Here is a 288358-nt window from a genome sequence, read left to right on the forward strand (position 1 = left end):
ATGGGTCTCCTTAACACATTTTCTTCCTGTTCTTCTAGGAACTGTAGCCATATCCTAGCCCCAAATGAACTAGAATACAGTGAGGCTTGATTTATTATTAACAATTTTGAGTAAACTATTTTTAAGAGCAGTTTTAGGTTCACAGCAAAATTGAGCTGAAAGTACAGAGATTTCCGATGTACCCGCTGCTCCCACACATACATAGCCTCCCCCATTATCAATATCCCCCGCCAGAGTGCCACAGTTGCTACAACTGATGAACCCACACTGACACCTCATAATTACCCAAAGTCTATAGTTGACACTGGCGTTCGCTCTTGGTTTTGTACAACTCTGAGGGCTTCGACAAATGCATCCACCATTACAGTATCATACACATCGTAGTTTCACTGCCCTAAAAATCCTCTGTGCTCCAGCAAGGCTAGATTTTTAAGGGCGAAAAGAGAGGGAAAGAAAAAAGTGTGCATCGCAGAGGCTCGACCCAACTCCCAAGCCTAGTTTGTTCCGAAGTTCAGCAGCTCCCGGCTGTCCCATCTCTCCCAGTGCGGCCCCGGTCAGGTTCCTCCTCTTTTTGTTTAAGTGTCAAACAAATGGGTTTCCTGTTGACACTGAAATATCGTGAAAGGGCAGGAAGAGGCCAGGCCACCTCCTCTTTGTCCTCTTCCTATCCCTTTTATTTATTTTGCACACGTTTGTTTGGGTCGAGCGGGTGTTTCCAGCGTGTGTGGCTGTGGGGCGGCCTTAGGGGCCGGTAACCCCTCCCCGCGGAGGCGAGGCAGGGCCTGAACCCGCCCGATCCGCGGTGAAGCTCTGCGGGGCGGGGAAGGGAAAGAGGAAGGGGGAAGAAAGCCGGAGTGGGAGTGGGAAAGGCCAGGGATTTAGAGGCCGCCGGGCCGCCACAAAGAGGCGGGGAATCGGCTCGGCCAGCGCCCGGCCGCTGCCCCGGCGGCTGCAGGTGGAGTTCGCGGAGGTGGCCATTTCCGCAGCTGCCGCCGACGCCTCCTCTGCGGGAGCCGCCTTCCCCGCGGCCCGAAGGTGGTGGCCCGGGGTGCCGGGGCCCGAGTTCTGGGGCGCCGGGGCCGCAGCTCGCCGGCTATCCAGCGGCTGCGCCCCGCGCCTCGCCCATGGCTGAAGGCCGGCGGCGGGAGGACGAGGAGGAAGAGCTGCGCGAGCGCCGCGAGCTTGGTGGCCAGCGCCGCGCCCGGGGCCGTGCGCTCTCGGGCCACTCGGCCGCAGGTGAGAGGCGCGGGCGCGGGGGACCGGGCGACGGGGACCCTGGGCTGCGCGCTCTGGGGCCGGGCGGGTCCTGCCCCGGACGGCGGCAGCTCATTCACGCGCCGGGATGGGACCGGCACCTTTAACTCTCGGAGGCGAGGCCAGAGCCGGGGAGGGTGGCCTTTCCATCGCCATCCCCACTTTCCGGCCGAGCCCCGAGGAATATTCAGACCCGTTTCTGACTGCTAGTGGTCGTGCAGCTGAAACTCCAGATTTTCCGTGCACACTAAATCCAGGAGCTGCCGGCTTGGGACTTGTGGCCTGGGTGATAACTTATCTCTGGGTGAGTCAGAGGCCAGTGGCCATCTCGGTGGACCACGACTCCTCCCGAGGGGTTTGCCAGCGCCGCCGCAGCCGGGTCAGAGCACGTGCTCATAACTGAGTCAAATCTTGTTTCGGCGTCCCTTGAACTTCGGACCTGTGACACCCACCCCTCCCCCTCTCCCTCAGCCGCTGAGCTCACCAGTTTTCGATAGGACTTGTTTTCGTTATTTGTGAGACCCTCCCCCACACAAACAGAAGTCCAGAACGTAGCATCCCAAAAGGCCATTCATTTGGGCTGAGAATCATTTCCGGGCCTATAATTACTTTCATGATACTGTGTTTTGGGTACATAAAAGCGGCACGGATCAAATAGTTTGGCGCAGTAGTGGAAGACTGAATAAGTATAGATCCACACCCCTTCCCTCTTCCCGGGCCGCTTTTCAATCAAACATAATAGAGAGGAAATTCTTTGGCCTTTGGTTCTAACCGGGTAATCCGAGTTATCTGAAAGCCAGAGGGAAGAACAAACCTAGGGGGACCGGCAACAACAGGGAGATAGGGAAGTGAGAGAGTTCGAGAACGATTCACTGAGAGTCTCGTTAGGAAGTGGAATAGAGCGACTATTCCATGAAGTGGAGAAGCTTTTCTGTGTGACTCCTTTAACCACTAAGAGAAAGTTGGAAAAATAGGGAAGAGAGTGTATCTGTGCGGAACAAATAGAAAGTAGGATGAAAGGAAAACTTGCGAAGAACATCTTAAGAAATGGTCCATTTGATGCCCTTGGTAGAATCTTGGAACCATAAAAATAATTCTCCATGCTCATTACTACAGCTTCTCATCAAAGTAAGGCATTTGACTGTCTGTATGAACACCAGTTTTCAGCATAATTGGTAGTTTTGTTCAGTGTGAACCCAGACCTAGTGAAATAATGAATAGTTGCTGGGTATAAGTGAAGATTTCTTGCAAGAATACAATGAAAAAACTTTACAAAGATACACCGCCATTGACCTATGGTTTTAAATAGGGTAGGCCACCTTGGATTCCTGTTACCTTCAGCAGAAAGCATCACTTGCACAAGAGACTGTACAGTGAAGAACTATTTTGGAGTTCAGACTAGTTGTGATCCAGATGTGTTTATCATTTAGTTGCAATATTTGCATTTATTCCAAGGCTGGTTGAAATGGCATTTTGTAATTAGTTTTCACCAGTTCCCTAATTTCCCAAGACTGGCAAAGGCTTTTCTAGGTTCTTTGATAATATTTTGCTGAGACATGGCATTGTGTACTTTTTGCATTCAGTAATTGGTGTTCGTAGTTTTCTAACCATTTATATGCCCTTTCTTCATTAAAGGGTGTGAGGACAATGATGTTATGGAATGGGTAAGAGGGTTAAATTTGTAATGTTTGGATTTATTTCTTTTGGAATAAATTATTTAATAGTTACATTTCTTTACAAGCTGAGCTCCACTTCCCCCTTGTTAAACCTTGTTTAACATGCTTTTCAGATACCAACACATTCCTTACCAAGCATGGGCATTTGTTAGTTATGTCTGTGCTAGATGTTGCTTTCTTCCAAGTGAGAGGGTATGAACTGACACAGAAGCTTCATGTTTTTTTCGCATCACCTTTTTAGTTTTTCACTTTTTTTCTGATCTCAGTGCTCCATCCTTCCCTTACCATTTTACAGTCTAAAGATTTTCCTTTTCTTTGGTCTCACATAGCCTGATAACCATAAACCTGGGGTTTATGGACTTAAGGTAGTCTGTGAACTCTTCCTTTTCTCCCTGCTAAATTTTGGAGTGGTTGTGTAATTCCATTTATTTATTTTTACAACATATTACAAAAAAAAAATACAAAATTTGTAAATTATAAAGTTAAAAACTCTTGTAACTCATGCTCAAGTCAAAAAAGAGTATATAGTCAGTTCCTTAGAAATGGAGTCCCATCCCTGCCAGATTTAGCCTCCTCTCTTCCCTAGAGGTTACCATTTTGTTTAACCTTTGTGATTATTTCCTTTTTTTTTTTCTGTACAGTTTTACCCTACACATATGTATCCCTATAAAATATTATTTAGTTTTACCTTTTTAAAATCATATGAGTGGAATCATCCTGTATTTTATCAACCTAACAGCAAGCAAGTAATGACTTGAGATTATGAAATGTCTGGAATGAGTTATTTTCATTAAAAGGCCAAGAGCCCCAGGCAGGTTCTGAGCACAGGACAGTCTTTGTAGGGCATCCTTAGGAAGTAAGTGTGTGTGTATTTTTAAAATTATATTAAGAAAATTGGGTTTGATTAATCACAATTTCATCTTACAACAAAGGATGATAATTGATCTGGTGCTCACCTTCTTTATAAAATGTATTTGTTATGTTTCACAGCTTTTAAAGTAATAAAATATCTTCAACATGATGCTAAAATAATTTTTTTTTGTCAGAATTATAGGCAATGAAGTATTGAGGTCAATTCAGTGAAGGTTAATTCTTTTTTTTTAGGCAGTCTCGCTTTGTCACCCAGGCTGAAGTGTAGTGGCATGGTCATGGCTCACTGCAACCTCCACCTCCCAGGTTCAAGCGATTCTTATGCCTGTCTCCTGAGTAGCTGCGATTACAAGTACACACCACCATGCCTGGCTAATTTTTGTATTTTTAGTGGAGATGGGGTTTCACCATGTTGGCCAGGGTGGTCTTGAACTCCTCCCACTTTGGCCTCCCAAAGTGCTGGGATTACAGGCATGAGCCACCGTGCCCGGCCAGCGACGGTTAATTCTGTAGCAGTTCATGATTCATGAGATTAATAAGCAGACATAGGAAAGTAAATGAGCAGAAAGTATTCCATTGTTTGGGTTTCATGCACCAATGCTAAGGTGTCGTAAATCTGGTATGATGTGAAATATTTACTATTGATAGTAGTATCCAAATAATTGCCTGACCTGACAGAGAGTGGTGATAATATGAAAGAACATATTACCACCAATATGAAAGTGGTGGTAATATGAAACACAACACCTGAATTCTTGGAGTATCTTACTAATCCACCAAATGCCCATCATAAATAAGGAAGAGAGGATGTGGGTACACTAATCCAGTGGTTCTCAAACTTTTGCCACATGTATCAGGCCTTGTACACACTCAGTATCTGGTCACTTGGACTGGGATGGGGCCTGAGAATTTTCATTTTTAACACATTCCCAGGTGATACTGATGCTGCTGGTTCAAAACGATGATGCAATTTGCAAACTCTCATGTAATTAAGAGAGAAATCACACCCCGACACTGATTTTTACATTCTAAGAAATAGTTCCTTTTGCTAATTTGTCCTTTTTAGTAGATCAGATGAAAACCCATGAGATAAACATGGAGATTTCCACAGACTAACATGTAAGACTTAGTTTCCATTGTGGGTTTCCTCAGTAGCTTCAAGGATTTCATGGTTGATTTATATAGGCTGGCATTTATGATCAACTTCATTTTTGTTTCTTGTTTTTTTCTTTGTGTTATTGATTTTGTATTCTTCATTTTATCTTCACAATTAAGATTGGCGTGTTAGTGCAACTGTGTTAGTGCTAGTTAGTGCTAGCCAAGGGCAAGAAATGGAGGCTGGGGGGAATAGGCAGACAAGATTGGGTGACCACCTCTTCCCAGTTTCCCAGGACTGTTTCTGCTTTTAAAACTGAAAATTCTACACTGTTGGTGGGAGTGTAAATTAGTTCAACCATTGTGGAAGACAGTGTGGTGATTCCTCAAGGACCTAGAAATAGAAATTCCATTTGACTCAGCAATCCCATTACTGGGTATATATCCAAAGGATTATAAATCGTTCTACTATAAGGACACATGCACACGAATATTCATTGCAGCACAGTTTACAATAGCAAAGACCTGGAACCAACCCAAATGCCCATCAATGATAGACTGGACAGGGAAAATGTGGCACATATACACCATGGAATATTATGCAGCCATCAAAAACGATGAGTTCGCGTCCTTTGTAGGGACATGGATGAATCTGGAAACCATCATTTTCAGCAAACTGACACAAGAACACAAAATCAAACACCGCATGTTCTCACTCATAGGTGGGTGTTAAACAATGAGAACACATGGACACAGGGAGGGGAGCACTACATACTGGGGTCTGTTGGGGGGAAATAGGGGAGGGACAGTGGGGAGTGGGGAGTTGGGGAGAGATAGCATGGGGAGAAATGCCAGATATAGGTGAAGGGGAGGAAGGCAGCAAATCACACTGCCACGTATGCACCTCTGCAACACTCTTGCATGTTCTTCACATGTACCCCAAAACCTAAAATGCAACAAAAATAAATAAATAAATAAATAAATAAACTGAAAATTCTAGCCTGGCCAATATGGCAAAACCCTGTCTCTAGTAAAAATAGAAAAATTTAGCTGGGCATGGTGGCTGGTGCCTATAATCCCAGCTACTTGGGAGGCTGAGACAGGAGGATTGCTTGAACCTGGGAGGCAGAGGTTGCAGTAAGCCCAGATCACGCCACAGCACTCCAGCCTGGGAGACAGAGCGATACTCTGCCTCAGGAAACAAAAACAAAACAAACAAGAACTGAAAGTTTCCATTCATGGAAACTCTTCAGTCCCAGGTAAATCAAGGATAGTCACCCTTGTGGAAGGATAGCTTGGGTAGGGGGAAGAAGGGAGAATAAAGCCTACTGACAATGTTATTTATACTAATATCCCTGCTTTAGTCCAGGTGCTTTTTTTCACTCAACAGTAAGTTTGTAAGATTTATTTGTTTTGTTACATGTAGCTGTAGGGTGTTTGTTTGTTTGTTTGTTTGTTTAGACAGTCTTGCTCTGTCACCCAGGCTAGAGTGCTTTGGTGTGATCTCGGTTCACTGCAACCTCCGCCTTCCAGACTCAAGCGATTCTCCTGCCTCAGCCTCCCAAGTAGATGGGACTAAGGTGTGCACTACCATGCCCGGCTAAGTTTTGTATGTTTAGCAGAGACGGGATTTTGCCATGTTGCTCAGGCCGGTCTCGAACTCCTGACCCCAGGTGATCCACCTGCCTTGGCCTCCCAAAGTACTGGGATTACAGGCGTGAGCCACTGTGCCCAGCTGGTGTTTTTGTTTTCATTGTATAACTATATACCACAACTTTTTGCCTATTATTTTTTATTGATTTATTGGAGTTTTTTATTTACCCAGGAATCTCAACGTTTGTTGGTTATGTGTGTTACAAATATCCTCTTCCATTCTGGCTTACTTTTTCATTTTCTCTATGGTTTCTTTTGATGTGGAAAGTCTTCATTTTAGTATAGATGAATTTATGAATCTTTTCCTTTATAATTTATGTCTCTTCTTCCTCACCCCCATTAAGAACATGACTTCTATCCAAGGTCATGAAAATATTCTTCTATATCTCCTTTATTGTCCCCTAAAAGTTTTGTAGCTTTCCTTGGGGAGAAATGCTGTAGCTTCCATCAGATTCTCAAACAGATTTGAGAATCTCTGTCTGACATACAACATTTTAATATTATTTCTCCAAAGGGAGGATATACATAATTCTGGATCCTACCCCCAGCATCTGGAAGAGTAGTAGGCACAAAGTAGGGCTTATTAAATACTAAATAAATTTACTCTTTCTGTATTTTGATGTGTTTATGGTAAATCCTGGAAGGACTGATATAACTATTCTCTGTTGTGCTTTGAGTAAACTAACTTGAGTATCATCAATACGAGGGCACAGAAGAACATTCACTGTGTTCATGGTATACCAGGTGCATCTTTATGTTATCACCTGTGAGGTAGGTATTATTTTCTTCATTTTAACATTGAAAAAACTGATGCTCACAAACATTTAAGCAACTTGTCCACAGTCCCCCAGCTAGTAAATACTAGAATGGTGATTTGAATGCAGGGTTTTTTGAAGTGGAATTCCGTGTTTTGTCAGATGATCACACTGACTGCTAATACAAGTCAGTTACACAAGTCAGTTACTATTGATGCTCCACACATTTACACCTGCATGCTGCTTGCTGTATTTTAGAAGTATTTTACATTTATGTGGTGCTTTTCTACTTCTGAAGGGCTTTCAAAACTGCATTCATTTGGATTCTTACAATAACCTGAGAGGGAAGAGAGTAAGTTTTATTATTTCCATTTTAAAGATGAGTAAACAGACTCAGAAATGTTAGACTTTCTCTAAAATTTCACAACTAGGTATAACTGAACCTCAGTCGCCTTTATTGTGTGTTGCAAGTCGTAGAATTTTTTTAGTTGATTCATATAACATGTCGGGTCATATCCTCTCAGAGTTTGTGGCTAGTTAGATAGTTTTGAAAACTGCATTAGTTCTCTGGACCACCAGCTTACTGTTTTTTGTTATTAGAATTCCAAAGTTGTCTAATTTATTTTAAGAAAGTTATTTTAAGTTCCATGGAAACTATGAATATATTTACATGTTGTTTAAAAATCCTGTACTCATCATGTTCTTTTTTTAAGACAATCTCATTCTGTCATCAGGCTGGAGTGGAGTGGCATGATCTTGGCTCACTGCAATCTCCGCCATCCAGGTTCAAGCAATTCTCCTGCCTCAGCCTCCTGAGTAGCTGGGATTACAGGTGTATGCCACCACGCCCAGCTAATTTTTATATTTTTAGGAAAGATGGGGTTTCACAATGTTGGCCAGGATGGTCTCGATCTCTTGACCTCGTGATCTGCTTGCCTCGGTCTCCCAAAGTGCTGAGATTACAGGCATGAGCCACTGCACCCAGCCTAATCATCATTTTCTTTAAGAAGACCTGGGCCAGGCACAGTGGCTCACACCTGTAATATCAGCACTTTGGGAGGCTAATGTGGTTGGTCACCTGAGGTCAGGAGTTCAAGACCAGCGTGGCCAACATGATGAAACCCCATGTCTACTAAGAATACAAAAAATTAAATAAAAAAAAAAAATACAAAAAATTAGCTGCATGGTGGCAGGCGCCTGTAATCCCAGCTACTTGGGAGGCTGAGGCAGGAGAATCACTTCAACCCGGGAGATAGAGGTTGTAGTGAGCCAAGATCGCGCCGGTCTAGACAACGAGAGTGAAACTCCAGTCTAGACAACAAGAGTGAAACTTCATCTCAAAAAAAAGAAAAAAAAAAAAAGAGGCCTGTCTAGTTCTCCTCATCGATATAATGTGTGCAAAATGGTGCCAAAAAATACTGGTAATACAAAAAGATATATAAAATAGGCTCCCTGCTTTTAAAGACGATGCCACAGAATTAGGGAAGGTAAGACTATTACACTTTAAAGAAGATAATTAAGACTATAAAGAATATAAAGTAGTCCATGGTGGGTATCAATCTGACCTGAGAGAATCAGACTCTCTTGGCTCATGTTTTGGCTCGCCACTGGCTAATTCTGTGACCTTGGACAAGTTACCTAACATCTCTGCTTCCATTCTTTATTTATAATTTGAATAATAATAAATCCTATTGCATTGGGTTTGAAGACTGAATGAGTTAATGTATATAATGTCCTTAGAACATGGCCAAGCCCATAGTAAATACCTACAAAGTTATTAGCACCTTTTTTTTTTTTTTTTTTTAAAGAGACGGGGTCTCGCTACGTTGCCCAGGCTGGAGTGCAGTGGCTTTTCACAGGCATGATCCCACTACAGATCAGCACGGGAGTTTTGACCTGCTCCGTTTCCGACCTGGGGCGGTTCACCCCTCCTTATGCAACCTGGTGGTCCCCGGCTCCCGAGAGGTCATCATATTGATGCTGAACTTAGTGACGATACCCAATTGGCATAGTGCACTACAGCCCAGAACTCCTGGACTCAAGCAGTCCTCCTATCTCAGCTTCCCGAGTAGCTGGGACTATAGGTACATGCCACTGCACCCGGCTATTAGCACTTATTGTCTCCTTTTTGTTATCATTGTTAAAATATTTCACAGTTGAGTCTGCATTTTTCTTCACTTGAGAATAGTTATGAATTTCATGTTGGCAGAGGAAAAAGAAGGTAAATCTGCTGTGTCATCATTTAATAATCAAATGTAGTTACTTTTCTTTGGAGTTCATGTATCTCTTGGAAATATCTTAATGCTATAGGACTCCCAAAGACTGAGGCTAGTTCTTTCTTTTGTGTTTCTTAAGCCATATGAATTACTCTAACATGGCCTATTAGTAATATTCAGCTTTTCTTTTTTTTTTTTTTTTCAAGACGGAGTATCCATCTGTTGCCCAGGCTGGAGTACAGTGGCATAATCTCAGCTCACTACAACCTCCACCTCCCAGGTTCAAGTGATTCTTCTGCCTCAGCCTCCCAAGTAGCTGGGATTACAGGTGCCTGCGACCATGTTAGCTAATTTTTGTATTCTTAGTAGAGACAGGGTTTCACCATGTTGGCCAGGCTGGTCTCAAACTCCTGACCTCAGGTGATCTGCCTGCCTCAGTCTCCCAAAGTGCTTGGATTATGGGTGTGAGCTACTGCGCCCAGCCAGTGTTCAGCTTTTCTTTATTGTCCACTGAAAGCTCATTATTGTGACATAATCAATTATGTTCAAAGTGATTTCAGCAAATCAGAGGTGAGTTGACGATCCTGTGACCCTATTTTTAACCACAGTGCATCCCTTCATTCTGTTTTCTTTCCCCCTTTGGCACTATTCATCCAGCACTCCTATAACTTCACTGGCATATTATATCCTGGGGACAACATATTCACTGTTTTCCCTTAGGTCATTTCAGCTTTTCGTCCAATGGTGCTTCGAGACTAATCCTTTGAATACTTGGTTCTAATCTCATCTGTCGATTAGCTTTGTAGCATCCAGCAGTTTGTAGCATCTTTCTGGGCCTTAGCTTTTGCTTTATTAATTGAAAGGATGAGGCTTCCAACTTTACATTTTACAGTTCTAGAAGATGAGCAGAAAAATAACTTCTGACCTGGTTTACAGAGGTTTGTCCATGTGCTATGTTAGATCTTGGACAGTTTCTCCTGGGCTCCCTGTGAACTGCTCCACTGGTGCACAAGAAGCCAAAGGGGCAAAGCTCAGGACAGTGTCTCCCTGGCGAGGGCAATTACATTGGCATAAGTTGTCTAGCATAACTTGTCATGCAGACCCCTTTTCAAGATAGCAGATTCCTTCACTGATAATGTGGCAGTGTTCCCCTTCTCAATGGAAGACATGGAATGTGTTCTAGGGGAATTTATAGCACTTGACATGTGTATGAAGGAAATGCTGCTATCAATTAATAGCCAATGCTGCTAACAAGAGGAAAATACGTGTCTGGTAGTTTCAGGGCATAGGTCAGGGTAAAGGTTGAGGAGGAAGCTTGGATAGCTTGACACAGGGCAGGCAGGAGAAGGCTCTGGCAGAGGCCTGGCCCCCTTGTATAGAAGAAGCTGGAATGAGTCCTTGCTCCTCAGGGCCTGGAACTGTAATCTTGTCTTTGTGGTGAGGATGGGCTCATGGGGGTGGGGGTAGGAGCTGCGGACCATTCTTTTCCTTCTTTTTTCTTTTTAAAAATAAAATGTGTTCCAAGTTATACCAAGGGAAAAAAATGAATTGAGAAAAAAAATAAATTTAGAAAAATTTGTTTTTTAGACTTGTTTTGAGTTACAGAAAAATTATGAAGATAGTATGAAGAGTTCCCATATACTCCACATCCTGATTATTAGCATCTTACATTAGTATGATAGATTTGTCACAATTAATGAACTAATATTGATATATGATTGGCTAAGCTCCATACTTGATTCAGATTTGCTTAGTTTTTGCTTAATGTTTTTTTTTATGTGTGTTGCGGTATCCCATGTAGGAGACTATATTACATTTAGTTGTCATGTCTCCTGAGGCTCTCCTTGGCTATGAGAGTTTATGATTTTCCTTGATTTTGATGACCCTTACAGTTTTGAAGAGTACTGGTCACATGTTTTATATGTTGTCCCTCTGTTGAGATTTGTCTGATATTTTTCTCATGATCAGACTGGCATATGGGTGTTTGAGAGGAAGATCACAGGTAAAGTGCCATTTTTGTCACAATTCAAGGGTACATATTATTATCACAACTTATCTGTTGGTATTGACCTTGATTACCTGGCAGAGGTAGTGTTCGTGAAGTTTCTTTGCTCTGAAGTTACTCTTTTTGGCATTGGCGTCCACTCTCCCTCCTTCACTGCAAGACCCCATTGCAGTAGTCCTTAAAAAGAATTTTTTTTAAAAAAAAGTTAAGCCTTTTTTCTCTTTTCCCATACAGTACATGGAAGTAAGGAAAGTCACTATGGAGTAAGAGTTATGCTCCACTTAAGGAGTAAAGAGGTATGCTATACTGCTTTAAAGGTAGAGTATCTACACGATTTTTCCAGAACTATTTTGAATGAGAGAGGCCCATTTTTTTTGTAGAAATGGGGTCTTGCTATGTTGTTCAAGCTGGACTCAAACTCCTGGGCTCAAGGGATCTTCCTGCCTCTGCCTCCCAAGTAGCTGGGATTGCAACCACACACCACTGCACCAGCGTAAATTCTTTAATACACCCTTAGTTTGTTTGGTCTCTCCAAAGATCTGTTTAGGATTGTCTCTAGGCCCCTCGTTGGAGAATGTAAGCTCAATTTCTCCATCCTAATTCTGTCTAAAATATCTGATTTGTATGGATGTCTGGGAGATAATTTCATTTTATAATTAGAAAAGGCATGAAATACATTTGTCTGATTGAGGTGACCTATGACTAAGACTCATTTACACTAGAGTCCTCTGTCAGCAGGTACAAATGACTAATAAATTCCTTTCCAATTTTGGAAATGGAGAAGAAGTTAGAGTAGGAAAGGAATTTGGAAAAGCACTGGGCTAAGATAATCAAATAACAAGTTAATATTTATTATGCACTGGGTGCTGAAACAGTTCCAGTTGTTTTCAGTGTATTTTTCTCATTTAGTCCTGTACCAATCCTATGAAGTAGGTGTGACTGTTTCCTTCTGTTTTTTTTGTTTTTAACCATTTGTTTCTTTGAAATGGAGTCTCCCTCTGTCACCCAGGTTGGAGTGCAGTGGTGAGATCTCGGCTCATGCAACCTCTGCCTCCCAGGTTCAAGTGATTCTCCTGCCTCAGTCTCCCGAATAGCTGGGACTACAGGCACGTGCCACCATGTCCAACTAATTTTTTTTGTTTTAATTAGAGACCGGGTTTCACTGTGTTAGTAAGGATGGTCTCGATCTCCTGATCTCATGATCCACCTGCCTCGGCCTGCCAAAGTGCTGGGTTTACAGGTGTGAGCAACCACCCTGCCTTTTTTTTTTTTTTTTTTTTTGAGACAGAGTCTTTCTCTGTTGCCCAAGCTGAAGTACATTGGCATGATCTTGGCTCACTGCAACCTCTGCCTCCCAGGTTCAAGCAATTTTCCTGCCTCAGCCTCCTGAATAGCTGGAATTACAGGTGCACGCCACCACGCCTGGCTATTTTTTTTGTTTTTGGTAGAGACAGGATTTCACCATGTTGGCTAGGCTGGTCTCAACCTCCTGACCTCAGGTGATCTGCCCACCTTGGCCTTCCAAAGTGCTGGGATTACAGTCATGAGCCACTGCGCCTTGCCCTGTTTCCTTCATTTAGCAGATGAGGAACCTGAGGCCCAGAAATAGTAAATAGTCTCCTCAAGGTCACACAGCAAGTGAGTGACAGAATAGGATTCTGTGGCATATACTCCTGGTTGCCTCTTTTTCCTCATTTCCTCCTTTTTTGGTCAATGGAACCCCTGTATTTCTGGATGTGGCAGTGTACCTGCCTATGAAGCTGCTACCTCCAGCCTGTTAATGAGATACAAATAAAAGTTGTTGAGTGGCATTGCCAGGAAAGCTCTTTAAGGGGGTTCCCGTAACTGCATAGAATACCGTTTTCCCCTTATCACCTTCCTCCCATGTCCTACCAGGAACAAGGCTGTGTAGCTCACAGTAGCCATCCTGGGCCATGAGGCTACTTTGAGGTTGAAGCCAAGCACTGAGAATGGTGGAGCAGAAAAACAGATGGCCCTGTAGTCGCTACTGATAACAGAGTCACCATATGAGTTTTGATTGCCTGCCTGCCTCCTCCTTTATTTGGAAGGAAGGAACAAGAAATTCTAGCTTCTTTAAGTCCCGGTTATCGTAGGCCTCAACTGGCAGCTGATGGCAATTCCTAACTGATAGATTCTAACTTGATCTTATTGTTTCTTACCACCAAGCTGTAATATACTTTGTTATAATGAAGTTACCCTAAGATCCCTAGATTCTTGTTGCTATTTTGTACTTTACTATAGTGTGACCTGGGACACATCGATTAGGTTTTATGAGGCCCCTGCTCCACCATTTTTTTACATCTTTGGAATGGGACTTATTCGTGCTCTAACTACTCTGAAGGCTCATTATGGGGGACATGCTTGTAAACTTCATGTGTTCATGTGTGATGTGTAGTTTTTGAAGGTGGTTGTGGCCATCCTTGGGCAAGCTGAAGGGTACCAAAAAGGAAGCTTTTAGAATATGAATATAGTTTTCTGGTTTTGTCATTTTGCCTAGTGCCAACTTAATTCAGAATAAATAAATAGAAGCTGTGAAGGGAGGTGATGCTGTCCCTGCTCTGATGCATTGGAGCAGATTAACAGTTGCATTGCTGATGAGCCTTAGAATGCATGCCAGGGCTGCTGCACAGGACTGAGAGTTCATTTGTTTTCAATATGGCTGCCTTCATTATACTGGAGCTTTGTTTCCAGAAGATACATTAATCAAGGAATCATTATACTGGATGATAGTTAACTGCTTTTTCTCTGAGAGCTGGCCAAGAACAAAGGGCTCAGAAGAAAATGTTTGCACAAGATGTGGAGAATTAGTTTTTCTGGCAATAAATGTCAGCATTTCCAAATGGTCCTTTGAAACTAGTGCAGAGGTGTTCACATAACACTCAAAGGCCCCAGCATAGGGCCACCCATGTAAATGATCCTGTCTTATCTTGCCACCACACCCTTTGTTTCTTCATTCCTTCACAACAACTCCCCTCAACATACACACTAGCTCAGTGGAGACTACTGGAGCTATCTGGAGATTACAAGGTAGATTCATTTCTTAGTTAAAGTGTAACTATTGCCAGTGGAGGGTGCGTCTGGAAGTGGGGTTCATTTGGAATAAAGAATGCTCTTGCAAGTTTTAAAATGCGCACAGCTTGGGCAACAAAGCAAGACCCCATCTTTATAAAAAATAAAATAAATTAGCTGGGCCCAGTGATGTGTGCCTATAGTCCCGGCTACTCCGAAGGCTGAGGCAGGAAGATTGCTTGAGCCCAGGTGTTTGAAGCTGCTGTGAGTCATGATTGCGCCACTGCACACCAGCCTGGGTGACAGAGCAAAACCTTATCTCTAAAATAAAATGTGCAAACTTCTATTTGAATATTACTCTTAATTAGATGCTTAATAATGTGGCATGCCTTTATATCACAAGTAACATTTTATCTCCCACCTTGTTCCATTCCTGTTTCTCCTCCATAGAAAGTTTCATGAGGTATTCAATTTTGTAACATGGCTTGGTATTTCTCACCTCTCTGTGGCAATGGGAACTCTAAAGAGTGCTTCTCAGACTTTGTCTCCAGATCACCTGGAGATCTTGTTCAAATGCAGATATGATGTAGTAGATTTTGGGTAGATTCCTGCAGATCAGCCTCCCGAGTAGGTGGGATTACAGGCGCTTGCTACCACACTCGGCTGATTTTTGTATTTTTAAAGTAGAGACAGGGTTCCTCCATGTTGGCCAGGCTGATCTCAAACTCCTGATCTCATGTGATCTGCCCGCCTGGGCCTCCCAAAGTGCTGGGATTAGAGACGTGAGCCACTGCGCCCGGCCAACTTTGCATTTCTAACAAGGTCCCAGTGATGCTGCTGCTGGTGGTCCCTGGGCCACATTTTGAGTAACAAGGCCCTCAGTTGTCTCTTCTATAGGGCCAGGCTTCTCATCTCTTGGCAGGACATCAGAATCAAATTCAAAGCTTTAAAAAAGACATGCTCGTAATCCCACCCTCAGATTTCCAGATTCATTACTTCTGGAATAGTTGCTGAGGTACTGGAATTTTAAAGTTGTAAGTAAGGTGAGAATCACTAGCTTAGTATTTTATTTAAAAATATGATGTTGATTAATTTCGGTGTGATTTCTTATAATTTGAACTGTTAGGTTTTTCCATCTTAAGTAATTCATGTTGTGATAACTTTTATTCAAACAGAATAAACAGGATAATACCTGTTTATTCTGCATAATACCATGCATTTTTCATTTCCCCCCTTTTTCAGCTTTGTTGAAGTATAATTAACAAATGAAAATTGAATATATTCAAGATGTACAAAATGATTACTACAATCAAGCTAATTAAAATATCCCTCACCTCACATAGCTATCTTTTTTTGTTTGTTTATTACTGTGAGGATACTTAAATTCTACTCTTACAGCAAGTTTCAAATATAATACATTATTATTAATTATAGTCACCATGCTATATATTTGGCACCTGGAACTTATTCATTTTATGACTAAACATTTATACCTTTAAACAACACCTCCCCATTTCCCCTACCCTCACAACTCCTGGTAACCACTCTTCTACTCTCTGGTTTTCTCTTTCTTTCTTTTTTTGAGACAACGACTCGCTTTGCAGTGGCGCAGTCTCTGTTCACTGCAACCTCTGCCTCCCGGGTTCAAGCGATTCTCCTGCCACCGCCTCCTGAGTAGCTGGGACTACAGGCGTGCGCCACCACGTCCAGCTAATTTTTGTATTTTTAGTAGAGATGGGGTTTCACCATATTGGCCAGGATGGTCTTGATCTCTTAACCTCATGATCCACCTGCCTCAGCCTCCCAAAGTGCTGGGATTACAGGCGTGAGCCACCGCACCTCGCCTCTCTGGTTCTTTTTTTTTTTTTTTTTTTTTTTAAATTTTTGAGACAGGGTCTCACTCTGTTGCCCAGGCTGTAATGCAGTGGTGCAATCATGGCTCACTGATGACTTGACCTCCCAGGCTCAAATGATCTTCCCACCTCAGCCTCCTGAGTAACTAGGACTACAGGGACATGCCCTGCTAAGTTTTTATGTCAAAAAATTTTTTGTAGAGCTAGGGTCTTGCTATTTTGCCCAGGCTGGCCTCGAACTCCTGGTCTCAAGTCATCCTCCATTTTGGACTCCCAAAGTGTTGTGATTACAGGCATGAGCCACTGTCTCCAGCCTATTCTCTGCTTTTATGAGTTTGATGTTTTTAAGATTCCACATATAAGTGAGATCATGCAGTATTGGTCTTTCTGTATCTGGCTTATTTCACTTACCATAATGTCCTCCAGGTTCATCCATGTTGTCACAAGTGGCAGGATTTCCTTCTTTTTTTCCTCTAAACAGGTTCTTGCTCTGTCACCCAGGCTGGAGTGCTGTGGCATGATCACGGTTCACTGCAGCCTTGACTTTCTGGGCTCAAGTGATCCTCCCATCTCAGCATCTCAAGAAGCTGGGACTACACAGGCTCTCACTACCATGCCAAGCTGATTATTATTATTATAATAATTTTTTTGTAGAGATGCAGTCTCACTGTGTTGCCCCGGCTGGATTTTCTTCTTTTTAAAGGCTGAATAGAATTCCAATGTGTGTGTATACATATACATATATATACTTATTTATATACATATTTATATATATATGTATACACACACAACCACATTTTGTTTATCCATTCGTCATCAGACACTTAGGTTGTTTACATATCCTGGCTATTGTGAATAATGCTGCAGTGAACATGGGAGTGCAGATATCTCTCTGAGATAGTGATTTATTGGTCAGGTGCCATGGCTCATACCTGTAATCCCAGCACATTGGGAGGCTGAGATGGGTGGATCATTTGAGATCAGGAGTTCGAGACCAGCTTGGTCAACATGGCAAAACCCCACCTATACTAAAAATACAAAAATTAGCCAGGTGTTTTGGTGTGCACCTGTAGTCCCAGCTACTCAGCAGGCCAAGGCACGAGAATCACTTGAACCCAGGAGACGGAGGTTGCAGTGAGCTGAGATCCCACCATTGACTCCTGCCTGGACAACAGAGTGAGTCTCAAAAAAAAAAAAAGAGAGAGAGAGAGAGAAAGAGAGAGAGAGAGAGATTTATTTCCTTTGGATGTATACCCAGAAGTGGCATTGCTGGATAGTAGTTCTGTTTTTAATTTTTTTGAGGAACCTCCATACTGTTTTCCATTTGGCTATACCAATGCACATGTAAGAGTTTCCTTTTCTTCACATCCTTGCCAACATGTATGTTTTGACTTTTTTTTTGGTGTGATAGGGTCTTGCTGTGTTGCCCATGCTGGAGTGTAGTGGTGTGATCATAGCTCACTGCAGCCTTAAACCACTGGGCTCAAACAATCCTCTTGCTTCTGTCTCCCGAGTAGCTGGGACTACAGGTGTGCACCACCACACCAGGTTAATATGTTTTTTTTTTTTTGGTAAAGACAGGGTTTTGCTATGTTGACCATGCTTGTCTTGCACTCCTGGCCTCAAGTTATCCTCCTGCCTCAGCCTCCCAAAGTGCTGGGATTACAGGCATGAGCCACTGTGCCCAGCTGACTTTCTTTTTGAGACAGGGTCTTCTCTGTCACCCAGGCTGAAGTGCAGCAGTGTCATCTCTGCTCACTATAGCCTTGACCTCCTGGGCTCAAGAAATCCTCCCATCCCAGCCTCCCAGGTAGCTGGGACTACAGGTGTGTGCCACCATACCCAGCTAATTTTTAAATTTTTTGTAGAGATCGAGTCTCAGTGTGTTGCCCAGGCTGGCCTAGAACTTCTAGGCTCAAGTAATCCTCCTGCCTCGGCCTTCCAAAGTGCTGGGATTACAGGAGCGGGTCCTTCGTCTATTTTAAAGTCTGTTTTTTTGTTGTTGTTTATTGTTCTTTTTTGCTATTGAATAGTATGAGTTCCTTATATATTTTGGATATTAACCCCTTATCAGATATATGGTTTGCAAATATTTTCTCCCATTCCATGGGTTTTCTTTTATTGTTTTTTTCGCTTTGCAGAAACTTTTTAGTTCTACCATGAATTTTATACAGGGATTTTAGTCAACTCCTCTATTATTTTATAGTCTGAGTAGGCTCCACATAAAGAATGGTGTAGTGAGTTACCATTGAAGTAACTGGAAAACACTGTATGTGTTTGTTGTTCTTTCAGCTTGCAAGAAACAGGCATGTTCACCTTAGGTGATGTAGGCTCATTGGAAGGATATACATGGAGTTGAAAGACATGGGAAATATGGCCGAGGGCAGTAGCTCACGCCTGTTATCCCAGCACTTTGGGAGGCTGAGGCAGGTGAATCACTTGAGGTCAGGAGTTCGAGACCAGCCTGGCACACATGGTGAAAACCCATCTCTACTAAAAATACAAAAATTAGCCAGGCATGGTGATATGCACCTGTGATCCCAGCTACTCGGGAGGCTGAAGCATGAGAATTGCTTGAACCCAGGAGGTGGAGGCTGCAGTGAGCCGAGATTGCACCACTGCACTCTAGCCTGGGTGGGTGACAGAGCAAGACTGTCTAAAAAAATAAAAGAAAAAAGAAAGACGCAGGAAGTAGTTTCAGAAGGTATTTGAAAAGGAGAGTAACTCTAAAAAACTGACAGCAAATAGCTACTCTGGAGAACAGTTTTTAATAAGTTGAGATGACTCTGTTGTTCCTTATGGTTAGTGACACTACAGTTTAGTGATATCTGCTTCCATGGCTTCTAAGGTACTGAATAATTGGCTGTCTTTTGTTTTTCTCATAGTCAGCCTCCCCAAGAAAGAAGTTCTAAGTAGGTTGGTCGGCCACAGTTCTGCACAGGATGGCCGTTTGTGGCAGGGTTCTTATGCCCATTTACTTTTGTGGTCTATGGCAAACCTATAGAGAGCTGCCTTTTCAGACCCATCCTAGGTCACTTAGCTGGGGCAAGATGGTGGAGTTTTGTGGTACCCACATGGTCACCTACATACTAGAAATGCCTGCAATTGCTTCTATCTGATGGGTCCTAGTGCCTGTGGGGGGTACCTTGAGGTTTCTCAGAATGGAAAGAGGGTAGAGTTGGTAGGCTCCAGAAATAACCTGACCACTCTGACTTTCAGCAGTGTGAGTTTCCTGAGGGATGAGGCTTACTTTGTTCATATCCCTCATAACTCAGAACAATGCCTGGCACATGTGCTCAGTACATAGTTGTCAAATAGGACAGGCTTGAGTTTTTTAAATGGTTTAGGCCAGGCACGGTGGCTCACACCTGTAATTCTAGCACTCTGAGAGTCTGAGGTGGGCAGATTGCTTGAGGTCAGGAGCTCAAGACCAGCCTGGCCAACATGGTGACTCCCCATCTCTATTAAAAATACAAAAATTAGCTGGGTATGGTGGCACATGCCTATAATCCCAGCTACTTGGGAGGCTGAGCAGGAGAATCACTTGAACCCGGGAGGTGGAAGTTGCAGTCAGATCGTGCCGTTTCACTCCAGCCTGGGCAACAAGGCTGAAACTCTGTCTCAAAAAAAAAAAAAAAAAAAAAAAAGGTTTAATGTAGTCTTTATTTTTAGTTCGATTATTAATTCTAACTGGAACTCTTAGGTATACAGGGTTGAAGGCACATCTCTCCTCTGCTCATGGCTTACCCTGTGGAGGGGAAACCATGTATGCTAACATGTAAAACTTCATGTTTTCCTGTTTCTTTCTTAATCCTGAGCACTTTAGATGTTTGCCATTTGGAGTCAATACAGCCGACCCAGGCTTTGAGCTGCTACACAGTTCATGGATGTCAAGTCTAGCGCCCAGAGGTCTTCCCAACTGTCCTCAGAGACAGTAAAGGGGCCCCGCAGGGCCTTGAACTCCTGAACACAACACCTTTCCTCAGGCCCCATGGGCACGCACCTGCCGGACGGATCTAGCGCCAGGAACTCTGGGAAGGCAGAGCCTCAGGGTTGGCGCCCTGAGCGGCTTGTCAGGCTTGCGTGGGCTCCGCCATCTTGAGTCCTGATTAAATTGAATTTTGAAGCTTAAATGTCGATTTGGATATTTGGCCAAAGAAAGCTCATTTGCAGGTACAGAGGGAGACACTAAAAAGAAAGAAGTTTTCATTAGGTGTGATTGCAGCAGCTGCTGCTTTTTTTAAAAAAAGCCTCAGACTCTGAAAATTGTAAATAACGATGCGGGAAGGTGGATGATAAAGATATTTGAGAAAGAATCTACTGGGTTAGTGACACAGGATGCAGGGCCTCAACATGAGGGACAAGTCCAGTGTTGCTAACGTTTCGTGACTTGGAAAAAGGTGGTTGCCGTTTGACAACCTCTTTAGGAAAGAGACAATGACACTGAACATTTAGTATTAAACCTTAATTACAGCGCGTTTGCTATTAGTGTTAAATTTAATGACGAATACTTCTGTAGCATTTAGAACAAACCTTTCAATAGCTCTTTGAGCACATGGGTTTTGCAAACCTTGTAGAATGTAATTTGGTATTGCTCACCTCATAGGTTTCCAATGAATGTTTAACGAAGTTAATGAAGAATTGGGGTTTTAATTCCAATATTCTTTTTCTCTGTGTTTTAGTTGAGTCCCTAGCTTTCTTCTCCTTCCCTATCTAACTTGTTTCTGCTTACCTTTTCTTTTTTTCTTTGTTTTGGTTTTTTTGTTTTTGAGACGGACTCTCACACTGTCACCCAGGCTGGAGTGCAGTGGCACACGATCTCGGCTCACTGCAACCTCCGCCTCCCGGATACAAGCGATTCTCCTGCCTCAGCCTCCCGAGTAGCTGGGATTGCAGGCGCCCACCACCACACCTGGCTAATTTTTTGTATTTTTAGTAGAGATGGGGTGTCACTATGTTGGCCAGGCTGGTCTCTAACTCCTGACCTCGTGATCCACCCGCCTCGACCTCCCAAAATGCTGGGATTAACAGGCGTGAGCCACCGCACCTGGCCCCAGTGCCTAGCTTTCTTACTCCTTGATAGGCGTTTTTTAAAAGTACCAACTTTTTAGCATGTCTGAATAAAATATTTATCAATCATTTATTTAGCACTAAATATATGTCAGGAACTCATGTAATCCTCCTAACAAACCTGGAAGGCATGTTCTTTTGTTATCCTGTTCTTAAAATGAGAAAAATGAGGTCAAGAGCTGGGATTTGAATCCCTGTAGTCTTTTCTTCTTTAATTTTTAAATTTACATACAGTAAAATTGGCTGCTTTTTGAACAGTTCTATGAATTTTATTACACATGTAGTTTCTTGTGGCAACCATCATAGTCGCCATACAGAACAGTTCCATCACCTGGAAATTCCCTGTGTTGCCCTTTGTCGTCAGACCTTCTCTACATGCCTTTCTACTGGCAAGCATCTATCTGCTCTCTGTCGCTATAATATTGCCTTTTCGGCCGGGCGCGGTGGCTCACGCCTGTAATCCCAGCACTTTGGGAGGCCGAGGCGGGAGGATCACGAGGTCAAGAAATCGAGACCATCCTGGCCAACATGGTGAAACCTCGTCTCTACTAAAAATACAAAAATTAGCTGGGCATGGCGGCGCCCCAGCTACTCGGGAGGCTGAGGCAGGAGAATTGCTTGAACCCGAGGCAGAGGTTGCAGTGAGCCAAGATCGCGCCACTGCACTCCAGCCTGGTGCCTAGTGACCTAGTGAGACTCTGTCTAAAAAAAAAAAAAAAAATTCCTTTTCTAGAATATTAAAAAAATGAATTCATAAAACTCTGAGAATGGTTTCTTTTACTCAGGAGAATGCCTTGGACATTCATTCATTTTGTTACTATATCAATAGTTTGATCTGTTTTACTGCTGAGTAGTAGTCTGTTGGGGGAATGTACCAGTTTGTTTATGCATATACCTGATGAAGGATATTTAGATAGTTTTCAATGTTTGGTGATTATGAATAAGCTGCTATAAACATTTGTGTACAGGTCTGCTGGGTCATATTGTAAATACATGTTTAATTTTATAATAAATTTCCAAATTGTTTTCCAGAGTGGCCATCTTGTTATGCATTATCACCAGCAATGTATGAGAATTCTCATTGCTCTTTATTCTCACCAGCACTGGAAGCTGCTAGATTTTTCTAGTTTTTGTTTATTTGTTTGTTTTTAGCCATTTTAACAGTGGTATAGTGATATTTCATTATGATTTTAATTTGCATTTTCCTTTTGGCTAATGATATTGAGCATCTTTTCATATAGTTAATTGCCATCCATATGTCATCTTTGGGGAAGAATGTTCAAGTCTTCACATATTTAAAAATTGGCTTGTTTTTGTATTGTTGTTTGGGGATCTCTTTATGTATTCTACATTCAAATCTTTTGTTGGATATATGATTTGAAAATATTTTCTCCTAGTCTGTAGCTTATCTTTTTATTTTATTTAACAGAATCTTTAGCTCTTTGAACATATTTGAAATAGCTGATTTAAAGTCTTTGTCTAGTAAATCCAGTGTCTGGGCTTCCTCAGAAAGAACAGTTTGTATTGATTACTTTTTTTCCTGTGTATGGGCCATATTTCTTATTTCTTTGCATACCTTGCATTTACCAGTTGAAAACTGAACATTTTGAATATTATATGTAACAGCTCTGGAAATCAGATTCTTCTCCCTTCCCCGAGTTTGTTATTGATGCTTGTTATGTTTGTTGTTTGTTTAGTGACTTCTCTGAACTAATTTTGTAAAGTTTATATTCTTTGTCATGCATGACACTGAAATTTCAGTTTAATTAACTTAGTGGTCAGCTAGTGATTGGACAGAGTTTGTTTTTGTTTTTCTTTTTAATGCCTACAACCAAAAAGAACCTCCCAGCTTATGCAGATGGGCCCTGTTGTGTTTTACACACCTTCAATAGCCCAGCAGTTTACAACTCTGCTTAGCCTTTACTTCTTTGTACATATTCTGAAGTTCAGCCAGAGGTGGCAACTTAGGCCTTCGCAGGTCTTTTCTGAGCATATGTCTACCCTGGTAAGGCAGTTGGCCTTCTAGATTCCCAGGAATATGTGGGAGCTATTTGAAGCCCATATTCCTCAAAGTATCTTATTCTCTAGCCTATCCTCCCAACCTTTTTGGTTAGTTTGTTTGCCCAAACTGTTATCCTCGTGCAGCAGCAACTAATATATTTATTTGCTTTTCAGTATTTTCAGCAAGTGCCCTCTAAATAGCCACTTTTGCACTGATAGTTCCAAATTAGGTAAGATAAAAGAAAGTCTTTTCCAGGGAGTCACCAGGCAAGTCAAGACAAATTATTATAGTTCTTTGTGAATAAGGTTCATTTTGCTCCTTCTGGTCCTGATATTGGTACCAGGAATGCAGGCTAACATTTTCAAGGTTCCCACTGAGCTGGGGAAGGAGGGAAGGGACCAGGGTAAGTTAAAATGCTACAAAGCTTGATATTCTAACCAAAATCCAGCTGGTTTTTCTGGATTCAGTGTTTCACTAGTTGCTACAAGCTTTTGGTTAGTTTCTAGAGTTCTGAAAGGTTGATTCTGCTGGTTTCTATGAGGTTTTTATTGCTTTTATGGAGGGATAGACTTTTGGAGTTCTTAACTCTGCCATTTTTGCTGATGTCACTCAGATATATCAAATATGGCTTAAAAATTGATTAAGATAATCAGAGCAGGGTTGGGTAGTATGGACCTCTAGTCCCAGCTACTTAGGATGCTGACGTGGGAAGACTGCTTGAGCCCAGGAGTTTGAATCCAGCCTGGGCAACAGAGTGAGACCCTATCTCTTAAAAAAAAAAAAAAAAAAAAAAAAAAAGCCTGGGCACAGTGGCTCACGCCTGTAATCTCAGCACTTTGGGAGGCCAAGGCAGGTGAATCGCTTGAGCCCAGGAGTTTGAGACCAATCTAGGCAACATGGTGAGACCCCCATCTCTACAAAAAATAGAAAAAATTAATCAGGCATGGTGGTGAGCACCTGTAGTCTCAGCTGCTTTGGAGGCTGGAAGTGGGAGTATCACTTAAACCCATGAAGTCAAGGCTGCAGTGAGCCATGATCTCCAGCCCAGGTGACAGAACGAAACCCTGTTTTAAAAATAAATTTAAAAAGATTATCAGTGTTTTTATGAGTAAACCAGCCCAAGTTTAAAAAAAGAGAGCGAGAGAGAGAGAAAGAAGATAGGGATACTCTTAACCCATTTTTGAAGTTTTTCTACATTCTACAGTAGCATTATTGAGGTATTTTTATAAAGAGGAGCCTCATTCAGCTGGTTACAGTGCTGGGCTCAAACCCCTTGTTTAGATCCTGAATGGGCAGCTTGCTTTTCTCAATTCCAGGCCATATACCACCCCAAACCCCTTTGTTACTTTTCAAAACATGATATCCAAGGGATATCTGGCCAGGGGAACTCCATATTTCTCTTGTTAGAGTGACTCAGAGGAAGTAGCTTTACTGCATTATTCTGAACAAGTCAGTCATGTTAAAAAATAATGTATAGCTAACACTCTGGGGAGTGGAATCAAGGAGGGCTTGGAGTGTGGCACTTTATACTTCTGTATTGTTTCAGTTACTTACAATGAATATTACTTTTGAAATTAAAGAAATATAAATTTAAAATGCTGTGAGAAATAATTGCCTGCTTGTCCAGTATATTTGTTGCTTGTATTCTAGTATTTTTTAAAACCTATTTTTCTCTAAAATGAATTACTATAGTGATCATAGCAAATGCTGTCCTGTTAATAAAAGAAATGATTGATAAACTATTCAAGAAATGGTAGTAGAAAGGAGTATATAATTGCATTTCCTCTGAAGATTATTTTTCAAAAACACTGGCTAATTTATCATTTGTTTACCTGTTTGATCTCTTGGTCTCATGACATTTACTTCTTTGCATGAAAGCTATGATCACTCAAAAAGCAAATCCTCATTTATAACCAGAATGTTGAGAACTGTGTAACATAATCAAAACCTATATTTAGCATTCCCTGCTTTATTTATTGTGTGTATTTCATCTCCATCTTGTGACCCGAAAGAACCTATTCTAGAGTAGCAGATCCAGAAGACATGCATTCTAATGCTCAACCTCCCACTAGCCTGCTGTATGACCTTGATTTAATTTCTCAGATTCTTCATTGACAATATGAAAGATTTAGACCCAGGGCCCAGGCTCACTGACTGTTTTTGTGAATTAAGTTTTATTGTCTATAGCTGCTTTTGTCCTACATCTGCAGAGTTGAGTCATTGCAACAAAGTCCATGTGTTCTGCAAGCCTAAAATACTTACTGCCTAACTCTTTACAGAAAAAGTTTGCTAACTTCTACCAAGTTTGTTTTCAGGTTCAAAATTCTTTGTTCTAGTTTTGGAATACTTGGGCCAACTGTTTTTTTCATCAGGTTTCTTCTTAGCAAATCACCAGAAATATTTGACTTGAAGAGGGGAAACACCAATAAGTCATACGTTCTTGTTAGACACCAGTACCTGTCATATTTTGTTGTTAATGCTGTGATTACAACTTCTAGAGCTCAGTATCTTATAACAGTTAATATTCAACTGGTGACATGTAGCTTAGCCTCACCTGTGGTGCTCATTCTGGGATCCTGGCTGAAGGAGCAATCCCTATCTGGGAAAAAGAACAAATGGACAAAGCATGTACCAGTGTTTATAACTTTGCTCAGAAGTAGCATGTATCACTTCTACTCACATTTTTTTGGTTAACCTGACATTAACTGTGTGGGAGAAATATCATCCTTCTGCAGGAGGTCCTGCAAGTTACATTGTACCTTGAGTGGCTGGATAATCTTTTTACACAGAGGGCAGTGAATTGTCGGGAACAACAAAGTCATCTACCACAGAGTTTGAGCAGACCAAAACTCATGGCAAAAAACTTGGTTTTGAACCTCTTTGTGGGTTATTCTTCATAAACTCCTTGCAAATAATAGTCACTAGAAATTGACCCAGTGAGCTTTTGGAGTATATTGTAGTTCTCTCAACTTGCTTATTTAAATGCTCAGTGAAAGAATGTAATGTGCCTTTGGGTTTCTTTTTTGTAGAGTCTTGATGTCTTTAACTTATTGTATTGGCCCATTCTCACACCGTTAAAAAGAAATACCTGAAATTGGGTAATTTATTTTAAAAAGAGGTTTAATTGGCTAACGATTCTGCAGGCTGCACAGGAAGCATGGCTGGGGAGGCCTCAGAGAGGTTTCAATCATGGCAGAAGGCGAATGGGAAGGAGGCACATCTTCACATGGCCAGAGCTGGAGGAAGAGAGAGAGCGGGGAGGTATTACACACTTTTAAAACAAGCAGATCTCACGAGAACTCTATCATGAGAACAGCACTGATGGGGGATGATGTGAAACCATGAGAAGCCACTCCCATGATCCAGTCACCTCCCAACAGGCCCCACTTCCAAATTGAGGATTACAATTTAACATGAGATTTGGGTGGGGACACAGATCCAAACCATATCACTTACATTTCTTACTCTAAACTGTTTGTCTGCCAAGATTTCGTATCTCATTGAATGACAGACACCACTCAAGTTGCCCAAGCCAGAAAGCTGGGTGAAGTACTTAACTTCACTTACCAGATTCTATTACATAATCTATATATAATCAATTACCAGATTCTGTTAAATCTATCTCCGATGTAGGTCTTGATTCTGTCTACTTGTCTCCATCTTCATTGCCACTAACCTGTTCCAGGTACCGTCTAGTCATTTGCAACATCCTTGGAACTGGCCATTCTGTGTCCTGACTTGTTTCTCTAATCCAATCTCTATACAACCACCAAAGTGATTTTTATAAAACACAAACTGATCATGTTATTTCCCTGAATTAAAACATTTCAGTGGTTTTTACTATTGTACCCTCCCCTAAAAGCTCAAATTTCTTAACATTGCCGTACACCTTTTAAAAAAATAAAATGGGACACTTGATGAATTTGCATGGCACCCTTGCCATGTTACTCTTGGTATCGTTCCGACTTTAGTATATGTGTTGCTGATGTGAGCACATGGTCACACTACCTTTTGTTCCCTTTATTTATTTATTTATTTTTTTTTTTTTTTGGTATTCCCAGTTCTGTCCTGTTACACTCAGCTTACATGGCTTTAAAAATATAATCTTCTAGAAATTTTTTCCTAGAGCGTATTTTATGAACTCAGTATTTGCTAAATGTTTTTTCATTTGTAGAGAGTCAAACACTTGATAAAAAAAACCTTGTGCAAAACTGATGTGTATAGTATCGCACAGAGTCCAATGCAGAATGCTCCCATCCTGCTGCTCTATAGGTTGTTCCTTCTCAGAATGGCTTATCATTGGGCTCTAAAGAAAGCTAGGTTGGGGCACTGTTTACAGTAGCAAAGACCTGGAACCAACCCAAATGTCCATCAATGATAGACTGGATAAAGAAAATGTGGCACATATACACCATGGAATACTACGCAGCCATAAAAAACGATGAGTTCATGTCCTTCATAGGGACATGCATGAGTCTGGAAACTATCTTTCTCAGCACAGTGACACAAGAACAGAAAACCAAACACCGCATGTTATCACTCATAGGCAGGTGTTGAACAATTAGAACACGTGGACACAGGGAGGAGAGCATCACACACTGCAGTCAGTTGAGGGGGGCTAGGAGAGGGACGGTGGGGGATGGGGAGGGTGGGGAGGGATAATGAGGGGAGAAATACCAGATATAGGTGATGGGGGGAAGAAGGCAGCAAACCACCTTGCCATGTATGTACCCATGCAACAATCATGCATGATCTGCACATGTACCCCAGAACCTAAAGTACAATTAGAAAAAAAAAGCTAGATTGACATTGGTTTTATTTTACTTTCTCTGAAACCTGTTTTTAGAACTTTAAAATAGGCCTATTTTGGAACTAGTTGTTTATAGGACCTCTTTAAATGGGTTAACCTCTTTTTCCTTGTATGACACTAATTCAGCAGCCTCTGGATAAACAGAATGTGAAACACAAGTGCATTTTTTTTTTCTTGTTTGTGGTACTGTCTCCTTGAGGTCTTTCATATTAGCCCTCTGTTTCAGAAATAAAAATAGCTCCATTGAACTCATAAGGGAATAGGAGATTTCTTCTAAAATCCAAATACTTGGCTTTGAAGATACTACAGTGATTTTAATTTTTTTTTTTTTTTTTTTTGAGACGGAGTCTCGCTCTGATGTCCAGCTTGGAGTGCAGTGGTACGATCTTGGCTCACTGCAACCTCTGCCTCCCGGGTTCAAGTGATTCTCCTGCCTCAGCCTCTTGAGTAGCTGGGACTACAGATGCGTGCCACCATGCCTGCCTAATTTTTTGTATTTTTAGTAGAGACAGGGTTTCACCATGTTAGCCAGGATGGTCTCAATCTCCTGACTTGTGATCTGCCTGCCTCAGCCTCCCAAAGTGCTGGGATTACAGGGGTGAGCCACCATCCCCAGATGATTTTAATTTTTTATGACCAAAATGTTTTCATTATTTAAAATATATTGATACAGATTTCTTTGATCAAAAACTGCTATTTTTTCTTTTTATCTAGCCTAGTAATATGGAATTTTTAATAAACTTAATCAACTCTGAACTCTGAGGCTTTGCAGTTGCTGCAACCACAGCTTTCTATTATCACAAACTGATTTTAAAAAGCAAGATTTTAAACATTTAAAGAGAAATCAGTGGCATTATTGACCATGACCAAATCCTTAAATATGAGGAGAAAGGGTAGAGGGTGATGGTGAGGAACACTACAGTTATGTGGGGGATTTGAACTTTTTATGTAAGGTATTTCTGTCACATTTTGTTTTTTGTTTTAATAAATAGACGTGGAAAAAGGGGTTTTAAGGTTTTTTTTTTGTTTTTTGTTTTTTTTTTAAGTGAAAAGATCTTTGATTTCTTCCTCCATAGGGAGGCAGCAATCTTATTGGGGTTAAAACAGGCTGCTTTGTGATTATTTATAATGTTCTGGGAGTTCTGTCAATACAGGGAATTCTTGAACATCTTCAAATAACATGAAAAAAGTATTGTAAATGTGGATGAGTGCTTTCTTGGATGCAGTGTTAAGGTGATATGGAGAGGAGGGTCCATGATACCAACAGGTTCTTCTGCTTTTATTTCTCTAGTCCTGCCCTGTCTTCTGAACTCTAGACTGCCTACTTATCATCTCTACTTGGATATCTAATAGGCATCTTAAATCTAAAATGTCTGCGTTTAGTTTCCTGTTGCTGTTATAACAAATTAGCTACAAATATAGTGGCTTAAAACAACATGAATTTATTACCCTGTAATTCTGGAGGTCAAAAGTCTGAAGTCAGTTTCACTGAGCTAAATTCAAGGTCCTGTCAGGGCTGCATTCCATCTGTAGCCTCTAGGGGAGAATCCTGTTTTTGCCTTTTCTAGGTCCTAGATGCCAGCTGCATTCCCTGGCTCATGGCCCCTTGCTCTATCTTTAAAGCCAACAGTGTAGCATCTTCATTCCTCTCTTCTTTCTGCTTCCATCCTTCTGTCTTCTGCATACTCTCATTAGTATCGCTGACCCTGATCCTCCTATCTTATGAGAAGCCATGCGATTGATTACATTGGTCCCACCCAGATAATATAGATAATGTCCCCATCTCAGGATACCTAATCATATGCACAAAATCCCCTTGACTGTGTGTAGTAACATATAAACAGATTCTGGGGATTAGGACGTGCACATCCTTAGAGGGGCCATTGTTTAGCCTACCATTTGATCTCTTAGCCTGGCAAACCTATTCTTCCTGTAGCCTAGTAGCTTCTGCAGGACCTGGCCTCTGCTCCCTTTCTTTCTGGTCTCAGTTCATACCCCTTTCCACCTTTGCTCACAGTGTCCCAGCCACACTGACCTGCCTGTTCTTCCTTACAGCCACCTAACCCCAGAACCTTTGTACTCACTGTTCACTCGACAGCACCTTCCCAGGTATTTTCTTGCTTTCCTTCTTTGTTTAGGCCTCTATCAGATGTCACCTCCTCAGAGACCCTTTCCTAACCATCTTATCTAAGGTGGAATTTCCCATCCTGATACTCCTATCTGCTTCTTCTATTTTATTATCCGGGTTTCTTGTACATGACATTATTATAATATGAATTTCTTTTGCATTTGGTTATTGTCTGTCTTCCTAACTGCAGTGTAAACTACTTGAAGCCCAGATTGATGTGTTATATTTACTATAATGTTCTCCTTGCCTAGAATGGTACCTGGTACATGATGGACACTTAATACTATTGAATGAACGTAGACATAATATATGACTCACATTTGGACTTCTCCAGAGGAGGGTCTGTTTTGCCATCCAATATTGAGTGCATCTGTTGGGTAAGATGCTGGCAAGGCAAAAAGTATCTGTGATGACATAGGCTAACTGCCCTACTAACCCCTCGGCAACTGTTATGTTAGGTGCCTACCCCTGGTGCATCCACCCAGTAGTAATCAAGATAGTGAGATCATATGTCCTATTCTCTTGATATTCCTTTCTTTCCACTTGCATGGGCTGGTCCCTCCAAAACCTTTAAGTTTCAACTTCTGGTTGACAAGAAAAATGTTGCCATATCCCATGCTGTGGAACAGTTGCTTCCAATTTCAAACTAAACATTGAGAGGAATGACAGGAAGTAATATTTTGGCTTTCTTGATCTTTGTGTCCCCTTGCTGTGTCATCCTGGCCCACACACTCATATACTTTCTCTTTGTTCCTCCTATTTTTTTGCTACTCATTATGGAGCAGGGTTAGCTAATCCATAGGCAGTGTGCCCAGAGTTGGCTTTATATGAAGTTTTTATTAGCCCTCTTGTTACAGTTGAGGGGTAGAGGGGGGTTAGAAGGAAAGTTAAAGATAGTAGAGGAGGCGAGAAATAATAGACTAGAAGCCCATGATGTAACCCATGGGCACAAGGTAGACCCTTAATATATTTTCCTATGTCATCACAGATACTTTTTGCCTTGCCTGCCTCTGTAGTAGCTATTTAATTTGTGTCTACAAATACTTATTCTTAGAGGACATCCTTCCTGCTTTGGAAGATGCATTAGTCAGGGACAAAGAATATACAGAAATGACAGCTTATTTCTTAACTGTTCATATTCCAACCCCAAAACTTCCAAAATCAAGAACCTTAAAATAATTTCAAATTATAAATAAAGTCATCCAGGGTTACCAGTGGCTCTCCTGTGAGGTCTCTTCCCCTGGGACTAAATCTCCATGCATTCTCTTCCCAGCCCTGTATGCAACCAACAGCTTCAGCTACAGTGCCTACTCTGTATAATGTTAGGTCCAGGAGAGCCAGAGAGAGTAGTACAATAGGTAACAAGAAGTCAGAGAAGTCCAGATTGTTGGCTCTTGAGATGATGGCATTAATCCATTTTTGGTAGTAGATTACATTGGTGTAGACTCCAGGAAGAGATTTACCACATTCTAATCCCCAGCTCACCACTCCTATCTGGATCCATATACCATCAATGTGACAAGACAGAGGCCCTCCAGAATCACCCTAAGGAAGAAATAAAGATAATGAGCATAGTGAAAAGAGACATGAAGAAGAGAGTAGTAATAAGGGGTGGAGAATTCTTTTAAACTAAGCCATGGGACCCATGGAGCTGTGGAACCCTGCAGGGAGCTGGACTAATCACTGCTTTAGGGAGAGATCACAGGAATTTTAGAATCATAGCATTGAAATTGTTAGAGACCTTAGTGAAACATATTAGTAATTTCAAAATATTTATCTGTGATAAAAAGAGAAAACTAATGTGATGATTTTTTCACTAAAGGTAAATTTATTCAAATGAGCCAACTGCCTTATTTTCCTCTTAGGTTCTTACTGCTCTTTTTTTAGTATTAAGTAATCCATTCTTACATAAAATGATAGTGATAGTAGTTGGTAGTAGTCTTCCAATCTTATTCTCTTTCTTTTTTGTAACAGCTTTACTGACATATAATTCACAGCTACACAATTCAGTGGTTATTAGTATATTTACAGAGTTGTACAACCATCACCACAACCCATTTTAGAACATTTTTATCACCCTAAAAAGAAACCTCATACCCATTTGTAATTACCTCCATTTCTTCCCAACCCTCCCAGCTAGGCCAACCAGTAGTCCACTCGCTGCCTCTATGGATTTGCCTATTTTAGACATTTCATATAAATGAAATCATGTAATATGTAGCCTTTTGTGTCTGGCTTCTTTCAGTTAGCACATTGTTTTCATGGTTCATCCATATTTTTTATGGATGTACTCCGTTCCTTTTTATGGCTGAATAATATTCCATTGTATGGATATGCCACTTTGTGTTTCTGCATTCATCACCTGATGGACGTTTTGGTTGCTTCCATTATTTGGGCTATTATAAATAATGCTTCTATGCCCCAGCATGATGGTTCCTGTCTGTAATCCTAGTGCCTTGGGAGGCCAAGGCAGGATGATCAGACCAGGAAATTGGGACCAACCTGCAACATAGTGGGACCCTGTCTCTACAAAAAAAAAAAAAAAAGATGCTGTGGTGGCATGTGCCTGTTGTCCCAACCACTCGGGAAGCTAAGGCAGAAGTATTGCTTGAGCCAAATTTACAATGAACTAAGATCCTGCCACTGCACTCCATCCTGGGTGACAGAACAAGACCCTGTTTCTAAAATAATAAACATTATGCTGCTGTGAACACTTGTGTACCAATTTTTTCATTGTTTGTTTATTTCACAATGGGATCTCACTGTTTTGCCCAGGCTGGTCTTGAACTCCTGGGCTGAAGTGATCCTCCTGCCACAGGCTTCTGAGTAGCTAAGATTATAAGTGGAAGCCACTGTGCCCAGCTCACGTGCAAGTTTTTGTATGGACATATTTTCATCTTAGTCTATACCTAGGAGTGGAATTTCTGGGTCATATGGTAATTCTATATTTAACCTTTGAGGAACTGCCAAACAGTTTTTCAAAGAGGCTGCACCATTTTATATTACCACTAACAGTGTTTGAAGGCTCCAATTTCTCTACATTTGCATATCTTTATACTAATTGGCTATTTGCATATCTTTAGAAAAATATCTATTCAGATTCTTTGCTTTTTTTTTTTTTTTTTTTTTTGAGACAGAGTTTTTCTCTTGTTACCCAGGCTGGAGTGCAATGGCGTGATCTCAGCTCACCACAACCTCCGCCTCCTGGGTTCAGGCAATTCTCCTGCCTCAGCCTCCTGAGTAGCTGCGATTACAGGCATGCGCCACCATGTCCAGCTAATTTTTTGTATTTTTAGTAGAGATGCGGTTTCACCATGTTGACCAGGATGGTCTCGATCTCTTGACCTCGTGATCCACCTGCCTCGGCCTCCCAAAGTGCTTTGCTCTTTTAAAAATTGTGTTCTCTTTATGATCAAGTGATAAGTGTTCTTTATATATTCTAGATACAGATCCCTTATATATATGATTTGTAAATATTTTCTTCCATTTCATGGGCCACCGTTTTACTTTGTTGATGGTATATATTGAAGCATAAAATTTTTGAATTTTAAAGGACTCTAATGTTTTTTGTTGTTGCTTATGCTTTTAATAATGTATCTAAGAAAATGTTGCCTAATCAAGGTCACAAAGACCTACCTGTATGTTTTTTCCCAAAGGTGCTATAGTTTTAGCTCTTATATTTAGGTCTTAGATCCATTTTGAGTTAACTTTGTATCTGGCGAGGTCAGGGTCTAAGTTCATTCTTTTACATGTGGTTATATACTTGTCCCAGCATCATTTGTTGAAATGACTATAACTTGTTCATTGAATTGATTTGACACCACTGTTTAAAATTAGTTGACCATAAATATAAGAGTTTATTTCTGTACTCTCAATCCTATTTCATTGATCTATATGTCTCTCCTTATGCTAGTACCACACTGCCTTGATTACTGTTAGTTTTGAAATATGAAAAATGTGAGTCCTTCAACTTGTTTCTTGTTTTTCAAGATTGTTTTGGGCCCATTGAATTTCCATATGCATTTTAGGATCAGCTTGTCAATTTCTGCAAAGAAACCAGCTGGGTTTTCATAGAGATTACATTGAATCTGTAGATCCATTTGGAGAATACTGCAATTTAAACAATATTAAGTTTATTCCTATTTTATTCTTTTTAAAACTATTATAAATGGAATATTGTTTTCTTAAGTGTTTCCTTAGATTATACATTGCAACTGCAGAGAAATACAGTTGCTTATTTATTTATTTATTTATTTTTGAGACAAAGTCTCGCTTTGTCATCCTGCCCAGGCTGGCGTGATCTTAGCTTACTGCAATCTCCACTTCCAGGTTCAAGCAGTTCTCCTGCCTCAGTCTCCTGAGTAGCTGAGATTACAGGCACCCTGCCACCATGCCCAGCTAGTTTTTGTAATTTTAGTAGAGATGGGGTTTCACCATGATGTCAGGCTGGTCTCAAACTCTTAACCTCAATGAATCCACCCGCCTTGGCCTCCCAAACTGCTGGGATTACAGGCATGAGCCTCCGCGCCCTACCTACAGTTGTTTTTGTATATTGTTCCTATATCCTTCAATTTTGCTGAATGTGTTTATTAGTTCTAATTTTGGGAAGGGTGTCATTCCTTTAGATTTTCTATTTTTAAAATCATGTCATCTGTGAATAGAGATAGTTTTACTCTTTCTTTCCAATCTGATATATATTTTTTTGTCTCTTGCTTAATTCTGGCTAGAACCTCCAGTACAATGTTGAATAGAAATGGCAAGAGTAGACATCCTTGTCTCTTTCCTGGCCTTATGGCAAAAGCATTTAGTATTTTACCATTAAATATTTTAGCTGTAGGTTTTTTTGTAGTTGTACTTGAACCGGTTGAAAAAATGCACTCATCTCGTTGAGTGTTTTTTTTTTTTTTAACTTGAAGGGTTGTTGGATTTTTGTCAAATGTTTTTTCCATATTTATTGACATGATCATATGGTTTTTGCTCTTTATCCTAAGAACATGGAATATTAACATTAATTGATTTGTGGATTTTAAACCAACCTAAGTTTCCCGGGATAAATCCCGGTTGTTTATGATATATCCTTTTCTTTAAAAAAAAAAAAAAAAAGAGATAGAGACAGGGTCTCTCTCTGTCTCCCAGGCTGGAATGTGGTGACAGAAACACAGCTCACTGTGGCCTCAACCTCCCATTCTCAAGCGATCATCCCACCTCAGCTTACCGAGTAGCTGGAACTACAGGCGCATGCCACTATGCCTGGCTAATTTTTAAAATCTTTTGTAGAAACAAGGTCTTACTATGTTGTTCAGGCTAGTCTTGAACTCCTGACCTCAAGTGATCCTCCTGTCTTGGCCTCTCAAAGTGCTGGGATTACAAGGCTTGAGCCACCACGTCCTAAAAAGAATCCACATACCCATTTGTAATTATCCCCAGTTTGAATTTTGAGGTCAGCCAACTTGACTTCCTGTTGAAACAAGAAATTGGCATTCAGGTATATAATCCTTTTTATATGTTGTTGGATTTGGTTTGTTGAGGATTTTTCCGCCTCTATTCATAAGAGACACTAGTCTATAACTTCCTTATGATGTCTTTGTCAGGTTTTAGTCTCAAGTAATACTGATCTCAGAATGAGTTGGGAAGTGTTCCCTCTTTTTCTTTCTTTCTTTTTTTTCTTTTTTTCTTTTTTTTTTCTTTGGAGACAGAGTCTTGCTGTCACACAGGCTGGAGTGCAGTGGCATGATCTTGGCTCACTGCAACCTCTGCCTCCTGGGTTCAAGCAATTCTCCTCCCTCAGCCTCCCAAGTAGCTGGGGTTACAGGTGTGTGCCACCACACTCGGTTAATTTTTGTATTTTTAATAGAGACAAGGTTTCACTATGTAGGCCAGGCTGGTCTCGAACTCCTGACCTCAAGTGATCTGCCCACTTTGGCCTCCCAAAGTGCTGGGATTACAGGTGTGAGCCACTGTGCCCAGCCCCCTCTTTTGTTTTTCAAAAGAACTTGTATAGAATTGATATTAATTCTTTTTTTTTTCTTTTGAGACAGAATCTCACTCTGTCACCCAGGCTAGAGTGCAGTGGCACAATCTCAGCTCACTGCAACTCTGCCTCCCAGATTCAAGTGATTCTCATGCTCAGCCTTCCGAGTAGCTGGGAATACAGGCGCATGCTACCACACCCAGCTAATTTTTGTACTTTTTGTAGAGACAGGGTTTTGCCATGTTTGCTAGGCTGTCTCGAACTCCTGGCCTCAAGTGACTCGCACGCCTTGGCCTCCTAAAGTGCTGGGATTACAGGTGTGAGCCACTGCGTGTGGCCAGAATTGGTATTAATTCTTTAAATGTTTGGTAGAATTCACCAATGAAGCCACCTGGACCTGGTCTTTTATTTGTTGGTTTTTTTTGTGTTTTGTTTTAAATCACAAATGCAGTCTCTTTACTTTTTATTCAGACCATCTATTTCTTCTTAGGTAAGTTATGCTAGTTTGTGTGTTTCTAGGAATTGGTCCATATCATCTTAGTTATCTAATTTTTTGGCATACTATTATTCCTTTTATTTCTGAAAGATTGGTAGTAATGTCCCAGTTTTATTGTTGACTTTAGTGATTTGAGTCTTTTTTTTTCTTGCTCAGTCTAGCTAAAGTTGTTTTTCACTTTTATTGATCTTTTTAAGGAACGAGTTTATATTCTCTATTGTCTTTCTCTTCTGTATTTCAGTAATTTCCACTATATCTCTTACTTCCTTCTTTGTATTTTAAGTTTAGTTTGGTCTTTTTTTTTTTTTTTTTTTTTTTTTAAGACAGAGTCTTACTGTGTCACTCAGCCTGGATCACAGTGGTGCAAATACAGCTCACTGCAGCCTGGAACTCCTGGGCTCAAGCTATCCTCCCACCTCAGCCTCCCAAGTAGCTGGGACCACAAGTGCACTACCATGTCTGGCTGATTTTTTAAATTATTTTTTGTAGACAGAGGGTCTCACTATATTGCCCAGGCTGGTCTTGAACTCCTGGGCTGAAAAAAAAAGTCTCCTACCTTATCCTCCCAGAGTACTGTGATTATAGATATGAGCCATCACACCCAGCCTTTTTTTTTTTTTTTTAAGAGATAGAGTGACAGAGTCTTGCTGTGTTGTCCAGGCTGGAGTACAGTGGTGTGATCATAGCTCACTACATATGTGAACTTCTGGGCTCAAAGGATCCTCCTGTCCCAGCCTCCTAAGTAGCTGGGCCTACAGGCTTGTCCCACCACATCCAGCTAATTTTTTTTTAATTTTTAATTTTTAGGAGAGACAAGGTCTCACTGTGTTGCCCAGGCTGGTCTTGAACTTCTTTTTCCAGTGTCTTACATGGAAGATTAGGTTACTGATTTGAGATATATTGTTTAATGTAGGCATTTACAGTTATAAATTTCTCTCTAAGCAGTGCTTTAGTGCATCCATAAGATTTGGTATGTTGTTTCTTCATTTTTATTCATCTCAAAATATTTCCTAATTTTTTGTGTGATTCTTTTTTTCTTTGACCTGTTCATTATTTAGCAGTGTATTACTGTCTATGTATTTGTGAATTTCCGTATTTCTGTTATTTATTTCTAATTTCCATTATGATTGGAAAATATACTTTATATAGTTTTAATCCTTCTAACTTTATTGAGGCTTGTTTTACAGCCTAGCAGCATATAGTCTATTCTGGAAAATGTTCCATGGGCATTTAAGAAGAAAGTATATTGTGCTCTTCTTAGAACTCTTTCTGTTTTTAAAATTTCTTATGGGAGTGACTTGTCTCTGACAAACTGTGCTTCAGATAACAATTATAAATTGTGGACAGCATATAAAAGCTTACTCTCTGAAGGCAGTAGAGAGTGGCCAATAGCAGGCAGAAACTAGAATCAGTCCTTGATAAAAAAGAATAGGATTCTTTTTTAAAAAAATGATTTTTCCCTTAAAGCAGGCCCCAGTCATTATCATGCATAGTGCTGGAACTTAAAAAGAAACCCACAGTCTTACCGACTTGAGGAATTAAAGGGTCGAGTTTAGAGCTACCACAGCAGTTGGAAAGTGAAGGGAAAAATATCAGAAAGGAGAGAACCACAGAGACGGAGTCCCAAGTTCTGCATATGAACTCTGCTCAAATCTTTGACTAAACCTTGAACTACACACATGTGCAGGTTAGACTCCAAGCAGCTCTGCTAAGACTAAAATAACTGATGCCTATCACAGGAGAGATCCAGTTTGGATTTTGAGGTCAGCCAAGTTGACTTCCCATTGAAACAGGAAATCCGCATTCTTTAGAGAAGCATAACAATCTGTACTCCCTATACCATGCTACTGGCATTGTCCAGGATATATTCCAAAATGATTACATGTTAAAATAAATAAACAAAACAGGAAAATGTTTTCCAAGATAAACTGGAAAATGCTACTCATGAGAAAAAGCAGTCAGTGGAGAATAACCCTGACATAACTCAGATTGATTTTGGAATTAACAGATAAGGATTTAAAGCAACTATTATAACTGTGATCAACACATGTAAAGGAAAATATTTATAATATACAGATAGAAAACCTTGGCAGAGATCTAGAAAGTATGTGTGGATGAGAGAAAGAGAGAATAAAACCAAATGGTCATTCTAGAACTAAAATATATCTGACATAAAAATTTCACTAGATGGACTTAACAGTAAAATGTAAATGACAGCAGGAAGAGGCAGTGATCTTCAATATAGATAAATTTAAAAGTATCCAATTTGAATAACAGAGAAAAAAATGTAAAAATAAAATGGACCTGTGTGAAAATACCAGAAGGTATAGCTTACAAGTTTATGGTTTCAACTAGAAGGGGAAGAGAGAGAAATGAGGCAGAATAGTTTTAAAAGAAATCATTACTGAAAAATTTCCAAGTGTTAGTGAAAGATGTTAAATAATAGATTTTTAAAACCCAAAAACTCAGTGAACAGCAAATAGGATAAATGCAAAGAAAACCACACCTAATACATCATATTCAACCTGCTGACAATCAAAGGTAAAGAAAAAAATACTGAAAGCAGCCAAGAGCAAAACAACACATTACAGTCAATGGAATGAAGATGCAAATAATGGCTGATTTTTTTATCAGTTATGACCGCGAGACAATAGAAGGACATCTTTTAGGTATAGAATGAAATGTTCCTACTTGAAAAAATTTAAAAGTTGGCAATTCTGCTTCAACCTCTTAATATACTTGTGAAAATATAAGGTCTATAAAAGTCCAGCAACCCAAGGAGGAAGGATTGCTTGAGGCCAGGAATTCGGGATCAGCCTGAGCAACACAATGAGACCTCATCTCTACAAAACAATGAAAAAATTAGCTGGGCCTGGTGGTGTGTGCTTGTAGTCCCAGCTGCTCAGGAGGCTGAGGTGGGGGGATGACTGCTTGAACTCAGGAGCTAGAGGCTACAGTAAGCTATGATCATGCCATTGCACTCCAGCCTGGGTGACAGCAAGGCTCTGTCTCTAATTTAAAATAATAATAATAAATAAAAAGTCCAATGACCAGTGGTTAACATTGGTCTAGATCAATAGTCTTATTTTTGAAGAAATTGATTTCACAGACACAAGTTAAAGTGATTTGTTCAGGGTAACACAAGAGTTACTGTTAGAACCCTCATTTCCTGACTCCCAATCAACTGTTATTTATGGATAGGAAAACCTGGATCCAAATTAAGATCTCATGTTTAAAAAAAAAAATCTCAAGAGCAAATCCTGACCTTGCAACTATCCTTCATGTTTTGAGTATCACCAGCACAAATCTTGTCTTCCTTGATGACTGGCTCCAGTGCTGGCAAGAAGTTACCAATTGGGTTGTAGAGCTGTTCGCAAGCCTGGTGGTCAATAATGGGTACTTCTGCTTCCTGAAGTGTAGAATGGTATCTGTAGAGGAAGACAGGAACAAAAGATTAAAGCAACCTGGAAAAGTGCAGGGGCAGCATTCAGTCATGATGTGCAGAAGTCTCTGAATGGGAATCCAAAAGCAGCTTACAATCACTTTCCAATCATCTTTGCTTATGGATGGATCTTTTGGTACACTTAAATCTAAAACTCAATAATTCTAAATTATTTCTGCTTTTTTGAGGTTTTTTTAAATTGAGCCATTGTTCTAAGTAATGAGTACTTTTGATAAATTCTGATTGAGTAAAGATATGAGTGTTCTAAAGGATTCTAAAATTTCTTTCTTTCCCATTTTTTTGCTCCTAGATCAATTCCTGTCTTGTCTCTACTCCATCCTGGGAAAGAGTTGACACAACGCTTTAAAAACAGATAAAAAAACACTCGACTCTCTCCAAATTTTAAAGCAGGCTTACTAACCTCTGTTTGAGAGAGCTAGTTACGTGTTTAAATTGTTAGTATCTGCTCTTCCAGCTATAGATAGACCGTACAAGATGTAAAAGTAAAATAAAAATATAAATGTCAAAAAAGATATTTAAAAACATAAATAATAGCATTAGATTGATCTGATGTTGTTGAAAAATATTTGCCATGGTAAGGATATGCCTTGAATAGGAATGTTCTGGAGTACAAGAAGGTATAAAATAACCCTTCTCTCTGCCCATTCTCACCTGAACTTTCCTTAACTTTTCCCTATCCAGTCACCCAACAAGAGGCTGGAATTGCCAACTGTGTTGTGATACTGGGCAAGCAAATAGGCAGGATGACAGAAGTGAAGGTGACTTGAGAGGACAGTTTCAACAAGGCAATGTCTGCTATTGTATCTTGGTACTTGGGATGGATGATGATTTTGGACACATAGTACTTCACACTTTTACTTGAGTCACCTACTTTAATCGATCCCAGCCACACAGTATATGAAAAAGTATTCCAGGTCCTACAGCGGGGGAAAAAAAAAGGAGGAGGAGAATAAAACTGGGGCCTGTTTATGGCCTGCAGCTGGGTCAGAACAAGTTGCCTACATAGCCTGTAAATCTCGAGTTAAGAAAGCAGAGTAGCCAACTGGGAATTAACCAGGGTGCTTCCAACTTCAACTAGGGTTGATTTGTCTCCTCCTCTCCTCTCTTTTTCTCTCTCCATCATTCCCTGACCACTCTTGTTGTAGTCTCTTCTTAGAGGCTTACAGCCTGCGTTTTGTCCAATATTTTCTCTCCAGTTCTCTCATCTACCTCTTCCATTCTCCATGGTCTCAGCCATCACCTGTGTGCTTAGTAGACATTGCTATTTATTGTCCGTACTGATTCTGTTCTGATTTCCGTTCTAAGCACTAGACCTTCATTTCTGAATAAAATTTTAAAGCAAAATATAACCACAGGTATACACAGTTAAGATGTCAGGTAGTTTGATAAGTTGTACAAAATAAATAAATAAATATTGAATTCTCGGCCTTACTACGCTCAGTTCATACTAGAGGCAATCATGTTCAACTCTTTCGGCTCTTAGTAATTTTCAGATGTTTTCAAGAAACCCTATATATTGCTGTGTTTTTATTTTTCTTTTTCAGTTTTAGAAAACTGAGTTCCTAGTGTGGAAGGTGAGGATAGAACTTTCTAACGCATCGCTGTTTACCCCCCACCTCCCACTTCCATTCTACCCATCCTCCTAGCCAGTGTTACCATAACGTTTTGTTAAATAAGTATTTAATGTGTTTGTTCTTGTGACTATGTAAACATTATTTACTACTGGGTCCTATCAGGTTATTACATTTCTTGTAAAACTTTTTGCTTCTCCTGGAGTTGATCAGTGGGTTCACTTTGGTTTTTCGTTTTTATCTTTATATCCATCATCAGTCTCTTCCCAGAGAGTCACTTCCCAGACCCTACACCAGAAATGTCAATCTCCTCTCATTTTGTTCAAACTTGTCAGGCATTCTATCATACTGTCTTTTTTTTGGAGCCCTCTGCCCTCTTGTTCTAACTGGGCTGCTGCACAGCCATCATCTTGGCACTTTCTTTATCCTTTATTACTTTCTTAGGGATTCTCTTCTGTGTTATATCCCCTTTTGTCTGTATCCTGTGTCTGTTTTTCCCCCTTTATTTTGGTGGAGCACATTCTCCTATGGCTTCCTGAGAAAATGTGCGTGAGCGGTAACATTTTTGCTGTTTTGTGTATTTGAAAATATTTTACTTCTATCCCACATTTGATTGATAGTTTGCATATGGATAGAATTCTAAGTTGTAAATAATTTTCTTTTAGCATTTTGAAGTTATTACTCTATTTTTTTTTTTTTAAACTTAATTTTTTTTTTAGAGACAAGGTCTTACTCTGTCACTCAGGCTGGAATACAGTGGCACAATCATAGCTGACTGCAGCTTTGAACTCCTGGGCTCAAGTGATCCTCTCACCTCAGCCTCCTGAATAGCTGGGATTACAGGTGCAAACCACCATACCTGGCTTATTTTCTTTGGACTTTCAGTGTTGTTATTGAAGAGTCCTGGCATTTTAATTTCTGTGTGTATCAGTTATCAATTGTTGCAAAACAAGTTATAAAGCTTAGGGGCTTAAAACAACAAATATTTATCTCATAGTTTTTATGGGCCAGGAATCAGGTATGACTTAGTTGAGTACCACTGACTCAAGGTTTCATGTGGCTGCAATCAAGGTGAGCTGCAGTCATCTCACTGGGGAGGATCTGTGTCCAAACTCACTTATGCTGGTACGCTTTGGACCTTCTCACTGTTGACTGGAGATGCTGGTTCCACAAGGGCCTCTCTCTATAGGGATTCTCACCACGTGACAAATTGCATCTCTCACAGCAGTGGCTGTTAGAGCTCAGACTGTGTTTATGACCCAAAAAAACTTACGACAAAAATCTCCCGACTGGTTTTTAGAAGGTGATTTGGGAAAAAAGAAGAGTCTTTAATATAGTGCCTGTCTCCAGCTTTCCTTTTTCTACTTCTATGCCCTATCTCTAGTTGTTCCTGGTTTGATGGTCTGACATGATTTGGATTTCCTTGTGCCCTACCTATCTTACCACCTTCATTCGTCTGTTGGTTCATTCATGAAGTGGTACAAATATTCACCGAGAACCTGTCTGTGTGCTAGCTGCCAGCTAGAACTTACCTTGGCAGGCAGTGTGCTACTGTCAGTATCCACCTCTCACTGATGAGGGAACCTCCACAAATGAAGTTGTCGTCCAAGTGTAGGCTGACCTGCCAAGGCCAGCGCCATGCAGCAGCATCCTGGCCACCTATAATGTGGCTTGAGTATACAGGTCGCCCGCACACTAGAGAAAGAGAAGAAAGGGAAATATGGAAACCTGGGAGTCCTGTTTCTCTGGTTCCCCACCTTATCATCATTCCCAGACTCCCATCTATTCCTAGGACCTGAACTGTCCCTAGACACCATACTTTATCCTATTCTCATTCCACACGTAGCAGTCTTAGGCTCAAAATGGAGACCACTCACCTGATTGCAGCTCTTTCTTTTTGGGAAAAGAACATGAGCAAGACCCTAAGGAAGAAATAGGGTATCATTAATACATAATAACACCTCTAATATCTAGATTCACTGAACAGAGAGCCTTCCTTTTATTTAAATTTTCCAGATTGGTGTCAAAGGGCAAAATTTTCAAATGAGTTCTACCTATTAGCGGACATCTTTACAAACATACTTACCTGCCTTCCTTAGCAGCGTCCATGGAACATAATTTAACTTAAAACAAATTTTTTTGAGCCAGGCATAGTGGCTCATGCCTGTAATCCTGGTGCTTTGGGAGGATGAGGTGGCAGGATTGCTTGAGGCAAGGAGTTAGAGACCAGCCTGGGCAACATGGCTAAACTAGGTCTCTAAAAAAAAAAAAAAAAAAAATTTCCACATTTCCCTTTCTCCTCTTTCTCTAATGTGCAGGTGACCTGTATACTCAAGCCACATTGCAGGTGGCCAGGACGCTGCAGGTGGCCAGGAGGCTGCTACAGGGTGCTGGCCTTGATGGGTCAGCCTACGCTTGGACCACAGCTTTATCTGTGGAAGTTCCCCTTTCAGTGAGAGGTGGATACTGACAGCAGCACACTGCATAAAAGTATGAGTTCTATTTGGCAGCTAGGACACAGATAGGTTCCCAGTGAATATTTGCATGACTTCATCAGTGAACCAACAAACAAATGAAAGTAGTAAGATAGACTAGGCACAGTAGCTTATGCCTATAATCCCAGCACTTTGGGAGGCTGAAGTGGGTGGATTGCTCAAGTCCAGGAGTTCAAAACCAGCCTGGGCAACATGGCCAAACCCCATCTCTACAAAAAATATGAAGAAATTACCCTGGTGTGATGGTACATGCCTGTAGTCCCAGCTACTTGGGTGGCTGAGGCAGGAGGATTGCTTGAGCCCAAGAGGTGGATGATGCAGTGAGTTGAGATCATGTCATTGCACGCCAGCCTGGGCAAGAGAGCGAGACCCTGTCTGAAAAAAAAGAAAAAGAAAAAAAGTGGTAAGATAAGTAGGGCAGAAGGAAACCCTAGGTCACGTTGGACTCTCAAACTAGGGATGACCAGAGATAGGGCATAGAAGTAGAAAAAGGAATGCTGGAGACAGGTACTGTATTAGAGACCTTCCTTATTTTTCACAAATCACTTCCTAAATACCAGTTGGGTATTTTTGTCTTAAGCTCTTTTGGGTCACAAACACAACAGGTGTGATCGCACATCTGTAGTCCCAGCTACTAGGGAGACTGAGGTGGGAGGATTGCTTGAGCCCAGGAGTTTGAGGTTGCAGTGGGCTATGATTACGCCACTGCACTCTAGCCTGGATGACAGAGTGAGACTCTTGTCTCTTAAAAAAAAATTATTCTCTATGAAGATTCAAATTTAACTTTTATTTGATTCAAGGTCATCATTAGGAATATCAAGTGTGTTATTTTATAAATACAATGATGCCTTCAGATGTGGTTTAGGTTTGCAAGCTATTTACTTTTGTGCTATTTGGTTTAACTGAATTGGCATTTTACAGTATAATTGTGTATCTTTTGTCTTTGCTACCTGTTGTTACGTTGTTTGCTCTCTCAGCATACCCTTTTGTTTTTTGTTTTTTGGGGAGACAAGGTCTTCTTACTCTGTCACCCAGGCTGGAGTGCAGTGGCCACTATCTTGGCTTACTTCAACCTCCACTTCCCAGGCTCAAGCACTTCTCTTGCCTCAGCCTCCTGAGTAGCTGAGACTACAGGAGCCCACAACTTCACCCAGCTAATTTTTGTTTTTTTGTATTTTTTGTAGAGATGGGGTTTCACCATGTTGCCCAGGCTGGCCTTGAACTCCTGATCTCAGGTGATCTGCCTGCCTTGGCCTCCCAAAGTGCTGGGATTATAGGCATGAGCCACTGTGCTTGGCCAGTATACCCTTCTTTTAAATCAGTGTGCACTAGAAAAATAAATGAACAAGCTTATGCCTGAAGCCATTGAACAGTGTTTGCTCTTCCAGTTCCCTCTGCTTGATATCATCTTTTCCTGTATCCTCTTAGCTAATTTACTTATCTCCTTCAGGTCTGCTCAAATGACTCCTTCTTAGTGGGGCCTTCTTTAGCCTTCTAAAGATCGCAACACTCCTGCCCCTGTACTTCAGATACCCCTTTCCTTTCATAGTACTTATTACCTTCTAATATGCTTTATAATTTACACATTTAATATGTGCATGGATTATAAGTCCCACAAAGATAGAATCTTATGTGCGCGTGTGTGTGTGTGTGTGTGTGTGTGTGTGTACTGCTATTTCCAACCAGGATCATTGGAATGGTACTGGGCATATAGTAGCCTCTTAGGACTTTTCAGGCCATGCTACTCATAAGTAACATCCCATGGGTGAAGTGTCACATTGTTCTATATGATGCCTTCTTGAGTAAAAATCCTCTGCCTCTCCCTTCCCAACCCCACTCTGGGGCTCACCTGAGATCCCCAGCAGAAGGAGCAGTGTGAAGGCACAGCAGGGCCCATGTCTCTGTCCTTAGGGCTAGCACTTCTTCCTAGACTCAGGCTCCAAGGAAGAGGCCAGTAGGGAGCTGCCAGGACCAGCTTCTCCTCCTATATGGATTCCTCTGCTTCACCCACTCCTCTCCTTTGCTCTCCTGAAGGGACCAGACTTCAAGAGAAGTGCAGCTGCAGGACCCAGGGGAGGAACTGGGATCTGCGGTGCCCCCTGCTGTCCTGGAAGATCAGAGTGTCTGGGGTTTCTGCCTATGGCGTTGAGGAGTGGCTGGTCGAGGGCCCTGGAAGGAACAGGACCCTGTCTCTAGCAAGGAGATAGAAGGTGGACAGGATTCTCAAAAAGCAAGAAATGGAAAAGAGGAAATTAACCCAGTATCTGGTTAATTTTTCTGAGTTTTTTGGTTTGTTTTCATTTCTGTTACACTGTTAGCTACACTGCAAGTCAGGTTTCCTGGGAAATAGATTCTTAAGACAGAGATTTATGTGCAGGAAATTTATTTTAGAGTGGTCTCAGGATCAGCACCTTTTGGGTGGGTAGTAGGATTGTTTAGAGGGAAAGTTGAACTGTGATATATTTGCAACAGAGGCCTCAGCCCATCTCACAAGTTTCTCTGGAGCTGAGGTGGCTCCAGAGCTGAATTATGTCTTCTCAAAAATTCATCTTGAAATCCTAACCACACTCCCATATCTCAGAGTATGACAGTATTTGGAGATAAGGTCTTTAAAGAGGTAATTATATTAAAAAGAGGTCATTCGGTTGGGTTCTAATCTGAATGAATCATGTCCTTAGAAGAGGAAATTTCATGTACGTGACATGTACAGAGGGAGAAGACAGCTATTTACAAGCCTAGGATGCCTAAAACAAATCCTTCCCTCATGGCCCTCAGAAAGAACCAACCATGCTGATACCGTGAGAAAATAAATATCTGTTGGTTAAGTCCATCTAGTCTGTGGTACTTTGTTACAGCAGCCCTAGCAAACTTATGTAGGTATCTATGGAACAATAAGAACAGGATAACAGGGACACTGGGAGCTGCCATAGGACAGCCCTGAAGACCAGAGATGGAAAGGGGCTGATAGCTCAAGAGCTCATAGCAGGATCTTCTCTCTGGGTCTCTGCTATTAATATGGCTCAACCACATTCCATGTTATTTCTTTCTGTCCTACTATGAACTGCCCAAGTTGTTCTCTATTTTCAGTTCAGACTCCCAAGACGTCTTATTTGGTACAGATTATCTTTTCTAACCAGGATATACATTCATGACCATGGATTAACTGTCCCTGGGGTAAGTACCCTTATAGAGGAAGGTGAGAAGATGGGGATGCAGAAATATGGCCAGCTCAGCAGCCGGGGCTATTGTGGCAGGGCAGATGCCAGGTTTGCTATATCTCAATAAAGCAGCATAAAGATGTTTACCTCTTTAAATACATTTTAAAAGATTTTAGAAGTGAACATTTGAAAAAATCTCTCCATTTGCTTTTTTATAAACAAGCAGACACTGCCAGACCATGAATTTTAACCAAATTTATGTTTTTCAGATTCACTTGTTTTCATTTGTGTCTGTTTGACAGGGATGAAACTCTCCTACTACTATTACATTTGTGATAGTTTCTGAATACATATTTAATGGTTCTTGTTTTGTATATCCAATTTTTATTTTTTTGTGGTTTATGCATTCACTCTGGTTTTCTGCCACTCACTGTGATTTTATCATTATATAATGACTCAGTACTTTACACCTTAATTTTTTCTGAAATTAATATTACAACTGGCAGTTTTTTTCCAGCTCATTTCATTGAAGAAAAAGATTTCTTATTCATAGCACAACCATCTATGTCAGTATTCCAATTCATTTATGGTATTCACAGGCAATTGTAGCTATTGAGTTAACGCAAGTATAGTTTTTTTTTAAAAAGTCAGAACTCAGTTTGAGATTTGCCTTCAGATCACATTTAGAGTAAAGGTAGCTTATTATTCATTTTGCAGAGACCTGAAAGCTTCGGACAGATCTTTCTGTTGACTTGCCACAGGAACAAAAACTTTACCAGACAGTCCTTTCCCTCTGAGGATCTCGTGGGTGTCCCAGGTTCTTGGACTTCTTATCACTGGACAAATCTGAAGTACTGGCCTATACCCTTTATATGTTAGTTGGATTGCTAATGGAATCTCTCTTCTCTTTTGTTTAAATGTTTTGTAAAAAAATGTATTTCAGTTTTGGTGTCTGTTAAGTTTAGTTGGAAATAAACTCTACATCAGTTACTGATGTAACTAAGGCACCACAACTTTATTTTGAAAATTGGAAGGTAAAAGGAGAGAATTAAATAGTTATCCTACTTTTCTTGTATAAACTAGTTCAGAGTATCAAAATAGGTTTAGTTGGTGAGGGAAAATTCCAACTAATAAATGTGGTTGGACCAGTAGCATTAGAAAATCGAGTGGTGATTTTCTCACAGCCCCTCATGAAATAATTGATTCAAGGAATGATTATCAAATCTTTAGATGAGAAGTTGATAGAGAGCTTAGGCCGTTACCATTTGAACCCTCTGATCAATCTTAGCATCACTAAAAGTGGGACATGTGCCTCCTGATGTTACCCCCTATGAAGTATCCTTGTTAAAAAAAGAAAAGTGAAACCTGAATCTCTGAAGCTACTTTCACTCACAGCAAATATGAAGGATAAAGGAGTAAGTCAAATTACAACTCAAGGAAGTAAATAGTCAAATCCAGAATGTAGGACATTTTACAAAGCATCTGACCCAGTTACTGTTGCAAGTCAATGTTATAAGGGTAAAAAGGGAGAGAGACTGCTCTAGATTATAAGAAACTTAAGAGACATCAGTGTGTTTGGATCCTGATTTTAAAAACCAACTTATTGTTAATCTTGACAGCTGTGATAATGGCTTTTAGTTATATAAGAAATATCTGTTCCTAAAGAGAAAGGTGCGACCCTCTTAACCCTTTCTAAATCTAAGCTAAAATGTTTTATCATTTTGGAGAAAGTTCCTCTGGTTTTCAGCCCACAGTGCTATTCTTTTGTTTTCTTGAGGTATGGCTGTATAACCTTAAGCAAGTCACCCTTTCCCTAAGGCTTGTATTTTCCCATTGTACCATGAAGGCATTAGAATCAGTTGATGATTTCAAAGATTAAATCATGCATTGCTTGTTTATCACCATATTTTATCTATTTATCTTTGCCTTTGCCTACATTATCTGTGTACAAATATTTTCTTCCTTTTCATTCAGTTATCAAGAAATATGCTGGATCTGTCATTTTACTGCTTCACTGGCTCTTATAAGGAAGTGCCAAAGAGTTGGAAGCAAGAGAGTAGGTGCTTAATGCCCACCCCAGGGACTTTCCTGAACATGGCTCTTAGTTTCTGCCTCTCTCATCATGCTGTGTCTTCAGGTCTTAGATTCTCTGTCTCCAGATTATTACCCTATGCTATCATTAAAGTTATCTTTAAATACTTCTGCTGTACACAGTAACTATAATAATAATCTCTGCAAAATAGGAATAATAATATCCCACAAGATTTTCATAAGAATTAAATGAGATATTGTAGAGCTAATACTTAGCTTGGGTTTGGCCTATTTCACCTGTGATAATTAATGTCAGCTGCTGTTTTTATTATTGTTGTTGAACTCATTTCTCAGCTTTAAGTATTTATTTAATTGTACCCAAACAGTTTATCTTGGTGATGGCTTGGATTGATGTTGATGATACCTATTAACCAGGGTTTCTCAGCCTTGGCACTATTGACATTTTGGGCCAGATGATTCTTTGTTGTGGAGCAGCTAGCCTGTTCTTCGTAGGATATTAAGCAGCATCCCTAACTTCTACCTATTAAATGCGAGTAACACGTACTACACCTAGTTGTGACAACCAAAAATATCTCCAGACATTGCCAAATGTCCCCTGAGAGAACCACTGTTGTAAAGCAAAGATGCCACTTCAAAATTCAGTTTTCTTTTGAGCACCCTGACGCTAAAACAAGGAAGACAACAAATTTGCAAGTTTTGTAGCTTTTTATCTAAATTAACAGAAAAGGCAAATGGACACCATTGTCTATTTTCTAATTCAACCTATCAATCAATCTGTTATATTGGAAAATAAATAGATCTCCTTATAAAACAGTCTCCTAAACAACAATTGAGGCCAGGCGTAGTGGCTCACGCCTATAATTCTAGACCTTTGGCAGGGGGGATGGAGGCGAAAGGATTGCTTGAGCTTAGGAGTTCAAGACCAGCCTGGACAACATAATGAGACCCATCTCTACAGAAAAATTAAAAAATTAGCCAGCCAGGGTGATACATGTTTGTAGTCCCAGCTACTCAGGAGGCTAAGGTGGGAGGATCACGTGAACTTGAGAGATTGAGGCTGTAGTGGGCTGTGATTGGGACAGTGCACTCCAGCCTGCATAACAGAGTGAGACCTTGTCTCAAAAAAAAAAAAAAGAATTGACTTCTCTAGCACATGTATATCAGGCCTTGGCTTTTGCCTTTGTGTTCCCTCTACTAAAAGGTCCAGTCTAGTTTTAATTTTTGAACTTGGACAATAAATTTTTAGTGAAGCTTTTGTTTCACAAATCAGAAAGTGGTAGAATTAGTCCATATGCAGTCATGTGCCTCATAATAACATTTCAGACCACATATACTAGGGTGGTCCCATAAGATTATAATGGAGCTGACAAATTCCTATTGCCTAGTGATGTTATAATTGTAGGATGTTCATGGTGCTGCTGTTATAAACCTGACTGCCAGTTATATAAAAGCATAACATATACAATTACGTACAGTACATATGTGGCAGGCCATTCTATTGCTGTAAAGAAATACCTGAGACTGAGTAATTGATAAGGAAAGAGGTTTAATTGGCTCATGGTTCTGCAGGCTGCACTGGAGGCATAGTGGCATCTGCTTCTGAGAAGGCCTCAGGAAGCTTCCAATCATGGCAGAAGGCAAAGGGGAGCAGGCATGTCACATGGTGAAAGGAAGAGAGAGAGGAGGAGGTGCCACACACTTCTAATGACCAGAACTCACTCACTATTTTGAGGATAGTACCAAGAGGATGGTACTAAACCAGTCAGGAGAAACTCACCCCCATGATCCAGTCACCTCCCACCAGGCCCCACCTCCAACATGGGGATTACAATTCAACATGAGATTTGGGTGGGGTCAGCATCCAAACTATATCAACATAATACTTGATAATTAATGACTGTGTTACTGGTTTATATATTTATTATGCTACACTTTTAATCATTATTTTACAGTGTATTTTGTCTACTTATTAAAAAAAAGTTAACTGCAAAACAGCCTCAGGCAGGTCTGTCAAAGTATTTTGGAAAAGGCATTGTTATCGTAGGAGATGACAGCTACATGTATGGTACTGTGCCTCAACACCTTCCTGTGGGACAAGATATGGAGGTGGAAGACAGCGATATTGATGATCCTGACCCTGTGTAGGCTTAAGCTAGCTAATATGTGTGTTTGTGTCTTATTTTGTTTGTTTCTTTTTTTTTTTTTTTTGAGACAGAATGTTGCTTTGTCACCCAGGCTGGAGTGCAACAACACAATCTCAGCTCACTGCAACCTCTGCCTCCCACGTTCAAGTGATATTCTCCTGCCTCAGCTTCCCGAATAACTGGGATTACAGGCATGGGCCACCATGCCTGGCTAATTTTTTTGTATTTTTAGTAGAGATGGGGTTTCGCCATGTTGGCCAGGCTGATCTCAAACTCCTAACCTCAGGTGATCCACCCGCCTCAACCTCCCAAAGTGCTGGGATTACAAGCATGAGCCACCATGCCCAGCCAGACCAATTTTTGTATTTTTTAGTAGAGACAGGGTTTCGCCATGTTGACCAGACTAGTCTCAAACTCCTAACCTCGGGTGATCCACCTGCCTCAGCCTCCCAAAGTGCTGGGATTATAGGCATAAGCCACCACGCCTGGCCCATCTGGTTTTTTTGTTTTGTTTTGTTTTTTTAAAAAGAGCTTAAAAAATAAAGATAAAAAATTTTAAAAAGAGAAAACTTATAGAATAAGGATATAAGGAAAGAAAATATTTTTGTACAACTGTACAATGTGTGTTTTAAGCTAAATGTTATTACAAGAATCAAAAGTTCTTAAAAATAAAAATATGTATAAAGTAAAAAAGTTATAATAAGCAAGGATTATTATTAAAGAAAAATTTAAAAATAAATGTAGCGCAGCCTAAGTGTACAGTGTTTGTAAAGTCTACAGTAGTGTACAGTCATGTCCTAGGCCTTCACATTTACTCACTGCTCACTCACTGACTCATCCAGAGCAACTTCTAGTCCTGCAAGCTCCATTCACAGTAAGTGCCCTATATATAGGTGCACTAGTTTTTACCTTTTATATATATATATATATATATATATATATATATTTTTTTTTTTTTGAGACAGAGTTTCGCTCTTGTTACCCAGGCTGGAGTGCAATGGCGTGATCTCGGCTCACCACAACCTCTGCCTCCCGGGTTCAGGCAATTCTCCTGCCTCAGCCTCCTGAGTAGCTGGGATTACAGGCACGCGCCACCATGCTCAGCTAATTTTTTGTATTTTTAGTAGAGACGGGGTTTCACCATGTTGACCAGGATGGTCTCGATCTCTTGACCTCGTGATCCACCCACCTCGGCCTCCCAAAGTGCTGGGATTACAGGCGTGAGACACCGCGCCCGGCCCTACCTTTTATATTTTTACTGTACCTTTTCTATGTTTAGATATATAAATACTTCCCATTGTGTTACAGTTGCCTACAGTATTCAGTACAGTAACATGGTGCACAGGTTTGTACTCTAGGAGCAATAGGCATGTAACCTAGGTGTGTAGTAGGCTATATCACTGAGTTTTGTGTCAATTCACCCTATGATGTTCACACAATGACAAAATCACCTAGTGACACATTTCTTAGAATGGATCTCCATCATTAAGCAACATGTGATGTACTTAGCATCTGTTATGTCAGGACCAAGCCCTGTACAACCTTTCAGAGACAACCTTCTTTCTCTCCCTGATCTTTGCCGTATTGACCAGTGCACAGGTTTCCCTGGACTGCACTCATCTTCTCCACAGGGACTAATCTACTCTGAGTGCCATCCTACTTGCTTGGAACACTAATGCCCTTTAAAACCAGTTCCCCTTTACAGAGATGCACCTGTTCTTTTGATCACTAACAAACTATATTTCCCTTATTATGTTTATTCACTTCTACTCATACTAAAGGAATTCTTCCTTATGGTTTTGACAGCTGGCTTTCTGTAGTCTATAGCTTTCATTTTGTTAATTGAAAAAATAAGATTTGATACTTTGCAAGATACTATGTGTTGTTAGCAGGTCAAAAAGATGAATAGGATATTAGTTTCTTTTCTCAAGTCAGTTTTTATCTATTCAGAAGGAAAAGTAAAAGCTCTATGTACCCAAGGAACTACAAATAGAGACAAGAGATACAGTAAGAGGTACAAATAACTAGGGCCAAAGGTCAGGTGTTATTTTGGTGTAATATAAGGAAAAACCTTACAGCTTTCCAACAATGAATGGAGGTAATTTGGTATAGTGGAAGGAGCCTTTTTTTTTTTCTTTGAGACAGGGTCTTGCTCTGTTTCCCAGGCTAGAGTGTAGTGGCACAATCACAGCTCACTACAGCCTCAATCTCCCAGGCTTAATCAATCCTCCCACCTTAGCCTCATGAGTAGCTGGGACTACTGGCGCATGCCACCATGCTGGACTAGTGGTTTTTTGTTTTTTTGTAGAGAGAGGGTCTCACCATGTTGCCCAGGCTTGTTGCAGACTCCTGGCCTCAAACGATCCTTCCCTCTTGGCCTCCAAAAGTGCTGGGATTACAGGCATGAGCTACCACACACAGCTGAAAGAGCCATATTTTTGAAGTCTGACAGCCCTGGATAGATCTGTTAAATTAAATATTAGCTGTTCAGTCTTAGGCAAATTACTTAGCCTCTTTGAACCTCAGTTTTGTGTCTTTTTATTTCATTTGTAAATGGGGCTAAATAATACTTTCTTGAGTTGTTAAGATTAAATAAGATAATATTTAAAGTGACCATCATAGTACTTAATACAGAGGAGTCATAAAATAAATATGAGTTCCTGCCATTGTTAAGAGATGAGATAGATATGTCATGTTATCCAGAGAATTCACTTAGGCAAGTCTTCTACAAGCAACATGACTTGACTCAAGTAATCTCAATCTAGTCTCTGGGTTCTTAGCTTTTTAGCTTCTAGAATTCAGGCCTTGTCAGAACATCTAGAAGAGATCAAATTCAAGGGACTGACTCACTAAACTCTGAGACTTATATATGAACCAGGATGTTTATTCTCATTAAGGGCTATTCATTTTCATTATTTGGAATTTTCACTTTTCCCAACCAGGGTACCTCTTCTTCATATGACTAGGGAAGCCAAATTAGTGTGTTGTGGATTAAAGAGGTTTAAAATGAGAACAAATGGAGGTGGCTAATCTCCATGAGCATTTCACTTACTAAGATGAAATATCTCATCTTTACAAAAACTAAGTGAAAAAGCACTTTTCTTTTCTTTTCTTTCTTTCTTTTTTTTTTTTTTTTTTTTTGAGATGGAGTCTCGCTCTGTCGCCAGGCTGGAGTGCAGTGGTGCAATCTCGGCTCACTGCCACCTCTGCCTCCCAGATTCAAGCAATTCTCCTGCCTCAGCCTCCTGAGTAGCTGGGACTACAGGCGCACACCACCACGCCCAGCTAAGTTTTGTATTTTTAGTAGAGTTGGGGCTTCACCATGTTGGCCAGGACGGTCTTGATCCCTTGACCTCTTGATCCACCCGCCTCAGCCTCCCAGAGTGCTGGGATTACAGGTGTGAGCCACCACGCCCAGCCAAAAGAGCACTTTTCTATAACAATGTGTTTTTCCAAATAAATGTAAAGTTTATATTCCTTAGGCTCAGGGTCTTTCTCCCTTAACAGTCTAGAATCTGATAAACACATATAGTTATCTGACTTTTCCTTTCTTAGATTCCATGCTATCTTCTGTCTTAATCCTGTTTTTCTTCAATGAGTGCATAATACTATTGATTAGATTTAAGCTTTCTGTATGATCTCATTCCTAGCATGTTCCCTTGAGATTGCACCCAGGACTCCAAGCTTACCTTCTTCCTAAGACTAGGTGTGTATTTACTAAAATTTTGTTGTTTTTTTCTACATGTAACTATCTCATTCATTATGTGTGTTATTTTACTGGTTAAGTTTCAGTTTTATAGGATTCTTGTGGGCAAGGGATGGACAATGCTGTGTAGTGAAAATAGTTCCCATTCCCTTATTCCCAACAATGAATAAATATCCAAAGCAGCTGTATTAAGAAGTATAATGGGGCCGAGCGTGGTGGCTCACGCCTGTAATCCCAGTACTTTGGGAGGCTGAAGCAGGTGGATCGTTTGAGGTCAGGGGTTCATGACCAACCTGGGCAACATGGAGAAACCCCATGGCTCTACAAAATATAAAAATTAGCTGGGTGTGGTGGGACATGCCTGTAGTCCCAGCTACTCGGGAGGCTGAGACAAGAGAATCACTTGAACCCGGGAGGCGGAGGTTGCAGTAAGCCAAGATGGCGCCACTACACTCCAGCCTGGGTGACAGAGCAAGACTGCATCTCAAAAAAAAAAAAAAAAGGAATGAGATGTCAGATTTTTTTGTTTTATTTGTTTGTATTCGAGACGGAAACAGGCTGTCACCCAGGCTGGAGTGCATGATAAGATCTCAGCTCACTGCAACCTCCGCCTCCTAGGTTCAAGCGATTTTCCTGCCTCAGCCTCCTGAGTAGCTCGAATTACAGGTGTCTACCACCACACAGCTAATTTTTATATTATTTAGTAGAGATGGGGTTTCACCATGTTGGCCAAGCTAGTCTTAAACTCCTAACCTTGTGATCTGCCCGCCTCGGCCTCCCAAAGTGCTGGGATTATAGGCATGAGCCACCATGCCCGGCCATCAAGTTTTTTTTTTTTGAGACAGTCTCGCTCTGTCACCCAGGCTGGAGAGCAGTGAGGGCATGTCAGCTCACTGCAACCTCCAGCTCCTGGGTTCAAGCGATTCTCCTCCTACCACAGCCTCTCAGGTAGCTGAGATTACAGGTGCCCACCACCATGCCCGGCTAATTTTTGAATTTTTAGTAGAGACAAGGTTTCACCATGTTGGCCAGGCTGGTCTGGAACTCCGGACATTAGGTGATCCACCCGCCTCAGCCTCCCAAAGTGCTGGGATTACAGCGGTGAGTCACTGTGCCCCACTGAGATATAGTGTTAAGATTAGGTTATAAAAAGACTGTGGCTGGCCAGGCATGGTTGCCCATGCCTATGATCTCAGTACTTTGGGAGGCCAAGGCAGGAGGATGGCTTGAGCCCAGGAGTTCAAGACCACCTTGGGCAACATGATAAGACTTTGTCTCTACAGAAAAATTTTTAAATCGCTGGGCATGGTGGTTTGTACCTGTGGTCCCAGCTACTCAGGCTGAAGTGAGGAGGCTCACTTGAGCCCTGGTGGTTGAGGCTGCAGTGAGCCACTCCAGCCTGGGCTACAGAGTGAGACCTTGTCAAAAAATACTGTGGCTTCCATTTTGGGTGCTCTCTATTCCTCTGTCTTAGATCATTCACTCTGGGAGAAGCCAGCTGCCAAAGGCATGCCTTCAGAGAGGCCCACATGAATGGTAATAGGCACATGAGTGAGCATGGAAGCTGATCCTTTCCTAGTTGAGCCTTGATGACCGCAGCTGTGGCTGGCAGAGCAGCAGCCTTTTGAAAGACCCTAAACCATAACTACCCAACTAAGTCTTCCAGATTACTGTCCTACAGAAACTATGAGATAATAAATGTTCATTGTTTTAGCTACTGAGTTTTGGGGTAGTTTGTTGTACTGCAATGGATAACTAATACACTGCCTAGGCTCCCCCTCCAGCCTGGCCTGTTTTATCTGAAACCTTCCAGTCTTCCAAGTCCCCACTTTTTCCTCAGAAATCAGTCTAATCCCAGGGTTGGATGGTTTTCATCTTGGATTAAGCCAGAGGCACACTAACCTCTGGACCCTAGCATCTTTACCTATAGAATGTGGGGATTTGTTGGGCGAGGTGATTTCCAGATTCCTTTTAGCCCTCAAGTTCTCTGCTTCTGCATTTCCCTAGGCTCTGTCTTCAGTTTAATCAAAATGAATATGAGAACTAATTGTTAGAATCAACCAAATTTTATTCACTTTGAGGATCTTGTTTACTAGGCTGACTTGTAGGGGTGGAAGGCAACAAGCAAATTAGGCTTATGAGGCTGCAGAATTGCATCTGTCTTGCTGACTCTTCAAAATCCTCAACTCTGGAATTTCCTCTTTCTCTTTCATTCTCAATTGTCACTTTGCCCAGGGCATACGACTTCAGCCAGTTAAGGTGGCCCCAGGAAAATCAGAAGCAGAAGCATAATACGGAGGAACCCAGAGACGCCCAGACTGGGGATAGCAGAAAGCTCAGCAAGCAAGATGGCTGACTTCTCAATCCAAGACTTGTAGAAACTGATGTTTGTGTATATTACAGGCCCACTGGTTCAGATGCAGTTTGATCTCTGGCTCACAACTCCTGCCAGAACCCAGAAATCTTCAATTTGACACATCAGGGGGTCTCCTCTACTGCCCAGAGAGAGAGAGAGAGGAATGTTGGCTAGGCCATGCATAGGGCAAAGGGAAGGAGGTGAACTCTTCAACAGTTTAGCCAAGAACTGTGGAGTTAGGCCTGTCCAGGCATTCCTGGGTTCACCCAGGGTCTCTGAAGATATGAGATGTGGAGGAAGCACACTGGGGAAGGGAAGGCCTGTGAAGGTACCCAAGGGGTGGTTCTTACAGTACACTGACTCATCTGCCCCACTGGGAGCTTAGAGCAGATCATAGCTTCACTGATGATGAGCTCAACTCTGTGCAGCAAGCTTTCATTTTGATAGTAGTCACTGCATGTCTGGAGATCAGTGAGGGGTACTTTCAGCTCCTTCAGTGTATAAGAAGACTTGATATCTATAGGGCCAAAAATTAAGACTCAAAGCCGTCTTAATTTAAAAGTGACTTTTAGCTGTGGATACAGATTTTGTGCCTTTGATTTTCAGAGATAGCTCTAATTTCAAATATTCTGCCACATGTTAGATAGCATCCTGATTTCTGGTTTGGGAAACAACCCAAAGGCTGAGCTCCCTGGCCCTGAACAAGGCTGAGGGCAGTGGCTCCTGTTTACATAGCACAAATCAATCACAGAAAAATCTTGTAATTTAGGAAAACCCAAAACAGTGAATGTGAAATTAAATTGTCTTCAGAATATATATTTATTTTTCCATAGAAATAAGGGGTAGATCTAATAAGAAGAATCAAGACTGTTGACTCAGAAATGAAGCTGTACTCTCCTAGCTAGTTTGACTCAGGGACTTTTGCTGACTGGCCTTACTTTCCTAAACACATCTTCATGTCTCCTTCCCCTGTCCACCTACCCACACACACTCTACCCAGGTGTGGAGAGAGAACTATATTACTTCTCAGATTGAGCAGAACTATTCTATCTCTAAATTCATTGCTCTGTCCTTTTCACTTTTAAAGTCTCAGCACTATTACTAAACAAGAACAAAAGCAGATATCAATAAGCAAAGAGATTATAGCAGAAGAAATATGCAAGAGGCAAAGAGTCATAGAGAATTTGAAGTCTGAAGCACCTCAGATTACTGGCCTAGAGGCTGCAATATATCTGGTGCTCTAGGGCTAGGATAGAGAGCAGGCAGAGAGAATGTTAGTCGAAGAAGTAGAACACAGAAAATCTATGTATCCTCACATTGGAATATTCCAGTATAGCCCCATCCAGTCACTCAGCAGGAGGTTGTATTCTTCTTCAGGTGGATTTCACATGAGGGAAGGCAGATGGGCAGGACAACAGGCTAACAGAAACTGGGTAGGCCAGTTCTACCACACTGATGGCACTAGATGTATTTGCTTGGAAATCAGGGTGGGGAATAATCTGGGACACAGGTTATTATCATCATTTCGGAGTCTGAGCAACCAAAGATTTGAAGGGACCCCACCAATATACTGTATTTCCTGGCATCCTTAGACCTGAGAAGAGAAGCAGAAGAGGTACCATGGGTTTCTTTTGACTCTGCCCTAGGTCATCATAGCAGAGCCCATTATTGTGGATATGGCATTTTTCCTCTAGTTCTTTTGAGGCTTTCATTGCTTCAACAAGTATTGAGCCTCTCCTGATAATATAAATGAGATTAAAATAGATATCTGACCCTCATAGGGCTGTGATCTTAAGGGATGTGTGTGTGTGTGTGTGTGTGTGTGTGTGTGTTTGTGTATGTGTGTTGGAGCAGGGAGAGAGACAAGCAACAAACAAATACACAATTTAAAATTGTGATGAATGTTATGAAGAAAACAAATAGAATTTTAAAGTAGAGAGTAAAGGAAGTGGGGAGAGTCTTTGGTTGGATGGTCAGGAAAGGTCTTGTTGAAGAGGTAACTCTTCAACTGAGTCCCAAAAGGAAGAAGTCAGCCATAAGAGCGATAAAAACATTCCAGACAGGGAATAGAGTGTACGTGGCCTTGAGGGTGAGAAAGAGCTTGGCAGTCTCCAGGAATTGAAAGAAAAGCTGGAGAATGGGATGAGGTTGGAAAAGTGGGCAGACACCTGGTGATTCATGGCTTGTGAGCCACAATGTTGCATTTGGGTTTTATTATAGGTGTCTGGGCAGCCACTGGAGGATTTGAAGGAGGGAGTGATATTATCTCACCTTTGACTTTACAAAGTCACTTTTTGGTGTGTATTGAAAGTAGTAAAACCTATTATACTATTGCAATGGTCCAGGGGTAGCTATGTTAGAGTCAAAGTATATTTTGGAAGTAAAACTGACAAGAATGGTATGTGCATTGGATGCGGAAGGTGAGGGAAAGTGAGATACCATATTTGTCTTGAATAACTGGTTATATTGTTGAATGAAATGGGGAAGACAGAGAGAGAAAAAGATTTGGGGACAGTGATGGTGGTAAAATTACCTTTTCTGACCATATTACCTTGGAGATGCCAAATGGAAGTGCATCCGGACTAGTGTTAGGGGTTAGAGATGCAAGTGTGAGTGTTATCAGCAAATATATGACATTTAAACCAAGGGAAATGGATGAGGGTGGATAATTAGAAATTACTTAATGGGTACAATGTACATTATTTGAGTGATAGATACCCTAAGAGCTCTGAGTTCACTGCTGTGGAGTCTAGGCATATAACAGAAATTACACTTGTACTCCATCAATATATACAAATAAATATTTTTTAAAAATAAGAGGAAAATATAAGCACGCTTTCTTTCAAAAGGAAAAAAAGATGGAGAAGTTTACTTAGGGATAGTGAAGAGGGCTCAGGACTGTGCATGTGAAGAGTGGTATGAGGTGTAGTCATGCTGCAAGGGAAGCGGCCCTTCCTGGGGGATGTCTTCTGAGTAGAGACTTTGATTTGAGGAATGGGGTGGGAGAATGTAACTATTTTTAGGTAGTCATTTCAATCAAGATGACGTTAAATTTGAAGAAGCCTGAAGTCTGAGAGTAGTTGCACTGAATTGAGTGCTAGAGAAGGAAATATTCAAACCCACTAATAATGCACAACATATGTACTGGGCAGTGCATGATAAGCCCCACCTCAACCTCAGCCCAGGGGGTGCTGCAGTCACCCAGGTGCCCTGACGGGTCTCCCCACAGCAGGGCCAGCACTCACTGGAAGCAGCTCGCCACTATCAGCATCCACTGCTCTGAGATGAGGGTGGCTGAGCAGATGTGAATCAAGCCCTGGCAGATGCTGACCTGCCCGGGCCACTGTCCCACACTAGCCCCCCAGCCTGAGGCAATGCCAGATGGGCTGCCCACAGACTGCTAACAAAAGAGAAAAAGATTTGGAAGGACGCAGCCTGGGATACTGCCCCTCTGCCCTCACCCCTCCATGGTTGTTTCCCAAACTCAGGTCCTCTTTCCTCCTTGCACAGATTCCCTTCCCTCGGTCCATCCAGGCATGCTGCCCTCTGGCTGAGGTGCCTTACGTGACTCCAGGAGATACTCTGGTTCATCCTCATCTGCACCTAGAGGGAGAATGGGGAATGTGAAAGGCACTCTTGATGTATTCTTGCTGCTACATAGGGCCCTCACCCGTGCCCTCTATGCCTTTCCTAGTCTGAAGCCCCTGTCCCTACCTAGGGCTTAACCCACCCAGGGGCTCACCTGAAATCCCCAGCAGAAGGAGCAGCGTGAATGCACAGCCAGCAGGGCCCATGTCTCTGTCCTCAGGTCCAGCCCTCCCTGCCTCTTGAACTCAGGATCCCAGGAAGAAGCCAGTGGAGAGTAGCTATAGAAGTGGGGTCAGAGCCAGCTTCTCCTCCTAGATGGATTCCTCTACTTTGGTCTTCACCCCCTGCTAGATCCTGTAATCTTAGCACTTTGGGAGGTCAAGGCAGGCAGATCACCTGAGATCCGGAGTTTGAGACCAGCCTGGCCAACATAGTGAAACCCCATCTCTACCAAAAATACAAAAATTAGCTGGGTGTGGTGGTGTGTGCTTGTAATCCCAGCTACTACTTGGGAAGCTGAGGCAGAAGAATTGCTTGAGCCTGAAAGTTGGAGGTTGCAGTGAGCCAAAATTGCGCCATTGCACTCCAGCCTGGATGACAGAGCAAGTCTTCATCTCCCCACCAAAAAAAAAGAATTGACTAGATTAACTAAGCCAGCCAGGCTCTGTGGCTCATGCCTGTAATCCCAGCACTTTGAGAAGCTGAGGCGAGCAGATCCCTTGAGGCCAGGAATTCAAGACCAGCCTGCCTGGCCAAAATGGCAAAACCCTGTCTCTACTAAGAAAACAAAAATTACCTGGGCATGGTAGCATATGCCTGTAATCTCAGCTACTTAGGAGGCTGAGGAAGGAGAATCGCTTAATCTTAGGAGGTAGAGGTAGCAGTGAGCTGAGATCAGCACTATGACACTCCAGCCTGGGCCACAGAGTGAGACTCTCTATCAAAATAATAATAATTAACTTGCAACTTTCTAGAGGCCAAGCCAAAAAAAAAAAAAAAAAAGTGTGCCATACACATTATATCATTGAATAATAAGAACAATACTCTTTAGTCAGGAGAAAATGTTTCCCCCTTGTAAAAAGCACACTGGTTAACATAATATACAGTTCTATAGGGGACCGAGAAACATTCCTCATTTTTTTAATTGTCTCTCAATGAATACAAACACTATGATTTTGAATCATGATTAAGGCATTTCTGTGAAGAGACGAACTAATTTAATTGAAGTATTTATATTTCTTGTTATGTAACTTGAAACAAAAGTGGAACTTAGAGAAGATGCCTCTTTCCTCTTTCAAATACCACTGCTTCCACCTATGCTTTGGCGAGGCCCATATTCTCTCAAAGACCTTTGGACTTTCTCGGCATTTTTTTGTAAACTGAGGAATCTAACTTGTATTTCCACACCTGTGGAAAGGATAGTTCCAGAGCCAAATAAAGGTATCAAAGATCTCAAGATGGCAAGTCTCATATCCCTGTATTTAAAAAAGAATGGTAAGGCCTCAGGACAAAAAGCAAAAATAATGTTCGCCATAATGCCCAGAAGTTTAAAATCTTTATTATAATTCAAGGTATGCTTTTGGTTTACAAAGTGACTAAATCTTCTAAGCATAAACTATTGTCTAGAAATGTTAAGGTAATTCTAAATAGTTTAATATATGTGATCAGTTACAGAAGCCTGATAGTGTTTTACATTTGCCTGACATTTTCATTCACACAGTGGCTATGTGAGTAAAGCATGTTTTCATTCCCTTTATAGATGAGGGAACTGAGGCCCTTGGAGGTTAAATGGCTTAACTAATTACACTGCACAGTAACAAAGCTATTTCTTCTATTTCCTAGTCTGTAATTATATTTAAACCCAGATCTTCTGAGTCAAAATCTAGCTAACTTTGCCTGCTTGCTACAGCAGCCTCCCAAGTCCAGGAAACCTCATTCATCCATCCAGCAATCACTTATTCAATACCCATACCAGCAACTGTTCTAGAATAGAGGTATGACAACAAAGGACAAGCCCCTGTCCTCAAAGAGGTTGTGTTGTAGTTGTAAGTCAGATCATGACAAGTACTTTGTTTAATAATAGGCTTAGGTACATAGGGATTTGGGAGTCAGACATAACTTTTAAATAAGATGGTCAGACAAGGCATCACTGAGGTGATTTCTGAGCAGAGCCGTGAGAGGTAAGAGAGGAAATGAGCCAGGTGGATAACTGAGAGAAGAGGGGTTGAATCATGGAGAACAGCATTACAAAGTTCCTGAGGCAGGGGTGTGCTTGGGACATTTGAGAAACATTATGGCCAGAGCAGAGTGAGTGAGGGGCTCCAGCAGTCAGAAATCAGGTCAGACAGGGTCTGTAGGCCTGATGATGTAGACTCTTGCAGGCTATTGTGAGGACTTCAGTTTTTATTCCTAGTGGAATGGGAAGATAGTTGATCTGACTTAAATTTTAAATGAATCACACTGGTGAGTGGTTTGATAATGGTCAAGGATAAAAGCAGGGAAACCAGGCAGAAAACTATTGCAGTAATCTGGGCAGGAGATGATGGTGGATTTGGACCAGGGATATAGAGACATGGTAAGAAGTGACAGATTCCGGTTGCACTGTGAAGGTAGAACACATGGGACCTGCTGATGGATTGGATGTGGCTGTGAGAAGAAGAGAGGAGTTAAGAATGACTCCAAGGTTTTTGGCCTGGGCCATTGGAAAAGTGGAAGTACTGTTTACTGAGATGGGACACACTGTAGAAGGCGAAGGTTTCTGGAGGGTAGATGAAGAGTTCATTTGTAGGCATACATTTAAGATGCTTGATAGATGTCCAGCTGGAGGCGTCCAGTAGGCACTTGAATATATAAATCTAGAATTTGGAGACTTGGCCCAAACTGGGGTGAAATTAGGGTATCATCAGCATGTCATAGTATTTAAAGCCATGAGACAAGGTAAGGTCACCTAGTGAGTGAATATAAGTAAAGCCCACTGTGAATGCTAAGGATTGAATCCACCTAAGTTTCATGAGATAAATAAGAACCAATAAGAGACTGAGAGGATAGCAGTGAGGTAGGCTGAGAACCAAGAGTAGCATCCTGGAAGCTGAGTAGAGAAAGTGTTTCGAGGAAGAAGGTGATAGGCTGCCAAATGCTGCAGATGGCTGAGAACCGACCATTGAATTTAGCATCATGGAACAGGCTCAAGAGAGAATAAAAGAGGAGTACTTTGAGATAGAAAAAGTAGTTCTACTGTAAAGGGAACAGAGAAACAGCTGGCAGAAGAGGCTGGGTGGCACAGTCTTTTGTCCTTGTTATTTTACAACAAGAGAGAAACTACATCCTGTTTGTATGCTAATGGAATTATGCAGCAAAGAGGAGGAAATTGATGACATAGGAAAGAAAGCAGATAGTGCTGCAGTGGTGTCCTTGAGCCGGGGACAGCTCCCAACTCACCAATTGGAAGGCGAGAATGCTTAGGTTGGAACACAGACAGGTTTTCCTGTAACAGGAGCAAAGGCCGTGGGTACAGATGCCAGTTGGTAGCAGGTGTGGTGGTGGAATTCCTCTGCTTATTGTTTCTGTTTCCTCAGTGAAACATAGAAGTTATCCATTGAGAATGAGGCTGGGAATGGAGGTATTGAGGACTTACGGAGAAGTGTGCTAATCATGTAGCAGTGTGGGAGATGAATGGACTTAGAAAAGAATAATGTGACTGCTGGGCAGCTGAAAGGATCCATGTGAATTTCAAGTGAAATTGGCATAGTTGTGTGTTCACCAGTGCTGCTCAGCAACGTGGGTAGAGTCATGGAGAGAGCAGAGGGTTGGCTGCAAGCAGGTTTTCAGAGGTAGGTATGATGAAGCGGGAACAGGGGAGTGATTACAATGAGAAATCATGAACTTAAGCTGGAAAGGAGGAAGGTAAAGAATGAGGAGGGTGTAGAGAGTAAAGCAAGATAAAGGCAGTAGATTATAAATCTTGATGGGAGTTGAAAACGATTGGAATTGGCCTTCTCGCTGCAAGGAGTTCAAGAAAGAACAAATGGGCCAGGTGCAGTGGCTCACACCTGTAATCCCAGCACTTTGGGAGGCCAAGGCAGGTGGATCGCTTGAGATCAGGAGTTCTAGATGAGCCTGAGCAATGTGGTGAAACTCTCGCCTCTCCTAAAAATCCAAAAATCAGCTGGGCTTGGTGGGGTGCGCACCTGTAATCCCAGCTATTCAGGAGGCTGAGGCAGGAGAATCACTTGAGCCCTGGAGGCAGAGGTTGCAGTGAGCCAAGATCACACCATTGCACTCCAGCCTGGGTGACAAAGCAAGACTCTGTCTCAAAAAAAAAAAAAAGGAAGAACAAATGGGTTGGCAAGGTGGGATACTTAAAATTAAGATTCTAGAAAGGGTGCAGGTATTGGTGATAATAAGGTCAGGAAGACCACGGAAGTGGTGCCTAAGGTCTAGTGAAAGATCATTTAATGTTAAAGGCAGGTTATGATGAAAAGACAGTGAATGTTGGAGGAGGGATAGGCGAGGGCTCCTCAGGAGTGTTCTGGGGTCTGTGCCCTCCCTCCCTGCCAGAGCTCCTGAAACTAGAGACTGGAATGGATCCATCGGCCAGAAGTCTTTGTTGACTGATCCTCAACTAAGATGTATCCAGCCAAACTGTGCTCCTTTTTTGACCACAGTTTTCCATTTGGTTCACAAAACCATTCTGGGAGACTTGGTGTTAGGAATTGTGTACTTACAACCAAAGCAGAATGCTCTTTCTCTCCAGCAGAACTGATGGAAAGAAATCTGAGAATTAATAGCTGTTATTAAAATATTAATAGATTTAACTCCCTCTTCTTCTGCTGCCTGCTGGGCATAATATATGGTTGAGTTTTTTCTTTATAATTACTAAGAAAATTTAAACAGCAGAGAAATGTGTAAGGTAAAATAGAAGGTTTCCTTTCTTACTGTCTCCACTTCTAGCACCTCATGGGTTGTTTGTGTCATTCCAGATCTCTCTCTTTTTCTTCTCTTGCTGCCTATCCATATATATTTGTGTGGGGCCCATATACACATGTCTGTGTAATATATATATATAATATGCATATATTTTCATCACAGAAAAACATGAAGATATTCTATATATCATTCTACATGCAGCTTAACTTTTTCAAAGTCCTTCCATGCCAGTATGTACTGACCTGATTACTGTTCTTTAGAATAGCTGCATAACATTCCACATACAGAAGTAGCCTAACATTAAAATCATGCCTGTGTTGATGGACACTTATATTTTCTTTATTTTTTGCTATTATAAATTATGCCAAAGTATATGTGTGTGTGTGTGTGTGTGTGTGTGTGTGTGTGCGTGTGTGTGTGTATTCTTTACCCTTCTTCTTGAGAAATTGCTTCGACAAGAATTGCTTTGACATAGAAGTATTAAAGAAAAGACAATGTGCATTTAAGAATCTGACCTCTATTGCCACATCATCCTCCAAACAGATGGCACCAATTCACAGTGATGGAGAGAATATCCCTTTCCCCATGTGCTCATTCACACTGATTATCTCTACCCCCAACCCCTAAATTTTGGCCAATTGGATGGGACCATTAGGAGAAAATATTTTAGCCAAAGCATATGGCACTAATTTGGAAGGAATAACTGAAATTTGGGAATTAAAAAATAGCATTATTTCATTCGTATTTTTTTATGTAAAGCATGGAATATTAATACTTCTCCAAAATTTAGGGCTCAACTTGAATAGATCTGGCCTTAACTAGTTCCTTAAAGAGGAAAGTGATCAGAGGAAGAGACGGAGCCTAATGGGAGTCATCAAAGCAATAAAAAAAGATCAGATCAGATTTCTGTTCCTTTGTTCCTGAAAATGTTGCTTCTAAATCTTTTTTTTTTTAACTGGAAGTTTACAAAAATTGCAAATTTTGTGCTAAACCCATATGAGGTACTGATGTCAGATTTCATATGAGTTTAATTCTGAGTTTGTGGTGATAAAGTTGGAAAGAAGTTTTATATCAATATTCAGGTTTTTAGATCTTTAAACTTTGACCTATTTTGGAAAGAGAGACCTGTAATAGTATATGTTTGGTATATAGTAGTACAGATTTAGAGTTAATAACGTTTTTCATTTGCTCATGCTTATTCTATATAGAATCTTTTATTTACGATCTCCAATTAAAAGTCATACTTCTTATCACTTGATAACTTTCTAACACTTCTGTCACAGAAACATTTGAAAACAAATCTTAAGTATGAAACCAGAGGAGCCAATTATAACTCTTTCTTTAAGAGAGTATTTTAACATATTGTGACTTTTATAGATATAATGAATATATACCTACCATGAAGTATATGGACAGACTCTGAATACATGTATGAGTATATGTGTGTTTTGAATACCTTTATTGTGAATTTATACTTGTCAGCACAATAATTACATACCCTTGAGTGTTTTATATTTGGGCATTCATGTAAGTGCACATCTGTTTAAATCTCAAAACAATCTTGCAATATGCACTTAAATGTTTTTGAGGCTCACTTTATGTCGTTGAGTAGAAGATAATAGAAAAGTAGCAGATGGCCAACAAGGATATGATTTGACAAGAGAAAAACTTAGTTACTTTAGTTCCTGAATTTAAAAAAATTTAATCAGTGTAAATTCACTTTAAGGAAATCTTAGGAGTGTTTCCATTGAAGTGCTTTGTTTGCATTTTGTTTTGTTTTGTTTTGTTTTGTTTTGTTTTGTTTTTGCAAGAGGCTGCTAGGCAGACAGGAGGGAAAGAAAGAGGCAAGAGGAAGAATATGGACACCTATCTAGTGTTTGGTGGATTTGAAATTTGAACCCATGTCTGTGGCTTCAAAGTTCATGCTCTTTCCACTTCTCCAAGAGTTTGCTTTCTGTTGACCTTTATCATTGGAAGAATTTCTCAATGCTGAGAGCAATTTTCCTAATGCTCTTAGATCTAAAAATGCTACTGACTGGATTATTCATGTTTGAACATGTAAAAATATTTTCTTGTTAAATTAAGTTTAATCTTATACTTAATGCTCCCTGTTTTATGGGAAGAACTTTGAAGCAAGAATCAAAAAATCAAATGACACTAATGCTTCCTAATTAGAGAAATCTCTTTTCAATGCAAACTAAAAATATATTGGCTGGTGTTCTAATCAGCTGTGCTTAATTCTAAGCACTAAATTCTGAACACTATGGATAAAACACTTTGTTCATTTCAGAAATAGCTAGACTTTTCCTAAGCTCTCATTAGGAAAAATAAAAAGAATAAATTAAGAAAATAAAGCCTGGCACAGTAGCTTACACCTCTAATATCAGCTTCTCAGGAGGTTGAGGCAGGAGAGTTGGTTGAGGCAGGAGGGTTGTTTGAGGCAGGAGGGTTGCTTGAGGCTAGGAATTCAAGACTAGTCTAGGCAACATAGAAAGACCCTGTCTCCAAAAGTAAAATTAAAACATTAAAAAATACCTTATAGTTTGAAAATCTGGTCAACATGAAGAAAAATGGCAATTTCATCTGTAGGCAGGGTGGTTATTGTGATCATATTTTGGTATTTGATTCCTATTGCTTGCTGCCAGTGGTGCTATTAGGAATATGTGTTTATGGAAGTCTCAGTGCTCATCATAGGAAAATGAGAACAGTCATACTATTTGTTTTTTCCATAAGTACCAGGTAGCTTTAATGAGCTATAAGAAAATTATATTATTTGTGCAGAGTACCATATTCAATTCTTAAAATAAAATAATTTGATGTGGTATAGTCATTTTGATATGGATATAGAAATATCCAAGATTTATCTCCACTATCTTATTTAATCCACATAAAATAAACATGTCTGTTAAGGTTATAGAGCTGAACTATTAAAATGGAGGAGTTGGTGATGGCAGCAGGGATTGACTGCAAATGGGCCCAAGGGCTCTTTCTGTGGTGATGGGAATGTTCTAAGTGATCTCATGGTAATGATTGCACAACTTTGTAAATTTACTAAAAATTATCTAATTGTATACTTCAAGTAGGTAAATTTTATGTCATGTAAACTATAATAAATCTGTTTAAATTTTTTTAAATAGAAAATATGACTATAGCTGACTCCAGAACTCTTAGAAAATCTAAAAGAACAAATTTAAATAACAAATCAGTTATTATTTATGAAACAAAGACGTAGTCATAGAGTTACCTTCCTTTCCCTCTCCTTCAGAGCTTACAAAGAAATTCTACCAAACTTTTAAGAAATAGATCATTCTAATGCTATTTTAAACTTTACTAGAACATAGAAAAGTGAAGGAGAGGCTTCTAGTTCCTTTTTATGAAGGTAAAATAACATTGACATTGAAACACAGAAAATATATTTCTCCTAAAAGAAAACCAGAGACCAGTTTTGTGTGTGAATATTGAAACAAAAATCTGTGAAAGAAAAATTATAAACATTTTATCATTTTATAGAATTCAGGATTACATTTGAAAAGAAATACAAAGAAAAATAAAAGTAATACACAAAACAGCAACATGGTATGAAGCTAAAGAGTTTCAGCTCTGGAGCTGGACTGCTGGTTTGGAATCCCAGCACCATCACTTCCTAGTTCCATGACCTTGGAGAAGTTTAAACATGGATGAATCCTACATAAATCCTTTGTGCCATTCAGTATTAACTAAAGGTTCTATAGGGGCTGAAAAGGAATTATTTGTAGCAGCAATGTCATTACCTCTTTACTTACGATAAGCAGAATAAATATAACAATGAACTCATCCATTATAAGGCATAAGATATTCAGTGTTCATTTTTCACTTCTTTCTTTTCTCATCAATAAAATGGGAACTGTTAAGTAAGAGAATATACTTCATAGGACACTTGAGAAGGCCAAGTGAGTAAAGCACTTAGGTAAGTGCCTGACACTTAATGTTGAAAATGAAAATAACTGCATAGTATATTATTTAAATTATTAATGACAAAATTTATTTTGTCATTTCTCTACTGTTGACTATTTAGATTTGCTGTTGTAAAGAACAATGCAATAAATATCTTCTTCTGGAAATTTATCTCCCCTTTCTATTTCCTGCAGATAGATTTTTAGAAGCTGAATTTTGGAGAAAAAGTAATAAACTCTTTAAAGACCCAAATTGCTCTTCAGTAAGATTGTACCCATTCCTACCAATGGTAGCTAAGAATGACTCTATTGCACCATCCTTGAACATCATCATTGTAAAGAAAGTGTTAGGGAATTTGATAAGCTAGAAACAGAATTTGATCATTCTATGTTAAATGATTCAAATGTTGAAAGGATAGAATACAACCGTAATTCAAATGTTATCCTGAAATGCCTGAAACTCAGAGAAATAGAAATGTTGTTAGTAATCCTCTAGATATATACCAGGAGTTAGGTTTTCCTTTTCAGATTCATATTTTATGTGGTATTAGGGTATTTGCTTTTTGTAACTTTAGCTATTTAATCTGATGGCGAATTTTTCCTAAAAACATAAATTAAAAATAACGTACCAAAACAAATGCCACTGGGGAAAAACTTTATATTTCAGCCTTACTTTTTTTTTGTATGTCTTCAATGGGGTTATAAAACCATATATCTTTCCAGTCTTCCTTATTTTTCCTTCTCCAGTTAACTTCATGCCAGTCTTTAAACTCTTTGGGAAGTGAGAATGGGTCAAGTTCCAGTAAAAGACTCATAAGCCCAGGCTGGGCGTGGTGACTCATGCCTGTAATCCCAGCACTTTAGGAGGCCAAGGCAGGCAGTCACTTGAGGTCAGGAGTTTGAGACCAGTCTGGCCAACATGGTGAAACTGCGTCTCTACCAAAAATACAAATATCAGCTGGGCATGGTGGTCCATGCCTATAATCCCAGTTACTTGGGAGGCTGAGCAGGAGAATCACTTGAACCCGGGAGGCAGAGGTTGCAGTGAGCCAGGATTGCACCACTGCCCTCCAGACTGGGGACAGAGTGAGACTCCGTCTCAAAAAGAAAAAAAAAAAAAAGACTCAGCAGCCCACACTGGACCAATGCAAAGCCATCCAATAAATTTGAATTTAGATGACTTTTCAGTTACAGTAAACCAGGAACGTTTATGGTCTTTTACAGGGAACAGGCATGAGGAATATCTAGACGTTCTGGGCACAGTTGCCATTAAAGTCTGGAAAGTAGAAAGAACCCATCTCTATACAGGCTTCATGCTGCTAAGGGAGAAGTCCCTTCACCTTAGTTAAGCATTGGTGTGTAAATCTTGCCTCACTTTTTCCCCTAAAACAATGTCTCCTCACTTTTTCCCCTAAAACACAAATTAACAGGGCACTGAGTCAGGGAACTGAATAGTTAGTTACAACTACTTATTTAAGACTTGAACAAATTAATATTAATATATTACTGATTTTTAACGGCTTTAACTCAGAAAGGTCAGTAACAAGAAAGGTTAGTATCAAGCTCCTAAGCAACTTAATTTTTTATATATATATTTGAATTCTCTACAACAGAGAAATCTGTTTACCTGTCACTTTTGCTATGGCTATGTTTTAGAGATAGCTACACTCAGTGACACTTGGTTAACATTTCAATTCAATATTGGAAACATGTTTTATGTACAGATTAACTGTTTTAAATTGTTTGCACAATTAAAAGACTACCACACTCCCGAGGTACATTGGCGCTTAGGCTCTCTCAGAATGTACGTTTCACTTGACTGTACACACTGTGGTCTCTGAGTATAACATGATTTGGTCAGGCCCTTTAAAATAGACCTGCATTTACATTTAAATCTCAGTTTTGGTAATCTTTATTGTTTGTTTTTACTTACAAGATAATTCTGAGAAAATGTCATTCTTTTGTGATCCTCGGATGTAAAAAGAAACAACTCAGAACCAAGTATTAGAATCTTCCTTTCCTGATTTTGTTGCAGATTCTATTTTCCTTGGGTTAAATTGAATGTTAAGCTTTCCTTCTATGCCCTGTCAACATTTGAACAATTTCTCTAAAATCTAAAGGTTTGTTCTCCAAACTCATGTACTAAGATATCTTTGAACCAAAACAAAACAAAACCCTTAAGCAGGGTTGGGTGTTTTTATGTGTGTATTTTTGTTGTTGTTTGAGATGTGGAAAGATTCTGTGATATCACAGTAAGATGTTTGTGTCTTATTTACTATAGACCTTTAAGGGCCAAATAAACTTTATTCCTTAGTTTATTAAATTCAGGGGCTAATAACGAGCTGTTTTACCAAGCCACAGAAATAACTCAGCCTCCCTTCCAGTCAACATCTGATAATGCGCTGAACAAATGTATATAAGGCTTTGGAAATTCCACAGTGAGTCTTCAAGTTCCACTGAATGTTTTACTCTTTGAAGAAGGTATGATATTTGGAGATGTACTCCTTGTTCAGCTCTTGGTCTGGCAAGAGTTTGAAAATCTCTGTTTATGGTTTGTCTCCTGTTTAGCAGAATTCTCAAACTGCAGTACTCAGTCTTCTCTGAGCTTATATCAAAGAATAGCAGTTTTTATCAATACTCATGAAAAATGGTTTTTTTAGAATGTCCAGCTTTTCTCCCAACAGTTGTAATGCTTTGACTTAGGAAATAGCCTTGGAAACATATGATACAGATCTATGGTTTGTTTCAGTTTTCAAAATAATAACACTAGTAATTAGTCATTTGTGTTAGGAAGGACCTTCATACCCATTATCTTGCTTAATCTCTTGCCCATATGGGACTTAATTTCTGCCACTAATCAACATAATATAAATGCTTAAAACAGTTAAGAACTTCCATGTTGTCAGTGACATTCTGACCTGTAAGAGACAGGCATCACTTATTATTCACTCTCATTTTGTTTTGAGGGCCCATGCCAACAACTTATACAATTTCACTCCTACATCTTAACGGAATTTGCAGAGAAAAATAGAAAGCAAGTGACATTTCTTTTTCTATTTTAGAGTATACAGGCTTAAATTTTCATTTTGTTGTTTATTATACTTTTTATTGCTCATAACAGTACTCTCAACTTAGATATTAAATGATTTTTCTACAAATATTTGGACGCAGATTACTTAGGAAGTATACAGATTCTTTATTGCCACTCTATTCGCTCCAAGCTGATTAGCATCATAAAGACTGAGGGCAGATAACCAGGGATAGGTCTTTCTTTTTTATTGTGCTGTTTATTTCTAGGGAAATGGAAGAAAAGTTTGGGAATGTTCTCTTCCCAGTAAATCTTTTTGCAATTTTTCTAATAGAATTACCTCATGGAATTATCAGTGTATTTGTCACCTGGAGTTGTTATTGGGAAATTTCTTCTGCATATTCTCTTTTCCCTCTTGATTCATATAGCTTAGTTGTACCATCAATGCCAAATCTATGTTCAGCTTCCTACATATATCTGGGAGATTTTCTTACAGGTTTTTATTGAAAGATCATTTATCTTTTTTATTTCCCATGTATCATATTTAGAGGTTTAGAATCTTATATCCCTTGTTAAGTATAACCCCCTTTATTATTGAAGCTCTCATACCAAACACTTTATGTCTTAGAATATTATCATTAATTTCCAAATCAACTGTCAGTCACCCAAGGGTATAAAGAATTATATAAAGTCATATAAAAGCTGTGCTTCTAAATATATTTTCTCCTTTTCAATCCATTTCAGTTTTTCCTTTTTACAAGCAAAACTACTTATTAATAAAAATGTGATGCTTTTACTTTCTTTTACTATCTGTTTTTAAAGATATGTCAGGAATGTGCTGTCTGAAAAGCCATCTGGATTATGGGATTGCAGTCAGGCTGGGTGGGGTTCCAGTCCCAGATCTGCCCTTTCCTGGTTTTGTGACTCTGGGCATGTTATTTATCCCCTAAGAACTTCAGATTTCACATTTTAAAATGGGACTAATTGTAGGACAGTGAGGATTAGAGTTGATGCATATGGCCCACGAAATGGAAGTCAATAAACATAGGTTTAATTATTACCATTACTTTTCAGTTTGGCATAGATCTTGTTGGCCAACCAATATATGAAATTCATAAGTCATTTTTGTAAAGAACGAGAAATCCACTTCTAGAATGTTATTAATTGAAAATATGAACTTTTTTTTTTTTTTTTGAGACAGAGTCTCATTCTGTTGCCCAGGCTGGAGTGTAGTGGTATGCTCCACTGGAGCCTTGACCTCCCAAGCTCAAGCAATTCTCCTGTCTCAGCCTTCTCAGTTGTGTAGACTGCAGGCATGCACCACCATGCCTGCCAAATTTTCTATTTTTTGTAGAGACAGGGTCTCACTTGTTGCCTGGGCTGGTCTCAAACTCCTGGGCTCAAGCAATCCTCACACTGCAGCTTCTCAAAGTGCTAGGATTACAGGCATGAGCCACCGACACTGGCCAAAATATGAACTTAAAAATTTTTATATCAGACCAAATTGTATCCATTAAAATATATTTAAGAGTTCTAATTCATATAGTTTCATACTTCTGCAAGTATTAAAATGAACAGCTCAACTATTCACTCATCTAATCAGGGTTATTATTCTTTTTTTGGTAACAGCTTTATTAGATATAATTCATATACCATAGAATTCACCCATTTAAAGTGTACAGTTCAGCTGGGCACGGTGACTTACACCTGTAATCCTAACACTTTGGGAAGCCAAGATGGGAGGATCACTTGAGCCTAGGAGTTCAAGACCAGCCTGGGCAACATAATGAGTCCTTATCTCAAATAAATTAACTAAATAAATAAAGTAAGTGGATTTTAGTGTATTCACAGAGTTGTGCAGTCATCACCATAATCAATTTTAGAACATTTTCATAATCCATAAAGAAACCTGAATGCTTTAGCCTTCACCCTTATGCCCTTCAACCCTAGACAACGACTAATCTATAATACTTTCTGTCTCTATAAATAGACCTATTTATTCTAGACATTTCATATAAATGGAATTATATAACATGGTCTCTTGTGACTTGCTTATTTTATTTATTTATTTAGAGAGATAGGGTCTCGCTTTGTAAGCCAGGCTGGAGTGCAGTGGCACAATCATACCTCACTGCTACCTTAAATTTCTGGGCTCAAGGAATCCTCCTGCCTCAGCCTTCCAAGTAGCTGGGACTACAGGCATGTACCACCACGGCCGGCTAACTAATTTTTTAATTTTTCTTTTTTTTAAGAGATCAGGTCTCACCGCCTTACCCAGGCTGGTCTCAAACTCCTGGGCTAAGGCAATCTTCCCACCTCAGCCTCCCAACGTGTTGGGCTTATAGTCATGAGCCACCACAACTGGCTGCCTTTTTTTTTTTTTTTTTTTGATGAGATGGAGTCACACTCTGTTAGCCCAGGCTGGAGTGCAGTGGCGCAATCTTGGCTCACTGCTACCTCTGCCTCCCGGGTCCCGGTTCAAGCAATTCTCCTACCTCAGCCTCCCAAGTAGCTGGGATTACAGGCACCCACCACCATGCCCAGCCAATTTTTGTATTTTTTAGTAAAGACAGGGTTTCACCATGTTGGCCAGTCTGGTCTTGAACTCCTGACCTCGTGATCTGCCCACCTCAGCCTCCCAAAGTGCTGGGATTACAGGTGTGAGTCACTGCGCCCGGCCGGCTGGCTTCTTTTACTTAATGTTTTCAAGGGTTATCCATGTGTGGCATGGACCAGTACTTCATTCCTTTTTCTTGCTAAATGACATTCCATTGTATGGCTATACCACATTTTATCCATCACCAGTTGATGGATTTTGGAGTTGTTTTCACTTTTTGGCTATTATGAATAATGCTACTAGGAACATTTGTGTACAGGATTTTGTATAGACATGTTTTTATTTCTCTTGGGTATAAACCTGAGTAGAATTTATGAGTCATATAATAATTCCATATTTAACCTTTTGACAATCGCCAGACTGTTTTCAAAAGCAACTGTACCATTTCACATTCCCACCAGCAGTGTATGAGGGTTCTAATTTCTCTACATCTTGGCCAACATTTATTATTAATATTATCTGTCTTTTTCATCATACCCATCCTAGTAGGTGTGAAGGGGTATTTGACTCACATTATAATCCTGTTGTATAAAGTCAGTGAAGGAGTCTCTTGCTTAGAGCAGTTTCTGATATTTTTTCATTTTGCAGGGTCAGCTAAACAAAGGTATAACTTTATGTTATGAGCTCTGTGGCACAAACAAAACTAATGGAAGAGAAAACAATATCCCTAGTGGGTGTGAAGTGTGTATTTTTAGTAACTTCTTAAAATTAAATATATACCAATGATATTGCTCATGCTTTGGTGACATCTGGTCAATGATGAGGATGACTGAGAAATTATGCCTCGTGTGCAGAATCTTCTGCTTATGAAACACACAGTGAAGAGAATCTCCCTTGACTGTGTTTTGCTTAAGAGACACGTTCTTGCATTGTCACTCAGGCTGGAGTGCAGTAGTGCAATCATAGCTCACTGCAGCCTTAAATTCCTGGGCTCAAGGGATCCTCCTGCCTCAGCCTCCCAAGTAGCTGGGACTACAGGCTCATGCCACTGTGCCTGGCTAATATTTTAATTTTTCTTTTTTGTAGAGACCAGATTTCACCATCTTACTCCAGCTGGTCTCAAACTCCTGGATTCAAAGAATCTTCCCACCTCAGACTCCTCCCGAGTAGCTGGGACTAAAGGCCCATACCATTGTGCCCGACTAATTAAAAAAAAAAAATTTTTTTGTAGAGATAGGGTTTCCCTATGTTGCCCAAGCTAGTCTCAAACTCTCAGCCCCAAGCGATCCTCCTGCCTCAGCTTCCCAAAACACTGGGATTACAGGTATGAGCCACAGCACCTGGCCCAAGAGTTTTTTTCATAACAGAATTTTAGAGCATGTTCTAAAGATAAATCTCCTTCTGGTCATTTATCTACTAAAGTCTCAGGGAAGCTTATCTCCTGTTTATAACTTTTCAGCTCTCATACCTTTGAGCATGTTACCCCTTCTATTAGCTGTATTATCTAATTTTATGCTGAATTAGCATTTCAGGAGAAGTGTAAAAGAATGAGTAATATGGACCTCCTGAATTTATTTTTCATGGCTCTTAATCTTTATGTCTTCTATGTCTGTGTTTTTGCCTTGTGTTCTTTAAAATTCTGTCAACGTATTTTTTAGATTACTTTTTGTCTATGTCTATTATACAGAAGGAAATCCCTTGTGTAGCTTCCTTGTCATAATCACATTGCTTCCCACTCTCCCAAAATAGTACATTTTTCATTACATGAATATTATGTTTTTAGTAATTCTGCAATTCTAAAGTAGCACTTCAAAATGCATTATTTCCGAATACAAAATTTTTGAAGGCTTTTTGTAAGCACAGTGTTTCTTCTCTATGAATTAATAACATCTACCCCTAAAAGAAACAAAAACAAACAGCACAGAGGCTTTTTGGCTTAACCAGTCTCCAGCTTGCAGAGTTATGGAGAGGGTCCATACCCGTATATTTAACAACAGAGACTTACATTGTACCTATTTTGTGTGAGGTACTCTGCCAGGCATTTCAAGGGCTATAAATGCTCTGTCTTAAAGGACCTTATCATAGTGGAAGCAAAAAGACATAAAGAGGATTATAATGTGAGTCAAAATGTGCTAAGTGCCCATAGGCGCTAAGCACTGAACATAGATGTGAGGGTGGAGGGCGTTATTTCTGCCTATGGAAGATCAAATGAGGCTTCAGAGTAAAGGTGACAGATGTCTCCAGGTATCTCTTCTCACTCAAGAATTCCGTGAATCTTTAGAAGTGTGAAAAGTCAGAATTGAGCACTTAATTTAGAAGCATTCTACACAATGAATAATAGTATGAAACAACTGGACATTCTCCTTGTTTGTATTTCTGTATCATTTTGAAAGTGTTGTATGGATGGAAGTTAATGAAGTGGAGATGAAGGACAGGGGTGGGCTTGAATTTGCAACAGATGTTGTGTTGTACAGAGAATGCATTCCCTATCCTCAGGTAGTTTGTCAAGGCCTGGCTGTGGCTTTATCTTTTCTTGATTAAAAGAAAAAGATTTTTTTTTTTTATCACTCTAGATTAGAGAACAAGACTGCCCCACTGTGGTTAAAAATCTCAGTTTGAAGACACAGATCAGAGAAATACTCATCCAAGTAGAAAAGGTTGGCAGAACTGAGTGTTCTTGTACCAGAGGGAGGTGCCTGATCTTTGGAGCCCATGAGGGAGTCTCTTGGTTACAGCAGTTTCTGATATTTGTTCATTTTGCAAGGTCAGCTACACAAAGGTATAACTTTATGTTATGAGCGCTGTGGCACAAACAAAACTAATGGAAGAGAAGACAGTAAAAAATGGGACATTTGCCCTTTAAAGAAAATAAAATCTTTATTTTTACACTTAACAGCTGAAAACCAATGTGTAGAGATGTTATCTGTCCTTTGGCACCTGAAATAATAATTTTTATTTTTGTTTTCTGTATTCTTGTCTAATACAGAATATTCTTGTCTTATATTCCATACTATCCTGAAATATGGTGGCAGATTCCAGTAATTTCATAAATAGATAAAAAATTTACATTTAATCTATCTAGTTCCTTTCTTTATGCCAGTCATTCATCCTACTCAGAAAATTCATTTGGGGACTCTTCTCTTAAGTCTTAAAAAATGACAATGACAATGAGGACTAAAACTCATATGATGAACTAGGAATGGAGGAAGACATTAGGGAGAATGGAAGGGATGGTGATCCCTGGTTGGTACAGTTTATCTGTCTACCTTTTAGCTCTCTTTCTCCCTTCTTCTGCTTACTTTTAGGGCTTATTTATTACTTCTGCCAGAGGCTACAGTGGGAAAATGAAAATCAGATTTATTAATTTTCATAATAGCCTCTGGTTCAGAAGGACTGGGAAGGGAAAGAAGAGAAGGAAAATTAGGCTGAATCATTGAATAGGGAAGGTTTAGAAATTATTTATTAGTACATTGATGTCCTCTTGACCAGTAATAAAAAAGAAAAAATCCTACAGATTAAGAAATTCCTAGTAGACAAAAGATAATTAACTTTTTAGATAATTCTGCCCACAATATTATGAACTTTCTAAATATTCTGTATTTGTGATATTATCGTCATAATAGTAGATGTTTGTTGAACACTTATTCATAGAAAATATACTACCCTTTATATACCTTTATTCATTTAATCCTCATTCAATTTGTTGAGATGGGTACTACTACTATTCCCCCTTTTACGGATGTGGACATGGAATCTTACAGACATTATGTTGTTGCGGTCCTTCAGGTAATAAATAAGTAGTGAAGCAAGAACTAAAAACAAGGCCTGTCTGACCTAGAGTTCCTGCTTTTAACATCTATGTAGATTGCCATACTGAAATATTTATTGATTTTCCACTGCAGGCACACCCCAGTAGTAGATACCTGGAGACAGTAAGCAATTGGTGCTGACCTTCTTTGTGTAACCTGTGATTCTGTACAAATTAACCTAAGCAATGCAAAATCCAAGATATGTAAGTGATAGAATTAAAGAAAAGATATAATTAATATAATCTTAGAAGATCATAAAAAGTTTGTGACCTGACTGGATTGGAGAGGGGACTGATTTATCATTGCTTCCTACTCCCTTTGGCACTTGGATCCTGTGCCTGGCCCTATAGCAGCTGGAGTTCAGTTCAAGAAGTGGTAGCTCTGGGTCAGGCCTGGTGTCGGACATGGAGATGACTAAGACTAAGCTCTGTAAAAGGGACCTTGGTTTCCTGGGGGAGTGGATGCTGATAATGAGATAACATTGTCTATGCTTAGGTGCCAGATACCAAGTCTGATCCAAATCTGATTTTATAAGAATTTTTTTTTTGTTTTAAGACAGAGTCTTGCTCTTTTACCTAGGCTAGAGTGCAGTGGCACGATCTTGGCTCATGGCAACCTCCACCTCCCCGCAACCTCTGCCTCCCAGGTTCAAGCAATTCTCATGCCTTAGCCTCCCAGGTGTACCACACCTGGCTAATTTTTGTATTTTTAGCAGAGACGGGGTTTCACCATGTTGACCAGACTGAGTCTTGAACTCCTGGCCTTATGTGATTCACTTCCCTCGACCTCCCAAAGTGCTGGGATTATAGGTGTGAGCCACCACACCCGGCCTGTAAGAAATGGGCTAGGGGAGGGATAGTGGGAGGGAGGGTGGGGAGGGATAACATGGGGAGAAATTTCAGGTATAGGTGATGGGGGATGAAGGCAGCAAACCACCTTGCCATGAATATACCTATGCACCAATCTTGCATGAGCTGCACATGTACCCAGAATCTAAAGTACAATTAAAAAAAAAAGAAAGAAATGTTTTATCCTCAGATTACTTAGGGGAATGTGCTAAACAAAGTTAAAATTTTTTAATTGCAGGATTTTTGAGAAGTTATTGTAATTTGGGAAACACTGAAAGCAATTTGTTATTAGGTCACTTTCTCAGATTGCCTTTCTTATAGCATGTCTTATTCCAGGTAAAATGTATGGCCCTTATTAAAAACCCACAGAAAACCAAATGCCACATGTTCTCACTTAAAAGTGAGAGGTAAACATTGAATACAGGTGGACATAAAGAAGGAACAATGGACACTAGGGCCTACTTGAAGGTGGAGAGTGGGAGGAGGGGGAGGATGGAAAAATGACCTGTTGGATACTGTGCTCAAAATAATCTCTACACCAAACCCCACTGACACATGTAACAAACCTGTGTATGTACCCCTGAACCTAAAATAAAAGTTGCAGGCTGGGTGTGGTGGCTCATGCCTGTAATCTCAGCAGTTTGGGAGGCTGAGGTGGTAGGATCACTTGAGCCCAGGAGGTCAAGGCTGCAGTGAGCCAAGATCGTACCATTGCACTCCAGCCTGAGTGACAGAGTGAGCCCCTGTCTCAAAAAACAAACAGACAGACAAAAAATGCTTGGAAAGAAAATAAAACCAAAAAAAGAAAGAAAAACCCTTAGGAATGGCCTAATATTTTGAATTTGATAGGGAATAGCGGTTTATATTTAACTAAAAGTTCTTTTTATCCCTCCTTAAATCACAAATTTTGTTTGCTGAAAGATATTTTATAACAAAAAGAGGTATGAAAGTAACTATTAAGGCAAGAGAATCATTAGGGAGCTTGAGGAGGAAGCAGCAGGAAGGTTTGATGACCCCCTGTCTCTAAGCCAGCTTCCCTTGCTGCTCCCCTCCCTGCCTTACTTCCCAGGACCCGACTGACACTGATTAAATGTTCATTTTCCTAAAGTCTCTACCAAATTCACCCTGGGGTGAAAAGGGGCAATACAGATGGTAACTTTGATTTTTCATCTCTGAAATGACTAACATAAGAACCCCAAATCATAAAAAGCCTAATTCAATAATCAGTTGAATTCAACAATCAAAATGATTCATTTGAGCCATTTCGAAGAAGAACTATTAAAAAGAATTAGCAGCCTGTCACCAAATAGCTGGTTTCTTTTCCAGTTCAAATATGCCTTAGTTTTTTCCTATGTGTGGTTTGTTTTGGCGAGGGCTATGTAGAGCAGAAGAATAGACCAAATGTGAATTGTTTTAGGAGAAAGATGACACTAAAATCACTACTATATTTATAAAAATTCAAAAAATTTATGGGAATTCTTAAGACACATCATTTTGCAGCAATATTAGATATATCCATCAACCAACTACAGCATAAAGGTTACAGGGCAGAAAAGGAAGTGGGAGGGCTTTGGATAGTACCATTACAAACAAACATTTACAGAGAGCTGACTGTGAAGCAGAGTCTAAGACAGAGACCCTGCCTGCATTGGACACTGCTTAGATTAAGGGGACAGACACATGCCCAAAACCAAATAGCAATGTACCCTATCATGTGCTTACTGTGAAGTGAGTGGTATAGATGGATAGTCTGAGAGTTCAGATAGGGTGTATTAGGCAGAATGATGCTATCCCCCTCCCCACAAAGATGTCCACGTCGTAATCCCTGGAACCTGCAAATATGTCACATTTCCATGGCAAAGAAGTATTAAGGTTGTGAATCAATTTGACATAGGGAGATTATTCTGGATTATCCTGGTGGACCCAGTGTCATCATAAGAGTCCTTTATAGTAGAAGAGGGCGGTAGATGAAGAAACCAGAGTCAGAAAGAGATTTTTAAATGCTATACTATTGGAGGAAAGGACAAGCCAAGGAATGCAGGTGACTTCAGGAAGCTGTGAAAGGCAAGAAAATGGATTCTCCAGCACATCAAAAAGCTTATCCACCATGATCAAGTAGGATTCATCCCGGGGATGCAAGGCTGGTTCAACATACGCAAGTCTATAAACGTAATTCACCACATAACCAGAACCAAAGACAAAACCACATGATTATCTCAATCGATGCAGAGAAGGCCTTCGACAAAATTCAACAGCCCTTTATGCTAAAAACCCTCAATAAACTAGGTATTGATGGAACGTATCTCAAAATAATAAAAGCTATTTACGACAGACCAACAGCCAATATCATACTGAATGGACAAAAACTGGAAGCATTCCCTTTGAAATCTGGCACTAGACAAGGATGCCCTCTCTCACCACTCCTATTCAATATAGTACTGGAAGTTCTAGCCAGAGCAATCAGGCAAGAAAAAGAAATAAAGGGTATTCAAATAGGAAAGGAGGAAGTCAAATTGTCTCTATTTGCAGACGACATGATTGTATATCTAGAAGACACTATCACCTCAGCCCAAAATGTCCTGAAACTGATAAGCAACTTCAGCAAAGTCTCAGGATACAAAATCAATGTGCAAAAATCACAAGCATTCCTATACACCAATAACAGACTTAAAGAGAGCCAAATCAAGAACGAACTGCCATTCACAATTGCTTTTAAAATACCTAGGAATACAACTAACAAGGAACGTAAAGGACCTCTTCAAGGAGAACTACAAACCACTGCTCAACGAGAGGACACAAACAGATGGAGAAACATTCCATGTTCATGGTTAGGAAGAATCAATATCGTGAAAATGGCCATACTGCCCAAAGTAATTTACAGATTCAACGCTATCCCCATCAAGCTACCAATGACCTTCTTCACAGAACTGGAAAAGAACACCTTAAACTTCATGTGGAGCTAAAAGAGAGCCCGCATAGCCAAGTGAATTCTAAGCAAAAAGAACAAAGCGGTAGGCATCACACTACCGGACATCAAACTCTACTACAAGGCTACAGTAATCAAAACAGCATGGTACTGGTACCAAAACAGAGATATAGACCAATGGAACAAAACAGAGGCCTCGTAGGCAACACATCTACAACCGTCCGATCTTTGACAAACCTGACAAAAACAAGCAATGGGGAAAGGATTCCCTGTTTAATAAATGGTATTGGGAAAACTGGCTAGCCATGTGCAGAAAGCAGAAACTGGACCCCTTCCTGACACCTTACACTAAAATTAACTCCAGATGGATTAAAGACTTAAACATAAGACTTAACACCATAAAAACCATAGAAGAAAATCTAGGCAAAACCATTCAGGACATAGGCATAGGCAAGGACTTCATGACCAAAGCACCAAAAGCATTGGCAACAAAAGCCAAAATAGACAAATGGGACCTAATCAAACTCCACAGCTTCTGCACGGCAAAAGAAACAGTCATTAGAGTGAATCGGCAACCAACAGAATGGGAAAAAGTTTTTGCAGCTTACCCATCTGACAAAGGGCTGATATCCAGAATTTATAAAGAACTAAAACAGATTTACAAGAAAAAAACAAGCCCATTCAAAAGTGGGCGAAGGATATGAACAGATACTTTACAAAAGAAGACATACATGAGGCCAACAAACATATGAAAAAATGCTCATCATCACTGGTCATTAGAGAAATGCAAATCAAAACCACATTGAGATACCATCTCACGCCAGTTAGAATGGCGATCATTAAAAAATCTGGAGACAACAGATGCTGGAGAGGATGTGGAGAAATAGGAACACTTTTACACTGTTGTTGGGAGTGTAAATTAGTTCAACCATTGTGGAAGACAATGTGGTGATTCCTCAAGGACCTAGAAATAGAAATTCCATTTGACCCAGCAATCCCATTACTGGGCATATATCCAAAGGATTATAAATCATTCTACTATAAGGACACATGCACACGAATGTTCATTGCAGCACAGTTTACAATAGCAAAGACCTGGAACCAACCCAAATGCCCATTGATGATAGAGTGGACAGGGAAAATGTGGCACATATACACCATGGAATATTATGCAGCCATCAAAAATGATGAGTTCGCTTCCTTTGTAGGGACATGGATGAACCTGGAAACCATCATTCTCAGCAAACTGACACAAGAACACAAAATCAAACACCGCATGTTCTCACTCATAGGTAGGTGTTGAACAATGAGAACACATGGACACAGGGAAGGGAGCATCACACACTGGGGTCTGTTGGGGGGAAATAGGGGAGGGACAGTGAGGGGTGGGGAGTTGAGGAGAGATAGCATGGGGAGAAATGCCAGATATAGGTGAAGGGGAGGAAGGCAGCAAATCACACTGCCACGTATGCACCTATGCAACACTCTTGCATGTTCTTCACATGTACCCCAAAACCTAAAATGCAATAAAAAAAATATATATATATATACATACATAAAAAAAAAAAAAAGCAAATGGATTCTCTCCTAGAGCATCCAAAGGGAATATAGCCCAGCAAACACCTTAATGCAGTGGTACTCAACCTTTTTGGCACCAGGGGCTAGTCTCATGGAAGACAGTTTTTCCATGGACTAGGTGCAGGGGGCTGGTTCCAGGATGATTCAAGTGCGTTACATTTATTGTGTATTTTATTTCTGTTATTGTTACATTGTAATATATAATGAAATAATTATACCACTCACCATAATGTAGAATCAGTGGGAGCCCTGAGCTTGTTTTCTTGCAATTAGATGGTCCCATCTGGGGGTGATGGGAGACAGTGACAGATCATCAGACATTAGATTCTCATAATGAGCACAAAATCTAGATCCCTCACATGTACAGTTCACAATAGGGTTCACGCTCCTATGAGAATCTAATGCCGATGCTGATCTGACAGGAGGCAGAGCTCAGGCAGTAATTCTCACCGCTTCCTGCCATGCGACCCAGTTCCTAACAGGCCAAGGACTAGTACTGATCCATGGCCGAGGGGCTGGGGATCCCCGCGTTAATGGGTCTAATGAGACTCATTTTGACTTCAGGCCTCTAGAACTCTAAGATAATACATTTTTGTTGTCTTAAGTGGCTAAATTTGTGGTAATTTAGTACAGTGACAATAAGAATGAATACAAGGATGCTGAAGAGAAAGAGGAATCAGAGACAGCTTCATGGAGAAGGTGGTTCATGAGCCATGCATTAAAGATATAAGAGCGGTAGTAACAGAATTAGAGTCATAGAATTGATGGTCTAGATATTGAGCTAAACCTTTCATACCCTTTAATTCACTTATTCTCATAAAAGCTCCATAAGGATAGTATTTTCCCGTATTTTGTAGATGAGAAAACTAAGGCTTAGGGAGGTTAAATAACTTGCACAGTCACTACAGTGCAGTATCATTTGCTACAACTAGTTAATAGCTGGCCTTTTACAACATGATGGCAGCTGACATTTATGGTGTGCTTAAGTGAACAGGCAGGGTGCTAGAATGTCCCTGGCATTATCTCATTTAATCCTCTCAATATCTAAGTGATTTATAATTTTTCTGAGGCCTAGATTTATCTGGCCAGCAATATGATTGGGTTGGAGGGGAAGAAACTGGGGCCAGAAAATCCAGTCAGGACATGAGTCCAGACAATTGCTGATAATTTTACCCTAAAATGAGGGTAAAAACAGAGGGCATGGTAAGGAAAAAACATTCCAGAGACAGTCTACTACTTTGTTGAAACATGAATTCTTTTTTTTTTTTTTTAAACAGAGTCTTGCTTCATCCCTCAGGCTGCAGTGCAGTGGCACAATCTTGGCTCACTGCAACCTCTGCCTCCTGGGTTCAAGCAGTTCTCCTGCCTCAGCCTCCCGAGTAGCTGGGACTACAGGTGTGCACCAGCATGTCCAGCTAATTTTTGTATTTTTAGTAGAGATAGGGTTTCACCATGTTGGCCACCCTGGTCTCGAAGCCCTGACCTCAAGTGATCCACCTGCCATAGCCTCCAAAAGTGCTGGGATTGTCATGAGCCACCACACTCAGCCAAAGCATAAATTCTTTATTGAAAAAACTTCCTTTCCATCTCCAATTCTTCCCTTCCTGTGTGTTTAGAGTACTGCATTTTAATGAATTTGGGCACTTTAATTAATGAAAGGTGTCAGTATTGATAGTGCTGTAGACCAGACTTTCTCGCTTACCCACAGAAGCATGGGCGGCAGCAGCCATGTAAACCTCTGTAATACGTCTTATTTCTCCTCCGCAGTGGTAACTAACAGAGACCCTCTTTAATTTCTTGGCTTTTTTAACCAGGAGAGTAGGAACTTTCTTACTTAAGTTCAACAGTGTGTTAGTTCAGCATATATTTATTGAAAACCTATCATTTAAAGAACAATAGACCATCACTGTGGGAATCTCAGATGTAAATAAAAATAGCTTTGAGACACACCGAAACAAGGCCATCAAACAGAAAGTGGAGGTGGATTGGTATTAGTTGGTGTTAGTAACTTTGTAGAATGAGCACTGCCTTCTTTTCAAGTATGTATATTTAAACTATATAGATATATAAAGTATATATGTATATATACACTTGAAAAAGACTGCAAATACATATATTTGCAGTTTTCTCTGCCCAAATATAAGAACCATCTAAATTTTTAGAAAAGTATTTGAAATTCTGATATCTGATAAGTAAAATACCATCCACATTCTACTTGTTTGGAATCAGTTTTGCAATCTTTTAAAGAATCACCAGAGTAAGATTTATGAACACTGGGTATCTTGTGTCTTAGAATGGATGAGTTCATTGTTTTATTTATTCTGCTTGTCATAAGTAAAGATGTAATGACATTGCTACTACAAATATTTCCTTTTCAGCCCCAAGGAACCTTTAGTTATTGGCACAAAGGGTTTATGTAGGGTTCATCCATATTTAAAAATAATATATGCTATATATACTCCCAAGCTGGAACTTAACAGTAATGCTTGGGAGTATGCTACAGAATGTCTTCATTGGTAATGCTCCTGCTAAAGAATTTTAGTATGCCAATATGACATATAAGATAGACTCACTTTAAACCACTTTTTACTCCATTGTGTGTATATCCGTATAAATTCATTCATGTAGACTGAACCTTCCCCCTAATTTCAAAGAATGATTTCAGGCCTTTCATTTCCAACTTGAGTTAGTAAAGTAAGTCCCTACCCAATGGGGTTTGATTTTTCTCTCCAGTTAAGTGATCAAAGCTAAATCATCAAAGCCTGAATGTCTCACAACAGATTCTAATAAGTTCCAAGTTGGCTATTCTTCTTAGTTTTAATCAAAGCAAAAATGACATTTGCATTTTTGTCATCTCTATTTCAAAGTGTTATTAGAGTTAGAATCACCCTGAATGGTTCCACATCAGTAGGATCTGGATAACCAGACCCAAAATCTGTCCCTGCCAGAACAGGGGCCCATTTCTACATAAGTGGTATGACACCTAAATACATAAACATTGGAATCATGTGTCTAGATTACATAGAACCAAGTTGACATGTGGATAATCTGGAGTTCTCACATAGAGTCCTTGACCCATGATAGCCTCCTAGCCCTCCCCTAAGTGTTCTTCAGTCCCCTTGGCATACCATGGGTCCCCCCATTGCATCCTTCACATCACATCTCCCCCACAGCATTTATACACACACAACCAACAGTCTTTGTGCCAGCTCTACCTTGTTTTGTTTTTGTGTTTTGTTTTTTTTTGAGACAGAGTCTCACTGTGTCACCCAGGCTGGAATGCAATGGCACAATTTCGGCTCACTGTAACCTTTGTCTCCTGGATTCAAGTGATCCTCCCACCTCAGCCCCCTAAGTAGCTGGGATTACAGGCGTGCACCACCACACTCAGCTAATGTTTTGTATTTTTGGTAGAGATGGGATTTTGCCATGTTGGCCAGGCTGGTCTCAAACTCCTGACCTCAGGTTATCCACCCACCTCGGCCTTCCAAAGTGCTGGGATTACAGGCATGAGCCACCGCATACAGCCTCTGCCTCTTTTTCTGTCTTTGTTCTACTTACAGAGTACTCTTCTATTGCTCAGTTAGCTTTATTAACCATGAGGCATGGATGAGAGGGACAAGGAATGCAAGAGTTAGGGGTGTATGTGTGTGAGAGAGAGATACATACCTACAAAACCATTACATGGTTACCCAGCCATGCTTACCATCACAATGAGAATGTACTGCTGGTCTTTGAGTGACCTAAACCATAATGCTCTGCTGAGTGGGACCCTGGAATAAGTATATTATCCACAGCAAATGTGCAGCATTTGGCAAATTTTAGAGTTAAGGCATTTTATTTTTAATAAATTTTTTTATAGAAATGGTGAGACTTTGGGCTAGAAAGTAATTCATATGATTTCTAAATATGCAGAAGTTCAGAAAACCTTTAGAAATATCCTCCCCCAATTATTTGAAAATTAGAAACTCAAAAAACATTGGAAGGCTGAGCACGGTGGCTCACACCTGCAATCCCAACATTTTGGGAGGCCAAGGCAGGAAGATCCCTTGAGTCCAGAAGTTTGAGACCAGCCTGGGCAAAATAGGGAGACCCTGTCTCAACAACAACAAAAAAAAATTTAATTAGCTGGACATGGTGGCATGTGCCTGTAATCCTAACTACTTCAGCTACTTCAACTACTTGGGAGGCTGAGGTGGGAGGATCACTTGAGCCCAGGAGCTCAAGGCTGCAGCGAGCTGTGATTGAACCACCACATTCCAGCCTGGAGTACAGAGCAAAACCTTGTCTCAAAAAAAAGAAGAAGAAAAAATTGGAAGAATGTGCTGAAGAGTATTTGATTTGAAATAAAATCCATACACTTAAAGCACTATATATAGCCAAGATTAAATTTCCATGTTTGCTATAGATCTGTTCTCATTCTTAAGGGGATTTTATCCAACTGTTTTGTTGGCAAAAAAGCAGATTCTGAATCCACCCTCAGTGATTTGTTTTGTTCAGTCTTCGCTTTTGGACCAAAATAATAACCACTTATTGTTTTGCCAAGAGCTTATCATTTCCACTAATATGTTTCTTGACAATTGCATAATAATCTTGACTATCATGAAAATTACTTTATTTAAAATGTAAGTATATGAAAAAGTATAAGTATATAAGACACACAGATATACAACACACACCCCACATATTTATATGTATATAAGCTAAAAGATGGCTATGTGTCAAAATGGGAAATCCAAATATTTGTATACTCTGAGGGAAAAGGTCAAGAACATGTGTTTTAATTTGTTTTTCATTGTCAAGAGGTGAGGGATGGGAAATATTGTGAGTAATGGATAATTTACCCTTACCCTCAAATTATCAACTGTATGAGTTCTTAGGAGTAGCATTTTATAAGTACTGTATATCCATATTTACAAAGGAATGTAACACAGATAACACTAATAGTGAATTTGGGGAGAAGTGTTTAAAATTTCCTCCAGCAGATTATCAAGTATTTTCTTGAATTTGAATTACCGGTTCAATAGAGAAATGCTATGAGAAGGGATTCATATTTTCTTAGAGCAGAAAGTATAAAAATGACTGCAGAGTTTCCTGTTTTAACCAAGAACGAAGAAGAGCTGTGAGCCATTTGCTTCCTGAGTGGCCACATTCCAGCTGTGCAGACTGGTCATAGCACATCTGCCAATCAGAACAGGCCCTGGAGGGAAGCCCTTGGATACTGAGTCTTGTTTACATGCATCGTGACTCTATTTCTCCCTTCCTCTTGTGTGTTGTACCACTAGGAAGATTAGTGGAGAAATTCGCTACTACAGACTAAATAAACTATGAAACTAGGATCACAGCCACACCAAATGATGTTCTGGACAGAGTTTTAGCTTGACTTTAGCCACAGGTAAGAGTTGTTACTTTGTTATATGAGGATAGCTCATCTGTATTGAGTTTCTGGCTTTATTTTGAGACATTTTACTTCACTTTTGTAGCGAAGCTAGCAGGCTAAAAACTAGAGAAGAACGATGGAGAAAGATGATTTAAATGTGCCTTGTATTACTATGACTTTAAAATCTTAATGCTCATCAAATGAAAACATATTTTCATTTAAGGGAGGGGTAAAACCAAGTTAAAAAAAAACAGAAAAGTTTTAAAAGCTGCAGTAATACTAAGTCACAGTGTAGAGAAATTGGAACCAGAAACATACTAACATTGTGTATTTGGAGAGCATTATATCTAAGCAGACATGCTTTATTGTGAATCCTTCTACTTATTAGTCTTTCAGAGAACAGTGTTTTCATGAGTACTAACTCTTTGGCTTTGAAAAACATTTCTTTTTTATTATAAACTCATTCAGAAAGAATTGTTACATACATTTAACTGTATAAATTCTATTCCTTTTCTTCCACATATCTTTCTAGAAGTTTTAGAGTGTGTTTCATAATCCTTATTCTTCTACTAGTAATAAAATTAAGGAAAAACTAAAAGAATTCCTGCCTAATCTTTACTTTGCCATTAAATTCTATCTTGTTAGCATTAATTCAGAAGATACTATAGAAAACTGTATTTTGATAATATTCTGTAGGATTTTTTTCTTAAAATCATTGCTTAGGATATGTTGTAGTTTGTATATTGCTTTATATTGTTTATTTTTGCATAACACTGAGGCCTTTTACTGCATTTTTAATTCTTAAGCATATAGTGGGGGAAAAATTGTTACTTAGATTTAGAAAAGACAACTTGTGGGTTTTGTGGTGGTTTCTCTTGTATATGATAGTCTCAAGGTTGATTAATAGCCTTTTACAGCAGTCTGGAGAAGCACTTTTGAAAAGTTCAAGCATCTGTGCTCTTATTTCTTACCCTATAGCAAGGTTTCTCCACCTTTGCACTACTGACATTTTGGATGAGATAATTCTTTTGATAAAAGGGGCTGCCCTATGCATTTAGGACCTTTAGCAACATTCCTGCTTTCTACCCATGAGAGCTCCCTTCTTCCCAGTTGTGACAATCAAAAATTTTACATAGAGAGCACATTATATCTAATTACTGGAGAAACATCCAACTTCTGAAATGTTCTGGGTGATAGATAGTTAAGGGTGAAGCTGTACCGGTCTTAGTATTTGCAGATGTTGTAGCTGACTGCTCATTTTTCCCCCCTCCCCATCCCCTTAGAAGCTGCTGCCAACCATGATTCATGGAATGATTTTTTTGAGCTGAGTAATCTGTGGCTTTGCAGTTTCCTTGCTTTCTTTCCTTAGCTAAATCTCTTCTAGTTTTAGCAAAGTGTTTAGCACAGGAAAGATCTTTTAAAATGAAATAATACATGTAAGGATACATTTTCCGAGTAGATGACTTTAACCAGAAAAAGTTTTTATGCCTGTTCTTCATTGAGTCTTTTCTACTTCTGTCAGGCAAATCCTCTCAAAAGTGATGAAGAGCCTTATACTTAGGAGGACACAACTACCTTTGAACAGTCCTTTTTGAAATCTCATGGTATAGCAGCTGGTATTTAAAAACTTCTTTCCAGAGCTTTGAAAGAACATTTTGACAGGTAACCATCTTCTTTCTCCACAGATCGCAACGAACGAAATAAACCAGAACATCGTTCTTCAAGGTATGAATTTACACTATCCAATAATTCTATATAAAGCTTTTTATTTGAAAAATGTTGTTTGGAGGCAACGTAAATGTCCTCTTTAGAGTTACTGTCTATTGGAATCTTTTGTGGTATTCAGAGAAGCTTCATAAGGGAAATCTTGTTCATTCTCTGAATAAAAATTTCTTATAAAACTATTGACTACCTGGAAAACATGTTTTATTTTGAGAATTCCTATAAGTGACAGATATATCTTTATAACAATTATTTTACTCTCATTTCTTTATTTTTGTGACTTATTTTCCTCCCCTCCCTTTAACCAGTATTTTTTTAAGTGTGTATTGTTGTTTTCCTAATCATAAAACTAATATAGGCTCACTTTGTATTTTAAAAATACAAAGCATGAAAAATGCAGAACAAAACAAAACCCAGACTTCTGTCCATCAGCCAGAGATGGCTGGCTATTGCTTAAATTTTGGTACATTTCTTTCTAGACCTTTAGATTATATGTATATGTATATATTCAAATGGATTATTTTATGTTCTTGTTAGGTATTTCAGGTGGCCAGCAAGGTTGTATCCCTTAAGCTCCCAACCTCACTGAGGATATTTCACTAGAATTTCTCCAACACTGAGTACATTAAAAAATCCTTGTCAAACGCATAGATGGAAAATTGTCTAACTTCTCGTAGGCAGGACTGACAGGCTGTATTTAATATTTTTAACCCACTACTATGAAAGATTATAATTTTTCTAATATTAATTTCTTTTTCTACATTCTACCACCTTTTTTTATATTTTATGTTATGGGAATTGTTAAAGTAATGTACTCATTAAATTGTTAGTATACCCAATCTATAAAAACTTCATTACTTAGAACAGCAATGCATTTTGCAAAAATAGTCAATCAAAATGTTAGTGAGACCTAATCTGAGAGAAGAATATAGCTGGGTATTTAAAATATTACTGATTTTTTTTCCAGGTACAATTTACATATATTAAAATACATTCTTTTTTGTGTATAATCTTATTAGTTTTGACAGGCATGTACAATTATGTATCTACCACCATAATCATTAAACAGTTTGTAAGATTGTTTTGTTTTAGATACTTAAAAAGAATAGCAGCCAGGCATGGTGGTTCACACCTGTAATCCCAGCTACTTGGGAGGCTGAGGTAGAGGAAGATCACTTGAGCCCAGGAGTTCAAGACTAGCCTGGGCAACGTAGCAATACACTGTCTTATCTGTTAAAAATAAAAGTAAGGCAATGTAAGAGAAAGGACTTTGACAGCACGCTTAACTGTGGGTGACAAAAAGTTGGAAGAGTAAAAAATACTTAGCTTGATAAAATCAGGATCCCTAAGACCTTTTGACATTCTGAAGATTGGACTGAACTGAGCAATATGAATTTTAATAGCCACAAATCCAAATCCTTAGAATGAAACACCAGTGGAACATAAAAAGATAAGGATGTGACTTACAAATATGTTTGGAAAAGTATGAAGGATTTAGTTCTTCATAAATTCCCCATGAATCAAGAATCTTATGTCACTGTGTCTACTTCCCCTGAAGAGTCTGTACTGATTTGATTATGATGAAAGGATTTTACTACTCAGTCTAAAAGTGGTAGCTCTAGACCATAGTTTTGATATTCTGTTCAATTCAGGGTCCACAAGACCTTGAAAAATCGAAGTATGCAGTGGATTGGTTATATAGATATCACATTTAAAAAAAAAATGAAAAACAGAATCCTGTGCCCTACCCCAGAGATTCTATTTAATAAGTCTGGAATGAATCCTCAAAATTTGTGTATTAAACAAGTCCCCCAGTGATTCTGATGCATAGTCAGGTTGGGGGCCACTGGTCTAGAATATAGCAGCTGAGTTGGGACAGGAAAGATGAAAAAGAAGAGAAAAGTCAAAGCTAAATCATAGGAAGACTGGTGTGAGGAACTGGGAGAACTTAGCCTAGATGTGGAAGTTTGGGGAAGTGCATGGGATGGAAATGATAACTGGCTTCAAACACCCAGAGGCTGGTACATGGAGGAAACTAGCAGAATTCTTCCTGATAAATGCTGTTCCCTACTAAGAGGAACCCTGGCCACTGGAGGAATAGTGGATTCTGGATCTGGGTTAGGGGAAAATGCAAGATGATCCTGGACTTCTCGTTGTGATAGAAAGCTGGGAAGTGCTCAACTAATGGGGTCATGTTGAAAAGACAGTTGGTAGCTTCAAGGGATTTTCAGTGGCCAAATTTTGGGGCAATTTGAATATCTAAAAAAATGATGATAATGGATCCCATGTAGAAGAAATGACAGAATTTAGAAAATCATCATTTTGTAATTCTCAAAGTAATAGTTGATGCAGGCAAAGATCATCAGTGGCAGCTAAAACTTCTGTAAAAAGTTGTTGGGAAGGCTGGGCACGGTGGCTCACACCTGTAATCCCAGCACTTTAGGAGCCCAAGGCGGGCAGATCACGAGGTCAAGAGATCAAGCCCATCCTGGCTAACACGACGAAACCCCATCTCTACTAAAAATACAAAAAATTAGCCGGGCATGGTGGCACATGCCTGTAGTCCCAGCTACTCGGGAAGCTGAGGCAGGAGACTCACTTGAACCTAAGAGGCAGAGGCTGCAGTAAGCCAAGATTATGCCACTGCACTCCAGCCTGGGTGACAGAGTGAGACTCCATCTCAAAAAAAAAAAAAAAAAAAAAAAAGTTGTTGGGAGACATGAAAAGGTACCAGCTGCTGTTAAAAAAAAAAAAAAAAGTTGTTGGGAAAAGTTGTTAAAATATCACCCCCTAGATCAGTTTTTAATTGCAAAGGGGGAAAATTTACCTTTTCAATGGAGAGACCTAGTGGTCACCATCTAAATCAAGTGATCAAGATGTATATTATCACTCATGAGATAACCAGTACACTTATGTAGTAGTCCCAGCAAAAAAAAAAAAAAAGAGACTGGGAGACCATTCCAGATTACAAGAGACCAAAGAGGCCGGGCACAGTGGCTCACGCCTGTAATCCCACCACTTGGGAGGCCAAGGCAGGTGAATCATTTCAGGTCAGGAGTTTGAGACCAGCCTGGCCAACATGATGCCCAACCCTATCTCTACTAAAAATTAACTGGGCATGGTGGTGCATGCCTGTAATCCTAGCTCCTTATGAGGCTAAGGCAGGAGAATTGCTTGAACCCAGGAGGAGGAGGTTGCAGTGAGCCAAGATTGCACCACTGCACGCACGTGAGAGAGAGACCAAAGAGATATTGACAACCAAATCTAATATGTGAATAAAAAAAAAAAAATCTAGGACTGAAAAATCCCAACTTTGAAAAAGGTTGGGGAGGGGAGAGTTTAAACATGGATTTAATTTTAAATGTATTTTATTAAATATTACTCTTTTAGGTGCAGAATAGAAATGCTATTATGCAGGAGAATGTGATTCTTAGGAGATATATGCCAAAGTATTAAGGGTGATCAAGTTTTATGTTTGCATCTAAATCTCAATTCAGGGGGAAAAACCCAGGATGAGCAATAAAGAAGCAGATATTGGAAACTATTAATAATTGGTGAATAGATGAAAGGCATATAGGTGTTACTTATACTGTTACTTCAGCTTTTTTGTAGACGTGAAAATTTCAAAATAGAAAGAAACAATGGAGAGAATTGTTGTGTATGTGTTCCTGGGAGTCCCAGAGGACAGAATGCACCTCTGTGGGTGGAACTTGGAGGAGGATGTGTTTCTGCACAAAATAAGGAAGAATTTTCTGACAGAACTGGTCAAAAATGGAATGGGCTACTCAGTGAGGGAATACTGTCAAGGAAAAGCTAAACAAGTTGGCACTGGAAATAAAAATAGAGAAGATTCACGCATGGCTAAGTCATTATTCTAGATGGCTCCAGCTCCTTGCTCACTAATAGCCAATAAATATCTCTTTTGAGTCTCTAGTCTGGCTCAGGATACAATAGAAAATAAGAAAAAGTCTCCAGGTTGATGGAGAATCCATTCTTGTGGACTTAGACTCCCAATCTCTGAGAATCTATTGACCCTAAAGTGAAGTTCCCAGTCTTTATAGTTATATTTTAGGCAGTGCTGTGGTACTCTTGAAGGTATTTGGAAAGTATTCTGAGTATTCTTTAATCTGTTATTTATACTGTCAAGTTCTCTAGGACTGTGCTACTGGTCTTAGTAACCCTGGCACTTAGTAGAGTGCCTAGCCCACAATAAACAATAAATAACTGTTTGTTGAATAAATGAATGCCAAAGGTATTTTGAGGAGAAAAAGGGAAATGTCAGTATTTTTCCCTTGCAAATTGGTAAGAACCTGACTCTCAAAAGCTTGCCCACAAGTATTATTGGATATATGTGTTATAACAGCAAGGAGTGATGCTCTGTAAGAAAGGAGAAATGTGTTTTTTCAAAGGCCATCGTTTTCTGTCCAGGGTGCCTGCTGACACTGGCGATGACCTGTTCTTCTCCTGCCATCCTCAGCTGAGCAGGGCTACCCCGCCAGGCCAGCAGTGCATCAAGCAGATTAATACCTGCTTCATCAACAGAGCAGAAAGAAGAAAATATAAACAAAAAGTCATTTAATTTCGGTATGTTTTCTGGTTCTCCTCAGGCCACTCGGCAGCAAGAATGATGGGCTCAAAGCCCAGCAGCGATAACAGAAATGCATTTCGCTTGTTTGTGTTTTTAGAGGCCAAGCACTCCTATAGCTTTCATAGTAAGAGGTGAATAAATCTGGGACATCTGCCTGTTCTTTCACTTCAGTACTAAAATAAGAAGGAAAACATAATTCTTGTCAAGTTAAAGGAAAAGTTTTATCACATGTAGGCCAACACTAAGATCCCAAACAAAAACAAAACAAAACAAAACAAAACACTGTTTAAGCTTTTTTTAAGCGGCATCCTGGGTGTTTTTTGATTACTTTGTTTTGATGTTGATTTGCTTGCTGCAGATTGATCTATATACATGTGAGAAATATCTAAGTTGTCTCAACCTTATCAGTCTAAACACACCATTTCCCAAATTGATGTCCCACAGAACTCTATTCTGTAGGATGTTAATCAGTATGCCAAGAAATAAGTGTTAATATACAGAAAAGTTCGTCAAATGGCGAGTTAAACAAAATTAGACGTATTTCTTTACTGTGATACTCCTCAGAGTCTTTGACACATTGAAGTACATTATAAAACTCTAAGTGAGAGCAATACTACACACCGATTTAAAAATTTATTTGAATTTATAACTTCTTTTCCCAGACATAGCTATTAATAACATCTAGAAAAAAATACCGTGGAATGGCAGTTTGGGAAACTAATTAGAGGGAAGTAGGAGCTAAAGATAATAAAGAATGTTAAGCCCTATGGCAGTCAGTGCCACAAATAGAAAATTAAGAGCTCATTCTACCACCCCACCAGCTCTAAGTAATAGATCTTAATGACTTAGGTGTCTGAATTACCAGCTAATTCATCTCAAATGTTTTACCTACTACAAGGAAACATTTACAGCCGCAAAAATAGCCAGCAAAACAAAGACCCTTAAATCTATTTCTCAAAAATTGTCGTTTGAATCTTGGCCTCCCTAAAGCCTTCTTACAACCACCTGTCATAATCCCCTTTGATATCCATTCAGAAAATTAAATGAAATTTCACTGAAAATCATAGAAGTACGAAAATGGAAATTCAGCAAAGTGATTCTAAAATTTATAAGGAAGAGCAAGTCTAACCAAGGCAGTTTTGAAGATCAAAGAGGAGAGGTGGACTTTTGTAAGTAATTAAGACAGTTTTTTGTCAGCAAACATAGAAATAGGTTGCTGAAACAGACTACAGAGCCCACAGACATAGATGAATCCATAGAGTTCTGTGTCATGTGATAATGATAGAAACAACAATACCGATCAGGGAGGGAAAGTGAATATGTCAACAGATGGTGCTGGAACAACTGATTATCCATATTTTTAATCTACATGGAATTTTATTTATGACATGAGATAAAAATCTAAAGATAGGAAAGTAAAGAGGTAAAATGGAAACATTTTAAAGAAATGTATAAGAATATCTTTATGAATTTGGGGTAGGTAGTTTGTTCTTAAACAAGGTTCAACAAATAAAAACCATGAATAAAAAGACTGGTAACTTTGACTGTGTGAAAGTTAAAAATTTATGTACATGAATACATAAAAAGCATGTGAAATGGGAAGTCATGACTGTGCAGTGCACATATGTGGCAAAGGTTAGTATCCAGGATAAATAAAAACTACACATAAGGAAGAAAAAGACAAACAGTCAGTAGAATATTTGTAGGGAACACATAAAAGATGAAACCTAAGTAGCCAGGTAATATGTGAAAAGATTCTTCACCTTGCTAGGATTTTAAGATGTGCACTAACATGATAATGAGATACCATTTCACGTCCATGGAATTGGCACAGAAATCTCAAAGACTGAAAATGCCAAGTACCCATATGAGAGTATGTCATTTGGTACAACTGTAAGGAAAACTTTATTCAGGACCATCATGATAGGTATAGGAACAACTGCAATGGGATTTTGCAGTGGGGGAGATAGGTAGGGCTCAACTCATGGGCAAGTAGGAATTTATAGTAAAGGAGCAGGGTGTGGAGGTCAGTGGGTAGAAAATTACTGAGAGGAAACATTGGAGGTAAAGGGGACTCTGGCTAAAATGACCTAAGAGGGTTCTTGCTGAAGACAGACCAGGGTGATTAGACATCACAGTGGCGGGGGGACGGGGACCGGGAATTGAACCTGATCAGATGTTGACAGTAATCTGATGTTGAAGATGGGGTTTCTTGCTAAACTGACCTACCACGGTTCTTTGCCAAAACTGGATTTTACAAGGAAGTACACAGATGGGACTAGGAGAACGTTCAGAATCTTTGTCAGTTCAGAGTAACCCTGTTTGAATTAAAGATACGTAGCATGTGACAACATGGATAAATCTTAGAAACATAATTTTGGATGACAAAAAGCAAGTTGTAGAAGGATAGACATAGTATAAATCCATTTATATAAAGCAAAGGTCAGCAAATGGGTCGAATCTGGCCTGCCACCATTTTGTAAGTAAAATTTTACAGGAACTCAGCCATGTTCATTTGCATATGGTCTCCAGGTGCTTTCACATAACAGCAGGAGAGTTGTTACCAACAGGGACCACAGGCAAAACACAAACAGTACATTGTTGTATATTTTTTATGACTGACTACATATAGGTACTAAAAGTATAGAGAGATGTATGGAAGTGATAAACAGTGAAATTAGGATATTAATTATCAAATGAATGGGCCAGGAAAGGATCCACAGGGAGCTTCAAGTGTATCTTAACTGCTTTCTTTCTTTTTTTTTTTAACCAGAAAATAAACACCAACTTTATTAATATAATAGCAACAGAAAAGGTTTCCAATTTCTAAGAAGGAAATAACATAACACCAGCACAAGTGTTTAAAGAGTAAATGCCTACATTTCTTGTTCCGATAGCTTCCCACCACACACCGAAGTTTCCTCAATGACAGTTGCCACCAGAGCTGCTGCAGGAACAAGTTTTTCACTGGGCATAGCTTCACAGTCACTCTTCAAGCAGAAGACTAAAATATTATTTCTTTTTAGAAGATCTTGGTTGTGGAAGAACATATCAATATGGAGAGAAGATCTTTTCTTCTCAAATTCAAGAAACACTACTAACTAATGTATCAATTTTTCTCTGATACAGTGTGCTAGAGTGCTCTGTGAAGAATCCTTTTCCATCTATACCACATGTCTGGTTGAGAGGAGAGTGGCAAGCTGCCAGTACGCTAGCAGACACTCCTGGTGATGCTCTGTGCCCTGCTCCCTTTCTGCTGGTAGTAGACATCTTTTCTGGTAGCTGCAGCAGCTTGATGTGGGGGAAAAGAAGGGGCCACCGACCAATCACCTCTTCTTGAAGCCATATTTTTTGCGTTCATAGAAGAGATCTGTCTTAGAGCTCCCCAAATTAACAATCTTTGGGCAGCCATCTCTATCTTTCTCCTGGATGGTACACTCCTTACAATAATAGGCATCAGAGACCCCAGGGCCTCCACAGATCACACAGCGCCCCTGGTAAGATCCATAGTTACACTCATCACATATGCGCACCAGAGTGCAGGGATGCACATAGGAGTCACAAATCACACACTTGCCATCACATTTTTCACACAGTCTTCCGATGGCAACACCAGCCTGCTTGCGGCAAAAGATCAAATCAGGATGATGTTTAACCTTAGTTCCCAACGAAGCTGGCCGCCGGACTACTGCTTTATTTCTTAAGCTAAGTGATAGGATTTGCAATATTATCTATACTCTTTTAAATCCCTGGAAATTAGCTGGGCATGGTGGCTAATGACTGTAGTCCTAGCTGCTTGGAAGGCTCAGGTGGGAGGATTGCTTGAGCCCAAGAGTTTGCAGCTGTGGTGAACTATGATCACACTACTGCATCCCAGCCTTCATGACAGAGTGAGACCCTACCTCAAACAAACAAACAAACAAAAACCTCTGCATATTTTCATATATTTTTTTTAAAAGGCTATCAAGAGACCTTGAATCCTATGCCTCTGATAATGATGTTTTTATAGGACATGAGCATAAAATTGAGTGAATTCTTTTTAAGGAGACAAAAGGAAGAAATAGTCAAGAATGTTCAGAAAAAAATGATTAAACGCTGTTCAGATTTTACCTCTACTCATAGTCTTGCGCTCATGTCTTCTTTTACTGGAAGTATCTTGTATTGCTCTGCAAATTTTTGTCTCTTTTTTGGCACTTAAGAGTTCTACGAATAACACATGAAAACATTTTTTAATAGTACAGAAACATGTAGTATCTACCTTTATCCTGCAGATGACTTAAGAGTGGTGGTTCAGTGTCTATCCTAGTCTGCTTTCTATGCATATATATAGCATATATTTAAATAATATTTAGAATAAATGAGGTTATATGCATGTGTTTATGTATAGTATGTATGCTTGTATGTGTTTGTATATCTGTTTGTATACATATGTGTATTTTTGTCAATTTGCCTTTTTCAATTATTTAGAAAGTATTACCATGTCAGTTTCCACTTCATTATTTTTTTAACTACTGCATAAAATTTTCCAGTGTAACCTTATTATAATTCATTTAACCAGTCCTTTATTGATAGCATTTAGGTTGTTTCCAATTCATTGCAGTTAGAAATGATGTTGCAATAAATATCTTTATGTTCATATCTTTGTGTATAGATGTGTAGGAAAACCTTTATTGTTCTTCTAAGATAGATTTTTTAGTTTTGGTTTTCATTCACAGTTAAGTGTGTTGTTTGTTTGTTTCTTTTTTTTTTTGAGATGGAGGTTTGCTCTTGTTACCCAGGCTGGAGTGCAGTGGCATGATCTCAGCTCACCACAACCTTTGCCTCCCGGGTCCTCCTGGGTTCAAGAGGTTCTCCTGTGTCAGCCTCCTGAGTAGCTGGGATTACAGGCATGTGCCACCATACCCAGCTAATTTTGTATTTTTAGTAGAGACGGAGTTTCTCCATGTTGGTCAGGCTGGTCTTGAACTCCCAACCTCAGGTGATCCGCCCGCCTTAGCCTCCCAAAGTCCGGGGACTACAGGCGTGAGCCACTGCGCCTGACTTACTTTAGGTTTTTAAATTTTATATGCCGTGTGTGTCTGTTTTCTTCCCAAATGTCAGATAGCTTCATGGTGGTTTGGTACTGTTCCAAGTTCTCTAGGGCCCATTACAACTTCCCTCCCCATAATGTGGCCTGAAATGTCACCCAGCACAGGGAGAGACTCAAACTCAACATGCAGAGTATTTGTAGCACATGGTTTAGTACACTCAGTTAATAGTTGCTGATGTTAAAACTCATAGCAATCACTGTATCATTAAAAATTTAAAAGGGTCTTGGTTCTCTGCGTTGGTATCCTGTTGTTGATCTTATGAAGATGTTGAGGATTTTATTTTGACATTTTACCATCGTCATATTGTGGTTTAAATAGATTAGCTAAAAGCAAAAGATTTAACTTGTTTTAGCTGTTCTCTTTTCTAAATATGTCTATTAAAATACCATACTCTGTTGGGCTTAGTTTAATTCTGTAATTCTGTAGCGTTTCCCTGACCATGTGTTTTGATGCCTGTACCTCTATAAACTATAGCTGTGTGTAATTACTTTCTGGCATTATGTTTTCTAAGCTATAAGAGAACATTACTTTTGCTGCAGCATCTGTAATGCCATAAACAAGGTGAAACATTTAAATGCATACAGATTTTGTGGGCAGGAAATTCTTTTGCAAAGGAAGATGTGAAAGGACTATTAACATTTTTTTGAGGTCCTACAGAGAAAACACACACACACACACACACACACACACTCCTCACACACACACAGTGTTGTTTTGTTGTAGTTTTCAGAAATGTGACTTTAGCATTTCCCCCTAGTGTGATGAGAATGAAAATTAAGCATTTATATGGTGTATCAGTTGGGTAATTGAAAAGTTTTATTGGCTGGCCTACCACTGCCATAGTACTTAGTGTGGGCTTTTCTGAAGTTGTTTCAAATTAAACTATCAGCAGGCAGTTAACTTTGGAACAGCAGCTGGTCCTGTGTTTATTACTTTTTCTCAGGATGGGCATGTTGGCCACCCATTTCTCAGCAGTCCAGGGCACATGGAACTCCTGGCCTTTAAATTTTTTCATCCTAATTCTTTCCTCTTTTTTCCTTAGAGTCATATTTTATATTAGTTATTTACCTTTCTGCAGTATAATTTAGAAGTAGTTATTTATACAGTTCTACAAAACTCTGTTAAATAGCCTGTAATCAAGTGAAATTTGTATACATCTTTGTGGCTCTCAATCTGTCCTTAGGTTATGGTTTTACTCCAACTAATAAATACCCTTGTGCAAGTGGACTTTAAATTTTTATTCAAATATTTTCCCTTATTGAACACAGCATACATCACATTCTTCAAATGTATTGATTAGGACTGTACATCACAGAAGTGTACTAGCTAATTTCTGGAAAAATCTTAGGATAGAATTGCTGAACAGTCATTCATTGGCTCAATCACCTCCCATCTCATTAAAAGTAAACTGCCATTGATTGAAATTCAGTCTTGTCCTTAAAGGTAAAATCCTGGCCAGGCACAGTGGCTCACACCTGTAACCCAAGCACTTTGGGAGGCCGAGGCAGGCAGATCACAAGGTCAGGAGTTCGAGACCAGTCTGACCAACATGGTGAAACCCTGTCTCTACTAAAAATACAAAAATTAGCCGGGCGTGGTGGTGCGTGCCTGTAATCCCAGCTAGTCAGGAGGCTGAGGCAAAAGAATCGCTTGAACCCAGGAGGCAGAGGTTGCAGTGAGCTGAGATTGTGCCACTGCACTCCAGCCTAAATGACAGAGTGAGACTCTGTCTTAAAAAAAAAAAAAAAAAAAAAAAAGTAAAACCCTTTCCTGAAACCAGAAATCAGGCCTGGTCCCAAGAATTCAATTTCGGAGTTGGGAGCATCTTTGTTGATTAGCAGCTCCTCTGCATAATAAATCAGAGCATTCATTTCTGCCTTTGTGGTAAGTTTTTGCCACTTCTAATCTCATTTTAGTTATAGGCCATCTTTCCAGAGATGCAGACTGAGCAAGCTGGCTCTTTTGCAACACTTCTAAATGCAGAAAAAGTAAGGCAGGAATCCTAAAGGACTTGTTTGTGACCTTCCTTCCTTTTGGACAGGAGGACTGAGAATCAGTATCCTTTGTTAATTAAAAAAAATAAAAGAATGGAAGGAAAGTATCGATTGTTTGAAGGCTTCAGAGTAACATTGTGTCTAAAATACAAACATTCCCTCAACTATAAACCTGTTTCCTCAAGATAATGTTTTCCCTGGCACACTGCCTTGTACAGGCAGTTCAGGGATGTCATTAAGAAATGACAGGCAGGACTTAAAGTTTATCACTATCTATTGCACAGTAGTTTCTCTTGGTTACAGATTCTGAAGAGAAACTCCAACCACTGAGGTAAGAGGGTTGGTTAAGCCCGGGAGGTCTCAAGGCTGCAGTAAGCTGTGATCTATACTCCAGCCTGGGTGACAGAGCAAGACCCAATTTCAGGAATAAAAAACAAAAACAACAAACAGTTAAATTTTGTTACTACAAAATAATACATGCCTATTAAAAAAGAAAAGGGAAAAATTAAAATCACTAATAGTAATGATAATTGCTATCAGTATATGGGTGGTTCAGTCTTTGTTTTGTGCATGCTTGGTGTACTTTAAAACATACTGGGATGGTATATATAAGTTTCTTTTCACAAAACAATAGTTTATGAACATTTTCCCATAACATGATTTTCATGGTATTCCATCAGGTAAGTATACCAAACTTTATTTTTCTATTATCAGACATTTAAGTTATTTCTAGATTTTACTATTACAAATAATCCTGTAATCAGATTCTTACACCTGTATTTTTATGGACCATCACTGATTATCTCCTTGTGATAAATTCCTGGCAGTAGAAATAATGGAATAAAAAATAGATGAACATTTTAAGACTTTTCATATATACTATGAAATTGTCTTAATGAAGAGTTGCATTCTTATGTCTGTAACATTCTTTGAAGTTCTTCCCTTTCCCTGTGTTGTTTATGGATGAACCAGAAGAAAATGGTCCTACACCATTTAGCCACAGCTGATAGAACTCTGTCCGAGAAGGTGTCCACTAAGAATATTGTTTCTTCCAATTTAACTCATATTTTTATGTTAAAATGCTCAGATTTGTTAACCCATTTCTGTTATTTTTATTTCAATTCCCAAAAGAGTAGTTTCCAAAGGAGGTCTGTACTAATCCACAGCCTCTGGAAATGTGTATGCTCAGAGCTTTTCAGAGGCCTTTCTGAAGGCATTCAGGAGTCAGATCACCCAGATTCAAGGCAGACACCAGTGCATAACTCTTAAGCCTGTATTTGAAATCTGGACTGTTTGTGCTTGAATTTGGGCAACTTTTAGGATGATACAAAATGAATTTAAAAAAATACTCTCAGGTCATGCCCAAGTTTGGAGGCTTTTTAGGGCAATCCAAAATGATTTTTAAGAAATACTTTTTCAAGCCGAGTGCAGTGGCTCATGCCTGTAATCCCAACACTTTGGGAGGCCAAGGTGGGCAGATCACTTGCAGTCAGGAGTTCGGGACCAGCCTAGCCAACATGGTGAAACTCCATGTCTACAAAAAATACAAAAAATTAGCTGGGTGTGGCAGTGTGCACCTATAATCCCAGCTACTCAGGAGGCTGAGGTAGGAGGATCGCTTGAACTCAGGAGACAGAAGTTACAGTGAGCTGAGATCACACCACTGCACTCCAGCTTAGGTGACAGAGTGAGACTCTGTCAAAAAAAAGAAAGAAAGAAAAATAATGAATACTTTTTCAGCTGTTTAGGTTCTGCCTGTATTGTAGAACCACTCAGAGAAGCTGTGGAATAGTGTGTGAAGTACTTAGGTCCGGGCATCAGGCTGACTGGGTTAGAATTCCAGCCTCACCACTTTGAAGCTGGGTTCCCTTGGGCAAGTTTCTTAATCTTTCTTTATCTCAGTTTCCTCATCTATAAGTGGAGCTAATTACAGTACCTGTCTCTTGGGGTTATTATAATTATTTAGTTGCTGTATCAGCCAGGGTTCAACCAGAGAAACAGAACCAGTAGGAGATGTATATTAAAAGATTTACTGGGGCAGGGCGCAGTGGCACACACCTGTAATCCCAGCACTTTGGGAGGCTGAGGTGGGCGGATCACCTGAGGTCAGGAGTTCAAGACCAACCTGACCAACATGAAGAAACTCTGTCTCTACTAAAAATACAAAGTTAGCCAGGCATGGTGTTACATGCCTGTAATCCCAGCTACTTGGGAGGCTGAGGCAGGAGAATTGCTTGAACCTGGGAGGTGGAGGTTGCAGTGAACTGAGATTGCACCATTGCACTCCAGCCTGGGCAACAAGAGCAAAACTCCATCTGAAAAAAAAAAAGAGAGAGAGAGAGATTTATTGCAGGGAAATATTTATGTAATTGTTGGGGCTGACATAGGCAAGTCAGAATTTCGTAAGGCAGGCCACCAGGAAGAAGGGCAGGCTGGAACTCTCATCCACAGAGTGAATCTGCTATCCGTAGGTGGAATTTCTTTTCATTAGGGAAGCCTCAGCTCTGCTCTTAAGGCTTTTCAACTGATTAAATCAGACCCACACAGATTTTGTAGGATAATCTCCACACTTAAAATCAACTGGTGGACTTTAATCACACTGACATAATGCCTTTATAGCAACATGTAAATTAGTGTTTGATTAAATAACTGGAGACTGTAGCTTAGCCAAGTTGACACATAAAATTGATTATCACAGTTGCTTTGGACCTCAGTTAAGCAGACTAAACCCACTTGGAAATGATTTTCAGTGTTACTCTGCTTTTCAAGGTCAGGACTGTTCAAGTCTCTGTAACCAAGAAGTTCTTTCTGACATATCAGTTTGATATTTGTTAGTTTTGTCATAAGAAATTACGATTGCATTATTTATGTCCTAAAGGATTCTCTCAACTCAAACCAGGGTGTGTGGTCATGATGGGATTCTGTGAAGGAACATAAGCCAGCATCTGCATAAACACCTTGATCCAGGCGGTATTTGCTCTTACACACTTGTGCTATCCCTTCGGGCTTGGATAAGCACACTGTTACACATGCCTGCTTTGTATGAACTGGTAAAGTCTGGGGTTGATAGGAACTTTTGAGTAATCCCACAGGCCTCTGACATAGTGGGAGAATATTACTTTGGCTACCTGAAGAAAAGATAGAGATTTGGTCCTCTCTTTTCACTAGTATTGATTTTTCCACACAGTGATCACCTTTCTTTGGGGAAGTTCATTGCATTTCTTTGAGCATAACCTAACATCCTCTCATTCTGAATATAGGATGTCTTATTTGCCCTCTCACTCTAAGTAGGAAAAGATAGGTCACTCAGAAGTAAAATAGCTAATGGAAAAAGTATGATAAACTGTTAGGATACTTCCTGATGGCCTTGGGTTTCAGAGCTTTTACTAATCAGTCTGGAAACAACTCCTGTAATGTTCTTCTTGCAGATTCTGTAAGCCTACATTTCAGTGTTTAGTTTTTTCCCATAGCTTTGAACGATGAGGTAGTGATGCACTACTGCTAAATCTTATCTCAAGCAGTGGTGGTTGTTGAAGTGCAACCACCTGCATCCCTGAGAACTGCCTCCCAAGCCTCCAATCTCAGCTGAAGGAAAGGTACCTATGGCCAGGTTTCCACATGGCCCTACCCCATTTGGCCGTAGCTGATAGAACTCTGTCCTATAAGGTGTGCTGATCATGTTTTTTCTCTTGAAAATTTAAACTAAAAGACATACTGCTGAGAGCCCTGGTTTCTGGAGCTTTAAAGTTATTTAGATTTGGGCTTGGTAGGATATGCATGCTAATGAACCCTGGCCAGGTATGCCAGCGAACAAGCAGGGAGTTCAAGTGAAGAAGACTGCGAAAACTGAAGCAGAGATGATGTCTCAGAGAGAAAGTGAGGAAGAAGGAGAGTGTGCACGAGAAGCTGCCTTGTTTCCCAGCACTGCCCGAAATTTAGCTGCACTTCCTGTTCGTACACATTCCCAAGATACCTTTGTGTGCTCATAATAAAAACCCCTTTGATTTAATTCCAGTTTAAAGGGGTTCAGTTGTTTTAACTTCACAAGACAATGCAATGCTATTAGAAGAAATAATGACAATACTGTAATTTAGAAATGAAAGTCACATACCTAACATATTCATGTTGGTTTTAGGACTATTGAAACTATAGCCTTGATTCTAGAATTTATTTCCACATAGATTAGGATGCCATGAATATATTAAGAAAATAGAGTAGGGTAGTACTTTACAGTATTTATGGAGAAACAAAAGCCATGCCATATAATACGTAGTGTGAAGAGGGAAATGTATTGCTTGTCTTATGAACACTGACATCAGATCTATGCCAGTGAGTAATAGAAGCCTTTATTGTTTTGTCTTCTTTCGTCAACAAAAGGCAAAAACAAAAACAAAAAACCTTATTTAATATAGGATTTTCTAAAACAACACAAAATACAGCCAGACCTATAAATATCTGATCATTTATTTATATATACTCCCTGTCATGTTATATTTTATGAATAAATCCCAGAAGTGATGAGAGTCTTAAATCATTTTCTAATACTATTTAAGATTCTGTCCCCCTTCCTCCACCATCGCCTCTGATTTAAATCTTCTAGTCATGAGATGTTCAATGAAAGAAGACAGTTCTTAATGTTCTTTGGTAATTAAATCACAATTCTCGCTTATTGTGTTTGGTGTGTGTCTGTGTGCGTGTGCGTGTGCGTGTGTGTTTTCCTGTCAACATTCAACTGTAGGTGAGCTTTTTGTGAGATAGTGAAGCACAGTAGCAAAGAACTCTGGCCCTGCCTGGAGCCAGACTGTCCAGGTTCCAATCTTGACTTCACCATTTATCAGCTGCAAGTCCTTTGACGTTTAAATTATGTAATCTCTTTTCTGATCTCTAAAACTGGGATAATAACAGTGCCTTCTTGTAAGGGTGGATGTGTGGGGATTAAATGAGTTAAAAGATGTACAGCTATTAGCATAGATCAATTAGATTAGCTATTACTTTATTATTATTGGAATGGATTAAATATCAAGTCCAGCTCCATTTACTGCAGTTGGATTAAGTAATTGGTTCTTACTAAAAATGAATTTGAATTGGAATCTTGGAGTGTTTTAAGTTTTGTATTTTAAAAATTTTAGACCTAATGGGTAGAATAGAGATCATCCAATCCATAAATGTCATGTTACAGATAAGGAAACTGACGTGATTATACTCATAAAGTGAGTAAAGGCAGAGCTGAAATTGGGCTTCAGAACCACAGACTCCTTACACAGTTCACGCTCTGTCTGATGACCATCAGGTGTATAATTGGTCCTGAGCCTTACATTCCCTGTGTCTCCAAGAATTCATTTATAGCCCAAAACAAACAGATGCTTTATGTACAAAGACAGGAATACCAGCGAACAATCAAGAAGAGTTCAAGTGTAGCAGAAGATGTGAAGATTGGAGCAGAGATTATGTGGTTTCAGAGAGAAAGTGAGGAAGAATGAGGCTTGCACAAGAAGCCGTCATGTTTCCCAGCACTGCATAAAGTTCAGCTGTATTTAACTGTTTGTAGAAATGCCCAGGGTACCTTTCTGTGCTCACCTGTCCCCTTTTCTCTTTGACCTTCTATTTGCATGAAGGATAGACTTGGCCAGTGCCCTCAGTGGCTCATGCTTGTAATCCCACCACTTTGGGAGGCTGAGGTTGGCAAATCACCTGAGGTCAGGAGTTCAAGACCAGCCTGGCCAATGTGGTGAAACCTTGTCTCTATTAAAATTATAAAAATTAGCCAGGTGTGGTGGTGCATGCCTGTAATCATAGCTGCTCAGGAGGCTGAGGCAGGATAATCGCTTGAACCCAGGAGGTAGAGGTTGCAGTGAGCCGAGATCACACCACTGCACTCCAGCACTCCAGCCTGGGCAACAAAGTCAGACTGTCTCAAAAAAGAAAAAAATAATGGACTTGAGCTCAGTATTTAAATAAGGTACTAATGTATTTTTTTAAATAATGATTGTTGAAAATACCACCTTTGAGTTTCCCATAGATTTGTTCTGCGTAAGCTGGAGCCAAAATGCAGCTTACATTTATGTAGGATTGATGTTGGAAAGATCATTATTTTAAAAATAACACCTCCATGACACGTTGATGAATGCAAATTTGACATCAAACAGATGTATTGGAGTTTCTGTACAATGATATGTTTTGAAAGTGAGATTCACTTATATATATATAAATTTTTTTTTTTTTTTGAGACAGAGTCTCACTCTGTCGCCAGGCGCTAGGCTGTAGTGCAGTGGCACAATCTTGGCTCACTGCATCCTCCGCCTCCCGGGTTCAAGCAATTCTCCTGCCTCAGCCTCCCGAGTAGCTGGGACTACAGGTGCACACCACCATGCCCAGCTAATTTTTGTATTTTTAGTAGAGAAGGGGTTTCACCATGTTGGCCAGGATGGTCTCGATCTCTTGACCTCGTGATCCACCCACCTCGGCCTCCCAAAGTGCTGAGATTACAGGCTTGAGCCACCATGCCTGGCCTCTCAATATATATATTTTGACAGAGTCTTGCTCTGTCACCCAGGCTGGAGTGCAGTAGTGTGATCTCAGCTCACAGCAACCTCCACCTCCTGGGTTCAAGCAATTCTCCTGCCCTCAGCCTCCTGAGTAGTTGGGATTACAGGCACATGCCACCACGCCTGGCTAATTTTTGTATTTTCCTAGTAGAGACGGGGCTTCACCATGTTGGTCAGGCTGGTCTTGAACTCCTGACCTTGTGATCCATCCACCTCAGCTTCCCAAAGTACTCGGATTAGAGGCGTGAGCCACTGCGCCCAGTGGTATCCAAAATATATTTATTGTGTGTGAAAAGCATTTTGCTAGGCACTGAGTAGTTTATACTAAATGTAAAAAATAAATCTACAGAAATTTGCACTTTACCCTGATTTACTACCCTATTAAGGGTTAGCAGTCTTCCTGCCTCCTGAATTTTTCTTCCTTTTACTAGTACTTCTTTGTAAAATACCAACCCAGATATTCTGTCTTTATATGGAGCTAGTGAATGGGCCTACTTGCACTTACTCCTCAATTTGGGCATGACTTTACCTTGAGAAAATATGTAGGTTTTGACATCATTTTTGCTAAAAATACTGTCATTGTTTACAGTTCAGTGTTATGCTAATTGATGTAGGATTTTTTTTCTATTACTTTCTATAAACCTTTTACAAATAAAACATTGAAAAGTAGAATTTATACCAGACTAGTTTAAAAACACTTTGTGACAAATGTAACATATTAATGTAAGATGAGAATAGTAGGGAAAAGAGCATTGCGTATATGAGAACTTCCTTCACAACTATTCTGGAAATATAAAACTGTTTTACAATTAAAAGTTTATTTTTAAAAAATCCTCCCCTAAAAACACACATACAAAATTATTATGATGAAATAAATTGCAGCAATTTAATATTAGCATGGTGAGCAGCTTTTATTCTGTTTCTCCAAATAATATAAAATAAAATTATCAAGGCTGAATTATTTCAATAAGAGAAAGGTCATTGTTCTTATAGAAAGTCCTAGTTTGAAAACAAACATCTCTAACAACAGGTTAGAATTAGAAGGGAATACAAGTACAGAGTCTTGGTGTTAAAATTTTAAAACTGGGATTAAAGTTAGTATTTGAGGCATTTTGATGCCTCAAGGACAAAAACAAAGACAGCTCCCTAATTCCTTGGCACACTTTTATCTAGAGCATAAATGTCATTTATAAGTTGGTGGGGCGCACATCCCCACCCAAGGGCAGTGGTTCATCTTTGTATCTCCAGCCATGGTTTATAACCATGAGGTTATCAGCGATCAGTCAATGTTTCCTGAATTGAGTGGAGAGGAAACACTTTCACACAAAATAAAGACAACAGGGAATCTGAGGACCTCTAGAAATTTATTCCTTTTGAAGCTACTTGCAAAAATAAATGAGCTAAAGAAAACCTTTCTAGTTAGGATCTTTGCATTGGTGATCTTCACACTGCTGTCTTCTCAGGCTGCCAAAGTCATCCAGCAGCCCCGCTCCCCACTGCCCAGGATTGTTCCTCGTCAGCTGACTCTTCCTGGGAAAGAGCTGGTGGCAATGATGGAGGCAGTGGCACCATTGTTGCGATTGCTGGGTGTCCTGTCATGGGCCTTCTTCAGACCTTTGGTGTTGGGGCTCTGGCCTGTGGGAATGAGGTGAGATTAGGAGTAAAGCTTGGAAGTGAGTCTTAGATCCTACCTCACCACCAGCAGTCACATTTCTCTTTACTCTTTTGTCTCCATCTCCTCTCCCCCCAGCATTCTTGAAATTGTAGGCAGAATTCCAAAAAGCCTGACATAGTTCATCTCAGACTGAGAGAGTTGTATAATCTCTCCTGGGAAAATTGAAGCCCCAGTTTTAATGGCCAGACTATTTGTCTGGAAGCAAAATGTACAACTTTATCACACTAGTTTTGAGTGTTTAGAAAGGCCCTCATGCTCTGTTACTCCATTAATAAAACAGGAATACTTGCTACCTAAATAGATGGAACCTAAAGGTAGTGAGAATTACTAAAGACTGTATCTTGTGTTTTGAAAGTAAGGTTGTTATAAAGAATTACCTGTCCCTCTGTCTATCCATTGACACCTTCATTTTGGTTGATTTATATCATTAGGAATTTTTCCAACAAGAAGGGCCGTGATGTAAGAAACAGTTGGCATTTCTTATAGACATTCTTATGGTGACATAGACATTGGTTACAGGTGTGAGCAGGATCATCTTTAGTGCAACTAAAAGTTGGAATTAGTACTGGACTGTAGTGCCACAGCAGTTCTAAAATTTCCAGCACTGGACTAGCTGGGAGTTTGAGGAGTGACTCTGGCTTTGGCTGCTACAGAGAAACAGATGTTACTATTCATGTATGCATAGTCTTGTCACCAAGAATCTATTATAATTATTATTATTATTATTATTTCGAGACAGAGTTTTGCTCTTGTCGCCCAGGCTGGAGTGCAGCGGTGCAATCTCGGCTCACCGCAACCGCTGTCTCTCAGGTTCAAGTGATTCTCCTGCCTCAGCCTCTCCAGTAGATGGGATTACGGGTACCGGTCACCCCACCCAACTAATTTTTGTATTTTTAGTGAAGACAGGGTTTCGCCATGTTGGCCAGGCTGGTCTCAAACTCCTGACCTCAGGTGATCTGCCCACCCAAGTCTCCCAAAGTGCTGGGATTACAAGCGTAAGCCACCACGCCTGGCTTATTATTTTTTAAAGTTTGATTATACTTTACCCTCTCCTTTAGTTATATTTCATTGAAATTGGCATTCATTATTAGTTCTATATTTGCAATACTCTTTTTTAAAGGCTCCAGATAGTCCTAGGTGGTTCCACATTTTCTAATCTGTATTAAAATTGCCCATTTAAAAAAAATTGTTTACTTCTCTGTCTTCTGTACTTAACTGTACTCTCTTTTAATACAGGGACTCATCTTGTTTTACTTTTGTCCTCAGCACCTAGGAAAATTGCTGTAACAAAGAAAACACTCGTGAAATAATAGCTAAATTAATGCTTAGAGCAATAGGGGTATGGGAAATACAGAGATTTGAAGTTGCATGCATGCTGTCATTCACTTTTGTTATTCACATCTGGATTCTGGGGGATTTTCAGCCTTATGATGGCATATACATGTGACTTTGAACTCAGCCTGCTATTTCCAGAAAGTGATTGATTGGCTGGTTCTTTGGCTGTAATCTTCATTATTTAGAGGTCATGAATTTGACATGAACCAGTGAATTTATTTTTTTTGTTTGTTTTTTTCTATAGCAATTTTTAAAATAACATACAAATTATTAAAGTAATTATAAATCTAGAGACACAGGTAGATGACAAATCATTCATAATTCTCTACCTCTTAGAGGCAACTATTGTTAACATTTTGGGCCTGTAAAGTGGTATGCTGATAAGTGTTTAGCAATCACTCTTTAAGTATAATTCCAATATGAATGTTGGTTGATATGTTTGTTTATATTAATGAGTAAGATAAACGTGAAACAAAATGTGTCAACAAAAACCAAAACCAAAATTTATGTCAGAGTTTCTATTCATTTGTCAATTGCATGAGAAACCTCTTTGCTGATTCAGATGATAGTTTTCAAATACTGGAAGAATATTTCCTCAATTTTTTATTCTTGTCATAATGTAACAGCTCCACATATAACATGCTTTTAGGTTGAACATGCATTATTACTAATATTTTCTTCATCACTTTCTTAAGTTTAGACAATCAGTAAAATGATAAATTAAGCCCTGATTTGCCAGTTTTGTGGTATAAATATTCCCATCATGGCCAATTTAAAGGTACCAATATGATACCACTAGTGATGGATTGGGAAGAGATGCACAGTAGCACATCATTAGAGGTAGTAAAATTTAAGAAAATAATTAGGAAATGATGAATCTTTAATATCAGCTTTATTTTAATTGTAAGTTTATATAACTTAATTTTTAATAATGGTTACATTTAACAACTGGCTTGCAAAATTTCTGAAAATTCAATTGTCAGCTCACATGTGCCACTACGAGCTAGCTCCAGCACATCACTGGATAGATGTGTTCTCACTTTTTTTTGTATAAATATAATTATACAAATATGTGCGTGGGGTGTCTGTGTGTGTGTGTGTGAGAGAGAGAGAGTCCATTCAGGCTGCTATAACGAAATACTATAGACCAGGTGGCTTATAAACAACAAACAAAATTTTCACACTTCTGGAGGCTAGGAAGTTCAAGATTAAGACACCAGCAGACACCATGTCTAATAAGGGCTTGGCATCTGGTTCATAGACAGTATCTTCTTGCTGTTTTCCTCTTATGGCAGAAGGGTTAAGGGATCTCTCGGGTCTCTTTTATAAGAACATTAATCCCATTCATGAGGACTCTACCCTTATGACCTAATCACCTCCCAAAGGTCACACCTCCTAGTACCAAAATCTTGGGAATTAGGATTTCAATATATGAATTTGATGGGGACACAAATATTCAGACCATAGCAAAACATATACTTTTTAAAGTAAGATTTTACAAATAATATTGGGATCATACTATTTTGTAGTTCAGGGACCTGTTTATCTACCTAGGAGACATGGATTCTGGTGTCATTTGGTCATGCATGCTCTTTTGCTTTGGTACAGTTTGCACTTCAGGCCAGTTCACCATGGGTGTAGCTGGTCACAAGGAGAGGCTAGGTGAGAATAGCTGAATAAAATGCCTCTAGGGTGGCAGGAAAGAAGAGGGAATGAATGGGAACGGGGCAGCATATGCCCCCTGTGTAGCAGGCCAGTTATTTCACAGTGTGCTGCCAAAGGAGCTGTATCATTCCTCAGGCAGAGTCCTTATTTTGAGAACATTTGCAACCTTGCTCTGTCCACCTACAATATTATGCCCCATCCTTTGTTCTGCTGGACTCCGTACCTGCCGTTCTCTACTACATTCTCTGCTGTACCTTCTCGCATCCCTCCTGTCTACTTCTTTCTGAGGCTGATAGAAGGCACATTTCCTCTCTGTGAATCTTTTTAAATATCCTGAAAAGAGAACTGCTTGTATGGGGACAATTGTACTTACACTCAGTGTCTATGGTCCTAACGAATAGTCATTCCCCTTACATGATGGTATCCTAGATACCTAACATAGTACTAATATCCTAAAACATACTTCTCTGTGGGATCCCAAATCTAGATATTTACTGTACCTTTAGGGTCATTTCATGTAACTATTGGGAGATTAATTTAAAATTTAAGTTTAATTTTAAATGACTTTAATGTCCTTGGGCTTCCAAATATGTTCTTGGTATCCAATGGGAAAGTTCTCTGGTGGCTTTGCAGGAAAAAAAGAAAAGGATAGCTGATGGGAGGGCTGCTAGCCCTGCTGTGTCATGGAGAAATTGTTGAGTATTTACAGTAAAAGTTTTGTGCCTACCCACTGCTAAAGTTTCTTTTGCAATTTCCAAAGAACAAATCTTTGATTGTTAGAATGAATTCAGCTGTTTCCATGTTTCGTTTACATTCTTGGTTAAAGCCTTCAGCTTTATAACAGAAACTCCTTAAGAGCTGCCTATTTTTGAAAGATTCAATTAAATCAGTTTTTATTTTATTTTATTTTATTTGAGACGGAGTCTTGCTCTGTCACCCAGGCTAGAGCGCAGTGGCACAATCTGAGCTAACTACAACCTCTGCCTCCCAGGTTCAAGCAATTCTCTTGCCTCAGCTTCCCAAGTAGCTGGGATTACATGTGCCCACCACCACACCTGGCTAATTTTTGTATTTTCAGTAGAGACGGGGTTTCATCATCTTGGCCAGACTGGTCTTGAACTCCTGACTCCAGGATCCACCTGCCTCTGCCTCCAAAGTGCTGGGATTATAGGCATAAGCCACTGCCCCCAGCCATGAGTTTTTAAAATGTGTTTGTTTTTATTAGTTATTAAATAATTTATGCATTTTGGGAAGTGGATCCAAGATGGCTGAATAGGAACAGCTCTGGATTGCAGTTCCCAGCGAAAACGCAGAGGGTGAGTGATCACCACATTTCGAAACGAATTTTTACTGCCCATAGACCAGTAGATTCCTGGGCGAAAAAGTGCCACAAGTCTCCAGTGTGGCTGTTTCAGCCAGCACAGCAGGTCTCTGCAGAAAAACTCACAAAAATCCGGGTGCTGTTTCAACTGGCAACTGGAACTCCTGGGAGACAGAGTCGCCCATTCAACTGAATAAAAGGGGGCTGAAACAGGGAGCCAGGTGTTCTGGCTCTGCTGGTCCCACCCACACAAAGACCAACATTCTGAAATGCTCTGGATTGAGAGTTTCACAGAAAGCACAGCTGGACCTGGGACGGTCCAGCTCTGTGTGGGGAAGGGTGTCCGCCATTACTGAGGCAGTCTAACATTACCAAGGCAGTCTGCCATTACCGAGGCAGTCTGCCATTAAAGAGACAGTCCACCATTACTGAGGCAGACTGCCATTACCGAGGCAGTTCTAACTATACCCCTATAAACAGAACTGCAAGGAAGTTCACAAAGCAGCTGGGCAGAGTCCACAGCAGCTCAGCAATACCTATGCTGGCAGACTATGACTAGGCTACCTCCTCACTGGACAGGGCATCTCTGAAAAGAGGCAGTAGCATGACAGGAACTTATAAATAAAGCCCCACCTTCCCAGGACAGAGCACCTGGGACAAAAATGTGGTTATGAGTTCCGCTGCAGCACACTTAAACATACCTGCCCAGCAGCTCTAAATGGAACAATGGAGCTGACAGCTCAGCACTTGAGCTCCTATAAGGGATGGACTGTCTCCTCAAGAAGTTCTGTGACCACCATATATCCAAAGAGACACCTCATAAAGGAGAGCTCAGGCTAACATCTGGCGGGTATCCATCTGGGACAAAGATAACAGAAGAAGAAACTGGCAGCAACCCTTACTGTTCTGCAGCTGCCACAGGTGATCTCCAGGCAAGCAGGGTCTGGAATGGACCTCCAGCAGTCCTACAGCAGAGGGGCCTGACTGTTAGAAGGAAAACTAAAAAACAGATAGAAATAACTTCATCATCAACAAACTGGACATCCACTCAGAGACCCCATCTGAAAGTCACCAACTACAAAGACCATAGGTCGATAAATCCACAAAGATGGGAAGAAACCAGCACAAAAAGGATGAAAGCAACCAAAACCAGAACACCTCTAGTCCTCCAAGGGATCACAACTCCTTACCAGCAAGAGAGCAAGGCTGGATGGAGAATGAGTCTGATGAATTGACAGAAACAGGCTTCAGAAGATGGGTAATAACAAACTTCTCTGAGCTAAAAGAACATGTTCTAACCAATGCAAAGAAACTATGAACCTTGAAAAAAGATTTGATGAAATGCTAAGGAGAATAAACAGCTTAGAGAGGAGTATAAATGAGCTGATGGAGCTGAAAAACACAACACAAGAACTTTGCGAAGCATACCCAAGTTTCAATTGCCAAACTGACCAAGCAGAAGAAAGGATATCAGAGATTGAAGATCAACTCAATGAAATAAAACGAGAAGGCAAGATTAGAGAAAAAAGAGTAAAAAGGAATGAACAAGGCCTTCAAGAAGTATGGGATTATGTGAAAAGACCAAATCTACGTTTGATAGGTGTACCTGAATGTGATGGAGAGAATGAATCCAAGCTGGAAAACACTCTTCAGGATATTATCCAGGAAAACTTCCCCAACCTAGCAAGGCAGGTCAATATTCAAGTCCAGGAAATACAGAGAACACCACAAAGATATTCCTCAAGAAGAGCAACCCCAAGGCACATAATCGTCAAATTCACCAGGGTTGAAATGAAAGAAAAAATGCTAAGGGCAGCCAGAGAGAAAGGTCGGGTTACCCACAAAGGGAAGCCCATCAGACTCAAGTAGATCTCTCAGCAGAAACCCTACAAGCCAGAAGAGAGTAGGGGCCAATATTCAACATCCTTAAAGAAAAGAACTTTCAACCTAGAATTTCATATCCAGCCAAACTAAGCTTCAGAAGCAAACTAGAAATACAATCCTTTATGAACAAGCAATTGCTCAGAGATTTCATCACGACCAGACCTGCTTTACAAGAGCTCCTGAAGGAAGCACAAAACATAGAAAGGAACAGCACTACCAGCCACTCCAAAAACATACCAAATGATAAAGAGCATCGACACAATGAAGAAACTGCATCAGCTAATGGGCAAAACAACCAGCTAGCATCAAAATGGCAGGATCAGATTCACACATAACAATATTAACCTTAACTGTAAATGGGCTAAATGCTCCAATCAAAAGACACAGACTGGAAAATTGGATACAAAGTCAAAACCCATTGATGTGCTGTATCCAGGAAACCCATCTCACATGCAAGGATACACATAGGCTCAAAATAAAGGAATGGAGGAAGATTTACCAAGCAAATGGAGAGAGAAAAAAAAAAAAAAGCAGGAGTTGCAATTCTAGTCTCTGATAAAATAGACTTTAAAGCAACAAAGATCAAAAGAGACAAAGAAGGGCATTATATAATGGTAAAAGGATCAATGCAACAAGAAGAGCTAATGATCCTAAATATATATACACCCAATACAGGAGCACCCAGATACATAAAGCAAATTCTTAATGACCTACAAAGAGACTTAGACTTCCACACAATAATAATGGGAGACTTTAACACTCCACTGTCAATATTAGACAGATCAATGAGACAGAAAATTCACAAGGATATCTAGGACTTGAACTGAGACCTGGACCAAGCAAACCTAATAGACATTTGCAGAACTCTCCACCCCAAATCCACAGAATATACATTCTTCTCAGCACCACATCACACCTACTCTAAAATTGACCACATAATTGGAAGTAAATCACTCCTCAGCAAATGCAAAAGAATGGAAATCATAACAGTCTCTCAGACCACAGTGCAATCAAGTTAGAACTCAGAATTGAGAAACTAACTCAGAACCACACAGCTTCATGGAAACTGAATTACTGGCTCTTGAATCATGACTGGATAAACAATGAAATGAAGGCAGAAATAAAGATGTTCTTTGTACAAGAATCTCTGGGACACATTTAAAGCAGTGTCTACAGGAAAATTTATAGCAATAAATGCCCACATGAGAAGCAAGGAAAGATCTAAAATTGACACCCTATCATCAAAATTGAAAGAGCTAGAGGAGCAAGATCAAAAAAACTCAAAAGCTAGCAGAAGACAAGAAATAACTAAGATCAGAGCAGAATTGAAGGAGATAGAGACACAAAAAACCCTTCAAAAAATCAATAAATCCAGGAGCTGGTTTTTTTAAAAGATCAACAAAATAGACCATTAGCCAGATTAATAAAAAAGAAAAGAGAGAATAATCAAATAGATGCAATAAAAAGCGATAAAGGGGATATCACCGCAGATCCCACAGAAATACAAACCACCATCAGAGATTACTACAAACAACTGTATGCACGTAAGCCAGTAAGCCTGGAAGAAATGGATAAATTCCTGGACACTTGCACCCTCCCAAGCCTAAACCAGGAAGAAGTTGAAACCCTGAATAGTCCAATGACAAGGGCTGAAGTTGAGGCAGCAATTAATAGCCTACCAATGAAAAAAACCCGAGGTCCAGATGGGTTCACAGCCAAATTCTACCAGACATACAAAGAGGAGCTGGTACCACTCCTTCTGAAACTATTCCAAACAATCCAAAAAGAGGGAACCCTTCTCACATCATTTTATGAGACCAACATCATCCTAATGCCAAAACCCGGCAGAGACTCAACAAGAAAAGAAAACTTCAGGCCAATATCCATGGTCAACATAGATGCAAAAATCTTCAATAAAATACTGGCAAACTGATTGCAACAGCACATCAAAAAGCTTATCCATCACGATCAAGTAGACTTCATCCTGGAGATGCAAGGCTGGTTCAACATATGCAAGTCTATAAACATATTTCACCACATAAACAGAACCAAAGACAAAAACCACATGATTATCTGAATTGATGCAGAGAAGGCCTTCAACAAAATTCAACAGCCCTTTATGCTAAAAACACTCAATAAACTAGGTATCGACAGAACATATCTCAAAATAATAAAAGCTATTTACAACAAACCCACAGCCAGTATCATACTGAATTGGCAAAAACTGGAAGCATTCCCTTTGAAATCTGGCACTAGACAAGGATGCCCTCTCTCACCACTCCTATTCAATATAGTATTGGAAGTTCTAGCCAAAGCAATCAGGCAAGAAAAAGAAATAAAGGGTATTCAATTAGGAAAGGAGGAAGTCAAATTGTCTCTGTTTGCAGACAATGTGATTATATATTTAGAAGACCCCATCATCTCAGCCCAAAATCTCCTGAAACTGATAAGCAACTTCAGCAAAGTCTCAGGATACAAAATCAATGTGCAAAAATCACAAGCATTCCTATACACTAATAACAGACTTAAAGAGAGCCAAATCAAGAGCGAACTGCTATTCACAATTGCTACAAAGAGAATAAAATACCTGGGAATACAGCTAACAAAGGATGTAAAGGACCTCTTCAAGCAGAACTACAAACCACTGCTCAAGGAAATAAGAGAGGACACAAACAGATGGAGAAATATTCCATGTTCATGGTTAGGAAGAATCAATATCCTGAAAATGGCCATACTGCCCAAAGTAACTTACACATTCAACGCTATCCTCATCAAGCTACCAATGACCTTCCTCACAGAACTGGAAAAAAAACCACCTTAAACTTCATATGGAACCAGAAGAGAGCCCACATAGCCAAGTCAGTTCTAAGCAAAAAGAATAAAGCTGGAGGCATCACACTACTGGACTTCAAGCTATACTACAAGGCTACAGTAATCAAAACAGCATGGTACTGGTACCAAAACAGAGATATAGACCAATGGAACAGAACAGAAGCCTCGGAGGCAACACCACACATTTACAACCATCCAATCTTTGACAAACCTGACAAAAACAAGCAATGGGGAAAGGATTCCCTGTTTAATAAATGGTGTTGGGAAAACTGGCTAGCCATGTGCAGAAAGCAGAAACTGGACCCCTTCCTGACACCTTACACTAAAATTAACTCCAGATGGATTAAAGACTTTAACACAAAACCTAACACCATAAAAACCCTGGAAGAAAACCTAGGCAAAACCATTCAGGACATAGGCGTAGGCAAGGACTTCATGACTAAAACACCAAAAGCAATGGCAACCAAAGCCAAAATAGACAAATGGGATCTAATTAAACTCCAGAGCTTCTGCACAGCAAAAAAAAAAAAAAAAACAAAAACAATTAAGAGTAAACCGGCAACCAACAGAATGGGACAAAATTTTTTGCAATCTACCCATCTGGCAAAGGACTTACAGCCAAAATCTACAAAGAACTAAAACAGATTTACAAGAGAAAAACAAACAAACACATTCAAAAGTGAGCAAAGGATATGAACAGACACTTTACAAAAGAAGACATCTATGAGGCCAACAAACATATGAAAAAAAGCTCTTCATCACTGGTCATTAGAGAAATGCAAATCAAAACTACATTTAGATACCATCTCACGCCAGTTAGAATGGTGATCATTAAAAAATCTGGAGACAACAGATGCTGGAGAGGATGTGGAGAAATAGGAACACTTTTACATGATTGGTGGGATTGTAAATTAGTTCAACCATTGTGGAAGACAGTGTGGCAATTCCTCAAGGACCTAGAAATAGAAATTCCATTTGACCCAGCCATCCCATTACTGAGCATGGTGTCACTGTTTACAATAGCAAAGACTTGGAACCAACCCAAATGCCCATCGATGATAGACTGGACAGGGAAAATGTGGCACATATACACCATGGAATACTATGCAGCCATAAAAAACGATGAGTTCATGTCCTTTGTAGGGTCATGGATGAACCTGGAAACCATCATTCTCAGCAAACTGACACAAGAACAGAAAACCAAACACCGCATGTTCTCACTCATAGGCAGGTGTTGAACAATGAGAACACATGGACACAGGGAGGGAGCATCACACACTGAGGTCTGTCGAGGGGGGAACAAGGGGAGGGACCATTGGGGGTAGGGAGTTGGGAAGGGATAACGTGGGGAGTAAGGCCAGATATAGGTGATGAGGATGGAGGCAGCAAACCACATTGCCATGTATGTACCTATGCAACAATTCTGCATGTTCTTCACGTATACCCCAGAACCTAACGAGCAATAATATATATATTAAATAATAATAATTTATGCATTTTTATGAATTTATACTGATTAGGTTTTGCTGTTATGTATATATTCATTGCTTCATTATTTTCTCAACCGTTGATTCAGCGTATTTTATTTTGGCTTAGACGTCACTGGATATTTGGTGAAAAGCTAGAAATGTAATGCTGTAGGAGCCTCTAAAAGGTCAAAGGAAGGCTTAGCTAACCTAAAACCTTCGATCAAGTGATACAAAGCTAAGAAATGGGTCGCTAGGGCATTCAAATTTGAAAGATATATTTTTTAAAGTTATGTGATGTGGAAAAATCTTATAGTGTCACAATTTCTTTAAATTTTGCTTTTTAAAACATATCTGCCTTACTATTTCACAAAAAGCCTTGCCTTCAAACTGACCTAATTTCTAAGTTTTTATAAGTGTCATTTAATTAATATTTTGATCAGATTCAGATGCTTAAAATATGTATTTCTTTTTACATTTAAAAATGGCCACTATTGACTGCAGTACATTGAGCTGCATAGAGACAGCGCTGGGGCAAGTGAGAGCCGGACGGGCACTGGGCGACTCTATGCCTCACTAAGGAAAAATAACTAAACATGGGCAAAGGAGATCCTAAGAAGCCGAGAGGCAAAATATCATATGCATTTTTTGTGCAAACTTGTCGGGAGGAGCATAAGAAGAAGCACCCAGATGCTTCAGTCAACTTCTCAGAGTTTTCTAAGAAGTGCTCAGAGAGGTGGAAGACCATGTCTGCTAAAGAGAAAGGAAAATTTGAAGACATGGCAAAGGCGGATAAGGCCCATTATGAGAGAGAAATGAAAACCTATATTCCTCCTAAAGGGGAGACAAAAAAGAAGTTCAAGGATCCCAATGCACCCAAGAGGGCTCCTTCGGCCTTTTTCCTGTTCTGCTCTGAGTATGGCCCAAAAATCAAAGGAGAACATCCTGGCCTGTCCATTGGTGATGTTGCAAAGAAACTGGGAGAGACGTAGAATAACACTGCTGCAGATGACAAGCAGCCTTATGAAAAGAAGGCTGTGAAGCTGAAGGAAAAATACGAAAAGGATATTGCTGCATATCGAGCTAAAGGAAAGCCTGATGCAGCCAAAAAGGGAGTTGTCAAGGCTGAAAAAATCAACAAAAAGAAGGAAGAGGAGGAAGATGAGGAAAATGAAAAGGATGAGGAGGAAGAGGAAGACGATCAAGATGAAGAAGATGATGATGATGAATAAGTTGGTTCTAGCGCAGTTTTGTTTTCTTGTCTATAAAGCATTTAACCCCCCTGTACACAACTCACTCCTTTTAAAGAAAAAAATTGAAATGTAAAGCTCTGTAATATTTGTTTTTAAACTGTACAGTGTCTTTTTTGTATAGTTAACACACTACCGAATGTGTCTTTAGATAGCCCTGTCCTGGTGGTATTTTCAACAGCCACTAACCTTGCCTAGTACAGTATGGGGGTTGTAAATTGGCATGGAAATTTAAAGCAGGTTCTTCTTGGTGCACAGCACAAATTAGTTATATATGGGGATGGTAGTTTTTTCATCTTCAGTTGTCTCTGATGCAGCTTATACGAAATAATTGTTCTGTTAACTGAATACCACTCTGTAAGTGCAAAAAAAAAAAAGTTGCAGCTGTTTTGTTGACATTCTGAATGCTTCTAAGTAAATACAATTTTTATTTTAAAAAATGACCACTATTATCCCTTACAGTAGTTTTATTTTAATCTCATAAAGAATAGAGAGAGACAAAATCATGTTCCTTACCTTTTTTCTTTCCCTTCTGCCTTCTACTAAACAATTGATTTTTCACATATTTTAGAATTAATAGTAGGGTTTTATTTTTTACAGGAGGGTATTATGCTGGTTAATTGAGATGAATTTGTTCTTATGTGAAAAATATCACATGTTGAAGTTAAAGCATCTTTCCAAATAGTCACATGCATGCACACACCCCTTTGTTTGTAGCAGTTATTGCTAACCCAGTTCCAAATATTAGCTGCTTCTGGAACATTTGAATTTTCATGCTGATTTTGATTGCCACATCATCAGTAGATAAGAGACACCCATGCCATGCAGCTATCCCTTCTGAAGGATTCAACATAAATTAGAAAGTTGGGCAGGGTAGCTCACACCTGTAATCCCAGCACTTTGGGAGGCAGAGATGGGTGGATCACTTGAGGTCAGGAGTTCAAGACCAGCCTGGCCAACATGGTAAAACCCTGTCTCTACTAAAAAATACAAAAATTAGCTGGGTGTGGTGATGCATGCCCATAATCCCAGCTATTCAGGAGGCTGAGGCAGGAGAATCATTTGAACCTGGGAGGCGGAGGTTGCAGTGAGCTAAGATTGTGCCACTGCACTCTAGCCTGGGTGTCACAGTGAGACTCTGTCTAAAAAAAAAAAGGAAATTAGTCAGGCATGGTGGTGTGAGCCTGTAATCCCAGCTACTCGGGAGGTTGAGGCAGGAGAATAACTTGAACTTGGGAGTTGGAGGTTGGAGGTTGCAGTGAGCCGAGATAGGGCCACTGCACTCCAGTGAGGGCAATAGAGTTAGAGTGAGACCCTGTCTAAAAAAATAAAAATAAATAAAAATAAAAAAGTAAATTAGAGATTAAGTCGAAATGAAGGCCAGTATATTGGTATACACTTTACACCCCCATTAAATAATTAATGACTTTCCACTTTTAATCTGATAGACTTAACAGATTGAAGTCTAACTCCTTTCTTTCTCCTTTGATCCTTTCTAATTTCTCCTCCCGTGTTCTTTATATGCCCTAAAATGTAAATAATCTATTAATCAGATACATACCTGTATACGTGTTCCTTTGGTTTTCAGTGTCTCCAAAGGAATAGAGCTAATCTTGGGTTATTTTAAAAGTCTTAGATTGTTCATGCATTAAGGAAATAAAATGATAACTAAAACCTGTAGACAGAAATGTTAGAATGAACAACCATTCTCCATGTCTGACCTCAAAAAGCATCAGTGAATATCCCTTTGAGTTTACAGCAGCAAGGTAGGAGGAGGTGGTATTGTTACTACTCCTGCACTTTACTATCTTCCATCCTTTTGCATAATGGGACTGAGGGAATGTGTTCTCTTTCCGGGTCCACCAGGGGGCGTAGTTTTAAGGGCAAGAATTTCCCAGCGCCATGCCTCCCTCTCATCTCTCTCAATCCTGGAGATTTAACGGTTTAATCGCAGGCTCAGGAAGAAGCTAAGAGTCAGTCACCCCAGCGGAAGTTCTAAGGAACTCCCTTCATCAGCCAGGGGTCTTAGAGAAGGTGGGGGTTCCTCCCAGGTTAAAATCCCCTTCTTCCACACCCCTTCAGACTCCATGTTTGGATCCCCTTCCACGAACACTCCCTTCATGGAAGCTGTTTTTCTCTATCCTGGATTTTCCCTCTGGAGTCCCCTTCCACACTCTCTCCTGGAAGCCTGTCTTCCCCTCCTAAACTTCATCTCTCTCTCTTCCCTTCCACTCAGTGTGGAAGCTGCTTTCCTCTCCTGGATTCCATCTTTCTGGATTCTCTCACTCAGTGTGAGAGGAGCTTTCCTTCTCTGGTTTTCCCCCTCTGGGAACCCTTCTCACTCCGCGTGAGAGCGGCTTTTCTTTCTCTCGGTGTGAGAGTTAGCTGTTTTTCTCTCCTTCTCCTGTTTCTCTCTCTCTTTAAATAAATCACTTTCTACAAACACTTTTGAGTCTGGCATTTACTGCGCACTGCGCCATGATCTCCTCACCCATTCTTGGGGAGTGATTGACCAAGAACCTGGAGAAATGTTCTCTCAGGGGAACTGAGGGGGCACTCCAAAACCCCAACAGTACAGAACCAAGAGAGGAGAAAAACAGATTATGTGGTTTTTAAATTTTAATTTTTTTAAAAAGAAAACTTCAATAGCTTTTTGGGGAATAAGTGGTGTTTGGTTACATGAATCAGTTCTTTAGTGGTGACTTCTGAGATTTGGTGCATCCATCACCTGAGCAGTGTACACTGTAACCCAATGTGTTGTCTTTTATCTCTTACCCCCTCCTACCCTGTCTCCTGAGTCCCCAAAGTCCATTATATCATTCTTATGTCTTTGTATCCTCATAGTTTAGTTCCCACTTACAAGTGAGAACATATGATGTCTGGTTTTTCCATTCCTGAATTACTTCACTTAGAATAATAGTCTGCAATTCCCTCCAGGTTGCTGTAAATGCCATTATTTCATTCTTTTTTATGGCTGAGTAGTATTCCATGGTGTATATATACCACATGTTCTTTATCCACTCATTGATTGATGGGCATTTGGGCTGGTTCTGTGTTTTTGCAATTGTGAATTATGCTGCTGTAAACATGCATGTGCAAGTATCTGTTCAGTATAATGACTTATTTTCCTCTGGGTTGCTGCAAATGCCATTATTTCATTCCTTTTTATGGCTGAGTAGTATTCCATGGTGTATATATCACATGTTTTTTTGTTTTTGAGATCAAGTCTTGCTCTGTTACCCAGGCTGGAGTGGAGTCCAATGGTGCAATCTCAGCTCACTGCAACCTCCGCCTCCTGGGTTAAAGCAATTCTTCCGCTTCAGCCTCCCAAGTAGCTGGGACTACAGGTGCACACCACCATGCCTGACTAATTTTTGTATTTTTAGTAGAGACGAGGTTTCACCACGTTGGCCAGGATGGTCTGGATCTCCTGACCTCGTGATCCACCTGCCTTGGCCTCTCAAAGTGCTGGGATTACAGGTGTGAGCCACCATGCCCAACCTACTGCATGTTCTTTATCTACTCGTTGATTGATGGGCATTTGGACTGGTTCCATGTTTTTGCAGTTGTGAATTACGCTGCTATAAACATGCATGTGCAAGTATCTTTTCAGTATAATGACTTAGTTTCCTCTGGGTAGATACCCAGGAGTAGGATTGCTGGATCAAATTGTAGATCTACTTTTAGTTCTTTAAGGAATCTCCACACTGTTTTCCATAGTGGCTGTACTAGTTTACATTCCCACCAGCAGTGTCAAAGTGTTCCCTTTTCACTGTATCCACACCAACATCTATTATTTTTTGATTTTTTGATTATGGCCAATCTTGTGGGAGTAAGGGGATATCACGTTGTGGTTTTGACTTGCATTCCCTGATAATTAATGATGTTGGGCATTTTTCATATGTTCGCCATTTGTATATCTTCCTTTGAGAGTTGTCTATTCATGTCCTTAGCCCACTTTTTGACGGGATTATTTGTTTTTTACTTGCTGACTTGTTTGAGTTCCTTGTAGATTCTGGATATTAGTCCTTTGTCAGATGTATAAATTGTGAAGATTTTCTCCCACTCTGTGGGTTGTTTACTCTGCTGATTATTTCTTTTGCTGTGTAGGATCTTTTTAGTTTAATTAAGTCCTATCAAGAAAAATAGATTGTATGTTCTGATGAGAACCAGCATATTGGAGTATTCAGTATATGTTTAGTAAAAAACAAATACTATAAATAGCAGATTTTTCTAGGTAGTGATAAGCTAGTATGTTTTCTCCTTGAGAATTTTTTCATCCCTGGACAGAGGGTTTTTACTTGGTGCTTTGTGTTTTGTTTGTTTTTGAGACAGGGTCTTTCTCTGTTGCCCAGGCTAGACTGTGTTGGTGCCATCCTGGCTTACAGCAGCCTCTCATTCCCAGGCTCAAGCCATCCCCCTGCCTCAGCCTCCCAAGTAACTGGGACTACAGGCAGGCACTCGCCACCATGTCCAGCTATTTTTTTTTTTTTTTTTTTTGTAGAGATGAGGGTCTCACTATGTTGCCCAGATTTTTTTTTTTTTTTTTTTTTTTTGAGACGGAGTTTCGCTCTTGTTACCCAGGCTGGAGTGCAATGGCGCAATCTCGGCTCACCGCAACCTCCGCCTCCTGGGTTCAGGCAATTCTCCTGCCTCAGCCTCCCGAGTAGCTGGGATTACAGGCACGCATCACCATGCCCAGCTAAGTTTTTGTATTTTTAGTAGAGACGGGGTTTCACCATGTTGACCAGGATGGTCTCGATCTCTTGACCTCGTGATCCACTCGCCTCGGCCTCCCGATTTGTTTTTTGTTGTATAGGTGTTAAGACTCTAAATATGGACTGCAATGTAGGAAGCATCTGCCTTTGATGTTCCTTTTTGATGTGACCAAATGATTCCTGTTTGAATTTCCATCCAGCTTCCTACGCCCTACTTTCTCTTACCAGGCAGTGTCCCCTGCCAGTCTCATGTCTGTGGCAGCAGTTTATACCAGGTTTTCTCCAAATGTTCTTAAGGAAGTGTCCAAAAGGATGTGTCACCCCATTGCATAGATATAGATATAGATATAGATATAGATATAGATATAGATAGTTTTTGAAACCAGGACAACAGGTTTGAGAAAAAGGCGTGGATTTTCTCTCTCTCTTTTTTTTAAGAACCTCTCTTCACATATTTTAAAGTCATTGCTAAGTAGGATGTAACTGGATGAGTCAGTTGTTTTTCAGCAACTTTTTCTTTACATGTTATCAAAAGTATTTCATGGCATGGAATCTGAGCATGTCAAGAGGACTTCTCAAATTGCCTTAATTTTTTAAAATTTGCTGTAATTATTTTTTTAATTTAGGATTTATGTGCAACATCATTCCAATGTGTATATGGCCTCAGAAGGAGTTTATAATCTAGTAGAGGAACTAATATGTAAAAATACCTCTCTGATAAAAGATTAAAAATATATATATATATATATATGTGTGTGTGTATGTTCTAATTTTAAGAAAAGCAGACGTTCAAAACATAAGCCCTTTTCTTACGTACAGGCTTCTCACTAGACCATGAGCACCTATGGGCAGGGGACATGTCCTAGTTAATCTTGTTTCTTTGGTGCCCAGTACAGCGCTAGACTAGCATAGGCATTAGGTTTCTTGGTTGAAAATTAAGGTTAACTTTTTTTTCCTCAATTAAAAAAAAAAAAGTTAACCTTAATTTTCTCGCCCTGTATCGCCCATACTGGAGTGCAGTGTCAGATCTTGGCTCACTGCAAACTCTGCCTCTGGGTTCAAATGATTCTCATGCCTCAGCCTCCTGGGTAGCTGGGATTACAGGCACATGCCACCACACCTGCCTAATTTTTGTTTTTAGTTTCACCATGTTGGCTAGGCTGGTCTCGAACTCCTGACCTGACATGATCCACCCGCCTTAGCCTCCCAAAGTGCTGGGATTGCAGGTGTGAGCCACCATGCCCAGCCAGAAATTAAGGTTAACTCTTTTTTTTTTTTTGAGAGAGAGTGAGTCTTGCCCTGTCACCAGGCTGGACTGCAGTGGTGCAATCTCGGCTCACTGTAGCCTCCACCTCCCAGGTGCAAGCAATTCTCCTGCCTCATCCTCCCGAGTAGCTGGGACTACAGGCATGCACTACCACACCCAGCTAATTTTTGTACTTTTAGTAGAGACACAGTTTCACCATGCTGGCCAGGATGATCTTGATTTCTTGACCTCATGATTCACCTGCCTCAGCCTCCCCAAGTCCTGAGATTACAGGTGTGAGCCACTGCACCTGGCCAAGATTAACTCTTAACAGTTAAATGCACATTAATCATTTGATGAAAAATAAAGAAATCATCAGCTAATAAGACAAAAGTTTAGCCGGGCACAGTGGCTCATGCCTGTAATCTCAGCACTTTGGGAGGCTGAGGCAGGTGGATCACCTGAGGTCAGGAGTTGGAGACTAGCCTGGCCAACATGGTGAAACCCCATCTCTACTAAAGACACCAAAAGTTAGCTGGCCGTGGTGGCAGGCACCTATAATCTCAGCTACTTGGGAGGCTGAGGCAGGAGAATCAAAAAAGACAAAAGTTTGAAAAATCAGTGTGTGGATGTGGTAGATGCTTCTAACTGAAACTACCATATATTTGTCTAATATTTTTTATCTCTTATTTTTTCCTGGTATTTAATAGAAAACTCTTTAGACCAATGCTATCCTTTTAATGCCTTTTACCAACAAATAACTACTAATCATAAAGATTAATCCTGCTGGCTGGGCCCGGTGGCTCACACCTGTAATCCCAGCACTTTGGGAGCCCGAGGCGGGCAGATCATTTGAGGTCAGGAGTTCAAGACCAGCCTGGCCAACATGTGTTTCTATTAAAAATACAAAAAAATTAGCTGGACATGGTGGCGGGTGCCTGTAATCCAAGCTACTCTCGAGGCTGAAGCAGGAGAATTGCTTAAACCCAGGAGGTGGAGGTTGCAGTGAGCCAAGATTGCGCCACTGCACCCCAGCCTTAGTGACAGAGTGAGACTGTCTAAAAAAAAAAAAAAATTAATCCTGCTATATTGCTACACATCTAGAAAAGGGAGGATTGGATTTTAGCCTTTTTAGGTTTTCTGTATAAACTCTTTCTATAGCTCGCTTAGGTTGACTGTGGAGGAAAGATACAACCCCTGAAAAGGTTTATTCTGGTTATTCCTTGGTTCATTCAATAGATGTTCACTGAACACAATTATACATCAGACCCACAGTTTTAAATCTTTCCATGTTCATATTTAAAGGGATTAGATTCTGTGCTCATATGTTGCAGTAAATGCCACATTTCTTAGGTGCCAGTTTGACGTGCACCATACCTCTTCTCAAACCAAGTGGTATCTGTTCCACATCATGTAACATACCCACTCAGACAAGTTCCATCTGATTAACATCACTGTATGTTATTGTATATTACACATGGTTTGAAATTTAGCAACATACCAGTGAAGAGTTTGTGCTGCTTATTGCTTGGGAACTACCAGAGTTGTAACTTATGAAGAGACAGGTTCTAAAGAAAGTGTATAATGAGAAAACTGAGTAGGCAGAATTACTCCTAAAATTCTATTAATTGATACTAAAAGTACAGTATTTATTGCCGATTTAAGTGCCATATTGAAGTCTACTGCACCATCACTAAATAAGGTCAACCTGACCAGTTTTCCATTAGAAATGAGTGCTGTTCTTTAGTGAACAGATGCTCATCAAGGTGACATTTTGTATTAAAAAAAAAAAAAAAAACCCTATTTTAAACATCAGACCAGATGCTTTTGACAAAATGTGCATACAGTGAGATGTAACTGGCAATTGAGTCCAACAGAACAAAACCAGCAGCAAAATTATTCCTGGGGGTTTGCTTAAGTGGATTGTAGGTGGAATCACTGGTACTATTTAAATGATAATATTTCTTTCTCTCTGTGAATAGAATTGAGTTCACATTAGTCTAGTAGTGGACACATGATACATGATACATTCTCCTTGAGAAGCTTGCATTCTAATTAGAGTTAAGACAGGCATGTGTCATTAAAAAAAAAGAATTGGGAAGGACAGGGCAACATATTCTGATTTTTAAATTTGCTGTAGTTATAAATAACATAATTGAAAGCCTTTTCTAAGATCCTTGAACTTTTTGTGGGATTTCTTTCTTTCTTTTTTTTTTTTTAAGGAAAGAAAGAAAAAGAGAAAGGGGGAGAGAGAACAGGAGTCTTGCTCTATTGCCCAGGCTGGAATGAAATCTAAAATTAGGTATTAAAAACCAAATTTATGCTGATAATTTTGCTTAACAGCGGAGACAGGAAGGAATAAGGGAAGAAAATAACAAACAAACAGCCAACCAGTATTTCATTTAAGTCTGTGAAATGCTATGCAAATACTGAAGAGTGATTTACTTCCAATTATGTGGTCACTTTCAAAATAGGTGTAATGTGATAATGAGAAAAATGTATGTTCTGTGTACCTGGGGTGAAGAATTCTATGAGTTAACTTGTTCCAGGTCTGAGTTCAAATCATAGATGTCCCTGTTAATTTTCTATCTCGTTGATCCGTCGAATATTAACAATGTGGTGTCAAAGTCTCCTGCTATTATTGTGCGGGAGTCCAAGTCTCTTTGTAAGTCATTAAGAACTTGTCTTATGTGTCTGGGTGCTCCTATATTGGGTTCATATATATTTATGATCATTGACTCCTGTTGTTGCATTGATCCTTTTACCATTATGTAATGTCCTTCTTTGTTTCTTTTAGTCTTTGTTACTATTAAAGTCTATTTTGTCAGAGACGAAAGTTACAACTCCTGTTGTTTTGTTTTGTTTTTTTCTCTCCATTTGATTGGTAAGTCTTCCACCAACCCTTTGTTTTGAGTCTTAGTATGTCCTTGCTTATGAGATGGATCTGGATACAGTGTACTGATGTGTTTTGACTTTTTATTCAATTTGCCTGTCTGTGTCTTTGATTGGGGCATTTAATCCATTTAAATTTAGGATTAATATTGATATTCGTGAGTTTAATATTGTCGTTTAATGCTAGCTGGCTATTTTTCCCATTAGTTGATACAGATTCTTCATTATGGAGATACTTTTTACCTTTTGGTAAGTTTTTGGGATGACTGATACTGGTTGTTCCTTTCTGTGTATAGTGCTTCTTTCAGAAGCTCTTGTAAAGCAGGCCTGGTGGTGATGAAATCTCTGAGTGCTTGCTTGTTCGTGAAAAATTTTATTTTTCCTTCATTTATGAAGCTTAGTTTGGCTGGATATGAGATTCTGGGTTGCAAATTCTTTTGAGGATATTGAATATTGACCCCCACTCTCTTCTAGTTTGTAGGGTTTCTGCTGAGAGATCTGCTGTGAGTCTGATAGACTTCCCTTTATGGGTAACCTGACCTTTCTCTCTAGCTGCCCTTAGAATTTTCTCCTTTATTTCAACTCTGGTATATCTAACAATTATGTGTCTTGGGGTTGCTCTACTTGAGGAATATCTATATTACCTGGAGTTGAGTATTGTCCTGCCTTACTAGGTTAGGAAAGTTTTCCTGAATAATATCCTGAAGAATATTTTCCAGCTTGGATTCATTCTCTTCATGACATTCAGGTACACCTATCAAATGTAAATTAGTTCTTTTCACATAGTCCCATATTTCTTGGAGACTTTGCTCATTCCTTTTTACTTTCTTCTCTAATCTTGTCTTCTCATTTCATTTCATTAAGTTGGTCTTCGACCTCTGATATCCTTTATTCTGCTTGATCAATTCGACTGTTAAAACCTGTGCATACTTCATGGAGTTCTTGTATTGTATTCTTCAGTTCCATTAATTCACTTATATTCCTCTCTAAATTGTCTATTCTCGTTAGGATTTCGTTAAACCTTTTTTCAAGGTTCTTAGTTTCTTTACATTGGGCTAGAACATGTTCTTTTAATTCACAGCAGTTTCTTATTGTCCACCTTCTGAAGCCTAATTCTGTTAATGGAACGCACTCATTCTCCATCAGGCCTTGTTCCCTTGTTGATGAGGAACTGTGATCCCCTGTAGAGGGAGAGGCATTCTGATTTTGGGTATTCTCAGCCTTTTTACACTGGTTTCTTCCCATCATTGTAAATTTATCCACCTGTCGTCTTTGTAATTACCGACTTTCAAATTAGGTCTCTGAGTGGACGTCCAACTTGTTGATTCCCAGCGCCAGAATCTGAGCAACCCACTGCGCCGACTAAAACAGCAGCGTTAAGATTCATGGTGCTTTTCTGCCCGGGAATCTCTGGTCTGGCTTCCTTCTTGAGTCCCTTTTTCAATCAGCTGAATAGGTGACTCTGCCTTCCCAGAGCTCCAAATGGCGACCAAAAGGGGACCCAGTCCCGTTTACTCTGCACCGGGAACCGCCGCGCCGGCCACAAGAGTCGCACTGGTGACCCATGGGGCTCCTCCGCTGGGAATCTCCTGGTCTGTGAGCAATAAAAATTCGTCTGAAAGTGTGGCGAATTTCTCGTTCTCTGCACTTTCACTGGGAGCTACAATCCTGAGCTGCTAGTGATTGGCCATCTTGGATCTCTCTCCTGGGATTTCTTTTTTAATAGAGTTAAATATGAAACTAAATATACATAGCTTCTTGATTACCATGCCCATTGTCTGGGAAACATCCTGAGGATGACCTAAAGGAACAGAGATCTGTGTTTTTGATGGGGAAAATACAGTGTTTACAAAAGCTTGTAGGTTTGTTTTGTTCTCTTGACTTTTTTATTGCTTTGGCTTCATAGGAGATTGGGTATATGAAAAGCATGTATTATAAAACTCAGAATAGTTGTAAATGGTGAATAGTAATTCCAGAAGAAATGCAAATCATTTAAATTTATAAGGTAGGATTATAATAACTATAGGTTAACCCACTGGTGATGGCAGGATAGCGCCAAAAATTTCAGCCATATATATTGTGAACCACAGAAAGGTGTATATTGGAAATTAGGGTAGGAAATTTAGCTAACATTTCTTGAGACTCCAATATGTGCCCAGTACTATAATTTATATGTATATAAATATATATGTATATTTTAGATGGAATCTCACCCTGTCACCCAGGCTGGAGTGCAGTGGCATGATCTCGGCTTGCTGCAACCTCCACCTCTTGGGTTCAAGCAATTCTCTGCCTCAGCCTCCTGAGTAGCTGTGATTACAGGCACCCACCACCACACCCGGCTAATTTTTGTGGTTTTTTTTTTGAGATGGAGTCTCGCTCTGTCTCCCAAGATGGAGTGCAGTGGCGTGATCTCGACTCACTGCAGCCTCCACCTCCTGAGTTCAAGTGATTCTCCTGCCTCATCCTCTTGAGTAGCTGGGACTACAGGCATGTGCCACCACACCCGGCTAATTTTTGTATTTTTTAATAGAGACAGGGTTTCACTATATTGGCCAGGCTGGTCTCAAACTCCTGATTTCATGATCTGCCCACCTTGGCCTCCCAAAGTGCTGGGATTACAGGCATGAGCCACTGCACCTGGACTGTTACATATATTTTACAGACTTTTCTTATTTAGTCTTAGCAACAAGACAAAAGATAGTCACTAGTATCCTCACATTACAGATAGAGAAACAATTCCATCAAGTAATTAAATTGGCCAGCTCACACAAATAAGAAAACATCTCTAGCTGACCACTGATTCTGTAGTCTTCCCATGACAGTCATGCTGCCCCAGTGGGTATATCCTGCTTTCTGCTTAGATGACTTGTGCAGGGGAGCACCTCTTTTTAAAGCGATCGGATCTGTGAGACTTATTCACTTTCACGAGAACAGCACAGGAAAGACCCACCCCCATAATTCAGTCACCTCCCACCAGGTTCCTCCCACAACACATAGGAATTGTGGAAGTTAAAATTCAAGTTGAGATTTGGCTGAAGACACAGCCAAACCACATCACTTCACCCCTGGCCCCTCCTAAATCTCATGTCGTCACATTTTAAAACCAATCATGTCTTCCTAACAGTCCCCCAAAGTCTTAACTCATTTCAGTATTAACTCAAAAATGTACAGTCCAGTGTCTCATCTGAGACAAGGCAAGTCCCTTCCACCTATGACCCTGTAAAATCAAAAGCAAATAAGTTACTTCCTAGATACAATGGGGCTACAGGCATTGGGTAAATAACAGCCATTCCAAATGGGAGAAATTGGCCAAAACAAAGGGGCTACAGGCCCCATGCAAGTCCAAAATCCAGTGGGGCAGTCAAATCTTAAAGCTCCAAAATGATCTCCTTTGACTCTATGTCTCACATCCAGGTCACATTGAAGCAAGAGGTGGGTTCCCTTGGTCTTGGGCAGCTCCACCTCTGTGGCTTTGCAGGGTACAGCCTCCCTTCCAGCTGCTTTCATGACTGGCATTGAGTGTCTGAAGCTTTTCCAGGAGCACAGTGCAAGCTGTCAGTGGATCTGTTGTTCTGGGGTCTGGAGGAGGATGGCCCTCTTCTCCTAGCTCCACTAGGTAGGCCCCAGTGGGGACTCTGTGTTGGGGCTCTGACCCATTTCCCTTCCACACTGCCCTAGCAGAGGCTCTCCTTGAGAGCTCCACCCCTGCAGCAAACTTTAGCCTGGACATCCAGGCATTTCCCTACATCCTCTGAAATCTAGGCAGAGGTTCCCAAACCTCAGTTCTTGACTTCTGTGCACTTGCCGTGGAAGCTGCCAAGCCTTGGGGCTTGCACCCTCTGCCATGAGAACAGCACAGGAAAGACCCACCCCCATAATTCAGTCATGGCTCTATGTTGGCCGATGTCAGCCATGGGTGGAGTGGCCGGGAGGCAGGGCACGAAGTCCCTAGACTGCACACAGCAGAGGGACCCTGGGCCTGGCCCATGAAACCATTTTTTTCTCCTAGACCTCAGGGCCTGTGATGGGAGGGGACACCATGAAGACTTGTGACATGCCCTGGAGACATTCTCCCCATATTGTCCTGGGGAGTAACATTTGGCTCCTTGTTACTTATGTAAATTTCTGCAGCTGGCTTGAATTACTCCTCAGAAAATGGGATTTTCTCTTTTATTGCGTTGTCAGCCTGCAAATTTTTAAAACTTTTATGCTCTGCTTCCCTTATAAAACTAAATGCCTTTAAAAGCACCCAAGTCACCATGTGACTGCTTTTTGCAGCTTAGAAATTTCTTCTGCCAGAGGCCTTAAATCATACCTCTCAAGTTCAAAGTTCCACAAATCTCTAGGGCAGGGGCAAAATGCCTCCAGTCTCTTTGCTAAAATATAACAAGTGTCACCTTTACTCCAGTTCCAAACAAGTTTCTCATCTCCATCTGAGAACACCTCAGCCAGGTTTTCATTATCCATATCATTATCAGCATTTTGGGAAAAGCCATTCAACAAGTCTCTAGGAAGTACCAAACTTTCCCACATTTTCCTGTCTTCTTCTGAACCCTCCAAACTGTTCTAGCCCCTGCCTGCTACCCAGTTCCAAAGTCACTTCCACATTTTCAGGTATCTACAGCAGCACCCACTCTACTGGTACTAATTTACCGTATTAGTCTGTTTTCACGCTTCTGATAAAGATGTACCTGAGACTCAGCAACTTACAAAAGAAAGTTTTGTAAACTTTCCTTTTGGACTCAGTTCCACATGGCTGGAGAGACCTCACAATCATGGCAGAAGGTGAAAAGCACATCTCACAAAGTGGAAGGCAAGAGAAGAGTGCTTGTGCAGAGGAATGCCTCTTTTTCAAACAATCAGATTTCGTGAGACTTATTCACTATCATGAGAACAGTGCAGGGAAAACCTGCCCCCATAATTCAATCACCTCCAACCAGGTTCCTTCCATGACGTGGGAATTGTGGGAGTTACAATTCAAGATGAGATTTGGGTGGGGACACAGCCAAACCATATCATTGAGTGACTTAAAATAACAGAATCTTATTGTCTCACAGGCTTGGAAGCTGAAAGTCAAGAAATCAAGGTGTCAGTAGGGCTATGCCCCTCTGAAATTCATAAGCAAATTATTCCTTGCCTATTAGCTTATGGAGGTTTACCAGCAGTCTTTGGTGTACCTTGGTTTGGCTCTTCAGATGGCCATCTTCTAAGGAACCAGTTATGTTGTGTTGGGGCCCATCCAACTCCAGTATGACCTTTTCTTAACTAATTACATCTGTAATGACTATTTTCAAAGAAAGTCACATTCTGAGGTCCTAGTGGTAAGGACGTCACATTTCTTTTTGAGGGAGGACATGCTTCAACCCATAACACCTTCCATGTTCCACCCTAATCAGTACATCTTCCTTCTCAACAAAAGAAACAAAGGATGTTTTAAATTCATAATATCATCCCTGCCAAATCAGTGGTAGTGAGCAAGGAGATTGTGATGTGTTCACTAAGAGGACTGTTACCTCTTCCATATTATAGATTAAGTATCCCTAATCCAAAATCCAGAATGCTTCAAAATTTGAAATTTTTGAGCAGTAACATAATGTTCAAAGGAAATGCTCATTAGATCATGTTGGATTTCAGATTTTTGGATTAGGGATACTTAACTGGTAAGTACATAATGCAAATATTCCAAAGTAAAAAGAAATCCTGAATAATTCTGGTCCTAAGCATTTTGGATGAGGGACACTCCACCTGTACCGTATGCTAATTCTTTTTTTCAAGTAGCTATTTTATAGAAAGCCTTCAAGCACTCTTGAAAAAATCAGTATGGCTGTAAACAGTTGTATCTTTCTATTACAGTCCTTGCTTTATGGTATCAAAGACCTCCTAGAGCTTAACCTTTCCCACTGTATAGCATAATAGTATTGTCTTAGTTTTGTGCTGCTATAACAGAATACCACAAACTGTAATTTATAATGAACAGAAATTTATTGGCTCATGGGTATGGAGACTAGGAAATCTAAGATTGAGAGGCTGGTGTCTGGAGAGGGTCTTCTTGTTGCCGTGTCATCCCATGGTGAAATGTAGAAGGGCAAGAGAGGAATCAGGGTGGTGAGTAGGAGGGGAGAAAGGGAGAGAAAGGAAAAGTGGGAGAGAGAGACAGTCTGGGAGGGAGAGTGGAAAGTCTCACAAGATTATTTTATTTTTAGGTGGTGATGTTTTAAATTCTAATATTAAGAAGAAAAGTTGTTGGTCCTTAGATCAAATTGACTGTATAGATTATGTACTTCAGTCTGATATATGAAGACAGGAATTTCAGTGTCAAACACAAAATAACTATAAGGAATAAAGTTCTTTTGAGCACTGTGTAATGCTGTCTAATTATGAGTGGTATCCAGATTTTCACTGGAAGACACGGTATGTAGGCAGCTATGAAAGCAATTTTAAGGCAAAATTTTACTTACTCCTCTGCAAATATACTTCCCATAAATTAAATAAAGGCAATTTTTAAAATTTCTTTAATTTTTGATTTGTAAAGAGGATAGGCCAGTAAATAATTTATCAAACTTGTGGCTTGGCACCATAGTGAATGCCAGAAATGACTCGGCTTTATGAATGATTTTTCAAAAGAATTAATGAATGTATAATAAGTTTTCTTTCTTTTTCTAGCCAAGGACCCTTGTCATCCATTAGAGCAGTAATCAAGAGATGTAAGTTTGTTTTTTCCTTCTCTGTATTTTCCTCTGTAATAATTTTAAGCGATGATTTAGATTTCCAGCAGGTGATTATATTTGACGAATCTACAAAGAACCCAAGAGTAGCTTCTCCTAAGAAGTGTTAAAGCATTTCAGACCAACCTAGTTTTCAGCTTATACTTATTGATATGCCAGTTTCTCAGAACCATATTTTTCTCTTACAGAACAAAGCTGGGTTTTTTTTTTCTTAATCCCAAATTATAAAGCTGTATAAAGCTGTTTTTTTTTTAATTTGCCTATCTAGTTTCTGTGATCTAATATAAATTTTGTGTAATCATTTTCTAGAGTTAGAGACATCTTACAGGTTTAAGAAATCTTAAATCCTGGCCCGGCACAGTGTCTCACACCTGTAATTCCAGCACTTTGGGGGGCCAAAGCGGGTGGAAGACCTGAGGTCAAGAGTTCAAGACCAGTCCAACCAACATGGTGAAACCCCATCTCTACTAAAAGTACAAAAACTTAGCCAGGCATGTTGGCAGGGGCCTGTAATCCCAGCTACTCGGGAGGCAGGAGAATTGCTTGAACCCGGGATCAGAGGTTGCAGTGAGCCAAGATCGCACCACTGCACTCCAGCCTGGGCAACAAGATTGAAACTCTGTCTCAAAAAAAAAAAAAAAGAAAGAAAAGAAATATTAAATTCTGTTCCTTTTGGTTCATTTGTTTCCACAGGTACTCTTCACAATATATTTTTTAACTGTGTAAGTGCTTGTAAAGATAGGGACTTATACTACCACATCAAGATAGAAGTGCTTAGAATTCCTATCAGAAAGGAACATTTCTACTTTCTGTCCTTATCTCTTGGTTAAGACTTCAAAACTTGCGCTTAGTGTGGTATTTTAACACCTTTTTAAATAAAAGGCTCTGGAAAGGTCTCTTTAAAAATAGAACATGGATTTCCTGTGATAGAAAAGGATAAATATAGGATTTTAGATGTTCTTCCCATTATTTGAGCTGAGGTTACCACCCTGAGGAGAATGTGCCCTATTTTTAGAAACATAACTTTTTTTTTTTTTTTTTTTTTGAGACAGAGTTTCTCTCTGTCACCCAGGCTGGAGTACAAGTGGCATGATCTCAGTTCACTGCAACCTCCACCTCCTGGGCTCAAGTGGTTCTCCTGCCTCAGCCTCCTGAGAAGCTGGGATTACAGGCACCCACCACCACACCCAGCTGATTTTTATATTTTTAGTAGAGATGGGGTTTCATCACATTGGTCAGGCTGGTCTCAAGTGACTTGCCCGCCTTGGCCTCCCAAAGTGCTAGGATTACAGGCATGAGCCACTGTGGCCGGTCCAATAATTACTAATATTTAGTGTGAATTGAGGATATTGACAGGTGATGAAGAACATGCATTTGAACAATTCCAGTGAAAATTTTACAAGGTGACAATACAGAAAAATACACCATGTTTCCCCACTCCATTTTTTTCTTTGTTGGTGAACTATAAATATATGGGAATGCTATGATATATGATGAAGAGAATTTCAGATATAAAAATGAAAAATTCTTCCTAGCTTTTCATGCCTTATAACCCATGTGGTGGGGGTGGCAGGAGATGACAGGCAGAGAGATAATTTAAATACAAAATTAAGGTCTAGAACTTAGGCAAGAATTTCTTGGCTGGAGATATAACTTAGAATAATCATGGTTATAGGCAAAATCCTGGAAGTAGCCAAACATGTAGGGAGAAAGTATACAGGATAGGAATGATGACAAGGGATGGAATCTTGGAGACACTGATGTCTGAGGACAAGCTATGCCTTCAAGGGGCATAAGGCAAAAATGCGTGACCTAATGATCCCAGCCCTGCTGTGAAAGGCCTCCTTTCACTGAGTCATTTCTGTGGGCTCCTGCCTTTGTTCCCTGGCTTCTTAACTCCCCTGGATTTCAGGACTTTTTTGTTAGGGAAACACAACCTGTGCCTGACTTCCCATAGATCCTTCAAGATGGATCTTACTCACCCAGAGGCCCCTGTGCTGTGCAAGGTGCAGCTAAGACATGGGCATTAAAAGCTGAAAAGGGATGGTCAGAGTAATAGAAGGAACAGGAGACAGCTGTATTTTAGAGGTCAAAGGAGAATATTTTAAAAGGAACAAGCGAATTACCAATAGCTCTTAATACTACAGCCAGGCCAAGCAAAAGGTGCTGAGAACAGGTCAACTACCACAAATTTGTTTAATCTGAGGAAGTGAGAATGAGATATATGAGCGGATAGTTGAGAAATTCGCAGAAAGAGCATGAGACAACACATGAAAATCTGTGGTGAAAACCAAAAGTGTTTGTAGCTATTAATCTTGTTCAGCACTGACAGAAAGTGTCAGTTTTTCTAGAAGGATCAAGAGAGAAAAGAAAGATTTCATAGATGAGTGAATGTGAAAAAAATCAGAGAAGGAGAGGGGAAAGCAGTGATTCTCAAAGGATGTACAGAAGGATATCTGTAAGTACAACTGCGAGACCCCTCCGTGCTCTGCAGCTGCAGTGCCACTCTGCTGCCAGGGAACCTGCTACCAGTGACCTCTGGTGTGAATGGGCAGAAGCAAGTTAAAATCGCTAATTTAAAACAATGTAAATCAACTACTGAATTGCCTTTTAAGTATTATTCATACTTTAAAATCAATCCTTATCAAAGTAGCAAATTGATTTTGCAAAATCGTTTTTAGATTTTTTTTAACTGTTGTTTAAAACTGCAGACAGGCCAGGCATAGTGGCTCATGTCTGTAATCCTAGCACATTAGGAGGCCAAGGTGGGCAGATCACTTGAGGTCAGGAGGTTGAGACCAGCCTCGGCAACATGCCAAAACCCTGTTTCTACAATAAATACAAAAATTAGCCAGGTGTGGTGGCACATACCTGTAGTCCCAGCTACTCAGGGGGCTGAGGTGGGAATATCGCTTGCAGCAGGGAGGTCAAGGCTGCAGTAAGCTAATATTGCGCCACCGCACTCCAGCCTGGGTGACAGACCAAGACCTTGTCTCAAAAACGAAACAAAACAAAACAAACAAAAACCTTCAAGCAGGTTTTTTGACTGTGGTTATGTGTGTGGATATCTTGGTCTGCAGAGACAACTCTTTGCAGTAACATATTTCTTTACTCTCTGAAACTGTGGTTCATCAACTTTCCTTTTCCATTTAAGTGTGCATAGCAGGGAAAAACAGTGGCATGGCAAGACTGTCATGCTCCTGAATTCCGTTTAAAGGTTGGGCAACTATGTTCACTCTTTTCTCTTCCTTTCCTCTCCTATAACCCCTTCTTTTTTTCTCTTAGCACTCATGAATAGTACACAGCAAAAATGCCCCGTGGAAGAGGTATGTTTGTGACAATAACATGAAGTCTTTTAAAAGTGGTATGTCTGCTGATTCCAGCATTAGTGATGGTGGTGATGTGATTATAGCAAACTTGAGCAGGCCTCTGACTTAACAAAACTGTTCTTACCAATCAGACAAACGATGCAGAGCTCTAGCGTCTCTGTCAGCCTGGTTTACTCTTGATAAAAATGTTGACAGTCACACCAGTTGATGATGTGAATATGAGGACATCCTCCAAGTAGAGACTCAGGGGTTTTGGTTTCATATGTTAGAATCTGGGCTTTGCCAACCCAGCAGAGGTTCACCTGTCACAGCTTCAATCCAGCCTAAATTTCATTTCCACCTTCCACTTCCACCCCTGCCTCCCCGAGCTTTGACAGCCTCCTTGTTCAGAGAGAAGCAGAAGTTAATAGGAGTGGGGGAAAAGATCTATGCTTCCAATCTTTTCAAATAAGAAGAATTGAGCAAGTTGAGTATTACAGAGATATGAAAGCAGCTGTTTAAAATAGTTTATATCTGAAACAAATTTCCTTTGTGCACAAATTTTTACAGTATTTGTAGAATTTTTTCCCCAAAGGCATCTTTAAAATATGTTCCTTGAAAAATAGAGGTAATAGTCTCTATTAAATAAAAATTGGCATCATATGTGACATGTTCCAGATTATCGGATTAAGACTTAGTTTGCTTTATAAAGCAAAATTTGGGCCAGCTGCTGTGGCTCACGCCTGTAATCCCAACACTTTGGGAGGCCGAGGCAGGTGGATCACCTGAGGTTGAGAGTTCGAGACCAGCCTGACCAACATGGAGAAACCCTATCTGTACTAAAAATACAAAATTAGCTGGGTGTGGTGGCACTTGCCTGTAATCCCAGCTACTCAGAGGCTGAGGCAGGAGAATCGCATGAACCCAGGAGGCGGAGGTTGTAGTGAGCCGAGATTGCACCATTGCATTCCAGCCTGGGCAACAAAAGCAAAACTCTGTCTCAACAGCAACAACAAAAAAGTAAAATTTGGGAAAATAATTTAAACTATCAAGCTTAAGGACTTGAGTTTGAGACTTAAGAAAAAAGTCAGTGCTGCATATACAATAATATGTGCCATAAACGTTTATAAAAGTGATTTGAACACCTTTTGCATTTATTCTTTTTTTTGATAGTAATTTAAGTAAGACAAGGCTAGACTCATGCCTGTAATCATGCCTGTAATCTCAGTACTTTGGGAAGCCCAGGCAGGAGGGTCACTTGAACCCAGAGTTTGAGACCAGCAACATGGCAAAACCTCATCTCTCTAAAACATGCAAAAATTATCCAGGCCTGGTGTCACGTCCCTGTAGTCCCAGCTACTTAGGAGGCTGAGGCAGGAGAATGACTTGAGCCTGGGAGGTTGAGGCTGCATTGAGCCCTGATCATCACACCACTGCACTCCAGCCTGGGCAACAGAGTGAGACCCTGTCTCAAAACTAATAATAAGCCAGGCACGGTGGCTCACGCCTGTAATCCCAGCACTTTGGGAGGCCGAGGCGGGTGGATCACAAGGTCAAGAGATCGAGACCATCCCTGTCAACATGGTGAAACCCCATCTCTACTAAAAATACAAAAAATTAGCTGGGCATGGTGGTGCTTGCCTGTAATCCCAGCTACTCAGGAGGCTGAGGCAGGAGAATTGCCTGAACCCAGGAGGCGGAGGTTGCGGTGAGCCGAGATCGCACCATTGCACTCCAACCTGGGTAACAAGAGCGAAACTCTGTCTCAAAAAAAACAAACAAAAAAAATAATAAAACAACTTACAGGTTATAAAATTTCAGTTAAGTTAGAATAAAGATGAAAATTTGACCAGTTTCATTCTATAATAGATTTATAAACAAACATCACAAAAGCATAGTCATATAGATTGGGATAGGTATTTAAAATTTTTCCTGCCCATTGTTATTTCATATCATCATCTTCATGCTCCAACCATGCAACTTATATTTAATAGCTGTCTTCTTTTCTCTGTTCATTCTTCAAATTATTTTCACAACCACAGAATGTGCTTTGGGGAGTTTTATGCAATCTCCAATATACAACCATAATTAACTTTATGCCAATAAAATGATTATTTTGATTTACTTTTCTATTTAGGGATGTTAAAATTCATACATTCTATATGATGTCAAGTATAAGCTTTTTCCAACTGTTTACTCTGTAAAAATTTAAACCCTTACCTAACGTACTAATTTTGTACTATACCAGTTTATTCCTTCTTCAACAGCTTCTCGGACTTCTATTCAGAGTGAACTCCATCGAGATAGAAGGTATGGCTGTATTTATAATAAAGGACATATATTCTGCTAATAATTGAAATAAAAGTGTATTATCAGGTAGCAAGTTAAATATTTCAGTTTCATAAGCAATGTATTATTGTATTCTGCCTCATCAGTATATCTCCTAAATTAACTTATAAGTTTGAAAGATGATTTTGCTTGACAGAAGGAGTGATACAGGCTTGAAAATGTTCTTCCGAGTGTGATTTTTTACTGAAGTTGATTTTTAAAATGTTTATTAAACAACTGCTACATGTAAAGCATTATAACTGCTTCAGAGAAATGCTTTGTACCTCATGCGACTTAGTACATGTTGCCTAACCAAATGGATGGATGACAGGATAGAAAATTGAATGGAAGTATAAAGAAAGGAAAAGAGGAGGTAGGCAGGATGAGTAAAGGCTGGATGGCTTTTTGGAAAAAGGAAAGGAAAAGAGAAGGGAGGAGAGATATTATTTGGATAGGTAGATGGAAGGACCAGTGGACAGATGAACAGTAGAATGGACAGGATGGATGGATAAATAAAAGAATGGGAGGGGTGGACAGATGGGTAAATGGATGGATAGATTTTTTTTTTTTTACATTACATCATGACATTCAATCAGATAGATAGGTTTTTATAAGTCATGGTCCCTGCTGTCAAATTTCTGATAGTACAGTATAGAGTAATAAAGGACTTTAGAGTCAGAACCAAGTTCAAATCCTGACCACCACTTTCCTACCATGTAACCTTGGGCAACAAGCTGCTTAATCTCTCTAGCTTCTGTATCCTCATCCTTAAAATGGTGCTAATCATACCTACATCACAAGGTTGTCATAAGAATTAATGTACATATGATGCTTAACATTTATTAACTAGTAACTATTATTTAGTTAGACAAAAGCTATAAGCAGAGGTTCTTAGGGAATGCAGTTCAAATGTAATCAATGATCAGGTTCTACTGTTGCACAGTGTAGCATGAGAGTGTGTGAAATGCACAATTTTGATGACAGTGCTTTTTTGTTTTTGTTTTCCATAGAGTGCTAGAGAAAGGCAGAGCAAGTATTATCATTTATATATGTTCCATGAGAAAACTGAATTTTCCAGTCAAAACTGTTGATTGATTTGTTCAGGGTCACACAGTTGGTCTTTGTTAGGAAATCAGGTTGAAGACAAAATTTAAACATGCTCCTGGCACAGTGGCTCACACCTGTAATTCCAGAACGTTGGAAGGATTGATTGAGGCTAGGAGTTCAAAACCAGCCCGGACAAGATAGCAAAACCTCATCTCTAGAAAAAAAAATTTAAAAATTAACTGGGCATGGTGGTATGTGCCTATAGTCCCAGCTACTCAGGAAGCTGAGGTGGTGGGAGCTCAAGGCTGCAGTGACCTATGATTGCACCACTGCACTCCAGCCTGGGCAACAGAGCAAGTTCCTGTCTCTACAAAATTAATTAATTAATTAGTTTAATTAAATGTGAGAATGTAGAATCAGATTAAGATAAAAGGAGTCTTGCTGAAATCACCACAGCTCTTCAGTATTAATGAACACAGAAACACATATCAAAGTCTAGAAGTGAACATATAACCTCAAAACACTTAAACATAACTTTGAATTGGAACAGATATGGAGTGCAGCAGAAGAGGATATTCTTTTTATATGGTAATTTTCATTTCAGAGTATGTGTTTTATAATAACAGAAAACCAAGCTGGGCCCAGTGGCTAACACCTCTAATCCCAGCATTTTGGGAGGCTGAGGTGGGCAGATCACTTGAAGTTAAGAGTTCGAGACCAGACTGGCCAATATGGCGAAAACCCATCTCTACTAAAAATACAAAAATTAACTGGGTGTGGTGGTGTATGCCTGTAATCCCAGCTACTCGGGAGGAAGGCACGAGAATTGCTTGAACCTGGGAGGTGGAGGTTGCAGGGATCCAAGATCGAGATTGCACCACTGCACTCCAGCCTGGGCAACAGAGTGAGACTCAGTCTCAAATAATAATAATAACAGAAAATCAAACAATTCCATTTGACTAGTGGGTTTTTATACCTTACACTATACATCTGCCCTATAGGCTAGATAGCCCTGGAATGAAGAGATTGTATAGGCCTTACTTACTTAGTTCTTATTCCTATCAACCAAGGCAGAGCCAAGTGTGCTCAGGGTCCATCTCTTAACTTTTTGAGGCCAAAGTCATAGAGGATGACTGTCATTTGCTCCCTTGAAGCCTGTCTGGGTGTACTGTCAGAGACACCCCAGGCCAGACAGGTCATTTCCGTGACTGTGTTAGTTCCTATAACTTTTTTCCATGGTGGTGGTTTTCATGAAACTTTGAACATTTACAGAGAGACAATAGCTTGTTACCAACCTGAAAAACCTCACTGAGGCTTCTGTCCACTAGGCGCCCAGAGATCACCATTGTGGCAGCTGAGCCGCTGAGGCCAGCCTCGTGGTTTCCAGGAACCCCACACCCAGGACTGGGATTTCCTGCATCATCTGCAGCAGGCCCTTGGAGGCCTAATGAGCTGGTTCCTGCTGAGGTGAATAAACATCACATTATCTCTTGGCATTTTATTTTTTAAATGAAATTCAAAGATAAGAACAGTGAGACTGTCAACACCTTGGCTATTGCCCATAGATGTCTAAAATCTTCATTCTTTACTTTTCAGCTCCCACCATCTTATGAACAAGTTATAAAAGAAATCAACCAAGTTCAAGTTAATACTACAAATAATAATAATGCTGCTGCCACTCCAAGGCACACTATTACTTCTGCAACTCAGACTGACTTTTCAGAAGAAATAGACAACAATCTGCCTCAAAGTAATGCAAGTAATCTGTCTTCCCTGATTCTGACCTAGTTCTAGGGAAGTAATCAGTAGGCTTCCAGCCTTTAAAATAATTTGCAATTTGTTCATAATTCATTGAGCTTTGCTGCCCAATCAGTGTGATCGCTGTGTGCTTGCTTTTTTTGGGTATGCAGTGATTATTATAATAGATCATTCTTACAAACTGCAGCCCCAATCTCTTGAGTTCACCCTAGTTTATATCACAAAAACATCATCCATTTAACTCATGGTGGGTATTACCGCTGATACTCTTTATTCCCACTGAGAAGCATCTTCTGTTTAGCAACTTAAACTTGATAGGATGCTAAGGATGGTTGTCCTGTTAGGCTCTTTTAAAGTGTTGCATGGTGGCTCATGCCTGTAATCCCAGCACTTTGGTATTCTTACAGTGGGCATATTGCTTGAGCCCAGGAGTTTGAGACCAGCCTGGGCAATGTGGTAAAACCCCATCTCTACAAAAGAAAAAAAAAAAAAAACCGCAAAAATTAGCTGAGTGTGGTGGTGTGTGCCTGTAGGTCCCAGCTACTCGGGAGACTGAGGTGAAAGGATCACCTGAGCACTGGAGGGCGAGGCTGCAGTGAGCCGTGATAGAGCCACTGTACTGTAGCCAGGGCAACAGAGCAAGACCCTATCTCAAAAAAAAAAAAGAAAAAACAAGAGGAATATTTGTCATATGAAGAGCACTCCTACAGGAAGCTGAGAATAAACATTTCCATTTTTAAATCATTTTTTACTAATTAAAGAAACCAGAATCTCTTGATATTCCATGTATGTATTTTTAAATCTGTGTATCTTCTGTATTTTTTTCTTATAAATTATTAACATTGCAGCTTCTTTTTATTTGTTTGTTTTGGTCTTATCAGCACTACAGGCACCTTTGAAGCCTCTTCAGCCTTTCCCAGCAGTCTCATCTGGCAATCTTCCAACAAATGTGGCACCGTTAATAGTCTTTGATATTTCTGAAGAACAGAATTGTGTGGAAAACCCCAGTGCTACAAGATGTCCAGTGCCAAAACCAAGATCAAAAAGCAACCTCAGACCAATTGCCAGAGATTCTCACATTAAAGAGCAAAGTCACCAGAAAATCAGCCCAGCAGCCATAGGAGAGAAGTCATCCCCAGGCCAACCCCAGTCTCTGCTGGACAACACTAGCACCTCAGACAGTCAGGCAGTAATGAACATTATGAACACGGAACAAAGCCAAAATAGTATTGTTTCCAAAATTAAAGTGTTTGAGGATCAGACAACTATAGAAACCTCAGGACTGCCCAAGAAACCAGAAATTACTCCACGTTCACTTCCTCCAAAGCCTACTGTTTCCTCAGGGAAACCTTCTGTGGCTCCCAAACCAGCTGCTAACAGAGCTTCTGGAGAGTGGGACTCTGGGACTGAGAACAGACTCAAGGTGACCTCCAAGGAAGGGCTCACCCAATACCCTCCCCTGCAAGAAGCAGGAAGCATCCCAGTAACCAAACCTGAATTGCCAAAGAAACCAAACCCTGGCCTTATACGAAGTGTTAATCCTGAGATTCCAGGAAGAGGGCCCCTGGCTGAGAGCTCTGATAGTGGGAAGAAAGTGCCAACTCCCGCCCCGCGGCCTTTGCTGCTGAAGAAATCTGTTTCCTCAGAAAACCCCACCTACCCCTCAGCTCCACTGAAACCTGTCACTGTTCCTCCCCGACTCTCAGGGGCATCACAAGCCAAAGCATACAAGTCCCTGGGAGAAGGGCCCCTGGCCAACCCCCCAGTTCCAGTTCTGCAGAGCAAGCCCTTGGGGGACATCGATCTCATCAGCTTTGATGATGATGTTTTGCCCACCCCATCAGGGAACCTGGCTGAAGAATCTGTTGGTTCAGAGATGGTTCTAGGTGAGTGAAAAATCAGCAACAGAGGGGAAGCTAAACTCATGATAGGGTATTTTAAATGGCGCTTGCTGTTTTAGTTTCCAGTACATAAGTTACTGAGATGCATGCATGCGTGTGTATGTGTAGAGACAGAGAGAGACAGGAATGAACAGAGAGATCAAGAAACATGGAGCTAAGTGGAGAATGGAGACAGGGAGGGAAGGGAAAATAAAGAATAGGGGTGATGGAGTCAGAAAGAAAGAGGGAGACACATGTATTGATTACTATTATATGAGCCAGAAGGAAGCAGACTGGGGCTAGGGACTAAACTATAATAGGTTGTGGGGCTAGCTCCCCTCACTCTTGGCAGATAGAAGTTCAGGCTTCACATTGAAAGGATCCAGGGAGGTTGGGCAACATGTAGAAGGATGCAGAGGAATCTTCTCATAGATGGGAAGTCATGCAGTGGCCCCAGAGGGGCTCCTCAGATGAAATGGGCCCCAGCTGGGAGTGCTGGGAGAGGGGCCAGTTCCAGGGGAGGATTCTGGAAAATGTACGGAATGAGGACCCAGCCACATGTTGCAAAATAGTTCCTTTAATCTTCACAGAACATCTTCCTTTGAGAGTGAAAAGTTTTGTAAATAAAATACAACATTTGTAAGTTAGCTGCCAACATCAGTACAATTAAATTTCCCAGAAGGCAGAGTATGTTTTCTTTCCTCTCACTGTTCGGTTGGAGAGTGTGATGGTAAAGCTTATCTTTGACTTGTCAAACTAAGCTGCTCTACTTGTCATCAGTAAGATTTCTTTTACTGCTGTTTACTTATTTGGGTGGAAGTTGTGAACATATAAACTTAATGGAATTTTTAAAAGGTTAACTGTCACTGTATAAATGTTTAACATGCATCAAATACTACAGGCTCTGTGATTTCAAAACCAAATTCTGCACAGCGCATGTGTATTTAAAATGAGAGCAAACATACACATTATTTATTAAATATTCACACACAGAACATTGTAACTGACACACTACATTTTAGCATATAAATTAAAAGACATACATGGCTTTTGTCCATAAAGGGTCAAAGGTAAAACATTTGAATATATTATATATCTGCAGTGTACCTAACGCTCTGCTAAATACTGAGGCATACGTTATTTTATTTAATAATTGCAACAACCCTCTGTGAGATATCATTGGCCTAAGTTTGCAAATGAAGACAGTGAGGCTGAGAGAGATCTGTGGATAACTTGACCAGTGTCATAAAACAATTATCTAAGTCAGGATTCAAACTTAGTGGTTTTACTCTAAGTCTGGTTTATTTTTCACTATATAATGTTGCTACCCAATATTTTCATAAATCCTTAACCTGGCAACACTTTAAAAACTTTTCAAGTCTTTGATAATACCATTTTCTTATATAAACCTTTTTGGTGTTAACAAGATTCAGAGGACAGGTAAACCCAACAGCACCAAGCTGTTAAGGGGTGGAAACCATGCGAGCCAAAGAAATAATACCTTTTGTAGAACTTGCTAGTTTCTATGGGGTTAGGAACTTGACTAATAATTGCTGAGAATTTATTTTGTATCATCTAGCAGATAATTATAGTCATCATCAAAAAGGAAGGTCAACAATATACTTTCAACATGAATACAGTCTCATGCTTCATATTCAGCCTTTTCTGCTTCTTGATTTCTACCACTTCATTGCACAACATTTAATTATTGGGGCGTCTTTTAGTAAAGTGTGTAATTTGCTTGTGCTATCTGACTTTAACCATTGCTCTTGACTATGGAGTTATACTGAGTTGAATACTACCTTCTTTCTAAACCTGCCTTTCTTCCTGTATTTTGCAACTCACTAGTGACACTAACACGCACACCAGCCTTCCCTGGAGAAACCCAGAGATCATCATAGAGTCTTCCCACCATGTCACACAGTGGCTAGATTGGAGTCTGCCAGGGCCTACCGTAATTGTTATGTGACCTTGGACAATTTACTTAACCTCACAGTGCCTCTGTTTCCTTATTTGTAAGACATAATCATACTCCTTAGAGAGGATATTGCAAGGGTTAAATGTGATTATGTAGGAAAGCGGTATCACACTATGTGAAACATGATGATCATTAAGTAGTAGTTATTATTGTTACTTCTCTGCCTTCGCATCTAATTAGTTACCAACTCTTGCTGCTGATTTTACCTTCCAAATAGTTCTTGACTCTGCCTCTCCTTTTCATCCCTCCTTTTTCTATCCCACCCTAGGCCTTTATGTTCTGATGACTGCAGTAGCCTCCTAAATTGAGCCCACTCAGACAAACCTATCATCTTCCACACTGTGGCTACCCAGGGGATTTTCTAGAATGTATACTTGGCCTGTTGCTTCCCTACTTAGGTCCTCCAAAGGCCTTCAGTATCACCTCTGAATGCCTTGACCTGTGGAGGGATTTTCATTTGCTTTTTGATTTGGGGCTTTGTGACTTTTTGATGGTGTTTTGGTAGCATTGTCATTGTAAATAAAGGTTTATGATCTCTGGGAAACCTTGCCTAATCATCCAGACACCAGGCAGAAACTGGGAGGGGAACACAGGAGAAAGAAGAGAAACTTACAAATAACGTCTTCTCTTCCCTTTCTCTTACCTCAAAAATAAGGAAAATCTAATAAAATAGCATTCATAAAATGAAGTTGCCATATTAATCTCAAGCAATAGAGATCCAAAAATACTGAAGCTATGAAAACATTGTAAAGATTAGAAAAATTATTAAAGGAAAACTCATAAAACAGGCAATTTAATATTGGATTCATTTCTTGGGTAGAATGCCTTCCAGGTTAATGTAATGGAGCTGAGAAGTATTAGCAATTCTTTTTCACACCTCTCCAAAATCATACCCAGTTGTCAAAAAAAGCAGAATGTTTCTGCCATCAGCCCCATTACACAGACCAAAATAATAGTTTAGCAGCCAATTTCTGCTATTAACAGAACTCAAGGGAAAGAAATGACAGAAAAGCAAGCCAGGGATGGTGAAACTAATTATGATGACAAGCACATTATTAGAGACAGGTAATGGGAGGATAACTACTTTATCATCAGTGTTTTTCTCAGTCCACTAAGGAAGACTGTGCAGATATAGGTATAAAGAGGCCTACTTGTTCGGCAGCAGGTGTGGAATAATTGGTGCTGATGTGAGGGGGTAGAGGGAAGACAGAATACACACTGCAAATAAAAGTAAACAAAAATCCATTGTCTTGTCTTAGATTCAGATAGGAGATTCTTCTTAAGATGCTCTGTGGTTTGGTTTTGTTTTGTTTTTTTCTGTAGAAACAAGAGCAGTCGCCGGGCGCGGTGGCTCACGCCTGTAATCCCAGCACTTTGGGAGGCTGAGGCAGGTAGGTCAAGAGATCGAGACCATCCTGGTCAACATGGTGAAACCCCGTCTCTACTAAAAATACAAAAAATTAGCTGGGCATGGTGGCGCGTGCCTGTAATCCCAGCTACTCAGGAGGCTGAGGCAGGAGAATTGCCTGAGCCCAGGAGGTGGAGGTTGCAGTGAGCCGAGATCGCGCCATTGCACTCCAGCCTGGGTAACAAGAGCAAAACTCCGTCTCAAAAAAAAAAAAAAAAAAAAAACAAGAGCAATCTGTAATAGAATAATTATGGCAGCAAGTTCTTAATCCTTTTCAGATTACCAATGTCTGAGAATCTGAGGTAACCTGAGATTCTTTACTCTCCCTTGAAAATAGCCTTTAATTCAATGACTGTTTGGAGCTGTGAAAAAAAAAAGAAAGAAAGAAAAGAAAATAGCCATTAGCTCATGTGTACACAGTTCACTGTGTGTACAATATCCAGAACTTCAAGGGCCTATTTTGGGCCTAGATTAAGGACTTCTACTATAGAATATTGGAAATAAATATCAATGGACTGCTTAAATTACGGTACATCCACAACAGTGGAGTATTTTGTGATAATTAAAAGGGAGGGAGACCTATTACCCCTTACTGTAGACCAACCTCCAACATGTTATTAGGTGAAAAATGCAAGATACAGGATAGTTTTTATGTTATTTTAGCTATTGTTTGTGTTAAATGTGAATGCAGTGTGCAGTGATGTGTGAAAAGTTGGTAACAAAGGTTGTCTTCTATGCAGGAACTGGATAGAAGAAAACAGGGAATCTGATTTTCACTGTATGCATTTTGATCTCTTTTGAATTTCAGACCATGTGGAGGCATTACCTATAACAAGATAGTAAAGCAATAATCTTTTTAAAATAGCTGAACATAAGCATAATTAGGCCGAAAGAAACTGGGAGAATTATCTCTTGTCATCTTTGCCACTTCTGAAGAACTGCTTCCCCTACTGACCCTCAGATTCTGATAAGTAGAAATTTTTAAAATAATAAAATAGTGATTTATCTAAAAGGTTATATTATTCAAGGTTACAAATAGAAACTAGTTGTCATGAACTAAATTAGACAAAGTCAAAATTTTATATCTGCATTATTTCCTTCTAAATTGAATCCAAAAAAGAGTTTTTATTTTTCTAGTTACTTTATGGAAAATTTTATGGCCATTATTGCCTTGAAAAAGTAAAATAAAAGAAACCAGAAATTTCCTCTTTTGTTTTCTTATTTTTAAATGGTTTTGTTCTGGTTCGTTTGGCAGAGGTGTTATCTCAGCTTAATCTAACTTTTTCCTTATGATTAAATTTATGTTATTGGATTTGTTTCAGTTAGAAAAGTAAAATATATTCGTTGTAACAAGTTAAATAATTAAGAGATTTTGGGTTAAAAAAATGTAATCTCCCAGCAGTGACCAGTGTGAACAAAGTATGCAGTCTTCTGTGCCTTTGGGCATGCCAAACGCAAGTGGAAATTTTTACCATACTATACCTGTTACTCAGCAGAGTGCTTTCTTCTTTTTTTTTTTTTTTTTTTTGAGACGGAGTCTCATTCTGTCACCCAGGCTGGAGTGCAGTGGCACGATCTCAGCTCACTGCAGCCTCTGCCTCCCAGGTTCATGCAGTTCTCCTGCCTCAGCCTCCCAAGTAGTTGGGACTATAGGCATGTGCCACCACGCCCAGCTAATTTTTTGTATTTTTAGTAGAGACAGGGTTTCACCATGTTCGCCAGGATGGTCTCTATCTCCTGACCTCAGGTGATCTGCCTGCCTCAGCCTTCCAAAGTGCTGGGATTACAGATGTGAGCCACCACGCCCAGCCAGCGGAGTGCTTTATTAAACAATGACATCTATCATTTCTCTTCAGGATAATAGGTCTAAGTCTAATTCATTGTCTCCTTATACCCGTGTACCTGCCTGATACCTCATAATATATCATAGCTGGTTCAGTATTTCCCCTATTGTTGGAAATTCAGGTTGTTTCATTTGTTTTTTATTTGAGGGGTGGGTTGTTTTTTTTGTTCATTGTTGGGTTTTGCCACTACAAAAAATGCTTCAGTAAATACTCTCAGAAACATGTTCACTTCTATTGATGTTTTTATTTCTGAAGAATAAATTTCTGAAAGTGCGACTACTAGTCAAAGGTTATGAACTTTAAACATTTGAACTAGAACTAATGATCCAGTTTCTCACCTAGTGGTGTCTAGAGTACCCCAACATGAAGTGCCAGCCTTGCTTTATATGTTACCCACTTATAACTTCTGTTGGAAAAAATAGACCTCTTATGAAAAGACTTAAAAAATGAACTTACCATGTTGCTAGAGAGAAACTTGCACACCATCATAAGATGAAAAACAGGGCTCTGGCTGCACTTTCTCATTGAAGTGATGCTGTTTATCCTCCCCACTAATCTGCACTCCTCACATGGATCACAGCCCAGACAACATGCAGACAGAGAGGCAGATGCAGAGCTCACTGACTCAGTGAGCACAGCTGGGGGAGATCATTAAACAGACCACTCCTGCCAAACAGCCTGTGGTGGTGGAACACGAAGACTTCCTTGCCTCGCTACATGGAGAAAGAAATTTTTTCCCGGAGACCTGTATAGTAGAATAATTATACATTATCTGAGCACCAGTTATTAAAAAACAGCTAACCATATTAAAAAGTAAAAGAAAATAAGAGAGAGAGTGAATAAGCTAGGACACTTTTAATACTTCATAAGTTATATCTATGCTACTTCAATTTAAATTCTTCAGGTTAAAACAAAAAATGATTGGACCCTTGAACATGATAGGTGACATCTGCCCACACTGTGTGCAGGATTTGGGTCAGATTTCCTGAGGTCATTCCTCCCACAGCAAGCGTGTTTTGGATGCCCCCTGTGTTCAGCCCTCAGGGGTGCTGATTGGCCTCTTTTCTCCTTTCCCTGCCTGCCCCCACCCTCATCTATGCCCTCACTTGTGAAATGTGAGTGTGTAGGTGGTATACTGGCCCAGAATTTAATTTGATTTGGGAAACAATTTAAGTCATTCCATGCTCAAGATTTTCTTCCCTCTTCACACACACTCAAAAAGCATCATTGAATAAAATTTTAAACTAATAACCAACAGGTTATTGGTACCAAAAGCAGCTGTTAAAGAAATACCACTTCAAGCCAGGCACTAAGGCTCATACCTATAATCCCAGCACTTCGAGAAGCCAAGGTGGGAGGATCACTTGACCCCAAGAGGTCGAGACCAACCTGGGCAACATAATAAAACTTCATCTCTACAAAAAATAAAAATTAGCCAGGCATGGTGGCACATTCCTGTAGTCCCAGATACTCCAGAGGCCAAGGTGGGAAGAGTGCTTGAGCCCAGGAGTAAGTCGAGGCTGCAAAGAGCCACATGATTGCACCATTGTACTCCAGCTTGGGTGACAGAGTGAGACCATGTCTCAAAAAAAAAAAAAAAAAGAAAAGGAATAGGGCACTGTGAATGATTATTGGAAGAACTATTCAGATATGTAAAATCCAGTTGTTGGAAAGACAGTCAAACAATGTCTCCTCCCTCCCTCACCTATTGCACTCCTGTTTCCATCTGCAACCTGCTTCCCTTCTGCCCATACCTTGTTCTGCTTTTTCATCTTTCAATATACTTCTCACCTTCAAATATACCACATGAATTCCTTATCTGTTATATGTATTGTTTCTTGTCCCCATCTCCCTCCTGGAATGTAAGCTTCATGAAGGCAGAGTTCTGTGCTTTGTTCACTGCTATAGTCCCAGCATGTAGAAGAATGTTTAATGCATGGCAGGCACCCAGTCAATATTGCATGAACAAAAGTGAAAAATGAAACTACAAAGAAATTGATATAAAATGATCCTGGATTTGTTTTTCAAAACATCTGTATAATAGTAATACATGTAATATTTATAGAAAATACATAGGCATACCATATTTTAGACAATAATTAATTTTAGAGAGATTATATTACAAGAGGTTTTCTTTTTCTATTTTATATAATTCTTAATTTTTCTCACTTTTGCAACAAATACTACTTTGAAGTAAAAAAGTACTATTATACTTGTTATTATATATTTGTTGTTATAATAAAATTAAAGAATTAAGGAATTTGGTTAAATCCAAAAACAGGAGCTTTGTTGTTTTATGGGTGACAGGTCATAGCAGAAGAAAGTTATATTGTTAATACAGTAGTCTTTTTTTTTTTTAAGTTTGATGACATTCTTTTGATAATCTTAGTTTTTTGAATGTAAGACTAGCCTCACTCACTGTGAGCTGGTAAGATTCCACAAAGGAGTCATCAATTTTTTTTTTCTCAAGTAGTGTAATAATAATTTTAGCTAGCTTGCCATCTGGGGACCCTTCCAAAGTGGTAGATAAGAAACTTAAAATAGGATTGTACTTTACCATCATACCTCCCCACCCAGCACTGTTACTGGCATAAATATGTAAGCAAGTGGTTGGTGAGAGAGTGATGCCTTTGGCAGGGTATCTCATGGTGGGGTTGCCTGAAAACTGGGTGAAAGAGAAGGTGAAGTATCAGATTGCTAAAAGGGCTTTTATTCTTAGCTCAGCCCTTCATGTATCCTGCAAAGAACTGGTCAGCAAAAGGTGCTTATTGAATTGCACCTCATAACAGGCAGAATGTGAATGCTGTTCATCACAGGAGCTATGGAGTGCATCGTTTTATAGGGAGTATCTCCCCGCAGGCAAGATCCATAGAACAGGTGCAGAATTACAGCATATACTCATTTCCCCTCTTGTTAAATAAAGTCAAAGACAGTTTCATGCGATCCTACATGCTGAGTAGTAGAATATCCATTATAGAGCATTTTCTTTTATTTTTGCTAATCTTTATATTTGTAGATTTCCCTTTAAAAAAAAAAAAGTTACAGTCATTTTTCCAAACCACTAACAAGGACATTTATATTAAAGACTTTTAATAAAAAGGTTTACAGCTATGCTTTTGTTTAAAGTATTTCTCCTAAGCATATACTGTCCATTTAAAATATTGGGTTGGTGCATTACTTTTAGTGGCAAAAACCACAATTACTTAATAAATTGGTTAAGACAGGAATGCTAAGTCATATATCCTTGCCCCAAAATTAAATATTTGAAGAGGTATGTCTTATTTTATTTATGGGATGAATGTTTTTGATTTTCATGTTACTAAAGTGTAGTTTTACTGAACTAAATCTGAGACTGCTGAGCACCTTCCCTGTGCCAGGCACGGCACTGGGTAGGATGGGGGCCCTGGGAGTAAATATTCCGGGACAGGCACAGGGGGTGTCCAGGGAAAGTCTTTCTTTCCTCTCTGGGGCATCTGGGAGGCTTTAGGATGTGGGAAAGATTGTCTCCTCCTCTCAATTGCCTCTCATTTTCAGGCAGACGTGTATGAAATGATTACACTCCCCTGAAAGATCAGCTTCTACATAATTCAAGATCATCCTCGATCTCTCTCATCAGAGAGGAAGAAAAGCCACATCAATTATTTACAGAACACAAAGTTATTTCCTTTTATGAGCTCCAACTTTGTTTTTGTCTCTGCAAACTGAGATTTTGTTTATCCATGAATAGTTTCCCTTGGGGCATGAAAAATATGACTCTTAAATTATGAATGAGGTTTTTTGTTTCAGTCCATGTTAACTAAAACATGCAAAATAAACTGTGTTTTTCATTAGATCCCTTTCAGCTCCCTGCAAAAACAGAACCAATAAAAGAACGAGCAGTTCAACCAGCACCCACCAGGAAGCCCACTGTAATTCGAATTCCAGCCAAACCAGGAAAATGTAAGCACTTCTCTGCTTTCTTTATTTACTTTTTCAAGAACTTGAGAGAAATATATGCTAATTTATCAATGTCTGCTTTTGAAGTTACATATAATCTGCCATTCATAGTCAAAGCTATTTAAAAGCAAGTTGTTTTATCGCAATTCTTCGAAGAATTAGTACAGTAAATTTGAATTTTTTTTTTTTTTGGAGGTGGGGAGTCTCACTCTCTTACCGAGGCTGGAGTGCTGTGGAGCAATCTGGGCTCACTGTAACCTCTGCCTCCTGGGTTCAAGCGATTCTCCTGTCTCAGCCTCCCAAGTAGCTGGGACTACAGGTGCATGCCACCACGCCTGGCTAATTTTTGTATTTTTAGTAGAGACAGGGTTTCACCATATTGGTCACGCTAGGGATTTCATTTTTCTTTAATGATGTCTTTAGACAGAGAATAGAGGGAGAGTAAAATTTAGAACAATTGTTATATCCCATGTTAATACCTCTGGTACAGATTTGGTGGGAAAGTAACCTAAACCAATAGCAAATAAAGTTGTATTTGTCTATCAGTCAGGAGTATATTATTCCAGTCAGCATAATCTCAAATATGGCTATGTGTGAATTCTGTGAAGATTAGTAGCCAAAAGCTTTAAAAACATGTAATTATTTATAAAAATAATTCTTAAATTAGTGTAACATTACATTTTGATTTACTTCCTTACTTGATTTTTTAATAGTCTAACAAATGAAATTCTATAGGAGCTCTAATAAGTACTTCAAAAAGAAATCTGATAGTTATTATAATGGGAAAGCCACAAGGGCCAGAACTATTTATTTTAGGCAGCAGATTATTTAAAAGGTAATTAAAAGTATGTTTATATATGTGTACATACACACAGTGGGTTCCAGAGCAGTTCGTGGCACTGCTTGGAGTGATCACACAGCTTTCTGTGAGGACCTCTGATTTCATTTATATCTGCACTGCCTTTATATGGCCCACATGCATTCTTGCCTTTGTCTAACAAGAGATTCTGCCCACTTCATTCCTCCTAAAGCAGAACAAGCATTCCACTCTTTCATCTGTAGCACCCAGGATTATACTGCAGGAATATTCCCTGTGTCGTAGGGGTTTGGTTTTTCTATAAAGCACTACCCAGAAGGATCATGTTGGTTTTAGTATCTTCTTGATGATTCTGTTATTAACTGATGGTTCTCAGCCAAGTAGCAAGAAAATTGAACAGAGTTGCTATGAAGAATGAGGAGGAGAAAAAAATCAAGGGTATCAAATTCTGGTTCTAGTTTCTTTGGAAGTTATATTTTATTTCTTTTGAGGTAATATTTTAATGTTAGATTTAAAAACTGGTGGTAGGTGGTAGGCCAGGCATGGTGGCTCACACCTGTAATCCCAGCACTTTGGAAGGCCAAGGTGGGCAGATCACTTGAGGTCAGGAGTTCAAGACCAGCCTGGCCAACATGGTGAAGCCCCATCTCTATCAGAAATACAAAAAATTAGCCAAGCATGGTGGCACACCCCTGTAATCCCAGCTACTAGGGAGGCTGAGGCACAAGAATCGCTTGAACGTGGGAGGTGGAGGTTGCAGTGAGCCAAGATAGCACCACTGCACTTCAACCTGGGCAATAGAGCAAGACTCCATCTCAAAGAAAAAAAAAAAACTGGTGGTATACTTCTTTTGACAGTATTATATAGCCCACAAATCAGTCAAATGATAGCTCATTGGGTTGTTTGCCTGTTTGCTATTACTTTGTTAAATGTATTCTGGATTTTAACAGGTATAGTAACATATAATGTTAAGAAATATTGGCCAGGCACGGTGGCTCAATCCCAGTAATCCCAGTGCTTTGGGAGGCTGAGGCGGGTGGATCACTTGAGGTCAGGAGTTCAAGACCAGCCTGGCCAACATAGTGAAACCCTGTCTCTATTTTTAAAAAAGAAAAGAAAAGAAATATTGCCGTGGGTTTTAAGTAATACAACTTTTACAGAAATTAGTAATAAATACAAATTTTTTAATTTATTCATCTGTTGTGTCATTGTCCCCAAGACCACCCCCAGGTTTGATGATTCACTAGGAGGACTCACAGGACTCAACATATAGTTGTATTTATGTCTATTATTTATTATAGCAAAAGTATATGAGGTACAGTCAGCAAAGAGAACAGGCAAATAGGGTGAAGTCTGGAAGAAACCAGATACACACTTCCAAGAGCCTTCTACTGGTGGAGTCAGAGGACATGCTTTAACTCCTCCAGCAATTAGTTGTGATGATACGTGTGAAATGTTGACCAGAGAAGCTCATTAGAGATTCAGTGCCCAGGGTTTTTATTGGGGGCTGTTTATGTAGGCACTCCTAAAAATTTGGGCACATACCAAAATTCCAGATTCCCAGAAGGAAAGCAGATGTTCAGCATAAACCATATTCTGTTTTATCAGTTTTGAGGATGGCGAGAACTGTCCCAAAGTTCAAGCTTGTATATGCTAGTCAACAACCAATCTTATGGCTGGGTGCGGTGGCTCACACCTGTAATTCCAGCACTTTGGGAGGCAGAAGCGGGTGGATCACCTGAAATCAGGAGTTCAAGACCAGCCTGGCCAACATGGCAAAACCCTGTCTCTACTAAATACAAAAATTAGGTGGGGATGGTGGCATGCCTCTGGCCGAGGCAGGAGAATTGCTTGAACTGGGAAGCGGAGGTTGCAGTGAGCCAAGATTGCTGTATTGCACTCCAGCCTGGGTGACAAGAGCAAAACTCAAAAAAAAAAAAAGGGACCAATCTTGTAAGCAGGACTTTATAGGGATGGAGTTTCAGGCCTGCTATTTTTACTTTTTCTGTACCTTGTAAACTACATTAATGAGCTCTGAAATCCTGAAAAGGATATGCTGAGGAAGCAGCTTTAATTATTATCCTAACAAAGCTCCAAGAACTGGTAGAAAGTTGAATTCTAGGAGTTCGAGACCAGCGTGGCCAACATGGTGAAACCCCATCTCTTCTAAAAACATAAAAATTAGCCTGGCATAAAAAAGAATGAGTTCATGTCCTTTGCAGGGACGTGGATGAAGCTGGAAGCCATCATTCTCAGCAAACTAACACAGGAACAGAAAATCAAACACTGCATGTTCTCACTCGTAAGTGGGAGTTGAACAATAAGAACACATGGACACAGGAAGGGGAACAACATACACCGGGGCCTGTCAGGGGTAGAGGGCAAGGCAAGAGAGCATTAGGACAAATACCTAATGCATGCGGGGCTTAAAACCTAGATGACAGGTTGATAGGTGAAACAAACTACCATGGTACATGTATACCTATGTAGCCTACACATTCAGCACATGTATCTCAGAACTTAAAGTAAAATTTTTTTTAATTATTTTAAAAAAAAAATAAAAATAAAGGCTCAATTAAATTAGCCAGGCATGGTGGCACACACCTGTAAACCCCAGCTACCTGGGAGGCTAAGGCAGGAGAATTGCTTGAACCCAGGAGTCAAAGGTTGCAGTGAGCCAAGATCATACCACTGCATTCCAGCCTGGGCAACAAAGCATGACTTCATCTAAAAAAAAAAAAAAAAGGAAAGTTGAGTCCCATACTGCTAAATGTGGGAGAACTGAAATGACAGAATGGTTCCTAGAGAGTTATTTCTATTTGTATCAAAAATCAATTCCTCAGAATTTTATTAATATAATTATTAACCAATATATATATTCTGTGGAGGAAAAAGAATGAAACTTTGGTGTCTGAAAAATTTAGAATGGTCAAGGGAAAAAGGAACTAGCTTCACGGTGCAGATGTCCTTGAACTTATTTGAACTTGTCAGCTTCTTTCCCCTGGGGTCTGTTTCTTCTGACCAGGTTGTCCTTTTCCCAGAGGTCTGCATGGTTCCCTCCCTCACCAATCCTTCAGGTCTTTACTCAGTGCCACTTTTTTTCAGAGACCTTCCCTGACTACATTATTTAAAATTGGAGATTTCTTACCTCCACATCCCACACACACTCACACCAGATACTCCCTATGTTCCTCCTTCCAGTAAGCTATCTCCTTTCTACTTTCATATTACTGCCATGTACTCTTAAATATTTGTCACAACAGTTTTATATTTTAAATGATCAACTATTTCTTTGTAAGAATAAGGAAACCACAGCACAGAAAATATCTTCAAGATGGTGACTAAGTTGGATGTTTTTATTATGTATGTCTTAATTCCCAGAGCAGCCTTGCCTCTCACTAAGAATGTTTGCCTCACTCTAAATCATTGTTTTCCTAGTTGCTAGCCTGGATATTTTCCTCCCTTTGAGAATGTTTTCCTGTCTGAGGATAAAACAGGAACCTGACAAATCATCTTCTTGTTATAGATTTTTCACATGAAATGGAAGTAGAGAGTGTACATTTGAAAAAAAAAGAGAGAGAGACAGAATGCTCATCTGCTCATCTCCTTTTAATGCCTAAACCAAACAGTGTAAAAGATGGCTTTAGCATCCTTCAGTATGTTACAGTCATCCACTTTCCAATTGTTTTTGCACACTCATTTTAATTAGCTGTCACTGATCAAATCTGATCATCTTTGTTTCCTTTTTAAAATAAGTGAGGGGTACATTATCACTGATACAGGTGTGGTTTGGATGTAAAGGTACTGTTTGTTTAATTGAGGGCAATTACGTTCATTAATAAGAAGCTAGTGAATTAGAAAACACATTGAATTCTTTTTGGATAAGGGAGTGTTGGATACACCACCCATTAAGAAGCAGCATGGTAGCCAGGTGAGGTGGCTCATGCCTGTAATCCCAGCACTTTGGGAGGCCAAGGAGGGCAGATCACAAGGTCAGGAGTTCAAGACCAGCCTGACCAACATGGTGAAACCCTGTCTCTACTAAAAATACAAAAAATTAGCTGGGCATGGTAGAGCATGCCTGTAATCCCAGCTACTCAGGAGGCTGAGGCAGGAGAATTGCTTGAACCTGGAAGGCGGAGGTTGCAGGGAGCTGAGATCATGCCACTGTATTCCAACCTGGGCAATCTTGGTATGTGCCAAGATCTCTGTCTCAAAATAAATAAATAAATTTATTTAATTAAATTAATTGATTAAATTTAATTGATTTTTAAATTAATTTAGCAGATTCTGTCTCAAAAATAAATTAATTAAATTGAATAAAAAGAAACAGCATGGCTTATGAAAATGAACATGGGCTTTTAGGTTCAAAACAATGAATCTGACAATTACTAGCAGTAAAACCTTGGGTAGCTCATTTGTTTTCTTAGCTTCAGTTTCTTCATCTGTAAAACAGGTAGGATATCATCTAGTGTAGCCCTGTGCAATAGAACTTTCTGTAAAGATAGAAATGTTTTGAAACTGTTCTGGTAGCCACTAGTCACAAGTGGCTATTTAATATTTGAAATGTGGCTAGTGCAACTGAGGAACTAAAATTTTAATTTAATTTAAATTAATTAAGATTTAAATCTAAATCATCAGCTGTAGCTACCAGCTAGTAGACTGGGCAAATCTAACACATAGATCTTGGTTGGGGAAATGTATGTAAATATAGAGCCTAACTTAATGCCTAGCACATAAAAGGCTGTCAACAATGCTGGTTGCTGTTATAATTATTTGGTATTATTTTCACTCTCTATAAAACATATGGTAAAATTAACTGATGTTGACTAACACATGAATTTTCTGAGGTTTTCTGGGAGTTCTTTCTCATTTGCCTAACTATGTGTGTGTATCTTATATGATAGCCAATTTTCTAATTAAGCAGCAAAGGCTGGTGCGGTGGCTCACACCTGTAATCCCAGCAGTTTGGGAGGCTGAGGCAAGTGGGTCACAAAGTCAGGCGTTTGAGACCAGCCTGACCAACATTGTGAAATCCCACTCTCCTAAGAATACAAAAATTATCTGGGTGTAGTGGCACATGCCTGTAATCCCAGCTACTCAGGAGGCTGAGGCAAGAGAATCGCTTGAACTTGAGAGACAGAGCTTGTAGTGAGCCAAGATCATGCGATTGCACTGTGGTGATTGCACAGATCTCTCTCTGTCTGGGTGACAGAGCGAGACCCAGCCTCAAAAAAAAAATTTATATATGTGTATATATAAACACACACACACGCATACACACACACACACACACACACAGAGTAAAATTAACTGATGTTGACTAACATGAATTTTCTGAGGTTTGCTGGGAGCTCTTTCTCATTTGCTTAACTTTTTGTGTGTATCTTTTATGATAGCCATTTTTTAAATAAACTAAGCAGAAATCATTTTATTCTTTGGAATCCCAAAGACTAGAAATTATTGATGAATTACTGCTATTTTTTCCAGGTTTACATGAGGATCCACAAGGCCCACCTCCTCTCCCTGCTGAAAAACCTATTGGAAACACTTTCAGTACAGTATCTGGAAAACTCGGTAATGTTGACAGAACTAGAAACTTGGTAAGTGGTCATTATAGACTGTATTAGGTTGAAGAGGTAGCTATGCTACCTCTACATTGATTATGAATAATCAGGTGATACCTAAATTATTTTACTACTGGTCAGATTAAAAACAAAAACCCTTTATTAGAGACCAGTGTCTAAGCCGCATGTACTTATATAATGTAGTCTTCAGTATGTTAAAAGTCCCTATAGAGAGATTAGACCAATTCATTGTACTTCATTATAAAATAATTTGTATACCAACTTAATGACATTGTCTTTTAAATGGAAATAATAATTAGAAGGTTATTAAAATCTCTAAAAACCTTTAATATTTATGGACATAACTTTAGTCAAGTTGTCGGTTTTTATTTAAAATACCCAATTAGTGACCAAAATTTAAGATAATTACTATAAGAATTTTTAAATCTGAAATTTAAGAAAAATGTATTTGTTAAATTTAAAAAAATAGTGTTTTACTGTGCACTTGTTAAGATGGTGGTCAAAGAGATTTTGTGTATATATATATATATATATATATTTTTTTTTTTTTCATTTCAACCTCAATATCCTCATACTTTTTTTTTTTTTGGTCTTCCAACTTTTGTGGTTTATTGGGAAAACAGACATACAACAAGTAATTAGGGAAGTGGTTTAAAAAAAAGAATAAAAGTCGCTGGGTTAGGTGGCTCATGCCTGTAATCCCAGCACTTTGGGTGGCCAAGGCGGGTGGATCGCCTGAGGTCAGGAGTTCGAGACAAGCCTGGTGAAACCTCGTCTCTACTAAAAATTCAAAAATTAGCCTGGTGTGGTGGTAGGTGCCTGTAATCCCAGCTATTCGGGAGGCTAAGGCAGGAGAATCGCTAGAACCCGGGAGATAGAGGTTGCAGTGAGCCGAGATCATGCCACTGTACTGTAGCCTGGACAAAAGAGTGAGACTCCATCTCAAAAAAAAGAATAAAATCTTTCAGAGGACTTTATGGGAAGCCCAAGAGAAAGCTTCTGATTCTTTTCTCTTTTTTAAATTGACAAATAATAATTGTACATATTCTTGGGGTACATAGTGATGTTTCAGTACATATACTATATAGGGATCAGATCAGGCTAATTAGCATATCTGTCATCTTAAACATTTTTCACTTCTTCTGTTTGGAATGTTCAATATCTTCCTTCCAACTGTTTGAAACTATATATTATTGTTAACTATAGTCAACCTATAGTGGTATAGAACACTATAATTTATTCCTCCTATCTAGGTGTAATTTTGTATTCTTTAACAAATCTCCCTACGTCTCCCTTCTCCCTAACCTTCCCAGCCTCTAGTATCCTCTGTTCTATTTTTTATTTCTATGAAATCAATTTATTTTTAGCTTCCATATAGGAATGAGAACATGCAGCGTTTAACTTTCTGTTCCTGGCTTATTTCACTTAACATAATATCCTCCAGTTCCATTTATGTTGCCACAAATGACAGGATTCCATTCTTTTTATGGCTAGATAGTATTCCATGTTGCATACATACCACATTTTCTTTATCCATTTATCTGTTGTTAGACACCTAGGTTGATTCCATATTTTGGCTATTGTGAGTAATGCTGCAGTAAACATGGATGTGCAGATTTCTCTTCAATGTGATTTCCTTTCCTTTGAATAAATTCCCAGTAGTGGGATTACTGGATGATATGGTAGTTCTATTTGTAGTTTTTTGAGGAACTCCCATCCTGTTCTCTACAATGGTTGTACTAGGTTACATTCTCACTAAAAGTGTATAAGAGTTCCCCTTTTTCTGCATCCTTGCCAGCATGTGTTTTCTTTTTATCTTTTAGATAATAGCCATCCCAACTGGGGTGAGATGATACCTCATTGCCATTTTGATGTGAATTTCCCTGATGATTAGTGTATTTTAATGTATTTGTTTGGACATTTGTGTGTCTTCTTTTGAGAAATAGCCAGATCATTTGCCTATTTTTTGTTTTCTTTTTTGAGATAGGATCTTACTCAGTCTCCTGGGCTGGAGTGCAGTGGTATGATCACAGCTCACTGCAGCCTTGACCTCCTGGGCTCAGGTGATTCTGCCACCTCAGCCTTCTGAGTAGCTGGAACTATAGGCACATGCCACCACACCCCGCTAATTATTTGTATTTTTTGTAGAGACAGGGTTTCACCACATTGGTCAGGCTGTTCTTGAACTCCTGGATTCAAGCAATCCTCCAGCCTCCACCTCTCAAAGTTTATTTGCCCATTTAAAAATCAGATTGTTTAGGTTTTTTGCTGTTAATGAGGTTTTTAGCTTCTCTTCTATTCTGGATACTAATCCCCTGTCAGATGAGTAGTTTGCAAATATTTCCTGCCATTCTGTGTGTTGTCTTTTCACTCTGTTGATTGTTTCCTTTACTGTCCAAAAGATTTTTGGTTGATATAAACTAATTTGTTTATTTTTTCTTTTGTTGCCTGTGTTTTTGAGGTCTTATTCATAAAATCTTTTCCAACACCAATGTCCTGAAGTGTTTTTCCTGCTTTCTTCTAATAGTTTTATTGTTTCAGGTCTTAGATTCCGGTTGTGTCTTATATAGAGTGAGTGGGAGGGTTTTGTTTCATTCATCTTCATATGGATATCTAGTTTTCCCCAGCACCATTTATTGAAGAGACTGTGCTTTCCCCAATGAGTGTTCTTGGTACTTTTGTCAAAAATCAGTTGGCTGTAGATATGTGGATTAATTTTTGGATTCTCTATTCTGTTCTATTGGCCTATGTGTCTGTTATTATGCTAGTATCATGCTGTTTTTGCTACTACATCTTCGTGTAGTGTATTTTAAAGTTGTTAATGTGATACCCCCACCTTTGTTCTTTTTGCTCAGGATTATTTTGACTATTCAGGGTCTTTTGTAGTTCCATACAAGATTTAGGATTTTTTTTTTCTGTTTATGAAGAATGCCATTTGTATTTTGATAGGGATTGCATTGAATCTGTAGATTTCTTTGGGTAATATTCTCATTTAAACAGTATTAATTCTTCCAGTCCATGAGCATTGGATGTCTGTTTGTTTGTATCCTTTGTATCTTCTTCCATTTTTTCATCAGTGTTTTGTAATTTTCCTTGTAGAGATCTTTAACTCCCTTAGCTAAATCTGTTACAAGGTATTTCTTTTGTAGCTAATTTAAATGAGATTGACTTCTCCATTTCTTTTGTTAGCTAGTTCTTTGTTCATATATAGAAATGCTGCTGATTTTTAGTATTAATTTTGTATCCTGCAACGTTTCTGAATTCATTTATCAATTCTAAGAGGGTCTTTTTTTTTTTTTTTTTTTTTTTTTTTGGTAAAGTCTTTAGGTTTTTCTAGATATGAGATCACACTCTTTCTTTATTTTTTTTATTTTTTTTGAGACAGAGTCCCGCTCTGTCACCCAGGCTGGAGTGCAGTGGTGCAATCTCGGCTTACTGCAACCTCTGCCTCCCAGGTTCAAGCGATTCTCCTGCCTCAGCCTCAGCCTCCCGAGTAGCTGGGACTACAGGTGCGCACCACCATGTCCAGCTAATTTTTTTTGGGATTTTTAGTAGAGACAGTGTTTCACCATGTAGGCCAGGCTGGTCTTGAACTCCTGACCTCAAGTGAGCCGCCTGACTCAGCCTCCCAGAGAGTCGATTACAGATGTGAGCCACCATGCCTAGCCCACACGCATTTTTTTTTTAATTTCCATATGGCATATGATGTTTAAGGCTTGTTTTTGTTTTCTTTTTTCCTTTTTTTTTTTCTTTTTTTTTTTCAAAAAGATGGGTTTCGCTATGATGGCCAGGCTGGTCTTGAACTCCTGACCTCCGATGATCCACCCAGCTTGGCCTCCCAAAGTGCTAGGATTACCGTGCCCAGCCAAGGCTTGTTTGAAGAGAAATTAACTTTGAAAGTCTTTGAACCGAATTTTTAGTTCAAATTTCATAATGGTTTTACATAGTTAATTGTGCATTAACTATGCTTATTATACTGGGAAACCCACCTAATCATCTGACGAAGAAAAATTTCTTTGAAGGAGACATTAAATTAGCCAATATCAAGTTAATGAGATTTTCCTGAAGAATGAATTAAAATTTAGTGATGACTTGTGATTTTCAAAATAGCTGGTAATAAACTTTTATTAAATCTGGGCCAAGAAAGCCCAAAAGAGGATAGTAGGGTTCCTACCAGACTAATGTTAAATAGGAAATCCCAAATTCCTATGGAGGAAAAGTTGCTTGAGAAGGTTACTGGCTTCTACTCTGAAATGGTTATAAAAAGGAGTGAGAGGGTGATAAGTAAGGAAAACATCATTCATTAATGTCTATCATAACATAACATCCATCATACATAATAGATTTTGTAAACTATAAAGATCTGTTGAAATAGTATTTGGGCACCGTGGCTCCCACCTATAATCCCAGCACTTTGGGAGGCCGAAGTGGGCAGGTCACTTGCATCAGGAGTTCTAGACCAGCCTGGCCAATATGGTGAAACCCTATCTTCACTAAAAATACAAAAGTTAGTCAGACATGTTGGTGCACACCTGTGATCCCATCTACTTGGGAAACTGAGGCAAGAGAATTGCTTGAACCCAGGAAGTGGAGGTTGCAGTGAGCTGAGATTGTGCCACTACACTCTAGCCCGGGCAACAGGACAAGACTCCATCTCCAAAAAACAAATAGTATTATACAAAAATTAGTCAGGTGTGATGGCACACACCTGTAGTTCTAGCTACTCGGGAGGCTGAGACACAAGAATTGCTTGTGTACGGGAGACAGAGGTTACAATGAGCTGAGATTGCGCCACTGCACTCCAGCTTGGGCGACAGAACAAGGCTCTGTCTCAAAAAAAAGAAAAGAGGCCAGGTGTGGTGGCTCACACCTATAATCCCAGCACTTTGGGAGACCAAGGCAGGTGGATCACCTGAGGTCAAGAGTTCATGGCCAACATGGTGAAACTCCCTCTCTACTAAAAATACAAAAATTAGCCAGACATGGTGGCGTGCATCTATAATCCCAGCTACTCGGGAAGCTGAGGCAGGAGAATTGCATGAACCCAGGAGGAGGAGGTTGCAGTGAGTGAAGATCGCGCCACTGCACTCCAACCTGGGCGACAGAGCGTGACTCTGTCTCAAAAAAAGAAATAGTTAGTATTATTATGTTTAGTCCTAAGCAGTCCACAAGCAACTTCTACATTTTAGAAAAACAAAAAAAGGAAGTTAGAATAAACTAAACCATCTGGAAAGATACTATAGTCATAATGTTTGAAGCTCACTAGACAACTTGAGGAAAATCCTGTCCTGCATTGTTTACAAAGGGAGTCAGAACATTCAGTATTATACCCTAATAAATGCATACCATAATAAACACACTGAGTCTGAAGGAAGAAGAGTTGAAGAATCAGACTACAAGTTAAACAATTTGCCTCAAAGTCACACATATAGATTTCTGGGGCCTGAAAGTCAATCTGTGCCTAAGAAAATACCTTTGTTTGAGAACTACAATTACTGAATGAGTTTTGGAACAGAGGCCATAAAGACTTAAAGGTATGGGCCAGGCGTGGTGGCTCACGCCTGTATTCCCAGCACTTTGGGAGACTGAAGCAGGGGGATCACATGAGGTCAGGAGTTCGAGACCAGCCTGACTAACATGGTGAAATGCCATCTCTACTAAAAATATAAAATTAGCCAGGCGTAGTGGTGTGTGCCTGTAATCCCAACTACTTGGGAGACTGAGGCAGGAGAATTGCTTGAACCCAGGAGGCAGAGGTTGCAGTGAGCTGAGATCATGCCATTGCACTCCAGCCTGGGTAACAAGAGTGAAACTCTGTCTCAAAAAAAAAAAAAGACTTTAAAGTGTCGATGAGGGCACCAGTATAATGACCCATGAGGATAGGCATGGTCTTTGCCAAAGATGTCTCCTGACTGAGACATAGGACAAAAACTCTTTACTTGTTTTTTCTGCCTTGAGTGCTAGGGGACTTTCCGTCTCAGAGTAAGATGGTGCATTTGTTGCTTTCTTTGCTTAAATGATGAGGGACTCCAGGGCGAAGAACATTGGGAGCTTCAGGAGCCCGTCTCTCAGCAGGAGCAGACACCTCTGTGTGCCGTGTTGCCTACCATAGGAACACAAGGCTCCCACAGCATCCCCCAAGGAGGCTGCCAACCAGTATAGAAGGAGAGTTGGAGATGCTGCTTCATGTGTGTGAGGAATCAAAAGTACAGCACAGAAGCTGACTCATGAGAAGAAACACTGTGTGTGCAAGAAGGAAACAGGCTAATATGAATTCAGGACATAATAAGTGGTGCTGGACCAGGCATGCTGGCTCTCGCCTGTAATCCCAGCACTTTGGGAGGCTGAGGTGGATGGATTACTTGAGGCCAAGAGTTCGAGACCAGCTAGCCAACATGGCGAAACTTGTCTCTACAAAAAAATAAGCCAGATGTGATGGTGCATGCCTGTAATCCCAGCTACTCTGGAGGCTGAGACAGGAGAACTGCTTGAACCCAGAGGTGGAGGTTGCAGTGAGCTTAGATCGTGCCACTACACTCCAGCCTGGGCAACAAAGCAAGACTCTGTCTCAAAAAAAAAAAAAATGGTGCTAATTCTTGATTCTTGGAGGAAAAAGATAAGAAACATGTGAAGGCCACTCCGTAATTCCAGCAGACAAGAGTGCGGTCTTGGGAGAAATATTTTTTTTTTTGAGATGGAGTTTTGCTCTTGTTGCCCAGGCTGGAGTGCAATGGCATGATCTCGGCCCACCGCAACCTCTGCCTCCCAGGTTCAAGTGATTCTCCTGCCTCAGCCTCCAGAGTAGCTGGGATTACAGGCATGCACCCACCATGCCCGGTTAATTTTGTATTTTTTAGTAGAGACAGGGTTTCACCATGTTGTCAGGCTGGACTTCACCTGAGGTCAGGCTGGTCTTGAACTCCTGAACTCAGGTGATCCACCCACCTTGGCCTCCCAAAGTGCTGGAATTACAGGCGTGAGCCACTGTGCCCAGTGAAATATCTGTTTTTTAAAAAAATATAGCAATAGGCTGGGCACAGTGGCTCACGCTTATAATCCCAGCACTTTGGGAGGCCGAGGCGAGTGGGTCAGTTGAGATCAGGAGTTCCAGAGCAGCCTGGCCAACATGGTGAAACCCCATCTTTACTAAAAATACAAAAATTAGCTAGGCATGGTTGCACATGCTTGTAGTCCCAGCTACTGTGGAGGCTGAGGTGGGAGAGTCACTTGAACTCAGGAGGCAGAGGTTACAGTGAGCAGAGATCACACCAGTGCACTTCAGCCTGGGCAACAGAGTGAGACTCCATCTCAGAAAAAAAAAAAGAAATAAAGAAAGAAAAGAAAGAAAGAAAAAATAGCGGCCGGGCGCAGTGGCTCAAGCCTGTAATCCCAGCACTTTGGGAGGCCGAGGCGGGTGGATCACGAGGTCAAGAGATCGAGACCATCCTGGTCAACATGGTGAAACTCCGTCTCTACTAATACAAAAAATTAGCTGGGCGTGGTGGCGCGTGCCTGTAATCCCAGCTACTCAGGAGGCTGAGGCAGGAGAATTGCCTGAACCCAGGAGGCGGAGGTTGCGCTGAGCCGAGATCGTGCCATTGCACTCCAGCCTGGGTAACAAGAGTGAAACTCCGTCTCAAAAAAAAAAAAAAGAAAAGAAAAAAGAAAAAAAAAATAGCAAAAAACTGGGGAATTATTTTTAAATTGGAATATTATTTCAGTGCAGATGAACAAAAAGATGGAATCTGCAGAGGCAGTACAAGCAGTAAAACAACTTCACCAGAAACTAAAATGCTTGTCCAAACACATTAAAAGCCAGAGTTAAGGGCCGGGTGCAGTGGCTCACGTCTATAATCCTAGCACTTTGGGAGGCCGAGGTAGGCAGATCACAAGGTCAGGAGTTTGAGACCAGCCTGGACAACATGGCAAAACCCCATCTCTACTAAAAATACAAAAATTAACTGGGTGGAGTGACGCATGCCTGTAATCCCAGCTACTCAGGAGGCTGAGGCAGGAGAATCGCTTGAACCCAGGAGGCAGAGGTTGCAGTGAGCTGAGATCACACCACTGCACTCCAGCCTGGTTGAAAAAGGCGAGAGTTCAGGGATATCAGAGCTGGAGGAAGGCTACCAAAAAGCAAATGCAGAGAACCTACAGGTTATGTGTAGAATATCAAGAGAAGGAAGTCCCTAATCACTTATCTTCCAAAGACTTAGCAGAACTTGGGCATGAACCCAGACTTGAACAAACACTAAGACAATGGCTCCTGCAGGAACTGTCTCCTTCTCTCAATATTTGGAGTATGTCAGATACAGCAGTGCGAACATCCCTAAAGAATTTGAATGTACCATTATTTTAGGATGTGCCTAACATCCCCAAAGAATTTGAATGTACTATTTTTTTCTGATGTAAAATTTTCTCACTGTTGCAAATTAAGAAATTAAAAAGATGTTTAAGATTTCCCATAAAAATACCATCACCCAGGAAAAACTATAGCCAATATTTGGTACAAAATTAGGATCATAAGCTATGCATTTATTATAGTACATCATCTCCGTCTTTCCACTTCAAATTTATACATCTCTTTTAAAAATTTTTATCAGTGTATCTAATAATTACAGTTTTTGAGAAAAACAATTAAAGTTTCTTCCTTTCTGCTAGAGTTTGTTTTAATTTTAAAGGTAGCCAAAGAAATAAATGCTTTTTTCAAGCATAATGGCAATACTTGTCAGGAAGAAATATAGGCAGCAGTGTATTTATAAGGCATGGATTATATTCTGGAATATTGCAGGGTTTATGAGCTGGTTACTTGCCTTACTACATTAACTGAACTTATTAGTCAAACCAAGTTTTAAGGGCAAGCTTAATTTGTTTTTTAAAATGGGATTTTATAACATTGAAACATGTTTAAATCACAGTTACTGGCAATTAATCATTTGGTATTTAAGGAAAAAGTTATAAATATTCAGTATAATTTAAAAATCATGAAAGTGAGTTTTCACTCATTCATAGGAAGGAAGAAAACAGTCTGAAGTAACCCAAAGATTCCCAAGCTTTAATTAAACCTCCTTTGGGAGGCCAGGGCGGCTGTTCGAGACCATCCTGGCCAACATGGTGAGACCCCATCTCTACTGAAAGTACAAAAATTAGCCAGGTGTGGTGGTGCACACCTATAGTCTCAGCCACTCGAGAGGCTGAGGCAGGAGAATCACTTGAACCGGGGAGGCAGATGTTGCAGTGAGCTGAGATTGCATCACTGCACTCCAGCCTGGGCAACAGAGCAAGACTGTCTAAAAAAAAGAAAAATTCATGAGGGCTTTTTCCCCTCCTGAAAAAAAGAAATTTTGGCTTTGAGATCCTTTTGGCTTCCCACTCAACAGAAGATCTGAATATATTCTCCATGTATTATCCTCATTTCCCAATCCTTGGGCTAAAACATCTTCAGAAAACCTGTTTAAATACAACAGTTTGAATCCCTTCCCTACAGAAATCTTCCTATTAATCTCCACACTTCCAATTGCTCACATCTACCATTAGGGTAGAACATTCCAACTGTACCTGTCTTTTATTTTTCACATTATCCTCCTTTTCTCTCTCTTTTCTTTTTTCCCAAAAAGACAGGGTTTCACCATGTTGGCCAGGATGGTCTCGATCTGACCTCATAATCCACCGGCCTCGGCCTCCCAAAGTGCTGGGATTACAGGCATGAGCCACCACGCCTGGCCTATTCTCCTACTCTTTTTCTCTCTTCTACAAAACTCTTTTTAGCCCATCCAGCCCCTTTTCTGGAGTGATAAAAGCACACTTCCTTCTTGGACCTTTATTTCTCCTCACACACCTTCCTCTCAGACCATCCTGCAAGCTTCTTTTACATTCCCACCTTCTTCTAGTTCAAAACCCACTGCAAAGTGTTGAAACCAAACAGTAATAAGATCTGCCTATTCAAAGCAAAACCAACTAATGACCACCCCACTTACTATGTGTTTAAACTTAGGAGCAGTATGTTTCTTATGTGTGATCACGGAATGAATAAAGAACACATATTTTTAAATTCTCTTCGGGGCCTGCTTGAATTTTCCCTTAATATCTCATGAATCCACTGAGTGCATGACCATGCAGTGTAATTGTTCAGGCTGTGGTCCACAACAGGAGACCACTTGGTTTCTTCCTATCAGTGTTTTCACTTGTATTAGGACATGAATAATTCAGGCAGAAGTGAATTAATATTGTTTAAGGCTGAAAACTCTTTTAAGTTCTATAACTCAACTACATTTCTACTTGTAGATCCAGCCAAAAGTTGTCCAGAATTTCTCCTGACAAGCTCTTGTTTCAGATTAACCTTAACTTGCATTCTCTGCTACTTGCAGGAATCCAACCACACAGGTCAAACAGGAGGTTTTGTGCGAGGACCAAGGTTGCCACTGAGGTAAGTAAATGTGGGAAAAGTTAGAGAAGAATTAATGACTCAGAGACCCAACTCTCTTTTTTATCACCAAGATTCAGTTTTGTTGGCCTTGGATCTTTTTTTTTAGAGATAAAATAACCTCACCAATTCACCCAGGCCCCTAGCCCACAGTCTGCTTCTAACAGTAGAGTGTGGGAATCTCTGCTCCCTTTTTATTTTAACACAGTCCAGTTCATAGAGCAATTTATTTCCTCAAATAAATGAACAAGACTCATTTCTGAACTTAAAACAGCTCCACTCCTAGAATATACATATACATGCACACAAACACCCTCCTAGTTAAGAGAGGCAGGACTGGTTTTTGGCATTTCCAAATGAGACTGGCTTTGTGAGCTCAGAGGTAACTGCCTTCTGAGTTCCAGAGCTATTCAGACAAAGGGCTTTAATGCTATCAGAAGATATTATTACTATGTTGAAAATTATTTCTTTCTTTCTTTTTTTTTTTTTGAGAGGGAGTCTCACTCTGTTGCCCAGGCTGGAATGCAGTAGCATAATCTCGGCTCACTGCAACCTCCGCCTCTGGGGTTCAAGCGATTCTCCTGCCTCAGCCTCCCAAGTAGCTGGGACTACAGGCATGCGCCACCATGCTCAGCCAATTTTTGCATTTTTAGTAGAGACGGGGTTTCACCATGTTGGCCAGGATGGTCTCTATCCCTTGACCTTGTGATCGCCTGCCTCGGCCTCCCAAAGTGCTGGGATTACAGGCGTGAGCCACCACACCCAGCCGAAAATTATTTCTATCATAGGGATTAAGGAAAGGCTTTCAAAGTAATAGTTGTCCTATCCTTTCAGAACTAGCTTATATTAATCTAAATTAGAGTTTTAGTAGTAACTCAAATGACATGAATGTTAGCGAATTTTGATGTTCCTTTTCTGATTATATACAAGACCCCAGCACACATGCATCATATCTTGTTATAAGCTTTTCACTTCAGACTTTGGTAGAAAGTGCTCAGTTTCCTGAAATATAGTCATGATGTGTTTAAGAGCAAATGGGACCTTAGAGAGCTCATGATAGTAAATCCTTGTTTGTCTTGAACTAATGAATCTCTAGTGCAAGATAAAAGGAAGCTGGAACATCATGGCATTTCCTCCAACAGTATAATGTTTAATGCAGCAGTCACTTGCTCAAAAATAGCATACCCTGCATGTTTCAGTAAATTGTATTCCACTGGCAGAAAGCTGTGTGTGTGTGTGTGTGTGTGTGTGTGTGTGTGTGTGTGTGTGTAAGACAGGACAGAACAGAATCTAATACTGATCAAAACATTGACTCATGGCTGCTACATTGACTTTCAGACCTGTGAATGGAAAAGCCATTCCAACTCAACAGCCTCCAACCAAGGCGCCCCCTGAGAGACCACCTCCCCCAAAGCTTTCTGCAACCAGAACGTCTAATAAGAAACTGCCTTTTAATCGATCCTGTTCCGACATGGATCTTCAGAAAAACCGAAGTAACTTGGCAACTGGACTCTCAAAAGCCAAAAGTCAGGTTTTTAAAAATCAAGATCCAGTGCTACCCCCTCGCCCCAAACCAGGACACCCTCTCTACAGTAAATACATGGTAAATTCAGCTTTTAAAAATGTTTGTGTCAAGAGGTTTGCCTTAAAGTACATATATGATTCATTATTCCTTAGAAAAAGATGATGAAACAAATGTGGAATTGTGTTTTGATGCCAAGAGTGCTTTAGATGAGTAGGCCTTAATAAATTCCAGGTCTTGGCTGGTCATGGTGGCTCACGCCTATAATCCCAGCACTTTGGGAAGCTGAGGCAGGTGGATCAACTTGAGGCCAAAAGTTTGAGACCAGCCTGGCCAACATGATAAAATTCTGTCTCTACTAAAATTACAAAAAATTATCCAGGCATGGTGGCACAATCCTGTAATCCCAGCTATTCGGGAGGCTGAGGCATGAGAATTGTTTGAGCCTGAGAGGCAGAGGTCGCAGTGAGCCAAGATCGCACCGCTGTACTGCAGCCTGGGCAACAGAGCAAGACTCTGTTTCAAAACAAATAAACAAAACACCTAGGTCTTTAAAGGAGGGTTTCATTATTAGGAGAAATGTAGAGAAAGGGGAGAAAAAGCAGGGCAGGCCAGGCTTGTAACTTGCTGCCTGGCTGGACCAAAGAAATCCTGAAAAACCTGACCCAGTGGGTTATACTAATGGGAGTAACTCTTACAGATACTATAGTTTATATCTTTTTGTTTTGTTTTGTTTTCTTTAAGAGATGGAGTGTCACTCTATCACCCAGGCGGGAGTACAGTGATGCAATCATAGTGTACTGTAGTTTTGACCTCCTGAGCTCCGAGATCCTCCTGCTTCAGCTTCCTGAGTAGCTGGGGCTATGGGAAAATGTCTCCACTCCTGGCCTATAGTTATATCTTGATATAGTTTATATCTAATAGCTCCTTTTCCCATTGAGTAAATTTTAAAATGAAGTAAAAAGTTCTTACTAAGATGGATGGGTTTTTTTCATTTTCCCCTTTTTGTAAGCCTAATAACTATCATGGTCCATTTATTAGTTACCAGTTAGAAGTTTTTATCAATAGTTGAGATATTAATTTTGTTCTCTTTTAATGTTTTTCTTTTCAAATGACCTAAACCTTTGTCTCCATTTCCCACAGTTAAAAAACAGAGTTGCCGGCCGGGCATGGTGGCTCAAGCCTGTAATCCCAGCACTTTGGGAGGCTGAGGCAGGTGGATCACCTGAGGTCGGGAATTCAAGACCAGCCTGACCAACATGGAGAAACCCTGTCTCTACTAAAAATACAAAAATTAGCCAGGCGTGGTAGTGCATGCCTGTAATCCCAGCTACTCGAGAGGCTAAGACACGAGACTCACTTGAACATGGGAGGCGGAGGTTGCGGTGAGCCAAGATTGCACCATTGCACTCCAGCCTGGGTGATGAGAGTGAAACTCTGTCTCAAAAAAAAAAAAAAAAAAAAGAGTTGCCAGGCATGGTGACTCATGCCTGTAATCCAAGCACTTTGGGAGGCCAAGGCAGGCAGATCACTTGAGGTCAGGAGTTTGAGACCAGCCCAGTCAATATGGTAAAACCCCTGCCTCTACTAAAAATACAAAAATTAGCCAGGCATATTAGCGCATGCCTGTAATCCCAGCTAATGGGAGGCTGAGGCAGGAGAATCACTTGAACCCGGGAGGCAGAGGTTGCAGTGAGCTGAGATTGTACTACTGCACTCCAGCCTGGGCAACAGAGTGAGACTCCATCTCAAAACAAAACAAATAAAACAGAGTTGATGTGTTCTCTACTTTGATCAGGTGAACCTGAAAAAATCTAAAACAAATAAAAGGAGGCTGGGCACAGTGGCTCATGTCTATAATCCCAGCACTTTGGGAGGCCAGCTGCTTGAACCCAGGAGGTAGATGTTTCAATGAGCCAAGATCATACCACTGCACTCCAGCCTGGGTGACAGAGTGAGACTCTTTTTAAAAAAACATTAAAAATAAAAATGATAAGGAGAGCAGGACTTTTTATATTTTTTCACAACTGAATGACAGAGTAGCTTGTAACAAGAACAGCAGTTAATAATTCCATATTGTGTTACATTTCCATCATTGAGCTAGAAATTATTTTTTCTTTAAGCTGTTCAAGGTTTTAAAAAAAATCCTCCTGGCCGGGCGCGGTGGCTCACGCCTATAATCCCAGCACTTTGGGAGGCCAAGGCAGGTGGATCACGAGGTCAAGAGATCGAGACCATCCTGGTCAACAAGGTGAAACCCCGTCTCTACTAAAAATACAAAAATTAGCTGGGCATGGTGGTGCGTGCCTGTAATCCCAGCTACTCAGGAGGCTGAGGCAGGAGAATTGCTTGAACCCAGGAGGCAGAGGTTGCGGTGAGCCGAGATTGCGCCATTGCACTCCAGCCTGGGTAACAACAGCGAAACTCCGCCGCAAAAAAAAAAAAAAAAAAAAAAAAAATCCTCCTTAGAAAAGGGCATAGACAAATAAGAAGGAGGTAGTATATTCATATATATTAATATTGATTTAAACTGATAAAACTTTAATTGCTAAAACCCAGGGGTGTTCTTTGGGATAGATTACTTAATTAATAAATAAAAACAGTAGCTGATGCATATTGAGTACTAATTATGAGCCAGGCGCTGTTGGAAGCACTTTATGGATATATTAAATAACTCATTTATTCCTCACACTAACCTTGTGAGACAGATATTATTATGTTCCTTAAACAAGTGAGGAAAATAAGAAACCAAAACGTAAAGTAACTGAGGTAACATGCCCAGGCTGCAAATCCAGTTAATGGTGGGAGCAATATTTGAGAACAGGTCAGCTGGCTCTGATGCTTGCTCCTAACCATTATGCCACTTGTAGCCTCTATTTGATTTGGTCATTCTGTGTTAAGAGCCCTTTCTCAGAGGGAACCAGATTTCACGTTTGGTTCTTAGCATAGTTGTACAATGTCAATAAAGCATTTTTTAAAACTCAGTAAATTCAAAATGATGGCATATTTAGAGCAGTGTGTCTCATTACAAAATAATTCTTTAAATTTTTCATTTATTGCATGCCTACAATATCATTAAATTGGTAGCCAGGAATCTGAGTACATTGGGAGCCCAAGGAATCGGACAAAGATGCTGGGAAATGGCACCACCAAGGCAGCCATACAGGGCCACATCCTTGCACTCTGCATCTTTGCTCCTGGGTGACCCAAGGGCCCAGACAGCCTTCTTCCCATGTTGGAAGTAAGCTTGTGTGATTACATTTCCTGGGTATGCCTTTTATATAGTGCAGACCCTCTTATGTGCACTCATCAGCTAAAATTTTCCAAAACAGGAAACAGCATCCCCTGGACAAGGTCCAATACAGATAAAAAAAACCATTCTAAGATCAGACAGAGCTGAGTGCACCAGGAAGTGGCTGGGATCAGGCCATGAAATGGATTTAAGTAGACACTTGGTATCAGAGAGACCCTAGGAGAAGAAGAGCTTCAGAGTCAGTGGAAACTGTCAGGCAAGCAGTACATGGAGGGCTGCAATCACTGATCAGCCTTCAGAGGCCACCATTGTGAGAACCCTAAATTAAAGGCTGCCTTGATGGGTTGTGAGGTCAGGTGCTGGGTATTTCTCCTTCAAACCCCCAGGGGAGTTGGTGGATCTTGTCCTGTAGAATGGAACTTACTGGTTATGGTCATTAAGGGAATGTTAGGCCATGTTCAGCGCTTGTGGTTCTATAGGCCCAACTCCAACTCTCAAGAGCCTCTAGCATCCATGAGAAATGGCAGGCCCCATTGATCTAGAGCATGATGAAGCCAGGTGAGGTTAGCTGCTAGAGAAGTACACTTTAGGCACACACATGCCAAATTCCTAAATGATCAGCAACTTAAGAAGAGGTTGTTTTATTGTGAATAAGCCTTTTATTGGTTTACATTTAAGCTGTCTGTGCCTCATGGAATTGCCAATGAAGACATTGTCTCGCAAAACCCCGGAGAACTCTCTTGTAAGGTAAAGTAGAGCTCTTTCTTTACTGATTAATGGAAAAAAAATCACTGGCCTCTCTTACTACTATTACACATTATTAAATGCTTTAGGCTCCAAAGATTAAAATATGAAAAAAGTAATAATGTTTTATTAAATAATAATTGCTTCAGAGAATGGTATTATACCTTACAGCGTGGGGATGTACTTGTGATGCTGAAGCAGACGGAAAATAACTATGTGGAGTGCCAAAAGGGAGAAGACACTGGCAGAGTTCACCTGTCTCAGATGAAGATTATCACTCCACTTGATGAACATCTTAGAAGCAGACCAAACGTAAGGAATTAATATTGTTACGGCCTTCATATCACAATCGCAGCACATTTCATAGAACTATTAATTATATCTCATCTTCAGGTTTTTATTAGCACATTTATTTTAACCACAGTAAAAATTATAGTAGCATTTTATTCCACTTTTAAATAAATTACTACTAAGAGACTTGCCACTGCCATACTAATCACTTCAATACAGAGTGACTACCTTGTGTTTTGCCTTCTTCATAATGGGCTGACTTATAACAACCAGAATACTCAGTCATTAATTTTCAACTGTGAGAGCTGTTTGTTTTTTAAATAATGTAAACATGTTTACCAAAATGTCAGAGGATAGGTTTCTAGCAGAATGGAAGTCTGACACTATAAAGCACTTCCCTTTAAGATTTAAGCTTAATGTAAACCTCATTTCTCTGATTATAGCTCATAAAATAATGAAATTTAATCCAGCAACCTCAAGTCACAATTTAAGCCTAACAAATTTATGGAACCTGGGAAAATACAATGATTATTGAAAGTCATTAGTTTAGCAAGAAAAATGCTGTTGAACAATTTTTAGGAGTATATTTTTAAAAGAGCTTCTTAAGTTATCCAGTTAAAATGTCATTATCTGTTAATGTAGTAAATATGAAAAATAGGCTGGGCACAGTGGTTTATGCCTGTAATCCCACCACTCTGGGAGACCAAGGCAGGCAGATCACTTGAGCCCAGGAGTTTGACCAGCCTAGGCAACATGGCAAAACTGTCTCTACTAAAAGTTCAAAAATTAGCCGAGCATGGTGGTGCGTGCCTGTAGTCTCAGCCACTCAGGAGGCTGAAGTGGGAGGATTGCTTGACCCCAAGTGATGACGGCTGCAAGTGAGCCATGATTGAGCCACTGCACTCCAGCCTGGGCCATAGAACGAGACTCTGTCTTGGAAAAAAAAAAACAAATTAAAAAAATAAAGTAAATATGAAAAATAATACTGATCAACCAAGTAAAGTATTTGGTTTGCTGTTTAGTCTAGTTTTCATAGTCTTTTCCAATTTTTTCTTCTTAGAAAGCAGTTTATCTTTTAAAGTTTGCTAAGAAACTAAAAAATTGTGTTTTGGAGAGCAGGGTAGTTATGTGTCAAGCTAGCTGGAGCTGGCATATCAAAATCCTTACTTTAGTTCCCATGGGGCAAATTCTCCTCTGACTCATTTTCTCTGTTTTGGTACAGCATTATCCATCTGTCATAGCTGTCCTTCCTCTTTCAGAACACACTCATGACAACAGTGGGAGCTAAACTGCCAAAAAGTTTTTCTTTATGAAAAGTAGAAGCTTAAAAAAAATAGATTTTTTTTTTTGAGACGTCGTCTCACTCTGTTGCCCAGGCTGAAGTGCAGTAGTATGATCACTGCAGCCTTGACCTTCCTAGCTCAAGCAATCCTCCCACCTCAGCCTCCTGAGTAACTGGGACTACAGGCATGCACCACCATGCCTGGCTAATTTTTAAATTTTTTTGTAGAGGCAGGGTCTCGCTGTGTTGCCAGGACTGGTCAGAAACTCCTGGGATCAAGCCATCTGCCTGCATGGGACTCCCAAAGTGTTTGGATTACAGGTATGGGCCTCCATGCCCAGCCAAAAGTTATTCTTTTATAACAGTGTAAAGTTCTTTCCACTTTAAACACCACCTTCTCATCTTTTACTATAGACTTGCAGAGAGTTGACCTCCAATGGCCAGCTATTGGTGATAATGAAATGAATCCTCTTTTATGCTTCTGGATTCATGGCTATTACTATATTTTTTAAAAAACAAAACTTACCTATTTGAAAGCCTAGTTTTAAGGTAAATATCTCTACAAATGTGTTGTATTTTTCTCTAAGTTGGCAAACAGAAAATACTGCATGAACGTGACCAGTTGTGGTTGAATCAGACGGATCATGGGAAAAGTGGAAGGTTGTTGCCTGGTACCTGGTTGAGACCCCAGACCTGGGTTTAGGGAAGTTGGATTCAGTTCCCCTTCTACCTTCTTTGGTGGTTATTTAACTTCTCTAAACTTTATTTTTTAATGTGTGAGATAACTGCCCTCAGAGGTGTCTTCAGAGTTGACAGATTATATGATTTTATTTGTGTAAAGGTCCAGAAGAGAAATCCATAGAGACAGAAAGTAGACTACGGGTTGCCTAGGGCTACGGGGAGGGTAAATGGGGAGTGACACCTAATTGGTAGGAGGTTTCTTTGGAGAGTGATAAAAATGTTCTGAACTTGGGTTATGGTAATGGTTGGATAATTCTATGAATATACTAAAGCCATGTTCACTTTCAGTGGGTGAATTTTATTGTATGTGGATTATATCTCAAAGATGGTTAACAAATGAACTAATGCACATAAGGTATTTAACACAGTGAGTAGCACATAGTGAATTAACAGTAAATATTAGCTATTCTTAATATTATAAAACCATTTGTATTAGCAGTTTTAGTCATATTAGAAAGACCTTTGCATTATATTATATTATATTTACCTACCAGATACCCACCCCAGTGGTATGGTCTGTATGGACTCCTTGTTGGTATCCCTGTCTAGCCTGTTCCTCTTGCCCTCCACCTGCTGGACCAGGTTGATGAGCAGCATTGCCAGTGATATCCATACATTGAAGGCAGAGAAGGGAAAGTGTGTGGTCGGTAGGCACAAATTATTATTCCCTCCCTCCCAGGCTTGGTTTATGTTTAGGTCTCTGGTCCATTTGGAGATTCATGTTTGTGTTTGGTGTGTGGTAGGTCTTTGACATCATTTTTTCCAAATGGATAGCCATCTAGCCTGATACCATTTATTGAATAGTCATTTCTTTTTCTCCACAGATGTAAATCAGAAAAAAAATGGAAATCACACATGCACATGTATAATACAACATGTAAATAATCATTAATTTTTTTAAGTTTTTTTTTAAAGAGAGAGTCTCACTCAGTCATCCAAATCAGAGTGTAGTGGCAAAGTCATAGCTCACTGCAGCATTGAGTTCCTGGGCTCAAGAGATCCTCACACCTTTGCATCCCTAATAACTGGGGCCACGGGGTATATCACCATGCCCCGCTAATTTTTTATTTTTGTAGATACGGCATCTCGCTATGTTACCCATGCTGAATGATTATTAAAAGCCTCTCCAGGCCAGGCACGGTGGCTCATGCCTATAGTCCCAGCACTTTGGGAGGCCAAGACGGGTGGATCACTTGAGCCCAGGAGTTTGAGACCAGTCTGGGCAACACAGCGAGACCCCTTCTCTACAAAAAATACAAAAATTAGCCAGGTATGGTAGTGCACGTCTGTAGTCCCAGCTACTTTGGGACTGAAGTGGGAGGATAACTTAAGCCCTGGAGGTCAAGGCTGCAGTGAGCCATGATTGTGCCACTACACTACAGCCTAGGCAAATGAGCAAGACCCTGCGTCAAAAAAAAAGCCACATCAGACCTAAAATATCTCAGAATTCATGAAATTTCCATGTTGCTCATTTATTTAGAGAAAAGCATTAAGCAGTACATGAGAAAAATGTTAGGGTTATCTTGGTAAGCTAATATAGTAAGCAATATTAGCCATTAGTGTCTTAAGTTATATTTCAGTTTAGCTAACTTGAGAGAATGAAAGTTTTTTTCTGCAGGGGCATTTTGGTTGAAAGAACAGGTGACATTTAGAAAAGATCTCAGCAAAGGTGCTTCAGGGTTGAAATGGAGAAAGTGGACCATCATTCAGAGTGCACTCTGATCAGGCTGGTGCATCATGGCCAGGGGAAGGGCAGAGGTATAGATGTCCCTAAGGGGACAAGAGTTATTAGAAGAGGTGAAGACACAAGAAAGGGCACAAAAATCTGCCTTTACTTATTTCACAAGTTTGCCAGTATTGAGTGTTAAGTTATAACTCCAAATAATATCCTTCAGTATGATTTGATGATGATGATGTGGATAAGCCTGTCTCTTCATATAAAGAAACTAAGAATAACAATTACTAGTCAATAAGAAGAGGTTACTTTTCAGCTTTGCCTTCTCCTCTGGCCAATCTAGGCAATTGGCTAGATGTATCCATCAAAAAGAATGTTAGATTCTTTTTGCTAATTTATTTAGAACTACTGTTGAATAAACCATTCAGATTAAATACAAAATGCAGACCAGGCATGGGAGGTGACATTGCTTTCAAATTAGAAAAAGCACTTAGTTAAGTAGCAATGCAATAAATGAAATGGATTTTACTTTTGTGAATTATACTTTTGCAGAAAATCATTAGCTCCTTTCATTACAAAAGGCAAGAGCATAAATCACAGAACTTTCTTCCTTTCCCATCCTAATAAAGACACAGCTTTTAGGACTCTGTTCTTAAGGTTTAGTCTTGATCACAGTTTTAAGAAAAAAGCTATCCTTGAAAGGGAAAGAGGTCAAAAACCACTGCTTCGGGGTAGAATAGGTACTGTTTAAAAATAAACAGTTCTCTTTTGTTGTACTCTCTTAGTTTAAAAAAGTAAAAACAAAACATACTGGGGGATATTTTAATTGAGAATTATTTTCATCCTCCCTTGGCAAGGACACATTCTTCTTCAACTTGATAATGATTCCCTTGTTTGGCTCAACTGTGTGGTTTGCATCCTGTACTCATAATGTAATTGTGTCAAGAGGACTCTAATGAGAAAAAAAAAATTGGTTTCAGAGTGAATAATAAATCCACCATCTATCCTGCACACTTCATTCACAGCCCTGTTTTCCCCCCTAAGGATCCAAGCTATGCTCGGAAGCCTGTTGACAGTGGTGCTCCTCATGCTGTCGTTCTTCATGATTTCCCAGCAGGTAAGGACATAAGTAATACAGTGGGAGAACCATAGAATCCAGGAGTAAGGCTTCCTCCCTGCCCTGGAGTTGCCTCTCAAGGACATCCTTCTTCATTTTCTGTGCCTGTAGAGTCCTAGACTGGAGAGGTCATCTTATCCAGGACTCCACTTCAAGAAGAGTTGATTGCACCCAGCCATTCCAGAAAGCTTAGTTGTATATGTATACCCTTGCCTTTGAAGCTCCCTGAGAAAGAGAAAAAGAGAGAGAGAGAGACTTTCCCTTACAAATGAACATTGCAAATTGCCTACCAGTCTCTACTTCTTTCAAAATAGTGGGTACTAATTAACAATTGTAATAGAGATGGGCACAGTGGCTCACACTCATAATTCCACCACTTTTGGAAGCCAAGGCGGGTAGATCACCTGAGGTCAGGCATCCAGACCATTCTGACCAACATGGTGAAACCCCATCTCTACTAAATACAAAAAATTAGCCAGAAGTGGTGATGCATGCCTGTAATCCCAGCTACTTGGGAGGCTGAGTCAGGAGAACCTGGGAGGGTTTCAGTGAGCTGAGATTATACCATTGCAGTCTGGGCAACAAGAGCAAAACCATCTCTCAAAAAAAAAAAAAAAAAAAAAAAACTGTAATAAAGTTAATTCTAACTTAATAATTGAAGTTCTTTTGTCCTTAGAGTTATCTCAGCTGCTACTTACCTATGAGATCAAAATAATTTTTTTTTTTTTTGAGACAAGGTCTTGCTCTGTCGCCCAGGCTGGAGTGCAGTAGTGCAATCACTGTAACTTTAAACTCCTGGATTCAAGTGATCCTCCTCCCTCAGTTTCCCCAGTAGTTAGGACTACAGGGGTGCCACTATACCTGGCTAATTTTTTTTTTGTAAGGACAAGGTCTTGCTATGTTGCCAAGGCTGGTCTTGAACTCTTGGCCTCAAGTTATCCTCCCACCTTAGCTTCTCAAAGTGCTGTGATTACAGGCATGAGCCACCCATGCTCAGCTAAAATATTAATACTTTTATAATAATTTTAAAATACCCTTCATATCCAAGGCTACAAATAAACTCCTGATTTACTTACAATCTCTTTTTATCCACTCAATAGGCTGGTTTTTATTTTAGCATAGGTAAACTTATTCACTAAAAAGTTATAGTACTCCCTTAGTTAATATTTGAAATTAAAATGATTTTTAAGCATGATTGAGAATAATAAAATTATACTATGTCTATAAACTTGTTTCATTGTTCAGTGTGTATTCAGCAAGGGTTTATATTGGCACAGTAGGAAACATTTGTTAACACAATAGTGTTTTTCCCAGTCATTTCCCATCAATCAAAGCATGGTAACTATATCTAATTTGGCATTCAAAAAGGGAGCGCATAACAATATCCAAAATAAGAAGAACATTTTTTAGTCAATTTGATTCGTATGATCTGTTCTCAGAATCAGTGGAACTTTACTGCCTCAGTGGACACAACTAAATACTACTTTGTGCTTTAATCAAATCTGCAACCAGGATAATTCATCATACATAACTATAATTTTATATTACAGAGCAAGTTGATGATTTGAACCTCACTTCTGGAGAAATTGTTTATCTTCTGGAGAAGATAGATACAGACTGGTACAGAGGGAACTACAGAAACCAGACTGGCATATTTCCTGCCAACTATGTCAAAGTGATTGTAAGTGGGCCGTGCTTGTTTTAATTTGGTCATATACTCAGTGGTATAAGTCTATGTGACTTATAGGTAGGAAAAAATAACTAGAAACCCAGATTTGAGTTCTCGCTTTCATGGATTCATTTGGCATTTGGAAAATTCAGAAATAAAGATTTGATCAAGTAGGTGATGGTTAATTATTCTCTTATGGGGTGTTAGAATTTAATGCCTAAATGCTGTCTGAAATATTAAAGTGAAAGACCACCACAAGTCAGCTGGTGAATCAGCTGTTCTTGGAGGGTTGTTAAGCACTTAAGGATATATAGTAATTCTTTGAGACATTTAGTAAACATGAATTGAATGATACTAGATTATCCTGTAGAGATGTTCTCTGAGGTTATGGTACCACTTCTTTTCTTTGGGGTAAATTTTGGTTTGGGTTTCTTTCTTCTTTTCCATTCTTATCTATCCCCATCTTTTAAAAAAATCAATTTGGGAATACAGAAGTGTTTGTATTGGAGATAGTGGTTCGTTAATGGTTGTACCCACAAAATAATTTCTAATCTGATTAGAAAATTATATCAAAGCACTAGAATTTTATATGCCCTCACGGCCTAACTTGTGAAAACATTTCTGTGTGAGGGAGCTGTGTGTAAGCCCAGATGGCTGTGAAACATGGGAATAAAATCAGACTGCCCTCACATATTTGTATCAATTGGAAGACAATGAGTCGGTCCCTCATATAACTTACTGATACTGTGAAATAGCAATAAACCTAGTTTAACAGCATTAACAGCTTATTTGGAAGGAAAAAAGTAAAAAAAAATCTATTACCTTAGAAAGCAAGACTAACAGAAAATCTGTATTTTTCAAATAGAAAGGAGTTTGAGTCTCTTGGATTATGAAGGGTAGGCCTTAAAAATTGTCCAGTGTATCTATGCCCTGATTCTTTGGAGAAATTCAACCACATTCTCTAAACTAATATTAAGAATAATGTTTGTTTTAGCACTCTTCCTCATTTTTCTTCTGCCCAATGTAGCAGTACTTTAAAAATCACAATTACCACACTGAAATCAGTCACACAGAATCTGCCACATTATTGGTATAAGTGTTATTTCTAAGCCCACAAGTTTAAAAAATTGTTTTAGAACTTCAAACCCTTAGAATTCATCAAGAGCACTGATTTATTTAATGTAAACTTCAACGCTTTAAGTCGTTTTAGATTGCATGCATTATGGCCAAATATTTTATTGCAACCCAGCCCTCCTCTACTGAGCCTTGTAAATGAAATATTATATTAAGTGCTTGGCTGGGCACAGTGACTCATACTTGTAATCCCAACACTTTAGGAGGCTGAGGCAGTAGGATCACTTGAGCTCAGGAATTCAAGACCAGCCTGGACAGCATTTTGAGACCCTGTCCCCACAAAAAATTGAAAAATGATCTGGGCATGGTGTCATGAGTCTGTAGTCCCAGCCACCTTGGGAGGCTGAAGTGGGAGGATGGTGTGAGTATGGGAGGGCAAGGCTGCAGTGAGCCATGATCGTGCCACTGCACTCCAGTCTGGGCAACAGAGTAAGACCCTGTCTCAAAAAATAAATAAATAAAATAAAATAAAGTGCTTGCCACTTAGTAGATGTTTGCTAAATACATATTCCTTTCTTCCTTCCCTATTCATTGCTGAAGGGGGAAAATGTTCCAATTATAAATGTGAAGAGAATCCACAGGTTTTTTTTGTTTTGTTTTTTTGAGATGGAGTCTCACTGTTGTTGCCCTGGCTGGAGTGCAATGACACAATCTTGACTCACTGCAACCTCCACCCCTCAGGTTCCAGCAGTTCTGCCTCAGCCTCCCAAGTAGCTGAGATTACAGGTGCCAGCCACCACGCCCAGCTAATTTTTATATTTTTAGTAGAGACAGGGTTTCACCGTGTTGTCCAGGCTGATCTCAAACTCTTGACCTCAGGTGATCTATCCGCCTTGGCCTCCCAAAGTGCTGGGATTACAGGCATGAGGCCACCGCACGTGGAGCAAGAATCCACAAGTTTTATTGAAATGTTTTCTCTTGGGGTCAGAGAAGTATTTCAGGATTCTGCCAACCCTTGGAGTAGGTATGGTAGAGCTAATGTGTGGCACTGTGAATGCCTGATGCCTGATTTCTATCTTAAGTCCTTCTCGGCTCCAGTTTTCAACCTGGAGAATGTGGGATAGAGCTGGCTGGGCACGGCAGCTCACATCTATAATCCCAGCACTTTGGGAGGCCAAGATAGGCAGATTGTTTAAGTCCAAGAGTTCAAGATCAGCCTGGGCAACATGGTGAAATCCTGTCTCTACTGAAAATACAAAAATTAGCTGGTCGTAGTGGTTTACACGTGTAGTCCCAGCTACTTGGGGGGCTAAAGCAGGAGGATCACTTGAGCCTGGGAGATCAAGGCTATAGTGAGTTCCGATTGTGCCACTGCACTCCAGCCTGGGTGACAGAGTAAGACCCTGTCTCAAAAAAAAAAAAAAAATGAGATAGAGAAAATTCAGTCAGAATTAGAGTGATATTAATGTGCATATTTCAGCAAATAAGATAATTGATTGGGTACTCAAGGAAGGCTACTTCACAAGTTATCCATTTTTTTTTTAGTCCAAATTCAGGATTTTTTACCATTTAGCACCTGTGGTTCCTCTTAATTAGATTAACACCTAGCTAAACTAATTGATTTCAGTCATTTACTTTCTAATTACTTACATTAAATTTATCTTATGAAAATCTGAAAAAACATAATTGTTGCCTTGATTTTGTCTTTACTAGATTGATATTCCAGAAGGAGGAAATAGGAAAAGAGAATTTGTTTCATCTCATTGTGTTAAGTAAGTTTTATTTATGTTCTTTTGCACAAAATACAAAGGAGATAACCATCTATATTCTTGAAGAATTATCAAGCTTAAAACACTCCAAGGCCGGGCGTGGTGGCTCACACCTGTATCCCAGTACTTTGGGAGGCTGAGATGGGAGGATTGCTTGAGGCCAGGAGTTCAAGACTAGCCACATAGCAAGAACCCGTCTCTATTATTTATTTATTTATTATTTAAAAAGAAAACACTTCACATAGGTGATTATTCAGATTCTCAGTGTCTTTTTAATTACAAAGAAAACTTGTTTAAAAGGTGGCAATGGGTTAAAATTCTGATGAAAATGCATCATGAACATGCTGATAGAAGCTTACCTAAGCAACTCTCCACATCAATGCAGGACATGGAGAAAGCAGCAAAGCAGTCTATGCCAGTGCTTCCTGCAGCCTAGCCTTAGACTGAGCAGAGATAGTTTCATCATTTACTGCATTTTATTTTGGACTTCTGGTGTTTATCTACCAAGTTTTTAGAAGGTTCAAGTAATTTTGTTATGGGAAATAATTAAATCCTATAGGAATATGAATCTTACAAAAACTGCCAGACATTTTGTATTTTTTTGTTTTTAAGAGGAACTAGAAGAAAATGAAGGAAGAGTTAAGTTGAAGGGGTTTTCCTTTATCTCTGAGGACCTTTCCCTGAATTTATATACCCTTTTAAACATCATTGTAACTCCTTTGTGATTTAAAACACTGCCACAATGCAACTTTATATTCTTGTTAAATGAGCAAATTAATAGAACTCATTACCTGCTGAAGACTGTAAACCTGTCTATGAATAGGTCAGACATAAGGAGATGCTCCCAGAGGACTTTAGAAAACAAATGCAAAGGTTATCACAAATAAGAAAACTTGTGATCCACAGTAGTTGAATTCTATTTCAGGTTCAGTTTTTCTCTATTTTTAAGCAGCATATACTGTGTCTCAGCAGGTTGAATTTGAAGTGGGCTTTTACAGTGATTGACCCATTGATCTGACTTAAATCAGAATTCTGTTGGAGCTAGAATCAACCTTTTCTCTTTAGGCAGTGCTTCTCCTTAGCCTGTTGCTATTGAAACTTCCTTTCTAAACCCTCAAATCTAGGGTTTAATATTAAAGCATACCTTCTAGAGACACAATTTTATCTCTGCTTTTATCTTATTTTCAGTCAAAATTTCAGATCATGTAAGGATTGTTCCAAGAGTCAGAAATAAAGCCCTTTTAAAGGAGATACAGAAATCATTTTTAAAGGCAACAGAGTTGGGTCCAAGACTGTGTGTTACGATATGCCGAGTTTCTGGGTTTTTTTTTACCTTTTCCTAGTATTTAAGGCCAACTCACTAATTGATACAGCATCTATTGAGCATCTACTCTGCCCAGCTGATGCCCATTGCATCTGCCCTGATTCATAGTCAGGAAATTTGATGAATTGCCCTGAGATTCTCAGGGTTAGCACTCCTCAACTCAGTGCATTTATGATTGAAAGGGTTCAGACTGGACCATGGATTGCTGTGGCCCAAGGATACAAAGATAGGGAGACTGGGGAGTAAGATGATCAAAAGACACAGCAGGGTAAACCAAGCACCCAGCTGTGTGCACTCTGAGACCTTGAGCTCTAAGCCTTTCTGCGTGAATAGGTTCATATCTGTTATTTGAAAGTGTAACTTACTCTTTTTCATGGAATATTTTCAAATTAGCCTAGTATACCTTATTCCATAGTAAACACAGAATAAATATTTATTGAAAGACTGGAGGAAGGTTTTTAAGCATTTAAAAGCACTGTCTAGTCTAACCCACAAAATGTGTTCTTTGTTTAGAGGCTTAAGATGTGTTGCTCGGTTTGAATATATTGGAGAGCAGAAGGATGAGTTGAGTTTCTCAGAGGGAGAAATTATTATTCTTAAAGAGTATGTGAATGAGGAATGGGCGAGAGGAGAAGTTCGAGGCAGAACTGGGATTTTCCCTCTGAACTTTGTGGAGCCTGTTGAGGATTATCCCACCTCTGGTGCAAATGTTTTAAGTGAGTATATAGAATTTTTTTTATTATGTCATGTCCTAATTCAAATAAAGCAAATAATAGCATTATATTTAAGCTGTATAATAATCCATATTGCCATATTTTTAACATAGAAGGAAAACTGATTTAAAATGGGAATTTGTGTGGGATAGATATTATTTGTAGGCATCTCTCAAAGAGCTGGTTTTAGTATTTTAGCTAACTGGCAATAGCTTCATAAAAGAAATGGCAAAGGGGCTGGGTGCGGTGGCTCAGACCTATAATCCCAGCACTTTGAGAGGCCACAGTGGGCAGATTGCCTGAGACCAGGAGTTCGAGGCTGCAGTGAGCTATGATTGTACCACTGCATTCCAGCCTGGGCAACAAACCAGACTCTGTTTCTAATAAATAAATAAATGAATAGCAAAGAGTTTTAAACAGAAATGAACTATAGATTATTACTAATGTATAAAGACAGTAATTGTATTTACTTTACAATTAACTAAACAAGCTCAGTGAGGGTAGTACAGGTTAAGGCAACATAGGCAATGTATGAAGAGACTGGTGTGGAATCCCAGACTCTTCACTCCCACCACCCACCCCAACCATTTATTTCTAATACTATATGGCCTTCACATCTGATGTTCTGACTTCTTGTGTGTATGTGTTTTTTTAATGTAGGCACAAAGGTACCACCAAAAACCAAAAAAGAAGATTCTGGCTCAAACTCTCAGGTAGGCTGCTTGAACAGATCACTATAGTGACAGCCAGGTCCAAACTCTAGGAGGAATATTAAAATAATAATTATCAAGAGAATATAGTATGAATTAATTTTTCAATTCATATAACTAATATTTGTAATAAATAGATGGTTAACATATTTTATATAGAGAGCTCATACAAAGACATGCAAACCCTGATAGAAAATGAAAATAGAGGCTGGGCGCAGTGGTTCACGCCTGTAATCCCCACACTTTGAGAGACCAAGGCAGCTGGATCACCTGAGGTCAGGGGTTCAAGACCAGCCTGGCCAACTTGGTGAAACCCCATCTCTACTAAAAATACAAAAATTAGCCAGGCATGGTGGCACACACCTGTAGTTCCAGCTACTTGGGAGGCTGAGGCAGGAGAACAGCTTGAACCCAGGTGGTGGAGGTTGCAGTGAGCTAAGATCTAACCACCACATTCCAGCCTGGGTGACAGAACAAGACTCCATCTCAAAAAAAAAAAAAAATGAAAATGAAAAAAGAGACATGATTGGAGAATTCATTAAAGAGATATGATAAGTGGCTAATATTGAAAAAATATTTAACCTTTCTAGTAATCAAGAAAATATATAATAAAGCAGCAATAAAATACCATTTAACCTATTCAGTTAAAGATTCAGTGCAGCTCAACACTAAACAAGCAATTGTAAGCATGTGAATGTTAAAAAGAGAGAGAGAGAGTACACATTATTATTTATCACCCTAAGAAAAGGACAAAAAATGAGATAGGGTTTGAGTCACAAAGATGGGCATAGTGCTAGTATCCAAGGAAAAAATTGGAAACAACCTAAATATGACCATTACTGGGAGAATGTTCTGAAGCTATGAAATTAGATTTATAAAATAAAATAATTTTTTTTTTTGAGATGGAGTCTCACTCTGTCACCCAGGCTGGAGTGCAGTGGTGTGATCGCGGCTCACTGCAATTCTCCTGCCTCAAATTCAAGCGATTCTCCTGCCTCAGCCTCCTGAGTAGCTACAGGCATGTGCCACCATGCCCAGCTAATTTTTTTTTTTAATAGAAACGGGGTTTCACCATGTTAGCCAGGATGGTCTCAAACTCCTGACCTTGTGATCTGCCTGCCTCAGCCTCCCAAAGTGCTGGGTTTACAGGCGTGAGCCACCATGCCCAGCCTAAATAAAATAATAATTTAAAATGTCATAAGAGGAAACATGTTACAGGGAAAGGGGATATAAAATCAAATATATAGCATAAAAAGACTGGAAGAAAATTATTCAAGTTATTAGTATTAAATTGCATGTAAGTAGTAAGATTACATACATGGGTAGGTTTTTTTCCCCTCTACTTTTATTATTATTTTTTTTTGAGTCTCACTCTGTTGCCAGGCTGGAGTGCAATGGTGTGATTTCTGTTCACTGCAACCTCTGCCTCCCGGGTACAAGTGATTCTCCTGCCTCAGCCTCCTGAGTAGCTGGGACTATGCCCCGTAGTGCCACCATGCCCAGCTAACTTTTTTATTTTTGGTAGAGATGGGGTTTCACCATGTTGGCCAGGATGATCTCGATCTCTTAACATCGTAATCCACCTGCCTCGGCCTCCCAAGGTGCTGGGATTACAGGCGTGAGCCACCGAGCCCGGCCACCCCCACTTCTTTATACATTTCTCAACTTTCCAAATATTTAGGAACATTTATTTCATTTGTATAATGAGAAAGAGAAAAACAGTGGGTTAAAATTTTTACACTGTATAACATGACTCCAGAAGTGCTTAAAGGTACTAGGAATGTGGTGCCTTCTGTTGTTTTTTAGGTTTTTGTTCTTTGTTTTTTTGAGACAGGGTCTCGCTCTGATGCCCAGGCTGAGTGCAGTGGCAAGGTCTCAGCTCACTGCAACCTCTGCTTCCCAGGCTGAAGCAATCCACCTTAGCCTCCCACATAGCTGGGATGACAGGCACACACCACCACTCCTAGCTAATTTTTGTATTTTTTGTAGACAGGATCTCACTTGCCCAGGCTGGTCTCAAACTCCTGGGCTCAAGCAATCCACCTGTCTCAGCCTCCCAAGGTGCTAGGATTACAGGGATGATCTATGACATCTGGCCTTCCATTGTTTTTTGTGACAAATTTAAAAGATTTAAGCCTGATGGGATCATTGTGTTTGTGAATATGTCACTTGTAATTGGCCTGTGTGTCTCCTAATTCTTTTGTTCCTAAGTCTTTCATTCCTACCTACTGATAAAGTGAAACAGCAAAGAAACTGACTATAGTTCTCCAAAAGGAAATGTTCACATGGTGTTGCCTGCATTTTGGGGGAATGATAAGTTCCATCCTTTAGGGATAGTTACTCAAGTGCAGGAGCAAGAAGGCAAGGTTAGTGTTGTTTGCTTGCTTTTTGTTTTTTGTTTTGTAAGCCCTCAGTTATTGAGAACTTAAGATATACCAGGCACTGGGCTAAATGTTACACATGCATTGTCTCATTTAATCCTCTTAGTAACCCTAAGATAAAGCTGAGCCTCAGAGAAGAGAAGGGTCTTGCCCAGTGTCACATAGCTAAGGAGTGGCAGAACTGGGTCTGGAACCCTTGCCTGTCTAGCTCCAAAGCCTTTGTCCTGCCCAGGCACAGTGGCTCACGCCTGTAATCCCAGTACCTTGGGAGGCTGAGGCAGGTGAATCACTTCAGACCAGGAGTTCAAGACCAGCCTGGCCTACATGGTGAAAGCCCATCTCTACTAAAAATACAAAAATTAGCTGGGAGTGGTGCTGCACACCTGTAGTCCCAGCTAATCAGGAGGCTGAGGCAGGAGAATCACTCGAACCTGGGAGGTAGAGGTTGCATTGAGCCAAAATTGCACCATTGCCCTTAAGCCTGGGCAACAGAGCGAGACTCCATCTCAGGGAAAAAAAAAAAAAAAGTCTTTGTCCTTTTCATTATCCTCTACTGCCTGCTTGAGCCTCTTGAACATAGGGTTCCAATCCCAACTTGGCAGAGCTGCCTCTTCACAGAGCAAAACTTTCCTCTAATGTGCCTGGGATAAAAGCATTCTTACACTAGCCCACCACATCTGGGTATTATCCTGCCAATCTCAGAATTAACCACACCTCATAAAATTAACAGTGTGAGGCTGGACATGGTGGCTCACGCCTCTAATCCCAGCACTTTGGGAGGCTGAGGTGGACGGATCACCTTAGGTCAGGAGTTTGAGACCAGCCTGGCCAATATGGTGAAAACCCATGTCTACTAAAAATAAAAAAATTAGTCAGGTGTGTTGGCACATGCCTGTAGTCCCAGCTACTCTGGAGGCTGAGGCAAGAGAATCGCTTGAACCTGGGAGGTGGAGGTTGCAGTGGACTGAGATCGTGCCACTGCACTCCAGTCTGGCGACAGAGCAAGGCTCTGTCTCAAAAAAAAAAAAAAGTGTGAATTTCTGAAGTCCTATGCTATGGAATCTAATAGTCTATGAATCAAGTAGAGACCTGGAAATTAATAGACTATCCATTCGGATCCTTCCTCATTTAAATAAAGAAGAACTTCAGTGAAAATTAGATACTTTGTCAGAATTTTTTCATAGTGTCAAATACTATGCATAAATATTTTATGCTTTTACCTAACTATTTAATGTAACTAATATAATAGGTCATATTAAGAAAAACTTTTTTTGGCTGGGTGAGGTGGATCCTGCCTATAATCCCAGCACTTTGGGAGGGTGGGAGGATTGCTTGAGCCCAAGAAGTCGAGACCAGCCTGGGCAACATAGTAAGACCTCATCTCTACAAAAATAAAATTAAATTAAATAGCCAGGTGTGGTGGCTGCACCTGTAGTCCCAGCCACTCAGGAGGTTGAGGAGAGAGGATTTCCTGAACCCAGAAAGTCAAGGCTACAGTGAGCTCTGATTCTGCCACTGTACTCCAGCCTGGGTGACTAAGTAAGAACTTGTCTCAAATAAAGAAAAGAAAAGGAAAACAGTGTTTGCTTAAGCATTGTACATCTTTTAAAAGCAGAAAAGCCACAAATTCTGTCATGCTTGTCATTTAAAATTACAATTTAAGAAAAATTATTGGAAACTTTTCTTTCTGAAACTTGATAGCAACATAAAGTATGAGAAAATTTAAAGAAGCCTTCAGGCTGTGAAATCTTAGGACCCCTTAGTTTTTGGTTTTTTCCCACTTCTTTTTAAGCTTTGTAGAACTCGATTTTAAATAAAATCTTACATTTCTGACCACACTTCTGATTGATAACAGGTTAACAGTCTTTCTGCAGAGTGGTGTGAAGCTCTTCACAGTTTTACAGCAGAGACCAGTGATGACTTATCCTTCAAGAGGGGAGACCGGATCCAGATTCTGGAACGTGTGGATTCTGACTGGTGCAGGGGCAGACTGCAGGACAGGGAGGGGATCTTCCCAGCAGTGTTTGTGAGGCCCTGCCCAGGTATGACAACTGCAAGACACGATGCTACTCCTCACAGGGAGCCCGAGACCCTCAAAACTATATACATTCCTTTCCCCTGTGGCCATACTCAGTTTGTCTGTCTATATTTGAAAGGGTTGATTCATGAAGTTACACAGACTTCATTTATATACTTTGTTAGAGTTATAGAAAAAAAGATATAAATGTCTTCACTAAATAATGGCTAATTCTATCTAATAAATATAGTTTATGTAATTTTTCCCTGCTAAGAGAACATTGTTCATCTTTTTGAAAGTTACATAAGTTCAAAATTAATTGAAAATATTCTGCTTTTTAAAAAGCTTTTCTTGGTCGGGCACAGTGGGTCATGCCTGTAATCCCAGCACTTTGGGAGGCCAAGGTGGGTAGATCATGAGGTCAGGAGTTCAAGACCAGCCTGGCAACATGGTGAAACCCTGTCTCTACTAAAAATACAAAAATTAGCTGGGCACGGTGGTGCATGCCTGTAATCCCAGCTACTTAGGAGGCTGAGGCAGGAGAATTGCTTGAACTGGGACCTGGGAGGCAGAGATTGCAGCGATGCCACTGCACTCCATCCTGGGCCACAGAGCGAGACTCCATCTCAAAATAAAATAAAAAATAAAAAGTTTTTCTTTGCCTAGTATCGCTACCTCTGAAGAGAAAATATTCTCTTTTTAGAATGACAAGAGTTTTCATTTAAAATGTTAGATTTGTGTTTTAGTCCACTGTGTTTCCGTGTATTTGAATTTTTGATGTCTTCACAGCTGAGGCAAAAAGTACATCAGCCATCATACTGAAGGGGAAGAAGGCCAAAGCCTTATATGATTTCCGAGGGGAAAATGAAGATGAGCTTTCCTTCAAGGTCAGAATGTGTGTCTCTTCATAACTGAATTAAGCACTATAATTTTTGAAATGTCTTCCATTGAAGGATGGAACATTTGAGTGGAATATTGATCATTACTCAAGACTGAAGAGATCTCAGACCCTAATTCAAAGGGAAGAGATTATAGAAAGTGAATAGTACAAATAGGCCTGTTAATTTACGTTATCAACCAGGCATTAAGGTACTTAGAGAAAACCGTGACTTAACAACCCCATACATCCCCAAAGTAATCCCTTGTTCCTTGGTCTTACATCATCAGATCTGAGTAATATTGGGATTTTTGTTAGTAGCCCTGGTAACAGATGTCCATCTACATGGCCCTCCCAGCCTGCCATTGACATGTCCTTGAAATTAATGGAGAATCAGATAGCACCTGCTACAATTTGCACTAGTGGCATAGTAGCCTTATAAGACACTGAATTCTTGTCCACAAAGACACTGACCAGAGCTTTGGGGAAATAGTCCCAAAAGGTTGAGCTACTTTGCAAATTTTTTTTTCACCGAAGAAATGCCTAATTTTTTCTTAAAGTAAAAGCAAATTTTCATGATTCTATTTCCCTAATCTACAACTGGACCATGGTCAGAGGAAAGCACTTTGGGAACAGTGATAGAAGAAGGTGGGTGGTTTTAGTAGTCACTACTGTCAAAAGAGCCTCTGTCAGACAGTGGTAAATTCTCTATCATTGAAACGATTCAGTCAGAGGCAAGGATGCTATGGAGAGAATTAACATATCAAGGAATGATTAGACAAGATGTGGTTTAAAACAGTGGACAACCAAACAGGGTTTTCACTTGCCTACAACAAGATAAGAAAAAGGCCGAGCACAGTGGCTTACCCTCTAATTCCAACACTTTTGGGAAGCCAAGGCGGGAGGATCACTTGAGGCCAGGAGTTTAAGACTAGCCTGGTCAACACAGCAAGACCCTATCTCAACAATAACAAAAAATGAAAACAAGGCATTACTTGAATCAGGTATGTGCAGCCTTTGTAGGAGTAAAGGGGGATAACGTGATTAAAATTTTCAGTCATATTTCACGCCTGTAGTCCCAGTACTTTTGGAGGCTGAAGCAGGTGGATCACCTGAGGCTGAAAGTTCAAGACCAGCCTGATCAACATGGAGAAACCCTGTCTCCTAAAAATACAAAAAATTAGCTGGATGTGGTGGTGCATGCCTATACTCCCAGCTACTCAGGAGGCTGAGGCAGGAGAATCGCTTGAATCCGGGAGTCAGAGGTTGTGGTGAGCCAAGATCAGCCATTGCACTCCAGGCTGGGCAACAAAAGTGAAACTCTGTCTCAAAAATAATAATAATAATAAATTATTAGCAAATAATAGATATTTCTTTTATTTATTTACTTTTGTTGTTGTTTTTGAGACAGGGTCTCACTCTGTTGCCCAGGCTTTAGTGCAGTGGTGCAATCTCGACTCACTGTGCAGCCTCTGTTTCCCAGGCTCGCACAATTCTCCAGCCTCAGCCTCCTGAGTAGCTGGGACTACAGGTTCGAGCCACCAATGCATGGCTAATTTTTCATAGTTTTTGTAGAGACTGGGTCTCACCCAGGCTGATCTCAGACTCCTGAGCTCAAAGCAATCCACCTGACTCAGCCTCCCAAAGAGCTGGGATTACAGGCATGAGCCACTGCACCCAGCCATAAATGACAGATATTTCTTATGCCCTAGCTATTCAAAATTAAAATTCTATAACCTTCTATCAGTTCCTTTTTTTTCTTTTCACATCTTGGTCTTTAAAATAAAATTTAAAAAAATAAAATAAAACTGTTGCTTTAGTCCTTGAGAGTCAGTGGCTCAAAATTTATTCCTTTTATCTTTACATAAACTTACTGCCAGTGAAGAAACTGAATTCAAACTTCTTAGATGTTATTTTGGTCTTCATTTAAAATATGTCAAGATAAATAACAGAATTCACAGTATCCTCCAGAAAACAGGTTATCTTCATTTCATTCTACAAATGGTTGACCATAAGAGAGTTCTAGAATTGTTGTTGTTGTTGTTGTTGTTAAGAAATTCTGCACTGCTTTCAGTGTTGTTGGTCATTAATATTTTCTTAAATATCCACAGAATGTTAATAGAGAAAACTAATTTTTAAAAATAGTCCTAGCCCTCAGGAAACTGACATGGTATGTAGATTTGGACCAGACCTAAAAAAATAGCTTCAGTTAACTATTATTATAATTTAGGAACCAAAAGTAACTTATTTATAACAAAAACTTTGAATTGCCAGAATTTTTACAGATTTTAGCAGAGCAGAGTAAATTAACAACATCTGATAGCATGTTTTCTTTCCATTTTCCATAAATAAAAGCCTTAAATCAAGCCTTTTTTTCCAGAGGGTAATGTACCAGGGCTACAAATAAATACATTTAGCCTGATAAAGATATTCTTAACAGTAGCCAGAATCATCTTGTATCATTGTAGCATCTTAAACACAGATTCTTAGAGATGTTTAGAAATCATAAAGAACAAAATAGGTATGTCTTCATCTGTTGAAGGAATTCTAATTTACACATGAATAAGACACACAGCCCCTTTGACTAACCTGATGAGGATAAATCAGTGTCCTGAGTCAAGGTGAAGTTAAGATGGGAAAAAATGCAAATTTGATATTGGGACCATGGCAGGAGAATCATTTGAATCGGGGAGGTGGAGGTTGCAGTGAGCCAAGATTGCACCACTGCACTCCAGCCTGGGCAACAGAGCAAGACTCCGTCTCAAAAAAAAAAAAAAGATATTGGGGCCATGGGAGGAATGTGATAAACCATATGGTAGAGGGGAAATGCCATTATGTGCAAGAATAGATGTAGAATGCAAAATTGCTCTGGGTGTTGATAAAAGGCAATTATAGTAAAAGGTCCATTGTAAAATGTGGCAGCCACATAGTCTAGTGGTTAGGAATACAAGCTCTGGAATCACACTAAATTTGAATCCTGGTTCTACCACTAACTAGACATGCGACACTGGCAAGTTATATAATCTATCTGAGTTTTGGCTTCTTTTCCACTAAAATAAGGAAATCTATAAAAATATATCTCGACCAAGGTGGTTGGATCACAAGGTCAGGAGTTCGAGCCCAGCCTGGCCAACATGGTGAAACCTCACCTCTACTAAAAATATAAAAAATAGCTGGACATGGTGGCAGGCACCTGTAATCCCAGCTATTCAGGAGGCTGAGGCAGGAGAATAATTTGAACCCAGAAGGCGGAGGTTGCAGTGAGCCGAGATCTAGTATTGCACTCCAGCCTGGGCCACAGGGCAAGACTCTGTCTCGAAAAAAAAAAAAAAATACACATACACACACACACACACACACACACATATATATATATTCATATATTTTTATTTATATGTTTATATATGTTTATATATATATATATATATATATATATATAATGAGGATGTTAATACAGTGCTCATCTCTAGGACTGTGGTGTTGTTTACATGAGTTAGTTCCTGTGAAGTACACAGAATAAGACAAGGCATGCAGAAAGCACATGACTCACTCGTCTCCAAGTCTTTGCCTAAATGACACCTTCTGTGAGGCCCTCCCTGATGGCCCTAATGAGTTGGCAATCCCATGCTTTCTGTCCTCTTCTGCCAGCTTATTTGCTTTCCCATCGTAGAAAGGGGGAAATATTAATTGTGTCCAGAACAGTGTCTGACACTTAGTGGGTACTCAATAAATAATTTTGTGTGTGTGTGTGTGTGTGTGTGTGTGTGTGTGTGTGTGTGTGTGTGTGTTAGCTAGTATTATTTTAAGAGGGATTTTAGATTAGGAGTGGTGAATTTGAGAGGCACAAAATATAAGCAGGAAAATCAAAGTGGAGCAAGGCTGGCAATGGCAAAGGAATGAGATTTAAGGAATAGAGGCCTACAAGCAAATAGCATCATTAGGTATAGATCATCTTTGTCATTTAATCCTCACAGCAATCAAGATAAATGAGTTATATAAAGAGAAGATTATTCATGCTGCCCTAGGTAGACCACTATTTCCCATGCTTATTCTCAACAGAAATCAGTAATTATTCTAATTCCTTTTGTCTTACAGGCTGGAGATATAATAACAGAGCTGGAATCTGTAGATGATGACTGGATGAGTGGAGAACTGATGGGAAAATCTGGAATATTTCCCAAAAATTACGTACAGTTTCTACAAGTCAGCTAGAGGAGAAGCTTGACTGTGTTCTTTGGCACAAGAACTCACTTGAAGTATCACCTTGACTATCAGATATGTTTTTGCACTATTTTTTTTAACTGAAAAAGAAATATCTAAGCTGTACGTAGTACACTAGAATTTTCTGAAAGCAGAAAACTTCTAGATTTTGTAGTTAGTTTTCATTATAGTAGAAGCATGCACATGGAAACCCATGAGCTAGGATTCTACCGAGGAAAACATCTAGCGGGATTAGCAAGGCAAAGGGAAAGCCTCTGGTGGCATGGCAGCATAGGGAGGCTCACACGCAGAAGTTGCACGTGGACATCTATTTTATTCAGCACAAGTGAATTAACCATGCTTCCTCATTTTTTTACTTTAGTTTAAAAAGAGGACATTTGATATTCTACATGCTGTAACAGGACATGATTAGTAATCTAAATTTCATTTTTGATATTCGAATTAATTCTTACGGCTTGAGCATATCAGCCTTATTACCAGAGCAAATCCTTTTTTCAGACAGGATAGTTTACTGACTAGTTGGAGCATCTATAAGGACGTTGCAAAATCAACCCGTGCCCACCAAACAATCTTTATGTTACCAAGTGATCCCATTTGTCCAAGGATTTGAAGGGGGTCAAAATTGGATATATCTTACTTAGTCTAAAGAATCACAACCATCCCTGAAATGCCTTGCTAATACAACTAATCCTTCCATATACGTGCCATACTTACTTCTTTCCTCAGTGTATACTTTATGTTAACAAGGTTATTACAAAGCACATTTTCCGAATCTGCAATCATTCCTTTGACAATTACTGGACCCAAAGGAAAATTCATTTTCTTTGCATTATTCCAGTAATACATAAAAACTGTGTCTTGTTATCACAGTACATTATGAATCACATATAAAATCTTAAAATACAGAACAACTGTTCAAATGGAAAGTACTGCCAAACCTCCACAGCTCATTTCTTTGTAATATAATCAGAATGAAAAATAATTTAAGAGGACAGAAGACTGGTATTTTTTTTATTTTATTTTTTCCCTAGCTCATCCCTGCACAATTATTAGAGTAAATGAAAAACCACTTTCCTGCTTTCCATTCTTATAAATTCTAAGCTTAAGATTAAAAAGTGGCTCTTTACATTACTGAATCAATTACAGTTTATGGGCTAGAGCCAGATAGGTTGAAGACAATCTTCCAAACAGATCAATGGAATAGAATTTCATTGGAAATGTAAAACACTTTCCCAACAATGTTCATGACCTTCTTCTATTTTTGAGAAGAGTTTCATATGCTGGACCACATTTTAGCTTTTATTGCTTTTTTTTCCCATTGTCCAAAAAGTTAGGCAACCAATGGCTACACTTTTACTTGAATTCCACCTGGAGTTATGCAAGGAAGGTAATATTTACTTTGTCTTTGACTAAAGTTCTCTCCCCATTCTATGGTTACATATTATTTTGGACTATGGAGACTTACAACATGTTTTGATAAAGAAGAGAGTATAAAGAAAATTCTTGTCAAATTTCACTCAAAAGTAATTTCATGAGAAGTCAGTGATTTAAAGCATTATCCAAATTCTTATTTGCAGCAAACTGTACAATAGCAGGAAGGGTATGGAATGGGACATCAGGCATATATCTTTGCCTTTATAACTTTAACATCTTATATTGAAGATTTTGAAAGCCTATCTTTATTAGAGGAAAATCTCCATCTTAAATTTTGGCCTTCTGTCACCAGAATGATAAGTGCAATAGTTTTAAATCTACTTGACACTATAATAAACTGAACTGACTTTCAAAGTCCCTTTCTCATATTAGACTGAGTTTTTTGAGAATGGAGGTAGTATCTTGTCTTTTCTTTTTTTTTTTTTTCAAGACAAGATTTCATTCCCTTTGACCAGGCTGGAGTGCAATGCAATCTTGGCTTACTGCCGCAACCTCCACCTCGTGGGCTCAAGTGATTCTCCTGCCACAGCCTCCCAAGTAGCTATGACTACAGGCACACACTGCCACACTCAGCTAATTTTTGTATATATATATATATTTTTCTTTTTGTAGATACAGGGTTTTACCATGTTTCCCAGGCTGGTCTCAAGCTCCTAGGCTCAAGCAATCTGCCTGCCTTGGCCTCCCAAAATGCTGGGATTACTGCACCTGGCCTGTGATATCTTAACTATCTTTGTATCTCTAGTCCTTTGCACCATTCAGGCTCAATAAAGTTGGCTGGTGGGTTGGGTTAGTTGGTTGGTTGGCCAGAGTCAGTGGGTGGGTGGATGGACGGATGGATGGATGGATGGATAATGGATGGAAGATGGATGGATGACTTTCACATATAGCAATACCATCTTGGATTCACTCAGTATCTTTCCTCTTTAATTTTTTTTTTCTTTTTTTGAGATGAAGTCTCACTCTTGTCCCCAAGGCTGGAATACAATGGCGCGATCTCGGCTCACTGCAACCTCTGCCTCCCAGGTTCAAGCAATTACCCTGGGTCAGCCTCTGAGTAGCTGGGATTACAGGCTCCTGCCAGCAAGCCCAGCTAATTTTTGCATTTTTAGTAGAGACAGGGTTTCACCGTGTTGGCCAAATTGGTCTTGAACTCCTGACCTTGTGATCCACCCGCCTTGGCCTCCCAAAGTGCTGGGATTACAGATGTGAGCCACCGTGCCCTGCCTTCTCGTTAATTTTTGACATAAATCTATACTGAAACAAAATTCACAGTTTTATGTTATTTCACTCTTATGTTCTATTTCATGCTTACCATTTATTACCCACTCAACTGACAGGAAGCAAGAAGGTAACATATGGGCTTTCATAGTTACTTTCTTATTCTGTATATTGATTGAATTCAAAGCAAGACTGACCATGTTTAAGGAGAAACATAATGTTTATTTTCAGTGAATTTTATGGGGGAGAAATAGGAATGCATTCTGTTTCCTTTTAGGAATTTTAGGTTAAAATTTAATCTTGTTCATCTAAGCCTCCTCAAACTAGAATCTCTTAATCCTTTTTCTTTGGTAAGTTAAACATAGAGAAGCCTTTCCTAGCAAGCAGACTCAGGTGAAAAAGAAAAACTAGAGAAGCCATTTAATATATTATTCCTATCCTTTGAACACTAAAAGACAGCATTTTTCTTTAAAAGATGCCCTTGCTTACATGACTGGAAGGGTAATGGAATATATCTGTCATTATGCTCATAGAAATCACAGGTCTTGAGTACAGTCTATAATATTCAGAATGAAAGTGTGTTTATCAGAATTTATTATTAGAACTGGCATTTGGAAAAAAAAATCATTTTTCTCTAGGGTTGTGAATCAGTACTCCTAACAATCATTGCTTAGTTTTTACTCAGTTTTTTAAGCTTACTTAAATATACCTAGAGAAACTAACGATGAATGTATTGACTAATTATGAGGCGATACAGTCACTTTGGTATAATCATTAATTTTTTTAAATTAATGTCAAATGCACATGAGCCATATGATTCAATGCCATTTTATGAATTCTTCACAGTGATTTTTTTTTTTTTTTAAGAAATAGGGTCTCACTTTGTTGCCTAGTTTGGAGTGCAATGGCATGATCTTGGCTCACTGCAGCCTTAGACTCCTGGGCTCAAGTTATCCTCCCACCTCAGCCTCCCAAGTAACTGGGACTGCAGGCATGTGCCACCATATCTGGCTAATTTTTTATTATTTTATTTTATTTTATTTTATTTTTTGAGACGGAGTCTTACTCTGTTGCCCAGGCTAAAGTGCAGCAGTGCTATCTGGGCTCACTATGACCTCTGCCTCCCAGGTTCAAGTGATTCTCCTGTCTTAGCTTCCTGAGTAGCTGGGATTACAGGCACACACCACCGTGCCCAGCTAATTTTTTTGTATTTTTAGTTGAGACCAGGTTCACCATGTTGGCCAGACTGATCTCAAACTCCGGACTTCAAGTGATCCCCCCGCCTTGGCCTCCTAGAGTGCTGAGATTACAGGCGTGAGCCATTGCATCTGGCGTAATTTTTTGTTTTTTGTAAAGACGGGGTTTACCATGTTGCCCAGTCTGGTGTTAAACCCCTGGGTTCAATCAGTCTTCTCGCCTCAGCCTCTCAAAGTTCTGGGTTTGCAGGCATGAGCCACCTTGCCCAGCCAGCAGTGAATTTTTTTCAGAACTAATGTGAAGTCATTTTCTAACCTCTGCCTTTTTACTTCACTGTAATTATAGAAGGAAAAAAATAACAAAGCCTGATTCAGAACAACACCACCATCTAGGGGCTTCTCTCTTAATTGCGAGTTCATCCTGTTATACCACAGAAGAGAGACCTTGGAGACCAGAGCTTGTAGAGAGGTTAAATGATTTGCCTAAGGTTACAGTTACTTGCAGAGCCTAAAGTAAAACCTGTCTCTGCAGATTTCCAATCCAGTTCTTTTCCATTTATTATGGCAAAGTGATACATTTCTCTTTAGCAGTTAAACAAGAAGAATTGATATGTTTCATTGGCCTGTAACGTTTGCAGCCTCTTGAACAATACTTAATGATTAGAAAGAATTACACAGAATGTATGAAAGCCTTGAAGTTTTATCCTTCAGGAAGAAAAGTCCTGTCAGCTTCTCAGATTTATGTGGACAGTTTATATTGATGTTACCTAGAAACCGAAACATGAATGGATCCACTAATGGGGTTTCCTTTTTCTCTTTAATAGAGAATGTTCGAATACCTAGAACATCAGATCTTGTACAGCTGTATCTTGTAGGGCTGTGCTCTTAGTAACAGTAGAGCAATCATAAATCTAAAGTTTCATTAAAATAGAACACAAAACGGAGCAATGTCCCGGCTGCCATGAGGAAAGCCGCTGCCAAGAAAGACTGAGCCCCCCTCCCTGCCCTCTCCCTGAAATAAAGAACAGCTTGACCCCCTTAAAAAAATACATTTTTTAACACAAAACAGTGTTATTAGTATTTTGTAGTATAATAGATTAACTAAAGCACTGTTAAGCTAACAGATTTATATTTCAGAGTCCGGGACATATTCTGATTTTTTTTTTTTTTTTTTGAGACAGAGTTTCACTGTCACCAGGCTGGAGTGCAGTGGCCTGATCTCAGCTCACTGCAACCTCCGCCTCCTGGGTTCAAGTGATTCTCTTGCCTCAGCCTCCCAAGTAGTTGGGACTACAGATGTGCACCACCACGCCTGGCTAATTTTTCTATTTTTAGTAGAGATAGGGTTTCACCATGTTGGCCAGTGTGGTCTCGATCTCTTGACCTCGTGATCTGCCTGCCTCGGCCTCCCAAAGTGCTGGGATTACAGGCGTAAGCCACTGCACCTGGCCCATGTTCTGATTTTTTTAAAGGAATTCTAATTGTATGTATACCGTGGATTATTTATCTTCAAGTACCATAAATTAGGCAATAATTAAATGAAATTTTTTTTAGGAGAAGTAATGTTTTAAATTCATTATTCAGGCATGAATATTACCTACTGGTTGTCTGCGTTTCACAGAAATTGACTGCCAATACCAAATTATTGGCCTCTGGCCAAGCGCGATGACTCATGCCTGTAATCCCAGCACTTTGGGAGGCCAAGACCAGTGGATCACCTGAGGTCAAGAATTCCAGACCAGCTTGGCCAACATGGTGAAACTCCATCTCTGCTAAAAATACAAAAATTAGCCAGGCTATGGTGGCACATGCCTGTAAGTCTAGCTACTTGGGAGGCTGAGGTGGGAGAATTGCTGGAACCTTTGAGGCGGAGGCTGCAGTGAGCCGAGATCGCACCACTGCACTCCAGCCTAGGCAACAGAGTGAGACCCTGTCTTGAAAGAAAAATACTTAAAAGGAACAGCTACATTTACTTCTCATCATGTAGAAGTACTTTATTGGATAAAGCCCTGACTCACGGACCACTGAGCCCACCACATTATCCTCTAGGCCCCCAAGGCTGTCCCTCTAGTATGGACCAGAGATCACCCTATACTAGGGCAACAGTGGCATCTTGTTTCTAGACATGAAAATGTTGGAGCTATTAAAAGATGAACATATAGTGACAAAACAGTTATCTGTTTCATCTGTATATGCAGAGCGCTCTAGGGTCAGTAAATTTGGGATGCAAACAGAGGCCTGTATCTTTGCTGGTCAGAGAGGCTTGATTGAGCTATGAGAAGGCCCATATGCCCACTGCAGTCAGGGGGCTGGGGACAAGGTTGGAAAGCAACAGACAGGTCAGGAGTTTGAGACCAGCCTGGCCAACATGATGAAACCCCGTCCCTACTAAAAATATAAAAATTATCCGGGCATGGTGGCAGATGCCTGTAATCCCAGCTACTTGGGAGGTTGAGGCAGGAGAATCACTTGAACCTGGGAGAAGGAGGTTGCAGTGAGCTGAGATCATGCACTCCAGCCTGAGCGACAAGAACAAAACTCCGTCTCAAAAAAAAAAAAAAAAAAAAAAAGGAAAGCAACAAAAAAACAGGGCATTCCAATACCGTGTATCTGTAAAACTGCCTAAGGGTGGAACAATTGCCCCTGTGCAGGTTTGTCAAGTTGCTCCTGCTGGATAGGGCTGGATAGCCTCTATATCATATTTTAGTTGATAGATGTAGGAACAGACCGTTTTACTGAAGAGACTGTTGTGATGTTGACACTATACTGTGCAAGAGGCTGAGGATTCTCATCCTCAGAGAAGAGGAGAATCAGAATCACATTCTCCAACAGGGCTGCTGAGCAGAGCCCCATACACTGACGGTCCCCACAAAGCCAGCACCGCATCACTCAAGCTGGTGCCAATGAAGAAAGTGAGATTTTCTTCTTCAGGATTTGACAATAGAGACCACTCCCTCAGGCCATAGATGGTAATAATACTGACCATGGGACCAAGTGCAGTGGCTCACACTTGTAATCCCAGTACTTGGGGAGAGCAAGGCGGGTAGATCACTTGAGCCCAGGAGTTTGAGACCAGCCTGGGCAACATGGTGAAACCTCATCTCTACAAAAAATATAAAAATTAGCTGGGCATGGTGGTGCATGCCTGTAGTCCCAGCTACTCAGAAGGCTAAGGTGAGAGAATGGCTTGAGCCCAGAAGGTGGAGGTTGCAGTGATGACACCATTGCACTGCAACCTGGACAAGTTAGTGAAACTCTTTTTTTTTTTTTTTTTTTTTTTGAGACAGAGTTTTGCTTTTGTCACCCAGGCTGGAGTGCAATGGCACCATCTTGGCTCATCACAACCTCTGCCTCCTGGGTTCAAGCGATTCTCCTGCCTCAGGCTCCTGAGTAGCTGGGATTACAGGCACGCACCACCACACCCGGCTAATTTTGTATTTTTAGTAGAGACGGGTTTCACCATGTTGGTCAGGCTGGTCTCGAACTCCCTACCTCAGGTGATCCATCCACCTCAGCCTCCCAAATTGCTGGGATTACAAGCATGAGCCACCGTGCCCGGCCCTGCAAAACTCGGTCTCAAAACGTAATAATAGATAAATAATAAAATATAATAATACTGGCCAGGAATGGTGGCTTATGCCTGTAATCCCAGCACTTTGGGAGGCTGGTGGATCACTTGAGGTCAGGAGTTTAAGACCAACCTGGTCAACATGGTGAAACCCCATCTCTACTAAAAATACAAAAATAAAATTAGCTGGATGTGGTGGCACACACCTGCAATTCCAGACACTTGGGAGACTGAGGCAGGAGTATTGCTCGAACCCAGAAGGCGAAGGTTGCAGTGAGTCAAGATTGTGCCACTATACTGCAGACTGGGCAACATGGCAAGAGTCTGTCAAAATAATAATAATAATAATACCATGACCATTGGAATATTGAACAATGTGATCAGATTTGGCCACATAATTCCTGGAGGTGAAGGCCAGCCTACTGTGCAGAGCCCCATACATGGAGCCCAGATCCTGAATGGTAGCCAGGAACCTTGTCATGAGGCAGCAGGGGGTGCAGAGTGGGGAGGAAGAGGTGTATTTAAGTTTGGTTTCAGGCCTGAGTAGGTGTGAAGGGGTGAGTTCAGTGTGTGGAAATCGTACCTCAGAGTGGGACAGAGAGACACCAGAATGCAGTAGGTGTAGCCAAAGCTGGCTAGTCCCTTTTAAAAACTGAGTCACAATTTACATAAAATGCATAGATACTAAGTAAACAATTGTATGAGTTTTGACAATTATATACAAACCATTGATCAAAATGTAGAACATTTCTGTCGCTCTAGAAAGTTTCTTCATACCCCTTTCCAGTTAATCACATCTCTCACTTCCCCTGACAAAGGCAACCACTGTTCTGATTTCTGTCACCATAGATTAGTTTTGCCTTCTTGAATTTTACAAAAATGGACTCATCTAGTATCTACTCTTTTCCTCTGGCTTCTTTCACTCAACGTAATATTTTTGTGATTTGTCCATGTTGCTGTAGCAGTAGTTAATTCCCTTTTACTACGACTGAGTAGTATTTCAGCATAGGAATACACCACAATTTGTTTATCCATTCCCTGCTGGCTTTTTTCCAGTTATTAGCTACTGTGAATAAAACTGGTACGAATATTTCTAAACAAGCCTTTTGTGGACATAGTATTTTATTTCTCTTGGATAAATACCTAGGAGTAAACTGTTAGCTCATAGAATAGATACATGTTTAATTTTATAAGAAACTGCCTATTTTCCAAAGTGGTTTGACCATTTCACACTCCACCAGCAATGTTTGAGAGTTCCATTTCCTCCCTGTCTTTTACCAGCATTTGGTTTTATTAGCCTATTTGTATTGTCAGTTTCATAGACATTTTCTTTTGACACAAAACAATTACAGTATCACAGGCTGGGCACAGTGGCTTACATCTTTAACCCCAGCACTTTGGGAGGCTGGGGCAGGTGGATCACTTAAGGTCAGGAGTTTGAGACCAGACTGACCAACATGGTGAAACCCCATCTCTGCTAAAAATACAAAAATTAGCTGGACATGGTGGCACGTGCCTGCAATCCCAGCTATTTGGGAAGCTGAGGTAGGAGAATCACTTGAACCAAGGAGGCGGAGGTTGCAGGGAGCCAAGATTGCGCCACTGCACTCCAGCCTGGGCAACAGAGCAAGACTCTGTCTCAAAAAAATAATAATGGCTGGGGTGGTGGCTCACCTCTGTAATACCAGCACTTTGGGAGGCCAAGGCAGGCAGATCACTTGAGGTCAGGAGTTCAAGACCAGCCTGGCCAACACATAGCGAAACCCCATCTCTACTAAAAAAATACACAAAAATTAAAACAAAAAAAAATGCAAAAATTAGCTGGACATGGTGGCACGCACCTGTAGTCCCAACTACTTGGGAAGCTGAGGTAGAAGAATCGCTTGAACCTGGGAGGCAGAGGTTGCAGAGAGCTAAGATGGCGCCACTGCACTCTAGCCTAAGCAACAGAGTGAGACTACGTCTCTCAAAAACAAAAAATAAAAATAAAAAACAATTATGGTATCACAAATAGACTTCTAGGAGCGGACACCTGCAATAATTTTTCTACCTTGACTTTTTTTTTTTCCTTTTCCTGAGACAGAGTTTCACCCTTGTTGCCCAGGCTGGAGTGCAATGGCACAATTTCGACTCAATGCACTCTGCCTCCTGGGTTCCAGTGATTCTTGTGCCTCAGCCTCCCAAGTAGCTAGGATTAGAAAACCTGCCACCACACCCAGCTAATTTTACAATTTCGACTCAATGCACTCTGCCTCCTGGGTTCCAGTGATTCTTGTGCCTCAGCCTCCCAAGTAGCTAGGATTAGAAAACCTGCCACCACACCCAGCTAATTTTTTTTATTTTTATTTTTATTATTTTTGAGATAGAGTTTCGCTCTTATCTACCCAGGCTGGAGTGCAGTGGTACGATTTCGGCTCACTACAACCTCTGCCTCCTGGGTTCAGGCAATTCTCCTGCCTTAGCCTCCCAAGTAGTTGGTATTACAGACCCTGCCACCATGCCCAGCTAATTTTTATATTTTTAGTAGAGACAGGGTTTCACCACGTTGGCCAGGCTGGTCTCGAACTCCTGGCCTCAGGTGATCCACCTGCCTTGGCCTCCCAAAGTGCTGGGATACAGGTGTGAGCCTCTGCACCCGGCCCTGCCTTGACTTCTTAAATGATCTTAACAAATGGAAGCTCATTACCCTTCATAGCTGTCACACTTGCATTGCCAGTCACAGCATTACGTCAGAGAATTATGACTCATTAAATTGGTACAACTGTATATTTAAAGATATTAAAGATTATTACTGAAATTTGGAGCTGTGTTTAATAGGATTGTGGTTATATTTCTAAGGAATCATTTTTGAGATATTTGCTCAAATATTTACATTTGATACATTAAATCTGCTTCAACTAATTGGGGAGGAGAAATTGTCAGGAACTGTGCAGTGTTTGACATTTTACCCAACTTATAAGCTAAAAAAGCCTGTCATGGTTTCATGGATGTTAGTAGAAGACATGAGAATCCTGGGCAGGGAAAAAAGACTTTATTACTCACAGCAAAAGTGAGAACCAGTGTTTCTTGTTCTTATGTGTCAGTTTCCCATACCTCCCAAATCCCAAGGAGGACATGCAAAGGGCCCTTTATTTAGCCAGTTGTGTGACAGGAGAGGAACACTAAGATCTGCCACTTTTATAGCAAGTGGACGCAAGCTTGCTTTTTTTCCTAGGGGAGACATTACCTCATCCCTCAAGGTTGCTCGCAAGGGTGCAAACACAGTCCTGAGAAGTGGCCAAGGTGAAGAACAGTCAAGGAATTGTATTCTTGGCATAATCAGCAAGAATGTGCAGAGACACTTGGGGTCTACAGCACATTGCCTCTGTCACTGTTCATTCCTCAGCCTGACACATTCTTGGCCAAACTTAAATTTTTTACACAAGCATGCTACTCTAGCAACCACTTCAATTAATCTAACCAACAGAAGCCAGAACCAAATCCACTCAATTTGTCTCATATGATGTTTAATTAAGTCTATTATCAAGACTCAAAGCAGCAGAGGAGGCCAACCTGCAGTATTGATCTCAGTCATACTCTCCAGGGTCGCAGACAGCTCACTGCAAATAAATCCCAGGGAGTACCAGTAGGTCTGATTTTAGGCAGCCATAAGGTATTCTAGGGCCAGGGTATTTTGTTCCTTAAGACCTGCACAGAGTTTAAACTGATCTGTTAATCTCTGGTGTCATTGCAATAATTAGACAATAGATGGGCCAGAAAATGACCCCTGTTCTTAATGGGGAGACATCTCATGACCCATTTTTCTCCTACATAAAAAAATATAACTCCAAAGGACGCAAATCACTTTAGTTCAGGACTCGTTGCTAAACCTGATTTGTATCATCACATTGGTTAAGTCACAGGGGCAGTGTCACCAAATAGCTGCAGCCACAGTTGCCATATATGATATTATCTAAGACCACTCAGACATCAAAAGCATATGATCAGTCAGAATGAACCAAGGTTGTGTTGGTCCTGATATCTACATACAATCGAATTTGGGTGCTGTTGTTGATGGTATCAGGCACAGCAAAACTGAGGATGGACCATGTCTAAAAGAAATTTTCTGTTTTCATAACACATTTCATAGTGGTTTGTACAAACCCGGCAGCAGGTCAGCCCACTTGATTCAGGTAGTGGTTTTGAATCAAGGGCAAAGTTTTGCCCCCCAGGGGACATTTGGCAATGTCTGAGCCATTTTTATTTGTCACAACTAGAGGAAAGGTACTACTGGCATCTAGTGGGTAGAGGCCAGCATTAACTGCTAAACAATGAATTATCTGGCCTAAAATATGAATAGTGCCATGGTTGAAAACTGACCTAGGGAACAAACTGTGCATTAATTATTCCCCTTCCAGCTAGGCATGGTGGCTCACAGCTGTAATCCCAGCACTCTGGGAGACCGAGGCAGAAGTACCCCTTGAGCCAGGAGTTTTAAGACCAACCTGGGAAATATAGTGAGACCGTATCTCTACAAAAAAAAAATAAAATATTACCCAGGCATAGTGGCACGTGCCCGTAGTCCCAGTTACTTAGGAGGGTGAGGTGGGAGGGTCACTTGAGCCCAGGAGGTCAAGGCTGCAGTGAGCTGTGATAGCACCATGGCACTCCAGCCTGGTTGACAGAGTGAGACCCTGTCTTTATTCCTTAGTGTGGTCTAAGGTGTTTTCTCCCCAGATGCCAGGGTTGTTGCCTTTCCTCCACTGACACAAAATTAATACCTATAACAAAATTTTCTTCAATCATCCCTTCTTTCACCCAGACCTTTTGTCCTGATTACTACCCAGGAGACAGTGAAATGGAGATAATCCTTCTCTGGGATTCTGGGACTGTCATATTCTGTGACCCAAATACCTTAGTCAGGTATGTGGAACAGGAGGAGGTGAGGGTGATACAGTCAGTAACCTCTTTAATGCTCAACAATGCAGTTATCTGCAGATGGTAGGGAGTGTGAAATATTCATCAAATAATCTCACTTTTGGCTCACTGCTGAGTGGCCTTTGTGACAAAAGGTGCCCCACTGTCAGACTGCAAATAGTTTGGAAGACTAAGAATATGTGACACATTAGTTTCAAGAGCTGCAATTGTGTGGTCAAAGTCAGTTAATCAGACTGGAACAGCAACTTTGTAGCCTAAGAATGTCTCAGCAGCAGTGAGACGCCCCCCACCATGAGTTGCCCTGAGGGGAGACCAAAGGTCCAGTGTACTCAATCAGTTAGGAACAAGTGGGCCCATGTCCTGTGTAATATCGTTTTTTTTTGTTTTTTTTTTTTTGGTATTTTTTTTCCTAGACTGCTCAGCAGGAGTAATATGGTCTTATTTACCTCCAGACAAATGGGCTAACTTTAGCAGGGGTCACCAAGATTGGCATGCCTGGGAAAGAGTTCTTTACTGGGTGCCTAGTCCGCCATCGTGAGAACAATCCAGGTGGTGCTGACTTCATCAGCAGCTGGATTCCACTAGCTGTAATCAAGAGAACTGGCCCTTACCGTAGTCATCTACATGAGTGACCCAGATGTTCTGGTTGGCAGCCACAGTTTATTTTCATAGTTTGTAGTCTTAAAAGGGATGTCTTTAGTCTGCCTTTCAAGTGCAGACCAGATGTCTAGGCCACTGGTAACAGCCCAAGTCAGCAAAAATAGTGTGGTGGCTCACAAATGTAATCTCAACTTTGGGAGATTGAGGAAGGAGGATCACTTGAGTCTAAGAGTTCAAGACCAGCCTGGGCAACATAGGGAAACCCCCCCCATCTCTACAAACATTTTAAAAAGTAGGGCATGGTGACTCACACCTGTAGCCCCAGCTACAGATCTACTAGTGAGAAAAAATCGAATTTTTTTTTTGAGATGGGGGATAACATTTCATTAGGGCTTAATGAGTGATTCCCATTATAAAATCAGTTGCAAATTTTCATCTGTGAATGATGATTTGTAATGAGATTTAATGTATTGCCTTTTTTTTTTTTTGAGACTGAGTCTCTGGCACCCAGGCTGGAGTGCAGTGGCGCAATCCCGGCTCACTGCAACCTCTGCCCACTGCAACCTCGACCTCGCAGGTTCAACCAATTCTCCTGCCTCAGCCTCCCAAGTAGCTGGGATTACAGGTGCATGCCATCACGCCCGACTAATTTTTGTATTTTTAGTAGAGGCAGGATTTCACCATGTTGGCCAGGCTAGTCTTGAACTTCTGACCTCAAGTAATCCACCCGCTTTGGCCTCCCAAAGTGCTGAATTAAAGGTGTAAGCCACAGTGCCTGGCCTGTATTTCATTTTTGAAGATGTCTTTTCACAGGTAACGTGTAGCGCTCAAAATGTTTGAGCATGGTATCACTGCAGTTTGCAGTGTGCACCTCAGTATGAAGTGATATGTGCACCACATGTGGTCTCTGTGGCAAATACTCAACTCTACAGTTGTAGTGCAAAAAGCAGCAAGTGGACCAGGGGCCGTGGCTCGTGCCTATAATTCAGCACTTTGGAAGGCTGAAGCAAGAGGATCCTTTTGAGTCCAGGAGTTAAGACCAGCCTGAGCAACATAGTGAGACCCTATCTCTATTTAAAAATAGATTTAAAATTTTAAAAAGCAGGAACTGGACAGGCACAGTGGTTCACGCCTGTAATCCCATCACTTTGGGAGGCCAAGGTTGACAGATTACAAGGTCAGGAGATTGAGACCAGCCTGGCTAACACGGTGAAATCCCATCTGTACTAAAAATGCAAAAAATTAGCCAGGCATGGTGGCACGTGCCTGTAGTCCCAGCTACTCGGGAGGCTGAGGCAGAAGAATCGCTTCAACCTGGGAGGCAGAGGTTGCAGTGAGCTGAGATCATGTCACTGCACTCCAGGCTGGGCGGCAGAGTGAGATTCCGTCTCAAAAAAATAAATAAAAAGCAGGAACTGACAATATTTAAAGATAAATGAGTATGATTATGTTCCAATACAATTTTGTTAGTGGATATTTATATTTATTTTGAATTTCATATAATTTTCACATGTAATATTTTTTCAAATCTATAAAAATATTAAAACCATTCTCAGCTTGCAGACTATACAAAAATGGAAACTGGCCAGATTTACCATAGGCAGCAATTTGCCAACTCAGCCTGGACTAAGGATTGTATCACACGGATAGTTAGGAATTATAACTGTAGCTGCTATAAGATCATAGGCAAAGAAGTCCCTGATACAGAGAACCAAAGCAAGGAAACAGAATGCTGAAAACGGAAATTTAGGAAAACTTCACCCACAAAAGACTTTTTTTTTTTTTTTTGAGAGTCTGGTTCTGTCTCTCACACTGGAGTGCAGTGGCTCGATCTCAACTCACTGCAACCTCCTCCTCTCGAGTTCAAGTGATTCTGCCTCAGCCTCCCGAGTAGCTGGGATTACAGGTCCATGCCACCAAGCCCAGCTCATTTTTGTATTTGTAGTAGAGACAGGGTTTCTCCACATTGACCAGCTTGACTGGAACTCCTGACCTCAAGTGATCTGCCTGGCTTGGCCTCCCAAAGTGCTGGTATTACAAGCCTGAGCCACTGCGCCTGTCCCACAAAAGATTTGAAACTATATATTGAAAGAACAGGCTGGGCACAGTGACTCACACCTGTAATCCCAACACTTTGGGAGGCCGAGGCTGGTGGATTGCTTGAGCTCAGGAATTGGGAGACCAGTCTGGGCAACATGGCAAAATCTTATCTCTACAAAAAATAGAAAAATTAGCCAGGAGTGGTGGCAGGCACGTGTAGTCTCACCTACTGAGGAGGCTGAGGTGGGAGGATCGCTTGAGCCTGAGAAGTGGAGGCTGCAGTGAGCCAAGCTCATGCCACTGCACTCCAGCTGGGTGACAGAGCCAGATCCTATCTCAAAAACCAGCTAGGAATGGTGGCTCACACTTGTAATCCCTCTGGGAGGCCGAGGTGGACAGATTACCTGAGGTCAAGAGTTCAAGACCAGCCTGGCCAGCATGATGAAGCCCTGTCTCTACTAAAAATACAAAATTAGTTGGGCATGGTGGTGCACACCTGTAAACCCAGCTACTCAGGAGGGTAAGGCAGGAGAATCGCTGGAACTCGGGAGGCGGAGGTTGCAGTAAGCCAAGATCACGCCACTGCACTCCAGCCTGGCAACAGAGAGACTCCATTTCAAAAAAGCAAAACAGCAGAGACTTCGAGGTGAAGGCAAACACTGTGGCCACATAAAGGAAAGTATTTCAAGCACAGGGAAGGGCAAGGGGAACAGGAGTAAGAGACAAGTCAGACACAAAATCACATGGAATCTTTGAATCATGTAAAACAGACTTTCAGGGCCTGGTATAGTGGCTCACACTTGTAATCAGGAGGATCACTTGAGATCAGGAGTTCCAGACCAGCCTTGGCAACATAGAAAGACCCCATTTCTACAATAAATATTTTTAAATTAGCCAGCCATGGTGGCATGCACCTGTAAACCCAGCTACTCAGGAGGCTGAGGTAGGAGGATTGCTTGAGCTCAGGAATGCAAAGCTGCAGTGAGCTGTGATTACATCACTGCACTCCATTCTGGGCAACAGAAAGAGATCCTGTTCACAAAAAATAAAAGACTTCCACAAGAGAAGACTTAGGGAGACAAGGTAGGCAGTAACAATCCAAGTAGTAATGGTGGCTTGTTTCAAATAGCAAAAGGTAGTAATAACTGATTGATTAGACTCCAGATATATATAGTTTGAAACAACTGTGAATAGTCAAGAATGACCACAGAGGATTTTGGCCTAAGCAACCAAAAGGGTGGGTACAATTGAGATAATACCATTTTAGAACACTGTATGTTAAATGCCTGACATCCAAGTGGGGATATCAAGTAAGCACTTAGACAAACCTGGATCTCCCAAAGTATAGGCTAGAAATATAAAAATCTCCATTAAGCTTTGTGCAGTGGCAGTATCATAGCCAATGAGGTTTATCTGAGGCACGATTATTGCTAATTGAAAACTTTTCCAAATACCCTACTGCGATGACTTGCAATATAGTCGGCATTGGCAATTTTTGAGTCTCTACAGAGACTGAAAAAAAATCTCCATTAAAACCAAGAACCTAGGGAGATTATAGAAATGTCTAAGGACCAAGCCCTAGGGCCTTCTAAAACTTATTAAAAGTCTAAGAAATTAGCTAGTAAAGGAGTAGCCAGTCATGTAGGAGGAAAAGCTTTGAGTTGAGGTTCTGGAAGACAGTTAAAATCAGGAAGAAATCAATTGTCAACAGTCACTAATAGGATGAGGTGACAGCAAGCAAAAATCACTAATAGAGGTCAAGTAAAGACTGAGAATGGACCACCGGACTTAGCAACAAAATCACTGCTAATCTTGACAATGAAGTTTCTTGGAGTGGTGTGGGGGAAAAGCCTAACTACAGCAAGTTTAAGAAAAATAAAAGAAAAACTAAAAAATGTGGCTGGGCACCATGGCTCACACCTATACTGGCACTTTGGGAGGCTCAGGCAGGAGGATCCCTTAAGGCTAGGAATCTGGGACCAGTCTGGACTTAACAGTCAAGACCCTACAAAGAACTTAAAAACTAGCAGGGTGGGCTGGGTGCAGTGGCTCACACCTGTAATCTCAGCAATTTGGGAGGCTGAGGCAGGAGGATCACTTGAGGGCAGGAATTCAAGATGAGCCTGGCTGACATGGCAAAACCCCATCTCCGCTAAAAAATGCAAAAATTAGCTGGGCTTGGTGGTGGGCACCTATAATCCTAGCTACTGGAGAGGCTGAGACACAAACATCGGTTGAACCTGGGAGATAGAAGTTGCAGTGAGCCAAATTCACACTTTCACTCCAGCCTGGGTGACAGAGCAAAACTGTCTTAAAAAAACAGTGGTGGCACAGACCTGTGTTCTAGTTACTCAGGCCTGGGAGGGAGGATGGCTTGAGCCCAGGAGTTTGGGGTTACAGTGACCTATGATCACACCATATATAAAAACATATATTCAAAAATATATATACTTTGAGTTTGTTGCCCAGGCTGGAGTGCAATGGCACAATGTCAGCTCACAGCAACCTCTGCCTCCTGGGTTCAAGCGATTTTCCTGCCTTAGCGTTCTGAATAGCTGGGATTATAGGCATGTGCCACACCTGGCTAACTGTGTATTTTTAGTAGAGGTGGGGCTTCTCCACGTTGGTCAGGCTGGTCTCAAACTCCCGACCTCAGGTGATCTGCCTGCCTCAGCGACCCAAAGTCCTGGAATTACAGGCGTGAGCTACCAAATCTGGCAATAATTTTTAGACCATCTCACTTTGTAGCCCAGGCTGGAATGCAGTGGTGAAATCTCCACCTCCCAAGTTTAAGTGATTTGCATGCATCAGCGTCCCAAGAAACTGCGATTACAGGTGCCCACCACCACACCTAATTTTAATTTTTTTAGTAGAGATGGGGTTTCACTATGTTGGCCAGGCTGGTCCTCAACTTCTGACCTCAAGCAATCCACCCACCTCAGCCTCCCAAAGTGCTGGGATTAGCAATGTAAGCCACTGTGCCTGGCCTCCAAAATATAATTTATGTGTAAAAAAGTTTTAAAAATTCAAAAAAATTAAATGATATAGCTATATAAAAAATTCCTTTGAGCTTTGCCATAAAGGGGCTGAGTAAGGTGCTCTGGAAGGGTATACTAGTGTTTGTATCGTGATGGGAAGGACAGTGAGAAGGAATTGATAAAGGTGTGAATTGCTGGAGCCATGAGGCTGATTAGGCAAAAAAAAAAGGCTGTCTTATGTCTTAGCACAATCCATCCAGTGGTATGACAGAAGGCAGTTAACGATTAACATATGCATAGGTGGCAGAGTAGTAGTGGAAATTTGTGGGATTCTTTTCTCTTCTGCTTTATAACTTTTTTAGTGACTATAGGAAGCAAGGTTATCAGCTAAGCAATGAGAAAACTGAAGGCTTAAGAGGCAGAAACTGAATGATCGAGTGACTGGAAGGGGATAGCACTAAACGCCCACTTGTTAACAGCTTCCCTGCCCCATTTCAGCTTCACAGTAAAGGTGCATAGTAGTACGTTTATATCCAATTTGTCTGTTCACTTTATAGCTAGCGAGAAGCAGAAGATAGTAAACTCCATACAACAGGTCAGAAAAGTTTACCAGCTATCAAATTTACTATCTTATTCACCAAGCTGTCAGATTATTTTTTTAAAAAGAATGTTCAGAAGCAAACCATCACAAAGACTTTTTATTTGCCACTATTATAAGTCTGAACTTTAAACAGATTCTTGGACTGGTGGTTCATATCCATCAGCTCGTTCAACTTTAGCACCTGTCTCATCCCCAGTAGCTTTTCCAGAACTACTGCCTTCACCATGAAGCTCCATGAGTTTTCCCACTAAAAGGCCAAGAAAAAAAAAAAAAAAAAAAAAAAAAAAAACCTGTTAGTGATAGTGTATCTTGAAACAACGGTCAACACTACTATGCAATCATGACAGGAAGAAAAAGAAGGCCATGATATGGCCCCACTCCTCTTCCCCCACCCAGAAACAATGTATTTGGCCCCACGGAAATCATGTGATTTCTCACTTACATTCAAACTTGGGCTTTTTCAGCATTTTTACTTTTCTAACGAAGACATCATGGAGAGGATAAATAGACTGGCAAGCCTTTTCTATGTCTTTTCCAATGCTGTCTGGAATCCTGCAAACCAGTAACAGTAAATTTTTTTTCATCAAGTCCTATTTCTCAGATAATAAGGGGATAAGCCATTTCCTTTAAAAGTAGGGAAGCCCTGTAATAAACCTATACATGTAACACCTACCTCATTTAACCTGCATAAATCCTCCTGTAAGATAAGCTATTATCTTCCTTTCACACCGAAAGGATAGATGATCTGAATTACACAGCTAGCTAGTGGCAAAGTTAGTAGAATCTTCTGAGTCCAAGCCTTATGCTTTTTCCATTACACCTTCTTATTTAACTGTATATTGCACGAGAACATCAGAAAACGTAAGTTATCACTGGCCATCATCTGGGACCGAAACTTTTTTCATCACTTATTCCCATGCATTATTAATCATGAAAGGTTTTGTCTATCTTTGTGTGTGTCCATGTGTTTGTGTGTATATATATGTATCTTTTCTGGTTTTGAGACAGGGTCTTCCTACACTGCCCAGGTTGGCTCAAACAATCCTCCTACCACAGCCTCCTGAGTACCTGGGACTCCAGGCACGTCCCACTGCACTCAGCTCATTAAGTGTATTTTCCAAGTCAGCAAAAACATTTCCTGCCCTTCAACTCTACTGTGAGACAGCTTCATTCAAAAAAAAATTTTTTTTAACTATTGCATTTACAGAGTACTAGCAGCTCACCTTAAGTCAGGAGTTCAAGACCGGCCTGGCCAACGTCTCTACTAAAAATAAAAAAAACTAGCTGGGCATGGTGGCAGGCCTCTGTATTCCCAGCTACTCAGGGGGCTGAGGCTTGAGAACTGCTTGTACCCGGGAAATGCTGGTTGAGCCGAGACTGCACCACGGCACTCCAGCCTGGGCTACAGAGCAAGACTGACTCAAATAATAATGATATTTACTGAGTACTTAACACTCTTTCACTTAAAGGGACATAGCTAGAAGGATTCACAGACAAGATTTCAACAGACCTTTTACCTTGTCTCATATGCTTTTCCTCATCTGAGGAATAATCTAGTACTCAAGGTTGTGTTGTGTGAGGAAGGAAAGAAACACTTACAATTTATTGACCACTTCTTTCAAGTCATTTGTCTGCACCTCTCGCGTCATGATTTCCATCATCTTCTTCCGGATTTGGCGGACCTGTTGGTGCTGAGCATAAGAGGTCTTCCGTATCTGATTGTTGCGTTTTTTAGTAAAACCAACACAGAACAGACGAAGCAAGTAACCATCGGTAGTCTTGACATCAACATGAGCTTCAATCATTGTCTAGAGGAAAAAGGATACTGTCAGATATAACAGGCTTTATGTTATCCATTTATCCCTCAAGTTCTAATTTTGAAAAGCTGGACTGTCAAACGCTCATTATTAAATATATGAAGTATCCTAATTATAAGTAACATCTCTAGCTTACAGAATTAACTTCCTTGAACTTACCAAGTTACCCCCAAATTCTTACCCAATTAAATAACCAAGTCGTCTGAACTGCCCTTTCTCCTTTCTACCCCTATCGTTACTACCCACGATCTCAACTGGACCCAAACCCAATCCATTGCATATACACATACCCCTTTCAACAGCTCATCCCCATCAAGTATAAAACTACACAAGAGGAAAATAAGTTCTGAGAGGATCCATGGTGTTCTATGATATGAACATCTAGAGTGATGTCATTTTTCAAAAAAACTGTGAACAGGTGATTGCTGTAACTCTAAATGCACACTGTGAAAGATTCTTTTATGTTCCAAACCAAAGCCATGCTGATTAAATACCCAATTTCACATCTAAAATATAATTAAAAACCCCTAATTAATAGTCACATTATTGCCTAAATTGAAAAACCAAAAACCATATTGGGTAGTGATGAAAACTGATTTGCCTTATTTGCATTTTGTAAATTTTATAGCTTAGGAAAAAAAAAAAAACCTCATCAATACAATTTACAACCAAGGGACCTTAAAATATTTCCAGAAATGTAACCATAAAGCCTTAGGGGAATGTCAGGATAAATCTAACGGTATAATCAGTATGCATCATTTGAGATTGAAACATTTTGTCATCATTCATTCCCACATACAAAATATTCCAACTACACCAGGCACCATGGCTCACGCCTGTAATCTCAGCACTTTGAGAGGCTGAGGTGGGCAGATCACCACTTAAGTAAGGAGTTGAAGACCACCCTGGCCAAGAAGGTGAAACCCCATCTCTACCAAAAATAGAAAACTTAGCCAGGTGTGGTGGCAGGTGCCTGTAATCCCAGCTACTCGGGAGGCTGAACCCAGGAGGGGGAGGTTACAGTGAGCAGAGATGGCGCCACTTCACTCCAGCTTGAGCGATAAAGTGAGACTCAGTCTCCCCAAAACAAAACACTCCCACAAAATATTCCAACTGGATGGTTAGCCAGACACATCTGAAACATTTTCATTTCATCCTCACAATTCAATAAAATGATACTCTTATCTACACTTTACAGATAAACCGAAGCTTAGAAAACAAGTTACTTAGCAACGCGTGGTGGATCATGCCTATAATCCTAGCACTTTGGAAGGGCAAAGCGAGCGGATCATGAGGTCAGGAGTTCGAGACCATCCTGGTCAACATGGTGAAACCCTATCTCTACTAAATATACAAAAATTAGTAGAGAATGGCGGTGTATGCCTATGATCCCAGCTACTCGGGAGGCTGAGGCAGGAGAATCACTTGAACCTAGGAGGCAGAGGTTGCAGTAAGCCAAGATCTCATCACTGCACTCCAGTCTGACAACAGAGCTGGACTCCGTCTCCCAAAAAAAAGAAAAAAGAAAACAAATTACTTTCCAAAGAGAACACAATAGGGAAATAGAGCAAAGATTTTAACCTCACACCACAGGCTCTGCCACAATTATGCTCTATTGACAGTTACTCCAAATCCACTAAATTCTGAGGTGGGCAAAACGGCCCACCTGCACCTCGATATTCCTCAAAAAACCACTAATCTATGCAAGAAAATCTGACTATTATGATATACCACTATTAAATCTTAGATTTACCAGGGCGCGGTGGCTCACGCCTGTAATCCCAGCACTATGGGAGGCCGAGGCAGGTGGATCACCTGAGGTCAGGAGTTCGAGACCAGCCTGGCCAACATGGTAAAACCCCATCTCTACTAAATATACAAAAATTAATTGGTGGTGGTGGTGCGCACCTGTAATCCCAGCTACTTGGGAGGCTGAGGCAGGAGAATTGCTTGAACCTGGGAAGCGGAGGTCACAGTGAGCCAAGATCGTGCCACTGCACTCCAGTCTGGGCAACAGAGCGAGACTGTCTCAACAAAACAAACAAAACAACTCAGATTTAAACATTAAGTAAAATATGGTGTGGTAACCCCAGAGTTAGCACTCAATAATGGCAAGAAAACAAATACTTAAAATGAACTCTAAACCTCAATACAGGATATGCTCCTTCCAGTCATCAAACCGTGTTATCCTTGGTCAAACACTCATACATACACACTCTAAGGAACTTTGGGTCTCACCTGCCATTTTTTGACCATGGAACACATTTTGTCACGGGTAAGATCCATGCCATGGAAGTTAGTCAGGCAGTTTTTGCCCTGAACATCTTCAGTAATCAGCTTGAATTTCCTAAATGCAACTTCATCATTCTGCAAATCAGCAAGACTAACTTCAAACACTCGACCCTTGAGGCCATCAGATGCAATTTCTACAAAAGAAAAACCAAGTGTCTTAACATTTAGGAACCATATAAACACAGTCAAGCCTCTAAACTGAGGGTAGAAATTAAGTTAATGGTAAATTATAAAGACCTTAACCTTTGTTATCAAATCTATCCAGACACCAATAACTTATCGACAGTACTTATTAGAAATCCAGACCTACCTATGCACATTTTCTTAATTCAAAATCACCTTCTTGGCTCTACAATTGCTGTACTCAAAACAAGCACCATAGGTGCCAAGGCTGCAACCAATAGATGACATTTCCTTAAAGTCTCTGACCACAGGACCAACAATAGACCAATATGCCTGCTACAATACACAAACACCAATTTAAGGAAAATACAAACCAAGAATAAGATACTTACTGGTTCCTTGGGTCCTGGTGACTAGCGTCTTTCCAATGTTTCTTATATTGAACATAGCGGGTGCTTTCACATCATACCAATCTTTCTTAGAAAATGGATCAACCCTGGATTTTAAGAAATTGCTTAAGTTCCATTGCAGATTATTCTGTGTTTATTCTGTGCTTTCTTCATTCTAATACCACTATTAATGTTATTTCCTATCAATATTTTTAAAAGCTGGCCGCCAATTTGATACTGGAGTAGTTTGTGAGAGGCACATACGTAAATCTAGCTCTCCCTACTGTGTTTCACTGCATGCATTAGACTTTGAAAACTTATGCCCACTTCCCACCCTCATCGGTCCTTCCACTACACAAGCACGAGTAACATGCAATCTCATTATTGCTGGTACGTAATGGCATGCACTGGTAACTAAGACCCTTCATGGCCTCAAAGCTTAGTGGGAGCTCGCAGTTTCCACTGGGACCAAGCAGAGGCGGGACGGACAGGTCCTGAATGGCTAGAAGGGTGCTTTCCTCAACTCCTGCTCTCGCAGTGCCATCAAACACCCGCAGAATTGAAGCAGCCGTGAGCCCACAAAACTAACATTCCAGCCGAGTCGCGGCGGCAACCGGCTAAAATGCGACGGGCCCAAGGACCAGAAGGCCTGGGAAAGGCAGCCGACCTGCCGCTACTCAGCACAGAGACCCGCCAGGCCGCGTTCCTGGGTTCACCAACCCGCCACGGCCCGCACAATCCGACTGGAATCCTCGCCATCCGGCCTACGCCGCGATCTAGGACCAGCCCGCCGATTCCAGCAGACCCCTAAAAAGCAGGAGAGCCACAACGGTCGCCACTTACACTTTCTTCTTGGCTCCCTTTTTGCCGCCTTTCGTAAGGCGCTTGTTCTTGCCAACCGCCATGGTGCTGCTCAGAGAGCCAAAAGGGCGGAAGTGGAATTCGCGCGAGAACTTAGGCGTAAGGGGGCGGGGCACGCCGTCTACGTGACCTTTGCCCTCTTCCTCTTCCGGCCTCAAGAATACTGCGACAATAGAGAGCGCCACTGCTCCTACTGTTGTTGCGTTGGCGCCATCGTGTGTTGGGAGGTCGCGCGGCATGCCGAGGGCTCACTGGAGGCCGTACCGTGTGAAGGCGTCTGTGGCCTGAGGTACAGGCGTCTGGTTACCTGTGGTTTCTGTGACTGTGACGTCAGGAAGTAAGTTTCAGTAGAACTAAACGCCCACTCAACATCCTTCAAAGCTGAACTCACCGTCTAACCCCCACATCTGCTGTTTCTCGAGAGCATTGGCTCTGGAGTCAGTCAGTGGATCTGATTCAAATGCCGGTTTCAACAGGGCTTTGCTTGCGACCTCTCCATGCTTGTTTTCTTTTACGTAAAAGGGGGGTGATAAAACAGTCGGCTTCATGAGGTTTTATGAGTATCACTCCAGAGACCCTAGCAACGTTCTGCTTGTTAATGTGGGTGCTGGTTTATCTTAGGTGTTATTGCTTTATGAACATTCACCAAGCTCTACGCTTATTTGTGTCCTTTTCTATATGTCTGTTTTACATTGATTAAAAGATTTTTTTAAAGTGAAGTGCGACCAAACTCGGTGGCTCACACTCAGCACTTTGAGAGGCTAAGGTAGGAGAATCAGTTGAAGCCAGGAATTGGAGAATAGCCTGAGCCACACAGCCAGACCCCGTCTCTACAAGAAAATTTTAAAGTTAGCAGGGCGTTGGCCAAGTGTGGTGTCTTACAACCGTAATCCCAGCATTTTGGGAGGCTGAGGCGGGCAGATCGCCTGAGCTCAGGAGTCCGAGACCAGCCTGGCCAACATGGTGAAATTCCGTCTCTACTGAAAATACAAAAATTTAGCTAGGCGTGGTGGCGGGCGCCTGTAGGCCCAGCTACTCGGGAGGCTGAGGCACGAGAATCTGAGCCCGGGAAGCGGAGGTTGCAGTGAGCCGAGATTACACTACTGCACTCCAGCCTCAGCAACAAGAACGAAACTCTGTCTAAAAAAACAGAACAGCCGGGTGCCGTGGCTCACGCCTGTAATCCAGCACTTTGGGAAGCCGAGGCAGGCAGATCACCTGAGGTCAGGAGTTTGAGACCAGCCTGGCCAACATGGTGAAACCCTGTCTCTACTTAAAATACAAAAATTAGCCGAGCATCTTGGCAGGCACCTGTAATCCAAGCTACTCAGGAGGCTGAGGCGAGAGAATCGCTTGAACCCGGGAGGCCGAGGTTGCAGTGAGCCAAGATGGCACCATTGCCCTCCAGCCTGGGCAACAAAAGCAAAACTCCATCTCAAAAAAAAAAAAAGAAGTGAAATCTCCAAATTGTTCCATTTTTGCAACTAATCCAACCCCCCCTCCCCCCCCACACACAATCCTGTTTTAACTGTAGGGGTTAACAGAGCACATTCTGGCAAGATGTGGCTGGCTAGCTGAAGCGTGCAGCCCTTGGAAAGCATCTGGCCCATAAAGTCTTGGTACTCAGCCAGGGGTGTGTTGAGTTCCCTTCTCTAACTTCCCCTCTGGCAGAAAACCCTGTGACCAAGCCAGAAACCAACCCTCACTCACAAGGCCCCCAGCAAGCTTTTAAACTTACAATCCCTTCCAGTCCTGCTAGCCTCCATCCCCTAACTCCTACTACGCCCACTCCCTAAGAGAACCTTCCTAAACCTCTACAGAGGCCTGAAATCTTGTAATAATTCCATAAATCTCACTTGCCTGGAGGATAAATCCAAAGTCTTAGTTTCATAATGGTATGAATGTACTTAACACTACTGAACGGTACACTTAGAAGAGGTTAAGGTGGCCCTGCCAGGTGCCTCAGGCCTGTAGTTCAGGCATTCGGAAGGCTGAGGCAGGAAGATGACTTGAGGCTAGGAGTTGGACTCCAGCCTGGGCAACATAGTGAGACTCCATCTCTTTTTTAAAAATTTGTTAAAATTTTAAAATTTAAAATTTAAATTTGTGGTGGCTCACATCTGTAATTCCAGCACTGTAGGAAGCCAAGGCAGGAGGATTGCTTGAACTCAGGAGTTTGATACCAGTTTGGTCAACATTGCAAGACCTCTTCTCAACTAAAAATTGAAAATAAAAGCCTGGCGTTATGCCAAATGCCTGTGGTCCCAGCTACTCAGAGGCTGAGGTGGGAGGATCCCCGGCACATTGGGAAGCCAAGGCAGATGGGTCACTTGAGGCCAGGAATTCAAGACCAGCCTGGACAACATGTTGAAACGCCATCTCTATGAAACATACAAAAATTAGCTGGGCGTGGTGGTGTGCACCTGTAGTCCCAGCTACTCGGGAGGCTGAGGCACCAAAATCACTTGAACCTGGGAGGTAGAGGCTTCAGTGAACCAAAATCACGCCACTGCACTCCAGCCTGGGCGACAAAGTGAGACTCTGTCTCAAAAAAAAAAAAAAAAAAAAAAGAAATGTTATAGGTCCCCCAGTCTGCCTACTCCAGAATAAAAACCAAACTTACCTTCTTCCTGGTCTGATTCCTCTTTCTGCCCAAGAGTGAAAGCCACAGGGAGAGACCTTAATGAAGTCAGCTGCATCTAATTTATTTCAGCAGCACCAGCTCCTAAGGGATTTGTCAGAGGTCTACATTTCAATCCTAAACTTTGTTTTGTAGTAAAAGCTTTAAAAAATGTCTATTAATATTTTCCTGGCCCTGTTACATTAAATGATGCAATCAGCAATTTTAATTTCATTGTATTGATTAAAAGATCGGGGCTGTGAAATGAGTTTGTTGGGTCTCAACCATCATTTAATACTTTCAGATATTAAAGTATTAAATACTGGAACAGGCCAGGCACAATGGTTCACGCCTATAATCCCAGCACTTTGGGAGGCTGAGATGGGTGAATGCTTTGAGCTCAGGAGTTGGAGACCAGCCTGGGCAACATGGGAAAACCTTGTCTCTATAAAAAATAAAAAATCAGGTGTGGTGGTGACTTGTGGTCCCAGCTACTTAGGAGGCTAGGTGGGAGGATCACTTAAGCCCAAGAGTTTGAGGCAGCAGTGAGCCATGATGGCACCACTGAGTGAGACCCTGTCTCAGAAAAAAAAGAATAAAATGGAACAGAAAAATGTCAGAATGCATCAAACCTAGTAAGGTGTCAATATTGTTTCATTGGCTGGCCGGGTGCAGTGGCTCACACCTGTATTCCCAGCACTTTGGGAGGCTCAGGCAGGCGGATCACCTGAGGTTGGGAGTTCAAGACCATCCTGACCAACATGGAGAAATGCTATCTCCACTAAAAATACAAAATTAGCCAGGCATGGTGGGCACATGCCTGTAATCCCAGCTACTCGGGAGGCTGAGGCAGGAGAATCGCTTGAACCTGGGAGGGGGAGGTTGTGGTGAGACGAGATCTCGCCATTGCACTCCAGCCTGGGCAACGAGGGAAATTTTGTCTCAAACAACAGCAACAAAAATATTGTTTCATTGGCTGGGCGCAGTAGCTCATGCCTGTAATCCCAGCACTTTGGGAAGCCGAGCGGGTGGATCATCTGAGGTCAGGAGTTCAAGACCAGCCTGACCAACTTGGTGAAACCTGGTCTCTACTAAAAATATTAAAATTAGCCAGGTGTGGTGGCCGGTGCCTGTAATCCCAGCTACCCAGGATGCTGAGGCAGGAGATCCCTTGAACCTGGGAGGCAGAGGTTACAGTGAGCTGATCAAGATCATGCCACTGCACTCTAGCCTGGGCAACAAGAGTGAAACTTTGTCTCAAAAAGTATGTATATATGTATATATATATATCTCTATGTGTGTGTGTGTGTATGTGTGTGTGTGTATATGCATATATATGTGGTTTCATTAATTTTCTTTTCATCTGTGACTAATCTATTAAATCCACCCAATGAGTCGGGCACAATGGCTCATGCCTGCAATCTCAGAACTTTGGGAGGCCAAGGCAGGCAGACCACCTGAGGTCAGAAGTTCAAGACCAGACTGGCCAACATGGTGAAACCCTGTCTTTACTAAAAATACAAAAATTAGGTAGGCATGGTGGTATGCATCTGTAATCCCAGCTACTCGGGAGGCTGAGGCAGGAGAATCACTTGAACCTGGGAGGTGGAGGTTGCAGTGCATTGCACTCCAACCTGAGCGAAAAGAGTGAAACTCCATCTCAAAAATAAATAAAATAAATAAATAAATAAATAAATCCACCCAGTGATTTTTAAATTTTGATTACTATATTTTATTTCTAGAAATTCCATTTTTTTTTTTTAATTTTGAGATGGAGTTTCACCCTTTTTGCCCAAGCCAGAGTGCAGTGGCACAATCTTGGCTCCTACAACCTCTACCTCCTGGATTCAAGTAATTCTCGTGCCTCAGCCTCCCAAGTAGCTGGGACTATAGGCACCCGCCACGACACCCAGATAATTTTTTTTTAGTAGAAATGGGGTTTCACCATGTTGGCCAGGCTGGTCTTGTACTCCTGACCTCATGCGATCCACCCACCTCGGCCTCCCAAACTGCTGGGATTACAGGTGTGAACCACTGTACCCAGCCTTTTTTATTTTTTTAATTTTTGTATTTTTAGTAGACACAGGGTTTCACCATGTTGGTCAGGCTGATCTCAAACTCCTGATCTCGTGATCCGCCTGCCTTGGCCTCCCAAAGTGCTGGGATTACAGGCATGAGCCACTGTGCCCAGCCTTTTTTTTTTAATCACAAATTTTTGTTCAGGATTTTTTTTTTTTTCGAGATGGAGTCTTGCTCTGTTGCCGCCCAGGGAGTGCAGTGGTGCAATCTTGGCTCACTGCAACCTCTGTCTCCTGAGTTCAAGTGATTCTCCTGCCTCGGCCCCCCAAGTAGCTGGGATTACAGGCGTGAGCCACCATGCGCAGCCCATTTTTTTTTTTAGACAAGTTCTTTTTTTTTTTAATTAAATATTCAAATTATTTTAAAAAAACAAATTTTTTTCTTTTTTTTGAGACGGGGTTTCACCATGTTGGTCAGACTGGTCTCGAACTCCTCACATCAGGTAATCCACCCACCTCAGCCTCCCAAAGTGCTGGGATTACAGGCGTGAGCCACCTCGCCCGGCCAAGACAAGTTCTTACTCTGTTGCCCAGGCTGGAATGTAGTGGCGTGATGTTGGCTCACTGCAGCCTGGACCTCTTGAGCACTTTGAGAGGCTGAGTTGGGAGGATTGCTTGAGTCCAAGAGTTTGAGATCGGCCTAGGCAACATATTAAGACCCCATCTCTACAAAAAATAAAAAGATTAGCCAGGTGTGGTGACACCTACCTGTAGTCCTAGCCAGCCAAGAGACAGAGGCAAGAGGATTTCTTCTTTTTTTTTTGAGACAGAGTTTCGATCTTGTTGCCCAGACTGGAGTACAATGGCACAATCTCAGCTCACTGCAGCCTCCACCTCCTGGGTTCAAGTAATTCTAAGGAAGGATTTCTTGAGCCCAGGAGGTCAAGGCTACTGTGAGCCATGACTGTATCACTGCACTCCAGCCTGGGCCATAGAGGAAGACCCTGTCTCTTAAACAAATAAAATAAAATTAAAATAAAAAGATAAATCCAGTAAGTAAATGTTTTTTTTTTCTTTTTTTTTTCTGAGCTGGAATTTAACTCAGTCACCCAGGCTGGAGTGCAGTGGTGCCATCTCAGCTCACTGCAACCTCTACCTCTTGGAATCAAGCGATTCTCCTGCCTCAGCCTCTCAAGTAGTTGGGATCACAGGCACCCGCCACCATGCCTGGCTAAATTTTTTGTATTTTAAGTAGGCAGGGTTTCACATGTTGGCCAGGCTGGTCTCAAACTCCTGACCTGAGGTGATCCACTTGCCTCGGCCTCCCAAAGTGCTGGGATTACAGGCATGAGCCACCGCGCCTGGCTGTAAGTACATTTTTTTTACTATCACTGTCTGATAGTTCCTGTATCCAGACTCTCCACCAGTCTGTTTCTTTTTTTCTTTTCTTGTAGAGACAAGTCTCACTATATTGCCCAGGCTGGTCTCGAATTTCTGGCCTCACGTCATCCTCCTCCCTCAGCCACCCAGAGTGCTGGGATTATAGGCGTGAGGCACTGCACTCAGTTCATTGTCTATTTTTTGTGCTGGTTCTCCCTCATGAAGTCTAGTTTCCTAGTTATCTTTTTTTTTTTTTTTTTTTGAGAAAGAGTCTCACTCTGTCACCCAGGCTGCAGTGTGCAGTGGTGTGATCTTGGCTCACTGCAACCTCTGTATCCCAGGTTCAAGTGATTCTCCTGCCTCAGCCTCCTGAGTAGCTGGAACTACAGGCACGCACCACCACACTGGATTATTTTTTTATTTTTAGTAGAGACAGGGTTTTACCATGTTGGCCAGGCTGATCTCGAACTCTTGGCCTCAAGTGATCTGCCCTTCTCAGCCTCCCAAAGTGCTGGGATTATAGGCGTGAGCCACTGCACCCAGCCTTGGTTTCCTAGTTGTCTTTCTGCACTGGTTATTGCATTTGAAGACTTATTTGTGGGAATAATTGGATGACTAGAATGAAGATACACTCTTCCAGAAAGAATACGCATAACCTTCTGTCAGACTCCCACAGACTTTAAACCAAATTTGTGGCTTTAGACTTCCTGGACAACCCAGGAGATTCAAATCCAGCTATAATATCTTGTGGAAGCTGACCTACTCTGGATTCAACTATTCCTTTGAGAGTGTAGCCCTGTGAGGTCAGTTTAGTGAAAGGAGGGTCTTCTGTTAGACTCCTCATCTTCTGTGGACTGTAGGATTTGGATTTTTGTACTTGTCACCCAGAATCGCTGTATAAGTAAGTGTTCTAATTTCCTGGAAACAAGAAATATCTTCAGGGCAAAAGTACCTTGATAACTGTTTATCTTATATTCCTATTTCTTTTCTTTTTCTTTTTTTTTTTTTGAGACAGGGTCTTGCTCTGGCTGGAGTGCAGTGGCACACTCACAGCTCACTGTGGCCTCAACTTCTGGGACACAAGCAATCTATTTTTTTTTTGAGACAGAGTTTCGCTCTTGCTGCCCAGACTGGAGTGCAATAGCATGATCTTGGCTCACCGCAACCTCCGCCTCCTGGGTTCAAGCAGTTCTCCTGCCTCAGCCTCATGAATAGCTGGGATTACAGGCATGCACCACCACACCCAGCTAATTTTGTATTTTTAGTAGAGACGAGGTTTCTCCGTGTTGGTCAGGCTGGTCTCAAACTCCCAACCTCAGGTGATCTGCCCACCTCAGCCTCCCAATGTGCTGGAATTACGGGCATGAGCCACCATACCCAGCGCAAGCAATCTTTTTAAGCCAGCCTTTCAAGTAGCTATCTACAGTTGTGCACCACCATGCCCAGCTAATTTTTATTTTTTTAAATTTTTTATAGAGATGGGATCTCACTATGTTGCTGGTCTTAAATTCCTGGGCTCAAGCAATCCTCCTGCCTCAGCTTCCCAAAGTGCTGGGATTACAAGCATGAGCCACCATGCCCGGCCTCTCTTCTGTATTGAGCAGATCATTTCTTGCTAAAAATTGTAGCATTTTTACTTTTTTTTTTTTTTTGAGACAGGGTCTCGCTCTGTCACCCAGGCTGGAGTGCAGTGGTTCTATCATGACTCACCGCAGCCTCAACCTCCCTGACTCAAGGTATCTTCCCACCTCAGCCTCTTGAGTAGCTGGGATCACAGGCTGTGTCACCACACCCAGCTAATTTATTATTTTTTTTTATATTTTTAGTGAAGGCAAGAGCTGCCTACATTGCCCAGGCTGGTCTCTAACTCCTCCCACCTCAACCTCCAAAAATGGTGGGGTTACAGTCATAAGCCACTGTGATCAGCCAGAAGAGAGAGTATTAAGTGCTGGGATTATAGGAGTGAGCCACCATGCCCTGCCTCTAAGAGTCATGAGTGAATGAATTAATTAATTAATCAATGAATGAATGAATTCTGATTAGTATTTTAACTTTATAGCAAATTACCTATTTTCTTTGGGAATTCAGCTTTTCTTCTTGCTTTCCTATTTACAAAGTGAAAATAGTTTCTAATAATGCAAACTCTCATTGTAGATGTGTTCTAGGTGGGATTAGTGAAATGTACTCTTGGCCCAGCACGTTGGCTCACGCCTGTAATCCCAGCGCTTTGGGAGGCTGAGGTGGGCAGATCACAGGGTCAGGAGATTGAGACCAGCCTGGCCAACATGGTGAAACCCCATCTCTACTAAAAATACAAAAAATTAGCTGGGCATGGTGGCAGGTGCCTGTAATCCCAGCTACTCAGGAGGCTGAGGCAAGAGAATGGCTTGAACCTGGGAGGCGTAAATTGCAGTGAGCCGAGATTGCACCATTGTACCTCAGCATGGGTGACAAGAGCAAGACTCCATCTCAAAAAAGAAAAAAAAAAAAAGGAAAGAAATGTACTCTATGCCAGAGCTTCCAAAAGCACAGCTGGCAAAACAGTTACAGGTCAACAAACTGTTAGCAGTTAGCAATGTGATAAGGAGCTTTTGACAGAATAAAATCAATTATGTCATGAAATACACTGTTTAGTTCAGCTGACTTTTTTTTCTTTTCTTTTTTTTCTTTCTTTTTCTTTTCTTTAATCTTTTTTTTTTTTTTTTTTTGAGACAGGGTTTCACCATGTTGGTCAGACTGGTCTCGAACTCCTGACCTCAGGTAATTCACCCATCTCGGCCTCTCAAAATGCTGGGATTCCAGGTGTAAGCCACATGCCCGGCTGACTTTTTTCTTTGTTTCGGGTTTTGTTTTTGTTTGTTTGTTTGTTTTTGAGACAGGGTCTCACTCTATCTCCCAGGCTGGAGTGTAGTGGAGCAGTCTCAGCTCACTGCAGCCTCCACCTTCTGGGTTCAATCAATTCTCCTTCCTCAGCCTCCTGAGTAGCTGGGGCTACAGGCACATGCCACCATGCCCAAGTAATGTTTGTATTTTTAGTAGAAACAGGGTTTCTCCATGTTGCCCAGGCTGAAGCTGACTTTTTTCTAAATAAGATGTTCTCTTTGGGTTGTTTTTGTTGTTGTTTTGTGTTTTTTTGTTTGTTTGTTTCTTTTAAGTAAGATGTTCTCTATCAAGGGAATAGTATGCCAATTTGCATTGTGCCTTACATTCTGTATCTCGTTGCTAACTGGCACTTTTTGTTGCACTACTGTAAAATGATCCAAAGGATTGACTGGATTCCAGGTGCTGTAGAATATCTTACTGAGCATGCCAAACACGTTAAAGGTGTGGCAAATTTCTTAAAGTCCAAATATAATCTTCAGAGTTATATAAGGGAAATGATGTATTTGAAAATAAAGGCTGGGCACAGTGGCTCATGCCTGTAATTCTAGCACTTTGGGAGGCTGAGATGGGTAGATCACTTGAGCCCAACAATTTGAGATCAGCCTGGGCAATATAGGGAAACCCTATCTATACAAAAAATACAAAAATTAGCCAGGTATGATGGCACATGCCTGTAGCCCCAGCTACTTGGGAGGCTGAGGTGGGAGGATCACGTGAGCCCAGGAAGTAGAGGTTTCAGTGAACCATATTCACACCACTGCACCTCCGCCTGGGCAACAGAGTGAGACTGTGAGAAAGAAAGAGAGGGAAAAAAAGAGAGAAAAGAAAAAGAGAGAAAGAAAGAAAGGAAGGAAAGAAAGAGAGAGAGAAAGAAAGACGAAAAAGAAAAAAAAAAGGAAAGGAAAGGAGAAGAAAAGGCTGGGCGTGGTGGCTCACACCTACAGTCCCAGCACTTTGGGAGGCCAAGGCACGTGAATCACAAGGTCAGGAGTTTGAGACCAGCCTGGCCAACATAGTGAACCCTCGTCTCTAAAAAAAATAAAAAATTAAAAAATTAAAAAAAAAAAAAAAGGAAGGAAAGAAAGAAGGGAGGAAAAGAAAATGAGAAAAAGTTTATGAAAGGACATTTAAACATTTAGTCCGGGCACAGTGGCTCATAAAGAAAGAAAGAAAGAAAGAAGAAAGAGAAAGAAAAGAAAATTAGGCCGGGCGCAGTGGCTCACGCCTGTAATCCCAGCACTTTGGGAGGCCGAGGCGGGTGAATCACGAGGTCAAGAGAGCGAGACCATTCTGGTCAACATGGTGAAACCCTGTCTCTACTAAAAATACAAAAATTAGCTGGGCATGGTGGCGCGCGCTTGTAGTCCCAGCTACTCGGGAGGCTGAGGCAGGAGAATTGCTTGAACCCAGGAAGCGGAGGTTGCGGTGAGCCGAGATCGCGCCATTGCACTCTAGCCTGGGTAACGAGCGAAACTCCGTCTCAAAAAAAAGAAAATGAGAAAAAGTTTGTAAAAGGACTTTAAAACACAGGCTGAGCACGGCGGCTCATGCCTGTAATCGCAGCACTTTGGGAGGCCAAGGCAGGATGATTGCTTGAGGTAAAGAGTTCAGACTAGCCTGGCAAAATAATGAAACCCGGTCTCTACTAAAAATAAAAAAATTATCTGGGCATGGTGGAGGCTGCCTGTAATCCCAGCTACTGGGGAGACTGAGGCAGGAGAATCACTTGAACCTGGAAGGCGGAGGTTGCAGTGAGCTGAAATTGCACCACTTCACTCCAGCTTGTGTGACAGAGTGAGACTCCCTTTCAAAAGAATAAAAAATTAAAAATTAATAAATAAATCAAACATTTAAAGGCAGCACATTTTAGTGGAAAGAACGTGGATTTTGAAGTCAAATCTGATTGCAAATCACTGTTCTCTCACCTCCTGTGTGACTGTGTATTGTCTTTGTTTTCTCACAAGTAAGTGGGAATAATACCTGCCTTTTATTGTTATTGTAAGATTTGAATGACACAATGGACATTCAAGCATAACACAGGGCTTAGCACATACAGTCATATGTCACTTAAAGATGTTAAATGTATTTTTAAAATGTGTTGTTAAGTGATTTTATCGTTGTTTGAGCATCATAGAACGTATTTACACAAACCTAGCTGTTGTAGCCTACTGCACACTCAGGCTGTGTGGTGTAGCCTACTTTTTCTAGGCTACACACCCGTACAGCACGGTACTATACTGAATACTGTAGGCAACTGTACCAAAGTGGTAAGGATGTGTGCATCTAAACATATCTAAACACAGAAAAGGTACAATAAATATACAAAATTGCCCAGGCACAGTGGCTCATGCCTATAATCCCAGCACTTTGGGAGACTGAGGTGAGCACAGCCTTGAGGTCAGGAGTTTGAGACCAGCCTGGCCAACATGGTGAAACCTCGTCTCTACTAAACATACAAAAATTAGCCAGGTGTGGTGGCGGGTGCCTGTAATCTCAGGTACTTAGTAGGTTGAGGCAGGAAAATCGCTTGAATCCAGGAGTCAGAGGTTGCAGTGAGCCGAGATTGCACCACTGCAGTCCAGCCTGGGTGACAGAGCAAGACTCCATATAAAAACAAATATATATATATATACAGTATTATAATCTTATGGGACAGTGGTTACTGACTGAAAGTCATTATGTGGCACATATTTATAGTAGACATTCAGTAACTTTAACTTTCCTTTTCTCTGTTCCCAAAAATAAATATCAGATTTATTATCTAGCTTTCTCTCCACTGCCCACTGACATTTATGTCAACACCTTCCTGTCTTCAACATTGTGATAACTTTATGTCGAGTGTTACTCCTGTTGGAGTCATTTCCCCTCCCTGCCTCCCCTGCAGAGTTTGTTGTGATTGCCAGATAGGAAGAAGGAACTTGTTCCAGGATATAAAGCAAGAAAATTGAGAACAAAAGCTGAGATTAAATCTGTACATGGTGATATTAGTGTCATTATAAAAGTACAGAGGTACAACCAAACTGAATTCCTTAATACCATTGCTGTTCCTAAGAGCAGCACACGTCCAGGGCAGGGGACTCCCTTTTCTTCACTATCCACACTGCCATTGTTGTTGCTATTTTAACATGGGAATTGAAACCACTTTGCTCGGCCAGGCGCAGTGGCTCACACCTGTAATTCCAGCACTTTGGGAGGCTGAGGCGGGTGGATCACCTTAGGTCAGGAGTTCCAGACCCGCCTGGCCAACATGGTGAAACCCCATCTCTATTAAAAACACAAAAAATTAGCCGGGCATGGTGGTACATCCTTGTAATCCCACCTACTTGGGATGCTGAGGCAGGAGAATCGCTTGAATCCAGGAGGCAGAGGTTGCAGTGAGCTGAGATCGTGCTACTGCACTCCAGTATTGGTGATAGAGAAAGACTCCATCTCAGGAAAAAGAAAAACCACTTTACTCATACTTAAAAGCATAAGTGCTGGAACTTTCCTTGTGGTCAGCAACATTTCACAAATTGAAAATCTAGGACTAGAGTCTAGTACAGTCACTACTTGGTATCAGGTAGATCTAGGTTCAATCCCACCTTATCACGTAGCAGTTTTTTTTTTTGTTGTCATTTTTGTTTTTAAACTTTTACTTTAGGTTCAGGGATACATATGCAGGTTCATTACAAAGGTAAACTCGTGTCATGAGGGTTTGTTATATAGATTATTTTCTTGCCCAGATACTAAGCCTAGTACCCACTAGTTATTTTTTCTGATCCTCTCCTTTCTTCCACCTCCACCCTTCAATCTCAAGCAGGCCCCAGTGTCTGTTGTTCCCCTCTTTGTGCCCATGTATTCTCATCATTTAGCTCTCACTTATACACTTATAAGTGAGACTGTAGTATTTGGTTTTCTTTTTCTTTTCTTTCTTTCTTTTTTTTTTTCTTAATATGGAGTCTTGCTCTGTTACCCAGGCTGGAGTGCAGCAGCACAATCTTGGCTCACTGTAACCTCTGCCTCCTGGGTTCAGCCATTCTCCTGTTTCAGCCTCCACAGTAGCTGGGATTACAGGCATACACCATGTCCAGCTAATTTTTGTATTTTTAGTGGAGATGGGGTTTCACCATGTTAGTCAGGCTGATCTTGAACTCCTGACCCCATGATCCACCCACCTCAGCCTCCCAAAGTGCTGGAATCACAGGCATGAGCCACTGTGCCCAGCCAGTATTTGGTTTTCTGTTCCTGTGTTAGTTTGCCATGGATAATGGCCTCCAGCTCCATCCATGTTCCTGCAGAAGACATGATCTTGTTCTTTTTTATGGCTGCATAGTATTCCATAGTATGTACATAATACATTTTCCTTGTCCAGTTTGCCATTGATGGGCATTTAGGTTGATTCCATGTCTTTGCTATTATCACATTGCAGTCTGACTTCAGAAAAAAAAAATTTTTTTTGAGACGGAGTGTCCCAGTGTCACTTAGGCTGGAGTGCAGTGGCATGATCTCCGCTCACTGCAACCTCTACCTCCCAGGTTCAAGTGATTCTCCTGCCTCAGCCTCCTGAGTAGCTGGGATTACAGGTGACTGCCACCACACCCAACTAATTTTTATTTTTATTTTTATTTTTTATTATTATTTTTTTTTTCATATAGAGTAAGGTGGTAGTTTTAAGTATGGTTTAGAATTTTTTTTTTTTTTTTTTTTTTTTTTTAGAGAGAATGGGGAGGAGGAAAAAGGAAGAGAAAGAAAGAGAGAGAATGGGGAGGAGGAAAAAGGAAAAGAAAGAGGGAGAGAGAATGAGAGTATTGCTTTCTTGCCCAGGCTAGAATGCAATTTAGTAATGGGTATTGAAAACCTCTTGTATACTGATAATTATACTTAATGATGTAGTCAGGAAGGAATAAGGGAAGAAGATAACAAACAAACAGCCAACCAATATTTCATTTAAACCTATGAAATGCTATGCGATTACTGAGAAGTGATTTACTTCCAATTATATAGTCACTTTTGGAATAGGTGTGAGGTGGTAATGTATGTTTTGTGTATTTGAAGTGGAGAGTTCTATAAATGTTTATTAAGTTTACTTGTTCCGGGTCTGAGTTCAAATCCTGAATATCCTTGTTAATTTTCTATCTCGTTGATCTATAGAATCGTTAGCTCTTCTTGTTACATTGATCCTTTTACCATTATGCAATGTCCTTCTTTGCCTCTTTTGATCTTTGTTGCTTTAAAGTCTACTTTATCAGAGGCGAGAATTGCATCTCCTGCTTTTTGTTTATTTGTTTATTTTTACTCTCTGGTTGGTAAATCTTTCTCCTTCTCTTTGAGTCTTTGTGTATCGCTGCATGTAAGATGGGTCTGGATGCAGCATACAGATGGGTTTTGGCTTTTTATTCAATTAAAATATATATAACTTTAATACTGGCGTTTGATGCTAGCTGGCTGTTTTGCCCATTAGTTGATGTAAATTTTTCACTGTATTAATGTTCTTTGCTTTTTGATATATTTTTGGAAAGGCTGATATTGGTTGTTCCTTTATATGTATAGTGCTTCTTTCAGAAGCTCTTGTAAAGCAGGCCTGGTGGTGGTGAACTCTCTAAGTGCTTGTTTGTTCGCAAAGGATTTAATTTTTCCTTCGCTCATAAAGCTTAGTTTGGCTGGATAGGAAATTCTGGGTTGAAAGTTCTTTTCTTTAAGGATGTTAAATATTGGTCCCCACTCTTTTCTGGCTTGTAGGGTTTCTGCTGAGAGATCTGCTGTAAGTCTGATAAATTTCCCTTTATGGGTAACCTGACCTTTCTCTCTGGCTGCCCTTAGTATTTTCTCCTTCATTTCAACCCTAATAAATCTGGCAATTATGTGCCTTGGGGTTGGTCTTCTTGAAGAATATCTTTGTGGTGTTCTCTGTATTACCTGGAGTTGAATATTACCTTGCCTTGCTAGGTTGGGAAAGTTTTCCTGAATGATATCCTGAAGAGTATTTTCCAACTTGGATTCATTCTCTTCATCACATTCAGGTACACCTATCAAACGTAGATTAGGTCTTTTCACATAGTCCCATATTTCCTGGAGACTTTGCTCATTCCTTTTTATCCTTTTTTCTCCAATCTTGTCTTCTCGTTTCATTTCACTGAGCTGGTCCTCGACTTCTGATATCCTTTCTTCTGCTTGATCAATTCGACTGTTTAAGCTTGTGCATGCTTCGCGAAGTTCTCGTGTGGTGCTTTTCAGCTCCATCAATTCACTTATATTCCTCTCTAAATTGTCCATTCTCGTTAGCATTTCGTCAAACCTTTTTTTAAGGTTCTTAGTTTCTTTGCATTGCGTTAGAACAAGTTCTTTTAATTCACAGAAGTTTCTCATCACCCACGTTTTGAAACCTGCTTCTGTTACTGGAACACACTCGTTCTCCATTAAGCCTTGTTCCGTTACTGATGAGGAATTGCGATCCCCTGTAGAGGGAGAGGCATTCTGATTTTGAGTATTCTCTGCCTTTTTAGGCTGCTTTCTTCCCTTGATTATATATTTATCCATCTATCGTCTTTGTAATTACCGACTTTCTAACTAGGTCTCTGAGCGGACGTCCAACTTTTTGATTCCCAGCGCCGAAAACTGAGCAATCCACTGCGCCGGCCAAGACAGCGGTGTTAAGATTGATGGTGCCTTTCTGCCCAGGAATCTCCGGACTCTGCACCAAGAACTGCCGCTTTAAGGCGCCAGCAAAACTGCCGCGCCGGCCACAAGAGTCGCCCTGGCGACCCGTGGGGCTCCTCCGCTGGGAATCTCCTGGTCCGTGAGCTACAAATATTCGTCTGAAAGTGTGGCGTCCTCTCGTTCTCTGCGCTTTCACTGGGAGCTACGTGCCCGAGCTGCTAGTGATCAGCCATCTTGGATCTCTCTCTCAATTTTTAAAAATATCTTTAGTAGAGATGGGGTTTCACTATGTTGGCCAGGCTGGTCTTGAACTCCTGACCTTGTGATCTGCCCGCCTCAGCCTCCCAAAGTGCTGGGATTACAGGCGTGACCACCATGCCTGGCCCAGAAAATTTTTTAATCTTTCTGAACTTGTTTTCTCATTACTACATTAGTTCAGTTCAGGGCTGCCATGTTGTACAACTCCAAAGAGAGCCACTAACATAGATTGCACAGGGAGTTACACAACAACTTGGTTTAGAAGCTGTAACAGAGACTTAAATTACAGTGGCATAAACAAGGTAGAATTTAGCTGGGCACCGTGGCTCGCGCCTTTAATCCCAGCACTTTGGGAGGTCAAGGTGGGTGGATCATGAAGTCAGGAACTCCAGACCAACCTGGCCAACATGGTGAAACCCTGTCTCTACTAAAAATACAAAAATCAGCTGGGCATGGTGGCGGGTGTTTGTAATCCCAACTACTTGGGAGGCTGAGGCAGGAGAATCACTTGAAAACTGGAGGCAAAGGTTGCAGTGAGCTGAGATCATGCCATTGCACTCCAGCCTGGGCAACAAGGCATCTCAAAAAAAAAACCAAAAAACAAGGTAGAAGTTATTTCTCACTTATGTGACAGTCCAAGTGGATGCAGTCTAGGGCTTATGGTGTGTAGGCTCCATAGTGTTAGTTACCTACAGGTCAGTGATTTCTTCAGTCTTATTACTCTGTCATCCATATGTGCTCTCAGCCATGTGGTCTAGAATGAAAAGTCAACATTTAGGCTGGGCATGCAGTGGCTTGTACCTGTAATCCTAGCACTTTGGGAGGCCAAGGCAGGAGGATCACTTGAGCCCCAGAGTTCAAGGCTGGAGGGAGCTGTGATTTCACCACTGCACTCCAGCCTGGGTGACTTGTCTCGAAAAAATAGAAAAGTCAATATTTAGTCCAGCAGGGAGAGGGAAAAACAAAGAGGAGGGCACATTGCTTTCCTTACTCAATACCATCCACAAGTTACACACATCCATTCTGCTCATGTCACTTTCCTGTGTCCCTAGCTTTGAGATAGGCTGAGAAATGTAATAAGAAAACTTAGCACAAGAACCATGAGCCCACCAAAAATTCTGTAACTTTCCAAGAAGAGAAGACCAGATATTTAGGAACAATTATTCTGTCTCCCTTGCTTATAAGGTTTTTGTGAAAATTAAATGCATAACAAAATATCCGGCATAAAGTAGATGCTCAAAAAAAGTTGCTTCCTTTCCTTCCCCCCCATTCTTCTTACCCTTGCCCTTTTACCAAAAAAGACAACATATTTCTGACAGTTGCTGATTAGCAATCCATTTACAACAAATCAATAACAATTGTATAGAGTGAATCTTTTTCTTTCTTTTTTTTAATTGAGTCTTGCTCTGTTGCCCAGGCTGGAGTGCAGTGGCACAATCTTGTCTAAGTGCAACCTCAGGCACCTGAGTTCAAGGGATTCTCGTGCCTCAGGCTCCCAAGTAGCTGGGACTATAGGTGTGTGCCACCACACACAGCTAATTTTTTTTGTATTTTTAGTAGAGACGGAATTTTGCCCTGTTGGCTAGGCTGGTCTCGAACTCCTGACCTCAGGTGATTCACCTGCCTTGGCCTCCCAAAGTGCTGGGATTACAGGTGTGAGCCACCGTGCCCAGCCAATTTTTTTTTTTTTTCTTAACTAGTTAATCGCAAAGTTCATACATCTATAAAACTGTGGAATACAGGCTGGCGTGGTGGCTCACGCCTGTAATCCCAGCACTATGGGAGGCCGAGGCAGGCGAATCACCTGACGTCAGGAGTTCAATACCAGCCTGACCAACATGAAGAAACCTCGCCTCTACTAAAAATACAAAATTAGGTGTAGTGGCACATGCCTGTAATCCCAGCTACCTGGGAGGCTGAGGTAGGAGAATTGCTTGAACCTGGGAGGCAGAGGTTGCAGCGAGCCAGGATCTCACCATTGCACTCCAGCCTGGGCAACAAGAGTGAAACTTTGTCTCAAAACAAAATAAAATCCCAAACTGTGGAATACTATAATAAATGCATGAAAGATTCTGAATATAAACCAAAAATAAAATTATAAGCCCCCAATCAACTGAGTGGACTCCTCCTCTCGGGCAAGAGCATTCCAAAGTAAACCTAAAACACCAGTTCAGGCCATGATGGGAAGTGGGGGTCGGACATGCCCCATGATACCCTCCTCCCTTTGGAATTCAGGTGCAACTGACCAGCATTAACATTGACAGAGACCTTAAGACTGACAAAGCCGACCCTTATAGCAAGTAGCAATAAGATACCAGCATGACAGATAGTAGGTCCTGAAAAAAATAAAAGTATTCTATCCCAAAGTATATATTTTTGGGGGGATGCTGGGGATTGGAAGGGGAGACAGGATCCCACTCTATTGCCCAGGCTGGGGTGCAGTGACATGATCTCGGCTCACTGCAGCCTCAACCATCCTGGCTCAAGCAATCCTCCCACCTCAGCTTCTCAAGTAGCTGGGACTACAGCCATGTGCCACCATGCCTGGCTAATTTTTTGATATTTTTTGCAGAGACAGCGTTTCCCCATGTTGCCCAGGCTGGTCTCAAACTCCTGGACGCAAGCAATTTGTCCACCTCACCCTCCCAAAGTTTTGGGGTTACAGACATGAACCATCATGCCTGACCCCAAAATATATTTCTTTGAAATATTTTGAAATGACCCTGCCAAGCTGTCTCTTTTTTGGGGGGCACTGAGTCTTGCTGTGTCACCAGGCTGCAGTGCAGTGGTGCAGTCTCGGCTCACTGCAACCTCTGCCTTCCGGGTTCAAGAAATTCTCCTTTCTCAGCCTCCTGAGTAGCTGGGACTGCAGGCGCATGCCGCCATGCCTGGCTAATTTTTTGTATTTTAGTGGAAAAGGTGTTTCACCAAGTTGCCCAGGCTGGTCTCAAACTCGTGAGCTCAGGCAATCCCCCAGCCTCAACCTCCCAAAGTGCTAGGATTACAGGCATGAGCCACTGCGCCTGGCCAACAGCAAAACTGTCTCTTGTGGAGAAAATGTACATTCTGTGGAGAATCCCCTTCCTTTTCCAGGTCTTTTTCCTCATTCAGGTGAGAATTAACTAAATCTGGCACCTTTTCATGTCTGATAAGAAACATTTACGATCTATTCTCTCTGAAGCCTACCTGGAGGCTTCATCTGCATAAGAACTTTGGTCTCCACAACTCCTTATCTTAATGCAGACACTCCCTTCTATTGATTCTAGGTCTTTAGATAAACTCTTTCAACCTATTACCAATCAGAAAATCTTTGAATCCACCTATGACCGGGAAGCCCCTCCACCAGACCCCACTTCAAGTTGTCCTGCCTTTCCTGACCAATGTACATCTTACATGTATTGATTGATGTCCTGTGTCCCCCTAAAACGTATAAAACCAAGCTGTAGCTTGACCACGTTGGGCACAGGTTCTCAGGATTTCCAGGGTTGTGTTGTGGCCCATGGTCACTCATATTTGGCTCAGAGTAAATATCTTTTTTTTTCTTTTTTACAATATTTAGTAGCCAATCTGGTATCAAGAGTAAATCTCTTTAAACATTTTGCAGAGTTCGACTCTTCATCGACATGCCAAAATTAAAAGCTTGGAAAATAGAACAAGCAGTAAGAGCCTTGAATATGCTGATTTCAGTCAGAAGCTTGGTTTATAAGAACAGTAAGATAATGGAATGGTAATATATGTGAGCGGTCCAGAAGACCCCAGCATACTTAGAGGCCAAATGACGGTGAAAGGCACCTTGATCTGTCACTTCCTCTAGATTAAAGGGAAGAAAGGATCTTGTTTTTGGAGGGAATTCAGTCTGGTCCTGGAGTGGAAATATTGTTTACTAAGGACAGAATAGTGACCTCAAGGATCAGAAGCAGAGAAAGGTACTTTTGACAAGATGAGTTGAAAAAGGATCATTTTAAAGAAAATGAATTCATTCACTCATTTATATATTCATTCATTAGTGCTAGGTACTGTGATTTGGGGGTGAGAGAGCAGGCTTTATCTTCGGGGATCTCATGGTCTGGAATGTAAGGATATTGAGTAATGTGTGTCTGTTTACTTACACTCTGTATTTTTAGTAGAGACAGAGTTTCACCATGTTGGCCAAGCTAGTCTTGAACTCCTGACCTCGTGATCCACCCACCTCAGCATCCCAGAGTGCTAGGATTACAGTCATGAGCCACCGTGCACGGCCTTTTTTTTTTTTTTTTTTTTGCCAGAGTTTTTCTCTGTCCCTAAGCTAGAGTACAGCGGAGGGATCTCGGCTCACTGCAACCTCCGACTCCCAGGTTCAAGCGATTCTCCTGTCTCAGCCTCCTCATTTGCTGGGATTACAGGCACCCACCACCACGCTCAGGAGAATTGCTTGAATCCAGGAGGTAGAGATTGCAGTGAGCCAAGACTGCACCATTGCACTCCAGCCTGGGCGACAGAGCAAGACTCTGTCTCAGAAAAATAAAAATAAAAAATATATACTAACTAATCTATAATGCTAGGCTGGGTGCAGTGGCTCAGGCCTGTAATCTAAGCACTTTGGGAGGCCGAGGCAGGCGGATCACCTGAGGCCAGGAATTCAAGACCAGCCTAGCCGACATGGTAAAACCCCATCTCTACTAAAAATACAAAAATTAGCCAGGCATGGTGATGGGCGCCTGTAATCCCAGCTACTTGGGAGGCTGAGACAGGAGAGCCAAGATTTAGCCACTGCACTCTAAGAGCCTGCACGACAGAGTGATATTCCATCTCGAATAAATAAATAAAATAATAAAATAAATAAGATAAGGGCCGGGCGCGGTGGCTCAAGCCTGTAATCCCAGCACTTTGGGAGGCCGAGGCGGGTGGATCACGAGGTCAAGAGATCGAGACCATCCTGGTCAACATGGTGAAACCCCGTCTCTACTAATACAAAAAATTAGCTGGGCATGGTGGTGCGTGCCTGTAATCCCAGCTACTCAGGAGGCTGAGGCAGGAAAATTGCCTGAACCCAGGAGGTGGAGGTTGCGGTGAGCCGAGATCGCGCCATTGCACTCCAGCCTGGGTAACGAGCGAAACTCCGTCTCAAAAAAAAAAAAAAAAAAAAAAAATAAGATAAACAGAAAACATATGAAACGTATAGAAAACAAAAATTTAGGCTGGGTGTGGTGATTCACACCTGTAATCCCAGCACTTTGGGAGGCCGAAGTGGGTGGATCACGAGGTCAGGAGTTCCAGACCAGCCTGGCCAACATGGTGAAACCCCATCTCTACTAAAAATACAAGGTGAGCAGGTGCCTGTAATCTCAGCTATTTGGGAGGCTGAGGCAGGAGAATCTCTTGAACCCAAGAGGGGGAGGTTGCAGTGAGCCGAGATCATGGCATTGCACTCTAGACTGGGCAACAGAGCAAGACTCCATCTAAAATAAATTTTTTTTAAAAAAAATTAAATGGCAGATGTAAATCTAATCCAATAACACTGTGTGTGAATGTGTGAATAAATTAACCAATCCAATTGAAAAGCAGAGATTGGCCAGGTGTGGTGGCTCACACCTATAATCCCAGCACTGTGGGAGGCCAAGGTGGGTGGATCAGTTGAGCCCAGGAGTTCAAGAGCAGCCTGCACAGCATGGCAAAACCCTGTCTCTACTAAAACTACAAAAAAAATTAGCTGGATGTGGTGACATACGCCTGTGGTCCCAGCTACTCAGGAAGCTGAGGTGGGAGGATTGCTTGAGCTCAGCAGATGGAGGTTGTAGTGAGCCAAAATCATGCCACTGCTCTCCATCCTGGGTGACAGAGTGAGATCCCATCTCAAAAAAGAAGAAAAATTGCAACTATGACTAAGTGGGATGTATCCCAGGAACATGAAATTAGTTTAATATCTGAAAATCAATAAGTGTAATACATCATGTCAAACACATTGACAAAACTCAACATTCTTTCATGTAAAAACCCCTAAACTGGGTCGGGTGCGGTGGCTCACACCTATAATCCCAGCACTTTGGGAGGCCGAGATGGGTGGATCATGAGGTCAAGAGATCGAGACCATCCTGGTCAACATGGTGAAACCCCATCTCTACTAAAAATACAAAAATTAGCTGGGCATGGTGGCGCACGCCTGTAGTCCCAGCTACTCGGGAGGCTGAGGCAGGAGAATTGTTTGAACCCAGGAGACGGAGGTTGCAGTGAGCCGAGATCGCGCCATTGCACTCCAGCCTGGGTAATGAGCAAAACTCCGTCTCAAAAAAAAAACAAAAAACCTAAACTGGGAATAGAAGAGAACTTCCCTAATTTAATAAAGACCATCTATGAAAAACCCACATTTAACAGTATACTTAATGGAAGTGGGATGACTCATCTCATCACTGCACTCCAGCCTGGGCAACAGAGCAAGACAGCCTCAAAAAAAAAAAAAAAAAAAAAAAAGGATGACTTTTTCCTAAGATCAGATAAAGGGAAATGGGGAGATGTTGGTCAAAGAGTACAAACTTTCAATTACGAAAATGAATAAATTCTGGGGAGCTAATTTACAGCATCATGACTGTAGTTAATATCATATTATATACTTGAAATTTACTAACAGAGTAAGGTTTTTTTTAGTTTTTTTTTGAGACAGAGCCTCGCACTGTCACCCAGGCTGGAGTGCAGTGGCACAAATCTCCACTCACTTCAACCTCCGCCTCCTGGGTTCAAGCGATTCTTCTGCCAGCATGGTGGCTCTTGCCTGTAATCCCAGCACTTTGGGAGGCTGAGGTGGGAGGATCATTTGAGTTCAACACTTGGAGACCAATCTAGCCAACATGGTGAAATCCATCTCTACTGAAAATACAAAAAATTAGCTGGGGGTGATGGCGTGTGCCTGTAATCCCAGCTATTCTGGAGGCTGAGGCATGAGAATTGCTTGAACCTTGGGAAGTGGAGGTTGCAGTGAGCCGAGATCGCACCACTGTACTCCAGCCTGGGCAACAGACCCTGTCTCAAAAAAAGAAAGAAATAAATAAAAAATTAAAAGAAATCCACAATAAAAACTTATTAGAGTTCATAAACCACCACAGCAAGCTTTTAGGACACAAAATCAATATACAAAAATCAACTATTTCTATACACTAGCAATGAACAATTAGAAAATAAAACTAAGAAATAATTCTAAGCCGGGTGCAGTGGCTCACGCCTGTAATCCCAGCACTTTGGGAGGCTGAGGCAAGCGGATCACCTGAGGTCAGGAGTTCGAGAGCAGCCTGACCAACATGGTGAAACCCTGTCTTAAAAAAAAAAAAAAAAAAAAAAGAAAGAAACAATTCTATTTACAATAGCATAAAAAAGAATAAGATGCTTAGGAATCAATTGACTAAATGAAATGTAAAATATGTGGATAAACAGAAATAAACCCATGTGTATGTAATCAACTGATTTTTGATAAAGGTGACACAGCAATCTAATGGAAAAGAATAGTCTTTTCAGCAAATGGTGCTGGGACAAATTGACAGCCACCTGCAAAAGAATGAATTTGGACTCTTCACACCATATATAAAATTAACTCAAAAATGTATTAAATACTTTTTTTTTTTGAGACATAGTTTTGCTCTTGTTGCCCAGGCTGGCGTATAATTAATGGCTTGGTCTTGGCTCACTGTAACCTCCGTCTCCCAGGTTCAAGCGATTCTCCTGCCTCAGCTTCCCAAGTAGCTGGGATTACAGGCACCCACTACCACACCCAGCTGACTTTTATATTTTTGGTAGAGATGGGGTTTCACCATATTGGCCAGGCTGGTCTCAAACTCCTGACCTCAGGTGATCCGCCCGCCTTGGCCTCCCAAAGTGCTGGAATTACAGGTGTGAGCCATCGCACCCAGCCAGATCAAAGACGTAAGTGTAAGAGCCAAAATTATGAAACACTTAGAAAAAAACAGGTAAATATTCTTGTTCTCAAAATGTGGCAATAGGGCCGGGTGTGGTGGCTCACACCTGTAATCCCAGCACTTTGGGAGGCCAAGACTGGTGAATTGCTTGAGGCCAGGAGTTCAACACCAGCCTGGCCAACAAGACAAAACATCATCTCTACCAAAAAATACAAAAATTAGCCAGGTGTGGTGGCGGGCACCTGTAGTTCCAGCTACCTGAGGCAGGAGAATCGCTTGACTCAAGGAGGCGGAGGTTGCAGTGAGCCAAGATTGTGCCACTGCACTCCAGCCTGGGTGACAGAGGGAGATTCTGTTAAAAAAAAAAAAAAAAAGAAAACCAAAAAAATCACTTCTCGGCCTTTTGGCTAAGACCAAGTGAAACCCCATCTCTACTAAAATACAAAAAATTACCCAGGCATGGTGGCGTGCGCCTGTAGTCCCCGCTACTCAGGAGGCTGAGACAGGAGAATTGCTTGAACCTGGGAGGCGGAGGTTGCCACTGCACTAGCCTGGGTGACAGAGCGAGACTCCATCTCCAAAAAAAAAAAAAAAGCCAAAAAAATAAAATAAAATAAATAAAAATGCAAAAAACAAAAAATTAGCTTGGCATGATGTGGGCGCCTGTAATCCCAGCTACTCAGGAGGCTGAGGCAGGAGAATCGCTTGAACCCAGGAGGCAGAGGTTGTGGTGAGCCAAGATTGTGCCACTGCACTCCAGCCTGGGCAACAGAGCTAGACTCTGTCTCAAAAAAAAAAAAGTAAACCATGGAATTCCAAAGATGGGGGTTAAGAAGCTCAGTCACTTCTCACCATTGCCCATATAGACAATCTCCTTCCCTCCTCTTCCTGCTATGGAAGAGCAAGATTTGTATTAAAAAAGCCAGATATTCCCTATCCACTTAACCTAGAATAATGTTTTCAAACTGCAGCTTAGACCTGTTAGTGGGTCATGAAATCAAGTTCATGAATGTGAATCAGTACTTATTTTTTGTTTGTTTGTTTTTGAGACAGGTTCTTGCTAAGCCGAAGTGTAGTAGCTATTCAAAAGCATCATTAAAGCTTATAGCACACTGTGGCCTCAAGCTCCTGGCCTCAAGTGATCCTCCCATCTTAGCCTCCAAAGTAGCTGGTACTACAAGCACACATCACTCAGCTACCACTTGTTTTAAAATCAAATAAAATAGAAAACTGGGCCGGCCACGATGGCTCATGCCAGTAATCCCAGTACTTTGGGAGGCTGAGGTGGGGGAATCACCTGAGATCAGGAGTTCAAGACCAGCCTGACCAACATGAAGAAACCCCATCTCTACTAAAAATACAAAATTAGCGGGGTGCAGTGGCACATGCCTGTAATCCCAGCTACTCAGAAGGCTGAGGCAGGAGAATTGCTTGAATCTGGGAGGCAGAGGTTGTGGTGAGCTGAGATCACACCATTGCACTCCAGACTGGAAAACAAGCGAAACTCTGTCTCAAAAAAAAAAAGAAAAGAAAAGAAAGAAAGAAAACTATTGCATCCTTGGAAAGTGCAATTGTCATTTTGTGAGTTTCTGTTTCGGTTTTTAAAAACAACTCTGTGTGTGCCTGTGTGTGTGTGTGTATTAGATCACCATGTAAGATGTTTTTCTTATTATGGTTTATGATCAGAGATTTGAAAACCACTGCTACAGGTATATATTGAATGAAATCAATTAGCTAAAGTCAGAGTTATCAAGGGAAAAAATTGGGTCCTTATATTTTATTGTTTCTTTCACTTTAGAATTTGTACACTCAGAGTTTGTGAAAAAATAACCTCCCTTACGAAATCATTTTTGATGCTTTCATTCAGGAATTTTGCACTATTTCATAGTTTACAGCTCTGTCAACACCTTTGGCTTGGCCTGCCCTAGTAAAGACACAAATCTGCTAGTGAGTTTAGGTGCCTAGAAATAGTTATAGACAATTTAAGGGAAATTTAAGGAAATCCCAACAAAAGTAAAACTCAATTCAATTCAAAATGGAGTCTCGCTTTGTCACTCAGGCTGGAGTGCAGTGGAGTGCAGTCTCAGCTCACTGCAACCTCCATCTCCTGTGTTCATGCAGTTCTCCTGCCTCAGCCTCCTGAGTAGCTGAGATTACAGGCATGCATCACCACGCCTGGCTAATTTTTGTATTTTTAGTAGAGACGGGGTTTCACCATGTTGGCCAGGCTGGTCTCAAACTCCTGACCTCAAGTGATCTGCCTGCCTTGGCCTCCCAAAGTGCTGAGATTACAGGCGTGAGCCACTGCACCCAGCCAATTTTACTGAGTATAAGTAGTTGACTCCCTGTCATTTATTCCACTCCAGATGACTAGTCTAAACCAATTCTGGTTATTCTACCATCCCCTTGCCAATAATTGGTTCTAGAGTGGGAGTGTGGCCAACTGTGCAGGGTTCTTAGAAATACTTTCTCATTCCTAAGAGTACTTCTCTTTCCCTGCACATCGGCATGGCTGAGTTACAAGGATTTCTGCAATAGGCTGTACGTGGTGCCTTATGCTTGTAATCCCAGAACTTTGGGAGGCCGAGGCAGGTGGATCACCTGAGGTCAGGAGTTCAAAACCATCCTGGCCAACATGGTGAAAACTTGTCTCTACTAAAAATACAAAAAATTAGCTGGGTGTAGTAGCATATGCCTGTAGTCCCAGCTACTCGGGAGGCTGAGGCAGGAGAATTACTTGAACCCAGGAGGTGGAGGTTGCAGTGAGCCAAGATTGTGCCACTGTACTCCAGCCTGGGCAACAGAGCAAGACTCCATCTCAAAAAAAAAAAAAAAAAAAAATTCTGCAATAATCTTACTACTGCCTGAGGATAAAGCTGTTACCAAGTAGGGTAAAGGAATGGATGAACCCTGGATCCTTCATGACATTGTAATACAACTGCATGAATCAACCCTGTCCTACCTCTGAGCTTTTTTATTATATGATATAGTAAATTTCCTCATTGTTTGATTTTATTCATAGTATGAGTGGGTTTTATTAATTATTTACAACCAAACCATTCTAACTGATCTGGCACTAATAGTGCCACTTGGTAACATTGATTTTCCCTAGATGTGATAAAATGCTTTCTTCAACTCATCCTATATTTGTCATTATAGAGAACCCTCTGAAGAATACACATGGGTCCAAAATTTTAGAAACTCTGCCAGGTACCCAGTCATCATCATCTTGTCAGGATTCGTTTATGTCAGAAGCTGCTACTTTCTTTCTTCCAGCCAGATATTCCACTGACCTCTGTGGCAAACTCAGGCAAGGTTGGAGAATTCAGTTCTTTCTTTAAGCATGTAAAAATTCCCAGGTGTGAAGATCCTGCTTACTGCTAGTGCCTTATATCTTTTACTTAACTGTGCTTGAATTCTGAATTCTTTTGGCTAGACTTCTTGAATAGGTTACTTACCCCCATATTGCCCTTCTTGCCTGTGCTACTGACCCAAGCTGATGAGACTGCTTCTAAACTTACCTTTTAAGAGTTCCCCTGTTATTTCAACCTCACCTGTCTACCAGAATTCCTGATCCATTCCTTCTCCAGCTTTCAGTATCTTCATGTTTATTTAAACCACAGTAGAATGTATTTACAGGAAGGAAATAAATAGCCCGAAGTACATTGGAGAAATATTTTAGCAGGAGTGACCACAATAGTGGTTCATGGTTTTTTAATGTCTGTTTTCTTTCAGGTAAGGAGAATTTATAAGCTGTTAACTCTGTATGCTTTGCATGAGCTGTTGTAAAAGTTTCAGATGCATATTGAATGTAGTTTTTTTTTAACTACTAAAGAAAAGAGAGAGAAATTAATAAAAAAGTTTTATCTCAAGAGCAATTTTTATTAATTACAATATAACTAGCAATAGTTCATTATATGAAGTTAATTACTTCTTTAATATAGCCATTTGTCATTTATAGACACCAGCCCTTTAACTTGAGTAATCAACTCTGGTTTCCTTTCAGTCCCACTTAGTCAGGTTTAGGGGTAAGTACGGATTTTTCTCTGGCTTGTGTTTTGTGTAATAACCTCTTGCAATCTGTTTTATGTACATTTACACATATGAAAAGAAGTCCAACTATATTAAAAAGCCTTTGTTATTACATATTAACTATGTGAAATTTAATTTCCTACACATTAAAATATTTTTCCTTTCAATGAATTGTCAATTAGTTCCTCTTGTTCTTCTTGTAATACACTCCTGAATTACTTTCCTACTTGCTATAAAATTCTATGAAACTATTCTGTATGTGTTAGGGACACACTATCCTCTATCCAGATTTCCAAAGGTATTTTTAAAACGCAATTTATCATCAAAATTTAAAAACTTTTATGCTTCCAATAATACTGTCAAGAAAATGAAAGGCTGGGCGCCATGGCTCATACCTGTAATCCCTGCATTTTGGGAGGCCAAGGCAGGTGGATCACTTGAGGTCAGGCATTCAAGGCCAACATGGTGAAAACCCCTCTCCACTAAAAAATACAAAAATTAGCTGGGCCTAGTGGTGCACACTTGTAATCCCAGCTACTCAGGAGGCTGAGGAACAAGAATCACTTGAACTCAGGAGGTAGAGGCTGCAGTGAGCTGAGATCACACCACTACACTCCAGCCTAAGCAACAGAGTGAGACTCTGTCTCAAAAAATAAAAACAAAACAAACAAACAAACAAAAAACCATGTACATCTATTATATATCAACTAAAAAAATTAACCCCCACTGGGCACGGTGGCTCACACCTGTAATCCCAGCACTTTGGGAGGCTGAGGCAGGTGGATCATGAGGTCAGAAGTTCAAGACCAGCCTGGCCAAGATGGTGAAACCCTGTCTCTACTAAAAATACAAAAATCAGCCAGGCACAGTGGCAGGCGCCTGTAATCCTAGCTACTTGGGAGGCTAGGCAGGAGAATTGCTTAACCCAGGCAGCAGAGGTTGCAGTCAGCCGAGATCATGCCACTCACTCCAGCCTGGGCAATAGAGTGAGACTCTGTCTCAAAAAAAAAAAATTAACCCCAAAACAAAGCAATCCAATTTAAAAGTGGGCAAAGGAATTGAATAGACATTTCTCCAATGAAGATATACAAATGTCCAATAAGCACATGAAAAGATGCTCAATATTATTAGTAACTGGGAAACGAAAATCAAAACCACAATGAGACACCACTTCACACTCACCAGAATGGATGGTTATAATAAAAAAAGACAGACAATAACAATAAACAAGAATTTGGAGAAATTGGAGCCCTCATACATTGCTGATAGTATTGTAAAATTGTGCGGCCACTAGGAAAATCAGATTGGCAATTCCTCAAGTGATTAAGTAAAGAGTTTGTATATAACCTAGCACTTCTACTCCTGGGTAAACATCCAGGAGAAATGAAAACATATGTCAACATAAAAACTTGTACACAGATGTTCATAGCAGCATTATTCACAATAGCCACAAAAGTTGAAACAACCAACTGATGAATGGATAACCATAAGTGATATATATTACACAAACAGTGGAATTTTTTCTGTCATATAAAGGAATTAAGTGCTAATATATGCTGTATGTGGATGAAACTTGAAAGCATGCTAAGTGAAAAAAGCCAGACACAAAAGGCTACATATTGTATGAGTTCATTTATATGAAATATCCAGAATCGGCAAATCTATATGTTGAAAATAGATTAGTGTTGCCAGGAGTTAGGGGGAGGAGGAGGCATGATGAGTGACCTAATGGGTATAGGATTTTTTTTTGAGTGATGAAAATATTCTAAAATTAGATAACAGTGATGGCTATCTGAATAACTAAATGGTTGACTCTGAATATGTTAAAAACCACTGAATTGTAACTAAATGGTTGACTCTGAATATGTTAAAAACCACTGAATTGTATACCTTAAAAGTGTAAATTAACCAGGTATGGTGGCACGTGCCTATAGTCCCAGCACTTGGGAGGCTAGGGCAGGAGGGTCACTTGAGCCCAGCAATTCAAGGCTGCCGTGTACAATGATTGTGCCTGTGAATAGTCATGGCATTCCAGCCTGGGCAACATAATGAGACCCCATCTCTTAAACAAACGAGTTTAAGGGGCCGGGCGCGGTGGCTCAAGCCTGTAGTCCCAGCACTTTGGGAGGCCGAGGCGGGTGGATCAAGAGGTCAAGAGATCGAGACCATCCTGGTCAACATGGTGAAACCCCGTCTCTACTAAAAATACAAAAAATTAGCTGGGCATGGTGGTGTGTGCCTGTAATCCCAGCTACTAAGGAGGCTGAGGCAGGAGAATGCCTGAACCCAGGAGGCAGAGGTTGCAGTGAGCCGAGATCATGCCATTGCACTCCAGCCTGGATAACAAAAGTGAAACTCCGTCTCAAAAAAAAAAAAAAAAAAAAAGAGTTTAAATTACATTTATATCTATTCAGGTTCTGTTACAGTAACAAGCCTTTAATGCTAGAAATACATTCAGAATTGAGATAAGTAGGCCGGGCGCGGTGGCTCACGCCTGTAATCCCAGCACTTTGGGAGGCCGAGGTGGGTGGATCACGAGGTCAAGAGATCAAGACCATCCTGGTCAACATGGTGAAACCCCGTCTCTACTAAAAATACAAAAAATTAGCTGGGCATGGTGGCGCGTGCCTGTAATCCCAGCTACTCAGGAAGCTGAGGCAGGAGAATTGCCTGAACCCAGGAGGCGGAGGTTGCGGTGAGCCGAGATCGCGCCATTGCACTCCAGCCTGGGTAACAAGAGCGAAACTCCGTCTCAAAAAAAAAAAAAAAAAAAAAAAATTGAGATAAGTAGTATATGGAAAAAATAGTCAACAACAATGAATCATGGACAAATTAGCATTTTACTATCTCAAGTATTTTCCCCGTGACTGATACTCACATGAAGTACTTGCTGTTCTCTGCATTGAAATAACAACATAACTACGTCTGGAGACCTCTCTAAATGTCCTAGAGGAGGTAAAGGGTACAATTAGAGTAATAGACCATCTATTACCACTGACTAAGGGTGAAGTCAAATTAGAACTCATCTTTATCTTCTTCATCCAATTTGTTTCCAAACCTTCAGAAATTTTTTAAAAGTTGTCTCTAGGTTATCTACAGAATGCAATATTTTTCTCTTTTATAAAGTACAGCTTTTAAAAGGAAGATATTTTAGAAACTTTAGAGTCAAATTAAATTTGCCATTTATTACATTTGCCACTATTCCTTAATAAATATACATGAGAATCCCATAGATGATGAATCATAGGAGTATAAATGAATCTCTGAAAAGATGCTAAACTTCACTGAAAATTAAGGAAGTGCACCTTAATATGCCTTTTTTTCTTTTCTAAAATTTCTGTTTTTCTTTTCTTTTTTCTTTTAAAGACAGGATCTTGCTCTGTCATCCAGGTTGGAGTACAACAATGCAATCATAGCTCACTGAAATCTTGAACTACAGGGCTTAAATGATTCTTCTACCACAGCCTCCTGAGTAGCTGGGACTATAGGCACGAGCCACCAGGTCCAGCTGTGCACATTAATATAATAACAATAAATTATTTTACCCCTCTTACATTAGCAAAGATTTAAAAGATTGATAATATTCAGTGTGGAAGACAGTGTTTAGAATAAGCACTCTCACTTTACTCGTGATGGGAAAATAAAAATATATGATCGTTTTGGGTGGTAATTTGCAGTGTTACAATTTTAAACATGGATACCCTTTGACTAAGCATTACCATTTCAAAAAATGTGTTTTAGAAAAATGTATATAGATTTTGACAGGGTCTTGCTCCAGCACCCAGGCTGGAGTGCAGCAGCACGATCTAAGCTCACTACAGCCTCAGCCTCCCAGGCTCAAGCAAATGTCCCACCTCAGCCTCCCAAGTAGTTGGGACTCCAGATGTGCACAACTGTGCCAGGCAAAATTTTGTATTTTTTTGTAAAGACAGGGTTTCATCATGTTGCCCAGGTTGTGATTTTTATTATTTATTTATTTTTAATTTATTTATTTATTTATTTATTTATTGAGACCAAGTCTCACTCTGTCACCCAGGCTGGAGTACAGTGGCAGTATCTCAGCTCACTGCAGCCTCCGCCTCCCAGGTTGAAGTGATTCTCCTGCCTCAGCCTCCTGAGTAATAGGGATTGCAGGCATGCACCACCACACCCAGCTAATTTTTGGTAGAGATGGGTTTTTTCCATGTTGGCCAGGCTGGTCTCAAACTTCTGACTTCAGGTGATCTGCCCACCTTGGCCTCCCAAAGTGCTGGGGTTACATGCGTGAGCCACCACGCCTGGCCTGTTTGTTTTTGGAGATAGGATCTTGCTATGTCACCTGGGCTGGTCTCAGATTCCTGGGCTCAGTCAGTCCTCCCTCCTCAGCATCTCCAGCAGCTGGGACTACAGGTTCAAGCCACAGTGCCCAGCTCTCAAGTACTATCTTGATTTTGTGCTCATCATTCATCTGCTCTTCCCCAAAGCCCCATCATCTGTATATATATTCTTAAATACTAAATTATTTAGTTTTGAGAACTAGAGTAGCAGTCACAAACCTGGTTGTATGAGGAAAAGACAATGTTGTCATCATTTGTTGAAGGCTGTCATGAGAAAAATATGCTGAACAGAGTGTCTGGGTCATAGTCTGGCTTTAGCTCCTCTGAGTGTTAACAAGAGACTTCCTCTGTCTGCAGTAACTCTTGAGAAACAAGACAATTTATTAGACTCCAACCATCTGACAGAGACGAAGTATGGACCAGGTACAGGTCACAGCTGAAGTCTGGTCAGACAGAGAGGGCTGCTCTGTAAATGACTGTCCTTAGATGAAGAGAAGGGAAGGAATTTCATCAACACATGGTCAAGACAAGACAACCGCTGATAAGGACCTGGGTCAGGGTCACCCAGGCAGGCACTCTATCCTCAGGCTAAACAAGGGTAGATTGGCAGAGAGGACCTTGATGATGACAGTGCTGACCATGCCAGGTCTACTGAGACTGGTTACCCCATGTTGGGGGACAGCTGTCACCTCAGGATTTACCTGATCCTGCTCTAGATCTCTTACTTCCTGCAGTACATGTCTTCGTCTTTCTTGATTTATTCTCCCATATTGGTGAAGCACATCGTCTGGTTGCTTCTTAAGATACACAGGAGGCCGGGTGCGGTGGCTAACACCTGTAATCTCAGCATTTTGGGAGGCCAAGGCGGAAGGGTCACCTGAGGTCAGGAGTTTGAGACCAGCCTTGCCAACATGGTGAAACCCTGTCTCTACTAAAAATACAAAAATTAGCCAGGCATGGTGGTGTGTGCCTGTAATCCCAGCTACTCAGGGGGCTGAGGCAGGAGAATCGCTTGAACTTGAACTTAGGAGGCAGAGGTTGCAATGAACCAAGATCACGCCACTGCACTCCAGCCTGGGCAACAGAGTGAGACTCCATCTTAAAAAAAAGTTTTTGAGACCTTGAATGTCTGAAAATATCTTTGTTCAATGTACATTTTCTTTTAAAAAATATTATTTTAAATTTATTACGAATCAGCAAACAACATCATGCATGATGATAAAACATTGAGAGCATACTGTGGGCACATAATTGCACATTGATTTAACCGTACTAACTGTCTACAGCTGATATCTGGGGTTTTTTTGAGATAAAATCTTGCTCTATCACCCAGACTGGAGTGCCATGGCTTGATCTCAGCTCACTGCAATCTCTGCTTCCTGGGCTCAAGTGATCCTCCCACCTCAGTCTCCCAAGTAGCTGGGACTACAGGCGTGTGCCACCATGCTTGACTAATTTTTAAAATTTTTTGTAGAGATGATGTCTCACTATATTGCCTAGGCTGGTCTCAAACTCCTGCGCTCAAGTGATCCTCCTGCTTCAGCTTCCCAAAGTGCTGGGTTTACAGGTATGGGCCACTATGCCTGGCCCTGAGATCTGTTGTGACTGGTGCCTCTACTCTGACTGGTCAGGACCCTTGTCTAGTTTTTACATATTTTTAAAATGTCATCCTTGAAAACATTATTAAAATAAAGAACAAGACGAAGTAGGTAGCTTTAACCATTTTGTAAATAATAGCCAATTTATTAGATAAGGAAATGAAATAAGAGATATAAATATTAGGAAGAAATCATCATTACTTATAGATGATTTGACTTTCTATTATCTACTCAGAATTTTTCCATTTCTCTGTGGCCCCAGGGACTATCTCATCCTCATACTTGACCTCTGAGTTGTTGCTGGTGAAAATCTCAGTGCTGTGTATTTGTTTTTGGTTTTCTGGTCAGGGGAAGAGGAGGTGAGTGAAGCCAGTTTGCCTCTATGCTGCCATTTTGGAACTGGAAGTCCTCAATCTCCATTCTTGCTTGATAATTTCTAAGGACAAAATTCTAGGTTGGAATTTTGAAGGCATTTATCTTGCTTCTTGTCTTCTTGTTTCCAGTCCTGCTGTTGAGAAGTCCAAAGCTGTTGTGTTTCTTCATTCTTTGGATATAACCAAACTGTTTACTTTTTTCCCCTAGAAGTTAGTTGAATAATTTTTTTGTTCAGTTGTTCTGAAGTTTCACAGTGGGTGACTTGTTATGAATCTATCTTCATCTGTTTTCCTCAGCACTTGGTGGCTCCTTTTAATTTGAAAAATCAAGCTCTTAAATTCTGATTTTTCTTAAATTATTTTGATGATTTGATTTGTTCTACTTTTTCTGTTCCTTCTGTTTCGTTATCTTTTTTTTCCTATTTCTATCGCTATTTTGTTCTACTTTTAGTGATACTTCAACTTTACCTTCTCCTCTATTAAGAGTTGTTTGTTTCTATCATGCATTTAATTCCCAAGGACTCTTTTGTTCTTTGAGAATTCCTGTTCTTCAGCATTTTGTTCTTGTTTTGTAGATACTGTATATATTTTTTTAATAACTCTAAGGATATTAATGACATTTTGTTTTTCTTTCTAAAGTTTTATTTTCCCTGAATAGTCTTTAATTCCTCCTGATTGCTTTTTTCTTTCTTTCTTTTCTTTTCTTTTTTTTTTTTTTTTAAATAGAGATGAGGTCTTCTATGTTGCCTAGGCTGGTCTGGATCTCCTGGCCTCAGGTGATCCTCTTGCCTCGGCCTCCCAAAGTGCTGGGATTACAGGCATAAACCCACCGCACCCGGCCCAGATTGCTTCTTTCTGTTTGTATTTTCCTGTATCTTTTCACTTTAGAAGACTTCCTCAATGACTCATAAACCTTTTTTTTTTTTTTTTTTAGATGGAATCTCACTCTGTCGTCCAGACTGGAGTGCAGTGGCATGATTTCTGCTCACAGCAACCTCTGCCTCCTGGGTTCAAGGAATTCTCCTGCCTCAGTCTCCTGAGCTGCTGGGACTACAGGTATACACCATCACACCTAGCTAATTTTTGTATTTTTAGTAGAGACAAGGTTTCACCATGTTGGCCAGGCTGGTCTCGAACTCCTGACCTCAGGTAATCTGCCCACCTAGGCCTCTCAAAGTGCTGAGATTATAGGCATGAGCCACTGCGCCCAGCTGGTAATCCTTGATCACATAATCGTATGATTAAATCATGGCAACCTATGCCCATGACTAAGCATGAGAGAGTAAAAACTCAATGGAAGTGCAAAATATGGGGGCTTATTTTTTCTTTTTTTTTTTTTTTTCACATGGTTCACTGATACCTTTTATTTTGAGCACAAAACCACTGGGGATCTTGCCTGTGGTCACCCCGGAGATGACACTGGAGGTTCATATTGCTCCAGTCACTTGGTGGAAAGCGAGGTGGAAAAAACAACGATTTGGGCCGATTACATGACTGCAAAGCTAGGGCTGCCAAGAGGGCTCCAGGGAGCTTGGCTTCTGTAGAAGTTCTAAGCAAGCAGTGCGAACTCCACGGTGGTGGGCGAGGGGAGCTAACTAACAGGGGTCCCTGCAAGTGTTGGTCGGGGGGCCTGGAGCTACCCGAGCTGACACGAGAGGAGGAGTCTAATTAGCCAACAGGCAACTGAAGGGCTGGCCTGCCCACCGCTTACTTGGCCAGGAGGTTTCTGAAGTTCCTGCCAGCAAACTTAGCCTTGCTGCCCAGCTCCTCTTCAGTTCTGAGGAGCTGGTTTGTACTTGGCCAAGCGCTCAGATCAGCAAGGGGCACCAGTCTTGATCTGCCCAGTGCACAGCCCCACCACCAGGTCGGTGATGAAGGTATCTTCAGTCTCCCCAGAACAATGAGACACCATGACGCCCCAACCATTGGCCTGGGCCAACTTGCATGCCTGCAGGAACTTGGTCACAGAGCCAATCTGGTTCACTTTGAGCAGGAGGCAGTTGCAGGACTTCTCATTTGCAGCCCTGGCAATCCTCTTCAGGTTGGTCACTGTGAGATCATCCCCCACCACCTGGATTCCTGCACTGGCTGTGAATTTCTGCCATGCTCCCCAGTCATCCTGGTCAAAGGGATCTTCTATAGACACCACTGGATAGTCCTTGATGAAGGACTTGTACGGGTCAGCCAGCTGGTCAGGTGAGATGTACCTGCTGGGTCATCAGGAGACTTGAAGTCCAGGTCATACTTCCCAGACCTGTAGAACTCGGAGGCCACCACATCCATGCCGATGACCACCTTATCGGTGTAGCCAGCTTTCCCAATTGCAGTCTTCAGCAGCTCCAGGCCTCCTTTATTATCCAGGATGTTGGGAGCAAACCCGCCTTCATCGCCCACATTGGTGGCATCTTTCCCATATTTCTCCTTGATGACATTCTTCAGGTTGTGGTAAACCTACGCTCCAATGCGCATGGCTTCCCTGAAGTTTGCAGCACCCACTGGGAGGATCATGAACTCCTGCATGGCCAGCTTGTTGCCAGCATGGGAACCACCATTGATGACGTCGAATGCAGGCACTGGCAGGATGACTTCAGAGTTGCCAGCCAAGTCGGTGATGTGGTGGTACAGAGGGACCCCCTTCTCAACAGCACCACCTTTGCAGATGGCGAGGGACACCCCCAGAATGGCATTCGCACCAAACTTAGATTTATTTTCTGTTCCATCCATCTCGATCATCAGTTTGTCAATCTTCTCTTGTTCTGTGACATTCAGTTTCTTGCTAACCAGGGCAGGCACAATAGTTTTATTGATGTGCTCAACAGTCTTTGAGACACACTTCCCCGTATAGCGAGTCTTATCATTGTCCCGGAGCTCTAGGGCCTCATAGATACCAGTTGAAGCACCACTGGGCACAGCAGCTCTGAAGAGACCTTTTGCAGTGAAGAGATCAACCTCAACAGTGGGATTCCCATGAGAGTCAAAGATCTTCTCCCTGGCATGGATCTTGAGAATAGACATAGTGGATTTCTAACCGCCGGGTCGAAGCGGAGAATGCTGCAGACACGGAGATGAGCGTTAAGCCGGAAACATCTGCGTGCTCCGGGTCCTCACAGCTTCTGTCCGCGCCGCCCGCGCAGACTCGGGGCCTTATTTTTTCCAAAGAGATAGAGTGTTGCTGTGTTGCCCAACCTGGCCTCTAGGCCTCTAATTCTCAGGTTCAAGCAATCCTCCCACCTCAGCCTCTATAGTAGTTGAGACTACAGGCTTGTGCTATGGGGCATGGCTTGCATATGGGGCTTGTTGACTTTATAATTAATTATAGAGGGCCTGGAGTGGGCAAGTTCACCAGGAAGAAACTTCTGATCTCTTGCTAGGTGGACAAATGCCTAGTTGCTAGCGTTCTGCCTAGTGAGGGGAGAGGGCTGGGGAGGTCTGTGGAATAAACATTCAACATACATAAGCACCAAGTCCCTCTGTTTGGGATTCAAGACCTATATCTCAACTGTGCCAGGAACTTTCATACCTGAAGACCTTAGGTTTTACTTTCATCAGAGAATAAACGTCTGGTCTATTTTCACTTAGACAGACATATTTGAAAGGTTTGACACTGCTTGCTATATTTCTTTACCTGATTCTTTTTTTTTAGACGGAGTCCTGCTCTGTCGCCCAGGCTGGAGTGCAATGGTGCAATCTCGGCTCAGTGCAACCTCCACCTCCCAGGTTCAAGTGATTCTCCAGCCTCAACCTCCCAAGTAGCGGGGATTACAGGTGCTCACCACCACACACTGCTAATTTTTGTATTTTTAGTAGAAACAGGGTTTCACCATGTTGGACCAGGCTGGTCTATAACTACTGACCTAAAGCAATCCACCCTCCTTGGCCTCCCAAAGTGCTGGGATTACAGGTGTGAGCCACGGCACCCCTCCTCTTTACCTGTTTCTTAATTCAAAGTCATTTATTCTTGAGATCAGAACTAGCAGTGGAGAAGGATGGTGAAACATTCATTCCTATGCTAAGGGCTGTGCTGGGTCCTTCCTTTGGTATATCAAGAAGTGGACCATTGTCTCTAGCATAATTTTTTCCTCATAAAAACTTACCTGTTATATGTGCCACACTTTGGGACTGTGGTGACATAAGTATTAACAGCTCACAGGTAAAATTATCAAGAGTGACTTAACACAGTTAAAGTGTTAGCATGCTAAGAAAGCCTTTAATAACTAATCCCGTTGTTGACTTTTAAGGTGTGGTAGAACACTGATGGGGAAATGATTTTTGTCCCATTTTATCACACCACTTATACGTAGGTTCAGTATGTATAAGATTCAATAAAATATTCAGATGTGTCTATCCCCAAATTTCACACACACACATACACACACACACACACCTACACCTGAAAGTTTTCTTTCATTATAGTTTATCTTATATAATCTAAAAATCATTAGTAAATGTATTTTTTAAATCACAAAACATATAATGAAATAGTTCTAAATGTTTTTGTCATCCCTCACCTCATTATTTTTAAAACGTGGAAGTGGTCAATTTCACAAAGCTGGGCTTTTGTGATATGTGAGAAACAGTAACTGAAAGGTTTACTGAAACTCTACACTTAGAAGCAAAGACAAATGCCTCTGCAAGGTGACTTCTAAATATACATGGGACACATAGTTATTAGTGACTATCTGACTCAGTTTAGCGGAAGCTAATGAGGGAAAAGGGGAATGAGCTGTTAAGTGGAAATTTGTACCTTTCACTTTGGGGTCTTATGTGTCTATTTCTGGATCCATCAGGAAGAGAAGCATTTTGAGATTGGACACTGTTTATACTTAACACATTCTAGGCATGGAAAAAGATCCACTCTTCTTTCTTTGACTTAGTACTACCATCAAATTTCATCCCCATCAGAAACTTTTTTTTTTCATTTTTAAAATAGTTTTCTTTTGCCTAAAGAAACAATTTAGGCTGGGTGTGGTGGCTCATGCCTGTAATCCCAGCACTTTGGGAGGCCAAGGCAGCTGGATCACTTCAGGTCAGGAGTTTGAGACCAGCCTGGACAACATAGTGAAACTCTGTCTCTACAAAAAATACAGAACATTATCCAGGTGTAGCAGGCCTGCAGTCCCAGCTACTCGAGAGGCTAAGACTGGAGAATCCCTTATGTCAGAAAGCGGAGGTTGTAGTGAGCTGAGATCACACCACTGCACTCCAGCCTTGGTGACAGAACCAGAACCTGTCTCAAAAAAAAGAGGCCAGGCACAGTGGCTCATGCCTGTAATCCCAGCACTTTGGGAGGCCAAGGCAGGTGAATCATGAGGTCAGGAGTTCGAGGCCAGCCTGACCAACATGGTGCAACCCCGTCCCTACTAAAAATAAAAAAATTAGCTGGGCGTGATGGCATGCACCTGTAATCCCAGCTACTCAGCAGGCTGAGGCAGGAGAATTGTTTGAACCCAGGAGGCAGAGGTTGCAGTGAGCTGAGATCACAGCACTGCCCTCCAGCCTGGGTGACAGAGCGAACTCTGTCTTAAAAAAAAAAAAAAAAAAGGCCGGGCGCGGTGGCTCAAGCCTGTAATCCCAGCACTTTGGGAGGCCGAGGCGGGTGGATCACGAGGTCAAGAGATCGAGACCATCCTGGTCAACATGGTGAAACCCCGTCTCTACTAATACAAAAAATTAGCTGGGCACGGTGGCGCGTGCCTGTAATCCCAGCTACTCAGGAGGCTGAGGCAGGAGAATTGCCTGAACCCAGGAGGCGGAGGTTGCGGTGAGCCGAGATCGCGCCATTGCACTCCAGCCTGGGTATCAAGAGCGAAACTCCGCCTCAAAAAAAAAAAAAGGAATCCCATATTTTAAAAAAGATTTTCACTAAGAGTTTCCTCTAATTATATTTATTTTTGCCTCAATATGTTTTTGAGACAGGGTCTCATTCTGTCGCCCATGCTGGAATGCAGTGGTGCAATCAAGTCTCACTGCAGCCTCGACCTCCAGGTGATTCTCCTGCCTCAGCTTCTGAGTAGCTGGAACTAACAGACTGGTACCATCATGCCCAGCTAAGTTTTGTATTTTTTGTAGAGATAGGTTTTCACCATGTTGCCCAGGTTGGTCTCAAACTCCTGAGCTCAAGTGATCCACCTGTCTCAGCCTCCCAAAGTGTTGGGATATTACAGGCATGAGCCACCGTGGTCAGACCTAAATTTTTAAATTCTGTGATTAAGTATTAGTCTGGAAAAATGAGGCAATTAAGTATAATTTTTACTTTATTTGAACTTAAGTGAAAATGAGATTACACAAAAGTACACTTACCTATGTGTGCCTGTTGGTCAAAGCTAAATATAGATTTCTCTTCCCATTTTTTTTTTAATTTTTTTGAGATGGAGTCTCACTCTGTCACCCAGGCTGGAGTCCAGTGGCACGATCTTGGCTCACTGCAGCCTCCACCTCCCGGGTTCTAGTGATTCTCCTGTCTTAGCCTCCCATGTTGCTGGGATTACAGGTGCCTGCCACCAGGCCTGGCTAATTTTTGTATTTTTAGTAGAGGCGGGTTTTCACCCATCTTGGCCAGGCTGGTCTTGAACTCCTGACCTCAAGTGATTCACTTGCCTTGGCCTCCCAAAGTGCTATCACTACAGGTGTGAACCACCTCACCCGGCCTCTTCTTATATTTTATAAGTAAAACTTTCTGTGATAATCATGGAGATTGATGTTCAAGTTATTTCAAGGAATGTAAAAGTTGAAAGCTAAAAAGAACTGCTAATTATCTGTAAAATTAGCCTTATTTAATATTTTTGTTCATTATTTTGCTATTCAAAGACATTTATATGGCCAGGTGTGATGGCTCATGGCTATAATCCTAGCACTTTGGGAGGCCAAGGTTGGCAGACTGCTTGAGGCCAGGAGTTCAAGACCAGCCTGGACAATACCGTGAGACCCTATCTCAATTATTTTTTAAATAAATTAAAAGAAATATATTCAGAAAAAAAGAAAGAAAGAAATATATTCAGGCTGGGCATGGCAGCTCATGCCTGTAATCCCAGCACTTTGGGAGGCAGAGGCGGGAGGATCACCTGAGGTCCGGAGTTGGAGACCAGCCTGGCCAACATAGTGAAACCCCTTCTCTATTAAAAATATAAAAATTAGCTGGGTGTGGTGGTGCACACCTGTAATCTTAGCTACTCAGGAGAATCACTTGAACCAGGGAAGGGAAGGGAAGGTTGACCGCAGATCACCTGAGGTCAGGAGTTTGAGATTGTGCCATTGCACTCCAGTCTGGGCAACAAGAGCTAAACTGTCTCACAAAAAAAAAAAAAAAAAGAAAAAGAAACATATTCAAAGATACTTATAGAAAACCCTCCATAAAAGAAAATGTGTATCAGATAAACACAAATTAAACTTAGACAAGCAGTCAATGAATAAACTGAGAGTATTTTTTATGAGCCTAGCTCCTGGGAGCTAGGAATTCAGTTAAGATCAAGATGGAGGTCATGACCTCCAGGAGATTCCCTGTGGGTAAGAGAAGGCAAGATTCTTGGGATTCCTCATTTCCTTAACCAGTAAAACATTTATTGAGCACCTATTGTCAGGCCCCATATGGGCCCTGGGGGCGGCACTGACACGGAAGTGGGGCAGGAAGTGCTGGGTAGAGAAGGACGGGGTCCCTGGCTAGGGCTCCACCCCCAGGCTGTGCCCACGAACTTAGGTGAGAACAGGCATTTCCGTTTTCCTGCCTAAATGTTGCATTTCTCAAGACCACTCTGGTCCATCACGCCCCCATCCTGTGCCTATAAAAGCAGCCTAGACCCTAGCAGGCAGACACAATCAGCTCGACTTGCAGAGGAACACATAGCCAGAAGAACACGCAAGCGATTGGACGCTGGCGGAAGAGCACATCTACAGACCCTGGCCGGCCATCCTCCCGTGAGACCCCGGGGAGTTTGGCCAGGGCGGTTGGAGGAGAGCCCCGCCCACTGAGCAGCCTGACTCCGGGGAGTTGGGGAAAACCACCTTCCCACTCACTCCATCTCCCTTCTGGCTCTAGTATCTGCTGACAGCTACTTCCACTCAGTAAAACCTTGCACTCATTCCCCAAGCCCACGTGTCCTCTGATTCTTCCCGTACACTCAAGAAACCCCGGGATACAGGAAGCCCTCTGTCCTTGCAATAAGGCAGGTGTCTAACTGAGCTAATACAAGCCGCCTGCGGTTGGACTGAGGATGGCTAAACTGAAGGAGCACACGGTAACACATGCACACTGGGGCCTCAGGAGCTGTAAATCGGACATCATGCCTTAGAGGACTGGCAAATTACTACATTTCCTGGAGTTTCAGGGCGACTTGTGGTATTTAAAAGCTCAAATGTTAAATTGTTGGTTGCTGAATCTCTCTGGTAAGCACTATGTTTTGGGTAAAAACAGGCTGTCATGAGAGCACATAGGAAGGACACCTGACTGGGGTAGGGGATGGGTGCGGAGGCTTCCCAAGCGAGGTCTGAAGGAGTTGGTCTGAGGGTGAAGATAACTGGCATTTAAAGCTTTTATAACGTGAAGAGCTTCCTCCTCGCCTCACCAAAAATAATAATAAACAAAATAAAGCAGAAGAGGCTGGGCACAGTGGCTCATACCTGTAATCCCAACACTTTGGGAGGCCGAGGCAGGCAGATCACCTGAGGTCAGGAGTTCGAGACCAGCATGGCCAACATGGCGAAACCCTGTCTCTACTAAAAATACAAAAATTAGCAGGGCATGCACACCTGTAATCCCAGCTACCAGGGAGGCTGAGGCAGGAGAATCACTTGAACCCGGAAGGCGGAGGTTACAGTGAGCCGAGATCGCGCTATTGCACTCCAGCCTGGGCGACAGAAGGAGACTCCATCTCAAAACTAACCAACCAACAAACAAAACAAAACAAAAAACAAAATAAAGCAGAAGAGATTGGGCAAGTAGGGGAAGGTTAGAGAAAGAAGCTTGCTTCTTTAGAGGAGCCACAGGTATTTCAGTAGAACTAGAGCAAGATAAGGGACTTGGAGACTTTTCGGTGCCACAGTCTACTTTGTCCATCTGGTAAAAGCCCACGCACTTGTCTTAGAATAATAGCTTTAAATGTATAAAGTGGGAAACTATTATATTGCAGTGCAGTTACCAGAATATTTAAAACACAAGTGCTATATATGTATGTGTGTGTCAACCCATTAATAAAAAGGTCTAGCAGTGGGTATAACTACTATAATTTCACAGTAGCAATGAAGAGAAAAAATGTTTTAAGATATTTGCAGTAACCAGGTGTGGTGGAGTGCACATAGTCCCAGCTACTCAGGAGACTGAGGCAGGAGGGTCACTTGCACCCAGGAACTTGTGGCTGTAGTGTGCTATGATCATGCCTGTGAAAAGCCACTGCACTCCAGCCTGGGCAACCTTGTGAGACATTGTCTCTAAAAATAAAAATTTAAAAAAAATTTTTAAAGATGTCTTCAGCCAGACAAGGTGGCTCATGCCTTTGGGAAGCCGAGGCAGGCAGATCACCTGAGGTCAGGAGTTTGAGACTAGCCTGACCAACATGGAGGAACCCCGTATCTACTAAAAATACAAAATTAGCCGGACATGGTGGCTCACACTTGTAATCCCAGCTACTTGGGAGGCTGAAGCAGGAGAATAGCTTGAACTCGGGAGGCGGAGGTTGCAGTGAGCCAAGATAGTGTCATTGCACTCCAGCCTGGGCAACAAGAGGGAAACTCCATCTCAAAAAAAAAAAAGATGTCTTCAAGAACTGGAGTGACTTGTAAAAATGTCTGATCTCTGTTAGTTGTAGAGTCACAGCTGTTGTTAATAATATTACAGTTTATTGCCTATATTCATAATAGGAGGAAATCTTAAATTTCAATTAGAGATTGGTAAAAAATAAAGATTTTTTTTTTTTTTTTGCATTCAAGTTCAATCTACCATAGATCCCAGGTTATGACCTCCTGGTTTTAGGCTGAATTTTCTAAACAGGGCTTCCTGCCTTCAATCAGGTGTACCTCTATTCCAGTTGTCTAGTTTGGGAATGCACAAATCTGATCAAGCCATTTTCATCTTTCAAGCTCTTTACTAGTTCCCCTGGCCTTTAGGATTAAGTCTAAATTCTTCCTTGTGATTTACAAATCCCTCCAATATAAGTCTCTTTCCATACCCTTACTCCTGCTCTTTTTCCCAAACAGAACTTGTCAAACACAATCCCATTTTGCCTTCCCACTCGCTGCTTTTTTCTGATTGGAACCCTCTTTGCTGTACACACCTATTGCAAGTGGCCTCATGCCTGCAATCCCAGCACTTCGGGAGGCCAAGGTGGGCAGATCACTTGAGGTTAGGACTTTGAGACCAGCCTAGCCAACATGGTGAAACCCCATCTCTACTAAAAATACAAAAATAAGCCAGGTGTGGTGGCGGGCTTCTTGGAATGCTGAAGCACAAGAATACCTTGAACCTGGGAGATGGAGGTTGCAGTGAGCTGAGATTGTGCCACTGCACCCCAGCCTGGGTGACAGAGCAAGACTCTGTCTCGAAAAGAAAAGAAATGTGACTTAACATCTACCTGGTTCCTGGCCTGACACTGGGAGAGACAGATAATTCAACATGCCTTTATAACAGTGTTAGAACTGCTTTATCCATTGTTTTATTTCCAGAGTTTGCACAGTGCCAGAACAGTACTTGCTTAAGCATTAATGCTTAAGTGTTTCACAACTCCAAAGGGTGCCATTCATACTGTATTCTATGTGAATGGGCCCTCGATCCACCCCCTCACAGAGTTCTGTAACTGTTAGCCCTGGCCTGACAGTATTTTATTGATGAATAAACAAATGAATAAATGGGCTCAACTGGGTGTGGAAAAATCCTGCAGGTACTGAATTTGGGCAGGAATCATTCTTGGATTATGTATACAGTCCTGTGTTCTTTTTTTTTTTTTTTTTTTTTTGAGACGGAGTTTCGCTCTTGTTACCCAGGCTGGAGTGCAATGGCGCGATCTCGGCTCACCGCAACCTCTGCCTGCTGGGTTCAGGCAATTCTCCTGCCTCAGCCTCCTGAGTAGCTGGGATTACAGGCACACACCACTATGCTCAGCTAATTTTTTGTATTTTTAGTAAAGACGGGGTTTCACCATGTTGACCAGGATGGTCTTGATCTCTTGACCTCGTGATCCACCCACCTCGGCCTCCCAAAGTGCTGGGATTACAGGCTTAAGCCACCGCACCCGGCCCAGTCCTGTGTTCTTAATGACTAGGATATGTTCTGCGAAACGCATCATTAGGTGATTTTGTTGTTGTGGGACCATCACAGAGTGCACTCAAACCTAGATGATAGAGCCTACTGCACACCTAGACTATATGGTATAGCCTATTGCTCCTAGGCTATATACCCATACAGCATGTTACTCTACTGAATATTGTAGGCAACTGTACCTCATGGTAAGTATTTATGTATCTAAACATAGAAAACACAGTAAAAATATGATATTATAATCTTTAAATATTTTGTTTAATTTAAATTTTTTAAATAAATAAAGATGAGATCTCACTATGCCACCCAGGCTGGTCTAGAACTTCTTGGTTCAGGCGATCCTCCTGCCTCTGCCTCCTAAAGTGCTGAGATTACAGACATGAGCCACCTCCCCTGGCCTGGTATTATCATCTTATAGGCCCACTACAGTATATGTGATCCATAATTGACTGAATAGTCATTATGTGGCACATGACTGTACTCAGTTTTTTACGTTTATCATTGTAATCTTTTTGTGTGTGTCTGCATATTATAATTTAGAAGAACTGAGTATTTCAAGGGCTTAAAAAAGCCACTTGTGATCGGGTGCAGTGGTTCACGCCTGTAATCCTGGCACTTTGGGAGGCTGAGGTGGGCGGATCACCTGAGGACAGGAGTTTGAGACCAGACTGGCCAAAATGGTGAAACCTCTTCTCTACTAAAAATACAAAAAAATTAGCCAGGCATTGTTGCACACACCTGTAATCCCAGCTACTCAGGAGGCTGAGGTATAATTGCTTGAACCCAGTATGCAGAGGCTTCAGTGAGTCAAGATCGTGCCATTGCACTCCAGCCTGGGTGACAAGTGAAACTCCATCTCAAAAAAAAAAAAAAAAGTCACTTGTTTTTCTGAATATATAGAAGTATCACAGGCTGGGCACAGTGCCTCATGCCAGTAATCCCAGCACTTTGGGAGGCCAAGACAGGCAGATTGCTTGAGCCCAGGAGTTCAAGACCAGCCTGGGCAACATAGCAAGACCCCATCTCTACTAAAAATAAAAAATTAGCCCAGCATGGCATATACCTGTTGTCCCAGCTACTCAGGAGGCTGAGGTGGGAGGATCATGCAGGAGGTTAAGGCCGCAGTGAGTGAAGATTATGTGATTATGACACTACACTTCAGCCTGGGTAACAGAGTCGCCTGTCTCAAAAAAAAAAAAGTGCATTTATAGGAAACTTGAAACATATCTTAAAATAATATACAAAACTAAAATCAAAGTCATCCCAAAACAATCCTATGAATGAACAGAACTGTCTTGGGGTATTTTATATCAATGACATTTAATTAAAATTAAAAACCAGATTGACTATATATTTGCACAGTTTGTGTGTGTGTGTGTGGTTTTTGTTTGTTTTTTTTGAGACAGAATCTTGCTCTGTTGCTAAGGCTGGAGTGCAGTGGCATAAAAACGTCTCACTGCAGCCTTGGCCTCCTGGGCTCAAGTGATTCTCCTGCTTCAGCCTCCCAAGTAGCTGGGATTACAGGCACATGCCGCAACACCCGGCCAATTTTTGTATTTTTTTGTAGAGACAGGGTCTCACTATGTCGCTCAGGCTGGTCTTGAACTCTTGGCATTAAACAATCCTCCTATCTTGGCCTCTGAAAGTGCTGGGATTATAGGCATGAGCCACCATGCCTGGCCTGCACACTGATTTTTTATTCCAAAAGTGTTAATTATGGAAGACATACAGAATATATAGTTATCATAGAGATGTGGTTTTTCTTTTTTTAATTCTTTAATTTTGCAAATATTTTCTGAATGTAAAACATGAGTAAGGCACTGGAGTGGACATTCTGGGGAATGTAAAGACAAATTGGACATTGATCTCATTACTCAGGCACTTACAGGCTGTTGGTGAGATCAGACACATTAACACAGTCATGCACCGCAGAGCAGCCTTTCTGTCGACAACTGAATGCACAGTGGTCCTGTCAGGTTATAATGGAGCTGAACAATTTCTATTGCCTAGTGATATCATAGCTGTTGTAATGTCGTAGTGCAATTACTTAATTTTAAAATATAGCGTAGCCTAAGTGTACAGTGTTTATAAAGCCTACAGTAGTATGCAGTAATGTTCTAGGCCTTCGCATTCACTCACTACTTACTCACTGATTTACCTAGAGCAACTTCCAGTCCTGCAAGCTCTATTCATGGTGACGCTATACAGTGCAACTTTTTTTTTTTTTTTGAGATGCAGTCTTGCTTTTGTTGCCCAGGCTGGAGTGCAATGGCACAATCTTGGCTCACTGCAACCTCCACCTCCCAAGTTCAAGCAATTCTCCTGCCTCAGCCTCCCGAGTAGCTGAGATTACAGGCATGCGCCACCACACCCCGCTACAATTTTTTTTGCCCCTAGAGATGTGGTCTCACTGTGTTGCTTAGTTTGGACTGAAATTCTGGGCTCAAGTGCTCCTTTTGATTCAACCTCCTGAGTACCTCGTACTACAAGCATGTGCAGCTACGCCTGGCTCATTTTGAAATCTTTCATACCACATTTTTTTGTACTTTTTCTAGGTTTAGATACAGAAATACTTACATGGTGTTACAATTGCCTACAGTATTCAGTACAATGACATACTGTATAGGTTTGTAGCCGAGGAGCACTATTATATTATTACGCCAAACCATATAGCCTAGGTGTGTAGTAAGCTGTACCATCTAAGTTTGTGTAAGTATACTGTATGATGTAATCACCTAAGGATTTCTCAGAACGTATTCCTGTTGATAAGCGACACATGATTGTACAAGACAGTAAGGACATATAAGAAAGCTTTAGTCACCCAGAGTGAACTTTTTGTTTGTTTGCTTGTTTGTTTTGAGATGGAGTCTTGCTCTGTCACCCAGCCTGGAGTGCAGTGGTACAATCTTGGCTCACTGCAACCTCCGCCTACTGGGTTCAAGTAATTCTCCTGCCTCAGCCTCCTGAGTAGCTGGACTATAGGCATATGCCATTATGCCAGCTAACTTTTTTCATTTTTTGTAGTGTCAGCGGTCTATCTGTGTCGCCCAGTCTGGTCTTTAACTCTTGGCCTCAAGCAGTCCTCCCATCTCAGCCGCCTATAGTACTGGAATTACAGGGGTGAGCCACCATGTCTGGTCCCATTTCACTATATATATATATTTTTTTTTTGAGACAGAATCTCGCTCTGTCACCCAGGGAGTGCAGTGGCACAATCTCCGCTCTCTTCAACCTCCGCCTCCTGGGTTCAAGCAATTCTCCTGTCTCAGCCTCTCAAATAGCTGGGACTACAGGTGCGCACCACCACGGCCCACTAGTTTTTGTATTTTTGGCAAAGGCAGGGTTTCACTGTGTTGGTCAGGCTGGTCTCGAACTCCTGACCTCGTGATCCTCCCGCCTCGGTCTCCCAAAGTGCTGGGATTACAGGCGTGAGCCAATTTTGTATTTTAAAATCCAAAGCATAGACAGGGCATGGTGGCTCACACCTGTAATTCCAGCACTTTGGGAGGCCGAGGCGGGTGGATCATGAGGTCAGGAGACCATCCTGGCTAACACGGTGAAACCCCGTCTCTACTAAACATACAAAAAATTAGCCAGGGGTGGTGGCATGCGCCTGTAGTCCCAGGTACTCAGGAGGCTGAGGCAGGACAATCGCTTGAACCCGGGAGTCAGAGCTTGCAGTGAGCCGAAATCGCACCACTGCACTCCAGCCTGGGTGACAGAGCGAGATTCCATCTTAAAAAGAAAAAAAAAAGTCCAAAGCATAACCATGGCCCATTTTTTCATGTACTATGGCCCTGCCTACCTGCCCAACTTCATTTCATGACATGTTTGCCTTTGTAATTGCTGTTTCCTTAACCTGGAATCCTGGAATACTTTTTCTACTTGCATTTCATATGGCTGGCTCATCCTAGTGCCTTCAGTTGAATACCTCTACAGAGAAAATTTTTCAAACACATTAACCAATGTACCGTCTCATCCACACAACTACTCTCTATCATATCATCCTATTTATTTTCTTCTTTAGATTTACAATCTGTAAAGGTATTATAATACCTATTTGTTATTGGTATATTGTATGGCTTTCCCACTAGACTATAAATTCCATAGGATATGGACTTTTTAAGTTCTCTTTATTAAAAAATTTTTCCACATTTTTATTTTTAAAATTTTCAAAACTACAGAAAAGTTAAAAGAATACAGTGAACACCCTTATACCCTTCAGCTAGACTCCAATTGTTGGTATTTTGTCATGTTTGCTTTACTTCTCTCATATATCTGTTTGAAAGTTGAACAATCTGCATTTATTATATTTCGCCCTTAAATACTTCAGACTGGGTTTGGCAGGGTGGCTCACCCCTGTAATCCCAGCACTTTGGGAGGCCAAGACAGGAGGACAGCTTAAGCTCAGCAATTTGAGACTAGCCTGGGCAACATAGGGAGACCTTGTCTCAATTAAAAAAGAAAAAAAATAGTTCAGCCTGAATCTCCTAAGAACAAGTAATCTTTCTGATCGATGTGGTGACGTTACGCTTTCCCAGGCCTTGACCGATCCCCGGTGGGCGAGGGACGGACATTCGTGGTGAAAGGGGCCGCTCTTCTCGTCCTGCCTGCGGGGGCCCCTTGCCTCTCCTCCCTGCCTGTGGGGTTTGTGTTGGGAGGCAGTGGGGTACGGAATCAGGCCCGACCTCGCTGCTCCTCCGTCCTCTGCCTGGAGGGAGCGGCGGGGTCCTCTGACGCGACAGGCACCCCTCGCTCTTGCCTCCTGTGGTTGTTGCCTTGCAGGGCCGCCCCTCTCCGCGGCGGTGGGGGACTGTCCTGCCGGCCCGTTGTGCTGCCCTTGCCGGGGTGGTGCGAGCGTTGGCTCCGCTTGGGCCTTTGCGGTGCTCCTGGAGCGCTCCGGGTTATCCCTCAGGTGCCCGAGGTCGAGTGGTGGGTGTGTCGCTCCCGCCCCCAGGGCCCCCTCCTCCGGTTGCTGCCGCGGGGTCTGCGTGTGGGTCCTGAGGAGGGCTCAGCTCGTCGGGGTCGGGGGTCGTCGAGGCGGTCGAGCGAGGTGCGCCCCTCCCACACGGGTGCCTTGGGTTTTTCCTCCTCTTACCGTAGACCACTCCTCCCCCAGGTGTCCCTGAGCGCCGGTTTTTTTTCTTCCTTTTTTTTTTTTTTTTTGAGACGGAGTTTCGCTCTTGATACCCAGGCTGGAGCGCAATGGCGCGATCTCGGCTCACCGCAATCTCCGCCTCCTGGGTTCAGGCAATTCTCCTGCCTCAGCCTCCTGAGTAGCTGGGATTACAGGCACGCGCCACCGTGCCCAGCTAATTTTTTGTATTAGTAGAGACGGGGTTTCACCATGTTGACCAGGATGGTCTCGATCTCTTGACCTCGTGATCCACCCGCCTCGGCCTCCCAAAGTGCTGGGATTACAGGCTTGAGCCACCGCGCCCGGCCTTTTCTTCCTTTTTTTAAGTATTAAATATTTTTTCTAAAGAAAAAAATTTAAAAAGAAAAAAAAAAAGAACAAGTAATCATTCCTGTATAACCAAAATACTATTATCACTGCAAGACATTTAACATTACTATAGTGTTATTATCTAACATATGATCAGTTTTCAGTTTTCCCCAATTGTCTTTTATGGCTCTTTTTTCCCAATCTAGGATCCAATCAACGATCACCCATTGTATTTGATTAAGTCTTTTAAAGTCTACTTTACTTTAATCTACCTATTTAAAATTTTTTTTTTGCTCTGACATTAACTTTTTTAAGAATCCAGGACGGGCACAGTGGCTCACGCCTGTAATCCCAGCACTTTGGGAGACTAAGGTGGGCAGATCACCTGAGGTAAGGAGTTTGAGACCAGCCTGACCAACATGGTGAAACCTTGTCTCTACTAAAAATAAAAAAAAATAGCTGGGCATGGTGGTGGAAACCTATAATTCCAGCTACTCGAGAGGCTGAGGCAGAATTGCTTGAACCTGGGAGGCGGAGGTTGCAGTAAGCTGAGATCACACCGTTGCACTCCAGACTGGGCAACAAGAGCGAAACTCCATCTCAAAAAAAAAAAAAAAACCAGAATCCAGACCACTTATCTTGTAGAATCATTTACAATTTATTTTTGGCAAGACTAATTAATGTAAGTGATAACGTACTTCTCATTCTATCATATCAGGAGAAATGGAATGTCAGTTTGTCCTATTACTTGTGATGCTAAATTTGATCACTTGGTTAAAGTGGAGTCTATCACATTGCTCCATTGTAAAAATACCTTCGTAGTTAACACTAATATTTAGATAACACATGAATAGTCCTATTTTCCAACAATCTTTCACCTATTGGTTTTAGCATCTTTTGATGATCTTTTTGAGACAGAGTCTCATTCTGGTGCCCAGGCTAGAGTGTAGTGGTGTGATCTCGGCTCACTGCAACCTCCACCTCCCAAGTTCAAGCAGTTCTCCTGCCTCAGCCTCCCGAGTAGCTGGGATTACAGGCACGTGCTGCCATGCCCAGCTAATTCGTTTGTGTGTTTTTTTAGTAAAGACGGGGTTTCACCATGTTGGCCAGGCTGGTCTCGAACTCCTGACCTCCTGATCCACCCGCCTCAGCTTCCCAAAGTACTGGGATTATAGGTGTGAGCCATCTGGCCCAGCCTGATGATTCTTGAATCAATTTACAGTGGTAGTTGCAAAATGATGATTTTTCTTTTTTGGCTTTATTTTTATTTTATTTTTTTTTGAGACGGAGTTTCGCTCTTGTTACCCAGGCTGGAGTGCAATGGTGCGATCTCGGCTCACCGCAACCTCCGCCTCCTGGGTTCAGGCAATTCTCCTGCCTCAGCCTCCTGAGTAGCTGGGATTACAGGCACGCGCCACCATGCCCAGTTAATTTTTTGTACTGGTAGAGACGGGGTTTCACCATGTTGACCAGGATGGTCTCGATCTCTTGACCTCGTGATCCACCCGCCTCAGCCTCCCAAAGTGCTGGGATTACAGGCTTGAGCCACCGCGCCCGGCCTATTTTTATTTTTTTGAGACAGGGTGTCATTCTGTCATCCAGGCTGGAGTGCAGTGACATGATTATGGCTCACTGCAGCTTCAACTTCCTGGGCTCAGCCTCCCAGTAGCTGGGACTACAGGAGCACACCACTACACTTTGCTTATTGTTTATTTTTATTTATGTTTATTTTTTGTAAAGATGGGGTTTCACAGTGTTGCCCAGCCTGGTTTCAAACTCTTGGTGTCAACCATCCACAGGCCTAGGCCTCCCAAAGTGCTGGGATTACAAGTGTGAGCCATGGTGCCCAGACTTCTGACTTCTTCACAGCTGTATCATCAGTGCCTGGCATAGTACTTGGAATAAGGTACACACTGAGTGAATATTTGTTGAATAAATTAATGAAAATCTACCTTATATCAGATATGTTGATGGCAAATTCTGTCAAAATGGTAGTAACATAGTAGGTTATTTTGGTGTTAATGACAGAACTTTGGCATACATCTAAGTGAACTATTTTTTGGATTGGGGTCAGCATACTATGGCCTATGAAACAAACCTGATCTGCCACCTGTTTTTGTGTGGTCCACAAGCTAAAAATGGGTTTTCACACTTATAGCTCATTGGAAAAAAAAAATTCAAAAGTGTAAGTGTATCATGATATGTGAAAATTATATGAAATTCAAATGTCAGTGTTCATAAATTAAGTATTATTGGAACATGGGTACCCACATTTGTTTAGATAATGTTTTGGATACCTTCCCACTACAAATGGTAGAGTTGAGTTGCTGCAACAGAGATCATATGGTCTGCAAAGTGTAAAATTTAGTAGTTTTACTATCTCACCTTTTATAAAAATTTTCCCTCTGCTGTGTGTTGTGGTTCATGCCTGTTATCTCAGCAGTTTGGAAGGCTGAGGTGGGAGGATCACTTGAGCCCAGGAGTTCGCGATTACAATGAGCTATGATTGCACCACTGCACTCCAGCCTGGGCAACAGTGAGACTCTGTCTTGAAAAAAAGAAAAGAAAAAAAAGTCTGCTGACTCCTGCATTAGATCAACTCCTTGATGGCACAATGTTTTGCACATAAAAAGCATTCAATACATGTTTGTTGGATTAAATTGAAACTCTAAAAGTCTTCTGATTTAATTTTTCTGATTTGAATTACTTGCCTAGATCTACACACTACTACCTGTTTTAATGGGTAGTATCTTACCTTGAAAAGTGGTTTTAATACTTGTCCAAGTTTCTTTGTCCCTTATAGAATAGAAAGGGAAGTCATACATTTACCTACCTCTAATACCAGGCTGAATGTGTTAAGAGCCACAAGAAAGTTACAGTTTATACATTCCTGGCTTCAGGGTGAAACAGAATTCATTAAACTGGAGCAATTTGGAAAAGACTTCAGGTTCAGAGTAGGTGACACTGGATTTTCAGGTCATGTGGGAAGACCAAGAACAAAACTGGAGATGGGATATCATAAGGAGGAAGCTATGATATTGTTACCAGAAAGGGATCCCTATCCAGACCTCAAGACAGCACTCTTGGATCTCGTGCAAGAAAGAATTCAGGATGAGTCCACAGTGTAAAGTGAAAGCAAGTTTGAGAAATGAAGAAACAAGAGAATGGCTACTCCATAGGCAGAGCAGCAGTTTGGGCTGCTCAACTGATTATACTTATAGTTATTTCTTGATTATATGCTAAACAAGGGGTGGGTTATTCATGAGTTTTCCAGGAAAGGGATGGGCAATTCCAGGAACTGACGATTCCTCCCCTTTTTAGACCATATAGGGTAACTTCCTGACATTGCCATGGAATTTGTAAACTGTCGTGGTACTGGTGGGAGTGTCTTTTAGCATGCTAATACATTATAATTAACATGTAATGAGCAGCAAGGATAACCGGAGGTCACTTTCCTCACCATCTTGATTTGGGTGGGTTTTGGCCAGTTTCCTATTTTATCAGCAAGGTCTATGTGACATGCATCTTGTGCCAACCTCCTATCACCTGTGACTTAGAATGCCTTAACCTCCTGGGAATGCAGCCCAGTAGGTCTCAGCCTCATTTACCCAGTCCCTAGTCAAGATGGAGTTGCTCTAGTTCAAACACCTCTGACAATATGGCTGGCTTGGCTGGGGCCAAGAACATCTAAGTGATGTTCATCTAACATCACAGAACTCTGTGAAGGGCGCTGATGTGTCATGCTTAACCCTGAAGAAACTGCATATCCCAGAATTAAGAACTGTACTCTATTCCAGCCATTTGTAAACACCTTCTCACTTTCTTTCTTTTTTTTTTTTTTTCCTTTGGCCTCTTGAACCTGATAACACTACTCATTTTCAAGCCTTCGGTAACCTAGCTTTTCTTTTATCACTTCACTGGGACAGTTCTCTTGAAGGTTACTTGTAGTCACCAGCACAACCAGTGGACTTTGATTAGACCTCTTCCATCCTTGTGTAACTGCAGCATTCAACACTTTAATTTTTCTTCTTTCTTAAACCCTTTCAGGCTGGGCATGGTGGCTCACGCCTGTAATCCCAACACTTTGGGAAGCCAGGGTGGGTGGACTGTTTGAACCCAGGAGTTTGAGACCAGCCTGGGCAACATGGGAAAAACCCCATTTCTGCAAAAAATAAAAAATAAAAATTGCCTGGACTTGGACATGCACCTGTAATCCCAGCTACTTGGGAAGCTGAGGTGGGAGAATCACCTGAGCGCAGGAGGCTGAGGTTGCAGTGAGCTGAGATTTAGCCACTGCACTCCAATCTGGGCAACAGAGCAAGACTTTGTCTAAAAAAAAAAAAAAATTGGCTGGGTGCGGTGGCTCATGCCTGTAATCCCAGCACATTGGGAGGCTGAGGTGGGCCGGTCACTTGAAGTCTGGAGTTCGAGGCCAGCGTGGCCAAAATGGTGAAACCCCATCTCTACTAAAAATACAAAAATTAATCAGGTGTGATGGTACATGCCTATAATCCCAGCTACTCAGGGGACTGAGACAGGAGAATCGTTTGCACCTGGGAGGCAGAGGTTGCAGTGAACTGAGATCACACCACTGCACTCCAGAGCCAGATTCTTTTTTATCTTTTTTTTAAAAAAAAAAAACCTTTCTGATGGCACCTATACTCCCTCCTCTGGTTCCTTTTCATTGACAGATAACAAAAAGGGGTTACAATCAGGATAAGGGTGTCAGTTGGAAACAGTGAGGTCAAAATAGTTCTTTTTTTTTTTTTTTGAGACGGAGTTTCGCTCTTGTTACCCAGGCTGGAGTGCAATGGCGCGATCTCGGCTCACCGCAACCTCCGCCTCCCGGGTTCAGGCAATTCTCCTGCCTCAGCCTCCTGAGTAGCTGTGATTACAGGCATGCGCCACCATGCTCAGCTAATTTTTTGTATTTTTAATAGAGGCAGGGTTTCACCATGTTGACCAGGATGGTCTTGATCTCTTGACCTCGTGATCCACCCGCCTCAGCCTCCCAAAGTGCTGGGATTACAGGCAGGAGCCACTGCGCCCGGCCCTTCTTTTTTTTTTTTTTATGAGAGAAAGAAAGAAAGAGAAAGAAAAAGGGGGAGAGAGAACAGGATTCTTGCTCTATTGCCTGGGCTGGAATGCAATGTAAAAATAGGTATTAAAAACCTCTTTTATGCCGATAATTGTGCTTAACAACGGAGACAGGAAGGAATAAGGGAAGAAAATAACAAACAAACAGCCAACCAATATTTCATTTAAGTCTGTGAAATGCTATGCAAATGCTGAAGAGTGATTTACTTCCAATTATGTGGTCACTTTCAAAATAAGTGTAATGTGATACTGAGAAAAATGTATGTTCTGTGTACCTGGGGTGGAGAATTCTATAAATATTCACTGAGTTTACTTATTCCAGGTCTGAGTTCAAATCATAGATGTCCCTGTTAATTTTCTATGTCGTTGATCCGTCGAATATTAACAACGTGGTGTCAAAATCTCCCACTATTATTGTGCGGGAGTCCAGGTCTCTTTATAAGTCATTAAGAACTTGTCTTATGTATCTGGGTGCTCCTGTATTGGGTGCATATATATTTATAATCATTAACTCCTGTTGTTGCACTGATCCTTTTACCATTATGTAATGTCCTTCTTTGTTTCTTTTAGTCTTTGTTACTATTAAAGTCTATTTTGTGAGAGACAAAAGTTACAACTCCTGTTGTTTTTTTTTCTTTTTTTTTGCTCTCCATTTAATTGGTGAATCTTCCTCCATCCCTTTGTTTTGAGTCTTTGTATGTTGTTGCTTGTGAAATAGATCTGGATACAGCGTACCGATGGGTTTTGACTTTTTATTCAATTTACCTGTCTGTGTCTTTGATTGGGGCATTTCATCCATTTAAATTTAGAATTAATATTAATATTTGTGAGTTCAATATTGTCATTTAATGCTAGCTGGCTATTTTGCCCATTAGTTGATGTAGATTCTTCATTATAGAGATACTCTTTACGTTTTGGTAAGTTTTTGGGATGACTGATACTGGTTGTTCCTTTCTGTTTGTAGTGCTTCTTTCAGAAGCTCTTGTAAAGCAGGCCTGGTGGTGATGAAATCGCTGAGTGCTTGCTTGTTCACAAAAAATTTTCTTTTTCCTTCGCTTATAAAGCTTAGTTTAGCGGGATATGAGATTCTGGGTTGAAAATTCTTTTCTTTGAGGATATTGAATATTGACCCCCACTCTCTTCTAGTTTGTAGGGTTTCTGGTGAGAGGTCTGCTGTGAGTCTGATAGGCTTCCCTTTATGGATAACGTGACCTTTCTCTCTAGCTGCCCTTAGAATTTTCTCCTTTATTTCAACCCTAGTGAACCTAGCGATTATGTGTCTTGGAGTTGCTCTACTTGAGAAATATCTTTGTGGTATTCTCTGGATTAGCTGGAGTTGAGTATTATCCTGCCTTACTAGATTAGGAAAGTTTTCCTGAATAATATCCTGAAGAATATTTTCCAACTTGGATTCATTCTCTTCATGACATTCAGGTACACCTATCAATCGTAAATTAGGTCTTTTCACATAGTCCCATATTTCTTGGAGACTTTGCTCATTCCTTTTTACTCTTTCTTCTCTAATCTTGTCTTCTCATTTCATTTCATTAAGTTGGTCTTCGACCTCTGATATCCTTTCTTCTGTTTGATCAATTCGACTGTTAAAACCTATGCATACTTGCGGAGTTCTCATATTGTATTCTTCAGTTCCATTAATTCACTTATATTCCTCTCTAAATTGTCTATTCTCATTAGGATTTTGTCAAATCTTTTTTCAAGGTTCTTAGTTTCTTTACATTGGGCTAGAACATGTTCTTTTAGCTCACTAAAGTTCCTTATCATCCACTTTCTGAAGCGTAAATCTGTTACTGGAACGCACTCATTCTCCATCAGGCCTTGTTCTCTTGTTGATGAGGAACTGTGATCACCTGTAGAGTGAGAGGCATTCTGATCTTGGGTATTCTCAGCCTTTTTATGCTGGTTTCTTCCCTTCATTGTGAGTTCATCCACCTGTCGTCTTTGTAATTGCCTACTTTCCAATTAGGTCTCTGAGTGGACGTCCAACTTGTTGATTCCCAACACCGAAATCTGAGCAACCCACTGCGCTGGCCAAAACAGTGGCATCAAGATTCGTGGTGCTTTTCTGCCCAGGAATCTCCAGTCTGGTTTCCCACTTGAGTCCCTTCTTCAGTCAGGTAAATGGGCGACACTGCCTTCCCGGAGCTCCAAACATCGATCAGTCCCGTTTTCTCTGCACCAAGAACCGCCGCACCGGAGCACCAAAACCGTGACGCTGGCCACAAGAGTCGCCCTGGCAACCTGTGGGGCTCCTCCGCTGGGAATCTTCCACTCCGTGGGTAACAAAAATTCGTCTGAAAGCGTGGCGTCCTCTCGTTCTGTGCATTTTCTCTGGGAGCTACAATCCTGAGCTGCTAGTGATCAGCCATCTTGGATCTCTCTCCTCAATAGTTCTTATATTTGGCTTTATCTTCTTTCAACACAAACTTTTATGGAAACACTGGATGTTTCTGCAAAGTACACAACATCCAGATGTGATGTCGTAAAGGGAAAAAAGACTCTTGGAATGCTCAGTCTTGTGGAGGCAAGAGATTGGTAAATAAGCAGTTAAAACTCAAAGAAGAATAAAATGAGGGTTGATAAGAAGCATAAGTAGCATTCTGTGGATGTGAAGAGGAAGGGGCAATTAAGAGTGACCTTGAGGATAAGAATTGTTCATGTCTTTCTTTTTTTTCCTTGTTTGTTTTGTTTTTTTTTAAAGATGTTGTTTCACTCTTATCTCCTAGGCTGGAATGCAATGGAGTGATCTCAGCTCACTGCAGCCTCCACTTCCTGAGTTCAAGGATTCTCCTGCATCAGCCTCCAGAGTAGCTGGGATTACAGGTGCCTGCCACCATGCCAGCTGTTTTTTGTATTTTTAGTAGAGATGGGGTTTCACTATGTTGGCCAGGCTGGTATGGAACTCCTGACCTCAAGTGAGCCACCGTGCCGGGCCAAATTGTTCATGTCTTTCTAAGCATAAGGTATGTATTGCCAATGCCCCATTGGTTAGTTAAGAAAAAACTAAGTTATAAAGTTTGTGTGATTCTTAAAGAAAAATTGTCTTTCTTCCTGCATTATTTGTTCATTATATTAGGAACATTAAAAGTGCCTTTTTAAAGGATTGTTAATTCTAGGCTGGGTGCAGTGGCTCATGCCTGTAATCTCAGCACTTTGAAAGGAGGCCAAGGAGGGTGGGTCAGCTGAGGTCAGGAGTTTGAGACCAGGTTCGACAACATGGTAAAACCCCATCTCTATTAAAAATACAAAAGTTAGCGGGGTGTGATTTCTGGCAGGGGCCTGTAATCCTAGCTATTCAGGAGGCTGAGGCAGGAGAATTGCTTGAACCCAGGAAGTGGAGGTTGCAGTGAGCCAAGATTGTGATACTGCAATCCAGCCTGGGCAGCAAGAGTGAAACTCTGTCTCAAAAAATAAAAATACAGTAGTGTTATATCGTTAACTGATCCTCAGAAATTCTCTTTGAGGCCGGGCGCGGTGGCTCAAGCCTGTAATCCCAGCACTTTGGGAGGCCGAGGCGGGTGGATCACAAGGTCAAGAGATCGAGACCATCCTGGTCAACATGGTGAAACCCCGTCTCTACTAATACAAAAAATTAGCTGGGCACGGTGGCGCGTGCCTGTAATCCCAGCTACTCAGGAGGCTGAGGCAGGAGAATTGCCTGAACCCAGGAGGCGGAGATTGCGGTGAGCCGAGATCGCGCCATTGCGCTCCAGCCTGGGTATCAAGAGCGAAACTCCGTCTCAAAAAAAAAAAAAAAAAAAAAAAAAAAAAAAAAAAAAGAAATTCTCTTTGGTAGGTATTATTAGCCATGTTTCACAGGTGAAAAAAGTGAGACTCAGAGGAATTAAGTAAGAATATAGGAAATGGCTGTACATAGAATTCAACTTTCCTTTCCTTATTATTTGAAATGAATTTTTTTTTTTTGAGTCAGAGCCTCGATCTGTTGCCCAGGGTGGAGTGCAGTGGCACTATCTTGGCTCACTGCCACCCCTGCATCCTGGGTTCAAGTGATTCTCCTGCCTTAGCCTCCCGCATAGCTGAGACTACAGGCGCATGCCACTACATTTGGCTAATTTTTGTGTTTTTAGTAAAGATGGAGTTTTACTGTGTTGGCCAGGCTGGTCTTGAAGTCCTGACCTCAGATGATCCACCCGCACCTCGGCCTCCCAAAGTGCTGGGATTACAGGTGTTAGCCACTGCGCCAGCCTGAAATGAATTCTTTAGAAAACTAGCAGTGAAGGTTTATTTAAGTATACTCCATTTGGTTTCTACTAAATAAGGAACCTATATTAAAGCACTAAACTGAGTAGACTCACAGGCCCCTGGATGCCGTACCTTTTTTTTTTTTGAGACGGAGTCTCGCTCTGTCACTCAGGCTGGAGTGCAGTGGCATGCTCTCACCTCACTGCATCTTCCACCTCCCAGGTTCAAGTGATTCTTCTGCCTCTGCCTCCCAAGTAGCTGGGATTACAGGTGCCCACCACCATGACCAGCTAACTTTTTTGTATTTTTAGTAGGGATGGGGTTTCACCATGTTGGCCAGGCTGTCTTGAACTCCTGACCTCAGGCGATCTGTCCGCCTCGGCCTCCCAAAGTGCTAGGATGCATGAGCCAACGCGCCTGGCTGGTACCTTTTATTTAACCCAGCAGACTGTTATTTTCTTCATTGTCAAAGTGACCCAGCAATTGGTTAGGTGCTTAAGAACATAACTTTTATTTATTTATTTATTTTGAGACAGAGTTTCGCTCTGTTGCCCAGGCTGGAGTGCAATGGCGTGATCTTGGCATGCACCAACCCCCACCTGCCCCCACCCCCCACCCCTGGCTAATTTTTGTTTTTTAGTAGAGTTGGAGTTTCACCACTTTGCCCAGGCTGGTCTTGAACTCTTGACCTCAAGTGATCCACCTGCCTCAACCTCCCAAAGTGCTGAGATTAAAGGCATGAGCTACCCCGCCTGCCTGGACATAATTTTTTTAATCCAAGAGGGTACAGTAGAGTTTGTAGTGTTGGTAAGAACAACACAGCCGTCTAAAGCTGTGTCTACATGGCAGTCCTAAAATGGTTAAAAAGTGAAAAGCATATAGTAGTTGTTCGAAGTCCCCAAATTCAGTTTCTGCCTTGGGATATCCAGACTGACATTCTTTTCTTTTCTTTCCCTTCCTTCCTTCCTTCCTGCCTTCCTGCCTCCCTTCCTTCCCTCTCCTCCTCCTCCTCTTTTTTCTTTTTTAAATTTAAACTGGGGTAATCAGTCATCTTCAACTGAACCAGTCTGATGGGTATGCCTTCCACTTCCCCCATTAGAAACTGGCTTGAGACCTTACTGTTTACTGGCTGATGGTTAGAGTTGGATCGACAGGTGTGGCAGTGAAAAAAAGAAAAAAAAAAGCTTAGCAAACTCCACAAAGAGATTTTGTAAATAGAAATGAAGGCTGTGTAAACAAAGTACCTGTACTGTCTCTAGTTTCCACGGCACAC

General features: G+C 40.9%; 5 protein-coding genes, 3 non-coding genes and 1 pseudogene across 21 annotated transcripts; 3 read left to right on the top strand and 6 right to left on the bottom strand.

Moving 5' to 3' along the window:
- Window positions 1-872: 872 nt before the first annotated feature.
- SH3D19 (SH3 domain containing 19) lies at window positions 873-211567 on the top strand. 13 transcript variants are annotated; one of them, XM_064383823.1, is made up of 23 exons: window positions 9519-10089; window positions 92087-92126; window positions 139291-139331; window positions 142638-142678; window positions 144928-144970; window positions 147364-147502; window positions 147632-147794; window positions 148675-149679; window positions 158735-158842; window positions 165147-165259; window positions 175612-175670; window positions 177006-177270; window positions 181121-181189; window positions 181358-181498; window positions 182988-183080; window positions 186220-186292; window positions 187843-187973; window positions 190749-190807; window positions 192642-192844; window positions 193502-193554; window positions 197788-197974; window positions 198739-198836; window positions 202922-211567. In XM_064383823.1, the coding sequence occupies exons 4-23, from the start codon at window positions 142663-142665 to the stop codon at window positions 203036-203038; spliced, it is 3135 nt and encodes a 1044-aa protein (XP_064239893.1). In that variant the 5' UTR covers window positions 9519-10089; window positions 92087-92126; window positions 139291-139331; window positions 142638-142662; the 3' UTR covers window positions 203039-211567. The 13 variants fall into 13 exon arrangements, with proteins under 13 accessions (XP_064239891.1, XP_064239893.1, XP_064239888.1 ...); XM_064383822.1 differs by lacking the exon at window positions 9519-10089 and adding an exon at window positions 90294-90416; XM_064383824.1 differs by lacking the exon at window positions 9519-10089 and adding an exon at window positions 90295-90416 and having other exon boundaries at window positions 147632-147785.
- Window positions 1826-61623, bottom strand: PRSS48 (serine protease 48). Its single transcript, XM_064384075.1, is given in 14 exon segments — window positions 1826-2068; window positions 20411-20595; window positions 26034-26078; window positions 30736-30802; window positions 31630-31962; window positions 40150-40312; window positions 40977-41264; window positions 43451-43613; window positions 43796-43840; window positions 46263-46319; window positions 46425-46605; window positions 58180-58346; window positions 61394-61432; window positions 61572-61623. Coding segments are annotated over 14 exon segments (2028 nt in total).
- On the bottom strand, window positions 100038-107428 carry LOC105729347 (PHD finger-like domain-containing protein 5A). Its single transcript, XM_064384076.1, has 2 exons — window positions 107424-107428; window positions 100038-100416 (listed from the first exon to the last, which is right to left on the bottom strand). Exons 1-2 carry the CDS (start codon window positions 107426-107428, stop codon window positions 100038-100040), a joined length of 384 nt encoding a protein of 127 aa, XP_064240146.1.
- Window positions 122374-123845, top strand: LOC105729336 (high mobility group protein B1-like). Its single transcript, XM_064383723.1, has one exon. The coding sequence runs from the start codon at window positions 123115-123117 to the stop codon at window positions 123508-123510; it is 396 nt and encodes a 131-aa protein (XP_064239793.1). The 5' UTR covers window positions 122374-123114; the 3' UTR covers window positions 123511-123845.
- A 7829-nt stretch (window positions 211568-219396) lies between the features above and the next one.
- LOC135277901 (U4 spliceosomal RNA) lies at window positions 219397-219535 on the top strand. The gene has a single exon (XR_010345467.1). It is a non-coding gene; the product is annotated as a U4 spliceosomal RNA (small nuclear RNA).
- Window positions 219536-221671: 2136 nt separating this feature from the next.
- On the bottom strand, window positions 221672-227174 carry LOC105729337 (small ribosomal subunit protein eS1). 2 transcript variants are annotated; one of them, XM_021670479.2, is made up of 6 exons: window positions 227067-227174; window positions 226227-226330; window positions 225658-225845; window positions 223202-223410; window positions 222045-222154; window positions 221672-221849 (listed from the first exon to the last, which is right to left on the bottom strand). In XM_021670479.2, the coding sequence occupies exons 1-6, from the start codon at window positions 227126-227128 to the stop codon at window positions 221728-221730; spliced, it is 795 nt and encodes a 264-aa protein (XP_021526154.1). In that variant the 5' UTR covers window positions 227129-227174; the 3' UTR covers window positions 221672-221727. The 2 variants fall into 2 exon arrangements, with proteins under 2 accessions (XP_021526154.1, XP_064239897.1); XM_064383827.1 differs by lacking the exons at window positions 221672-221849; window positions 222045-222154; window positions 223202-223410 and adding an exon at window positions 225375-225443.
- On the bottom strand, window positions 222451-222515 carry LOC135277860 (small nucleolar RNA SNORD73). Its single transcript, XR_010345436.1, has one exon. It is a non-coding gene; the product is annotated as a small nucleolar RNA SNORD73 (small nucleolar RNA).
- Window positions 224138-224209, bottom strand: LOC135277859 (small nucleolar RNA SNORD73). The gene has a single exon (XR_010345435.1). It is a non-coding gene; the product is annotated as a small nucleolar RNA SNORD73 (small nucleolar RNA).
- A 35392-nt stretch (window positions 227175-262566) lies between the features above and the next one.
- On the bottom strand, window positions 262567-264094 carry LOC105729338 (alpha-enolase-like; annotated as a pseudogene).
- Between the last annotated feature and the right edge of the window lie 24264 nt (window positions 264095-288358).

Source organism: Aotus nancymaae, unplaced genomic scaffold (assembly GCF_030222135.1).
Source record: "Aotus nancymaae isolate 86718 unplaced genomic scaffold, 86718_ANA_hifiasm-v0.15.2.pri h1tg000033l, whole genome shotgun sequence".
In the NCBI taxonomy this organism is placed as follows: domain Eukaryota; kingdom Metazoa; phylum Chordata; class Mammalia; order Primates; family Aotidae; genus Aotus; species Aotus nancymaae.

Bases quoted from the DNA above. Each gene is read 5' to 3' on its own strand.
- SH3D19 (XM_064383818.1), top strand. From the start codon at position 84,603: ATGGAATATTATGCAGCCATCAAAAATGATGAGTTCGCTTCCTTTGTA. The intron at 175,671-177,005 runs GTAAGTAAATGT...ATTGACTTTCAG, and splicing joins GGACCAAGGTTGCCACTGAG to ACCTGTGAATGGAAAAGCCA. The intron at 193,555-197,787 runs GTAGGCTGCTTG...GATTGATAACAG, and splicing joins ATTCTGGCTCAAACTCTCAG to GTTAACAGTCTTTCTGCAGA.
- LOC105729336 (XM_064383723.1), top strand. From the start codon at position 123,115: ATGGGCAAAGGAGATCCTAAGAAGCCGAGAGGCAAAATATCATATGCA.
- LOC105729337 (XM_021670479.2), bottom strand. From the start codon at position 227,128: ATGGCGGTTGGCAAGAACAAGCGCCTTACGAAAGGCGGCAAAAAGGGA. The intron at 225,846-226,226 runs GTAAGTATCTTA...TTTCTTTTGTAG, and splicing joins CACCAGGACCCAAGGAACCA to AAATTGCATCTGATGGCCTC. The intron at 221,850-222,044 runs GTAAGTGAGAAA...TTGGCCTTTTAG, and splicing joins GAAAAAGCCCAAGTTTGAAT to TGGGAAAACTCATGGAGCTT.